The sequence below is a fragment of the Pelobates fuscus genome, chromosome 12 (genome assembly GCF_036172605.1).
Source record: "Pelobates fuscus isolate aPelFus1 chromosome 12, aPelFus1.pri, whole genome shotgun sequence".
Lineage (NCBI taxonomy): Eukaryota > Metazoa > Chordata > Amphibia > Anura > Pelobatidae > Pelobates > Pelobates fuscus.
The window spans coordinates 90,354,675-90,577,663 of NC_086328.1; the positions used below are offsets into that span (position 1 = coordinate 90,354,675).

General features: G+C 42.6%; 2 protein-coding genes across 4 annotated transcripts; one reads left to right on the forward strand and one right to left on the reverse strand.

Annotated features, from left to right (window-relative positions):
- Positions 1-8,224: 8,224 nt before the first annotated feature.
- Positions 8,225-44,676, reverse strand: LOC134578341 (solute carrier family 22 member 6-A-like). 2 transcript variants are annotated; one of them, XM_063437327.1, is made up of 11 exons: positions 44,604-44,676; positions 43,779-44,113; positions 39,884-39,987; positions 24,229-24,383; positions 18,812-18,980; positions 18,111-18,231; positions 16,995-17,110; positions 16,663-16,877; positions 15,109-15,217; positions 10,638-10,841; positions 8,225-8,354 (listed from the first exon to the last, which is right to left on the reverse strand). In XM_063437327.1, the coding sequence occupies exons 2-11, from the start codon at positions 44,073-44,075 to the stop codon at positions 8,288-8,290; spliced, it is 1,557 nt and encodes a 518-aa protein (XP_063293397.1). In that variant the 5' UTR covers positions 44,076-44,113; positions 44,604-44,676; the 3' UTR covers positions 8,225-8,287. The 2 variants fall into 2 exon arrangements, with proteins under 2 accessions (XP_063293397.1, XP_063293398.1); XM_063437328.1 differs by lacking the exon at positions 44,604-44,676 and having other exon boundaries at positions 43,779-44,363.
- Positions 44,677-99,881: 55,205 nt separating this feature from the next.
- PPP2R5B (protein phosphatase 2 regulatory subunit B'beta) lies at positions 99,882-220,820 on the forward strand. Of its 2 annotated transcripts, XM_063438022.1 has the most exons (15): positions 99,882-100,238; positions 100,452-101,160; positions 108,122-108,456; positions 137,488-137,684; positions 179,203-179,304; positions 181,383-181,475; positions 198,840-198,970; positions 203,046-203,105; positions 203,982-204,090; positions 207,172-207,225; positions 210,921-210,971; positions 211,122-211,241; positions 214,220-214,347; positions 217,307-217,408; positions 217,582-220,820. In XM_063438022.1, the coding sequence occupies exons 3-15, from the start codon at positions 108,264-108,266 to the stop codon at positions 217,715-217,717; spliced, it is 1,476 nt and encodes a 491-aa protein (XP_063294092.1). In that variant the 5' UTR covers positions 99,882-100,238; positions 100,452-101,160; positions 108,122-108,263; the 3' UTR covers positions 217,718-220,820. The 2 variants fall into 2 exon arrangements, with proteins under 2 accessions (XP_063294092.1, XP_063294091.1); XM_063438021.1 differs by having other exon boundaries at positions 99,882-101,160.
- The last annotated feature ends 2,169 nt before the right edge of the window (positions 220,821-222,989 follow it).

Genomic DNA, 222,989 nt, shown 5'->3' on the forward strand with positions numbered 1-222,989 from the left:
ACACCATCCGAGCCCTACACATGATCCATGCTGCCCGGTCGACGAAGAGGGACCTAATCCTGGTCTCCACAGACGCAGAGAAGGCCTTCGACCGGGTAGATTGGCTGTACCTTGAAGCCACCCTTCGCCATATGCAATTTGGCCCCATATCCGCTCATGGATCCTCTCCCTATATACAAACCCTACGGCCCGCATTCGGGTTAACGGCGCTCTATCAGCTCCCTTTTCCATCCGAAACGGAACCAGACAGGGGTGCCCGCTGTCCCACCTCCTGTTTGCCCTCACTCTAGAACCCTTCCTGGAGGCGGTCAGACGGGATGGGGGAATTAGCGGGTATAGACTCCACCACACAGAACACAAAGTGGCCGCCTATGCGGACGACATGTTATTTTTTCTGGACAACCCCACAATCTCTTTTCCCAACCTCCTCCGAGCCTTTAGGACCTTCGGCAACATATCCAATCTAAAGCTCAACATGAACAAGTCAGAAGCCTTACCGATATCACTCACAGCAGCGAGGGTCGCACACCTAAAATCACAGTTCCACTTCTCATGGTGTGACTCCAAACGTAAGTATCTCGGCGTATGGCTGCCCAACGACTTAACTCTCCTATTTCGACTAAACTTCCTCACCATACTTGCGGTAGTACAGTCGGATCTGCAACGCTGGAGGAACCTCTACGTTTCCTGGTTTGGCCGAATCAACGTGGTGAAAATGAATGTGCTGCCGCGCCTCCTGTATCTGTTCCAAGCTATCCCTATATCTATCCCCAGAACATACTTCCAATCTTTGAACACAGCCATACGGCAGTTCGTATGGAACGGGAAGGCGAGCAGGGTCAGCAGGGCGCTACTAGAACGCCCCAAAAGCAAGGGGGGCGCAGGCCTCCCGTCCCCTCTGGGGTACTACCACGCGACACACTTACTCAGGGTGATAGACTGGCATGCCCACCCCACAGCCAAACTATGGGTCCCCATGGAGCATGTGCAGGCAAGGGGCGCGCTCCCTTCCCGCCTATGGCTCAGCTCCCTCACTCTAACAGGCAACCCCTTGATCGATGCTACACTGCGGGTTTGGTGCTCATTGCGGTATACACGTCAACTCACTACCACTGACAGCCCCCTTACACCCATTACACACAATCCGAGAGTGAGAGGAGGTCTCACGCCAGCAGACCTACACTCATTTTCCGACTCCGACTGGCTTAGCTTCCGACAGCTCCTGCAGGGACACCAACTCAGACCCCTCGCGGACATCATGGGTGACAGGGTACCCACTGGACTGGATCACTTCCATTATGCTCAAATAAGGGCTTACTATAAGACCTTTTCAAACAAACAGTGCCTACACAGACCCCCCACGCAGTTTGAATCCCTGTGCACCTCCCAAACCCACCCGGACAAGGGAGTCTCACTGCTATACGCGACACTCTTAAACAGCGAACACCAGACACACCCCAGATATGTAGCAAAGTGGGAAGAGGAGACAGGGACTAAGCTCACGGATCAGGAATGGGACAAGATCTTTATACTGACGCACAAAAACTCCATCAGCTCCAAGGTTCAGGAGACAGGCTTTAAGATTCTCACGCGCTGGTATAGGACCCCTGAGGTAGTACACCGTATAGACCCTGGGATCCCTAATGAATGCTGGAGATGCGGAGGCCCAGACGGATCCTTCATCCACATCTGGTGGAGTTGCCCCGATATTGTACCCTATTGGACACAGATCAGAGAAGCTATCCACCTCATAACAGACATCACCCTCCCCCTCCACCCCCTCACCATGCTCCTGCACCATACAGACATGTCTATCTCAGCCTACAAAAAATCCTTGCTTAGACACCTACTGACTGCAGCCATAGCGCTAATACCAACCAAGTGGAGACAAAAGGGTGCACCCACCTTCCAGCGGTGGCTAGACAGGGTGGGGGAGATACACCACATGGAATCACTCACGGCAGCCCTGCAGGGCAGACTAGAGAAGTGTGACCTCAACTGGATGCCATGGCTGTGGTACCTTATGATGGACGGGACCGGGAACCGTGGATCCCTCTCCCCCCCCCCCTCGTCCCCACCCCCCCCCCTCCCTTACCCTCCCTGCTCACCTGCTATGAAGCATAGGCTATCCGTCACTCAGGCTCTGCCCCGCATTGACCATCTGACACCCGTAACTCGACCCTGGACACAGGGATGTTGACCCCTCACGCTCCTGACTGTACTGAACCTACCCCTGATGACCGCCCAACATTACTGACCCTGCATGACCCGGACCTCTAGACCGCAGAACCTGACAATCCCTACCCAATCTTACCAGACTACCCCGCAGCCATCTCTCAACCAGGTGTAGCGAAACAGGTGAGCACCTTTTATCCTGTAAACCGTGCCCCATACCCAGTTTACTGAATGTCACAACCTACAGTAGGGAGAATATCTCCGTACGCCTCTTTGGGCCAAGGTACCCCACCTTTCCCCTACATAGCACGAGCTAGACCACTCACTGGTGTCAACTGTAATCGACAGCCACATAAAATGGAACTTCAACTAGTACTATGATCAGACTGAGATACCCCACATGTGGCTCCCACCTGATTTTATTGTGTCGGGCTATAACACAGTTTATTAACGTTAACCCCTCACGTTCCTGAAGCTCAGTGTAAATTACACTCCATTCCCGTTTCCCTCCGTGCTTGGCATAACACACAATTGGGAGAGGACCACAGTATGCCCCAGCGACTCGAGGTACTCCGTCACCCCCCCCCCCCCATAGCACGAACCAGGCCACGCTCTGTTGTCAGCGTTTATTGATAATCACATAAACTTGAATGCCTACCAGCTAACGATGGGGCTTAGACTGAGAGCCCTCATACATGACCCCTTTTTGACACTAACGAGCAGTGGTATAATTCCCTACACCGTTCACTTACGCTAATCACTCTGGCCGCCGAAGCTAGGTATAAATTGCATGTCGATTCCGTTACTACCACGATTGCTACTAACTACAGTTGGGAGTTAACCTCAGTACGCCCTATTGGTCCGAGGCAACCCACATCTCCTTTACATAGCACGGCCCGGACCACACGCTGGTGTTAACAGTTGTTCACAGTTGTATAAGCATGCATGTCTACCGGTTGCCCATTATGCTCAGTCTAGAGCACCCCATATATGACTCCTACTTGATTTTAATGTGCTGTGTTGTAAATCCTTAAACCATTCACTTACCTTAATCCTTTATGTTTTTGATGATAAGTATACATTACAGCTTATCTTTGTTTCGTGCCATGTGTAAATTGAAAATTGAAAATAAAGATTGTCAAAAAAAAAAAAAAAAGACGACCCACTAAAACGGAATGGCTTGATAAAAGAAGAGGTGGGTGGACTGACCCAGGAAGTATCGGCACAGAGGAATGGGAGGCCTGTGAATTTATAGGCCAGGTAACCCTTCCCACAACTACAGGAATTGGTTGATTGGATGACCTTCAAGGTCAAAAACTAACATAAATATACCCTCATAATTGATGGTGGAATGCTGGTTAATACTTTTTAATGTACTAATCAGAGGCAGGCAGCAGACACACAGCTTACCAAGATGACGTTGTGCCTTACAAATTGTGAAATTATGCAAAAGCCGTTTCCGCTTCTACTGCCTCTGGAAGGAAAATCCATTACAAAGAAGACGACGAGTTATCACATAGGGCTGTAATGTCCTTGTTCATCCCTATATTTATGGGTTTCTTTTATTCACATGCAGATACAAACATTATATATACTATAATGGGACATAAACAGGCCCAGACTGATCATCATTCAAACCAGACAAAAAAGTGTCCCTGTCCGGCCCCTGCAGGACCATCTCTGACCAAGCAGCAGCTCAAAGATACAGCTGTGTTAACGTTGGGGAGATCAAAGATCTCCCTCTCCGGCTAGCCCACTGTTATGAAGTAGGGGCCCAGGCTGCTTTCGGTCTGCATCCCAGCAACACAGGGATTGAGGGCTCTGCTCAATGAGCTTCCATGCTAGATGGAGTGGGGTATAGTGACACAAAAGGTAGGGTAGACAAGTAGGTTGCTAGGATAGTGTTCATTGAGGGCTTAATGTTTGTTTGTTTGTTTTTATGACAGTTTCAGGAGAGGAATCCGGGTGCGGGGAGAGAAAGCTGTTCACAGTTTAATTGATATGCTTTCCTAAAGAAGTAAGTTTTCAAAGATTTTTTTGAAGGAGTGGAGACTGGGTGAAAGTCTAACAGAGAGGGGAAGGGTGTTCCATAGGGATGGTGCAGCCCTAGAGAAGTCTTTAAGGTGAGCATCAGAGGTAAGAGTACGAACAGAGGATAGACAAAGGTCTCCGGCAGAGCATAGGGGCCTAGACGGGACATATTTGTGTAATAGTGAGGATAAGTAGGTCGGAGCAGCATTGCGTAGAGATTTGTAAGCAAGCATCAGGATATTTTATAAAATAAGATATTACAAAAAATTACACTTTATTAATATTTTAAAAATTACATTAAAAAAAATACCTCTAAATATCTATTTTTGCAGTTTCCCTGATGGCTTTCATACACCTCCTTTAAAACACAATTCATCCAGACACGGCTCTCCTATCACAGACCTACTCCCCGATTGAAGCATGTATCCAGGCAGACACATGTAACGCTTCACCCATTGGAATTAATGGGAGCAATTGACTTACATTAATTTCTAAGAACCACTGCATATGCACAGACGTGAACTTACTAAAAACCACTACACCCGCTCTGCCAAACTAAAATATTATTAGAAAGGTAAGTGGAATAAGCATAGGTAAAATTTGTTTATTTTCTTACATTTTGGCTTGCACGTCACACATTGTGAATTCCTATTACAATATGTATTTAGAATTCTATGTAACATGTTTGGAATGCCACTAGAATCTTTGAAAACTAGTTCTTTAATTATAGTACTTTTTTAGAGACACCTTTCAAATGACAGTTTACTGGTCTTTGAATATAAAACACAGACACAACACAAACTTTTACATCTCTATAGCTTAAGTTTAACAAAACTGGTCTGTGCAACAGGGTTCCAAGCAAAGTTGAATTTGAACAATGCACACTTGTGTTAAAGGGACACTATAGTCACCAAAACCACTTCTGCTTAATGAAGCGGGTTTGGTGTATAGATCATGCCCCTGCAGTCTCACTGCTCAATTCTCTGCCAATAAGGGGTTAAATTACGTTATTATGCAGTCCTAGTCACAATTCCCGGCATGTTGCACATCCTTCCTAAACTCTTTCCGTAAAGCGCCATCTAATGTTTACACTTCATTTCTTGTAAATTCGGTTTCATTTATAAATTCTTATCTCCTTCTCTGTTAATAGACTGCTAGAGCCTGTGGAAGGCTCATGTGTGTTTTAAGAAAGTTACATGTGATTGAAAATGGAAGCCATTTTGTTTTCATGCAGAATGTGTCAGTCACAGGCTGGGGAGGTGTGACTAACAGAAGCAGCGAATAGAGGTCTGAAACTTCAGAGGCATGATCTATACACAAAAAGTGGTAAGCTAAAGTTGTAAAGTTTTTTTGGTGACTATAGTGTCCCTTTAAAGTAGAATTAACTAGTAACTAGTAGCTAAGTAACTAACAACACATGCTCACTAATCTCGTACATGATTCTACAGAAATGAAAATGTGATTAAAAACTCAAAGAGGTGCAAATGTTATCAAATGATTTGTAAGGAAACCAATGTAAAATTGCAGAAAGGGAGACAATTATATTCATTTTACTTTAAGGAATTAGAGGTTGAGGTCCTTTAACAGCACCTCCTAGTGGTGCCTCTCTGCATAACCACATATAGTTATGTTGTCAATAATACTTGCATCATATATGTATTTTTTTTAAGTATGCATGTAAAGTAACATGTTTAACCCCTTAAGGACACATGACATGTGTGACATGTCATGATTCCCTTTTATTCCAGAAGTTTGGTCCTTAAGGGGTTAAAGTAAGATGTCTCATATACATATATATTACTGCAGAATTTTACATTTCACATATTAAAAGTTGCATATTTCAGAGAGCAACCCTACTTGATTTTACTGCTCGTCTTTATATATTGGGAATAAAATACATTGAATATATTAAAAATTCGATGAGGAAAAGATAGGTGCATTCTTCCATTTTGATAATATGCTGTAAGTAAGGCGTCAATTCCTTTTGTTGAATAAACTGACATTTTGGTCTTGATTTAACATTTTTGGATAAGCTTTTCAAATGATTTAATATTTTTTTTCGATAAACATGTAAAAAAAAATTTTTTTTCAAATATTTTAACATTTTTATATATTTTTATGTGATATAATGTTTGATAATTTAATATTTAGAAAAAGGATTTCAAATGTTTTTCAAAAATTTTAAATGATTTGAAAAGCTGATGAAAAAATATGAATACATATTATATCAAAAGATTAATAATTAGGGAAAAATGTTTTGACAAATTGTGCTCGATGTGGACACGTTGTTATTATTGTAGATATTACTGTTATAATGAGTTGAGATTGGTGGAATTTTGTTTTTTTTATTTGGCACTGAATTATCACTATAATAAGATGCATTGATTAAGATATCAATTTCTGAGTGCCAAGAGTGTGCTCAATGTTGGTCAAAGCAATAGGTACATTTCTGGCAATCAAAAAGGGTTATTTACTAAACTGTGAATTGTTGGGTTTTCCTTGTGAAGCAATGTTTCCAGTTCAGGCACTTTGGACTAATTTTAAAGTTAACTTTGAATTTATGCTGACAATACACACTGTTATGAATAATCCTGACCATGTTTGAGTAGAATTGTGTAACTAGCATGCCATGGGACAGACCGCAGTAGCTTCTAAGTGGACCCTTCAAGCTGCTGTTGTTCTATTCTTTGGGGGTTTTTTTTGCATTATTTATACATTACTTGCATTACTTATACACACACGCACAATGAATTTAAAATTATAAGATTTTCTTTTTTTTATTTACACTTGAAGTTATTGCGTTTGTTGCAAAACACGCAAGCTTTGCAGTCTCTGCATCGTGTACAACAGTATTGTTGAGGCAAGAAGTATATAACGCAGTTGATGAAGGAGGGTCAAAAACTCAAGGAGATGAATGAAAATAACAGACAGCATAACTATATCTACCTCAACATGTACCTAATATGTGTTGTGCCTGAACGTCTGCTTTAGTCTCCTGTGCTGCATTATTGACCCGTTATAGACGGAGGACTTTGTCCATGTTGTGAACCAAAAGAAAACCTTGAACTTCAGCTGTAGGTTTGTTCCATCATAATTTAAGGGTTTCTTTTCAAGTGCCTACACATATTATACATACTTTTTCAAAGGACAGAAAGGGCTTTGATTTATCATCCTATATGTATACCTAACTCAACATTATGTGTGAATAAAGGTTTAAATATGATTAAAACTAATTTTACAAAAAGTTTTTCTAACTTTTGGTTATAATAATATTTACGCATTCAGTGCAACTAATTAAAAAGAACTCAAAATAGATTCATATATCAGTGCTGATTCTTACATGCCTAACATGTTGAGGATCTAAATTAATTTTTGATAGTTAACACAAAGCCTATATCAACCCCCACACTAACGCCATACCAACCATAGCCCTTATCCAATGCTTATACTATTTCAAACTGTATGGCTACCCTAATCCTACCCTTAACCTCAACCCTACACTGTCCTTAACTCTAAAACAGCATTAAAACCAGCACAAACCCTTACCTTACCCTAACCGTGTAATCCTACCCTACTCTTACCACTAAATCTAATACTGCTCTAATCCCATCACTAACCCTAAGGTACACCACTGCTAATATCAATTCTGATATTAGGAATGGGTTTTACTGTATTTAACACAGTTGATATGGGTGCCCAAAAGGTAGATTTCCAGATGTTGAAGAACTGCAGCTCCCATGATGCGTTGCACCTTCGGAATGCCTTTAGAATGACAAAGCATCATGGATCCTGTTGTTTTAAAACATCTGGGGATCTACCTTTTGGGCACCCCTTGCAGACAATAGAAATATGTTGCCACCATCTACTGGCCGTTTTCAGAAAATCACTTACTGCAATTCTGAATGAGTCTAGTTCCCAGCCGGTTATATAGAGATCGGTGCTGGGGAGCAACAGCAATCCATATTGATTTAACTGAAATTAAAAACAGGTGTAATTATTCTGTTTCTCCTGCATTATTCTGTCATCGTGCAGTATCGAATACAGTCTTATCGGGTGTCACATGTTGTGCAAGGAAATTTCTCTACAGTTTGGTGTTCCGTACAGATTGGGTTTCCTTTGTTGTATTATTGTTAATCTCTTTACGATTCCTGAAAGAAAAAAAAAGAATACAAATGGAATATTTCCAGATCTGTTAATCTTATAGATACCAGCACATATACCTATATCCTAATCTGATTATAGGAAATCATATGGATCGTATTCACCAACCTTTCAGCTGCTATGTTTTATGAAAACTTTCCCATCTGGTGTTGTGGGGGCTGACACAAATACTACCATTACTTTGAGGAGCACATGACTTAGTCCAGTAGATGAAAGGGTTAAGAAAATGATCAATCAAATCTTTCACACCGCCCACACTTACCTCTAGTATCAAAAGCTGCCACCACCAAGGCAATTTATAAATGGTGCATATGAGTTTACACCACTAAATCAGATTTAAAAGCCCACTAAACACAATTTAGCAACATATCTATGCAATAAAAAAACACTTGTAAATACATTCCATCAGACAATGGCAGATCCACTACAGCTTAATGTAGTGGAATGATTATGGTGACTATAGCATGTCCCTGCAGCCTTAGCTCTGTAAACACTGCCTTATCAAAGAAGATTGATGATCTCAGCCACGGAGGCGGAACCGGCAGCTGAGACTGGCACGGCATGGGAAAAAAGCTGAGTAAAGTCACCTGTTTGCTGAAATGGGGGAAAAAGCATCACCAGAGCCAATCCTGGGGTGGTGATTCGTGACACTAAAGTGTTCCTTTAACCCATTAAGGACCAAACTTCTGGAATAAAAGCAAATCATGACATGACACACATGTCATGTGTCCTTAAGGGGTTAAAAAAGGAATATTATTATGAACAATAAAAAGATAGGCTACGGCAAGGAAAATGGCAACTCACCCTAAATTAGATTGCCCCAAGGAAGTAAACGCTATGTGCCCATCTCAAGTTCTTCAAACTTACCCCAAAGAAGGTACAAGGCAGGTGTGACTGAAGAAATTCTAGGTTTATGACACCTTTTTTTTTCATATTTGGAATTGTCCATAATTCCTTCATTCCAAAGACACCCTACAAGACCCATCTGCCACTTAGAACAACTGACTTTCACCATTACTACAAATGGCTTCAGGTAAACTGGTATTGTTTGGACTGCTTTTGTAGGGAATACCCTACAATATTCTTAATATTTTTAACAGGAACATGATTATTATTTATTTATGGGTTATTAATGTTTTTTGGGTCTGACTCTTAGCAGAGAGCCTTGCAACTGACTCCTAATTATTAGCTTAGCCAAATCGGCAAAAGGTCTGTACAAAAGATAGGCAGCCAACAGGTCCGAGTAAAATGTCCATGTGAATGTGTTTTGATGCAAAGTTTTATATCTGGCTTGAGGGACACAGCTGGATGTTTTCGCTTAAAAGGAAGGAACCTTATTTGCAAACCTTTTCCTGTGATCTGTCAAATGGAACGTTCATCTAGCTGCAAAATGAACCCTTCCAGTGCTGTAATCAGCAGTACTACCTTTATCGGGTAACCAAACCCTGCATCCACTCCATTGATAAACAATATTTCGTATAATACATCAGATCATGCTTGCTGGACATGACAGCCTTTGGGGGCCGAAGCCCTGGATGTTTAGTCCTGTATCTCTAGTTTATGGAAAGGGCATGATGATGATATTACAAGTGTTTTTTTTTTTTGTTTTTGTTTTTTAATTTTACATCCTGCAGCTGCTCTTCAAAGCATCCATCTATTTAAAAAAAGAAAGATTACTAGTATAGTGCTTTCTCAAGCTACTTAGTGGAAAGTGCCCTGCAGATTACTGTCAGGATGGAGTTGTGGGGAGGACAATTTTGTTGCACACCCCACTATTAGTTAATACAGTAGCTTATTTCCATCTATACTTCCACTGAGATCCAGGACAGTAACAGAGAGAAGGAGTTATAACATGAAAAGGCAGTGATATCTCATGACACATCCCCACCTATCTGGTAGTGTAGGGGTCATCATGTTTTCCTTTGGGTTCAAATCCCAGGTGTTGCACGGACACATATCACTTCTATATTCACAAGCAGCACATAAAAGGACCAGAGGGCACTATAGTGTTAGTGTTACACTATAGAATCCCTATAATGATAGCTGTGGGGGAAAATGTTTTCCAGATCAGCTATTTGCCATTAGGATTTCAGTTTGCAACAATTCGTTTAGTGGATAAACCCTTACATGACTGTACTAACATTATGTGTGTTATGTTGTTAAGTTTTTTTTGTGTCCATTACTGATTCTATGGACTAAATACCACTGGGAAGTGTGGAAGTGAAGACTCTGTATCACTGTTTTGGGAGTAGCTTCCATTCTATACATACCCTTTCTCTACTTCCTCCACTGTGTCGAGAAGGGGAGAGTTGAGTGTCTCTGGTAGAAACAGAAGGGGTATTGAACATACAGTGGACACCACACCGAATATCAAAAGAGGTAGAAACGACATATACGCTTTTGTCATCGTCACTAGAGGTGAGACCACAGCACCCAATCTCATCATCATGTTGGTGAATCCCATGCCTGTCTGTCTGTAGGGAAAAAAAAAAACGAACATCAGTGTGCCTCTGTTAAACGCTATTGGGGTTATTCACTAGATCGCAAATTGTGGAGAATAGGCAACAGAACTGTAAATTTTAGGTCAAAATATCTAAACCGAAATAATCTCCACATTAGTTATTTTTACTCCCACAGCAGGAAACGGTCCAGCCAATCAGGACAGATGCTGGGGGGGGAAAAAAGATGACTGAACACTGATGCTTCATCCATTGATGGGTTTATTTCCTAAAACTGAATTTAAAGGGTCAATCTAATCGCCATAACCATTTAATATTATTGAGGTGGTTGTGTTGCAAAGACTCCGTCCCTGCAGTTTTTCTTTCTAAAAATTTTTTATTCTGGAGATACTTTTTCTTTGTGTATGGCCACTTTTTTAAACTTTAAATATGGCAATATGTGATTTGTGCAACTTTGTCTAACCACAAACACAGAAAAAGAGGGAGAAAATCCTATTTTGGTAGGTAATAGGTTTTCCTTCCAATCTATAAATTTGCTAGCAAATCTTCTATCACAATGTGCAAATAGAATTTTATACTATTTAAAAAGTGCTTAAGTTGTAAGGAGGATGACAAGTAGTGTACCCTTTAATTATCTGCAAAATTAAGGCTAGAATAGCTCATTTGGGGAAAAAATTTAGCCTGAATTTAGCTTTTTGAGCTTCACACCGACTAATTGTTTAGTGAAAAAAACCCTACCGAAATAAAGTGGCTCTTCTTGTATCTCTGGCACACTAATGAAACTATACTTTGCTATTAAATGTTAAGTGAGATTTTGCAATAGATTGCATTAGTGATACGAAATGTTATCTCCCTGATAAGAATAGTTTGGTTCTCATTAGTGAAACAGACTATTCTTTGCCTTTCAGTAGCAATGTGTGCATTATTTAACAGCAACTTACAAACATTATCTTGTCTCGGAGTAACATTATCCGGCATTAGGTGGGGGTGGGTTATAATGTTAGCTGAATACACTCTCAGTGATATTTAGTAAACAAGGGAATAATGCAGAATTGCTCAGGAAATCACACATTGTAAACCTAGGTAGCTGATTTGGGTAAAAAAAAAAATCTCCAACTCAGCTAATTATTTATCTTAACTAACGTTTGCAGTTCTCTGGTCAATCCACATTTTAATAAAGAGCCCTGTAAGGTTTATTCACTAAACACAAAAGCGAATTGGAAAGCTGGAAAAATTCTCCAAACCAGAGTTTACACCCATTTTACAATCCATTTTCAATATACCACAGTCCACTTCTTAGTTAGTAAACGCCAGAATAAGGAATTTTTCATACTTACCAAAATTTTCTTTTTCAGATCAATTATCATGACAGCGTTAACTGTTAAGATAGCTGTGCTAACTCATAACAAAGAGGACAGGAAATAAAAAAACTCTGATGTTAAATGGACACTATAGTCACCCAGACCACTTCAGCTCAATGAAGTGGTCTGGGTGCCAGGTCCCCCAGGTTTTAACCCTTCCGATGTAAACATAGCAGTTTCAGAGACAGCCCCTAGAGGCGCTTTTGCGACGCTTGATGCAAAAATCGCATTCAGCGTGCAGAACGTCAGGGTGGGAGGAGAGGTCACCAGCGCTGGATTAAAGTAACTGAAGGGGTTTTAACCCCTTCAGTGCCAAGGGAGGGGGGGGGGCAAGGGTTGTATAGTGTCAGGAAAACAAGTTTGTTTTCCTGACACTATAGTGATCCTTTAAATGAAAACTCCAGACACCATAACCACTGCCTAGTGTCCTGAAGCTGTCCCACTGTAAGAAGCCAAATCATTTTTGAATGGTTTGGTTTCCTACCTGGGGTCAGTCTGGCTGCACTTCCTGCTTTCACTACCATGGATGGATAACAGACATTCCTAAGAAAGAACATCCATTATCTGTGCTGAGCTAAGCTCTACAATGCAGGGTTTAACTCACTGGCTGAGAACAATCAGCTGATGGAAGCTCCTGCCAGATTCCATGGTAGTAGAGCAGGAAAAGTCAAAACGTTTTGACTCCTTACAAATGGAGCAATGAGTACGATGGGACAAATGCACACAGGGTAACCAACTGATAAAAAAAACAAAACCATTATATTGGCTTTATTAGGTAGCCAGGGAGCAAAATAATTAGACACAGATTGCAAAGCAACAATCATAACATTCTTCATTTGTAGGTGTAGCTTATTATCAGAGACTGTAAAAGCTACTAGTGGGAGACGATGCCATAGATCCAAAGCCTCAGTGATACACCAAGCACTTACTAATCTCCCAAAACTCTATTTTATGCCTTTCTATAACCATGTACTAGGTAACCGACTCCTCTGTAGCAACTGAAGCAACTGTGACCTATCCTTAATAGACGTCTTTATACCCATTTCATCAATCATGGGATTCCTGGGCAGTGGTTCCCAACCTTTTTTTGACCAAGGCACATCTATTTCTCTAACCTTATCAGGGACTTACAAATATCAATGTCACAATTTTTGTGGTGGCTTTACCTGAGAGGCATGCATACTTGTAGCTAAATTAACTTACTAATTGTAGTTGTTTGTCACGCATTCAGAGGGTCCACAAACTCTACAAAAGTCTGTGGGAGGTCCTCACGTGCATGTCTTGGTTACAATCCATGCTGGACCTCGTGAGACCTGGTTGCTGGACTTTGCTACTGTCTGGGGTTGGTTGGTGGCTGCCCTGCAGGGCTTGTGTTCAACAGCATACCGGGGCACAACACACAAAATGATGTGCATAGGTTTATTTTCTCTTTTTCTTTTTTGGGAGCCTACCTGCCTCTCTCTTTTCAAACTATTAATTTCTAGTGAGCGGATGTTGCATAATGTTTTTTTTGTTTTACATTGCATTGCTCTTTCGTTGTGGCTAGTACTCAGTGGCAATTTCTCTATGTGATATAAGCTTGTTATAATACTTTATTTCTATTACCTTATTTTGTTTTTTAATACTCACCAGTTAAAGCACCTAGTGCTAATCCTAACAATACCGTCACCTGGTGGGCCTTAACTCAAGTACCCTACTCAGTGTTGTCAGCTAGACCAGCAAGCTTGTCTTATTACTTTCTCCTTGATATTATTTGACATACACTTGTTTGAATTATCTGGTCTTAACTCCCCTCCCCCCCTGCCCCCCCCCCCCCCCCAAAAAAAAATAAGTATACATTCTTGACATGGCAGATATACATACTCATTACTTCTCTTGTCTACTATATCCTTTTAGATATGTTACTATAAGTTTGTTTGTATACGCATGCACTGCAACAATAAAGAATGTCAAATAAGATGAGAATCCTCAAAATCACTCTGAAAACTGGAAGGTACAAAGATGCAACATTATAGCCCAATAGTTACAGTCAATTATAATTCACTGTGCAAGGAAGCTGCCATTTGAAGTATCATTTGGGCTGATAAAACTTGCCCAGGTGTCCAAGGGTATTTCCGTCAAGTACCTGGGCACTAAATGTCATGGTAACTATGTTACCACTATGGCAATCTTTCAGAACAGGTTTGTAGTAGTCTTTCAAAAAGGATATACAAATAACCAAGCAGACCCAAGAATGTGGCAGGTATGTGATTAACTACACAAATAAAATGGGCTATAACACTTATCATACATTTAGTCTTACACAGAAAATTAATGCGGTTTTAAAGCTTCCTTGCAATCTGTTATATAACTCTTTTTTTTACAAAATGTTGGCATATTGATGTCATACAACCTTGATTTAATTCTATTAATAGTATTATTATAATTATCACGCTGTCTTTTTCACAGGAAGAGACCATCGTCATCTTCAAACAAGACGACAAATGAGTCAACTAAGTAAACACTGCGTGGATCTAGCTCATAGACGTAGGAGTTTGACATTACCAGTATGAAATACAGAAATCTTTGTTTTTGTGAATGCATCATAAGCATTGTACAATTTGTCCACCCAGTTGATGGTATTGGTCCCATCATTATGTGTTCAGTTTGTTTCAAACTTTTCTCCCATTCAATGAACCCCTCTGGCATCATTGAAAACTGTGTACTACGGAGGAAACAAAGAATCCTACCATATCAATTTCACAGATCATTTACAAGCACATGGGTTTTATTTCTAAAGAACGCCAATGGAGCGTTCATTGGTTGAACGCAATCTTTAGTTCTCGATTAAGTTAAAAATTATGAAATCGCCAAACAAAAATATTGATAATTGAATTTAATTGACAGATAAATCATGTATATAATGTAGTTATAATGATTACCTGAGCTCTGTGGGGTAGAGTTCAGCTGTATAGAGATAGCCACATACGAAATAAGAACCAAGAAATCCTCTGACTAGGATACTGAAAGTCATCTGTAGCATGAGCATGTCTAAAGGTAAATTAATGGTAGAACACAATTAGATCAAATGCAAAACATACACGTTTTTATATGTCTGCATAATCAGAAGTAAATCTATTGTATGTAGTGATCCCAGGTTAATAGTTTAGCCTGCGTCTTAAAGGGATACTATAGTCCCCAAAACAACTTAAGCTCACTGAAACAGTTTTGGCGTATATATCATGCCCCTGCGGTCTCAGTGTTCAATTATCTGCCATTTAGGAGTTAAATCACTTTGTTTATGTAGCCCTAGTGACCCCCTCCTTTACACAGCCTTCTTAAACACTTCCTGTAAAGAGTCATCTAATTTTTACACCTTTATTGGAAAAAATGAGATTGTAACCCTTATATACATCTTCTGATATGTGTTAAGGATCATTATGTTTATTTGGCTTATATGACTGGTTTTTGGAGCTACGGCAATTTTTTGATTGAGCACTTGTTATCTCAATCATCTTTGTTGAAATTTTTACTGGTTTGGCATCTTTCCACTATAAAACAGTGTTAGATGGCAGGCACTCCACCCACAGATAATGTATTGATTGCACTTTCTGGCTCCCTGTACCAACACCTTTTATTGCTGGTTCATCTTAATGGCTTTTGAGTATGCAGAGTGTTATGCAAAGTTATTTTCTGCATTATCTAACTATTCCAGCAGGTGAAACGGTCTGGTCAGATCCAAGCTGGGCAAGTTACCAAGTGAAAGGACTGGTAAAAATGTTTTAAAAATATTAATACCAATACCAAGCAATGGTGGCTAAATAATTAGTGATTTTTTTCTCCATAGCATTAGGTTAAGTGAGAAAAGTCACATTAGTAAGGGAGCAAAATATTTCCTACATTGTCACACGGTCAAAATTTACGGATATAAAAATCAGCAATGGAATGTTCTGAAAGGAGATGTATCAGACCACAGAGTGGCTAACTAGATTTACCAGACTAATAACAACAAATGATTCTAAGGAAGAGCAGGTGACTGTCTACTGGCTATTTAGTCCAACACTATCCATCACATGAAAAATAGATCTGTGCCAATGAATAGACATGTGCAATTCAGTTTGAATTCTCACTTTAGTAAGTAATCCTGACATTATGTATGCATGCAGAATATATATTCCATATACATGCTACATACATGCAGCATATACATTATATCAACATAAGGTATATACAATATTCATACATTCTATATACATATATATGATTGCCATATTTAAGGGTACCAAATCTGTGTTTAGTAGATAGCTAAAGCTCATCAAAAAGTCTGGGGCCACTAAAACTGAACGGGAGCCACTGAAATTTAACTCTGCTCACATTAATCTGCAGGGCATTCAATGACATCCTACAAGCATTCAAGCCGACTAACTGCAGGACGGCATGTCCTAACATCAGGAAGGGGTTAAATTATGGAAAACAGTTCTAGGCCTGGTACTTACCTGCTGGGACAGCCAAGCTGGCAAGTATAATGACCCCAGATAGGAAAAGGGAGGAGAACACTGTGAATCGCCTGCCGATGTAAGCAGCAGTTGCGGAACTCAGAACCCTGAGTGGGATTTCTGTGCAGCCAAATACAACTTGAACCAAGTATATGCTGAGGCCAAATCGTTGGATATCCATTGCAAGAGCAAAGTAACAGAAGCTGCCGGAGAACCTTGGGAAGAAAGTTTGCTGGTTGGTAGGAGTGAGGAGACACAAAATGTAGACCAGACATCCAATTAGGTATATAGACAGACATATAGATAGGTAGATAAAGATGTACACTACTTACCAGGACATACAGAGGCTAATGGTTATTTTGCGCATTGCAGGGGTACGGAACAAGTCAACGGGCGTCAGTTTATTATTCCGTGTAGGACTATCTTTTTGATCTTCAAGCTTCACCATCTAAATTAAAGCATGATGATAGATAGTGATTTGAGAGTAGAGCGGCAAATCAAACAGACAGGATTATTCACTAAAGAGAGAATTCAAAGTAAATTTAAAATTTGAGGTCCACATAAAAGAACTGGAAAAATTCTCTAAATTAGCTATACTTCTAGTTCGGCTACTCTGGCCTTAAATTTGAAATCCACTTGCAATTCACTTTGAATTCACACTTTAGTGAATAACGCTAAGAGAGTGAGAAAATGGAGGAATGGCAACTGTACTGAAAGACAACCTCAGCTGATCATAACTAGGATAAAAATATTGTCATAAAGGTAGGAACAGTGGCACAACTACCATGGTCGCAGGCATGGCAGCTGCGACCACCCAGTCACTCAAGGGGGCCTGGCTGCAGCTGCGACCCTTCACTTCAGGGATGGTGCACAGCAGCACCGGCCCAGGTTCGCGGCCACAGGGTGACCGGCAGGAGAGGAGTAGTGATGCCTCTGTTTCCCTCTACCTGGTCTAGCAGGAAGTACTCACCGAGAGAGCACTACCTGTCAGATCGGGTACCGCAGTCCACTCGGCCACGCTACATGGACAGCACAGAACAGGTACAGAGGGGAATAGGGGATAAACACATGGAAGGAATTTGGGGGGAATCGACACATGAAAGGGACTGGGGGAATTGAGACACATGGAGGGACTGGTGGGGGATTGACACATGGAGGGGACTTTGGGGAATTGAGACAATGGAAGGGACTGGAGGGGGAATTGACATGTGGAAGGGACTGAGGGGGAGCTGAGGCACATGGAGGGAATGGGGGGCTAGAGACACATGGATGGGCTAGGTGGGGATGGGGGATGAGACACATGAAAGGGCTAGGTGGGGATGGAGTTGTGAGACATTGAAGGTCTGGGTGGGGATGAGACACATGGGGAAGGAACCAGGGATTTTTTTGCGCTGGGCCCATTGGTTTCTAGTTACACCTGTGTAAAAATCACATGTCATAGCTGTTACCTCTAGCGTGATAGTACTGTCCCCTTTCTTTCCATTGATCCTGGCCACACGATTTAAGTTAGTAAGTGCTTGATGTGTACGCTTCTTCAGCAGAAGCCAGCGAGAAGACTCGGGTACCCACCTATCATACCACAGGCAAGCAGTGAGGGAAAGGAAATTGGGAGAAATGGTAAGAGGGAAAAGTTAAATTATGTAGAAGGAAAAAGTATATATTTACTGTTTTTTACTCCCCGTAGAAATAAAAGGTATTGCATTGATGTTATGCTTTTGTCTTTTCCTCTTTCATTTTTAACTGCAACTATATAAAATGACAACACATTGACTTACACCTACAAACTCTGCTGTGACAGGTAACCTCTAGTTATTTGTTTAACTTGAAAAAAGGTTCACGTTCTTGGCATAATGGCTGCACTTTATTTTTCTTTCATTTCTCTGCAGTTATCCTCTTTATCTTCTTTTGATATTATCCTCATGCCCTCACTTACAATACATGTCCAGCACTAATTGTAGATAGTAATCACTGTTTACCAACATGAAGCCACTATTCTGTGCCGATTCCAGAGCAGGATTGACCATGAAGGGGGGCCTCAAACTAGTAACCTGCCAAGTGCCCCATGGAATATTAATCCTTCTCTAGCTTTCTCCTAGATTTGAACTTTATTTTATTGTGTTGCTCTACTTCTCTTTAAATAGGAACGTACCAGACAAGAATAAAGAAGATGAAGTAAGGTAGGGACAGTGCCAACTGCAGCCAACGCCAGTCTGTTAGAGCATATGCCACACCTGCCAGGATAGTCTGCCCTATGGAAAGACAGTAACCTTGAAGCATGGAAACCATTGGGCGAAATCTTTGAGGAGTCCACTCCATGGCTGCAAAAGAAAGGTTAGCTTTTTGTTTTAGTTTTGTAACACCAACACTAAAGATATTTTTCTCTATTCTTTATGAAGATCTTTCATGAAGAAACCTGCATGCTACTGAGCTTTAAAAGTCACTTTTAAAATGTTTCATGCGCTTTTAAATCATGTCCCTGATTCATCTGCATATTGGTTTCATCAGACAGAGAACACCAGTGCCTAAGTAGCCTAGTCCAAAATCTGGCTCTAATAATCATGGCATGGAAACTCTGTAACTTTGTATTTCCCGATTATTTATTTCATATTGTTTTTAGATCATACAGGTTTATGCGCTAAAGTGATAATTGCTGGGGATTCAAAGTAAATTTCAAAACTATGGTAAAAAAAAAAAAAGCTAATCCGGAATAATTCTCCAAGTCAGCTCTGCTTCTATTGCTACATAGGTTTTAGATTTTAAAATTACTTTTTAATTCTCTTTGAATTCCAGGCAATGTGCTATTAAATAACTCTGATAAACACTTATGACTGTCAAGATGAAAACAATTCATCAAGTGGCTCTTAAAACTGGCCAATAAATAAATATTATCTGTGACGGACCCTCCGTCAATCAATGCTCCTAGTGCTTACCAAGGACCATCAGTACTGCATCAGAAACAATAAGCACTGCAGATCCCACGAACTGCCGCAGCTTGGCTGGGAACTTGCCGTCTCCTACCCTAAGACAAGGCTCCAGGCTCCAGTGGGTGAACCTCTCTTCCTTCAGAGAGCGAAGCAGGAACAAGCTCTTAAAAGAGCTTAGTGATTATAGCTCTGGGGAGTATACAGCACCATCGGGGTTAGGGGTGCTGTCTCCATGTGGTTGTGGAGAGGGACCAGCTGTCTCCTCTCCCTGCAAGGTACACTGCCGCTGGGGAGGGAGGACGATGCTCTCCTCTCCCTGTAACTCTGTCTGCCGCTGGGGAGGGAGACCAGTTGTCTCCTCTCCCTGCAAGGTACACTGCCGCTGGGAAGGGAGGATGATGCTCTCCTCTCCCAGTAACTCACCCTGCCACTGGGGAGAGAGACCGATTGTCTCCTCTCCCTGCAAGGTACGCTGCCGCTGGGGAAGGAGGACGATGCTTTCCTCTCCCGGTGATTCTGTCTGCCGCTGGGGAGAGAGACCGGTTGTCTCCTCTCTCTGCCAGGTACACTGCCGCTGGGGAGGACGATGCTCTCCTCTCCCTGTAACTCTATCTGCCGCTGGAGTCTCTCCCAACTTGCCAACTGGCCTGCCATCTCTGCCCTGCGTCTCAGGTTCCCGATCACTAAGTTCCTCACGTACTTCTTATCTATCCTGGGTCCGTAGAAAGCCAGCGTAGCTTCATCATATCGTCAAACTCTACCATATTGTAGAGGGGCACCATGCTTGCTGTAGTCAGGGGCGCTGTACGGGGACAAGCGTTGCCCTACTTATAAATCCACAAATTGTGTCTTCCAGGATGCTTTACCTCGCACTAGGGAGTCATCCCGCCGCTGCCACCAGATGTGACGGACCCTCCGTCAATCGATGTTCCTAGTGCTTACCAAGGACCATCGGCACCGCACCAGACACCATAAGCACTGCAGATCCCACGAACCGCCGCAGCTTGGCTGGGAACTCGCCATCTCCTACCCAACCTGGACCTATGACAAGGCTCTAGGTTCCAGTGGGTGAACCTCTCTTCCTTCAGAGAGCGAAGCAGGAACAAGCTCTTAAAAGAGCTTAGTGATTATAGCCCTGGGGAGTATACAGAGTATAGCAATCCCCCAGTGTAGATGCAGCCTTTTCCCCCACACATGAGACGAGGCTCTTTGTTGAGGGTAAAACAGGAACTCAGCAGTCTGAGGGTTTATTGTCTCTTTTATACAGGTTTTCCCACAAGGTTACCACCCACGTGGACCTTGTGGAGCACAGGACACAAAGTTACAAAGCCAATCAAAACAGGTTTGTACAGATAGACACTCCCAGATAATGTGCACAAACCCTCCCCTCTGCCTGTGATACAATTAACAAACACAATGGACTAACTCAATTAACGACAGGCAGAAAACACACATTTTTCACAAAACACAGAAAACACCCCAAAACACCACATTTCCCCACATTATACATCCCTGGATAGCCCTGAACTGGGTGAGCAACATATCCAAAAATCACCAGATCAGAGCAGGGGTTCAAACGTTTTCTGGAAGTCTCTTTTGACCGACCTCAAGCATGGCTTTCATGCCCAAAATAGTTCCACAGATTTAGGCTGTACGGCCGGTCTATCTTCTCCTCTATCCTGGACATAATTGGCTTAAGTGGCTGTGGTAACTTAATTATCTTCAGGTACAGGAAATATCTCTGAGTCAAAAAACTGTTACAAAAACCACATACAAATACATAACTCATATAATACAATGTTTAACCTATATGTCCAACATATCCCCAGATAGCTTGGATCTGAGCGCTCAAAATGTCTTATGGTTAAACCAGCAAGGACTGATGGAAGATTGAGGAGGGACAAGGCAGCCAGTTTAAACTGGTCTGGCAGTGTCCCTGGGACAATGCCCTGCTGGAGAAACAATAGGAAAGGAAAAAGGGGGAGGGGGGAGTGGAAGAGGCACATTTTCCCATGGAAGTCACTTTTTAGCATGTCTTTTTGCAGGGCCCATAGTCTTTGGGCAAAAGGCTGACCATTAGTCCTCCCAAAAACCAGTGGCGAAATTGCTTTCGTCACATTATCGTTCACATCACCCTCCACCAACAACAAATGGTGTTAGTTCTTGGCTCCATCAATAGGGTTCTGAACTCATTTAAGCAGGTCCTTTATCGTTTCTTATTTGTCTTATTCCTTCCTGTTTGCCTAAAATTAATCACCACTTATATTTTTTTACTGCTTTGTGAAATATGTTAATATAATTTATTATTTTTTCCTAATGTTGGTCTGCCGCAGGCTGTGTGGAGGGGGCGGGGATATGACATCATATCCCTGCTCCCTGTGGATCACACAGCGCGGCTGGCGCACAGTGATGAGGCTTGGCTGCAAGACAGGACTCCAAGGAGCCGGACAGCACGCACCCCAGGGACACGCTTTAACAGATGTAAGTATGTAATTTTGTATGTATGTATGTTTGTATGTAACTGGATGTATGTTTGTCTCTGAATGTATGTATTCATGTATGTAACTGTATTCCTTTATGTTTCTGTATGTATGTATGTGCCTGAATGTCTTTGTATGTATGTTTCTGTATGCATGTATCTGTATGACGGTATGCCTCTGTATATATGTATGTATGTATGTGTCTGTATGCCTGTATGTCTTGTACGTATGTTTCTGTATGTCTCTGTATGCATGTATGTAACTGTATGCCTTTATGTCTCTGTATGTACGTATGTGTGTGTCTGTGTGTCTCTGTATGCCTGTATGTCTTTGTATGCATGTTTCTGTATGTATGTGTCTGTATGACGGTATGCCTCTGTATGTAAGTATGTGTCTGTATGACGGTATGCCTCTGTATGTATGTATGTATGTGTCTGTATGCCTGTATGTCTTGTACGTATGTTTCTGTATGTCTCTGTATGCATGTATGTAACTGTATGCCTTTATGTATCTGTATGTACGTATGTGTGTGTCTGTGTGTCTCTGTATGCCTGTATGTCTTTGTATGCATGTTTCTGTATGTATGTGTCTGTATGACGGTATGCCTCTGTATGTAAGTATGTGTCTGTATGACGGTATGCCTCTGTATGTATGCATGTATGTGTCTGTATGCCTGTATGTCTTGTACGTATGTTTCTGTATGTCTATGTATGCATGTATGTAACTGGATGTATGTTTGTCTCTGAATGTCTGTATATATGTCTCTGTATGCATGTATGTAACTGTATGCCTTTATGTCTCTGTATGTACGTATGTGTGTGTCTGTGTGTCTCTGTATGCCTGTATGTCTTTGTATGCATGTTTCTGTATGTATGTGTCTGTATGACGGTATGCCTCTGTATGTAAGTATGTGTCTGTATGACGGTATGCCTCTGTATGTATGTATGTATGTGTCTGTATGCCTGTATGTCTTGTACGTATGTTTCTGTATGTCTATGTATGCATGTATGTAACTGGATGTATGTTTGTCTCTGAATGTCTGTATATATGTCTCTGTATGCATGTATGTAACTGTATGCCTTTATGTCTCTGTATGTACGTATGTGTGTGTCTGTGTGTCTCTGTATGCCTGTATGTCTTTGTATGCATGTTTCTGTATGTATGTGTCTGTATGACGGTATGCCTCTGTATGTAAGTATGTGTCTGTATGACGGTATGCCTCTGTATGTATGTATGTATGTGTCTGTATGCCTGTATGTCTTGTACTTATGTTTCTGTATGTCTCTGTATGCATGTATGTAACTGGATGTATGTTTGTCTCTGAATGTCTGTATATATGTCTCTGTATGCATGTATGTAACTGTATGCCTTTATGTCTCTGTATGTACGTATGTGTGTGTCTGTGTGTCTCTGTATGCCTGTATGTCTTTGTATGCATGTTTCTGTATGTATGTGTCTGTATGACGGTATGCCTCTGTATGTATGTATGTGTCTGTATGCCTATATGTCTCTGTATGCCTGTATACATGTATGTGTCTGTATGCCTATATGTCTCTGTATGTCTGTATACATGTATGTGTCTGTATGACGTTATGTCTCTGTAGGCATGCATGTATCTGTATGTGTGTATGTCTTTGTATGCCTGTACTTATGTATGTATGTATGTATGCATGTGTCTGCATTCCTGTATGTCTCTGTATGTATGTTTATTTATGCCTGTATGGCTGTATGTATGTGTCTGAATGTCTTTGTATGTATGTTTCTGTATGTCTGTCTGTATGTATGTGTCTGTATGACGGTATGCCTCTGTATGCATGTATGTCTTTATATACCTGCATGTCTCTGTATGCCTGTATGTCTCTGTATGATTATTTCTGTCTTTGTATGACAGTGTACCTGTATGACTTTGACTGTGTGACTGACAAATTATGCCTGTGTGCCTGTGGCTTGGGAGGAAAGACACACAGGTGAAGATGCATTTTTTTTTTTTTTTTTTAATGAGGGTTGGGGCGCCAAAATGCATCTTCGCCTGTGTAACTAAAAATCCTAGCACCGGCCCTGACCACAGCCCATCTAAAAGTGCTCTTCACCACTCTATGGTATGGTAGAGAAAATTCTATTCAAAGAATTAGCTGAGTACTATTTGTTCATGTGAGACTCACCGAGGCCAAGGTCATTAATGATTAAGCCACAGATTCCCATGCCAGTCATGAAACGGAAGATGCAGTATACCATGATGTTGGGAGAGAGCGAAGCTCCTATTCCCATAGTGGCGATCTGCAGGAGACAACACAGAAGTACAACCCGCCGTCCAAATCTGAAATACATAATAATGCCTATCTTAAGAATACTATTTGTGATCTGACATGGCATTGATAAAACTGAGTGTATACATTCAATGAGTAATTACAAGAATGTCACATGACCTGTATAATAATACACAAATAAAGGAAATAAAGCAGAGACGGGATAGGGTCACTATGATATAAACACCACGGTGATCATTTTCTTTAGAAGTAAGGAAAGTAAAATAATAGGACACAAAACCTGGATTCGATGGGAGACTGAGGGGTTTATCTATTAATGATTTGTTGGGAAATAAACCAAGGGGTTCGCCTATTAATGTTTGGTTTTTATTTTATTTTAACAAGCGTCAATGGGGCAGTGATCTTTCTGTTTATTATTTAACATGTCCTGACTGTTGGTGTGGCACTCAACTCTCCTCCTTTATATCCCCCCTGCAATCCTGCCTACCATGCTCAGTTGTAATTTAGAGCTACAGTATATGTGTGATAAAGTTCTCAGTGCCTGTATTGTGTTTCACAGTGTTCTGAAGCCCTGCTATGTTTACTGACCACAAACCATTTTCCATGGACCAACTTAGACTTGCCTTGTCTCCTGGATCACCCCTTTTTTTTCTTTAATGTATTGGCCTTATTTAGCCCCTAAACCCCACAATCTATTGCATTTTGAGTCAGTAAAACCTGTGAAACTGTCAGGATTATTCACCAAGCACCATTTATTTTTTCCCAGGCGGACAAATCCGGTAAAAATGGCCATATTACAATCGGTATGGCAATTGTCATATTAACAAACATCAAAAACACCAAATTACAGAATCTGCACCAACTGACAGGATGCTATCAGTGCTTTTCACATCGGAACCCTACAAAACAGAGATCTGAATACATCTGGCAGGATGCACAATTGCAAATTATCATTCACATGCTGTTTGCAAGCTAACAATAATTTTAAATACTATTTGCCCGCTGGAAGCACAGGCAGCCAGAAGACAAACATTGAAATAGCCCTCGAGAGCCCGAGGCTTAACCATGTTAGGGATAACCCAGAGTTTGCTAGCCAGGCACCACACTGAAAAAGTTAGAAAACAAAAATGATAAGCCTATGTGGTCAATATGATCCCTCCCTCCTTACTACAAGGAAGGTTCTTAACCTCCCTAGTGCCCCCACCTGCCAAACATAGACTTGCGACTCGCCAGACACTGCATTGGGTGAGGGTTATAAATATAAAAATTCAGGAGGACACTCGTGGCCAGCGGGTGGTGGTTACTAAATGTAAAAAAGCAGAGCGACATGCTAGTAACTTTAACCCCTTAACCCCTTAAGGACCAAACTTCTGGAATAAAAGGGAATCACGACATGTCACACATGTCATGTGTCCTTAAGGGGTTAAGGACACATGACGTGTGTGACATGTCATTATTCCCTTTTATTCCAGAAGTTTGGTCCTTAAGGGGTTAAATCAACTGTGAGCAAGAAAAATTAAAAAAGAATTCCTTACTTTTATAAAGGAAAATGAAGATCTTCAAGTATGTAAGTCTGCCATACCAGCATGTATCTATGTTATTGAGGCTCAGACTCAGTAATGCAAAATGGGTAGTCAGCCCACTAAAAACATAAGCCACAAAAAAGAAACAGAAGAATATGCTTTCCTGAAATATTCTCACCACTACTCATTCTCAGTAAAAAAAAACCTCATAATTCAAACTCTTCTTACAGTGACACTATAGTCACTAGAACAACTACAGCTTAATTGTTCTGGTGTTTACTGCCTGTATCTGCAGGTTTTTTTTCTGTAAACACTGCCTTTTTAGAAAAAAAAAGTGTTTACATTACTGCTAAAGAACACCTCTAGTGGCAGTCACTCAGATGACTCAGTCACTTGACATGTGCACAGTCGTCCTTGTCGGCATATGCACAAAACCCCCCACCATATACTTAGTTATAATAATGACACTGACACCTGGGTTTTGGCAAAATTATATCACAGCTTTTATTTATTAATTAACATAGAATTATAAAGGTCATTGTCACACAACAGGCCCACGTTGGCCTGCACAGTTTACCACATTATTTTACAATTTAACCCCTTGACAATAACCCACCCCAACGTAACATCATAACATAATACACCAACATTGTAACACATTAGCTTAACCTGAAACATGACCATTGCCACCGAAGGGCATCAACCATTGCCACCAAGGGCACCATCCATTGCCACCAAAGGGCACCACCAGTGTAGGGGCATACCGAGACACCCCTACACACCCTGGTTCGGAGCTACCTACGAGCTCGAACCTACCAAACCAGTCCAAAGGCCTACCTATTAGCCCTGAACTCCAAACTGTCCCCCCTCTCACTCTTTTCTCCCCCCAACTTTACTCTCCATCCCCCGCCGCCGTGACCAAACGGGAAACACCTGAAAGCAAAGGGAGGGTGGGTGGGACAACGAACAGGTAAGTGTAACTTTGGATTAAAAGTGCCGTTAGACCTAAGATGGCCGCTACTTATACCCCCCTCGTAACTCCTCCCCACTCCATGTCCTTAGACCAGCCCCCAACTACTGACAACTAGCTGCCTGCCTCCTGGCAATGTCAAGGCCCATTCCCCTTAGCTGCGCTGCTCCATGGGCTTCATGACATGTGCACAGTCGTCCTTGTCGGCATATGCACAAAACCCCCCACCACATACTTAGTTATAATAATGACACTGACACCTGGGTTTTGGCAAAATTATATCACAGCTTTTATTTATTAATTAACATAGAATTATAAAGGTCATTGTCACACAACAGGCCCACGTTGGCCTGCACAGTTTACCACATTATTTTACAATTTAACCCCTTGACAATGACCCACCCCAACGTAACATCATAACATAATACACCAACATTGTAACACATTAGCTTAACCTGAAACATGACCATTGCCACCGAAGGGAATCAACCATTGCCACCAAGGGCACCATCCATTGCCACCAAAGGGCACCACCAGTGTAGGGGCATACCGAGACACCCCTACACACCCTGGTTCGGAGCTACCTACGAGCTCGAACCTACCAAACCAGTCCAAAGGCCTACCTATTAGCCCTGAACTCCAAACTGTCCCCCCTCTCACTCTTTTCTCCCCCCAACTTTACTCTCCATCCCCCGCCACAGCTCAGAGCTCGACTCCTGAGCGACACCCCCCCCCCCCAGGGAAAAGATTGCCCGCTGGAGGCCCTCCTGGAAACCTAGCAGGAGAAAATCTAAGCCCACGTCTGAGAGGTGAACCCCATCCCGCCTGAAATAGCCTGGCAGCATATCCTCCAACTCTCTGTGCCTAATTACAACCCCCCCCCACTCGCCTCACATATGCCGCCATGATTTTGTTGACCTTACCCTTAATTTTCGCCACCGCGGAGGGGTTCCGCGCGTGCCGCCAATAAAACCTCGGAACCATTTCCGACCACACCACTATAACCCCTGGCACTAACTCCTGCAACTTGTCTACATCCCTCTTCATACTTTCGATCAAAACCTTCTGCGGCAATGACCCCACATCATTGCCTCCTGCATGCAGTACCACAATGTCCGGGACCTGGCCCAACAACATTTTACGAAATACCTCCCCACAAATAGCATTCCAACCCCAGCCCCGGTATCCAAACCACCGGAGTTGCACCACGGAACTTGGAAAGCCCAGCTGTAGACCCCGATGTCGAACTGCAGCTCTCCGATGTGCCCAGTAAATATATGAGTGGCCAACCACCCATGCCGTCCAACCTGTAAAACATAAAACACAATTCCAACCGTGACACAACATTAACATAGCAAACCCCTCTGAACCACCCATAGGCCTCACACCAACTTGTCTGGCCTAACATACGACCTGAACCGCAGGGACTCCCACCTGCCGATCCTTTTCACCCTATCATCACCCAACCCCAGCCTCGCCGCTTCCGTAGCCGCACCAATCCTGAAGGAATGGGTCCCAAACTGCCTTGGGTCCACTCCCAACGTGTCCAAAACCTTCCGCATCACCTTGAGGAACTGGAACTTCGTGTCAGGGTACCTGAGGTCTCTACCTCTGAGAGAGGTAGAGACTTAGTCGTTTATCCGTCTAGACGAGCCGTTTCCTCCGTTCCTCGCGGTCCATCCAGTCACTTAAACGCTGGCCGCGAGGGATCCGCTTCCTTTTCTAACATGACGCTCAGTACGTGACGTCATGACGCCAATCCCGAGTGACCTGTCACTCAATTGTCCGATATCAAATCAGGACTTGTCGGAGGCGTGTCTACTCTCCGGAGTCAGGGTATTTAAGCTTGCTTCTCTCTTCAGCTCATTGCCCTGTCGTGGTTCTAGCTTGTCTAGTCACTCAGTGCTCTTGTATTCTAGTATTCTCTTTGGTTCTGACCCGGCTTGTTGTACTATTCTGCTTATCTCTGTTATCCCTCTGACCCGGCTTGTCTCTCGCTTACCTGTCTTCTCGTTCCCTCGACCTCGGCTTGTCTCTGACCATTCTCTGTTATTCTCTGTACGTTAGTCCGGCCATTCTAAGGCCCGGTACACGTACCTTTCTACTGTTTGGACTCTGCGTGTTGGATCCCTGTCCCGATCCTGACATTACGACAGGGCCAATGGATCCTGCAGGTACAAACAGTCAGCTTGGTTCTTCCGACCCCAGGTTTGATGCCATGGAACACAGGATGGATCAGATGGCCCTAGCACTACAGGCGCTATTGTCTCGTGCTAGTAACCCACCAGAGGAGACACGTACTCCTTCGATCTCTCCTGTAAGTTCAGGTCTAGAAGTAGCTACTGTAGGTGCTTCTTCTCGTATTACTCCACCAGTACGTTATGGCGGTTCTCCTGAGAAGTGTCGTGGCTTTTTGAACCAGATCAGCATCCATTTCGAATTACAACCCCGCTCCTATCCTACAGATAGAGCGAAGGTTGGATTTATTGTTACGTTACTCATTGAGAAGGCTCTGAGATGGGCTAATCCTTTATGGGAGAATGATAACCCGTTAGTGTATAACTATAATGCCTTTGTAGCTGCTTTTAAAAGAACTTTTGACCCCCCTGGTAGGAAGGTCAATGCAGCTAGATTACTGTTGCGCCTTAGACAGGAAAATCGAACACTTGTGGATTATGCACTAGAGTTCAGATCCTTGGCGGCAGAAGTTAAGTGGAACGAACAGGCTTATATAGACGTATTTTTAAATGGGTTATCAGATGTAATCCTTGACGAGGTCGCTACTAGAGAGCTCCCTGAGAATTTGGAGGATTTAATTTCTTTTATCTCTCGCATTGATGAACGCTTAAGAGAGAGGCAGAATACTCGAGATAGGACTCGTAGACCCTCCTTTAAACTAGCTCCTTCATTTCAAAATTCTGAGATCAAAACCTCACGTTTCCCAGAGCCTATGCAGATAGGTAATACTCACCTCACAGAGGAGGAGAGACAGTACAGGAGAAGGGAGGGTTTATGTATGTACTGTGGAGTCAGAGGTCATTTACGCCTAAATTGTCCCAATCGTTCGGGAAACGCTCGCACCTAAGTTTCTCTAGAGGACAGGCCTTGGGTGTATCTATTTTGTCCTCTGTTCACAATTATAAAGATCACAGGCTTCTGTTACCCGTTTCTTTGACTTGGGAGAAGGGAGTAGTAAAAACCATGGCTTTGATCGATTCTGGAGCCGCTGAGAGCTTTATCTATCAAGTTTTTGTTAACAAGCATACTATCCCATCCCAGTTAAGGGAGACACCCCTGGCCGTTGAGGCCATAGATGGTAGACCTTTACTTGAGCCTGTTATTTTCCGTGAGACCATACCTGTTAATTTAACTGTTGGTATCTTGCATGAGGAAGACCTATCCCTGTTGATCATTTCCTCTCCTTCTATTCCCATAGTCCTGGGGTACTCCTGGTTAAAGAGACATAACCCTATCTTTAATTGGGAGTTAGGGGAGATAGTTTCATGGGGTCAGAATTGTCAAGAGAAATGTTTGCGGAGGGTCTCGCCTCTTTGCCTGGCTAACACGTCGGCTAACTCCTCTAATCCTACAGAGACACAAATACCGCCTCAGTACCTGGATTTAAAGGCAGTATTTGATAAAAAGAGAGCCGATACCTTACCTCCACACAGATCCTTTGACTGCAAGATTAACCTACTTCCTGGTACTATGCCTCCCAGGGGTCATGTATACCCGTTATCTACTAAAGAGAATTCAGTTCTAGAGGAGTATATTCACGAGAATTTAGACAAGGGATTCATTAGGAGATCCTCCTCCCCTGCCGGGGCTGGATTATTTTTTGTTAAAAAGAAGGATGGTACACTTAGGCCTTGTATTGATTATCGAGGTTTGAACAAGATAACCATTAGGAATGCTTATCCCATTCCTTTGATTACCGAACTCTTTGATCGTTTAAAGGGTTCTAACATTTTCACCAAGTTAGATCTCAGAGGGGCATATAACTTGGTGAGAGTCCAGCAGGGACACGAGTGGATGACGGCGTTCAATACTCGATACGGTCACTATGAATATACAGTTATGCCTTTTGGGTTATGTAATGCACCGGCTGTATTCCAGGATCTGATAAATGAGGTTCTTAGGGAATTTCAGCATGAGTGTGTTATTGTATACCTGGACGATATACTCATACATTCTAGAGAGATTGAGACTCACCACGAACAAGTCAGAAGGGTTTTGCACAAACTTCTTCAACATGGTCTGTACTGCAAATTGGAGAAATGTAGTTTCGATCAATCCCAAGTAAACTTCCTCGGTTATGTGATCTCTGGGGAGGGATTTAAGATGGACCCGGATAAACTCCAGTCCATTCTAGATTGGCCTCTACCCAAGGGTCTTAAGGCCGTTCAGAGATTTATTGGGTTCTCCAATTATTATAGGCGCTTTATTAAGGGTTATTCTTCTATTATTGCGCCCATTACCAATATGACCAAACAGGGGGCTGATACTAAGAATTGGTCTAAGGAAGCTCTCCTTGCTTTCAAAACTCTCAAGGAGCTTTTTGCTTCCGCCCCAATTTTAGTTCACCCTAATACCACTCTTCCTTTCCTACTTGAGGTTGACGCCTCGGAGACTGGCATAGGTGCTATCCTATCCCAAAGGCTAGGTGTGGATAAACCGTTACACCCATGTGGATTTTTTTCTAAAAAATTGTCTGGTGCTGAGAGCAGATATGACATTGGTGACAGAGAACTACTAGCTGTTATCAAGGCTTTAAAAGAATGGAGACATTTATTGGAAGGGACATTACATCCTGTTACTATTTTAACGGATCACAAGAACTTGTCCTATATTGGAGAGGCCAAGCGATTGTCCTCCAGGCAAGCTCGTTGGTCGTTATTCCTCACCCATTTCAATTACGTTCTCACTTATAGGCCTGGTTCGAAAAATTCTAAAGCCGATGCCCTATCTCGCCAATATGAACCTTCTGCTTCATCTGAACCGGTTCTGTCCTCTATTGTACCTAAATGCAATATTATTGCTAACACAAGTCTCAAAATCCATTCTCCGTTGCTTGCCCAGATCATGAAGTCACAACATCTGGCACCTGGACAGACTCCTCAGGGAAGAAACTTTGTTCCTCCTGAACTCCAATTGGAGCTCTTACAGTGTTTCCACGAAAGTAAGGTGGCTGGTCATCCTGGCATTCGCAAGACTTATTCCCTGATCTCCAAGGATTTCTGGTGGCCTTCCTTACGAAAGGATATTAAGGAGTTCATCGGAGCTTGTGAGATTTGTACCAAGACTAAACAGCCTCACACATCGCCATGTGGTCTATTACACCCTTTGGACATTCCTGAGAAACCATGGTCCTGCTTGGCCATGGACTTTATTGTGGATTTACCTGCTTCCAAGAGACAGACTGTTATTCTCACGGTGGTTGATAGATTTACTAAGATGGCTCATTTTGTGCCGTTACCTAAACTCCCGACTTCTCCTGAATTGGCGGAGATTTTCGCGAGAGAGGTTTTTCGCTTACATGGGATACCTTCTGAAATTGTTTCTGATAGAGGTTCTCAATTTGTCTCACGATTCTGGAGATCCTTCTGTTCTCAATTAGGCATCAAATTGAACTTTTCCTCTGCCTATCACCCCCAGTCTAACGGGGCTGCTGAACGTACCAATCAAAAGATTGAACAATATCTGCGCTGCTTTGTTTCCGAACACCAGGATGATTGGGTCGGTTTGATTCCTTGGGCGGAGTTCGCACACAATAATCTTGTTTGTGATTCTACTCGTTCTAGCCCCTTCTTCATGAACTATGGCTTTCATCCTTCCATTTTTCCTTCGGTCTCTTCTTCCCAAGGAGTACCGTCGGTTGATGATCATGTCGCCAATCTGAAGAAGTTGTGGGATCAGACTCGTCAAATTCTCCTGCATAATTCTATGTTGTTCAAAAAACACGCTGATAAGCACAGAAGGGCGGCTCCAGTTTTTGTTCCTGGGGATAGAGTATGGCTGAGTACTAAGAACATTCGTTTAAAAGTTCCCTCTATGAAGTTTGCTCCTCGTTACATAGGTCCTTACAGGGTTCTGACTCGTATCAACCCGGTTGCGTATCGCCTAGCTCTGCCATCTGCCTTACGCATCCCCAACTCCTTCCATGTGTCTTTGCTGAAACCGCTAATTTGCAACAGATTTTCCTCTACGGTTTCCTCACCTCGTTCAGTTCAGGTGGAGGGTCAGGAGGAGTACGAGGTCAACTCCATTATCGATTCCCGAGTCTCCCGGGGGAAGCTACAATATCTAGTCAACTGGAAGGGATATGGTCCTGAGGAGAGGAGTTGGGTACCTCAGGAGGATGTTCATGCCCCTCGCCTCCGCAGGGCGTTTCACTCCCGCTTTCCATCTCGTCCCGGTTCCTTCCGCCCGGTGGGCGTATCTGAGAGGGGGGGTACTGTCAGGGTACCTGAGGTCTCTACCTCTGAGAGAGGTAGAGACTTAGTCGTTTATCCGTCTAGACGAGCCGTTTCCTCCGTTCCTCGCGGTCCATCCAGTCACTTAAACGCTGGCCGCGAGGGATCCGCTTCCTTTTCTAACATGACGCTCAGTACGTTACGTCATGACGCCAATCCCGAGTGACCTGTCACTCAATTGTCCGATATCAAATCAGGACTTGTCGGAGGCGTGTCTACTCTCCGGAGTCAGGGTATTTAAGCTTGCTTCTCTCTTCAGCTCATTGCCCTGTCGTGGTTCTAGCTTGTCTAGTCACTCAGTGCTCTTGTATTCTAGTATTCTCTTTGGTTCTGACCCGGCTTGTTGTACTATTCTGCTTATCTCTGTTATCCCTCTGACCCGGCTTGTCTCTCGCTTACCTGTCTTCTCGTTCCCTCGACCTCGGCTTGTCTCTGACCATTCTCTGTTATTCTCTGTACGTTAGTCCGGCCATTCTAAGGCCCGGTACACGTACCTTTCTACTGTTTGGACTCTGCGTGTTGGATCCCTGTCCCGATCCTGACACTTCGACAGCGAAGAACCATCCTCGTGTCGAAAATATGAACCTCCGGCCGCCGCCCGGACTCCGTGGAAGGCCGTGGCGCACTTGACCGGGCACGTGCCCCCACCTGGGAGCTCCCGCAGCGTAACCAAGGTCCCCTTACCCATCATGTCCGTTTTGGACCGCCTCAAATTGATCACCACCTTGTCACTCCACACCTCCACATCCGCTGCCTGAAGCCCCCCCGCCCCTTGGCGGTTGCTGCTGACCAGCTCGCTGATCCGAAACGCCCCGAAAAAGGCGAAACTAAAAACCACAGAGAACAACAGAACTTCGTAACTCGAAAAACACACACCGGGCAAGGCCCCCACAATCCGTTGCAGCAGCTCAAACGACACCGGCCTCCTGGAGTCCACCGACACTTTCCCCCTCCTTAGCCCTTTCAGTGCCTGCCTCACCAGAAAGTGTTTCGTGGCGTCCTCCCAACCATTGAATTTAAACAAGAAAGCTAGCGCCGCCAGCTTTCGCCCTATCACTGCTGCTGAAGACCCTTTGGTAACCGATCTACACACAAGCCACAACAGCGTGTCCAACCGGCCCTCCCGCGAGGGCTGGCCCCCCGACTGTTGCACCAAGTCCTCCCATTCCCCCCACACCTTACTGTAAGCCGTCCATGTAGCGGGGGCCAGGGAGTCCCGTATCAGTCCACCAAGCATGATGTCCCGAGCCGCCACATCTCTTCCGGGCAAGACATCCCCTCCTCCTGTGCGCCCGGCGCCGCCTGCCGAAACCTCTCCCACTGCGAACGAGATAATGCATCGGCAATCACATTCAACAGACCGGGCACATGCCGGGCCCTAAAAACAATATTGAAACGCATACACAACAATACAAAACAGCGGAGAAGCCGAACCACCGGGATAGAGGACGCTAACAGCCCATTCACTGCGTCCACCACTGCCATATTGTCCGAAAAGAAAACGACCTTCTTGTCCCTCAACTGCGGACCCCACAGTGACAGTGCTACGACCAGCTGGAATAACTCGAGGAACGCCAAGTTGCGGATCAGCGGGCTGACCCTCCACTCCATTGGCCAAGTCCCCGCGCACCATTGCCCGGAGAAGTAGGCCCCAAACCCAACGCTACCTGAAGCGTCCGTGAACAGCTCCAGTTCCTGAGACGAAGCGACCGGCTCCCGAAAAAACACCTTCCCATTAAACTCCCGCAAGAATTCACCCCAGACCTCCAGGTCGGCCTTCATGGCCGCCGAGACCCGGATAAGGTGGTGCGGGAACGCCACCCCCGCTGTCGCCCGGGCCAGGAACCTGTTAAATACCCTGCCGACTGGGATCACCCGACAGGCGAAGTTAAGCCGGCCTAGCAGCGACTGAAGCGCCCGGAGCGTGACCTTCTTTGCTCCTCGTACCTCCGCCACTGCCTGCCGCAGCGCCACCAACTTATCCTGCGGCAGCCTACACTCCCCTTTGATCGAGTCGATCTCCAAGCCCAAGAAGCTCAAGCACGTCGTGGGACCCACCGTTTTGTCACCCGCCAGGGGGACTCCAATAACATGCGCCACCCATTCCAGAGTCCTCAATCCCCTCCTGCATTCCTCCGAACCGGGAGGCCCGACGCACAGGAAGTCGTCCAGGTAATGGACCACCATCCTAGTGCCCGCTTCCAACTTCACCACCCATTCCAGGAACGTGCTAAACTTCTCAAAGTATGCGCACGATATCGAGCACCCCATGGGTAAACACAAGTCCACATAGTAAGCCCCCTCAAAATGACAACCCAGCAGGTGATGGCACTGCGGATGGATTGGTAACAGGCGGAAAGCCGCCTCAATGTCCGCCTTAGCCAACAACGCCCCCCGTCCCGCTCGCTGCACCAGACTCACCGCCTGATCGAACGAAGCGTACGAAACCGAACAGAGGGCCTTGTTGATGTCGTCGTTGACCGACGACCCCTTGGGGTAGGACAGGTGATGTATCAAGCGGTACTTGCCGGGCTCCTTCTTAGGAACCACCCCCAACGGTGAAACCCTCAGATTAGGTAAGGGGGGCTCGCTGAACGGCCCCGCTACCCTTCCCAACTGCACCTCCTTAAGCAACTTTCCCTAACCACCCCCGGAAATTCCCCGGCCGACTTCAGATTGCGAAGCCGTGGCACCCCGTCCCGGTCCCGAAACGGTATTACAAACCCCTTTGAGAACCCCTCTTCCAACAACCCAGCATCCGCCCTGTTAGCGTATTGCTTTAGCCAGGGTAGCATCGCGCCGACTTTCACTGGCGTTGCTCCCAGTGGCAGGGGACGCGGCCGAACCTCCGCCCGCTGCGGGAGCGGACTTCCCCTTCTTAAAGCATCTGTGGAGGCCGTGAGTCCCTCCGCACCCTGAGCACTCGTGCTTAAAGCGACAGGTGGCCCCCCACTTGCACTGCCCCTCGTTGAATGACCAACAGTAGCCCCGTTTCTGGTTGGCCGACACGGCGGTAGAAGCGCCCGTGCCGGCCCCGGACTGAAAGGGGGACGCTTTTTGCGCCATCATCAATTTTATCCAGAGCGGTAGGTCCATCTGGTCCCACCGCATCCCCGGATTAGCGGCCAGACGCTGACGAAATTGCTCGTCGTACCGCCACCATGCTAGGCCCCCGTACGTCCTATATGCTTCCCAAACCCCGTCCAGGTAACAGAAGAGTTGCGAACAGCGCTCCGCCGCCTTCTCGCCCATCACGCTGGCCAAGATGCAAAAAGCTCTGAGCCAGTTCCCAAGCGTTTTGGGAATCTTCCTGTACCTCCGTTTCTTTTCCTCCTCCTCTTTTGCGTCTTTTTTATCCTCCTCCTTGAGGTCAATGTATTCCTCAAGGGGGAGAAGCGAAAAGAGCTCCACAAATTCACCTTTCCAGATCCTCTCCTTCACCTCGGGCTTGAGGTGACAGCCTAGAGGACCCGCAAACGAAACGTGGACGTTCTGTCTCGCCGCCTCCGGGACCCCCCCAAGCAAATTCTCACCCTCGGTCCCTACACTGGAAGCCTCCGCCATGGGGGTCGCGCCCCCGCCTCCGTCTACACCGCCCCCGGCCCCGGAAACCCCCGCTGGACTAGACCCGAGGACCTTCCCTTGTGGAGCCCAAACCTGACTACAATCCCCTTCCTTCCTATTCCCCTCACCCCAGGAATCAATCAACTGTCTAATGCCCGCTAAAAGCTCCCCCGACTGCTGAAATGACAGTGCCTCACCTTCCGAACCCCTTGCCGCCGAAGGCCGTGGAGTTGTCATCCGGCTCTGTGCGACCTGCCCCAAGCGTTCAGCTGCTCCGGGCCGTGGGCCTGTGGCGCTGGGTCTCACCCGGTCCACGGGCGACCTTGACGACTCCTGTCCTGCTGCCCGGTCCGCCTCGCCCGCCGGCGACCGTCTGGAAGTCCTCGCTGCGTAGGGTCGCGCCCCCTTGGCGGGTGACCGTCTGCGAGACCTGCAAGGAGAAGAAGACAACTTGGGTAGGCTGGTCGTAGGAACCCTGCCCCGTCCTCCCTCCTCCTGGGACCAGTCACCCAACTCCCTTCTATTCGTCCGCCTTCGAGGGGTAAGAGCCTGCGCCGCAGTCCGCACTCCCTTCGAGGAACTCCCACTCCTGGAACTATCGTCCCGCAGCGTCCGTCCCCTACGCCTGGCGGGGGGCAACCCACGCCGCCCCCGGGTGTGGACCTCCCTGCAGGGGCCCCTGCCGTCCGACTCTGATCCCCTCCGGTGGTCGCTCCGCGACCTGTGTCTCCTAGCTGCTTGCGCTCCGGCCCTGCGGGCCTGCCCTTTGGCGGGCGCCGATCTCCAGCGCTGTCCCTCGCTGGCGCTACCGTCCGTCAAGTCTCCGCTTTCCCGACCAGCCTGACTACGCCCCCGGCCTAGTCGCACGGGAGACCCTGGCGAAGCGCTGCGCTCCTGCCCTCTGACTGGGGACCCCCCATGGCGTCTCGCAGCGCTGAATCTGTCCTGTTCCCTCCGAGCCCTAGCAGTCCCCTGCTTACCACCTGCCACCCTACCGACACCAACCATGCCAGTACCGGGACCCACCCCCGGGGTAGCCCGTGGGCTAGTAACTGAGGGGGCAGCAGCGTTGGAGGGCGACTCACCCGGGCGATTCGCAACCGTGGCTCCTGCTCCTCCAGCAGCACTTCCAGCACTCCCGGAACCTGCTGCCAAGCCTGCCGTACCGCTCCTCTTCCGTCCGCTGGCCTGCGCCTGCAATGGCCGCTTCCTCGAACTCCTGGCAACATCAGAAACTTCTCCGTCCCTTCCTGTAAAAAAGGACACAAAAACCGAATGTTCGGCAGTTTTGCTGCTTCCACGTTCGGCAGCCGAACAGCCGGCAGTAGAGCTACCTCCACGCTCAACCCCCGAACGTTCGGCAGTGGTCTTGCCTCCCCGTTCGGGAAACGAATGTTTGGCAGTATTAGCACCTCCACCTTCGTCTCCCGAACGTTCGGCAGTTTCGGCCCATTCGCCAGATCTCCTACCTCCACGTTCATCTCCCGAACAGCGATCCGCCTACCTCCACGTTCGCTCCCTGAACGTTCGGCAGTTTCCGACTCGGTTCCTGAACCCGCGGCCTGCGACTCCGGCCTCGCCTGACGGCCGTTTCGTGCTGCCACACCGCGACGACGCCCACGGCCGGTTCCACCTGCGGCCTGCCCGCCAACCGCCTCACTGCCGCCCCGACGACCTCTGGAGGGGCTCCTCGGACGCCGGGAAGCTGGAACCACGCTGGGGCTCAGCCTCTGCGGGGGCCTTGTCCTCCTCACCGGCCTCTGACCCTGGGAGCTACCAGATCCGGACGGCAGAGCATCACCAAGACGGTCCCTCAGCCACTCGAGACCCCTCTCCTGCACAGCAGCCCTGACTCCTTCCAGCCAATCTTCCATCTTCCTGACAACCTGCAGAGGAGACAAAAGAAAACAAAGCCACACAAATCCTGCTACAACGAACAGGTAAGTGTAACTTTGGATTAAAAGTGCCGTTAGACCTAAGATGGCCGCTACTTATACCCCCCTCGTAACTCCTCCCCACTCCATGTCCTTAGACCAGCCCCCAACTACTGACAACTAGCTGCCTGCCTCCTGGCAATGTCAAGGCCCATTCCCCTTAGCTGCGCTGCTCCATGGGCTTCAGAATGTTCCTGATAGAGATGCAATGATTCAATACATCTCTATGAGGAGATGCTGATTGGTGGAGTGCAGCTTGTTGCCGAACATGCGCAACAGCCTCCTAATGCTTTCCTATAGGAAAGCATTGGCTTGGCTGAAATCATCAAGTTTGATGATCTCAGCCAAGCAGGCAGAGAGGGCCACAACAGACCCGCACAGCACAGGAAAGAGTAGTTTTATACCTTTTTAACCAGGAATAAAAGTTCAAGTTTGTTTCAAAAGTATAGAGTCATATAGTATGTTTGTAAAAAAAATCTGCAGAGTCATGTGATACTATCTACGTGTTTGTGTGTAGAAACATCAAGAATGGGAATATTCCCAGGCAATGATTGGTTAAAAAAAACTCCACATGGTTAATACTTGTGCCACCAAGGGTTATTTAATTATTTTGCGGCAGGCAGCCAGTGGATTTAGTCCAATTTTTAAAATCCGGGCCAGAATTTTTACGATCTAGGTCCAGATTTCACCCATTCATGCAAACGTTCGGTCCTTCTGAAATCCAGACCATATTCAGGTTCATTCGTCATGTATGTAAAATAGAATGAAAAATATATGGAATTCACATTCTGAATGGCCTCACACAATGGTTTTGCTCCATTCCATATGGGGTCATTCAGAGTTTAGTGAATAACCTGTATATCCCTTCCTGTTGCTGAATGTTTGAAAGCTGACTTGCCATTCAAGCTGTAAGTTAGAAAACGTTATTGATCAATTATCGACGCTGGATTGTAATATACTCTACAGTCACAATTACAGTTTTTAAACATTGTCTATTAGCATTTATCCCTTGTGAACCAGAATATATTAACTTGTATTTGTACAAATCTCAATGATATGTTCCGATTATTCTGTTCAACATATTACCTGTCTGCAAGTGGTCCATATACTATTGCTCCTACCAGAACCCCCGCCATGTAAAGGGACTGGGCCAATTCCTTCATATATTCCCGTTGACACACCAAGTTCCACTGTTTCAGAACAGAATATTGTTAATTTGTTGCTGTGTGATTAACATTATAATCAGATGCATTTCTTGTGTACATCAGTGCTGCCAACAGTTTGCTTTTAAAAAAGATCTTGTGGGTATATTTTTAATGATTTACTGTGCATTCATCATATTAAACACTGCTGAATATTATCAAATAGTATGCAGAACTGTTCATAAAATGCAGATGAATGTAAAATAATCAGCTAGGTATACAATACTGAATAGCCCCATTCTAGCTTCTTAACTTGAAAACACCTTTACTATAAACCATATATATATATATATATATATATATATATATATATATATATATATATATATATATAGTGATAAAGTGAAGACAGAGAGGCCTTTTAACCCCAGGGGAAGTACGTGTTGTATGTGTGGTGTGCAACACAAAGCTACATTTAGTTATGGGCCCCTGGGGTGGAGCATTTGAAGAGCAGGGTGGGCCAATGCTCCACTCCTCAGTTTATACACAACCGGGAGAAATAAGGTCCAGGCCAGAGTTTTTTGGAACTGTCTCCAACCCACTGCTGAGATGCAGATAATCAGCTGTAGCAGTGGGAATAAACCCCTCCCTGCTAGGCAGGTAAAGGGGGATGGCTGGCTTCCTCCCAGGAAGCAGGTAGGTTCTCTCCAGTGAGAGTCAAGGCTGGCTTGGAGCACTGGGAGTGCAGAAAGGGAAGCAGTCAAGGCTGGCTTGGAGCACTGGGAGTGCAGAGAGCCGACAAAGACACTAGGTTGGTGAAACCAATAATTTTTGTTATAGTTTAACCCCTGAGAGATAGGGAATCTGATGTGAGTTAGTGCTCAGACGAGCTAGGCTTTTTGTTTATAGGGATTTGTGTTATATTTATGTTTTCATTTGCTGCTCTCTTCTGTGTGGACTTACAAATAAAGTGCCTGAATTATATGAAAATAAAAGGACTGTGCCTGTTGTTTACCCTAGAGGACCGTGCTATCTGCAAACAAGGATCAATATATATAATTTTTTTTTTTTACAATAATCACATTAAACTGTGTATATATTGTATTATTTTAAACTGTATAACTATTTTACTATATTTTTTAATAAATATGTTACCATGCCTTGCATGATATAGGCAATTGCATCTAGACATCTAAATCGCAGGGGAGAATTAAATTTGGTGTCAAAGCGTGCTTTGCTGCTTACTAACCACCATTATGGGGGCTGTGTTCTGTTACTAGATATACCTTTCTCTTTACATTAAAGAGCAGTTTCCAATTTTCCCTGGTTGACCCTCTTATAACATTACACTCTACAATACGTTAACGTTAAGGCTTGCTTTATTTTAGGATAGAATGAGGCCAGAATGACATAAGCAGCAGTTGGTGAAAATGATGCTGCATCTGAATTGAACAGGTTGGAAATAAATTGATGCAAATGCATTAAACACGGTGACCCTACAGAATGACACGAGTGCCTAGTTGCCTGGGAACAATGTGAAGATGACAATGGTGCGTTAATATTGGTACTCTCACAAAATGATGCAAGCATCTGAAGGGGTAAAAATTGTACAAGTTTGATGCAGGTGTGTCAGTGTGTCGGAATCAGAGGGTAAACATACAAAGACCAACTTTAACAAGACTCCAATTTCACGCCCTCTCTGGAACTTAAAGGAACGTTACAGTCAACTCCAAAATTTAGGTTAAAGCGGGACTGTCACCATCTGGGTACTTTGCTGAATTTGCAAGGTCCCCAGACAGTGGCATTGCTGGTGGCCAAGGGAATGGGGGGAAGGTGAAGGTGAGATTACTTTACTCAACCTGTCCCTCACGAGCGCCGCCATCTTTCTCACTCTACTCCTCTTCAGCTCCTGCACGAGAGTACAGCATTAAGGACTATGGGGGACCTCTATAGTCCAGCCAAATCTCTGCAAGTCTATCGGGAGTCTCAGGAAGTCAGGCAGTGGAGAAATACAGAGGCAAAATAGTCCCTACATTATCTCTGTATATCTCTTGACTGGGTTGGAATTTTAGTGAAATTCCAACAGAGTCTAAATGAGTATTTCATAAAGATTTTATCTGCCATTTAGGCGTTAAATTACTTATGTTTCTGTTTATGCAGCCCTAGCCACAACTCCTCTGGCTGTGACTCACACAGCCTGCATTAAAAAAAAAAAGTTTCATTATCAATCCGGAGTTAACTTACTTTAGAAGTTTTTATCTCCTGCTCTATCAATTGACCTTTTAATCACATACAGGAGACTCCTGCAAGGTCTTTCAAGCTTTGAACAGTGCTGGAAATAAGACATTCCAAATGAAACAGAATTTGCCATAAAGGAAGTTTAAACATTAGATCTCATTTTACAGGAAGTGTTTAGGAAGGCTGTTCTTGCAGGAAGGTGTTACTAAAGCTGCATAAAAAAAAGTGATTTAACTCCTAAGTGGCAGAGAATTGAGCTGTGAGACTGCAGGGGCATGATCTATACACCAAAACGGCTTCATTAAGCTAAAGTTGTTTTGGTGACTATAGTGTCCCTTTAATCACCAGCTGCTTACAGATGTGAGTTATCTCCCTGATAAGTATAATGACGCATTTTTTTGTAATTTTGTAATTATTTTTTTTACACCACTGCTTCCCAATTTGTATGTCCCTTTATTCATTCTCCCTGGCCTTCTTTTTTGAGGAATATTGCTTTGATCGCCATTAAACTAGGTGATAATCTTGAAGCTGTGTGTCTTAGTCATCCATGTCGTCCCCCACACACACACACTATCTCCATAATTGTTATTTTAACTATTGCTAGCTTTCAGTTGAGCTTGCATTCAGCTAAGGCATATTCTATTTTAATCCATCCTACAGTATGTATAATGTTTTTATCTAATTAAATTTTTTATTTTATTTTTTAAAGTATTACTCCAACCTGCTTTTAGAAGTGGTCATGGTTGTAGGAATCTCTTTGTGCAGCTTTTTGGCTTAATACGCCGCCCATACTAATATTTATTCACTTTTTTGTCGGGCGCTAGTTGCAACCCTGCAACACGTGACTTAAGCAGCCCGGAATGGTCTATTGTTAATTCTGTGCAAAAACAGCTCTGGATTTCAGGTAAGTTTTACAGACTTTCTTAAATAAAGGGGGAGGACAAACAACTAATGGACAATAGGGCATAATGTTAGGGGAAAAAAAAAAAAGTTTCTGTAAGTTCCTGTCTTTCTCCACGACAACTCAATTTAAAAATCATGTTATACATATTAAAAATGATTCAAATATGTGGCCAATCAGGAGTAAGAGGCCATGTGCATGCTGTTGGACATTGATGGGCATGGAGGGCTCGAAGCACAAAGAATTATAAACATTTATGCAAATGTTTATTTATACAAAATTTTCAGCTGCAATTTTCAATTTTATAATTTATTTTTGCATATTTGGAATATTGAAAGGGTTATTCACAAAAAAGTGAGAATTAATTTAAAAGTTTAGGCCAAAGTAGTCGAACTGGAAGCATAGCTGACTTTGTCTATTCTGTCCTTAAATTTCAGGCAGTTTTGTACTTTCTGATGAATATAAAGTCTATTTTATATTAAATAACCACCTGCTTATGTCAAGTGTACACAAATAGCAGAATGGGGTACCTGTGGTCCACAAGCTCGTAGACTAAAAATATTGTATTCTCTTCATCCTTCTCTGGACTTTTTGGATACTGAAGAGAAGTGAGATATATGTGGAAAAACAGCAGGAAAGACCATAGATGCCAGTCCTGTTTCAAGCTGTTATTTTAAAATTAAGTCCTAGCATCACCTACCTCATTAATGATAGTTGATGTGTATACACTCAGATCATAATCCCAGCCATCATTCTCACTGCAGGACTCCGTGTCATTGGTCAGGAATGAAACAAAACGAGTACAAGGATCTGTTGGTAGGCGGTTGTGGTACATTGTGATGTTAGAGCGGCAGTGATGAGGTGGTACAGCAGCTGTGAAAATCTGCATAAGGTTGTGAGTACCTACAAGAGTTAGTGGAGCACAGAGGAAGAAGACCATAGTCGCCTGAAACGGGGAGAAAAGGCTGTCCTTGTCCAAAACATCCTTTAACGCCATGGAGAAAAGTTGCCAAAATTCCAAACCTTTAAGACTAACTTAATGAGAAAGAAACAATCCGTATATTCTATAGCACAGTGTTAGAACAACTATAACAACCATCCAACACCTAAAGCTTTCTTTCCCAACAGATAAAACTGCTTTGTAGCTATCAGAAATGGTCCTCCGACAAATAAAACAATAATGGACATGGAGATCTAGAAGCACGATGAGTTCTTATATATGCTTTGAACTCCCTAATGAAATAGAAAGGACATACAATGTAAAATTTGACACAACCACCAACCAGAAAACCTGGCAACCAATACAACAAACTGGAAATCAATAAATACAACACTTCTGCAAAGAAAACTAATGCTCCGTGGTACAAAATAATTCTAGAATGGAAAAAACTACCTGTAGTAACAAAAATGCCCTTCCAACAGAGAGACAGATTACATCCAACAAACAGAAGATCTGACAATCATTTATTTCATAAATCCTTATAAAAACTATTGAACTGAACAACCCACCAAAGAAAGACCATACCATCTAAAGAAAAGGACCGTAAAATTAATATAAATATGACTTAGCATGACTTGTTCCTCTTCGTGAGACTTCAGAATCCCGATACGTTAAGACAGATTCATTTTAAATTATTGCACATTATCAAACACCTAAGCATGACTTGGCATCCAGTTAACGATTTGCCCATGTCCTAACTGATGAGTGACGAATCAGGTCAAAGGCGACAAGATTGTAATTAAATATTTACAATTCAGGATTTGTTATCTTCTTGCATTGGTTTTCAAATCCACAAGTTCAATGACATTGTGTACCAAAAACAACAATAAAAATTAAAAAAAGGTATGTAAGGTACTCATCTACAGCACAAGTGCAATATCCTGGTCTATTCCTTCAATAAAAAAGATCAAATATTGTATAGGCAAGAAATACTAGATTTGATTTACACTTTTCACACATTGTTATGCACAGTACTTTACATCATAGTGTACACCCAGAGAGAATAACTAACCAATTGTCACAATTCCAGGTGATGGTGTCATCTTTTGCAATGATGAGAGAACACCGCAATTTGAATAGTAAATAAAAATACTTTACTGGGGGCGGGGCCTGGCAGCCAACTGAGGCAGACGTGTGTCACAGGGGCTCCTCGACAAAACCTGAAATTATACGGATTACAGGGGTATTTCACCCGATTTCAAAGACAAACTCGACTAATTCACCTGCATATACCGTGCCAGCAGTCCGGCAGTGACTTGTAGAAAAATACCAAGCACACATGGCAAACTGCCCTGGAGGCCTACAGTGTCAAGCGGAGTGGAGGGGATGGCCGCCCCTTCACCTCACTAACATAGCATTTTGGGCCCTGTCCCCCCCTCCCTTTGGATCTGTGGGGGTTATCCCGGTCCCCACTGGCATGCTGATCTAAAGCACCTGCACACTGCAAGCCCTGCGGGACCGGACACCCGAGATCATATAGCTGCATGGTGAGCTCGGAAGAGTCATCCAAGATGGCGGTCACGCCTACTTCACAGGAGCAAGAAGGAGATCCTTCTGACCCAATGCAGCAGTCCATGAAGCGGCTGGAGGAGATCTTTACTCGCTTTTGGGCAAACTTTGAAGGCCGCACAGCACCAGCACCCCACAAAGCTCAAGAATACAGCTCGGTAAGAGGGTCCCCTCAAGACAGAACCTTTACTCACGCACTAATATTGCCTATCGCAAGCCCGCCCAAGCAGAAGGCCGCCAGGGGCATAACTCCGAAGCATCGCCCACGCAGATAGAGGACACCCCTTTGCCAACAGCGACAGTCTAACAAGACCCCGCACTACTCCCGAAAGGGGAAAGAACGGGACTCAGAGATTCAGAGCTCAGGACTCGCTGAAGCTGTCAGTTGCACAAACCTGGGGACTAAGGATTATCTTGTCCTGCTCACACTGTGCCACTACGGACAGAGCCTACTTTGTTCCCATTAAATGCCTCCCAAGTCTGGGCATAGTGTGACTCTGGACTTCCCAACTGTGCAGCCCTACTACCGCTGGTGCTGTCTAGCCCTAGCCATCTCTGGTTGCCCTATTCCCCTCCGCAGACAATCGCAGACCAAGTTTTGTGTTAGCTAATGTTATCACTGTGCACCCTCTTGCTTTGCTTTTTTAAAATATGATCCTTCATGTGTTAGCGTGAAATATACTTTTCTGCATAAGGTCGGCCCCAGTGGCATATTCAGCCTGATTTCACTATAATTGTCAGCATGTAATAACCCACTCGCAAAGTCTCATAAGCATGGCAGTTAGTAGCTCCGGTTTCCCTCACACATAGCCATGCTTCTCCAACTCGTGCCACTAGGGTTAATGTACCCTTCCGTAATATGACATGCTACGGTTTACTCTAGCTAACCTACATTCGTCCTCGTGGCATACATGCTGAGATTTAGTTCATTTATTTTATTTTTTCTTAACCATGTACATGCATCTAAGCAAAACGTTAGCTAGTGCCTGTTAACTTTTATGTATTGATGTTGACAATCCACTGACATAGCTAAATACGCCTGTTTATAATACCTACTCCTTAAAAATGTGCTACTTCCATGCCATCTATGTGACTTCATGTGATATGCTGTTTTGTTACCTGTGCACAACCAAAAATAAAGATTTTTTTTAAAAAATACATATACTTTACCTATTTGGCATAGATTGTAGCTTGTGAACTCTTGGTGTTTGCCTTAATATTAATATGCTTAAGTCAAGAAGTTAACTCATATTTTAGCATAAATCGTAAACAGCATTACATTTTCACAATGTATACAATAGGACCTCTTTGAGAACTCAAGTTATAGATTAATAATTGTAAAGAGATTGACAAGAGGTTATGTTGGGGGAGAACAATGTAGCTCTGAAGTTACGGAGTGAAGTCTTCGGAAGTTTATGATGGAAGGTTGGGGCTTGGGATAATATGATTTTTGTTGGCTGAGAGAGGCAACTGTAATAACGGTTCTGAGGAAACGTAGTCGGGATTGGAGAGCCGAGGTCGGAAATCAATAAAAATTTGGTTGGAAGATGACCAGTAAGCTTAGTCATGTGAAGATTAAGAAAATCCAAAATGATGAACTAGGATAAAGAGTTGATACAGGGGTCAGGGTTGGAGAGCCAAGGTCAGAAGTCAGTGATGGGGGACAAAGTTGAGAGGTTTATCCAAAAGTGTAGTCAGGTATCAAGAGCAGAGCTCCAGAGATCAGAAGATGATTATGAGGACAGTTATTGGACGAGTTACTGTGGGCCCACATGAACTGAGGCTGCAAAGAAAAGTTGTTACACATGTGATATAACAGAATGTGCTACAATTTAATAATCCAACAATGTGAAAGCCAGAGAGAAATGTTTGCACCATAATTGACCACTTCACTTGACTCTTCAAAATGTAGCCATACTCACTCCTATAGACGCTCATAGCAAAATAGGAGTAGTGGGACTCGTAAAAACTATTTATTGCTGTCCAAAGCATACCTATAACAGACAAGAGCACTCACAGTGGAACGTAATGACAGACACACGCACGCCTATGCCTCGTGGGTAACTTGCCGGGTTCCGAGAAAATGCTGATGCTTGGACGCTGAGACACAGAGACCAACACTGCGGTGAAGAGGTTCATGTAAAGGCATAGGAGATCAGACGAGACAGCCCCCGGTTTCTATAATCTGGCCAATGGAATTGAGAAAGAGAAAGAAGTTGTGAGACGGCAGAAAAAGACTGTTTGGATAAGCAGCAGTTAAGTGCTCGTATACACACTAAAAAAAAAAAAAAAAAAAACACACTTCCTCTATTGACATTAATAATGACCTAGCCAAGATCGAAGAAAGACTAAAGGCAATGGAAGAGAAGATGGATAATATCGCTTTACAAACAGAGACCAACACTAAGGGGTTAAGAACACTAGAAAAAAAAAACGGAAAATCTACTAAACAAATTTGAAGATCTTGAAGACAGGTCACGTAGAAATAACCTCAGAATTAGAGGCATTCCTGAAAATATCTCACCATCTAGAAAATGAAAAATTGTCATGTTCCTGAGCAGGGTCAGAGAGGAGACGTTTGCCTGGTTGAAACTTTGTCTTTTTAGACATAACAATTTACATGAAGGAAAGGATTAAGGCAATATGCCATTAAAAGGATACTTTGAGAGTTTAAACAGAATAAAGGCAATATGCCCCAAACATGATATCTTGAAGTAAATGAATAAAGTCATATATATATATATATATATGTGTGTGTGTTTGACGTTATAGAAGTTTGTGGAATGTCACACTGCAGCTAGGTTCAGGATGATACAGGGTTGAAAGGGTTAAAGCTGGTAAGTACTTTCAGTGTAATATAGTACATGTTGCTTAAAGGATTATGCAGAGTTGCAGCAGTTGAGACAGGTAAGTAGATTCCAGTATAATGAAATACAGGTTGCTTACAAGATCATGCAGTGTTGCAGCAGTTGAGACAGGTAAGTAGATTCCAGTATAATATGGTACAGGTTGCTTACAGGATTTTGCAGAGTTGCAGAAATTGAAGATAAGAGTTTCAGGAGGATTCCGGCGACGGGACACACAGAGTCTCCATAGAGGATCGGGATGTTTTCAGGAGCCAGGATACAGGATGTTTTCAGGATGTCAGAACACTGACTTCAATGTAAAGGCCATTAGAAGAGTTGGGTGTTGCCTTTTATAGCAAACTTGGAAATTCACATGAGGCAGGTGAGAGAAACTAAGGATTGACTAGTGGTTAGGGAGGCAACTAGAGGCGAGAAACAGGTATTGCAGCAATAAAATAAAACAATACCTTGGTTGTCAGGATAGAATCCTGACAAGAATATTGTATAGATTTTTTTTTTTAATTTTTGGAATTACTCCCAAATAAAGAAACCAATTACATCGAAAGAAGTCACAGAGTCATGAAGCCTAATTCTGTGCCAGAACATGCACCAAGAGACATGATCTTGTGCCTGCATTCTGTTTAAAAAATACAAGTGGTACGGGCCAGTGCTGCTAAGGAGGTAAAAGATTCACCTTATTCACATTAAAATTAAAAAAAAGTGTACAGTCAAAATTAAAGATAAAACAAAGGTAAAAAAATATATAAAACATAGCATTCCATTATGTTAAAATTAGTACATGAGTGTTTCTGTTTAAACGAGAAAAGCTGTAATAAAGTAGGACATAGAAATAGGAGGGATAATATACTAAGTAGTTTTCATATATCACGCTAAAAATGAGAAAGTAAGGTGTAGGTCAGAAATAGTTATAAGAGAAGTATAACACTAAGGGAACATAACTATTTATATATAGATTTACACACTCAGAGGACATCCATAGTACAGATAAATATTGTCTGTGGTAGTCACCGGATTTTTACATAAAATACATTTGTAGTTGGGGACATAAAGCCGTAATGATAATAATATAATATAAGTAGAAGTAAGCACAAGTCTGTTGTGGTGTGCCGGAACCGACGTATGGGGTAGGCCTGTAATAAACGAGGGCAAAAAGTTGATTTATACAAATAACCTTTATTACACACATATTACAAAGCTAAATTTTTAAATGCTAATCTTAATTCCTGTTCTGGATGTAGTATATAACTGGTATATGCTGCTGACTTCCAGCGTCCTAACCTTTTAACGATCTGTAGCGGCTCCAATTCTGAAGGAGTGGCCAGAAAAGCAGATGGGTCAAGATCAAGTCTTATAAAAGTGTTCTAATGTATAAAATGAATTAAATGGTGGTCAGAGGTTTGCCATGTTAAAGAGTAATGGCGTATTTGGGTTTAGACCGTCTAGTGTTGAACAATAGGAGTCCAGTAATTTAACTGGACGCCAGTGATTATCGGTGGGGTAGTTGCATACTTCCATAGGAGGGACTAATTGGTTTGTCTTGGTGTGATCAATGGTAAGTACATAATGATCAGTATCTTTTGCAGGCTCATAATTTTTTTAGGTGTAGATGGTTGGGTGTGGACATAATAAGCCATAGAAGGCCAGATAGGCTGCCGTTTAATTGATCAGATTAGTGCTGGTTTCAAACGGATTGGTGTCTAGAATGTCTGAAAGTGTACGAAAACTTAGGCCCATCAATAAGTTGTCTAGTAGTGGTAGTGTTTTTGTCCAAACGTTGTATGCCTCTCAGTATATTCTTGAGGATATAGGTAGACATGAAAGGATTCGTGCTAGGTTAGGCACTTAGGATGTGAAGTTGTATCCCTGTGAGGTAGAGTTTTATGGTGTTTAGTGATAATTTCAGGTTAAGGTGGCAAAAAGAGATAAATCGCCACTATGGAGTCTAGGAAATATGTGTCGCTGATTTGATAGTTAGAAGTTAATTTGGTATAGCGAGTGAATACCCTATTGTAAGTCCTTGATGTATTGGTAAAGAGAGCAGAGCTGGCCAGGTATTTGCTGTGAGCCATGAGGCGATTTAGTCCAGGATTAATTCTTGGTATAGGGAGTGCTGACCGGACTGATGATGGCTGTAGGGTGTGCTCTGAGGAATCCTGCAAGTTAGAACTAGACAATGCATCGACAGCTGTATTAATGCAGCCATGGATGTGTATTCAAGTAATATGAAATTGTAGTGTAGCAGCTAGCCAAGTCAATCTTATAATTAGTCTCAAGTTGTTGAGTAATGCGAATCTGCCCTTATTTATGATGTCACAAGCCGCTTTGTTGTCGGAATTTTTTTTTTTGCTTTTCCTTACCACAGGTACCCTTAGGCTTTGGATGCTGCCATTATAGGGTAGATTTCAAAAAGAGCTGATGTAGTGTGGAACGAGGGTAGACCACGCGTCTCAACTGGCCAAGAATCTCTGAACCAGGAGTCACCAAAGAAAGCTGTTAACCCTGTATGGGCTGCAGAACTGGTCCATATGATGGGATCCACGAGTTGAGTAGACCCACCGGTCTGAGCAACCGTGGTTGCTGGTCGGGTAGCCCTTTGCCGGGGAAACTTGACTTGTTTGGAGACAACTTGACTTGTTTAGCATTAGCTAAGTGAACCGGAAGTGTAGGATTCTGAATGAACCCAGCGGTGACTGTTCTGTCATTGAGGGGGCCTGAGTTTTTATAGCCGAGTAACCCCTCTCACAATTACAGGCTACACCTTTATATATATATATATATATATATATACATATGGAACATGGGGGGGTGGCTGCACTCACCTGAACATGCTTAAATGGGGTGCTGCTGGGGGCCATATTATACAATAAACAATACACAAGATCCAGCGCACTCTCCTATCTACTAAACAGCAACTTTAATGTTGACAGATTTTATTAGTTTTTAAAAGGTTTTTTTTAAAAACACCTTATCTAGGCAAAAAATAATGGGGATTTAGTTACATTATATGATCATACATTGCATAAGCCTGCCACAACGTCAATCTATAAACATAAAAGAAGAGTAATTACAGCGTTTGCTTCATGCCAGTACTATAATAACAGTTAGTGGTGTAGATAGCAAAGTAGTAAACATTTAGCTTCTATGGTAATTGAACATTTTGCGTGGGCTAAGCAGTTATAAGGGTCTGTTCAACTGTGTGTGGAGTAACTAGTGTGGCGTGGGTGTCGCGTGGCGCTGCTTGGGATAGCCTAGCCGTGACGTCTATGGAGTAGTGCCCCCTTGGACGTCTTAGTTTAAATTGTCCGTCTATTATTGTAGGCGTAGTTAGGGGTACTCCTGAGCTTTGTTTGGTGCCTGAGTCCATGTCTATGTTTAAGTTAGTTGTGTTCTGCGACCCTGTGTGTGGACGTTTGTCAGGCTAGTGTAGTCCTATTTCTGTTGGGCTAGCTGGGGGTGTTTGGCGTGATGGTAACCAGGTGTAATTCTGGCGCCTTGTCTGGCGTGGTTAGGTTGGCGTGTCCCCTGTCCGCTATGGGCCCAGGGGAGGAAGGGGGGGGGGTGTTTAGTTTAATGTGTTGTGTGTCACCAGGGGTTATGTTTTATGTCACGTCTGGGTAGGTTTGGGCCATCTTGTTGTTTTTTCTTTTGTTTTAAACATTAAACGTTAGAAACATGAGGAACAAGAAAAACAAGAAAAAACAAAAAGAACATAAGCATTGATGGTGATATGGTTGTGTGTAAGCCTCTTCTTTCAGGTCACAGGGCTTGCATCTGCTCCCCTTGGTGAGGGTGGCGTGTTATCCAGAGTTTTTGTTCTAGTGTTGAGTGGTCTTTTAGCGTGGGCAGGTATTCCCAGTGTATTGAGTAGTGCTGGACCTTCTTCTGGGTCGTAGATCTTGTAGGCTTTGTCGTCCTTGGTGATCCATAGTGTTCTAGAGGTTGCCCATCTGTATGCAATTCCGGCAGTTTGGAGAGAGGTGGTGGTGTGTTACAAGCTTTTGTGCCATACCAGTGTGGCCCTGCTCAAGTCCTGGAAAAAGGCAATGCAGCACCGTTCGAATTCGTATGGTGATTTCCCCTATTTTGTCTGTTAGTGTCTGGCAACTTAAGATGAGGTCGCGGGGAGCATCGTGTGGAGCTTGTGGTGATTTGGCGATCCGATATACTCCGTCGAAGGCAAAGTGTTTGGCCTGTCTTGAGGGTAATAGTGCGACCACAAGGCACCGTATGAAGTGTGGCAGTTTGTCTAGTGGTATTGATTCCATTACCCCTCTGATTTTCACATTTTTTCTTCTACCTCTGTCGTCCAGTAGGGTGACTTGCCTGGTGAGCGCGGTGTGTGAGGCTTGCATTTGTTGCACTGTGTCCCTCATGTCGTTCAGACCTCGTTGTAGGGTTTGCACCTCTTCTTCTGTGGCCTGGGTGCGGGCTGTGATAGTTTGTACTTCAGCCGCTAAGCCTTTAAGGTCAATCTGCCACAATTTTTGGAGGTTTTGTTGTAGCCCAGTCAGCATTTCCTGGATTTCTTGTTTAGATGCTGGGGCCCTTGCCCCAGTGGTCTGAGGGGTCTCTCCGTCTGCTGTGGTTGGTGCTAAACTGTGTGGGGGGGCTTCTTTAACTGACCATGTAGGTGAGTTCTCTTTGGAGGTCTGGGCCCGTGTGGACGGTGTTTGTAGCATTAGGCTGCTGTGTCTGGGGTGCATGTAGCGTTGGTTTCTGGGACCTCCGCCCCATCTCCTGCTGTGAGTAGTAGTTGGGGGTGGCTTGCTGTTTGCCGGTCTCCAGCCACGTTGCCAGCTCTCCGGCAATGTCTCTTGGTCGGGTGCCCATGTGGTAGGTCGCAGTACCTCTCTTGCGGCGTTTCGTGCCCGGGGCTTGAAAGAACGGCATCTGCCGGTTCCGTAGTGGGCTCGGAGGTGTGTCCCGCTCTTTGTGTCTGCAGGCTTGGTGTGGTTCGGCTGTTATTAGCTGTTTTTGGCCCTAATCCTTCAGAACCCCTGGAAATGGCGACCGCTCCGGTGTGCTGATAGGCTCCGCCGCGGGTAAGCATTTTTGAAATCACAATTCAATATTAAATGGCTAGTAAAGGTATAATTAGTTCAGATCAAACAGAAGGACTTTGAGAAGCTCAACAGATAAAGAAATACCAACATAGATAAGTAAACAGCTGTAGACATAAATAAAATAGATGACAATAATATCAAATTGAGTTATTTTATTAATTAATCTTTTTTTTTTCTCTCTTTTTTTTCTCCCTTGTCTAAATAATTAAAGAATAGGAACGTGGCAAAGGAACATATGGTCCAAACAACTGGGCCCAAAGGGAGTATGCCACTGTTCCATTCAGAACCAATAGGCTTAGTTAAGGGTTTTAGTAGACACTCTGAGGAGGGAGTTGCTGACAGGTCTGATAGGGAGAGTGATTCTCCAGTAGACTTGAATATGTTTATTGAATGGTCTAGAATGTTTGGTTACATACTTCATACTGTCATTGTAGGACAGTTGAGACTATGTTTTATGTTGTTTAAAGGACCACTATAGTGCCAGGAAAACAAACTCGTTTTCCTGGCACTACAGTGCCCTGAGGGTGCCCCCACCCTCATGGTCCCCCTCCCGCCGGGCTATAGTTGGAGGAAGGGGGTTAAACACTTACCTTTCTCCAGCGCCGGGCTCCCTCGGCACTGGGGACTCTCCTCCTCCTTTGGACGTCATCGGCTGAATGCGCATGTGCGGCAGGAGCCACGCGCATTCAGTTAGTCCATAGTAGAGCATTCTCAATGCTTTCCTATGGACACTGGCGTCTTCTCACTGTGGAAATTACAGTGAGAAGCGCGGAAGCACCTCTAGCGGCTGTCAATGAGACAGCCACTAGAGGCTGGATTAACCCATATGTAAACATAGCAGTTTCAGCAGGCAGGATTAATCCTAGATGGACCTGGCACCCAGACCACTTCATTAAGCTGAAGTGATCTGGGTGCCTATAGTGGTCCTTGAAGTGTTGAAAAGCAATGAGTTTCCTAGTCCTTCCAGATGAGAATAGAAGGTGGATACAATATGATTATTAGACTGGCTACAATTAATGCACAGTGGATCAATTCGCATTTGAAAAGATGTACGATAATAGATTATATAAAAAAGAGCATATTCACATTGGGGCTCTTCAAGAAACCCATTGGACGATGGAGGATAAACATAATTTTTTTTTTTTTTGTTAATCAAGTTTTTATTGAACAGTAGTAGGAAAGAAAAAAAACAAAGCAGGTGGGCACGCAGGCCCTCAATTATTCGGTGTCAGATGAAGTACAAAGATTGTTAACATTGAAGTCGACCTGACAATCAATAGAAAATTAATGTCGCTTTTGATAGTATTTATACAGGTATATTTTAACAGCATATATCCTTTCATACAATTCAAGTGCGTTATCGTATCCCACATGAGGAGGTGATGATGTGGTGCGTGAGTGAAGTGTCGTCTAGTGTTGTGTTAATATAGTAAGGATGGTGCGTGTGGTGCAGGAAGGGTCTCATGCCCCATAGTGAGTGGTAGGTGTCGTGTGAGTGTCGCTTGTATGGTAGCGTCGATGTGTGCGATGTCCCTTTGATCTCCATCATACTGGAGTCGCTATTATTGGAATAGCGTATGTGTGTGTAGGGTTGAGTGCCATTGTGTGATGGGTATTTAATAGTCACAGTATAAACTTTGGTGGGCACGCAGGCCCGTAACATTAGGATTTGAACATGGTGCGGTAACACGAAAGAGTAAAGCTATCTTATCATCCAATACCGACAATAGTATCATTTTCCGCAATAATGTAACATTTACAGTTTACCAAGTATGATCTCATATGTATCCCTGGTGTATTTTCATTCTCCCATCGGTATGTAGGTGTCATGGTGTTTGAGCGGTGTGTAGGCCGAATCTTGTGGGTAGTGTCAGGTTTCTACGAGCCGTGTGTAGCATGCGATGTGTTGCAGTTCGTGTGCTCTGCAGTGACCGGGTGTTGTTGTCGATTCAATGGCTGTGTATGTGTGCCAGAATGAGCGGTATCGTAGTATTTTCCAGTATGGCAAGGTTGTCTATTAGCTCTGACGTAACTGTGAGATATTAAACCCCAGTTTTTAGGGAGAGTAGGTCTTGAGAGCACGGACTCGTAATGGAGCGCGGGCGCGCGGACCCATCCTGTGATTGATATATGCCTTAGTAAAAGTTGTGAGCTAAGGTTCCGGGGTTTCTCGCGGTGGGCCATTCGTGGTCAGTGTGATGTTTCGGTATAATCGATGTGTCCCAGAGGGAGAACTATCTTGTCGTGCACTATGGAGTGAATGCCTAGGGCCTACCCAGGGTTTCTAAAGCTAGACCCCCATGGTCAATTCCAGGAGCGTGCTGTCCCCAACTGCACCATGCCGCTGCCCTACATTAGTGTCTACGGGCGAGGCCGAGTTTGCGCGTGTAGCTTCATGTGTTGTGTCCCCATGTGGCTCTATGGGTAAGTATCAGTATAGTAGTGGTGTACAGGTGCGGTTCGGATCCCGGGACCAAGTCTGGGGAGGTTGTGGCGTGGGCTGAAGCATACTAAAGCGGACCCCTATGGTTCTGGAGTTGTGTTACACGTCTGTGGGATACTATTGTGTCTGTACCCCGCCCTGAGGTCGTCCGGGTTAAGTTCCTTCAAGTCAGTGATGGGAGCTCGTCATGAGGGTGGCTTTCGAGGTCTCCAGGTTGGTGGGGTGTCCTTCTGTGTTGTCCGTGTGTCTAGTGGTGTGAGTCCCTTCCTAGTCAAATTTCTGTGAGCAGTGTGGAGTGTTGGTAGCTATGTCCGTCAGTTCGTCACGGGGTCTGGTATCCCGGTATATGTAGTGGCTATTGCTGGGGCCGCGCCACCCCATCGGCACCCGGGCCTCAGCGCACCCCCCCCTCTATTGCCCCGCGCGGAAGACAAACCACGGCGCCCACATGTCTGTGTGTTTTGTCATCCTATCCATCAGGGTTGCCTGGACTGCCTCAGCTGCCCTAATGTCCTCCACCCTGTGGATCCATTCTTCTCGGTCGGGGATGTCCGTTTTCTTCCAGTACAGTGGAATAAGTGATTTGGCAGCGTTCAGCAGGTGTCGCAGTATAGACTTCTTGTAAGTGGGCAGTGGTTGCGCAGATATATGGAGTAAGGCCAGTTCGGCCGACCACTCCACCTCGTCCCCGAGGATCGTCCGGATGTCAGATTCGACCTGGTTCCAAAACAGAGCGATAAGCGCGCATTCCCACCAAATGTGGAAGAGCGTACCCCTCTCCCCCGCACATCTCCAGCACATTGGTGAGGCATCAGGGAAAATCCTCCTGAGCATGGCTGGAGTCCTGTACCACATAGCTAGCAGCTTATAGTTCACTTCTTGATAATGCGAGCTGGAGGAACTTTTGTGCTGCCATATGAGGGCTTTGTCCCATTGTGTTGGCGAAAATGTTTTGGACATCGCCTCCTCCCAGCGTCGCTGGAACGTGGTATTCTCCACGGTAGGGTCTGTCAGCAAATGTTGCTACAGGCTCGAGATGGCCTTTCCCAGTGTCTCATTGCGAGAGCAGAGATCCTCGAACCAGGTAAGGTTTCTCCGTAGTTTATCCTTGTGGGGGAGGGAGTCATAGAAGTGTTTAAGCTGCATGTATCGGAAGATTATCATCGGAGATCGCGGTCGTCCGCCCAACAGCGCATCCAGCGTGTCTAGGTTGCCGTCACGAGTGACCTTGTGTATCGGGATATATGTCATATCTCCGATAAAGGACCAGGTGTCGATTGGTAAGCCCCCCCCTATGTCGGGGTTATGTGCTATCGGCAGTAGGGGGCATGGGGTCGGAGATATCCGTGGGTCCTCCCTGAGAGTCTCCCAGGTGAGCAGATTTTGGGATACTGGGTCTTCATCATGTTGTCTACCGTTTCTAGTCACTCTCCTCCGCCATACCGTAGCCTTCAGCTTTGCGGCGTTCCCCTCCTGATCCAGGGTTACCCACTGCTTAGGCGAGTCCGCGTCATGCCAGTCCAGGATTCTTTGTAGTACTGCGGCCTGGTGGTATTTCCTGAAGTCCGGAAGCGCCAGACCTCCTCTGTGTCTGGGTCTGCAGAGGAGGTCATGGCCTATTCTGGACTTTTCTCCTCGCCACACGTATTTAATAACCATTGTCTTTAGCGTCGAGAAGAACGTTGCCGGTAGTGCGGTTGGGATCGTCTGAAAAAGATAGAGGATCCGTGGAAGAACGTTCATTTTCAGCACCGCGACTCGGCCATGCCATGTAATGTGCGGATATGCCCACCTTGCCAAGTCTAGTGCGATTTTTTGGAGTAAAGGCTCGAAGTTACGTTGGTAAATCTCCCTTGGGTCTGTGGGGATCCAGATTCCGAGGTATTTCATTGCTCCCGTGCACCAGCGAAACGGGAAGAGCGACTGAAGATCCTCGTATTCCGTCACGGGCATGGTGATATTTAGAGTCTCACATTTCGCTAGGTTAAGCTTGAACCCAGATATTTGGCCAAATTTGTCAAATTCCGCCAGTAGGCACGGGAGTGTGAGCCTCGGTTGGGCGACGAAGAATAAGAGGTCATCCGCGTACGCGGCCACTTTGTGTTCCGAATGTTGCCATGAATAGCCGTGAATGTCAGGGTTATCCCGGATCGCCTGTAGAAAAGGCTCCAAGGAGAGGGCGAAGAGGAGTGGCGAGAGGGGGCAACCCTGCCTCGTCCCGTTCGTGATGTTAAAGCTCGTGGTCAGGGCTCCATTTACACGTATCGCTGCTCTCGGTGAGCTGTACAGGGCGGAGATCCACGCCAGGATCCTCTGCCCCAGTCCCATGTGCCGGAGGACCTGGGCCATGTAGGCCCAGTTGACCCTATCGAAGGCCTTCTCTGCGTCCGTGGACAGCAGTAGAAGGCACTTTCGATATTTCCGGGCATGGTGTTGTACAGAGAACAGGCGTAGTGTGCTGTCCCGCGCTTCCCGGCCCGGGATAAATCCCGTCTGGTCTGTGTGGACAAGACTCGGCAGGAGACGCTGTAGTCTGGATGCCAACGTTTTCGTGAAGAGCTTCGTGTCCACATTCAACAGGGATATCGGACGGTAACTACCGCACTGTTCTGGGTCCTTCCCAGGTTTTAGTAGGACCGTTATTGTGGCCGATAGAGATTCTGCGCCAAAGGTTCCCCCCTCCGCCACCCTGTTCACCGATTGCGTCAGCCAAGGCAGTAATATAGAGGCGAACTTTTTATAATAGCCCGTAGAAAGCCCATCCGGGCCCGGTGCCTTACCGGTTTTTGTGTTTTTCAGGGCAGCCGCCAGTTCCTCTGTGGCGATTGGGTCATCCAGTGCGGAAGCCGCCTCTTGGGTAGCCCGTCTCCCTACGTGCTCCTGTAGGTACATTTGGATCTTTGTTGACATTTCCCTTCGTTGGGTCGGGTTTTCCTCTGAGTGTAAGTTGTATAGTGAGTTATAGTACGTCCGGAATTCCCCAGCTATGTCCTCCGGGTGTTGAGAAACTCTGCCGGACGTTAGGCGAAGTTTCCTCACCTGGGTGCGGATCACGATAAACATAAATTTAACTCAAAATGTTTTCCCATAATAATAAGTGCAGCCCTAACTAATAAAAACAAAAGAGGTGTTGCTTTAGTTTTTTCGGGAGATATTGCTGTAAAAATTGGTCATCAAGTTTTGGACAGTAAAGGCAGATTTATTATTTTAGTATGTGAAATCAATAACCAAAAATGCTCCAAATATATCGCTAATTTAATTTATTTAATTTAATTTATTAAAAAAGTTTGTAACAGGTTGGGACAGGTTGTAATTATAGGGGACTTCAACCGTATTTTAGATCCAGATTTAGATAAATGATCATTGGATAAAAAAGTACAAAATAGGAACTTAGTGAATAATGCTAAAAGATTCTCGGAAGTTATTAAACATCATGCTCTGCTAGATTCTGTCGTATTTTTCTTTCCAATGAAAAGGATTTCTCATGTTTTTCTAAGTCATTTAATTCATATTCTAGATTTGATCTGATATTAGGAGATATAACAGTAACAAAGGCTATCAAAAAGATGTTTATTACTACGACATTTCATGGTCCGACCATAATCTGATAATTATGAACTTAAATGATCATGTTAAAAAACATAGACCAGAATGGAAATTAAATGACTGGGTTCTAAAAAACTATATGAATTTGAAACATACCCAAGATCCAATGGAATTATTTTTTTTACCCATTCCCGACCCCGACGTATCAGGTACATCCGACAAAAATGGTCCTTAACCCCTTAAGGACCAAACTTCTGGAATAAAAGGGAATCATGACATGTCACACATGTCATGTGTCCTTAAGGGGTTAAGGACCGCGGACATACCTGATCGCTTCCAGCAGCTCTAATGGTATTACAGCGATGCCTCAATGTTGAGGCATCGCTGTAATACCCGTCTTACTGCTGGGGGCCACTGGAGATTACCGGGTGATCGCTCCCCCCAGAGCGATCACTTCCGGGTTGCTCCACATGGACCTCGGCAGTGAGGCAGAGCATCGGAAGCTTTCAGACAGGCTTCCGATGCTCTGCCTGCAATGAGTGCCTCGAGGGGTCGAGGCGCTCAGTTAAATAGAAAAAAATATATATATATTACATAAATTTAGAAAAATAAATTAACCCTCTCTCCCCCCCTTTCCCTCCCTCCCCCTCTCCCACTTCCGGGTTGCTCCACATGGACCTCGGCAGTGAGGCAGAGCATCGGAAGCTTTCAGACAGGCTTCCGATGCTCTGCCTGCAATGAGTGCCTCGAGGGGTCGAGGCGCTCAGTTAAATAGAAAAAAAATATATATATTACATAAATTTAGAAAAATAAATTAACCCTCTCTCCCCCCCTTTCCCTCCCTCCCCCTCTCCCATGTACTTACGAATCACCGTGTTCCCCCACCGGCAATCATTCTTCTTCTTTGGGGGGACTCTCTGGACTGAAAAGAGCGACCACATGGCCACCATAGGTGTCCACAGTGCTATATATCAGTGTGTATATCAGTAAGTGGGTTTTCTTTTTGCTCCTGAAATAGTTATAATGCCTTTTGAACCAATTAACGCCAATAAAAGCTTTTAAAAAAATCTTATTCCTATATTGGAGGCAGCAAAAATTCTTGTTGTCAGATATGAAAAACAATACATATTGCCCAATGGGTTTTTAATAAAAGAACAAGTATTGTTTCAGCTGAAGATGGAAAAAGGATTGATAAATCAACAAGATAAAACTAAGGTGTATATTGAAAAATGGATAGAAAAAAAATCACCTCTTCTATGACTATTGCAATAAATTAAATCTCCTTTTCTTCCAATTGACCCATACAATATAAATTTATAGATTATGACTGTATTTTCCTCAAATACTTATAATAATATATAAAAATGATATCTAACACTGGACTGGAAGGAACTCATCGCTCAATGTATGTTTTTATGGATGTAGCAACTTGTAGTATGTTACATTTGTATTGGATATGTCAGTGTCATGTGCATGTTGTTTTTTGGATTATAAATAAAAAAAAGAAAATCAATAAATAAATTACAAAAAAATAAATATATTCTTTGTTGCTGGTACTTAGTACCTGTCCGTTTATCCCACATATTTTCAAACACCAGCAACAAGTGTTGGAGATGCCAATCTGAAGTAGGAACGATGTTCTAAGTCTGGTGGGCATGTTCTTCCATAGGGAAATTCTGGGGGGGGGGGGGGGGGGGAGAGACTCCACAGGCTTTTATAAACCACCCTCAATAGAAATGCAATCCCCAGACCTGCACTAAAAATCACATATCTGATCCTCACCTAGGCAACCCTACTCATAGCTAGAAAATCACGAACTCCTACACTTCCCACCATACAGGAAGTTGTATCACTGGTCACAACTACCATAGATCATGAAGTCGTGGTATTGAACCAACTCCAGACAGGAAAGGCATTCTAAGAAGCTTATTTAATAATAATAATAATAATAATATATTTTAAAAACATGCATGTAGTTTTTGGTAAAAAGGATAGGGAAAGAAGGTTTAGCCAAAACAATATAACTGTGATGCAGGTAGGCAACATGAGAAGCTGATAAAACAGGATGTAGTAAATATGTAAAACAGAATGGTGAAAATAAAACAATAATGAATATTAATATAAAAATGTTCAGTAAAGATTCCACAAGAATACAGATATAAACTTGCCAGAGGGAACAACTGTGATGTATTTCAGAGAGTTTCTTTCGCCGGGAGGACAAGGTCGGAAGAATTCTTGGGATCCGTATATAAAAACAAAGAGAGACCAATAGTGTAATATATACCAGAAAGTGATGAATGATAAAAAATCTATATGGTCCTACTCACATTTTTTTAGAGCTTTAACCAGCTCTAGTATGGATAGCGTACAGTGGTACAATCCCCACTTATGGGATATGTGAAAAGTTGATGATATGAAGACCATAACAAATTATAAAAAGGAACAACAATAGTGCTCACTGTATTTAAAACACCAGGAGTAGCGAAATAAAGTTTTGTACTCAGATATGATTGAGCAGACAAACTGCTCAATGGGTAGTGATTGAGTGGTATAATCCCCACCTAGAATTCTTTAGAGTAGTCCTCACTGGAAGATTTAAAATCGAATGCCAGGCATTAGAGAAGTAAAAGTATGAAATGATAAAAGAGTAAAATGGCACACTCACGGTATAAAAGTAGCCAAAATACCTTTATTAAAAATATTAAAATATCCACAACACATTTCACCTTTAAGGCTTTATCAAGTGGAGATAAAAAGACTGACCTGACAAGCAAAGATTTATATACAGACAGAATAGGTTCAAATTTGGCACCAAAATGACGTCATGACAAAAATATTAACATTTTAAAAATATTGATTTAAACTTATCAAAGGTTTATATACAATGTTAGGAGCTTACAGAGAAAAAGACAATTTAAAACTAAGCTTTTAACTGTTAAAAAATTGGTAATTAAAGGTGAACACGTGATCCAAGGCCATCTTCGCTGTCCGGCTGCGCCACGTGGTCAGGCGCTAGGTAGCATGGGTAATGTAGTCTTGGGCCGCAGCCATCTTGAATCTATATAGAATGTCGCATAATTTCATGGTATTTAGAGAGAGGGCAAGCTGAAATACTTATTGCGACGGCCATATTTTTGGTGCCTCTAAAAAGAGAGTGGCGGCAGGCATGTTTTGCGAGGTATATTAGGTAAAAGACTGTATTAACCCCAATGATAGGGAAAAGAAAAGTGGATTTTTTTTGTTAAGGGTAAATCTGAAAGTGACTTGAGAGATATATTTAGTAAGGGTAAGACTCTATGTGATCCTAATATTTAATCTACTATTTAACTAGTGAAAGCTACATATGAATTAATTGTTTAGTGGATATTAAAATGTCTATGGTCAAAAATATTTCTTAGAAACGATATGAAAAGAGGAAAAATTTTTATCAGATGTGGTTTATATGAAAATATATAATAATGTAAAAATCTGAATAAAATAATATTAAAAAAAATGAAAAATAATATAAAAAAATGTATACTATGAAAAAAATAAAAAATATATAAAAAATGAATAAAAAAGAAAAAATGTGGATGGAAAAAAGAAAATAAAAATAAGAAGATAAAAAATAAAAATTAATATGTTAGTGTATAAGTATATAAATACTGATAAAAGGTATATTGCAAATATTTAATAAGGTTTTAAGACCGTCAGGGGCAAGAGTTTTTAGGACCCAATACATTTCTTTTTTTTAACATATCCACCTCTCCAGGGAATATTGCATTTTTGGTGTTTAGGATTTTTATCATGTTTTAGGAAATGTCTGGATACAGAGTGGTTAAGATACCCTTTAATAATGTCATGGCAGTGTTCCGCTAATCTAATTTTAAGGCACCCTGATGTCATCCACATCCACATGGGCACTCCAATAGGTATATTACATTACTTGTGTTACAACAAATTAGGTCTTTTATAGGAGTGCATAGTTTGGGATTTCATACTTGGGTTAGTGCTTTTACAGACTATGCATCAATTACATCTAAAGAAGCCCTTTGATTGTGATAAAAAGGATGAACTTTTATTAACGCAATCTTTAGTAAAAAAAATTGTGAGAATTGATTTAAAATTTGGGGCACCCCTAAAGACAAAGCTAGGATTATCTGGTATAAAATCTCTTAATATGTCATCGTGTTTCAAAATGTGCAAATGTTTTGTAATAATTATTTTTACTATATTGCTTTTATTCTAAAAATTAAATATGACAGGCATAAAAGAGGAGTTGTTTTTATTTTGTTTTTGTATTCTACAGGGTCTTTTCTATCATTATGTGCAACTGTTACTAATGTTTTATTTAGGTTCTCCACTGGATAGTTTTTGTCTGTAAAATGATCTTTAAGTATATGGGCTTGTTCATTAAAATCTGTTGTGCGGGAGTAGTTCCTGCAAAAACACAGGCATTGACTCTTTGAAATCGCATCAAGCCATGGTTTATGATGACAGCTTGATTGGTTTATAACAGTGTTGGTGCAGACCTTCTTAAAAAAATTATTAGTATTAATTAATAGTATTAATAATACCCTGGTGGATAAAAATGAGCAAATCTAAAAAGTTAATACATTCTCTACTGTGTTCTAAGGTTAAAATTATACTAATGTTCTTACTATAAAAGGCTCTGAGAGATCCGTCAGAACCTTTCCAAATAAAAAAAAAAAAGGTCATCAATATATCTAAAATAGGTGACCAGGTTTGCCCTCCAGGCATGTTTGCCCCATATGGCTTCTAATTCCCATTCAGCCATAAAAAGGTTTGCAAACCTGGTCCCCATAGTAGTACCCTGTTTTTGTAAATAAAAATAATCTAAAAACCAAAAACAACTATTAGTTAAAATCATATTGATCCCCTTTATGATAAAAATTAACTGTTGTTCTGGGATAGTGTTTGCTTCTTTTATTATATTAAAAACTGCTTCACAACCTTTATAATAGCGAATAATCGTATATAAAGATTGAACATTGCAGGTAACTAAAATGTAATCTGGATGCCAAATAAAATCCATAAAAACAGAGAAGGGTCATAGAAACTTTTAAATATGATCTCGGGAGTTTGACGGAGGGCTGCAATAAAATGTCTATGTATTCTTATATATTTGACAGTATGGAGTCTATTTCTGAGACAATAGGGGGGATTTGTTTCATCTTTATGTGTTTTTGGCAGGAAATTGATTACTGGGATTTTGGGGTGGGGTATAACTTAAATAGTCAAACTCTTTTTTGTTAAAGGACCACTATAGTGCCAGGAAAACAAACTTGTTTTCCTGGCTCTATAGGGTCTTTAGGTCCCCTCCACCCTCAGGGTCCCACTCCCGCCGGGCTCTAGGGAGAGGAAGGGGTTAAACGCTTACCTTTCTCCAGCACCGTGCTCCCTCTCCCGACATTATCCGCTGAATGCGCATGCGCGGCAAGAGCCGCGCGCGCATTCAATCAGTCCATAGGAAAGCATTTCTCAATGCTTTCCTATGGACGGCAGCGAGAAGCGCAGTGAGAAGCGCGGAAGCGCCTCTAGCGGCTGTCAGTGAGACAGCCACTAGAGGCTGGATTAACCCTTAAGTAAACGTAGCAGTTTCTCTGAAACTGCTACGTTTACAACTGCAGGGTTAACCCTAGGTGGACCTGGCACCCAGACCACGTCATTGAGCTGAAGTGGCCTGGGTGCTTATAGTGGTCCTTTAAGGATCTTAGATTCTAAACCTTTAGATAAAAATTATTTTAAAGTCTCTTTAATAGTGGAGGTGGGATCTGAAGTCAATTTGCCATAAACGTTTATGTTGTTGAGTTGTCTTAATGCTTTGCTTATGTACATCATTTTGGGGAGTATTACTAAACTCATCTTTCTGTAGTTCCTTTAGTGCTATTTGTGCTTTGCGGGATAAGTTGTGATATTAGTATTTTTGTTTTCTGGTTTTCTCAATTTTTTTTTCAAGATCCTTTAGAACCATTTTTTTGAAAACCTCTATAGGGCCTAGATGGATAAAAGCTAGAGCTTTTTTTAAAAAAATGTGTTCTTACCACTGAAGTTTCATTTGGAGTAGGAGAGCTAGGGGTATCTGTGAAAATGTTGTTAGTATTATTTAAAGTGTCAGGTGCATTGGTTTTGCTGATAAAGAATAGTTTTAATGTGGACTTTCTCACAAATTTGTTTATATCTAAGAAGATTTGAAATGGGTTAAAATGGTTTGTGGGGGCAAATTGTAGGCCCTTGCTTAAAACTAAGATTTGGGTTAAAACTTTTTGTGATAGGTTAAAACAGTTAGCGTCTCTCCAGTCTTTCTTTTTTGTTCCCTTCCTCCTTCCTCTATGCTTAAGTTCCTCTTTTTTGCTCTTGGTGGATACGGTGTTTGGGCAAGCGGGTTTGCATTAGGTCTGATCTCTAAAAAATCTTAGAGTTAGTTTTCCTTTGAGTGGGGTAGTTATGGTAATTTGGTGATAGTACTTGTTTTATTGAGATATAGTGAGATGTTCTTTGATATCTCTGGGGTGATTGATAGTTTATTTCATCTCCTCTGTTGTACTGAGATTGTGTTTGTCCCAAAAAGTGACTCTTCATTTGTCTTTGGTGGTTGATAAAGACCACACTGGTCGAAACGTTGCTTTGCACATTCTGGTGACAATAAATTGCCTGAAATTGAACCTTTGGAGTGCCCTTATCCTTTCTTCTGACTTTGTTGTTGGCATTATCCTGTTCTAGTTACACCTCTGTTATAATACAGTCATTCTTTGTTACATTAACTGCTACATTAACTCTTTTTAGGAGGAAAATTAAATTGTGTTTATCTTTCTACCTTAGTCACTGCCCAAACACCATTCGGCGTTACATAATATAATGCAGCATGAATTTTACAGTGCATGTTATATTTTCCAATGTTTCATTATCGGAATGTATTCATTTCCTGCTGTGGGCAAATGATACATAATCAACTGGACATGTAAAGAACTCCACTATAGCAGTTTTAACCACAAAGAGTCTGATTGGAATAATGTACATGATGAACAATGACCCTGCTATCCAGTGAAAGATTAACTACCAGAGCACTATACTATAATGATCCTGTGGGGCTGCATCTAAGCTTTGGAATGTCACAGTCTGTGAATTTGAATGATTTGTCTGTGGCAATCCAAGGCTTTCAGATCTTCAACACTGGCACTGCAGTCTAATGCATCTTCACAATGTAAACAGATCCCGATCAACAGAAAATGATGTAGTTGCTTATGTTTTATGACATATTAAACTTTAGCTTCATGAAGTTGCTTTGGTGTATAGATCATACCACTGCAGCATCACTGTTCAATTCTCTGCCATTTAAGAGTAAAATCACTTTGCAGCCATGGTCACACCTCCCTGCATGTGACTTGCACAGCTTTCCTAAACACTTCCTGTTAAGAGTCAGCTAATGTTTACACTTCCTTTACTGCAAATTCTGTTTAATTTAACATGTCTTATCTCCTGCTCTGTTAATAGCTTGCTAGACCCTGCAGAAGCCTCCTGTATGTAATCGAATTACATAACAGAAGATAAAAACGTTTAAAGTAAGCTACATTTGATTGAAAACTAAACATCTGATTGAAAATTAAACCATTTTGTTTTCATGCAGGCTCTGTCAGTCACAGCCATGGGGGGTGTGGCTAGAGCTGCTTAAACAGAAACAAAAGTAATTTAACTCTTAAACGGCTGTGAATTGGGCAGTGAAACTTCAGAGCTGTGATCTATACACAGATGTGATCTATACATTTGTAAAGGGACAAATAGTCACCTGAACAACTACAACTTAATGTAGTTATTCTGGTGAGTACAGTCAGTCTGTGCAGGCATTTTCACATAAACACTGGCTTTTCAGAGAAAAATGTGCAGCACTGACGTTTAACATCTCTGCAATCTGCATGGAGGCACTGAACTTTCTCCATAGAGATGCATTGACACAATGCATCTCTATGAGGAGATGCTGATTGGCCAGAATGGTGTTTTGCCACGCATGCGCAACAGCCTCCCAATGCTTTCCAAAGGAAAAGCATTGGATTGGCTGATATCAGCAATTTTGATGATCTCAGCCCTGGAATAAAGGTGAGTTTTCTACTTATTTAAGAGAAGCAAGATGGGGCAGGGGAGCTATATAGTGTTTTTAACACTATAGGGTCAGGAATACATGTTTGAATACCTAACCCTATAGTATTCTTTTAAGGTAAATTTGTTTGGTGACTATAATGTCCCTTTAAATTTTAATTTCATTTTGAATTCTCACTTTACTCTCATTTTACCACCAACATGCTTGTTTAATTTTGTGTGGGATGTTATATCCCTGTCCAAATAGTTAAATAGATTCTGAGGTTCTCCAAACTCTGGCATGCTAAATGTTTCTGAACTAAAACTCCCATCATTCTTTGAAGTAACTAGATAGCCAGAGAATAGGACTGCCACCTTTTTTGAAAAAAATAAATAAATACCGGCCGTACTAATTTGCATAATTAATTATGCATGTATGACATCGCAATATGTAAATTACAAGGAGTGGCATAACAGAAAATTCTTTAAAATCACAAAAAAAACGACTTGATTTTGGTAGTTTGATTCTTACATAGTTACATAGTTACATAGCTGAAAAGAGACTTGCGTCCATCAAGTTCAGCCTTCCTCACATATGTTTTTGCTATTTATCCAAATGAAGGCAAAATACCTAGTCTGAAACACTTCACATTTTGCAACAAATTAGGAAAAAAATCCTTCTTGACCCCAAAATAGCAGTCAGATGTCTCCTTGGATGAGGCAGCTATTACCCCACTAATTAGAAATGATATCCCTGTATGTTATGTTTTTGCAAGTATTTATCCAATTGCAGTTTAAACATCTATATGGACTCTGATAAAACCACCTCTTCTGCTGTAAGAGTGATTGCTCCCACTGTCTCCCTGTCTCACAATACAGTCTCTTTAAGTGTCCCAGTGTCTCCTAGTGTCTCAGTGTCCTCATGTCTCCCTTAGTTTTCTAGTGTCCCTATGTCTCCCAGTGTTCCCTAGTGTCTTAGTGTCCCCATGTCTCCCAGCGTCCCCTATGTGACGAAGTGTCCTTCGCCACTTGGTCCTGGAGAGGCCTGCTTGCCAGCCTCCTCCTCTTTGACTATGACTCTTTGATGTATTTGGCTTTAAAGCCCCTATTCTACCTTCAGACAGACTATTTGTGTAGGTTGCTTTATTTCTCTTATGTTTTAGTCACCCTGTACCCATTATAGGTGCAGGGTGTGTGTAATGTAATTGTTTATAGTGTGTGTGTGTACTGTGAAATGTATTGCCTGCTCTCCTGTACTGCTGAGGTTTGCTACCAACTAGGTGGATTTGGCTATGGAGCTTGTCTAGTGCCCTCTGTTGGTAGCAGCAGCATTATGCACTATCTGAATAGCAAGATTGGTTCATTTGCATATTCGGGTAGATTTGTATATTGCTAATTCTGCAGGCAGTGGCCCTGTGAGTGGCCCTGTGAATGCCTATGATGGGAGAACAGCCTAGGTGGGAGTTGGTAATGCAGCTTAATTCTCTGGCACAGAGGGAACTGGGGCTCGACGATCCATACCAGGCGCTACATTTGTATGCAGTTCAGCGTGTTCCCGGGATTGCTAAGTGCGACAGACCAGAGGGCGAGGATTACAATGGCCCTGGCCTATTATGGGACGACTTTGCCGGACCAAGGTTTGGGGATGCTGCAGAGTCACGCCTATGGGACATATATGAATCCAGAGCAACCATACCAGATCTCCCTATGGATGAAGACCTAGAGCCAGACCTGTTTGAATTGGCCATCCAGGAATGGGAACTGGACCAGGATTACCAGTACCTAGTCAGTCCCAGGGAGCCGAAGGTGTCGTCCTTCCTCCCCAGTGGCAGTGCGAGTTACAGGGAGCCGAAGGTGTCGTCCTTCCTCCCCAGCGGCAGTGTGGGTCCCAGGGAGCCAAAGGTGTCGTCCTTCCTCCCCAGCGGCAGTGTGAGTTCCAGAGAGCCAAAGGTGTAGTCCTTCGTCCCCAGTGGCAGTGCGAGTTACAGGGAGCCGAAGGTGTCGTCCTTCCTCCCCAGCGACAGTGTGAGTTGCAGGGGGCCGAAGGTGTCAACCTTCCCCCCAGCAGCAGTGTGTCCTACAGGGAGCAGAGAAAGTTGGTCTCTCTCCCCAGCAGCAGGACAATGTTACGGGAGTGGGGACAGTCGGTCTCCCTCTCCAGCGGCAACATGTGTTTCAGGGAGAGGTTTGCTACCAACTAGGTAGATTTGGCTATGGAGCTTGTCTAGTGCCCTCTGTTGGTAGCAGCAGCAATATGCACTACCTGAAGAGCAAGACTGGTTCATTTGCATATTCGGGTAGATTTGCAAATTGCTAATTCTGCAGGCACGTGAGATATTTTCTGTTAAATATTGTCTCCCCATCCCTTTATAAATATGCCATTGTGTTATAATAAGTCACTGTATGTTGCCTGCTATGATTTGACTGTTTGTAATTTTATTGATTTTTCACAGCAATGTTAATGTAATGACCATATGGGCTAGTCCCAAGTAAAATAACGTTTTAGACAGTTCTTTTGGATCCCTCAAAACGTAGCCTTGTCTCGTTATTGGAGGGAGCTGTTATAATCACACTGGGGATTGCTATGCTCTGCATACTCCCCTGAGCTTGAATCCCTTAGCTCTTTTAAGAGCTGTTCCTGTTACGCTCTCCTTGGAGGAGAGGTTTTCCCCACACAGTCCTGGATGTTGGAGGTTCATACAGGGTGGAAGGAAGAGGTCTTAACCACATGGTCCTGGAGGACAGAAGCTGATCTAGGGTGGAAGGAAGATGGCGAGACTTCAGTCAAGCTACGGCAGTTGCGGAGTCTGCGGTGGTTGTGGTGTCCATTGCGGTGCTTGTGGTCCTTGGCGCAAGCTAGAAAGCGTCCATCAACGGAGGGTACGGGGAGCTCCATTACACCCTAGTGTCTCAGTGTCCTCATGTCTCCCTTAGTGTCTGTGTCCCCTAGTGTGACACTGAGACACTGGGAGCCATGGGGACACAGACACTAGGGCACACCGATATACATGGGGACACTATGTATCCCAGTATTAACTAGTGTCTCATTGTCCCCATGTCTCCCAGTGTCCTTATGTATCTAAGAATCCCCTAGTGTCTCAGTGTCCCCATGTCTCCCAGTTTCTACATGTCTCAGACTGTCCCCATGTCTTCCAGTGTCCACTAGTGTGCGCATATCTCCCATTTTCAGTATCTCACACTGTCCCCATGTCTCCCCTAGTGTTTCAGTGTACCCTAGTTTCCCCATGTCTCCCAGTGTCCCCATCTCTCCCAGTGTCCCCTAGTGTCTGTGTCTCCCAGGATCCACCAGTGTCCATGTGCCCTAGTTTCCCAGTGTCCCCATGTATCTATGTCCCCAAATGTCCCATGTCTCCCAGGATCCCTGAGTGTCCCTATGTCTCTGTGTCTCCCAGGATGCGTCCGTATCCCTATGTCCCCATGTCTCCCCTAGTGTCACCATGTCTCCCATTGTCCCCTAGTGCCTCAGTGCCCCCATGTCTCTGTGTCCCCCAGTGTTCCCATGTCTCTGTGTCTTCCAGGATCCCCTAGTGTCCCCATGTCTCTATGTCTCAGTCGGATTCCCCAGTGTCCTTATGTCTCCCATTGAGTCACTATGTCTCTGTGTCTCACATGATTCCACAGTGTCCCCATGTCTCTGTGTGTCCAAGTGTCCCCATGTTTTCCCCTGTGTCCCCATGTCTCCCCTAGTATCTTAGTGTCCCCATGTGTCTATGTCTCCCATTGTGTCCCTATGTTTCTGTGTCTCCCAGGATCCCTCTGTGTCCCCATGTCTCTGTGTGCCCCAGTGTCCCCATGTCTCCCCTAGTGTAAAACACCAGCCAGGTGGCAACCCTACCAGAGAATCATGGGAGTTGTAGTTCAGTAACATTTGGAGAGCCAGAGTTTAGAGAACACATGATTTAAATCAAGGAAGCACGAACAACCATGCATCACATAAGAGTCGTTCAGACATTTTTGAAGTCAACATGCACATAGGGGTTTCAGATATTTTATACATTAAATTGTTATTAAATTATTAAACCAAGCCTTCTGTGCGTTAATCTTACTATTTAGAAAGGAGAAATTTTTACTTAATTTTCAAAACATGATTTCAGTAAATTGCATAAGTATAATCAAATATAAGTTCACATAAATATCACTCGTTCAGTGCATTTTCATCAGCTTAAATATCCGCAAATTGAAAGCACTAATGGAAGGGTCCAGGACTGGTATGTCTGAGTGGATGACTCAGTGGCTCATTGACTACTACAGAATGATAACCTATTTCAAGATTAACCAGCAGAAATATTCAGCATTCCATATTGTATATATGTACTTTCATCAACCTTTCACTTACACCAGGTACATCACTCTATAATCACTAATTAACTATGTCTAAAGCCAGAAAACTTTTCTCATACTAAACTTTTATCTCTGTAAGGTTTGCAATTAATTATGTGTAGGCAAAGCTTGAAAATGTATGCTATGTTTTTCTACATGGGAACAGTGAAGAACTTATACAAAGCTAGAGATGGACTAAATAAAAAAAGTCTTAGGGTGATGTATCTTTGCAAAACTGGACCCAGGCAGCACTTGGAAGGAGACAACATTTTGCTGCCCCCTATTGGATGTTTTCCCCATCCAGTGTAGTAGCAGCAGTATTATAGAGTTTAAAAATATGAGGCTCCACCCACCATATATGCCTTTTTTACAACACTTTGAAAAATATCCCTCACTTTGTGTGTTGCTGTGTGTGTTTGGATATGTGTATAACTGTGTATGAGTGTGTGTGTGACTGTGTGTGTGTGTGTGTGTGTGAATGTAATTGTGTGGCTGTAAGTTGCATGAAACTGTGTATGAGAGTATATGCGTATGTAACTGAGTGGGGAAATGTTCTGGGGACACATGATGCCTTCCGGATGAGGGATTTAGGCAGGCAGATGGGGGAGGGGTGCAGCACTGTGCCATTGGATCCAAGCAACATGGTGTCTTGGGCCCGCCCTGTATCTTCTGGTCCATCATTACTTAAAGTAGCACATGAAGCACCATAACCATTACAACTTATTTGTCTAACTCCTTAAAAAATAGTTTTACAAAACTGGATGGATGTTATTCAAAGATTCCTTACAAGATAACTACTGCAATGAGTGGTAGTGGCTATTGTGCTGAGAGTATCCATGACAATTTGTTTTTCAGAGCAGACAAGAAGATCCAGTGGTAGAATGGGAGAGACATATAGAGTTACAAGAAAATATTTCATCTTTAACCCCTTAAGGACTAATGACAGAATAATGCCATCATAATTCCATCAAAGATCTTTTATCAAAATGGAACATCCCACTCTTTTATCAGTGACACAACCGTACAGATCTGTTAAAGGAACATTATAGCGTTAGGAATACAAATATGTATTCCTAACACTATTGAGCCCTAGTCACCGTTTAGGTGACTAGGGCCCAGTTTCGCTACGAATAAATGGTTAATTACCTATTTATTTGCTTACCTTAATCCAGCGCTGGGCTTCCTTAGCACTGGTGACCTCTCCTCCTCAATCGACGTCAGCTCCTGAGTGGAGCCGAATGCGCATGCGCGGCCAGAGGCACGAGTGCATCCAAACCCGCCCATAGGAAAGCATTACACAATGCTTTCCTATGGGGATCTTTTTTGACACTGGTCTCCGTGAGGACGTCAAATAAGTGCGTCAAATAAATGCTGGATTAACCCTGCAGTGTAAACATAGCAGTTTCTATGAAACTGCTATGTTTTTGGCTGCAGGGTTAAAACTAGGGGGAGCTGGCACCCAGACCACTTCATTGAGCGGAAGTGGTCTGTGTGCCTACAGTGGTCCTTTAATGCTAAATAAGCAGGACCTTCCATAATAGGGTATTTAGGGAGGCAAATGTGATATCATCAGTGCTTACGGGCTTAATAAGAATCTTTTATTTCTGGTCATTTATGACTGAATGACACACATGGATGAAGTTTAATTCTCATATTGTGTCTGTAATTGCAGTGCCCTATATAACAGCACTTTTCATGTTTCAATCTAGTTTGATATTGTAGCTACACAAGCACTGATGTTGTTGTAGAATTATTAGGCCCCTTATAAACTATACCCTTACTGGGCCCCTTTAATACTATACTCTTATATTCCCTTTTCATAGGCCTCATAGTTTAAATCTTACAAGAATGCTTTGTTCATAGAAATAGTGTGTCAGCAGGAAATGCTAGGATCCTGTTAAGTGAAACATTGTAGCAGATAGTCTTAATAAAATGTGTAATTGCTAGAAAGGCCTTGGAGAACTAACCTTGAAAGACTAACGTGCCAGTTACTCAAAATGGATAGCTGCCAAAAGCCCCCTCCCATCGAGTGAGCTCCTCGTGTGCCAGCAAGATGGTGCTGAAACCTGGAGGAGACCGTCATGACGTCAGCTATGACATAAGATGTAACACCCAGCAGGGAGGGCATTTAACTAACCACTTTACACCTCAGCCAATTGATAATGCTTTCTTGTTGATATCTTGATTTCTTTCAATGATGTAATTTTGCCTTTATAAGGGTTTGCGCACCCACTTTTTAACAGATGCCATTAAATTTCATGAAGTTCTTTCATTTAACCTGAACCTTGTGTCAGTGTGAATTTACTTCTGCGTATACGCAATTTAAATCATCTCTAATTTGGTCAGGAACAGATAGTCATTCAAACTTATTGGTTTGCTTAAAAGATTCCCTTATCAATGTAATATAATATACACCTAGTAAAACAGACACAATGGCAGGAAAAAAGAAGGGTATAGGCGCTCACTATAAAGCCAATAGATGTGTAAGGCAGCAGTGAACCTGCAGGACTTCCCAATGCCTGCTATGTAGTGAAAGTGAAAAAGAAAATAGTGGTAAACTGCGCCAAAAGAAAAGTGATCAAATAATCATATTTATACATACATATCGTTCTTGAATTTTACAGCATGTAAAAACCTCAAAAGGAAAGAACAATAAAAAATAATAGTGCAGTATGTTAAAGATATTATAATGGTGTATAAATAGAGTAGACTGTGGGTGAAGAGCAAACTCACACTTTACAGAGCTGCTAAGAGCTCTGCCGTATAGCGCCTGGACGGTACAATTCCCGTCTTAGGATCTGAATATACCGGGAGGTCCAAATTCAGCGGTCATATATATGTGGAAAAAGAACAAAATATACAGACCAATGGTACAGTATCATAAACTAGAGATAATATAGGAAAATGTAGGTATCCTACTTAAAATATCCAGAGCAATGACTTGCTCTGGTGATGACAGCTTGTGGTGGTATAATCCCCACCAAAGGATATAGCAGGAAACCAGCAGCACCAGAAGATATCCTCTCTTTTGAAAAAGCCCATACCCGGGCGAAAAGCGTCAAGGATAGGATTTGAAGCTTCAGTATATGTTTTATATATACTTTTATTCATATACTTTTTAATATATATTTTAATATATATTTTTTTATTAATAAATTGAATGCTTTTTCCTCAAATCCTTTGGCTTCTGCATATCTTCTGGTGCTGCTGGTTTCCTGCTATATCCTTTGGTGGGGATTATACCACCACAAGCTGTCCTCACCAGAGAAAGTGTTTTTTTTTTTAAAATGTTTTATTCTTTATTTAAATTCTAATGTATAAAGTACAAACCAGCAAAAAGAGCAGTAAATGGTCATAGACTTATAAAAACTGTGCAGAGTTGTCCTTCATATTACATAGTTACATAGCTGAAAAGAGACTTGCGTCCATCTAGTTCAGCCTTCCTCGCATATGTTTTGCTGTTGATCCAAAAGAAGGCAAAAAACCCAGTCTGAAGCGCTTCCAATTTTGCAACAAACTAGGAAGAAATTCCTTCTTGACCCCAAAACTAGCAGTCAGATGTCTCCTTGGATCAAGCAGCTATTACCCCACTAATTAGAAATTATATCCCTGTATGTTATGTTTTTGCAAGTATTTATCCAATTGCAGTTTAAACATCTGTATGGACTCTGATAAAACCACCTCTTCAGGTGTTTTTTTAAGTAATATATTGATAAGAAAATTATGTTAGGTATGTCAATGTTTCCTCATTTTTATGCAGAATCAGATAGCTTGTGCTTACAAAATTTAACTAAAAGCCTTTTGTTGTTCTACGCACACCAAGCATTGGTGGTGAATTGGAACTGATTCAACTTAAATTGATTTGACAGACTGTTGATCTGTGCAAGTTCTGTTGTTAAGTGGTTGGTAGTAGGTAATAGGCAGGGGAACGGTCTTGAAAGAACTATGATAAAGATTGGAATAAGTTTTGCATATTAGAGCTGTGGGAATATTCCAAATTAGCAAATTTGATGTCTACATACTGGTGATACATTTAGATCTATGCGAAGGGTCCACCACGGTGGATAGGGGAAGGGTAGATGGTCTATTTAACTATTTACATGTTAGTATGTAAAGTGTAAGTTGTGAGAAAGAGAAAAGAACGACGTTATAGAAGTACAAAAGGAGCAAAGTATAGAGAGAGTTGTGATATCCCGAGTCTCCAGGTGGAGGGAGATATAGGAAGAGGATGAGTAAGGGGAAAATCAAAATACCTCAAAACATGATTTTATCGATGTCTAGAGAAACATTTAAATGAGATGAATTTCCAGAGAAGGACTTATATTCCACTTGAGAACCAGGGGTCGCAAACTTTGTAGAAAATGTTAGAGGTAGTATGTCAGGATTCTATTCTGACAAACAAGACTTTTGTTCCTTTAATTCTGTTCCTTTAAAACAACGTTCCTGCTTTGATTATATTTTACCACTAGTGGCCTCCCTTGCCTCTAGTTCTGGAAACTCACCTGCCTAGGTTTGAATACTTCAGCTACAAAAAGTCTACACCCAACTCAACACATGGCCTTTACAATAAAGTTGTTGATTTGCCTGAAACACTTCAGATCCTGGCTCCTGTGAACTAACCAGTGGACTTACCTTCTTGGCTTGAAACCTCATACCAACCAGCTCCAGAATTGCCTGAACATTCCTGCTTTACTTATTAAACTGCTCCATACCAGCCCGAACATGACATTATTGCACAGTCGTTATTCGGCATGTGCCAACCATAACCTTAATAACACACAGACACCAAATTTTCTGTTGGAGTATAACGTCCACAGCTTTATTAATTAATATCAATATATAATTTAACAATTTAGGGTCATTGTCAACAGTACTCCTTTCGTTACGCTCTCTCCTGTATCATACCCCCGACAATGACCCTACCAAAATAAACATTAACATAACCAATAATATTTACACGTAACTCAACGACCTACCAAGAGGCCCCACCTCCATTTGTCTAACTGCAGGGGTGTACCCAGACACCCCTACACCCCTTGGTTCGTAGCCACCGATGGGCTCGAACCTACCTCCATACTTTTAACTTCCGGCCTACTTTCGCCTAGACCTTTTCCTACCAATTTGTTAACCCACCAAACTTCCAGTTTAACCAAGACCTTTTCCGCCACAGCACTTGCCTTGACCCCTTAAGGACATGTGCGACCCCCACCACACAGAAACAGGGCTTGTGCTATCCCGTCTTGCAAACCTAGATTAAAAAGGTCATAGCCTACATCAGATATGTGCACTCCGTCTGCCCGAAAATAACCAGGTAACCGTTCCTCCAATTCCCGATGACGCACCACCACTCCTCCTAGCCTACGAATGAACACCGACATGGTCTTGTTCACCTTACCCCGGCATCGAGAAGCTGCCTTTGCATCCCTGGCGTATCTCCAGCATAAACGAGGTACCATCTCCGACCATACCACCTTCACGCCAGGGATAAGCCCCCTTAGTTTATCCACATCCTGCTTCATACGTTTAACTAGTTCACGCTGGGGAACCAAGCCTAAATCGTTCCCACCCCGGTGAACTACCACCACATCCGGTAAGGCCCCTTCTGCTACCTTCCGAAACAGTGCCGTACTAATGTGCTGCCAATCAAACCCCGGATAACCAAACCAGAATAATGCCACCCGGTCCACAGGAAAGCCCAGTTGTGTTCCGTCTCTTCTAACTGCGGCCCTCCTCCGTGCCCAGTGAATATACGAATGGCCAATTATCCACACCGTCCAACCTAAAAGAAAACATAACAGTGATGGAGCAGCACATACACCCCTCAAAACACATCCACTTTCAACCCCCACCTCATACCAACCTATCCGGCCGTACATAAGAGCGAAATCGAAGCGATTCCCATCTCCCGATCAGTTTTATCCGCTCATCCCCTAAGCCCAAGCGAGCCGCTTCGGTCGCTGCACCAATGCGGAATGAATGTGTACCAAACTGCATGGGCTCCAGACCCAACCTCTGTAAGCCCAAACGGAAAACCCGCACAAATTGGAACCGCGACAGCGCCGTACCGTCGGCATGTATGAAGAAACATCCGCTCCTTACTGGGCGGAGTACCAAAAACCCATTCCCGCTTGCCACCGGACAAAACCCTGACCTCGGCAATTCAAATAACGTCACCGTGAAACCTTTCCCAAATCATCACCCTGTCCTCAACAACCGTCACATCCTCCAACCTAAGCCTGCCAACCCCTTTCTTGTTGGCACTAAGCAACTCACCAATCCGAAACGCCCCAAAAAAGGCCCACGAAAAGGCCACCGTAAACAACGCCACCTCGAACCCGGAAAAACATATCTCAGGCAGTGCGCCTAACAACCCTTGCAACACTGCAAACGAGACTGGCCGTCTCGTATCTTTCGTCTTCTTACCCTTCCTAAATCCCCGAACCGCCTGCCTCACTATAAAATGTTTCGTGAAATCCACCCATCCATTAAACTTAAACATAAACGCCAATGCCGACAAGTGCCTATCCACCATCGATGGCGACGCCTGCTTAGCGAACAACCGGCATAGTATCCATAACAGTACGTCCAGCCGAGTATCCTCAGAGCTCCTTGCCCCAACCTTCTGCATAGTATCCTCCCAAACCTGCCAAACCTTAACATAGGAACCACGTCCCAGGCGCCAGAGACTTCTTTACGTATTCCCCAAGCAGGACGTCCCGAGCTCCCACATCTCCGCAGGACAGGCTAGGCCCTCTTCCTCCGCCTCCGGCGCCGCCTCCCGAAAGCGCTCCCACTGCAAGCGAGACAGCGCATCAGCAACAACATTTTCGAGTCCCGGAATATGCCGAGCACGAAACACAATATTACATGACATGCACAAGAGGACCAATTGCCGCAACAGCTGTACCACCGGCCAGGAGGAAGCAGATAAACCATTAATAGCCTGTACCACCGCCATGTTATCCGAATTGAACACTACCCTTTTATTGGCTAACTCCGGACCCCATAACGCCACCGCCACCACAACTGGGAAAAATTCCAAAAAGGCTAAGTTCCTAATTAATGGGCTCGCTTTCCATGCCTCCGGCCACTCCTCCGCGCACCATTTACCTGCCAGGTACGCCCCAAAGCCGACGCTACCCGATGCGTCCGTAAATAAACCCACGTCCACGGAGGATCCCACCGGATCCCGAAAAAACACTCTCCCATTAAACTCACTCAAAAACCTCGCCCATACCCTTAAATCATCCCTCATGTCCACCGAAACTCTGACATAATGCGACGGCTTTTTCACCCCACTCGTCGCCCGTGCCAACCGCCTGCAGAACACCCTCCCCATCGGAATGACACCGGCACGCAAATGTCAAGCTACCTATCAACGATTGAAGCTCGCGCAAGGTCACCTTCCTTGCCTTCTCAACCATGTCCACCAGCCGCTGAAGGGCGTGTAGCTTGTCCCTTGGCAACCTACACTCTCTCCTCACCGAGTCGATCTCCAACCCCAGGAAGCTGAGGCACGTGGTGGGCCCCACCGTTTTGTCCTCAGCCAACGGCACCCCAAATGTGTGCGCCACCCACTGAAAGGTCTGTAACACCTGGCTACAGCGTTCCGTGTGAGGCGGGCCAACGCATAGAAAATCGTCGAGGTAGTGCACTATTGCACCCCCAGCCGACTCCCGCCGCACGACCCACTCCAAAAAGGTGCTAAACCTTTCAAAGTAAGCGCACGATATGGCGCAACCCATAGGCAAGCATAAATCCACAAAATACCCCCCGTCGAAATAGCACCCCAATAAGTGATGACAATCCGGGTGTATGGGAAGCAGCCGAAATGCTGCTTCCACATCCAACTTCGCCATCAGTGCCCCCTGACCTGCTTTCCTGACCAACTCAACAGCCCTGTCGAATGACGTGTAGGAAACAGAACACAGGGCCTCGTCGATATCATCATTAACCGAAGCCCCGTGCGGGTACGATAAATGATGTATCATATGGAATTTACCCACCTCCTTCTTGGGGACTACCCCGAGTGGAGACACTCGCAAACCAACCAACGGCGGGGAAGGGAATGGCCCCGCCATCCTCCCCAATTGCACTTCCTTACATAACTTATCTCGAGCTACCCCTGGATGTTCCCCCACGGACCGCAGGTTTTTACACAACGCTCCCGAAGCCCTTTCTTGAAACGGAATCCTGAAACCCTCTGTAAAACCGAGCAGTAAAAACCTTGCCACCTCCTGGTTATCGTATATTCTTAACCAAGGCAGCATCGCGCCTACCTTCACCGGTGACGCGCCCAGCTGCAGACGCAGCGGCGGATGCACCGGCGCCTCCCACGTTCAGCTTACCCTTCCTAAAGCACCTGGAGACTCCATGATTGCCCCCGCAACCGGAGCACTCATGTTTGAATCTGCAGGACGCACCCCACTTGCACTGGCTCTCATTGTAGAGCCAGCAAAAACCCTTCTTCTGTCCCGCCGACGCGGTACCCGAGCCCGCGCCGGCCGCTCCAAGAAAGGGGGCACTCTTCTGTGCCATCATCAGCCTCATCCACAAAGGCAGGTCCATCTGGTCCCACCGCATGGACGGATTAGCCGCTAGGCGCTGACGAAATTGTTCGTCATACTTCCACCACGCTAAACCCCCGTAGGTTTGATACGCGTCCCCAATCCCGTCCAAATAACAAAAAAGCTGCGAACAGCGATCAGGGTATTTCTCCCCGATCACGCTCGCCAAAATACAAAAAGCTCTCAACCAGTTCCCAAAGGACTTGGGTATCTTCCGATACCTCCGCCTCTTTTCCTCCTCCTCCTTTTTCGCATCCTTCTTATCCTCCTCTTTCAAATCTAAAAACTCCTCCAGGGGAAGCAGGGAAAATATTTCCACAAACTCCCCTCTCCAGATCGTATCCTTAGTCTCCACCTTTAAGTGGCACCCCAGCGGCCCCGCAAAAGACACATGGACATTCTGCCGTGCCGCATCCGTTACCTCCCCGCAGAGATCGACTTGATCTCCTTCCCCACCTGTCGCTCCCTGACCCGGTCTTGTGGTGCCCTCACCCCCTTTTGGTGCTGCAGACGCTGCGGCCTTCGACCCCGCCTCCCGACCGCCATCCGCAACCCACACCTTCTCAAACTGCGTCGGTGACCCCCCGTCCCCCGACCATGATTCTAACAGTGATCGTAAACACCCCAGTAAACTCCCCGAGTGTGGTGCAGTTGGAGACTCACCGCTCGAGCCCCCGGCCGCTGCTGGCCGCGGGGGCGCCATCTCGTTCACAGCATCAACCGACCCAGAAGGAACCAGTGGACGCCGACTCCTGCCCGCCTGTTCGTGCTTTGCTCCCGTGGGCGTCCTACTCATCGACCTTGAAGGAGAATACAGCCTGGGTGGTCTGTCCGACTGCAGTCTCACCCGCCCCTCATCCCCGTGATCATACCTGACATCCCCACTCCCACGCCTGTAACGTCCATCCCGCTCGCTTCTCCTCCTCCTCCGTGTGGCATAGCTCCTCTCTGACGATCCTGACTCACTGCGCCTGCGCCTCGGCCACCTGTCCTTGGAAACTGACCTTTTCCCCCTGTTCCGATTCCCTACTGGGCTCCTGTCCCCTAGCCTCCTTCTGTCTTCAGATCTCCGCCTGCTGTCCCTCCAATCTGCTCCTCCACGCTGACGTCCTCCGCTGTTCCCACTGCTGGCGCTCCTCCTATCCCGCTGATCCTGGGAGCGACCCCTAATGGCCTCCCGCCCACTGCTGTCCTGGGTGCCACCGTCCTCCCGGCCAGCCACCCGCCGCCCGGTGTCTACTGCGCCTGTCTTCCTCCCCGCCTGCACACCTGCACTCCTGTCTCCACTGCGCTCCACACTGCCGCTCCTTGCTTCACTAGAGACCCCAGCTACACCGCTGCTGCGTCCGTCTCCCCTCCTTCCTACGCTCCTGGTCATGCTCCTCCATTCCTTTAAATCTGCAGCGCCATCCCTCTTGCCCCTAGCTCCAGCCGCTTCCTGCTGCGCCCTGCTGACCTGGTCCCCCTCCATGCTGTGTGAGACCGCTGCCCTGTCACTGCCAGTACATCGCAATCCCCCCTGCCCCTCAGCGCTGCCCCCAGGGGGCGACTCACCGGGACGTCTTGGGCTGCTACCGGACCCTTCCGCCGAGTCCTCTCCATCCTGCTCCACTCCAGCACCGGCCTGCCCCCCCGCCTCCATCCGGCAGGGGGCGCTCGACAAGGGAGGCCTCCTCCTGGCCTGCAACCTCACCGCCCCGGCGTTGCGCCTAGCTGGCGGTCCCGGCCGACGGCTAGCTCCCCGTCCTTGCTTTCCGGCTGCTGCCACGTTCTGCCTCACACTGCCTCCCGCCGAGCTCCTCCTCCGTCGTGCCGCCGGACCCGCTCCAGGACTCAGCCGTTGAGGCGGCCTGGCTCTCCTCTCCGGTCTCCGATCCGGAACCACATGGGGGGGAGCAGACGTGCTCGGAACCCCCAACTGCTCCTGCAGCCACGCCATACCCTTCTCCTTCACCACGGACCGCACACCCGACAACATTTCTTCTAAAGAAGCCATGCTGCACCTGAAAAAGAAGAAAAGAAGAGCCTAGCCGACCAGCAACAATTTACAGGTAAGAAAGGCTCAAATTAGAATGAACTTACCCTAAAATGGCCGCTATTTAACATCCCCTCTAATCCACGCCCCCTAGCACAATCCTTAGGACAGCCCCTTGACCTAAACTTCACCTGCCTACTCCTGGCTCTGTCAAGGCCCACTTCTCCCTGCGTTGCTCCGTGGTTTCAACTCTGCATTCCTGCATGACTTCCAATCTACACAATACCAACCTGAACTTCACAACTATCCAGCTTTATCCTACCATCCTGATTTATACCTGCATACAACATCTCTGCTCTATACCTGCCTGCATAACACCACTCTGGACTTTGCCTCAAAGTAATATTACATGGTGTTATTTTCCTGCTTGAGCAATGCTCCTTCCAATAGGGGGCTTACTAACTAACGTTCTCCTTTTCCTGTAATCCTGCAACCTTATTGTTCTGTTCTATTCAGTCCTGTTTTTATTTGTCCTTCTATTTTGACCTATACTTTTATATATAGGTTTTCTTATTATTTACCTGCATTCCTGTTTTATATCCTATTTATGGCATATTGCCTAAATCCCTTTATTTCTGTTTTCTATCTCTTTTCGGGAGACAGCCGTAGTTCATTTTGGAAATGACCATTATGTAGCTTGTTCAGAAAAGCTAATCTAATTTTTAGAAATATTAATCAGTAACTCTCATTCTGGATTGACACATGATACTAGAGAGTAGAAATCGGCAACATCTGTTTGTGGATCCAATCTCTCTCTAATTGTCGTCGCACCCTCGTTCTCTCTTTGTCCACAACATGTGTCCTTTGGAAAAACTAACTTTTCACTGATATTTAACTTAATAAAACTGGGACAATACTGGAGAGAAGTAATCACTCTATATTTAGCAGAGACGATAAGTCACAAAGAAAGTAATTGATTATATTCCTCTGTTGAATATGGAACAACCACTTGGCCCCATGATTGTCCCAGTTTAGCCATGATAAATATGCTTTTATTAGCAATGATAAGATTGTCTAACTTTTGTTAGTATCTCTGTTAAAAACCCCTTAAGGACACAACTTCTGGAATAAAAGGGAGTCATGACGGAATATTTCCGTCATGTGTCCTTAAGGGGTTAAGGTTTAGCATTGCATTATTGTAAATTTACCATCTTAAACTAAAGGTTAGTTTTCTTTTTATACTCCTAAAGTAATTCTTCTATTCTACATTATCTCACTCTAGTCTAGAGTTTACATGTAAGTGTAAATTTTATTTGTTAATGTTCATTCAAATTTGAACTCTGGTTTAATATGGATTAAATCAAAATTATAATTTATATTATACATACAATGTAGTAGCCAACATAGTAAAGCTCACATAAAGGGTGCGCGTGACAATATGTAGTTCTACCTATGGAAAAAAGACGATTGACACATTTTTTTTTTTTTTAATTCTTTATTTTATTTGTGCATAGAATTAACAATCAGTTTTGTACTGCCACGACAGCTGGTACAAACACAAAAGAAACATGCGGTAATAGTAATGTGGCATAAGAAACACTGCACTTTTTTTTTTTATATAAACAAGCTTAAGTCACTACGGTAGTTATGTGGTTTTCATCATACAGGCTATACATTATCAACACCTAGTAGGGTGCTAACTGCTTAATAAGATTTAACCATGCCTCTTCGAGGTTAACTATGCTTAATACGATTCAACTATGCGTAATAGTAAGTTGCCCTGCTTGAGTGAAGAGTGGCGATGTAAATAATCTAGGCTTTTACCAGGGAGAGACAGTGTGAGTCATGAGAAGAGTGACAGCAGGACATGAAAAATAAAAACAGTTAGAAAAACAAAATTCTACTGTTCAAGATAATATTTCAATCACCTAAGGGTGGTCCAAGTAAGACTGCTAGTTTCTATATAGGCAATATATAAATTAACGGTGAAACAAATAATAACAAACAGAAAAAGGAACGTTAAATCCTAGAAAATATAACTGGCTGATACCCTTGTTATACTGGGTCTGGTGTGAGTCCGTTCATGGCGTTCAACCTATGCCACTTAAAGTCCAGGTACAATGAGGGTGCCTGATACCAGTCCCTGTTTCCCCCACCTGCTCTCTCTGTGTGCGGTGCAGCGGCAGGGGCAGGTGTGTCCTCCGTGTGCCATCGGTCTCGTCTGCCATGTGGCTTGAGGGGACTTTCCCAGGGTTGCGCTGCCCCCGACGGGTGAGTCTGGAGCTCTGCGGTCGAGGTGAGTAAAAATGTCCACGCTGCTGGGCTTTTTGGGAAAGTGGTGCTCGCCGCTGTGATTCCTTGTGCCTTTTCCCTTTGGTCATGCGGGGGGGATGGTTCTTCATGTTGCTATGTGTAGCAGGGTGACCCCCAGTAGTTGCTGGGCTTTCCGCAGGCTTACGGGGTAGCTCTTTAGGCTGCTCTCCCTCAGGAGGTCGGCGTGGCGTTGCTGTGATACGGGCCTCCAACTTGGCCCAGAAGTTTGCAAAGATTGCTTCCAAGCGCTCCAGCACCTGTTCGGCGGCCCCTCCTTGTGGCTCCATCGGCTGTTTCAGGCTTGGTTGGCGGGACAGAGGTATTGCCGCCATCTTAGAGTAGTCAGCCGCGATCAGGAGTCTTGGGGCGGATTTCGCTTAGGGTCGGTATAGGCTTCAACCAGTGGATACCGGGATAACCCCCACCGGTCCAGAGGGGGGGGGGGGAGGATAGTTTTATTCCCGAGTCCGTTCCGTTCATCCGAGGAGCTAGGAGAGCGGCCGTCTCCCCCAGCTCAGGCTTGTGTAGGCCGCGTGCCGCTGCCAGAACAGACCGGGGTCGGACAGGCTCACAGCGGGTATCCTCCGGTGCACCGAGGACCTCTTAACAAGATGTGTGTATATTGTAGCTTGGTCGCTGGGTAGCCCGGGCGTAAAACTCGATTTTGTCGGGCCAGAAGCAGGAGCTCCTACAGAGCACGTCTGGCTGCCTCGGCTGTCAGGCCCCGCCCCCCCCATTGACACATTTTAAAGCACAGGACTCAAGCTGCTGTGTGCACCAGCAAGATAATTTATGCATAAAGAGAATTGGTATAGCAGTCATGGATCCATCCCCAGTGGTCAGAGCTGGTACTGCATGCAATAAATGAAGGAGAGCACCCATGGGTCTTTGCTGCACAGACGCTCTCTGTCTTTATTGTGACAGCATGTTGCAAACAAATCTTTAACGTTTCAATCCTTGAAGGGATACTAGAGTACCAGAAATACAAAGCTGTGTTCCTGGCACTATTGCTGCCTCCCCATCCTCCCTCCCGCCCTTCCCCGATGCACTAAGTAAAGGTTTAAAAACCTTGTATTTACTTAACTGATCCCAATGCCAATGTCCCTAGGAGCTGGGATGCTGCTCCATCTCCTCCTCCGTCCCTCGATGAGCAGTGCTAATGTGCATGCGCGGCAAGTAGCGTGCGCGTTAGACCTCCCCATAGTAAAGCATGGAATCAATGCTTTATGGGGATATATCTAATGCTGGATGTCCTCATGCAAAGTGTGAAGTCATCCAGCGTCAGTTACCGGACCAAAGGTCCGTTACGATCTAGAAAGCGCCCATAGTGGCTGTCACTAGGCAGCCATTGGAGGCGGACTTAGTGATGCAATGTAAACATGATTTATATTGCAGCACTAAGTGCAATAGGGACACTGCACACAGACTACTTCAATGAGCTGCAATGGTCTGGGTGCCTATAGCGTCCCTTTAACCTGGACTTTTAGTAAGACAATGTAAGCAAGGTAATACACAGCTATATAAAGGCACAATTTTTTTTATTTTTAAAAAGGGGGTGTGAGTGAAAAGAGAGAGAGTATGTGTGAAGTAGAGCCTCAGGGCTGGCGCGTCCATCAGGCAGCCGCCTTAGGATGCACTGGCTCTGGGGGCGCAAAATTCCAGTGACCGGCAGGAGGGAAGTGCTCCCTCCTACCAGGCCACCTTCTGGATCCCTGGCGCGGCGTGCGGCTGAACTGGAATTTGAGGCGGCGAGGGAGCTGTGTTCTCTCTGCTCTGCTCCCTCCCAGGCTGATTACTGATGCCGGGAGCCGGAATATGACGTCATATTCCGGCTCCCAGCATCAGCAAAAGGCGCGTGAGGGAGCAGAGCGAACACAGCTCTCTTGCCGCCTCGGATTTCAGTTCAGCCTCACGCCTCCCAGCAGCCCCACTGGACCTCCAATAAGAGACCCACACTTGCTCTCCAGTTAGGGAGGCTGGGTGGAAAATTTTAATTAAATTCATATTAATGATTAGTGTGTGTGCGCATGTGAGTGTGTGTGACTGTCAGTGTGTATACACCACTGAGTGTAGCGTGGCCAAGTGGAGCGGACCACGGTACAGGAACTTCTGTTTCCTGTACCTGGCTGGACTGACAGGAAAAGTTCACTGTACCGGGATTTGCTCCGCTCAGCCATGCTACAAGAAAGGTAGGAGGCACACCAGGAAGGGGAGGGGACCACTATGGTGGTGGGTGGTGCACCAAGGGACAGAGAGAGGAGGAGAGAGATACACTAAGGGACAAGAAAAGGAGGGAGGAGGGGAGAGGAACACTAAGGGACAGGGAAAAGAGGGGCAAGGGGAGAGGAACACTAAGGGACAGGGAAAGGAGGGGTAGGGGAGAGGAACACTGAGAGACAGGGAAAGGAGGGGAGAGGAACAATGAGAGACAGGGAAAGGAGGGGAGAGGAACACTGGGTCAGTGAATGGAGGTCAGTGAAGGGAGGGGACCACTAAGGGATGGGGAGGGGAGAGGGGCTGGACGTGAAAGAAACACACAGCGGGGCTTCAGAAGGGAAAAAGAGACACACAGAGGGGGTGGGGGGAGGGTAAGAGACACACACAAAGGAGCTGGGAAAAGTAAAAGACACAAAGGGGATGGGAGGAGTAAGACACACAAAATGTTGGAGGATGTCAGAGTCATACAAAGAGGAGAGATAGGAGACACACAAGGGGAAAAATAGGAGATAACATACACTAAAAGGAGTAAGATATTTAAAAGACGGGATAAGAAACACAAAAGGGTGCTTAAGAGGCACACAGGTGAAGATGTTTTTTGGGGGGGGAGTGGAAAAATGCATCTTTGCCTATGTACCCAAAATTCTTTGCACCGGCCCTGTAGAGCCTCCTTATGAAATCAAGACTTTTTTTTGTTAAGGCAGTAACTAGGCAGTCAGCACCAAGACTCCAAGTGAAACAGAATAATCAAGACAGTGGAAACTAGTAAATAAAGAAATAAGAAACAAAATATACGTAGTGAATCAATACTACGTGCAATAAAAGACAAAGTAGAACATAAGTAAATAAAAAGACCAACAGTGAGATCACTCTATCTCCATATGAGGCAAAGTAAAGCAGTAAAAAAGAGATATACATATATACAAAGAAAATACAAAGAAAATCACGATCAGCAAAAAGCATAAATGGATATAGGGCAAATGTAAGGTGAAATCACCTAACCTGGGGGCGGGGCCTGGCTGCCGAGCAGGACAGACGTGCAGTGACCTGGCTCCTGCATGTAACGACCTGTTGGGTGACAAATACCCAGGCAAACTAGAGTAAAAACGGCAACAAAGGCATGCTGCAGGTGAGAGATACCCGGGGGCATCCAACGACCCCAAAAACGAGAAGCACACTCCCCGGGAACCCTCACAAGCTACTGGGGCCTACTCGAGACCGCAAAGGGGAGAGGCGGCCGCTCTCCTCGACAGCAATGTCACACGCGGTACCCTCGACATGCGGGCCTCCTACCCCCCCCCTATGGACCGGCGGGGGATATCCCGGTCCTCCCTGGACAACAGGGGCGGCTTGACAAGGACTCACCACAAGATCAAGCCAACAATACAGCGGGGCAGCCCAATACAAGATGCATCCAAGATGGCGGCGGATAGAGAGGCCTCCAGCATCGTGACGGACACGGAGCTCCGACTAGCCGCGATCTTCGACTCCTTTTGGGAGAAGCTGGAGGCACGCATGCGACCTCCCCTCCCGGACACCCTGACAAGAGGCAAGCTACAATGCCCGGTCCAGGTGGCCGCACAATGGCAGGCTAACAATCCCGCAGGCTCCATGCACCTGAAGGGCCGGCGCCACAGGGGCACTATCCCGAAGAAAGACCTTCCCAGGAATACCAGCGGCAGCCTAAAACAGACCCGAAAGACCGAGAAAGCGAAAAGCACGGAGTACTCAAGTCCCCCTTACCGACAAGCTGCAGCCAGCGACGGACATCACGACTACAATATCGCACCTTACTGGAGGCGGGGACGTTGAGAGATGAAGCTCATAACAGTGGCAATTCCGAGCAGGACCACCGAAAGCACTCAAACACAAAAAGGGGTGCCTCACAAGCACAAACAGCAGCTGAGACCAAGACACACAACGACACCAGAGTGGGACTATGGTATTCCCCTTGCGGGGGTTGGCTGACCGGGACTCTAGACACTACGGATGCCTCATATAGTATCTATCTGCAAATGTTGTAGTTTTAATTGCTTTTCCTTTGATGTTACTCATTTATGTTATGCTCTACAATTCAATGTTTAGGCCACTTCTCCATGACAGCGATGAGGGCACACCTCACTAAAGACACCAATTGGGGGGCCCTCCCTCCTCGTAGTAATCTCTCTACCCCTTAGTCAGGACAACCAGCTATCCTATTTCTGTGGCAATTCAAGAGCTGCAATGGCACCTGAGAAGGTAGTAAATCTTACTAAACTCGATCACACTAACCTAATGTAACATAGCACATACACTTCGGATGTGCCTATCCTCATAATCACTAAGTGCTCCACACTCCCAGACTTCAGCATGCAACTCACTAATACATACACACTATTACTAAGTACTGTTAACTTGTTAACTTTATTTTTATTCTTGCACAATCTTCTATGTACATTCTCATGCATGCACCATGCTCTCCTCCTATGTCTCTTCCTTAACTATCGCTCCATGACACGTGCGTTATGCTGCCATATTCCAAACTAACGCGAAACTAAACTACTGTTCCAAACATCACGAAAAAAAAAAATGTGCCCGTATATCATATACCACAACATGTTATACCAATGTTAACCTATTTTACCGGATGTCGCTGTTGTGGCACAAACCGGCTGTTTGTTCATCCTGTGCACAACCAAAATAAAGAATTAAAAAAAAAAAAAAAAAAAGAAATCACCTAACCTACCTATAAAATGACTGCAGAGATTGTCTATACAAGCATTTCCCAATTGGTGTTCCGCAGAACCCTTCCGCAGAAAATTGGGTTCCACAAAAAACTAATATCAATGATAGCACAAACAAAACGTCTAAAAAGGATTAACATAAGTCTGAAAAGCAATTATGGGGGTTCCTTTCATTGAGAACCCTTGGGGCGGCCACAGTATCCAGAGTAAATATACCGCAGCACTCACGTTTTAATAAAGCTTTACAGCTATCAACCCTCTCTTAGATTTAGGTATGTGATTATTTGCCACAAATCTCAGGCTGGTAGAGGGTGGCCTGCCTCCAATAAATGCCTGGTTACAGGCTTGTCTGCTCATCATGGTAGGCTGTCTGAATTGAGGACCGATATCTTCTTATTCTTTCCCATAGTTCAAGGTTTATCTGACTGTAACTTATGTAAAGCAGAAATTGGAGTGGTAACTATGTTCTTGAGATAGGATGCCCCTGATTTAATGAATGTCATAATTGTATCATTAGAAGCGGGTGGATAAAAATTGCCCTTAAAATTCAAATCCCTATTAAGGGTCAAAGTGGAACATGTTGAAAAATTATTTGCGTTTCAGTCTACAAGCAAATTTGTATAATTCAACTTCTAGGTCAAAATGGCCAGCGTTGATAGTAGGTACAAATGAATGGTTTTTCAAAACTACATAAAGTTGAGGGAGAAAGTTGTTTTGGTTGATAACCAATATTAATTCAGTTTCCTTGCCGAGTGTCTCCTTGGGCCTGTACGAGTGACCCTTCTGTCCTCTCCTTATGTACTTCCACCACCTTGGTTTTTGAACAATTTTCCAATGCCACTCTGGCCCGTACTGGCACATGGGGTCTAAAAAAAGAGGGGCTACTAGAAGTAGTGGTAGTTTGTGTTGCAGCCGGTGTATTAGTGTTCAAAGAACCCTCCGTCTCAGACAATGGCTCACCTGAGATGGTATCCACTGTAAATCCCCTTGGGCACCACCTGCTTTATGTAGGTGGTTTAAAACCAGAGAGCCAATGAAAAACTCTTTGTTCTATATAATCAGTGTTCACTTTGTCCAACGTCTCTCTTTTAAATCTGATAATAACATTCTCATATGCCGTAAGGTCTTCTGCTAACTTATGTATGAGTTCCTCACATTTATTATCAGGAGCTTTCAATGTATCTGCATGTATTATTTCAAATTCAGCAATTTTCATTTTGGCGATTTTAAAGGACCACTATAGTGCCAGGAAAACATACTTATTTTCCTGGCTCTATAGGGTCCTTTGGTCCCCCTCACCCTCTGGCCCCCCTCCCGCCGGGCTCTAGGGTGAGGAAGGAGTTAATCCCTTACCTTTTTTCCAGCGCCGGGTTCCCTTGGCGCTGGGGACTCTCCTCCTCCTTTCCCGTCATCAGCTGCATGCGCTGCATGAGCCGCGCGCGCATTCTGCCAGTCCATAGGAAAGCATTCTCAAAGCTTTCCAATGGACACTGGCCTCTTCTCCCTGTGAAAATCACAGTGAGAAGCGCGGAAGCTCCTCTAGCGGCTGTCAGTTTCTCTGAAACTGCTATGTTTACAGCAGAAAGGGTTAATCCTTGATGGGCCTGGCACCCAGGCCACTTCATTAAGTTGAAGTGGTCTGGGTGCCTATAATGGTCCTTTAAGTTCTCGGCCCACTTCCTCAATTACCACCAGCTTAAGATATATATATATATTCTGTTTATTTAGTACTCCTCACATGCTCATAATTGTGTGGACTGGCTGACTTTAAAATGAGTTAATGTAAAGTTGACTTTGCGCACTGTGCAAATTAAGTTGCTGCTTCCCTCTCTCTCAAACAGCCCCACATCCTCCTGTCAACATGTGGCAGTTAAGCATGTCCCCTTTCTGCTACATTCACTATATCCATCTATTTCTCTGGCCAGGCCGCATACCAGGAGCCAAATTCTGCCTGCTAGCAAGAAGGGAAGGAGAGGAATGGACAAATGAATCCTGAACAGAGAGGATTCAGGCTTTGTGGTTGGTGAGCGACAGGGTTTGAGATCAAAATATATTTGATAACTTTCCTACATTTTCCTTAAGTCTATGCAATATCCTGCCTAATCTCCGCCTAATGACCGCTCCAAGCTCTGCTGTGACTAGGGGAGAGAAAGGGAAGCATTTCGCAATATTTTGGCATTTTTTTATTGTTGGCACTGAGTCCCCTGTTCTAGCCAGGTACAGGAGACTCAAGACGAGCAGTGATAAATGGCAACTGCTTTTTGGGGGCCAACTCAGGGCTCAAGCTTGGGCCAGCCCCCACTATTGAACTTGTATTGTGGTTTCCATCACAAATATTCTGTAATTATGTCTGTTATAATTGTTAGCAATGGGCTCTTAATCCAACCCTGCATCAATCCCTTTATTGGATCCTTATATGTGAAGTAAGTCTCCATCTGCCACTGTCATTTCCTTATTAGATGATCTTAACAGGATTTGCATGTGAACTATCATCCTACCTTGGTACAGTGTTTGAAACGTAGTTTTTCATTATGACAGACAAATTAGAAAATCGTATGTAACAGCATACCTAGATATCTAGCCTGCGGACAGTTAGAATGACACTACTGGGGACTGGTCACTTTCCAGGAATTGTTATATTACTTATTATTATTTAATATTATGTTTACTTAGAGTTGTTTCTCCACAAACGGGCAGATTATGTTACTGCAGTTTATAAAAAATAAAAAATAAAACACCTGTACCTCTCAGGAAGGTTTGCATAACTGCTGGAGGTTCAGACAGTGATCACAGATTGGTTAGCTAAAGTTTCCGTTCAAAAAGGGGCTGGGGAGGTTACTCACACTTTGTATTAGAGCAGTGGTTCTCAATAATTTTTTCCTGTGGAATCCTTTGACATTGTGTACCAACTTTGTGAAACCCCCAAAATTGCACCGTAGAACAAACCTTTTTTTTAAAATAAAAATCTTTATTTTTTTCATTGACGTAATGTGCAGCTCAATAGGTCACATTGGGTCTTCGCAGAGTCCCATTAAAAATGCGTTGTAACAAGTTATGCGTTTACAGGTAAAGGTGAGAACATGGTTAGTTGTAGATTGCATTTCGACTAGCATATTGAATAGTATAGGTACTTAGTGTTAACCTTTCTAGCCTTGAACCGTGCCAGTAAAGGTTTGCCAGGGCCTGAGAGCATTGTACATACCTTGTTTCAGTGTTTACTGAAAGGAAAAACGTAGGTTAGGTTACATGTACATATCTGGCATGACGGTTATTGTAGTGGCACAAGACGTCAACGTATTTACGTTTTGTTAACATAACGAAAAGAAAAAAGAAACTTGATATTCGAAACAGTACGAAACTAGTGTGTTGCACTCCTGTTTCACCTTTTTGTTGAAGTGCGTGGGGTTTGCTGTTCCCTTTGGCACTGAGGTCATAGGTGTGTGGGTGATTCGTTATGGCCGTTATTGTCTTACATCCCCAGACTCCAGGGCCCCCCTCCCTCATCTTATCTCTACACCTTAAGGGCTGCCTTGGGTGTCTCCCACCGTTGTTCTTCCTTTGTCCTAGGTGTCAAACTCCTCCCACAATTCCCAGACCTTTTGAAAAGTGCCCATAGTGTTCCTAACTTGTGCTGTAAGCTTGTCCATAAAGTGGTTGTCTCTGAGCTTAGTGAGCACCAGGGACATCGGGGGCAGTTCCGTTTGTGTCCAGTGTTGTGCTAGTGCCCTGCGTGCCGCTAGGTTGATCATGTTAAGCAGTTTTTGTTGGTGTTTGTTCAGTCTGTCTATGGGTTTGGACAGCAGACTGACCCAGGGGTTTGGTGTTAGTTGTCTTTGCAGTATTTGTGCGCTTAGGTCAGTCACTAATTTCCAAAAGTCTGTCACCTTTGGGGACTGCCACCACATGTGGATGTAGCTCCCTTTCCCTCCACATAGGTGCCAGCACGTGTCTGTGGAGCCCATCCGCATGTGGTATTGCTTTACAGGCGTTGTGTCCCGAAACATGGTTTTGTAACACTGTTCTTGCAGTGTCACACACATCGACATCTTGGAACAAGCCTCCCAGATATCCTGCCAGTCAATATCCTCCAATTCCTCCCCCAGGTCCTCTTCCCACTGTGTTGTGTAGCGTTGGCACCCCCATTCCCTGGATTCTGAGTCGATGTGTTGGTACAGTGTTGTGATAAAGAGCGGTTGCGTGGTCTCTTTAAAGCAGAGTTTCTCGAAAGTCGTCAGAGGCGTCTCTGCGACTTTCCTAGCCTCTGGCCTATAGCAAAGTTCCTAAGCTGCAGGTATCTAAAGAAATCCTTGGAACGGAGCTGGGCTATGGTTCGGAGGTGATCATATGTAACTACAGCGTCGTTTATGTATTTTTGGGGTCCAAATATAATATAGAAACATAGAAACATAGAATGTGATGGCAGATAAGAACCATTCGGCCCATCTAGTCTGCCCAGTAATATTGGGGTAGATCTGCACCCATGAGGAGGGATTCAATATCTACCCACCTTTGTTGCTCCGGGGTGGAGGGGGTGTGTGCCAATGTACGATCTGTGCGAGTTGTGCAGCTAGATAATAGTGGTATAGGTGTGGTAGCCCCAAGCCACCCCTATCTTTAGGTCGGTATAGGAGGTTTCTGCCCATTTTAGGCCGCTTCTTCTGCCATATAAAGGCGTTGATCGCCTTTTGTGTGTTGGCGATGTCCCCGCTTGTGACTCTGACTGGTAGTACCTGGAATAGAAATAGTAGCCTAGGGAGGGCATTCATTTTTATTGAGTGTAGGCGCCCTATCCACAAGATGGGTTTTTCTGTCCATCTCTCCAAATCACCATTCAGGGTTCTAAATAGGGGGGTACAGTTACTGTGGAAAAGTGCATTTGGGTCAGCCGTGAGGCGTACCCCTAGGTATGTGAAAGCCTCCCTTTCAATTTTTAGTTTGTGCAGCTGTTGGATGTCAGTTGTGTCCTGGGGCGACATGTGAAAGGGCCACTGATTTGGAGAGGTTGACTTTGTATCCTGCTACCTCGAGAACAAACCTTTTAATGAGCAGAGTGTAATGTTGTTTTGTTTTTTTGGCAAATCTTCTTATATCTGGTTTAATCCTCAGTTCTTCATAAGCAAGTAAAGTTAACAGGATTTTGGCTTGCAGTAAAAGGAACACTTCTCTAACCTGAAAAAATACAGATTTTACTACCTGAGTACAAAGGATCCTGTTTTGTTCTCAGCTTTTAGTAAGCAAGTAAAACTGTTGCTTAACATAGCTTCAAAGTAAACAGATGTTTGTACTATTGGAGCCGTAGCAATGTTTTTATTTTTGTTATTTTTCTTAGGGATATATACATAGATTGTAGTACTTAGGAGCAAAATATATATATATATATTTTTAAATAAAATTATTACTAATGAAGTCTTTAAAAACAAAACTCAACTAAAGTAAATTAGAGCAAAAGTGCGATAAACAAATATTTTAACCAGTCTGCCTCTAAACCTTATAAAAAACAAAAAACTATGCTCAGATTCCACATTAGTTGCTAATTTATTAGGTTGCATAATAAAACAAATAATTTCCCTTTTATATGAAGCCAGATTGGGCACAGTAATTGTTACATAGTTACATAGCTGAAAAGAGACTTGCATCCATCAAGTTCAGCCTTCCTCTCATATGTTTTGCTGTTGATCCAAAAGTAGGCAAAAAACCTAGTCTGAAGCGCTTCCAATTTTGCAACAAACTAGGAAAAAAAATTCCTTCTTGACCCCAGAGTGGCAGTCAGATTTATCCTTGGATTAAGAAGCGATTGCCCTACATTGAAAAATTATATCCTTAAATATTCTGTTATTGCAAGTATGCATCTAGTTGCTTTTTGAACATCTGTATGGAATCTGATAAAAACACTTTTACACAATTCCACATCCTTATTGTTACAGTAAAAAAACCTTTTTCTTTGCCTTGGACAAAATCTTCTTTCTTCCAGTCTAAACGCATGACCTCGTGTCCTATGCAAAGTCCGGTTTGTGAATAGATTTCCACCCAATTGGTTTGTATTGGCCCCGGATATATTTGTATAATATTATCATATCCCCTCTGAGGCGACGTTTTTCTAAACTAAAGAGGTTTACATTTTTTAACCATTCTTCATAGCTATGTTCCATTCCTTTTATTAATTTTGTATCCTGCCTCTGCACTTTTTCTAGTGCCATAATATCCTTCTTTAGAACAGGTGCCCAAAATTACACAGCATATTCAATATGTGGTCTTACCAGTGATTTATAAAGAGGCAAAATGATATTCTCATCCCGAGAATTAATGCCCTTTTTCATGCATGATAATACCATTCTGGCCATAGCCACTGCTGATTGACATTGATGATTGAGACAACAAAAATAGCTGAGCCTGAAAGAATAAGGTTTCCTACACAGGCCCGTCCTGCATCAATGCTTGCAACAAACTGAGTGAGTCTGAAATGGCTGACGGCGAGCAGGAATAAGGTCTCGTGATGTCTGCGGTTTCCGACTTCCGGAAACAGCAGGGAGCAGCTGCCATCTTGGATGTGGGGGATCATAGTGGAACCCCAGTTTTATTCTTGTGGAACCCAAGCATTCTGCGGAACACTAATTGGGGAAATGCTGCACTAGAGCAAGAAGGATGAAGAATGTCTCACTCTCCCTGACACTATTGAGATGGTTTTGTTTGCTTGTCTTCCGCCTCCTTCTGTTTCTTTATTGCCACAGCTTGTGACAGATGGCCAGCGCTATAAGTGCGAAGCGGTTACAAGGTTATGCCGCCTGTTGTTGGTCTCTGGGGAGATGCAGCCTGTAGTTGCCCACTGGTGTAGCAGGGCAAGTGCTCAATTACCTACTTGCCATGTGACAGAGCAGCATTTATTAAAGAAACACTATAGTGTCAGTAATACAAATGTATATTCCTGACACTATAGGTCTAAACAGCTGTTTAGCCCCCTCATCCCCCCTTACCTCAGGTTAAAAAGGTGTTAAACTCTCCTTCTGCCATCTCCAAGCAGGTCCAGTTGTGGCTGGCCCCGCCCACGCTCTGCCCCCTTGGCTGGGATCATCAAACTTGATGATCTCATCTAATCCAATGCTTTCCTATAAAAAGGCATAGAGAGGCTATCACCCATGTGCGGCAAAAACGCTGTGCCAAACAGCATCTCCTCATAGAGATGCATTCACTCAATGCATCTCTATGTGGAAAGTTCAGCGCCTCATTGCAGAGCATCTGAGTGACTGCCACTAGAGGCAGGTAATGCCAATTACTTCCTAGGCAGTAATATAAACAATGCCTTTTCTATGAGAAGGCAGTGTTTACATTAAAATGCCTGCAAGGCTTGTCTATACGAGCATTTCCCAATTGGTATTCCACGGAACCCTAGGGTTTTACGAGAACAAAATTGGGTTCCAAAGCAATTTGCCATCGGGTGGCCCAAGCATTTAGGGTCATCCGATTGGTATCACTGAACAGGGCCCGGTCAGGCGCCACAGCAACCGGCCCCTGTAGCATGGGATGCTGGGAGGAATTGACGGCGTGTTGCTTCCTCCCAAACAGAGCGCTCCAAGCGGGATGGGGGAGTGAGCAGCACACCAGCCTCAGCCAGCAGCACTCCAAGCAAGTCACCCTTCTGCAAGAAAAAGGTAATCTAACAGGATGGTGACTGCAAATACCTGTATGTATCTGTGTATGTGTCATTGTGTGTATCTGAGTGTGTGTATCTGTGTTTTTGTCACTGTATGTATCTGTGTGACAATGTGTGCATCTGTGTGTATGTGCCAGAGTGTGTATCTGCTTGTGTATGTGCCAGTGTGTGTATCTGTGTGTCAGTGTGTGTTTATGTGTATATGTGCCAATGTGTGTGTGTGTGTGTGTGTGTGTGTGTGTATGTGCCAGTGTGTATCTGTGTGTCAGTGTATCTGTTAGTGTTTGTATGTGCCAGTTTGTTTGTATCTGTGTGCCAGTGTGTGTATCTTTGTGCCTATGTGCCAGTGTGTATGTGTGTCAGTGTATCTGTCCGTGTGTGTATCTACCAGTATGTGTGTATGTACCAGTGTGTGTCGGTGTGCCAGCGTGTATATCTATGTGTGTGTGTCAGTGTGTATCTGTGTAAATGTATGTGTTAGTGTGTGTATTTGAGTGTGTGTATATCTTTGGGCCATAATGTGTGTATGTGCCAGTGTGTATCTGTGTGTGTGTGTGTATGTGCCAGTGTGTGTATATCTTTGTACCAGAGTGTATATCTTTGTTCCAGTGTGTGTATCTGTGTATCAATGTCTATATATGCAGTGTGTGTATTTGTGTGTCAGTGTGTATATGACTGTGTGTGTGTGTCAGTGTGTGTTATGTATGTTTCTGTTTGTTAATATGTATGTATATCTGTGTTTGTGTGCATGTGCAGACATCCCAGCAATCAAACACCAGCACAAATGCAAACATACCCCTGCAAACACAAACATGACATACAAAGACACCCCTGAACTTCAACTCTAAAATTATATTCAAACACCAATACACACAAATAAACATCTGCATGTAAAATTCAACACTACATCAAAACACACCATTGCATGTAAATGCAAGCGTAACATCAAAAAAAAACAACCCTGTATTAAAATGCTAAAATTATATACAAATATCAACTCTACACACAGGCACACACCTTCTGCTAAGTACTACAATCTGTTTACTATTTGAAGAAATTTGCCAAAAAAGAAACCCTTACGCTCTGTTAATTAAAAGGTTTGTGCTACGGCATCAATCTATGTAATCCCATGCCCACAAAAAATAGATAATGTGTGTGGCCCCTTTAAATAGGAAACCTATGTATGCAGGGGTTGGAATTTAAGAAGTAAAAGGGAACCTATGATCCCGAAAATAATCGTTTTTTTTTCAAGACTATAGGTTCCTGTCTGTGCACCCCCTTAATTATTAAAAAATTAAAATGTTAATGTTAAGAATACTTACCTTGTTTCCTCTGCTGCAGCCGCCCGCTTTGCTTTCAAAGACATCAGCCTTCAATCCAGTGATTCTCATAGAGAAGCCAATGATTGGAAATAGACATGCGCAGTCAAACGCAGCGATCCTCCAATCAAATGCTGCTATCAGTAGCATTTGCTTCCGAGTTTCACTCGGTTCTGGAGGAGGAAGTGCCTCTAGTGGCTATCAGGAAGGCAGCCACTAGAGGTGTATTTAACCCTGCAATATAATCATAGCAGGTCCAATTTACTGTGCCCCCTATATATATATATATATATATATATATAATATTTAAAATTATTTTATGAGCTACACAACATATTGTATTATTTAGGTTTTATCACATGTGTAATACATTTATCAATTTCATAATAACTCATTCAACCTAAAAATCAAAAGATTATATGTAAGTTGATGCCCACACAGAAACTGCTTCCATATAGAATTTCTTCCATTTTATGCAAGTTGTTGACTAACCAAAATGTCATGTTACTGATACATATAGAATTTCACCCACACTCACACACATGATTAACCCATTAAGTGCCATTGGAATGTGTTTGTTATTATTATTATTTGTAAAGCGCCAACAAATTCCGCAGCGCAGTACAATAGGTGGACTAACAGACAAGTATTTGTAACTAGACAAGTTGGACGCACAGGAACAGAGGGTGTAGAGGACCCTGCTCACACAAGCTTACACTCTAGAGATCTAACATAATTATTAAATTATATTATTTGATATACCGGTATATAATATTAACACACAAATTCACACGCAAGTGCTTGGGAGTCTTTCCCCTTATATTTTACAAGCAAAAATAGCTCAACTACATTCATAATTTATATATGCAAGGCAGTAGAATAATAAGCACAAATAAATACATAACACATGCAGTAACATAAGCAGAAATGTACAGGTTACATTATGTTAACAAGCACATACACACAATAATAATTACAGCAATAAATTCAAATTATACATTTACAAGCTAAATCATCCTTCTCAATGCATCTCCTTTTACCTAGAGGCAGCTGTCCCTTTAAATCCAGCATGCCTGCAGCCAATTGCTGTATGGATAGGTGACATCACCTCCCAGCAATGACGCAGACCCTATTATTAAAAGACCAATGGAATTGTTCTTTCAAGATCACATGATGGGAGATGTGTAGGGGGGGGGGGTTGGAATAGGTTTGGGTTTTGTCATTGTACTGATCCTGCAGCCTCTGCAAGAGCAGGGCTGCTGATATTTGGGAGAAAAAGACCTTAGGAAATCCTATGAATTCGTAATAAACATTACAGCTGTTTGCTGCTCCAGACATTAGGAAGCTGCAGGTCTTTCAAAGCAGAGGAAGACGACCCCTCTGGATCAAGGACAGGATGCTATAAAGGAGGGTCACGGGCCTACGAAAAAATCCTATAAAGAAGGAAGATCTTAAAAGTAGAATCCCATTCGCAGCAGAAGGTCCCAGCTGTTTCTGCATCCTATTTAATTGGCGTCCTGAAAATTTGACCACAATTACAATTTCCCCAAGGATAGGTATATAATTCATTTTCATGCAGTCCCAGAATTATTCTCTTATTCTGCTTAATCCCACGGGGGAGCTGCAGGGGAAACAGTGATTGTATCTGTGCAAGGAGATAGAACGTGGTCACTGATTTGATACGGAGAGACATTGAGAAATTTTCTGTCATACAAAACTCAATATCTTTTCATTCAGCTTATTTTTCTTCTTTTTTTTTTTCTTAAAAGGTATCATCCTTTTGGATTGACGGAACCATGAAGTATCAAGGAAATCTATAACGGATCAGGCCTCCGATCCTATAGGGAATTTGGAATACACTGCGAATCCCAGCATCTCAAATGTGATTTTTGGCTGAAACCTATACGTTTTATTTCTCTGCCTTATGAGATCGGGATATTCTGTAGAATTTCCAAAAATCAAATAAAAAGAGAGAAAAATCCCATCATCTTGTCATCTGGATTTAGTGGATGTAAAAATATATTTCCTCACTACCAATTCCTACATGTTGAGCAAATTTTTTTTAATTTTTTTTATTGAAATCTGAGCAAACGATTACGATTTATTTTTTTCTCCCACCAAACCATCGATAAGAAGGAGGAAATCCAGACCTGCAAAGTGAAATTGTATTGAGGCAAATTGATCCTTACACTTTTCTTTTTTGTTGTTCCTTTGAAGCCTCGTAAAAAGACATGCTCATTAATAAACTTACAATCCGCGCAAAGAAACTAAAAAACACAGCGATATCATTCTTTTAATTCTCTGCTATTTTCTGATAGTTCTGTCTGGTTACTATTCATTTCCTCTTCAATTAGATGAGTTGTGTCTTCATGAATAAATTGTCTTTTCCTCTGGTTGGATATTTATAGTGCCCATAAACAAACAACGGATTAGAGAGACGCACTAAGAAAGCGGAAAATTCAAGACAGAAAGTTGGAGGTGTAAGTCTCTACAAGCCAATAAATATTCTGTGAAATTATAGATGCTTTGGAGACCTTTGAAATATTTTTTTTATTTTTTTTGGTTTATTACTTGAATAATCAGAGGTCTTCAGATTGTTATATGCATGCTGTTATTTTATTTTTTAATTCAGTAACATTAGTGCTATGCAATTGCTAAACAACACAAGTAATTCATGCAAAAAAAAAAAAAAAAAAATAGCAGGCAGGTTTGAAGATTCTCCAATAGGAATGTGGGGTAAAGATAAGTGTGCGGTGTAGTCACAGGGAAGATGGATGTAAAGGAAGAGGGAAGCCATATCTATTTATATACCTTGCTTATATAAATGATGTGACATTTGCAGGACAGGTGCTATTGAGTAAGAAGGTGTAATGGAGTTAAAATAAACAGTGGGAAGATTAGTTGCACGATGTGATCGTTATACTGCAATTCTACATATATCTGACTTTTTCTGCAGCGCTGTTACATGAGTGTGCAATGAATACACAAGACCCAGTGTTAGATATCAGAATACAACGTGATAAAGAATAGGATATAAGACCTTGTTTGCGGATGTGCCACTGTGTCTTCCACATTAAATATTCTAGGTAGGGGAGTTGTCCTAATTGCAAAGTCATGTTTTAGTGTATTTGATGGAAAGTGGAAAGGCGTGCATGCAGAGCTTAAGGATATGCCTACTTGAGTACGGGTGTAAGAAACTATCAGGTTCTAAAAATTAAGACATATAACTAATGTCCTTTATGCACATATACATCTTGTTTTTTTTTTTGTATTCCGACTCACACGGATGTGATCCAGAGGAATTGCAAGCTAAACCTTACCCCTTCCTATGCACAAATTGCTAATCCTGGCTTATGGAGCATGTTAACTATCCCATTTGGTATTATTACATGATAAAAAAGGCATGTACATGCGGCTTGGTATTCTGTACACAGGACAGTATATGCTGTACACATGATAGCATACCTAACAGGGCCAGAGTAGAGGCGTGACAATGTAGCATGTGCATCACAATGACACAGTTTGCCCAGAAAGTGGACATTCTAACCTAGTGCGCATGTTCATTGAGTGACAGCCAGATCCTGCAAGTCTGCCAACCAAAGCTACCCATACACTGAGTGCTGGGACATAGCACACATATACATATACAGCCTATATGAAATGGACTGGATAGCCAGAAGCTGTTCCATGCAAGACAGTTAGGGTCCCTAGGAAAGTCCACTTTGATCTGATGTATATATTGCTTTCTCACTGGGCAAAGCTATAACTGTGAATAAAACAGGGACACTGAGGTTCTACACCCCCAAGCTTCATACATTTCTGATATCAGATGGTGTGCATGCAAACAGAATCAGCACGTTAACCTTGTAAACTCACGCAGCTGCCGTATCCCAGTGGGAAGTGGGTAGGATGGGGTGTGGAGGCAGAGGCCAGACACAATTCTCAACACTGACAAAGCATGGAGAGAAACGGAGGGTGTCAAGCATTATATTTACATTCTGATGACATTTAGAGGATTTATTCTGCCTTTACCAAAATACCTATAGATCCTTTGATACTATCCGTCGACTATGCATTTGACCTTATATTATAAAATTGCTATATATTTTTTTTTTCTGAAACCTGCTAGGAGCATTGTAAAAGAAAGGGTACATTGTAATCTCTAATACATTATATCGCCTTACCTCTCATTTTCTCAAAATATTAACTCACAGAAATTCTATAAATGTATATATAATTATTTATTTTTTACCGCTTTCCTTGACTACAAGTTATAAACAAAATTGGTTTTACCCGTGTATATATATATATAAAATATTGTAATAATAGATTTCCAAAACAAATTAGCAATATTAAAGGGTCTCATCATATTTCTGATTCATCTATACAATCAGTTAGCAATATTGATTGTATGTACCGGTGTAGTAATTTTTATTATCTATACATTATGTCACAAAACTAATGTCAATTCCTTCATTTTAAATTGGTCCAATAGTGCTGGAAACACGATTTAATTGACATTCTACTGCGCAAATACAAATAAAATAAAAAATCACTTCACTGTTTAGTAGATATATTCCAAATGAAAACATGCACGCATTTATTTATGCATTTTTTTTTATTGGGGATATATCTAAAAACAACTTGCAAAAACTGCAGAGCCTTATCTGCAGCCTTTGTAAAGCCTTTTCGTCTAACCCCGCCCAGACTTTCTGTGGCTGTCCAATCACAGCTATCCAAATTCAGCTCAATCAGAAGGCTTTGTAGGGCAGGTGCTCTGGGCAATTGCAGGCCTTGAGTTTAACTCCACTGAGCTAACCAAACCAGGAAGTAAAATTACCTGTTTTCTGCTTGAAAAAAACAGGGGGTGTAACAAGGTTAATTTATAAAAGTGCCAATTTCTATTGAAATCAGCACTTTTGGTAAAATGAAAAAATAGAGGACAACCTCTTCACATGTAAAGCCCTTCGGCAAGCTGAGTGTCCCTTTAACAAGTAACAGAATTGGATAACCAGTGGGAGACACTAGATCACAATTTAAGCAATCTGATGTAAACTGCAAGGAGCATGAATTACACAGTTTATCACTACTAGATTTTGGTAATATGCTGCATTTATTATTATAAATATCACCCATCACTACCTGAAGAATCACCCCACAACACATTATCTGAGAATGACAAATATAACATAGCAGACACATCTGCTTGCACCAACATGTGACGCAAACAACTCGGCACACAGAACGAATTCCATAAAATGCTGGCGATAATGAAACATTATGGGCATTAAACACTGCTATAGTAATGTAGAATACTATATGAGTCATATAGGTATGTGATTTATTAAAATGTGTTAGCATATTTTCTTTCACTATGAGGCCTGTGTGTTTGAATAACCTTTATAAAAGAGCAGTTTTGTATTGATCTTTTTGTTCTTCTGTAGTGCGCAAAATTAAAGTTCTGGATTTTGCTGTTTGCAAACTAGGACATAACATCCACTGAGTTCTTCCTTCAGAACATTCATAGCGACATTGTTCAAGGTTCTAACAGGTCCTCTTTATTTGACAGCAATGTGGTGGGCTCCCAATTAAAATGGAATTGCTGAATAAATTGTGAAATTCTTTTGGTTAAGGCAGGGGTTCTCAATCCAGTCCTCAGGACCCCCCTACCAGTCCAGGATTTAAGGGTTAACTGGGTATGTCTAAGGTGTTTAGAAAAAGGGAAAGAAAAAACCTTAGACGCTAAGGTGTTTTTTTTCTTTTTCTAAACACCTTAGACCAGGGGTGGGGAACCTTCGGCTCTCCAGATGTTTTGGACTACACCTCCCATTATGCTTTGCCAGCATTATGTGTGTAAGAGCATTATGGGGGATGTAGTCCACAACATCTGGAGAGCCGAAGGTTGCCTATCCCTGCCTTAGACACACCCAGGTAATGCCTAAACCCTGGACTGGTAGGGGGTCCTTGAGGACAAGGTTGAGAACCCCTGGGTTAAGTGGATATGGTGTATTTTACTTTGGCTATTGTGGTGTGTGTACTGAATAGTTTACTTTGTGTTAGATGTATGAGGTATGGATTAATTTTAGTTAGGTTTGTATTTAGTATTTAACACTATCGGATAATTCCATAAACCAAAATTATGAAAATTTACTGCAGAACTGCAAATTCCGGTCCAAAATAGCTGAACTAGATCTGAGAATTATTATAATTTTCTTTTATTTATTTTTTTACCTATTAAGATATTTAAACCTAAAATATGAAATCCGGTAATAAATTCACACTTTGGTGTATAAATCAGTTTTGGCTTAGATGTGGAAGGTTTGGGTTACTATCCCGATATGCGGATTGTTCTAGGTTTGATGAGTATGGTGAAGCTTACTTAGGTTAAATGGGTAAGATGTTGTGGGCTACTTTGGTTTCTATGAGTAAAATGTGGATTATTGTGGGTAAAGTGGGTAATCAGTGGACGTTAGTGTAGGTATGTTGTTTTTGGTTAGGTGGATAAGTAGTTGGTAGTTATTTTGTATTAGGTAGATAATGTGAAGGTTACTTTGGGTTAGGTTGAAGCTGATAAGGATTAGAAGTGTAAAATGTAGGTGGTCGAGACTGGAGATTAAATGCGTTAATTATCATTACATCGTAACTAGTGATTCGGAGACTGCAGAAATAACGAATGATTGGTTCATATTGCTCGCGATGACTACATATTTTAAAGCAGGGGTAGGGCAAACTTTGGCACTCCAGATGTGGTGGACTACATCTTCTCTGATGCTTTCCCAGAGTTATGGCTGCAAGAGCATCTGGAGTGCCGACGGTTGTCTACCCTTTTTCTGGAAGACTATGAAGAAGGAAAACATAACATGTCATTTTCTCTGTACTTTTCTTTTTGCTGCTACAACATTGATCAGCATATTGATTTGCAATGACGTCTTTATAGTTAGTTGCTCGCTGAACACTTAATCACTGCATTCGATTTTTAATTTGCAACTTCAAACTTTTCCAACATTTCAAGTGAACAAGGAGGAACACTTTAATGTTAGGGGTGTGAGTGGGAGTGGGCAAGGGGGTGACTTACTAATAAAATAGTAAATCTGTATTTTAAACAAGGCTTAAAGATTCCTGACACTTTAGAGTTAAAAACACTATTTATGATCTGTAAGTATAGTCAGTGTATATACCTGTGTAAATCCATGCAGTGTTAAATATAATGTTAGAAATAGTTAGTGTAAAGGGGGGAGGAGGTAATAGAGTTAAATTAGAATGTTTAGTGTTAAGAGGATTAAATGTGTGAGGGGTTATTTTTGAGGTATGTGGTCATTGGGTTTAGGGTTAAAGTGGGAATAAATTTAGTATTGGGGTACATGGTGTGTATGATTTTTAAGATGAGGATAACTGGGTGGATTAAGGTAAATAATTTGATTCAAGTTTAGGCTTTGATTGCACAGTTTGTTTAGGTTTTGACAGGGGCTTAATTTAGGGTTAGTGGAAAAGTGGGGAGGGTTAAGGGTACAGAGGAGTTTGAAGGGTAAATTTGAAAAGTACTCACCATCCTATAACTAACTCCTGCAAGTCACTTTCTGTGTGTGAGGCTGTTAGTGGGCAGATGGGAAATAATCCCTTCCACTTCCTGTCCAGCCTCACACACAGACACTGGAGGAGCTGGGACAGCATTGAGGTTTACTCCCTCTATAACTGTTCCTGCAGTGTTATTACTGGCAAAGGCTCATGGTACTTCTCTTCCCTCACTCCCACCTGAGCTCCAAGAAGGCACATTAAAAGTGCTCTAAATAGGCACCCCACTACAGGACAGGTGTCTGTGGGCAGGTGCCTACTCTGCTTAAAGGGATTCTATGGTGCCAGGAAAACAAAGCCGTTTTCCTGGCACTATTGGTTTCTAAGGTGCCTCCCTCCCGCTACGCTGAAGATGTTAAAAGCTCTTCAGTCACTTACCTGGAACCAGTGCCGATGTCCATTGGCGCTGGGTCAGGCTCGTCCCCATGCCGCCTGGAAATGGCCGTGTTCGTATAAGGATTTCCCCTCAGGAAAGCATTAATCAATGCTTTCCTGTGGGGAAAAATCTGACGTTGGAGGTCTTCATGCAAAGCATGAGGTCATCCAGCAACAGATATCGAACCAAAGGTCTGTTTCAATTCAGGAAGCCCTCTAGTGACTGTCTGGTAGACAGCCACTGAGGACAGACTTAGAGCTGCAATGTAAACATTACAGTTTCTATGGAATGTTATGTCTAACATTTCAGCACTAAGTGCAAAAGGGAAACTGCACCCAGACCACTTCAATGAGCTGAAGTGGTCTGGGTGCCTACAGTGTTCCTTTAACCTGAATGCTGCGAATTCCCATTTTCAGCTGGATTACTTGTGACTCAAACATGCAATGTCAATGACAATGTTACACAACAGTATATATGAAGACAAAATCAGGATAAATGTAATAACGAACTAGATAAGCAAAATATGAAATATAGGTAAGTGTAGTGAGGAACAAGCTGATATCCAGGGATTAAAGAATGAATTAACTGAGTAAACAAGTGAAAGGTCAAATGAATAACCAGGGATTAGCTAGGTCTGTGCCAATAGAACAGAAGACATACAACACACTATTTACTGTTTACATAGGAAACCAAGAAGGGGTACTGACCTGTCCATTATTTGGGAGTTTTTTTCTGCTCTCCCTAGTCCGTCATATCTATGCTGGTATAGAATAGAGTCTATGCCGGAGATTTAAATGAGAAGTAGGAGGAAGACCTATTTTTTTATTTTTTTCTCTCAATCGATTCACTTGCTAGCAAATCTGCTAATACAATGTATAGATTAAATTTAAAGGGACACTATACTCACCAGAACAACTACAGTAAACATTGTCTTTTCAGAGAAAATGCTGGCTCTGCTCCTGATCTGTCTCCTTGACAGTCTTACCCAAACGTATGGGAAAGCATTGTGATTGGCTCAGAGAATCACTTCTTATTATGTCAGCCAAGCAGGCAGATCAGGGGAGAGGCAGCAGCTGCAGACTTGAATACAAGTAAGATTTTACTATAGAGTAATAGGGCTAGATTGTGGTTTTAACACTATAGGGTCAGGAATACATGTTTGTGTTCCTGACCCTATAGTGTTCTATTAATGTTCTTTCAAAAGCACATACGTAGTTTGGGGCATGCAGATACCCTTTAATGGTGATGTGCACTGCTGTAATATATACAGGAGTAAGGTTATACTGAAACAGGAAGCAGTTGGACACATGCATGAAAAAACTGTTGCCAAAAATTAAATAATGTATAATATATAATATCACAGTTTGTTTATTTAATTTTAATATTCTTTAATAGTCTTTTAATTTTTTATAGTGGTCTTTATAATTTTTAAATGTTTTTAAAAATAAAACTGATGCTGACAAATTAACACCGATATTATATTTACTGCAGGATCACCAAATGCCATGGCCAGTCCTGGTTTTACAAGTACTCACTTGGGTCTGAATTACTAGGCCGACTCTGTGTGCTTCCACCGTCCCATACTGCCAACTAACAGAGACCATAAAGGCCTTGCTCGTACCATCTTGTACTAATGGAGACCAAGCTTCCTCTCACCCCGACCAGTCCATCCTCCCCGGGTCTGTCCCCAGTCCTGGCAGCAGACAAAGTTGATGGATTCTCCAGACGTTCCCTCCGTCGCTCCCGACAGCGCAGGTCACACAGTTCTTCTCAATTTCGCTACCAGAGCAAACAGCAGGAGCTAACCCCTTTGCCCCCTCTGAAAGGTGAGTGCATTTGTGTGTGTCTCTCTCTTCTACTTAACTCAAAACCCCTCTGACTCCAGTGCATCATTTTATATCTGTCCTTTTGTCAATCACAATTTATTAGATCCCTATTGGTTGGAACAAGCGCATAATATTTTCTAGACTTCAGGCGATCGCCCACAATGGACTGTTTACTGTAATGGCTTTGCTTCCCCAGCTCAATTTAGATATTTCTTACTCTGGAGAGAGTCTCATTAAGATGTATTGCATTATTAGTTTTTGTACATAATATATTACAATTGAGCGAGTCACTGAACTAATTTTATTATTGCAGAATGCAATTGCCCATCAAATGCCATGCACAGATTTTTAGTCTTTGTCAAGAAACATTTAGAACCACTAGTATACATTGGGATATATGAATGGGGAAAACGAATGTGGTGTGGGCCACTAGGTCAGGGGTTCCCAAAAGGTAGATCCCCAGATATTGTAGAACTACAGCTCCCATGATGCTTTGCTTGTCTTTAGAATTAAAAATCATCTTGGAAGCTGTAGTTTTAAAACATCTGAGGCTCTACCTTTTGGGCACCCCTACACTAGGTGGTGGGTTAGTGAAACACTTCAGCTGCACTGGCTAGTCCCACGTTTAGCCCACATGCAAAGAGCTGTTGCTCTTCATATGTATTGAAAGTCCTGAGTTCAGGTTTTACAACATGAGGGCAACTAACGAACTGCACATTATTGGGCAGTTGTCTCTGGTGTTCTCAGAAGTGCAACCCCAGATAACAAACCGGGACAGTGGAATTGGAGTACCAAATTGGGACTGTCCTACCAAATCTGTGACGTTTGGTAGGGATTTCATATTTATTATTGTTTACTCTTTTTCTTGTGTACTTCCTGCCCTCTTGCTCTGCCACTTTTTCTCCCTTGTTCTTTATCTCCGACTCTGCAATCCAGTTCTCCTCCCTTTCCCTCCACCCTCTTTATCTATTAACTCAGATGCTTTTTCTCAGATCAATACCTCTCAGAGTTCGGATAGCATTATCTTCTCTTCTAATGTCTCCCTAAGAGGTTGAATCAAACCTGCTGCTCTTCTCTCTGGTGTTCTATTCCTCCCAATTTCTCTCATCCCTTTTGTTTTCCTTTTGTCCTGTTCATATTGCTTTACCTCGAAATAGACTTAGCGTTATTTAGAGATCTTTCCACTAAACAGCTAGTTACAATGAATTTAGATAGAAATTTCCATCTCGGCTGGTAATTGTCAGGAATTGATCAAAGAATTGCAAATGTCATCATTAATTTATAGAGCAGCAGACATGTTTGTTATATGTATATAGAGAAGGGTGCACAATGCCCCAGTGGTGTCTTTTTGATATGTGCTGCCTTAGGCGTAACAAAACTCAGGCACACCCCAGTCTAAATGTGCCCCACCCCTCTCTGTTTAAGACGAACACTGACACACCCAATTACTGACAGGCACACACTCTCAGATACATATACAGTGACATGCAATCACTAACAGACACACACATTCACGGACAGACACACACTCAACAGATACACACACACTCACAGACATTCACTAACAGACACACACATATCCATTCACAGACACAGTGACAGACACACACATTAACTCACAGACACAGTAACAGAAACACACTCATTCATAGATACACAGTGACAGACATGGACACATTCAAACCTACAAAGGAAAATCACATTTTACACCAAAAACGTTGTGATGAAAGAAAGCTGAATTGAAGAATTCTCAGTTTAATAAATCAACTCCTATTGGTCTATAGATAGTTTGTATTCTGTTATAGTTCCCAGGATCATTTTTTCAGGATTATTTAAACACCAATACAATTTAAGTGTATTTGGCTTTGGCCTAACATTCTTTCTGTGTTTTTCTCCCCATTCAATTCTCTTTAGTTGTTATTTTAAAAAATATATTTGACAGCTTTCTGTAGCATAACCCCATTAACATTTTCACAAAATATGTTCCTGATTGGAAGATACACAGTGTAGCTCGGCCAATGAGAAACCAGTGTAAAACCATTGTGACATGCATTCACTAACAGACACACACATTCACTGACAGACACACACACTCAATAACAGATACACATTCACTCACAGACATACACACATCCATTCACAGACACAGAGACAGACACACAGTGTAAACTGTGCTGCTGACTTGACTATGTCCGAACAGCCAATCACTGTCCTCTTCTGGATAGTATTTCAAATTCATGCCAAGGGGTAAAATAATTAGAGGACAGTGATTGGTTGTGGGTAGTCATATCTGCTACACAATGCTGCAAAGCTATTTTCCTTTTTAAGCATATAGAAAAATACAGAAAGAATATGAGGCCAAATCAAATGCACTTAAGTTGTGATGGTGTCTGGAGTGTTCTTAGAGAGTCAAAGGATCACTCTAGGCACCATAAATGTTACAGTCAGCCTGTTTGACACTTACCTGTGTACTCCTACTACCCCTGTTCCAGTCCCTCTAAGCAGATCAATTCCATCTGTGTTTAGACTGACTTCGCTGGCTGAGAACATAAGCTGACGCTTACATGATGTAGTTTTAATGGTTCTGAGAGTGCCCCATAAAGTTGAATTTCAAATTTTAGGATAAAGAAGACAAAATGAAATCATAGATCGCTTGAAAAAAAAAACATCTGCAAATCTATATTGGTGCTGTCTGCTTAATAAGGATGTAAGAATGGATATACCATTCACAGCTTCTACTATATATCAGATTGTTAATTAGCAACGTATAGCAATGTCCATAATTATATATTGCGGCATGTTCAGAATAACTCTGTGTTTTTATACAAATCAGTGTGTTTATTATCCTTATTATAGGTACGATAATGCATCATCATTTTATATCCCTTTATATATTACCCGTCTGTCAGTGTATAGATAATCTACATTGTCTATATACAGAAAGTAATTGTCTCTAATACAGAACATAATGCTAATTAGAAAAGTATGAATAATTTTATAAATTGTCTATGATACTGAACATAATGCTAATTAAAAATGTACATATAATTTATTACTAAACTAAATAATATATAACAGCATATGTATTATTAGAAATTAGACAGAGCAGTGTTATAAGCAACAATGGGGATTATTCACTAAATAGGATTTTGCAAATAAAATCCCAAATTTAGGGCAAATCAGACTACCTGGAAAGTTGAATGTTATTTACAAATAATTTATTTAGTTCCAGAATGTGTAATTGCTTTGCCTTTCTCTGCTTTGTGAATATGCTACATTATATATACCTCTCAGGACATTTAAAGCAACACTCCAATTACCATAATCACTGTAGCGTGCAGTAGTGGTTATGGTGCCAGTAAGGCTCGGGTGCCCACCCCATTGTTAAGAGTCATAGTGATTTAGAATGGCGCCCCACACTTTTACTACTAATATGGGAGAGCTGGAAGCTCCTTAAGATGAGCTTCTGTTAGCTTTCCTGGGCTAAGCCCTGCACTGCATTGGCTAAAACCGTCAGCTAATAGTTCTCAGTGAATGAGCTAAGAAGAGAGGAAAAAGGAAAAGTAATAAGGTCTCTAAATTGGGGACTATCCAACTGGTAAGGGCCTGACCCTAATTAAGAATGCAAAATATGTTCCAAAAAAAGAGGAACCAAAATCGTTGAATAGCCCTTTTAAACTAAGAGCATATAACTTAAAGTGAGAAATTCTCCAAATAACAATCTGTGAACAATTAAAAAAAAGAGGAAATCTAAAACACAATACCCTCACATGTAACCAATTCCAATATATATTGAAAAATCCTTTAATAGATGCTAGGGTAAATGTTGTGTGGTATTTCTAAAAAAAAAAAAGTCTAAAAAAAATTGAGGTAAACCACTATTTAGGAAGGTAATACAAATGAGTCAGAATCTACCTTAGTAACCTTAGTAATACTTATAGGAATTAGTAATTGTTTCCAAAATGTATCAAGGTTACATCCCCTTCCAAAGTAGCAAAAAAAATACCTTACCTTTGGGAATGCTGGGGGGGTTCTCCCTCTCCCTGGGGTCTAGTGGGGCTGCCGGTCGGGCTGCTGGGCTGGTTGCTGGGCGGGCGGGCGGCTGGCGAGGGAGCACTTCCTCTGAGCTGTCTGCTCAGCTCCCTCGCGCGCCGCAGAGTGAGGCTGGGAGGCGGAGCCTAAATATGACGTCATATTCCGGCTCCCAGCCTCACTCTGCGGCGCGCGAGGGAGCTGAGCAGACAGCTCAGAGGAAGTGCTCCCTCGCCAGCCACCCGCCCGCCCAGCAACCAGCCCAGCAGCCACCAGCCCAGGATGTCTGTTAGCCGCAAGGCTAACAAGGCATTTGCCCTGGGCGTTTGGGGGCGGCTTTTTTTGCCGCCCCCTGGAAAATGCCGCCCAAGGCAAATGCCTTGTTTGCCTCGCGGCAAATACGCCCCTGGCTGCAGATGAGATGAATAGCCAGACAACAGCTTCTGGCAGCATTCCTGAGGAAACTTAGCCCATTGCTAAGATGAGCAAGGGATTCCACTTCAGTAATATTTTGGGGTCTGCAACGTCCTTCTTCAGATCCCACCAGGAATTTTCTCTGGGGTTTAAGTCAGGTGACAGTGATGGCCTCTGTAGAATTTTCTAGGACTTCTTCTGCATCCAAGCCTTAGTGGAATTTAAGGTATACTTGGGATCATTGTCTTATTGGAAGGTCCAATGACACCCAAGCTTCAACGTCCTCAAAGACGGCATGGCGTTTTCTCTTAAGATTTCCTGATACCTCAATTAATCCATCTTGCCTTCTACATGCTGCTGGTTTGCAGTCCCAGAGCATCACCAAGCCACCACCATGCTTGGCTGTACGCAGAGTGTTCTTTTCAACATATGATTCATTGTTCCTCTTCCAGACATACTGCTGATTTATTGGGTCAAAAAGTTCCAGTTTTGTTTCATTGCTTCATAGAACAGAATCCCAAACTCTTGTGACTTAATGATTTTGAGCAGATTGCTGCCGACTTTTCTTGTGCTTTTGGGTCAGTAGTGGTGTAAGTCTTGGAGTTCTGGCATGAAAACCTTTTACTTTTTTATTTTATTTTTTTATTCTTTATTTTTGTTGCCCAGATAAATACAAAAGTGCCTGTAATGCCACAACAGCAAAAGAAAGCTCAGTTATATCAACATAATGGAACAGAAGCATTGGCATGTGAGAATCAGCACGATTTTGTACTTAAAAAGCATTAAACAGTAGAACGTTGATGTCAAATCAATAAACATAAAGTATGATAATACATAGGGTGAGACAAATAGACATGTGATTTAGGAACCCTTGGGACCTAGTGCTTTATGCTGAGGTCTTACTGAGTGAGATAAGTCTGAGGATAATAGTTAAGAAAAACTAACCAATACTCGAGGTACATAACTAGGCTAAATGGGGAAGTGGGAATATGATCAGGTTTTAAAATCACAAAGAAGGCAACGGTACATGAAAGGTTCCCATAAATTGAGTTACAGGAGTACTACTCAAGTTAGCGAGCTTTTATCTGGCTTATACCCGAGAGACTGGGAGAAACAGAATAGCTGTACTGTGCTTGTTTAAAAGCCGTGGTAGGATGGGTGTGATGTAGGTCTGCACATAAGGGGACACGCAATTATATAGCCTGAGTGTATAAGTACATGGCCACTGGGGTCACAAACTTAGAGTTATGTGTGTGGCTATTATACAGCAATATAAACCCAACCAGACAATTATTTTTAGAGATAGGACTGGGTGCCCGTTAAAAAAAGGAAGAAAGAGATATATTAAAAGAAATTGATAAAAATAATAATGAGATGAGTAAAAAAATAAAAAATAAAAAAGTCAGGAGAGCGTCCCGTAAAGAGTGTACTGGAATGAGTCCCAGGTTAATGGATACATTACAGAACGCCTATGGGCAGCGAGAAATTTCCCATGCCCTCATCTGATGCCCAGTCTGTAGGAGGGCGGTTGACCTCTCGAATGGTTGTCCCATTGGTTGTGGTTGCCAGGTGCACCCCTGCACAATATTGCCTGTGAAGGTTGGTGCTGAACTCCCAGACAACTGGCTCTGCAGACCATGTGGCCCCACAGCAATCTACTCAACCTCACACGACGGTGCTGCCTCTGAGGCCCCAGCATAACCTGACAACTCAGCGATGGGCCACGGGAGCTGTGCTGAGTAGTATGAGGCTGGGGTGAGGAGCTGAATGTCGGAATTAGTCAAGCAGAGACAGCGTCTGGAGAGTGGCTGCCTTCCGTGCTTGAAGGCCTTTAAAAGTTGTCACTCAATCGAATCAGGCTAGGAGGGTACCAAGTCCGATATCGTTGGGTGCATCAATGTGTCCTTACTTCGATTAATCTGCTTTTGTGCTGATATTTTCAGTCTGACTGTGTGAAATATTTGATTTATTGTGCTTAGTGCAGGAGCACACTCAGCACACGTCTGCTTAGCTAGGCAGTCAGGCTCCGCCCCCAGAAACCTTTTACTTTTAATACGCGCCTTATTGTGCTCACTGAAACCTCAGTGCCTGTTGCCACCTAGTCCTGTTGCCACCTAGTCTTACTGCAGGTCTTTTCACAACCTGCTTTCTCAGAAATATGGTTGCAGCCATTGATAGCTTCCTTTTTCTGCCTTGTCAGGTAGTGTAATCACTGTTTCTTCAACTTTGAACTTGCGAACTATGCTTCCAACAGGGTCTCTAGGAACAATCAGTGCCTTCACTATCTTTTTATATCCTGTTCCTTGTTTATAAAAGGTGATGATCTCTTCTCTTAACTTTGTGGACCATTCTTTTGACTTAGTAATATTTCTAACATGCAATTAAACATGACACTCAACAAACCCCTAGCCAGTTTAGGTATTTCAAGTGTTCCAGCTCAAAGCACATCTGATGCACCTAAAGAAGACCTTGTCTGTAAATTTTGACAATAAACCTAAATTTTCAATGGGAGTTGAATGATCTTGAATACAGCTATATGTGTGTGTATATATATACTGTAAGATTACACCAGTGTGCATCATATTAGTTTATAAATTTTCATCATCATTCTAGAGAAGCATTCTGTATACAGAGTATATATTGTCCTGTTGTAAGGCATGTAGAAGAATTAATAACGTTTGCTTTATGTAGAAATTAGCTGAAATTTCCATGGACGTTTATGCAGATACCCTAGGCACGTCTGATATACTTACAGCCCTCTATCTAAATAATATGCATTATCACACAGTTACTTATCTTATCTTTTCTATAACTGATAATACACACTATAAACACCATTAACTACAACTAAATATGTGCTATTATCGTAGATTGTTAAATATTGTGAATGCATTTGCACAGATATTTATGATAATTATAAAGGGCAGCATTTTCATTTTCAGGCTATTAACACAACATTATACCGTTCACTGCATCAGTGTTAATTTGCATGATCTGCTGTGCAGTGTATTCTTTATTTGTTTATATAATTATACATTACAATGGAGAGGGTTTATCAAAGTATTCTGTTCTAAAAAGTGGTCTAATATACTAATAATAATGGGGAAAGGACCTCGGAAACTAGTGTAACCAGCAGACATGTTCCACTGGTGACTTCTCCCCTTTAACATTTTTGCACCACTTTTTAGAACATTTTGATAAATCTCCCTCAATATATCATTTATATACATGAAAAACCACTGACTGTAAAATGTGAGTATTTTGCATAAGCTTAAAATTAGCTAAATGTTAACTATGGTTTGTGCTTATTTAAAAAAAAAAAATATATATATATATATTTTTTTTTCTGCCCTGGCACACTCCGAGCATGCCATGTAGGCACTTCAGTAGGCACTGTAGAGGGAATGCTCAAGTGCACATGTGCCTATTCAGCATTACTCTATGGTACGCTGGTTAGTGTGGTTAAATGCATACATAAAGGACTATATAGTAGATATACGCCCAATGAAGACATGTGTGCACTTCTCATGCATGTTTTTACTGGGGTTATATATCTTATGAACTGCAGTCTTTTGCAAGTCCTCTCCTTTTCCCCCAGAAGAAACTTTGAGTTTTATCATTGAGAAGTCTCTGAAGCTTTCTCCCTGTGCATGCATGCACGTCTGCTTGTGCCTCTGCACCGCTTTCAGAGAGAATGCTGGTCTGATATAAGGGGGAGGCATGTCCTCTTAAGTAGAGTGCTCCTGCCACTAACATCTGGTCAGGGGAGCTAATGGAATCCAGAAGCTAACCTCCCTGTCTGTCACATTGACAGCCAGGGGTTTCATTATTTAATAAGAAAAGTGCTCATTGCTATGAGAAATATAAAGGGCCTTTTTAACAGAATACTCCTCAACCATAAAGCACTTGAGCACGCTGAAATGCTTTATGGGTGTGGAGTTGTCCTTTGATAATAATCTAAGCACCCAAACAACTTCAACATGAAAACTGCGAAATATAGGTAGGTAGAGATGACATATGTCCTTCTAGCCATACCAGTATGGACATTCTGAAAGGTTGAAAGAGGTCAGTTGACACTCATAGCCAGTCACAGCCACCCATTGCTGCTCAGGCTAATGCTTCCCCATTATCCCAAGATTTCATGAGCATCCAGAGACAGAGGCTTAACAAGCACCTTAGAAGCATAGACTACACAAAGACTACACACATCAGTTTTATTGTTGGACCTCTTTAACTATCGATCCAGCTGTCCTCTGCTGTTATCAAAATGTAAAAGCTCTATTGTAAATATCATCACTATTGCAGAAACATTGCAAATCACATTGCATTTCCAATAGATGACAGCAGGCATGCCATCAGAAATTTTGACAAAGCACATGGTCTGCCCCCCCCCCCTCGGGCCCGCCCACGAGTTCGCCCACAGGACTCCTACCTAGTCCGCTGACAATGATGCAGGACTGAATGTGGTGTGTATAGTGGAAGTTAATTAAAATGTGTGTAATGGATGTAGTGTTTGTGTGTATTAGATAGTGTTTGAGCAGTGAATGCAGAGTGTGTGTTTGTGTAGCCGATGCAGTGTGTATAGTGAACGCAGAGTGTGTTTGTGTAGTGGATGTAGTGTGTGTACAGTGATGTAGTGGATGTAGTTTTTGTGTGTACTAAATGCAATGTGTTTAATGGATGTAGTGTGTGTATTAGACACAGTGTCTGTGTATAGTGAATGCAGAGTGTTTGAATGTGTGGTGGATGTAGTGTGTGTACAGTTAATGCAGGATTTGTGTGTAGTGGATGCGGTGTGTAAAGTTAATGCAGAGTGTGTGCCAGTGTAGTGAATGCATAGTATATGTCAGTGTATTGAATGCAGAGTGTGTGCATAGTGTAGTAAATGCAGAGTGTGTGCATAGTGTAGTGAATGCAGTGTGTTAGTGTGTTATGAATGCAGAGTGTGTTAGTGTGTAATGAATGCAGTGTCAGTGTAATGAATGTTAGTGTGTAATGAACTTTAGTGTTTAATGAATGCAGTGTCGGTGTAATGAATGCAGTGTGTGTCAGTGTAATGAATGCAAAGTGTGTGTCAGTGTAGTGAATGCAGTATGTGTGTTAGTGTAGTGAATGCAGTATGTGTTAGTGTAGTGAATGCAGAGTGTGTGTTAGTGTAGTGAATGCAGAGTGTGTGGTAGTGTAATGAACCCAGGGTGTGTGTTAGTGTAGTGAATCCAGGGTGTGTGTTAGTGTAGTGAATCCAGGGTGTGTGTTAGTATAGTGAATGCAGAGTGTGTGTTAGTGTAGTGTATGCAAAGTGTGTGTTAGTGTAATGAATGCAGTGTGTGTGTTAGTGTAGTGAATGCAGAGTGTGTGTTAGTGTAATGAATGCAGTGTGTGTGAGTGTAATGAATGCAGAGTGTGTGTTAGTGTATGCATGTAGTGTAAATGGAGCATTCCCCCCCACAACCCCCACTTACCTGGTCCAGGGAGTGAGGAGATTCCATCCCTGGTGGTCCGGTGGCATGGTGGGGCCCCCCGGCTCCCCTGTATTTGCAGAGGGGGCCCAGCAGACTGCAGCTGTACATTACAGCTCTTCCCTCTCCGTAACTCCTGCGAGCGTGCCGCGCGGAGAGTTGCCATGGTAACCCATGGCAACGCTTTGACGGCCGCGCGTCTCGCGGGAGTTACAGAGAGGGAAGAGCTGTAATGTACAGCTGCAGTCCGCTGGGCCCCCTCTGCAAGTGCAGGGAGCTGGGGGCTCGCAGCAGCACATATATGTAGCGATGATCGTTATATATATATGTGCAGAGAGGCAATGTGGGGCCCGGGACTGCCAAAGCAGGGCCCGTGACAACCATCATGGTTGTCACCCCCTGATGGCGGCCCTGGATGACAGGACAGAAAATAAATTTCAGTTGTCATGCCTTTTTGGTGTACTAATGTAACTAATATAGATTTATAATGTAAAATTTACTTTTTTTATACTTAAATATTTAAACCTTTAGTTTGCAAATCAATAAATTGGTTGTTCGTATGGATGAATACTTCTTTATCATTTATGATGCTTTTTCATGAGTCCGATAACTATGATGACCTCCATCTATCATTCCATAGTGCACGTTTTTCTCTAGGCACAGACGTCGACCACACAGGTTCCACAGGCATATGTCCCACTTCGCCTAAGCCTGAACCCACTGGGTGAATCGAAGCATGCATCCGATTCTGCAATGATGGACAATGTTGGGGATACCTGGAGTAGAATATACACCATGGCGGTAATCAGGTCTCTGGGCTGTCGTCTTCTGGCTCAACGCGTTTCGTCCCACAGTACTCGGGACTTCCTCAGGAGCTGGGGATGAGTTGTAGGTCCTTCCCGTGTTCCTTATAAGTATTCAAATCTCCGCGCGCAACTAGGTCTATGCGCATGCGCGCTAAGGCATCATCTCCCATCTCGTCCGGTGCATTGGCGCACACTTGTACGTCATACACTATGGATGTTCCGGGAGTGCCCCGCGCGCATGGTCCAAGGTGGAGGAACCTTGCCTAGAACTACTGGTTGGGTCAGTCTCAGTCTTCCCCCAGATATTCCAATGCCCCATCCTGTTGAAAATATACAATATCTCCATGGTGCAATACATCAACTACCTCGGCGCATGAAATCCAAAGTTATAATGAACCTGGTTCGAGACGTTTGCCACTACTTCCTTCAGAACAATATATAGATCATATACCTGGCTTATTCAGCTAGACGGCAGATTGGAATAATCAACATCTGAGTCTACAGAGATTACAGTCTGAATATTCAGTGATTTTGGGGTGTAAAAAGTCAACCATCTTCCTCTTTCTTGCAATCCCGAAGAACCCAAGCGTTAAACTAGAATCAGAACCTCCGAAACAAATGGAGAAGTGTGACAGGAGAACAGCTTCCAAGAGGAAGGTGGCCATAATGAGAAAAATATAGCTAGAAAAGAAAACAAATATAGTAATATCTCCAAAGTACAAATAAAAAAAGAATACAATTGCACTTTAAAACTCAGTATATACATCACACATGAGTAGAAAACATAACATATTGCATAGAGAAACAGAGTGTAAGGACAAAATTAACATACAGAATAACAAGAAAAAACATCACTGTCTCTGTGTTTAATAAAATCATGACTTTAATAAAATTACCAGATTTTACTCTTATACATTTCTTACAATGTAAAGTCATGCTTTTATTAAAGGGACACTAAAGTCACCAGAACAACTACAGCTTATTGTATTTGTTTTGGTGAGTAGAATCATTCCCTTCAGGCCTTTTAAGAGAAAATGCAGTGTTTACATTACAGCCTAGTGATAACGTCACTGGCAACTCCTCAGATGGCTGCTGGAGGTGCTTCCTGGGGCCGTCCTGCCTAGTGTGCAGCACTGCCATTCAGTGTCTCCACCCTCTGCATTGAGACACTGAACTTTCCTCATAGAGATGCATTGATTCAGTTCCTCTCGAGGAGATGATGATTAGACAGGGCTGTGTTGATCTGCCTCCTTGACAGTCTCAGCCACTCCTATGGGAAAGAACTCAGATTGTCTCAGACCACCACTTCTGATGATGTTAGCAGACAGAGGCAGTTCACAGGCCAACAGGAGCAGAGCCAGGAGGAGTAAGATTTTACTATATTTAGGGAGGAAAGAGAGGATCGGGGGGCTATAGTTTGGTGGTTTTAACACTATAGGGTCAGGAATACAGGTTTGTGTTCCTGACCCTATGGTGTTCCTTTAAAGACACAGAGGCTCCTATAATGCTTGTTCAAAGCTTAGCAATAATCTGATCTGCAAAGTGATGCAAATTAAAATCAAGGAAAGTAGATTGTAAAGACCAGTCTGCTGTGTTCAGGATGTTCTCTAACGCAGTGTTTCTCAACCTTTTATGAAGAAGTACTCCTGCAGGTCTAAAAAGGTCTAAAAAGAAAATATTCTATTGTTTTAAATTCCAAATGAAACATATAGACTCTGATATTTAAATTAATCCCATATTCAAGAACAATCCTGATTAAAGGTAGTAAAGTATATTTTCAAAATAAATATGACATAATGTGGATATTGTGTATGTAAGGAGGAGTATATGGACTATTAATCTAAAGTACAAAAGTTACAAAATGAAAATATAATACACACATAATGCATAGTAGTTACTCACAGGGGAAACTGAGACACATAGTTACAAACAGAGGACACTCACACACACACACATTTACACTCAGAGGACACTGACATACATTTACACACAAAGAACACTGACACACATTTACACACATATGGAACTGACGCACATACATTTACACACATAGTAAACTCTCACAAACAAACAAACAGCGTAACACACAGAGGACACACTCACTGACAGACAAACTCACTGATTTGACACACACTGACAGATAAAAAGTCACACTCACTGACAGACAATAATTACAGAGGACACTGACACACACACATTTGCACAGAGGAAACTGACAAACACACATTTGCACACAGAAGATTCTGACACACAATCCCTGACAGACATTATTACTGATTTGACACACACTGACACATACTATCACTGATTTGACACACTCACTGACACACACTCTCACTGATTTAATACACACTGACAGACACACACATTGGCACTGTCACAGCCCCCGGCTCACTGCAAGGTGCTGTCGCACCGACGAACCAAGCTTACCTGCTCAGCGCTGAGTCGGGAGCCACTCCGCCGGGTTCTCCTGCCCGTCTGCCTGGATTAAAAATGGCACCGACCATGCGGTCGCGGCCATATATAGCTCCGTCCCCCAGGGTCACGGGAATGTGCGTGTGATGTCACAACATCGACGCACACACACCTTCTGGAGTCAGAGGTCACCCTCTGACCAATCACAGTCAAAGGAGGGATATTTAAATCCCTGAAGTTCCCTAGTTCATTGCTATGTCGTGGTTTCTGCTCCTGGGTGCATTTTCTTGTCCTGTTTTTGCTTTTCTAAGGAACGGTTTACGTTCTATTATTTTCTGTTCTGTCTATGTAGATGTTACATAGTTCTGTGTGCTGTACCTCACTAGCAGTCGTGACAGGCACACACTTGACACTGTATTTTGGAGAGTAGGCACCTACCGTCTGGGTAAGCAGGTGACTACTCTGCCTTAGCGCACAGCCTGCCGCCTCCTGTAAGGCACTATGGTGGCCAACTGGCCAGCTCTTGATATACCCCCTGCCTTTGGTGGACATACCCCAAGGTATATGCGTACTACTGGTTGAGAAACAAGGCTTTAAGGGACAACCAATCAAGTATACTTTGGAAGCCATAGCACCTCTTACATAATGGAAGGTAAAAATGGAAGTATAGACACCCGCGAATGATGATACCCATTTGATCTAATGGGCTATGGTGGGAGTAGAAACCAGACGATGTTGGGGGAACAGTTTAATCAGTTTGTTTGATAAATGCAACTGTGGTCAAGTGCTAAACTACATGTCCCTTAAAAGCCTACTGGTTTTATGGGATGTGGTCTACTCCCAATGAAAATAATCGGAACATCCATATTTGCTGATCCACTTCCTGGTCTGGGCAGAGCTAATGCACATCCATGAGAACTGTTATTGATATTTACTTATGCTTTATATTTGTATTGCATAGTAAAGATAAAGCATAGCAATGCATCCTGCATAGGATATCCTGTAACCTTTTTACAGATGCAAATGTTATTTTCAGAATGGCCTTATGCAGGTTTAGAAGGTATGTAGAAAGTTGTTAATATGTTTTAATCTACATTCTGCAATCAAACAAGAAATAATCAGTAATAAGCACAGTGGTTATGGTACTTGGAGTATTCATTCCAAAAGGCACCCTAGCACCATAGCTATCTTTGCTTATTTCATAGATTGTGATACTAGGATTTCCATGTCTTCTCTAATTCTGTTAATTAAAGCTGCAGCTATTTACAGAAAACTACCTGCCTGACGATCCAGTGTGCCTGGATTCTATTAGCTAGCCCAGTACTTTCATTTATGTATTTACATGAATTAAAATATATGTGAATGCTGAACTAACTAGTCCTTACTCATGAGACATATATAGCACTCTGAAAACAAAGGAAGATATGGTGTAAAAATAATTTTAGTGCAGATGTGAGTGCACGAAAGCGCGAGTGTGTCTGCCTGAACACACATGTGCACCCGTATCGCGCGCGCATATGCATACGAACACTAGCACTCATGAACGAGTGTAACACGCGGGTAGAGGAAGGGTAGGAGTTAGAGTAGGTAGGGGGATACATGATAGCAGGGAGTGGAGTACTTGGAAAATAGGAGAAAGAAGGAGCAGAGTACTTGTAGAATAGGAGAAAGAAGGAGCAGAGTACTTGTAAAATAGGAGAAAAAATGAGCAGAGTACTTGTAAAAAATGAGGAAGAAGGAGCAGAGTACTTGTAAAAAAGGAGAAAGAAGGAGCAGAGTACTTGTAAAATAGGAGAAAGAAGGAGAAGAGTACTTGTAGAATAGGAGAAAGAAGGAGCAGAGTACTTGTAAAATAGGAGAAAGAAGAAGAGTACTTGTAGAACAGGAGAAAGAAGGAGCAGAGTACTTGTAGAATATGAGAAAGAAGGAGCAGAGTACTTGTATAACAGGAGAAAAGGGAGCAGAGTACTTGTAAAATAGGAGAAAGAAGGAGCAGAGTACGAGTGAGTGTAGCTGTCAGTGTGTGTCTGTGAGTGAGAATGGGTGTGCCTGTGAGTGTGTCAATGTGTGTATGTCATTTTATGTGTATCTGAGAGTGTGTAAGAGTGTATATAATAAATAATATAAAATAATACAATTTAATATTGAATGTTAAATGAAATATAAATGGATAATTGGCAATAGTCCAAAGCACTTATCATAAGTCCATAATGGTAGATGCCGTGTATAAGAACAGGGATCCTGAGGCGTAAAATGGGGTGTGTCTTCACAAATGGGTAACTTTTCAGAGCTAGAACCTAGCTCTGATATAACGCACGTGAAGTGGAATAATCCCCACTCAAGGATATGCGGCGTAATATTGATTGGCGAGTATCTGGCTCAGATTCAACGTCCAAGTTGGTATTATTCGACCCAGGGAGATAAAATAAAGTATATAGTGCTCTCTGTATAGTAATTAAAAGGTATAAAAAGAGAATAAATATACTACTCACAGTATATAGAGCAGGCTTGTACTGCTCAATGTAGGCGCTTGGGTGGTATCATCCCCACCTAAGGATTCTTTAGGCTTCTCGTCAGGTAGATAGTATATGTATAGTCCGGTGAAAAAGAAATCAAAATGGCTATAAAATGTTTTATGCCAAAGTATTTTCTTTATTGTAAAATAATAAAATTAATATCTAAACGCGTTTCGCCGCAAGGGCTTCTTCAAGTAGATAATAGTAAAAGAGGGACACACCTGACATACAATGGTTTATATAAGATACAGTAATGTTTGTAATTTTGAAAATCCCGCAAAAATGACGTCATCAGTAGCATAATATAAAGATACAAATCAAATAACTGAATAAAACATAAATTATTGTACATATAAAGCATATAATATAGGTACATTCATTTAAACACAAAAACGAAGGTTTAAAAGACTTAAAATAACTATTTTAAAATGATCACGTGACGCGCAGCTAAACAGCACTTCCGCGTCACGTGATCGCAATGTGGAACGCATGTTACATTAGAGGTGGCTATTTAGTCTGATCAGGAAAAGATAAGTAACGCTGTTTGCACATCCACACAGACCGCAGGAACGGTGGCTCAGGAGATAAGCTATCTGCCTGCATAAGCAAGCAGACAGTCAGTCCCGTTCCTGCGGTCTGTGTGGATGTGCAAACAGCTTTACTTATCTTTTCCTGATCAGACTAAATAGCCACCTCTAATGTAACATGCGTTCCACATTGCGATCACGTGACGCGGAAGTGCTGTTTAGCTGCGCGTCACGTGATCATTTTAAAATAGTTATTTTAAGTCTTTTAAACCTTCGTTTTTGTGTTTAAATGAATGTACCTATATTATATGCTTTATATGTACAATAATTTATGTTTTATTCAGTTATTTGATTTGTATCTTTATATTATGCTACTGATGACGTCATTTTTGCGGGATTTTCAAAATTACAAACATTACTGTATCTTATATAAACCATTGCATGTCAGGTGTGTCCCTCTTTTACTATTATCTACTTGAAGAAGCCCTTGCGGCGAAACGCGTTTAGATATTAATTTTATTATTTTACAATAAAGAAAATACTTTGGCATAAAACATTTTATAGCCATTTTGATTTCTTTTTCACCGGACTATACATATACTATCTACCTGACGAGAAGCCTAAAGAATCCTTAGGTGGGGATGATACCACCCAAGCGCCTACATTGAGCAGTACAAGCCTGCTCTATATACTGTGAGTAGTATATTTATTCTCTTTTTATACCTTTTAATTACTATACAGAGAGCACTATATACTTTATTTTATCTCCCTGGGTCGAATAATACCAACTTGGACGTTGAATCTGAGCCAGATACTCGCCAATCAATATTACGCCGCATATCCTTGAGTGGGGATTATTCCACTTCACGTGCGTTATATCAGAGCTAGGTTCTAGCTCTGAAAAGTTACCCATTTGTGAAGACACACCCCATTTTACGCCTCAGGATCCCTGTTCTTATACACGGCATCTACCATTATGGACTTATGATAAGTGCTTTGGACTATTGCCAATTATCCATTTATATTTCATTTAACATTCAATATTAAATTGTATTATTTTATATTATTTATTATATACACTCTTATATGTTTTACTGTATATTTTAGGCGCAACCTTTTTTTGTTCTATTTTGCATCATTTCTTATCATTAGGGGATTATAGGGGACTCCCCTTTAAGGATTGCAGCCTTACTATTATTTTCTTGTGTGGCAATCTAGCGCTGATTTTTTCTCTTTCCATCTGAGAGTGTGTGCCCGTTGGTGAGTGGGTGTGTCAGTGTGTGTCTGCCAATGAAAGTGTGTGTTGGTTAAACAGTGTGTGCCAATGACTGTATGTGTGTGCCAATGACTGTGTATCTGTCAGTGAGTGTATATCAATGCATGTATCAATGAGGGCCTGTGTCTGTTAGTCAAAGAAATGGCCTTGACACAAATTGGGGGGGCAAATTTAGATTTTGGGGGTGCCCGAATTTAGTCGTGCCTAGGGCAGCACAAATCCAAAATACACCACTGTGTGTGTGTATATATATATATGTGTGTGTGTGTGTGTGTGTATGTGTGTGTGTGTCTCTCAGTGTATGTGAGGAACAATGGGAAATGATTTCATTTCAGTGCGGGGGTGAAATGAATAACCCTGTGTGTGAATATATATATAGACACACACACACACACTTTCAGCTCTCTGTTTCCACTCACAGAAAACACAATCTCTCGCCTCCTTTGGCAGGGGAGTACTTAATAGCACCTGTAATTAACAATCCTCTTCAGGTGAGGTAAATTAGGAGTGAAACTCTGGAACTGAACTTCTCACCTGTAGGTTCCAAGCAACTTCCAAAATGTGGAGTGGAGCACTGGCCCACCCTACTCTCCTAGTGCTCCACACCAGGGCCCAAATATACACATATTTAAAGTGCAATATTCATTTTAAAATAACACATTTCCCTAGGGCTAATTACACAAAGTAGGAACCTGGCAAAATCTGGGGAGGTGTATAGATTCCCTCCAGCACAATTCCTTGCTTTCGGTCACAATACACACAGTGTAGTTATGCAGAGTACCTATGTACCACAAGCAGAATATGCTCAAACCTTGAGAGCCGCAAGTTTAAATCCCCCATCCCTCCATTATGATCAGGTGGGCAGAATCAATATGCCCTTGGTTAGCAACGGCCAAGAATACATTGCACAGGGATATACATATACATAAAAATATATACACTTAAAACTCTAGACCATTATAGGATATACAGAGTGTTAAATTAAATATAAAATCAAGGTATATATAAGACTATAGATACATAAAACTGAGAAAGTATGTACAGTTCATTATAGCTGTTTTGTTTTTTTATAAAAATGTGCATGACTGAGAGTTAAACTTAAAATGTATATGTATAGGAATAAACCATAAAAAGTTAGGGGGGGCGTGGCCTACAGAGCAAGCAAGCAGACGTGTCTCCCCTGAGCTCCGTAAGGGCCTGGGAGAATACTCGACAAGACAGCCGCGAAAATAGCAAATCCGAAGTTAAAATCGATATCCCCCACACAGAGTGACAATGGGGCGCAAACACAAGAGAACTCACCAACAAGAAGCTCCCCGGCAGCAAGATATTCGGCTTTCTTTGGAGAGGCCGCCGGCACAGCGCCAGACCAAAATGGCGCCGGAGGAGCAGGGGACGCCGGAGCCTTCAGAGGCCTCTCAGGAGGAGGAAGACCCGACGAGCTCGCCATGCTCCAGAGCGGAGTCTAGCTTATCTGAGGCAGGGGAAGATGAAACACCCTCCACAAAAGGAGACATCAGGAGGCTACTGACCGACCTCAGGAAGGTCTGGAAAGAAGACCTACAGGCAGCCCAGGCTGAAATAGGGATGATCCGCCACAGGGTGCAGGAAATGGAGGACAGAGAGGCATCCAGAGCTCAACATATACATTCCACAGACAGCAGACTGGAGAGCCTCTCCTCTCAGGTACAACAACTGACCCAAGCAGTGACCACGCTAGAAACACGCCACAGGCGAAAAAATCTGCGTCTCAGAGGCGTCTCAGAACAGATACCTGATGGGATGATACTTACCTTTGTAAGAGACCTAACGAACGCTATGGGCATCACAGACACCCCTGCACAACATGCCATAAGCTCAGCATTTAGAGTGAGAAAATCTGCGGCAGCACCAAGCACCGCGCCTAGAGATATCATAGCCGTAACCAGTGACATCTCAGTCAAAGCAGAGATTATGAAGCGTTCCAGGGAAAGTGGACCGGTACAACACAAGGGCCAAGTGGTCTCTATATATGCGGACATACCGTTCTCTGCTCTAGCGGAAAGGAAGAAGCTGGCCTCAACCACCAGACAGCTAAGAGAACACTCCATAAGGTATCGCTGGGGGCAGGGGGGATCACTGGTGGTGACCAGTGGAGACGTAACTACAATACTGACGTCGGCAGAAGATCCTGAGCCCCTGCTGCAGAAACTTGGGCTCCCACTTCGTATACGGACACCCGCTGAAGAGACACAAGCAGAGTCACCCAAAAACCACCGAGAGACCACGACCAGCGGCACCCCTGACTCCCGGCAAAGTCTGCTCACACCGGCCAAACAGACACAACCGGCAATACAGGGCAAGGACGCCAGCTCAAGCAAACCGCGACATGTAGATGGACTATTCAAAGTTCAGAGACTCACTTACCAGAAACCCTGCGGGATTAACACAAAGAGCCACTGAAGCCTGCTGAACCCTCCCAGGCGCCGGGGTTCATCTCATCTCACTCCGACTCAGCACGCTCAGAAATATAGACAGATGTATGCTCAGACACAGAATTACTCCCACCAGGTTTTCCTGCATTTAGGATATTTCCAGACTCCCGTCACCCATTCATACTGTTTTTTTATTGTGCACGCATATGCCCCACGTAATCTCACATTGTCTTGTAAAATTGTTCTTCATGATGTACACAGTCATATGTGCCACTTCATCAGTGTTTAATTACCTTACCCATAATCTGGTAAAGATGTTGAATGCAAAAAAATTTCAATAAAATTCAAATTGAAAAAAAAAAGTTATAAAAAGTTAAACAGGTCAAAATCTACATTCAGACCTTTTGGGGCCAGGGTTTTTAAAGGGGGATTATTCCACCCACGCCCTTTCCATAGAGCAGTTTGTCTGCTCTGGCAAATGTGAGTAATATTCTCTTATTTATTCTTCTGGTTGATTTCATACAGTGAGCACTATTGTTGTTTCTTTTTATTTTTTGGTCTACACATCATTGAAACCATTCTTCACGTATCCTATAAGTGGGGATTGTACCACTATACGCCTTTCATACTAGAGCTGGTTTAAAGCTCTTGAAAACGTGAGTAGGACCATATATACTTTTTATTCTTATTTTTATATTTTCTGGACATACTGCACCATTATCCTCTCCTTCTTTCCATATACGGACCGCATCTGATTTCCAACAAGAACATTTTCCTTGAACAAGTTAGTAATTGCTCCTCCGGAAAGTATATACCATCATCTTTTATTGGGCTCTCTATCTTGGACATATATTCCATAATTTATATTTAATTTTTTATTATTCTATTTATCTTATTTTATATGTATTTGTATTTTAGGTCTCTTATTCTATCCCATTTTTTAAGTGTATCTATCTATTGTAGACCTATTTAAGGCATCTTATGTTGGTTATAATATTCTCATCAGCTAATCCGCTACACTTTTTTATATTTTGTACTCACCAAATATGAGTGAGTATGGGAAGTATGCTGGGATTTATTGAATACAAGTAAATATATAACACAAAAATATATATTTTGAAAGAATGTTCACTTTATATAAGGATTTGCATGTCCCATTTCTATCTCTCTTCTATCTCTCATTGTTCTTATACAGTGTGAAATCTCCACACATTATGATACGTCATGCTTGAAGGCATACACCCTCACTTTCCTCTGTGTATACATTATAATCATTCTTATTCAGGCACATATACACAGCGACCAGCATACATGCAAACAGCAAACAGGCTCAAAATGCATGTGCATGCGTGTGTGTGTGCGTTTTTTTGCCAGAGAGTCTTTCTTTGGCTGCCTCTTTATCTTGTGATATTTTTTCTCTCACTGTGGGACTTTTCATCTTGTAATTTGTCTCTCCTGGGCATGAGCTTTTGGATATATATGTACACTAAATTGTAGTGAATTGAAAATTGAATTGTAAAATTGAGGCTAAAATAGTTAATTTTAAAAATGTCTTCAACTCGGCTATAGTCACAGCCTGCACATATGAGCCTGGTTTTGTAATTCTTTTTTTTCAATAGATCACAGTTCAGTGTTTAGTGGTGCAGTCAGTAGCAGACAGGCACACTACAGATATCAATCCGTCACTAAGAGACATATGATAGGTTCTACTGAATGAAAAGACAGTGCACAGAATAAGCTTATTATTAAGTAGCGTTGTAGGCAGTGTTGTACAATGCAGTGCATATATTATAAGTATATAGCTAAAAAGCATAATTATATAAAGCTATGCATTAATTTAACCCATTCCCTCCTTACAATAACAAACAATGGCTTACTTTTGTTCTACATTAAAGAAACACAAAACGGTATTCCTAAAGCTATAGTATGGCCCCCTAACAAAAACTATTTTTTTCAGTGAGCTTAACTCTGTACCTTATTTCTCTCTGCGCTGTCCTCCTCCCACGATGTCATGCCAATGGGGGAACCTAATGCGCATGCGTGGCAAGCACCACACTCGCATTAGAACTTCCCTCCCATGATGTCATGCCAATGGGGGAACCTAATGCGCATATGTGGCAAGCACAACACTCACATTAGACTTTCCCCATAGGAAATGCTTTCCTATGGGGGTTTTGAAGATTCTGGGTGTCCTCATGCAAAGCGTGAGAAAATGCAGGGAGCGCCTCTTGTGTCTGTCTGGAAGGCACCACTTGAGGATATCTTAACCTTGCCATGTCAACATTGCAGTTTCTATGAAACAGCATTTTCACTTGCAGGTTAAGGGGACAGGGACACTTCACCCAGACCACTTCAATGAGATGAAATGGTAGGGGTCTTTTAGTGTCATTAAAAAATCAGTGCTAAATTAAACATTTGTTATGCAATGCAAAGCACAGATGCAAAATATACAAAACAATAGCTGTGTCTGCCATTTAGTTCCAGTGACAACTCAAGGACAGTCACTTTGGCATGTAAAACATTAGTTAAACATCATGTGTTTTATGATGAACATTAGCACCTATTCATAGGTTGCTTGTAAGCACGGGACCTTCTATGGTACAAATTAACTACAGAATACTTTACCTAGCGCCACCCACAGTGCATGGATGAAAACCAGACCATAACCACTATAACTCCGTGCAGAGGTTATGATGATACAATTGGTCCAAGTGCTCCATCCCCCAGCAGGGTGTAGCTGCCCTGCACATCCCCTTTGCTGTCACACTGATAATATAGAGATTACAATTCAACATTATCAAAGGCAAATCTGTTTAACCTGGACACCAATGACAAGCTAGAAGTGTTTGGGCCAGGTTGGTCTATTTTCAGATTATGGTTCTCTGAACTGTCCTGAAAGAAGACAGCAAATTTAGGGATTATAAATTAATTAGCCCAATTGCCTTTTCAATACAATTTTAGACGAATCCTGCAGTTTAGATGCAAATTCAAACCTTGGTAAACAACCCCCACTAGACTCCAAAAATAGATATTCTAAAAAATTAAGAACCTCAGCGTCATCTCGAGAGCTGTCTCTTTCGACAAGTTGTTACATTATTCAGCTCTGGGCCTCTTTTGATTGTGTATTCCTGCTAAAACCTGGACGGGTAGTAAGATCAAATCATATATCGTCTATATACGGGTGTATATTATGTAACAAAACTATAGGGATGAATACTATAAAACTGGCCGCTGTAAATAATGCATATTCTGGGATTGTGCAGGCCATAATATATCATGTTGATTTATTTGCTTCCATTCCCATTGTAAATGAGCTGTCAGAATGCCCCATCTGTTTATTATAGCTCATTATATAGTGTGATATATATATATATATATATATATATATATATATATATATACACATGATAGAGGAGTCAGCCTATAGTGATATATAATAACATGATTTAGTAGTCAGCATGGTGACCATTGTTCAGGTGCCCATGTTTTTACAGGTAGTATATCCTTTCACTTTTGAAGAGATGCTATGTAAGATGATTTACTGAAATTGCCTGGCCTTTGAGATTTTTCTTACAATGTATAATATATGTCATATGATATGTGCCACTCTGTTCTAAAGCAGTCTGGACAGCTTCTATGATCCTTTAGATGCATGAGAATGAAAGGGGTTTCATTAGTCATCAGATTGCTGGTTGAAATGTGACCCTTTCAACAGCCTTACGTCACTGGGTGCCTTTAGGGGCCTAGTGTTTCTTATGTTGATTCAATCAAACTATGAGAGAGAAGCACTAAAATTGCTAAAATTGTGATGCAGGTTCCACTGCCGCCGAGATGCCATACGAAATGCAGAGTACTGACATTGAGTTAAAAAACTAGCTTCACTGAAGCGTTTGAACAGAATTTTAACTAGGATGATAACATTCACAGAGGTGTTCTTCAAAGAGACACAGAGAGAAATTCCAGGTACTTAATGTTTGGGAGTGCCTAATCATTGATGAATAATACAAAATGCTACATAATATTATAAGACACACGCAGACGCCATTAGTTTGGCCTTCACAGCCCAATTCCCAGCTTTGTGAAACGAATCATGCTCTGATCAAAAGAAGTTTTGAGGACACTCACACATGGAATGGCAATACTCATGAGGCTTGAGAAAGTTGATAACCACTGCTAAAGACTCTGATGTGCTCTTTTTTTTTATAGTTAGCCCCATAAGGAAATTCAACACAATAGCTGTGGCCTTCCAGCTAAACTATATTCTAAAAATCCCTTCAGATGAGACACACTTGTGAATTTTTGATCTAAGCAAGCATTGTTATATATGCCAAAACTTTGCTTTCCAACAAAAAGCTTACCCCAACTATAAAAAAAAATCATGGTGGGAATATGTTGACTTGGTACCACAAATATCAAATTTAATGCCATACTAAAGACCATTTGGTTACTATTTCAGACACTCTTTCAAGAATAATATGATTAGCCATAATCTGGATTCATCAACAGTACATAGGCACAGACAGTCAGGATTATTCTCATTTTAGTAAATAAACCTGTATCCATTATTCAATACACATTATGAAAATCACGCCGTGCCCAAAAATATTGCATACACTACAGTAAAACTATTAATTTGAGCTTGCATGCAGTTTTTTTTTATTATAAAGAGTACCACCCTAAAGGAAAACTGTTATGTTTTGGGGGTTGACAAAAAATACATGTAATATAGCTTTCTTGTGTGTTATTTTGTAATAAAACATGTAAGATAATAACTTTAAGGTGCACCTTCTGGGTTACCCTTGCCCTGTGGGGGCAGCCATCTTAGGCCTCTTTGATTAAAAGTACCACTTGCCATGCACAAATTCAATGTGTGAATCACCCTGCAGAGTGCGTTTTTGAGATGCTCAGTGCTTGCACGTGATGTTAGGATGCGGAGACAGATACCAGCTCTTGATTACATGCACAAATTTTGGTCAGATAAGCTGTGTTTCCTGCCAAAATAGATTTAAAATGGTTGCGCCATAAAAGCTTTCGATAAACTGAAAATATGTACTTGTATGTATGCCTTACAAAATAATATGCAAAGATGCTTTAATACACATAATTTTTAGCAACAATCACTATGCTCAGATACTCCGCATCACTATCAACAGCATCATATTAAGTATTTGCAGGCATATGGATGATGACAGTGACACTCTGTGGGTGTCCTTGGAAACCGTCTCAATAGAGACAGTCTCCTGTGTATCTGAATTTGGCGTATGTCTCTCTCTTGTCTTCCATATTTTTCAATCTCTATCCTTTCTCCATTAGTCTTTTACGCTCTCTCTTTCTCTATCTCTTACCCCCCTCTCACTAAATTTGTTCCTCCATGCTTTCACTCCCCCTCCTTTTCTTCTCTTCCTCTCTCACAATTACTCATTCCACCCATCCTCCTTTCTCTCTTTTCCATTCCCCCTTTTCCCCAGTGTATTATCCTATGCTCTTTTCTCTCACATTGTCTGCCTTCTATAAGCAAACCATTATCTTCGGCTACTCAGGAAATTAGATAAAACACCAACAGCATCATTCATTCTGTGCTATATTTGGTTTGATCTTCATAAAAAAAATACATTTAAGGTAATATATAAAATAATTTCATTACAATTACAAATGCATTGGCAAAGGTGAAACATCAGAATGATTGACAGATATTTAAATATAGGGGGGGGGAATTGATATGTGAATTTTCAAAGAATCATAAGGTTGCTACTAACAGAATCCTTGATACTTAGTGAGTATTTTCCAAACTATTCATGTGTCAAGAGGAACATTCACTAAAATCAAATGATATATTAAAAAAACAAAACAAAGTGCAGTCAATTGTTCAAGTCACAGCTGATCGACTGGGACTGATGAATTTGCAGGTTAGTTGATTAATCTCACAAAAGGCCAACCGTGAAAATGAAAGGAGAATTAAATCAGCACGTCTATGGCTCAGTCTCATTAAAATAAACGTACTTTGAGAGTATCACAAGGTAATTTGTGTTAGTGCTGCAGTGTGTGTATATAAGTCCAATTCGTAAAAAAAAAAAAAAAAGCAAACTGATAAAAGGAGCCCCTTCCCAGCATGGCACAAGATACACACTGCTTATCATATTTAAAGTGTTAAATAAAACACTGTTTTTGGATTGAGGAGTAGCTCTTCTTGGCATGGTTCCTCATTACCTTAGATCCGGCTCCGAGGCCAATTTCTCTCTGTATCCCGCTGCAGGGAGAGAGATGTCATGGATGCAGGGTCAAGGAAGGACTTAGGGTGGCACAGTGGGGGCTGTGCCGCCATTGGTAGTCCATTGCCAGCATGCTATGCATGTTGATGACTGGCACATTCTATTCACAGAATTAACATTAGCAGCCCAGGACTCTTGCTATGTGCTAATAATGCTCCTGGAAGGGTCTATTTGCAGGATTGCTGATGAAAAACAAAGAAATTGTAAAATAGTTAAGAGTTGACAGGTTTAGTCAAGAATGCATCTAATTTACTTCCTATGGTTTAGGCACGAGAAACTAATTCTTGCCATGCCCACCATACACCACAGGGATTAATTATACATGCAGGGTGTGCACTTTGTGACACAGGGTATATATGTGTGCAACTACATATTAACTTAATTGTTTCTGTGACCATGGATGGATGTATATGACTGCACATGTAATTGTGTGTGCGTGAGTGCATGGTTCATGTGTGGAAGTATGACTGGATATTTGTATACAGCCTTCACACTTACTGTACACTTAAATGTAGGTCTCACACATAACAAGCACAGTTATATGCTTTGTTAGACTCCCTCTTCAGCAGCATAATATGGTGGTTTGAGGTCGGAGCCCTGGGTCCTATTTTGTGCCCAGTGGTTGTGACAGCGACTGTCAGGTGGGGGATGGAGTGATCCAAGGATGTGTGGTTTCTGGGGTTGTACAAACCTCTAGCACCACATTAAGTCACCAGAACTGTGATGTCCGGCAGAAAATCACTTGCAGGAGGGGAGGAAATCTATTTGGATTAGCAGCAGCTCTTTTTACTGTTTGTATTGCAGCCATCTTCCAATAAATAAATCATATAATTGCAACCGTATTTAAGAGCCTCATCAGCCGTATTTAAGAGCCTCTGTTAACCTAAAGGCATAGCAATATTAAAACTTCTGCAACATTTTGCCACTCCCTCCAGAAGGCGCCATAGGCCTTGTTGGCATAGCAGAAAAGATATAAATGAATATAGTGTAGCAAATGAACTCAATAAATCCATACCCTCCAAGCTTTTGCATCCTGTAAAGCGGGATGCTTGTGGGTGGTGTAGAAGGGGCAGGGCATTGACTAGAAACATGTCACTGGCACCACTCAAAAGGAGCAGACAAGCTCAGTAAAGGGTTGCGTGTGACGGACCGCCTGGCACCAGGACTGGGTACCTCCGTCAAGCTCGCTTCCTAACTCTCTTCTGGGACAGACTGAGTGAAGGGTGAAAAGTAACTGGTTTATTATGGTCAAGTTGCCTGCTTTTATACACAGCCCCCAGCACGGGGTCTCCATTCAATGAAAGAAAAGCCCCTCTCATAAATCTCTGTACCTGTGAGATAATTGCGTTGAAAAACAGTAAGCTAATTATCTCCCAGGAACAGTGAGGCAAACATAAAAATATAAAACATAAAAATACCCCAAAACATCAGAAAAATATATAATTACCCCACAAATAATACATCTCCAAATAGCCCTCAGATCCATGCAGGTCTCCATACAGCGCTCAGATCCATGCAGTGTAGGGGAAAATCCACTATGTTAAAGTTCTGACCGGCCGCACACATGGTCCTATGCCCAAAACAGTTCCAGGGCGTTTGGTGCTTTGGCCGGTCAACTTTGGGTGCTCCGTCTGGTTCTCTGGTAGTGTTTGTGACCCTTAGTCTCGGGCACCTTGTCTCCAAAAAGCGCTCTCCTGGCGGATTTCAAAGTAGTTCAAAACCTCAAACCAAGTTGTCCGGGAACCGCACGCTCACTTCATGCTAAAAACAGTTCCATAATATTCGCGGTTAAGTCCCGCTGAGGTGACCGTGAACCCACAATGTCCTCATGACGAAATTAGTTCCATAGCGATCGCAGCTAAGTACCACTGAGGACTATTCGTGGGTTTGGTTTATGCGAACGGCCGCCAGAGAGCCAGGGTTCAGTCCCATTCGCATGAAGGGAAAGTGCCGAACTAGGGGCACCCAGGACAAGCTACTAATGGCAGCTGGGGAGGTTTAACTCCCGAACAGGGTCTTTGTATATGACATATAGTCCTTGGGCAGGAAGCTAGCTAGCAGGCTCCTCCAGGAGCTCGTGGCATAGGCACATTTGCCACAGTGGTTGTACCTGAAAAATTGGCAGGTCAATCAAGCAGGTTGGCCCACTAAGGACAGACTAGGCAGTAAATGCTGAGTGTAGTGCAAAGGTGTTCATTGATGTGCTCGCTACACTTTTTTGGGACAGTTTCCTGGAGTACAAAAAGCAGGGATCAAAGTCGGGACAGCGGGACAGGACCCTGAAATCAGGATGGTCCCTCTGAATTCTGGACTTTTGGGAGGCAGGTAATTACGCCTCATAGAATGTTCTTCATGAACCATGGGTATTTAGAAACAAAAGGATGGAATGAGAAGGAGGAAAAATGAACACTAAAATGGAACATTGATACCTGAGCCAGAGGGTCAGGTATATGGAAACAGTATTAAAAGCCATCCAAACCAAGGGGTTATTTGAAAGTGAAGAAGGCTCTGCTCCAACGAGCTTACTATCTATGATACGCAGTATTATTCCTTCACTTAGCTAACCTGGCAGTGGAGGGCTTAGCTAATAAACTGAGAGCTGGATCTGTGCTGCGTAACTTTGGTGTAGTTATCCTGGAGCCCGGCGCCTGGCAGACCCCAATTAAGTTGTCAAACCTCTTGCCACCATACCCACTAAATAATGTTGATGTGGTTATGGTGCTTATAAGTAGTTCTCTTTTTTACATGCACAAGCATGTTTTCACTTTTCAAGATTCTTCTGAACAAAAAAGATAGAATACATGTTTGTCTTTTTACTGGTTAGCTATGTGTAGTATACTGTAGACCTTCCAGACATATGTTTGAATATTTCAGTGTACTAATATATTGACTGTCTCTTGCAGATGCTCCAGTCTCTGAGCTGCACGATCTCTTCTGTAAGAAGTTACAGCAATGCTCCATTATCTTCCATTTTATGGACTGTGTGGCTGACCTGAAGGGCAAAGAAATTAAGAGGGCAGCTCTGAATGAACTTGTAGAATGCATTGCAACCAACAGGGGTGTCCTGATAGAGCCGGTGTACCCTGAGATCATCAAAATGGTGAGTGCAAATAAAAAAGATATGCGCGCTAGAAATCAATATCTGCATAGGACAATGCAAAGGCTAGGTATAGAAAAAGTTGCTAGTTCAGTACCAAGAACCCCTGCTGTTGGAATTTTGGATACACACATCAAAGCATAGCTGTCATGCTGAACTTGCAATTGCAAAAGAGATATTCCTTTATTGTTTTAGGTTTTAACTACATAGTAATATCTCATGATCTTTGTACAGTCTTGTTAAAGGAGCACAATAGTGCCAGGAAAACAAACACATTTTCCTGGCACTATAGGGTCATTAGGTCCTCCCACCCTCATGGCCCCCCTCCTGCTGGGCTGAAGGGGTGAAAACCCCTTCAGCCACTTACCTTTCTCCAGTGCCGGGCTCCCTCTGCGCTGGGGAACTCTCCTCCTCCTGCCGACGTCAGCCCCGAATGCGCATGCGCGGCAAGAGCTGCGCGTGCATTCAAAGTGCCCATAGGAAAGCATTACTCAATGCTTTCCTCTGGACGTCCAGCGTCTTCTCACTGTGATTTTCACAGTGAGAATTGCGGAAGCGCTGCGAGCGGCTGTCAGTGAGACAGCCACTAGAGGCTAGATTAACCCTCAGTGTTTTCAGCTGCAGGGTTAAAACTAAAAGGGACCTGGCACCCAGACCACTTCATTGAGCTGAAGTGGTCTGGGTGCCTATAGTGGTCCTTTAATGAACAAGTCACAAGACATTGGTTTGAAATGATATTGTATGTATTTTTTTTTATAATGTTATCCTATATCCTGAAGGATGTGTGTTTTTCAGCGTAAGCAAATGCAGCTTTCTAGGTAGGTATGTTGCTAGGGGAAAGCTGTTTTGGCTGGAGTGCTAAACAGGGTCCTGAAAAGTTGAGGTATACATTTGTCATCCTTTCTTTGTTAGCTCTTCCGTAGGGGCACTTGGGGCAGCGCCCCACCCATTTTATATGGGAGGAAAGCCAAAAAATATGGGGAAACATTAGTGTCTCTTTAATTCTGTAATAGGTTTCAGTTTGCAGGGTCCATCTCCCCGTATTGGTGGCTGTTTGGAGAAGCTTACATGAGAGCATCTAGGCATGTAAAAAAAAAATGGGACAGGTTTCAAAAATGACCTGTTTCAGAAGGAGTTGCACATGCCTAGTCTCCTTTAAGAAGGAATGTCATGAATTCCCACTGAGTTCCCATTTGGGCAGCAGAGCCAGCTGCCCATGAGTGGAGGCATGCTGATGGCCTCTCTATTCAGGGGCCATCATTGGCTGATAGCACCAGGATGTGGGGCTACAGTGCCCACAAAAGAGAAAACAAGAAGTCATCTTGGAAACAGCACAGGGAGAGCACAGCATGAGCAGATCCTGGCCCCTGCTAAATGTTAGTATATAATTGTATGCCTGTCTCTCCCATAATAGCTCTAGTGCCTGCTTGTGTGCTGATTAAGGAAGGGATTTACTAAAATATATCATTAATATCTATAAAGCCAGGGGTGACAAGCGGAGGTGACCATTTCTAACCCAGAGCACTTTGCTGCTTGTTACTAATAGTTTTAATAACTCCTACTGCACATACCCACCATTTTCTTTAATGTGCTCAGTCATTCTACAGCTGAAATCTGAGACACTTGTGCTAGTTGAAACATTGTGAAGCTTCAAACTGCAGGACTAGGGCTGTGACTCTGATGACTGATCTGATTCTGATTTCAATCTGTTTTAATCTGTAATGGTTGTTGATTCTGTTAACCATGTCAGCTATTTCTTGACTCCATATTACCACTGCAGATTCATAATATTGGCAGCTGCAACGGAAATAAGGAGTCTATCGGTATCTTGATGCTTTGACCCTGTGCCCACTGCATGCTGAGACCTAATAGTGAGTCAGAGTAGCTGACATGGTTGGAGTCTATCAGTATGCTGATGCCTAAACCAAGTGCACACTGTGTGCTCAGAGCTAATAGAGTAGCTGAAATGTTTCATAACATCAGCTATTTTTAATAGAAAGCTAAAGATATCATAGCAGGAGAAGTACTGAAGATGAGATCATCTAAGTGAGTGCTCGGAAGATAGAGAGGGAGCTAGGGCATTATGGAGAGACATGTACTGTGCAAGGATCTCTATAATGCAGCTTTGTGTCTCCATCACAGTGACCCTGGCTGTGTGGGATAACTATGACTACATCCTTATTGTGCCCAGCTCTGTGTGTTATCTGTATTTTACTCAGCTCTACCTGTTGTATGGGTATATCTGTAATCTACATAGTTCAGTGTATTGTATAGGTATCTTTGTGTAGTGCCCAGCTCTGTGTATTATATCTCTATAATATTATATATTTTGTCTCAGCTCTGTTTGTGGTATTATCTCTGTATTGTACTCAGAGATTTTATATTTATGTTGTGTCCAGCATGTTTTATTGTATGAGCTTCTCTTTATTATGCCCAGCTCTCTGTATTGTATGGGTATCTCTGTACTGTATAAAGAGGATTAAAATTGTGGGGGAGTAGTCTGGCACCCCACCATCTTAAAACATCACCAGCTGCCACTGGTACTGTGAGAGATATAACAACATAAAGTACATTATTTTGTGACAGTGCTATCTTAAACTCTGAAGTTGTTATGGCGCCAGGAGGCTCTTACCATAAAGGGTTAAACCCTTCTTGAACGATTTACTCTGAAAGTGTGAATCCAGCGATGGCATCCGGCTTCTGAATCTCAGATTCAGGAAGCGTGGAGCGCCGCCAGGCAGGGGCACTGCTCAGTGTCTCAGAGGGGTTGGCTGACGGTCTCAGCCAATCACTGACTCACAATTTATTAAACCGGCTTGAAAAGAAACGTACCTAAGAGTGTGTGCGGGGTCCTCTTGGCACCATAACAACTTAATTTAGTATTATGACCGGAATGTCCCTTTAATGAGCAATATTTGGAGTTAATTTTACAGCACATTGAAGAGTTATTGCTGTAGATGTAGGGCTTTCATGCAGTGGGGGCAGGCTTAAAAGAATACTTCAGACACCAAAACAACTTTATCTAAATTAAGTTGTTATGGTGCCAGGAGACCCCCAGACACACTCTCAAATGGTTTAACCCCAAAGTTGCCAATTAGTGGCGCTACTGCCCGGCGACACTCCGCGCTTCCAGAAACTGAAATTTCAGAAGCCGGGTGACACCTAGAGGGACATGAGATCGGCGCTGGAGGCATCTTTGGCATCTCTTGTTCAAGAACGGTTTAATCCGTTGAGGTAAGAGTATGCTCGGGGGCCTCCTGGCACCATAACAACTTCATTTAGATTAAGTTATTATTGTGCATAAAGGTGCCTAAACTGTCCCTTTAATGCTCGAAGTTTGGAATTAATGCTGTCAACGCAGGTATAATACAGCATATGTGCAGTTTATAAATATTGGTTTATATAATAATTTAAATTAAATCTAGGTCTTCTATAATGTATTCTACTACAGTAACAGAGCATACATGTCTCAAACTTCCTGACATTGATTGACTCCAGCCACAATGTGACTGCCATCAGTCATTCTGTCTCTCTCCTATTAGAAATATGATGGGTGAATGGCTGGGTAGAAAGAGATGTTGTGTCTCACTCTCCTCAGCACATTACATTGAAAATTACTTGTGGAACTGACGAGAGTCCATCCATCTCTGCGACTAGAAAAGAGGCAATTCACAACATCATGTCATTTTATGAATTATCGGCAGTGTTGGCTGGTGAAATATAAAGGTGATGACGTGCGGCCCCCCTTGACTTTACCCACTTAATCTTATATGATGCATACCCTGGTCAAAACCAGCAGCATCTCCAGTCATCAATAAAGGGATGAATGGAAACTGTAGAGATAATGATAAATTAATGTCTGACTAATTAGGATAGATGTTTCCACATGCTATAAATCAGCGGTAGGCAACCTTCGACACTCCAGATGTTGTGGACTACATCTCCACTGATGCTTTGCCAGCATTATGGCTGTAAGAGCATTATGGGAGATGTAGTCCACAACATCTGGAGCGCTAAAGGTTACCTACCCTTGCTATAGATCAAGAGTGGCCCAAAGATAGATTCCCAGAAAGAACTACTTTGATGGAATTAGCACTAGGAACTCTAGTGAACCTGAAGCACAGATACACCTCACACATGTAGGATATTCTGAGACATGACTCACTCTCGGTGGTTTGTCTTTGAGTCTCCATGGGGTAGTAAAGCCTGTGTGACGTGCTTTACCCTGCTGATCTATTTATCCCTCCTCTGGAACTGTTTTTGTTTGACTCTAATGGCTATTTCCCACCGGGTCCCACTCGATGTCTGCCTTAAACATGTACAGTGTGACTTACGGGTTGTTATGACAACACTAAGAGTGATAAGTGTTCCAGCTAAGATAGTAAGGTAGTAAGAGCACCACCAGACACTATGTAAGCCACTGGAACCTTATGGAGACACAATACACAGGAAACTCTATAATGGAACAACTGCTACCTAGAACATTAAGGAGGAGAGAACATGTTTTATTTTACAGGTGGATACCTTGTGGATACTATACCTACACAGATAAGGTTACACAATCACATGCAAAGAAAGAGCTTACAGATTGAAATCTTTTTTCGTGCAGTCTTCAGAGTATTTAATAATTTACAAGTTTGGTGATTTGCTTCCTGAAATCTGCCCTAAAAAAAGCTTGTAATCATTTTCGTGTGTATGAAGATACTAGGCTGTCTTCCATCCTCCCACGCTTCAGAGAATCATGTGCTGAATTGTTAAAGGCTCCTTCAAAAGTGACATAATCATGAAGTAAGGGGGCAGATTCTAGTTTCTAGGCAGCTATTTGCCCTTTTCACCCTGATAAACTATGCTCTTGATGCCCTGGGAGCTTTCTATGTCTTTCCAGTTATAATCCTTGCTAACTAGATGTTACCCAAATTGGACCTTTTCTCTAAGTCAATTCTCTCTATAACTTGGCTAGTTTGGCCTTAAAATGACACTATAGTCACCTAAACAACTACGGCTTAATTATTATTATTATTATTATTATTATTGGTATTTATATAGCACCATCTTATTCTGCAGCGCTTTACTATAAGAGGGGAAATTACCAAATGAGACAATATCAAAATTTAACAGGAACAATAGGTAGTTGAGGACCCTGCTCAAACGAGCTTACAATCTATAGGAGGTGGGGTATAAAAACACAATAGGAAGGGTATTGAGGGAGACAGCAAATAGACATGGTGGAAAGTAGCAGAACTGGAGGTGAGAGTGGCCCTTCAGGAGAGAGCAAGAGGAAGGATTGAGAGATAGAAGTTACTCTTGAAGGCCATAAGCAATCCTGAAAAGATGGGTTTTGAGGGACTTCTTAAATGATTTAAGACTAGGGGAGAGTCTGACAGGGGTAGGCAGGCTGTTCCAAAGGAAAGGAGCCGCCTGTGAGAAGTCTTGCAGGCATGAATTTGCAGTAAGGGTGCGAGCAGCAACAAGTCACCAGTAGAGCAGAGAGACTGAGAGGTGGAATACCTATGAATCAGTGAAGTAATGTAAGAGGGGCTAGAGTTTGTTAGAGCTTTATAGGTAAGGGTTAGTATTTTAAATTGATACCTGTAGAGGAAGCCAGTGTAAGGATCAACAGAGGTGTGAGGTGTGAGGGGAGCGAGAGGAGTGAAAGATCAGCCTGGCAGCAGCATTCATCACAGATTGTAGGAGGGGCAGTACGGTTTCTGGGGAGACCAATTAGGAGAGAATTACAGTAATCCGTGCGAGAGATTACTAGATCATGAACAAGCTCCTTGGTAGCATCTTGCGTAAAAAAGGGGCATATGCGGGCAATGATTTTAAGCTGGAATTGACAGGTTTTAGAAACAGACTGAACATGAGGCACAAAGGTTAGGCCAGGATCAAAAATTACACCAAGACAGCAAGCTTGAAAGGATGGGGTGAGGCAGGTACCGTCAACCTGTAGGGAGAGTGATGGAGGAGGATCACTGTTATGAGGAGGAAAAATAAGAAACTCAGTTTTTGAGAGATTGAGTTTCAGAAAGCAGGACATCCAATCAGAGATAGAAGAATGGCAAATGGTGACACGTTGTAGGACAGCAGAGGAGAGGTCGGGAAAGGAGAGGTATATCTTGGTCGTAGTGGAATCCAAATGACTTAATGAGTTTGCCAAGAGAGGCAGTATAGAGAGAGAGAACAAAAGGGGACCAAGAACTGTTTATTGATGGACTCTGACTGACAAAGGACGAGGAGAGGAGGTGTCATTGGAAAAAGAGACACTGAAAGAACGTTAGGAGAGAGGAGGAGAACCATCAGAGAGCTGTGTCACAAAGACCAAGAGAATGAAAAGTTAGGAGAAGGAGGCAATAATCAACAGTGACAAAGGCAGCAGAGAGATCAAGAAGAATTAGTATGGAGTAGTGGCCTTGGGTTTAGCGGCAATTAGATAATTTGTAACTCTAGTCAGAGCGGTCTCTGTGGAGTGGAGGGGGCGGAATCCAGACTAAAGAGGGTCAAGGAGAGAGTTGGAATTGAGGAAGCAGTCAGACTGGTAAAGACAAGTCTTTCCAAAAGCTTTGAGGAGAAATGGAGCAGGGATATGGGACGATAGTTGGAAGGAGAGGTAGGGTCAAGAGATGGCTTTTTGAGGACAGGTACAACAGTAGCAGTTAATGTAGTTGTTCTGGTGAACAACAGTCAGTCCCTGCAGGCATTTTAATGTAAACACTGCCTTTTCAGGCAGTGTTTACACTGCCTAGGTGCACCTCCAGTGGCAGTCACACAGACAGCCACTAGATATGCTTCTTGGTGATGTTCAGCGTCTCCACGGTTTACATGGAGACGCTGAACTTGCAGTCAACCATGTTTTCAGTTTGTCTATTTTGGTCTAAAATTTGTAATTTACTTTGAATTCCCAGCAGTTCGCATTGCAATGAATAACCCTACCTGTCCCAAAATTCTCTAAAACTTGGTACCTAGACAATACGTCTCTAGTAGTTATGGTGCCAGGAGTCCACTGTTGCTGTCCGTTAGTAAGTGGCCAAATTGTTTATGAATGCAATGACACTAACCTGGATCAATGCCGGGCACCTGTGTATTCTATATATAGGTAACTCAGAAGTTCTTATTCCACTTTAGCTTTGTCCATTTTGGGAAATGTCTCAGACAATTTATTGGCTGAAAGCATGTTACCAATGTTGCCTGCTCTAAATTAGAAAGGTAAACTAAGCTATATACTGTATAAATTTCCATTTGCTGTCATCTGCTATTTTTTTAGTGAGTCATTCAATGCAGATTTTGGCAGCACGAGGACCTACTACACGATATTAGGCAGGAGGTTTTAATGTCGTGGATGATCAGTGTATATAAAGCACTTGCATACCTGCCCTGTACAGCAATAATGTGGTCTGTTCCCTTCTGTTAAGACTGCTCAACCCCGACATTGTTCTTTTAATGTTCTTTGAACAATTTTATGTTCCTTCAGAGCCGTCTTTACTGCAGGGCAAAAAGAGACAGTTTGCTAATGCCAATGCATTTCTTAGGTTGCTAAATCTTCTTTATTTTAGCAGATTTCCTGGGTTAGATTAGGTGTTTTGAGAGTTTGGGAAGGTAAATAAAGAAATAGGGGTCTGAGAGGCATAGTGGAATATCTGAGAAAAAAGATGTAGATCTAGGAAGAGGACATTTTGAGATTTTAAAAATATATGACATGACACAGTGTGGGTCATATGAGATTAGAAGGGCCATGCATCTGTTTGAGGACTTGATCCAGGTGGAGTTGCAGGTAGCACCACAGGTAGGGCCTTCCTCAGGGCCCCACAAAAAATAAAGATGGCCCTGCTTTCCCTTGCCATTAGTTTTCTCCTTTTGTTGTATTTTATATTTCTATTATCCGGTGATCTCTATATTGAAATGCACTATTCTGTAGCGTATTTTGAATAGCTTCCAATAAAAAAGGAATTATGGAAACAATACGTTGAGTTGAAAAAAATAGCCACTGACAATAATGTCACTGTTTAGTAAATGAACCCCTAAATCTTCTCTTTCCGATGACATTGCTTGCACAGAGACCCATAAAATATTTCACATCCCACATAATAAAAGAGCAAAAAGATATTGTTACCTGATTGACAACATAAATTTCTCTTCTTAGAGCTTGCTCCTTGGTAACAGTGACAGTTCAGTCAGATGCCTTATACTAAAATTCTTGGGATTCTATGTGCAGGATTCTGTATTATAGCGACCGCATTCTTTGTCAAGGTCGTTAATTTATGTAGTATGTCATTTTATTGTAAACCCCTATTGCCTCTGTACGTTGTCCTGTGTTTAGAAAACTATTTAAAATCTATGCTATTTTAACCCCTTTATTACCATGTTATTTTTGTTAAAAATAAAATGAGTATTGCGTTTATTCAAAACAAAGCTAGCTCATTAACATAGTGTCTGAAATATTGAAATACTTAAGACAGGGTCTGAAATATTGGCATACTTAAGACAGTGTCAGAAATATTGAAATACTTAAGACAGGGTCTGAAATATTGGCATACTTAAGACAGTGTCAGAAATATTGAAATACTTAAGACAGGGTCTGAAATATTGGCATAGAAGTAGAAATATATTTTTGCTGCATTCAGTAGGGCACATGGCAAGAAGAGATAAGGTTATTTCTAAAGAAGTTGGTTTAATTTTGGGAATGTGAAGTTCTAAAAATGTCACCAAGTAATGACTATATGTGTGTATAAATTCCGCACTCTAATAAATATAGCTATAGCTATACCAAACATCTGCACCGGTTGATGTTTTTGCAGCCTGCAACTCATAACTGTAGTGTGCTCAGTATGCTTAGAGCCTCTCTAGCGGCTTCTAAGATATAGACATAAAGTTTGACTAACATATGTTGCTGTAATGTATTGGATAAGGGAAGGGGCACAGGCTGAGAAATGTGTTTTCCTGGAAGGCGAAAAGTGTGCTTAGTGAGCCTGTTTCCATCGTTCCTTTATCTAGCACAGAAATCCAACACTGAATCTCTATATCCTTCTTATTAAACACAATCAGGTCTTAATGCAGGTTGTTGTAGTAAAATCAATAGAAATCCCCCTTGGAAGAGAATTTGGAATAAAGCCTCTGTGCAAATGATGCAGTGGGCGAGCCACTGAGATCATCTCCTGGGCTGCAGATTCGCATATTTAAACACCAGAATGATGTATTAACCTCTTCACTGCCAAGTATTTTTAGCACTACATGTATTTGCGATACAGGATAAAACAGCATTTCATGTAGGAACCCTCTTCAAGAATAAACTAGAATCAGGCATAGGCAACCTTTGGGACTCCAGATGTTTTGGACTACACCTCCCATGATGCTTTGCCAGCATTACCTGGTGTAAGAGCATTATGGGGGATGTAGTCCAAAACATCGGGAGTGCCAAAGGTTGCCTAGATCATTTCACACAATTTTCATTTTTTCTTTTATGTATTGTATATATTTATTATTTGCATAAATATTGGGAGCATTAACACGTTAAAGCTAATATGCAGTCACATAAAGTGTGTATGACAAAACATAGATAAAATGGTCACTACCTTGGTAATAACTATATATAAGGAATTGGATGGCATTTCCTGGTATGCAGATTTATACAAATGAATCAGAATGTATGCATTGGCATAATGCCCACATTTAGTATGTGCAGTTGCACCATTTATATACAGAGCACTGCAGACTGCTATTGCAATCTGAAAATATCTGACGAGTATACTCAGTATGATGAGCACTGTCTCTTTCTTCTCCCCTACCCTGGCTGCTAAAAGATAGCCATAAAGATTGTCTTACAAAGGTTGCTGTAATATATGGGAGATGATAGAGGACACTTTACAGTCCCTCTACACTACAGATATGTTAAGTGACAGAATAGAGCCCAGCTTGAGACGTTTTTATCCCTGTGGGGTTAAAATAAGACCCTGAGGAAAAATGGTAAGTAGGGCTTAATGAGCTAAACTTTGCTTTGTATGTATTTAAAGGGACACTATAATCACTTAGACAACGTCATCTCATTAAAGTGGTTTTGGTTCAGTATCCCTGTCCCCCTTAGTCCTGCAGTGTACAAAAGGCAAGAATGTGATCAGCTTATGTTTCTGTATTCTTTGTCGTAGAATTTCCCATAACCACTGAAGCGACCTGTCGTGGTTATGGTGCTTGGAGTGATCCTTTAAGCCACCACTGGCATACAACATGAGGTAGAATTACAGGGAGACATATGGAGCATAGTAACACGTTTTATGTACACTGATCAGCCTCTACATTAAAACCACTGACAGGTGATGTAAATAACATTGATTATATCATTAAATGGCACCTGTCAAAGGGTGGGATATATTATGCAGCAAGTGAACAGTCAGTTCTTGAACTTCGTGTGTTGGAAGCAGGAAAAATTGTCATGTGAAAAGATCTGAGTGACTTTGACAAGGGCCAAATAGTGATGGCTAGATCACTGGGTCAGATCAATTCCAAAACAGCAGTGGTTAGCACCTACCAAAATTGGTTCAGGGAAGGACAACTGGTGAACCAGAGCCAGAGTCAAGGGCGCTCAAGTCTCATTGATAAACATGGGGAGTGAAAGCTAGCCTGTCTGATTAGATCACACAGAAGAACTACTGTAGCAGTGTTGCTGAAAAATGCTGGCCATGAAAGAAAGACAGAAGACAAAATGCATCCCAGTTTGCTGTGTATGGCATTGCAAAGCCATACTGGTCAGCGCACCCATGATGACCCCTGTCCACCGCTGAATGCAGCTTCAATGGGGACATGAGCATCAGAACTGGACCATGGAGCCATGGAAGAAGGTCTGATGAATCACATTTTCTCTTAAATCAGGTGGATGGCCAGGTGCGTGTGCGTCGCTTACCTGGAGACACGTACCACATACCTGGAGATTGTTGCAGACCACCTACACCCCTTCATGGCAATGGTGCTCCATGATGGCAGTGGTCTCTTTCAGCAAGGTTATGCAATCTGCCAAACTGCAAACATTGTTCAGGAATGGTTTCAGGAACATGACAAAGACTTCAAGCTGTTGTCTTGGCCTTTAGATTTCCCAGGTCTCAATCCGATTGCGCATTTGTGGGATGTGCTGGAACAATAAATCTGATCCATAGAGACCCCACCTTGCAACTTGCATGACTTAAAGGGTTTCTCTAGTGCCAGGAAAACTAACCCGTTTTCCTGGCTCTGTAGAATCCCAGAGTGCTCCCTTCCTTCCACCCCATGTCGCTTAAGGGGTTAAAACCCTTTTAGTCACATACCTGAATCCAGCACCGATGTCCCTTGGCGCTGTGTCAGGCTTCGCCCACGCCGACGGAGACCTAATGCTCATGCGCGGCAATGGCTGGGTGCACGCATCAGACCTGAGTAATGCTTTCCTATGGGGATGCTGGCGACGCTGGAAGTCTTCATGCATAACGTGAGGATGTCCAGTGTCGTTTAGACGACCAAATGTCGTAGAAGAACCCGGATGTCTCTCTAGTGGCTGTCTGGTAGACAACTGCAATAATTACACTTGCAGGGTTAAGGGTGATGGGAGTTGGCACCCAGACCACTTCAATGGGGTGCCTACTAGGCAGACAACATGGCAAAAGTTAATTGTTTATGATATTGAAAGTCCATAGCTAAATCGTGGAAGAGATATCGTGTCTGATATACTTGCCCATTCTCCCCTGGTGTCCCTCCTATCCCGCCTTATTATTATTACGTTACTTGTATCCTCTGCTCATATTCCCCTTGTGTCCCCATCCCAATGTCATCCCTTTTTCTAACTTGTGTCCCCTGGCAATATCTCCCCTTATGTCAGCTGATCTCTCTCAGCCAATGAGCTAAGTCCTGCTGAGGAACTTCCGTACGATGGAGGGGGAGTCACCAGTGCACTACTGGCACCATAACAACTACAGCAAACAAATTAAAGTGTTAATTTAATTCCATCCAGTGTACAGGACATGCCGATTACAGTCGGAATTACCGATTACTTCTCTGCCATAATGAATGGTTTGCAGCATTACCAACATATCTACATTACTAGAGCGTGATGATCTCTTTTCAAAATGTTAAAGACCCCATAAAAGATTACTAATCAAAGAAGCAAAACAGAAAAGAGCTGATGTGGTGTTTATCAATAAATCTCATTTTACATACATAAAGCACAACTTTGTGCATTGTCCACCTTCCTGGTTTATTACCATGAACAATCACTCACAAGATCCCTTGCTGACCAGCAAGCATGTGTCATTTATTTTAAATATTTTTATTATGCAGTCTTATGTGAAAAACAACAATTCAAACATCAGAATGAAGATACACAAAGTGTCAAGCAATTGGATAACATATACTGGCTAAGCAATGACATAGCAGTAACAGTAAGTATAATATAAGGAATAGTAATAATCATAACATATCAACGTGACTCCACAAGTCATAACAGTTATAAGACCCCTTTCCATCGTTCAGTTTGAATCTGTCAAGGTGGCAGGCAAGTTTGGGGCCTGTAGTCACATTAAATCTTGTAGTGCTGCAATGCACTACATGTTATTACATCCCAGGGAAGCGGGGGGAGAAGGGAGGGAGAAGAAGGGGAACATGGGGGGGGGGGGGGGGTTCTAGTGGCGGCTGTGGCTATAAACCACCAAACTTATGTTCACCAGTATTATGGCCCTTACGAGATCGTCCGTCTGTACCCTTTTCATTAGGATGGGGGTCTGTGGGGTGAAGTTGATACCGGAGAAACTGACGGAAGCGAAGCACAGAGAGATGGACACAGGTTTCTTCAGGAAGGAAGAGATTCTTTATTGGATCACCGATCGGGACTCAGAGGGACTAATGTCACCAAAATACAGCAAGTTCTGAGCCCCGGACAATAGTGCAGGCTCCTTATATAGGCACATAACTCCTCCCATATTAAGCTCCACCCGCACATTCTCTTAACCAATCAACACAAATAAGAATTAACTTCCTGTTTGACCGCATGGCTTGTCCAGCACAATGGAGGAGGGGAATACCATATCCTGTATTCTTGCACATGCTCCGTACACTACTGATCGTATCTTGCCACGTGCAACCAACTGATCGATACGTCAGCATATGCACGTACACATGCCACGTGGTAATCTCGGCCTACTAAATCTATTTTTACCGAGATTCCACCACATTCCCCCCTTTGATGCCTCTTGATATTTTACAATTACTTGAGGCATCACTTAACCTTAGTTTGCTTACACCGCAAGTTACCTTGAACCAGACCAGACTTATCTTATGATGTGAATCTTCAACATTCGTCTTCCTGCATTGGTTCTCCCTGATCTAGAGCCTTATATTTATATATTGCCATTATCTGTGCAGCAGCCTTCCTCTCTGCTATATTTTCTATCAGGCTTTGCACAGATCTAATAGTGTGCAAAAAGTGGAGCGCTACTTAAATTCCTAAGGAGGAGGGTATATATAATAGGAAACCTGACAACCTATTAAGTAAATGATATGCAAATAAGTGAAAAGTATACCCTTTGCCTCTAGAAAAATACACAAATAAAACGTCAATAAAATTACTCATGTAATAAATGCAACAGACTAAATAATAAAGTCCAATAATAGTCTGTGTAGGTCCCTTTGTTCCCGATGTTTTCTGGTGTTACTCCATGATCAAATAAAATATGAAAATGCAAAGAAAAAAAGGGGGTAAATTAGTGATACACTATTTCACTACAAAAAGGGAATCCTTTGTACAAATAAGAATATTAATAAATTGACTTTATTTGAATCTTAGCTGGAAGCTAAGTATCAGTGTAAAAAACTTCACATAAATTAAAATTGGAATTAAAACAAACTCCAGATATCTTTAAATGAATAATAGTAGGGCTTCGTTACGGTATGCCTACTAGTTAGTACAGAAAGTGCTGGGTGCAGACCTTATGCTGTTCTCGGCGTCCCGAAATCAGCAGTTCAGATGTTGGTTTGCTGGTAACAGTGAAGGTGAATGCTCCCCAGGCGCTGGCTTTCTGTGATGTGAGTTGTGTCCCTCCAAACGCGTTTCTCCGTTCCAACGGCTTTATCAATGGATGCGGACTTTTCAGGTAAATGCCGCTTTTATAGCGGACTCTGATTTTCATTTAACACTTAATCAAAAACGATGTTTCAAACTTCTGGAATTCCATAACATTCATTAATAATACAATGTGAATAGTCTAACACATATTTTCAAATTCTTATTTGCGATCATGCTCACAATGTTACATTTTTGTTATTATGTGTCGCCATGGTTACTCCCGCTGGATACAAATTCAAACGTAACTGTCTTTCTTTTAACTTTCAATATATGGACATAATTCACAGGGCATTTCTACAATATACAGTCATGTATCGGTACACTTTTTATTGTTAGTGCTTTCTAACCAAGGGAGTAATACCAGTGCACTAAAAATTAAATGTATAAAAATAAATGTATTTAAAAATAAATGTATTAAAAAATGTATTAAAAAATGGTATTCACAATCCGATGTTTTGCAGTGAGTACTATACAAGTAGGTATAACTCTCTACCAATTGCTAATATTGATTCACAACAATATAGATCCATAAAATATGCTCAACAATAAAATAATAATCATAAAAATAATATGAAAAAAAAAGAAGTAGTTTACTAGATACAATTACGAATCTATGTTCTCTGATTTAAAGGTGTATACATATTGGAAAGTTGTGTTTTGTCACTGGAATGCAAAATGGGGTTATAAAGTGAGATCACCTATCACATAGGGAATCTAACAGTTTATTAAACTAAAGATCATGGAAAATAGATAGAGCTATGCCATAATTAATGCAAAAGAATAAATTGCATGAGGGGAGATAAGTATGATGTTGTACCTCTTAATTATATATTATTATTGTACTCCTATGAGGCACTATCATTATTATTATGATTCGAGATAAATACTATTATGGATCAGTGAGTGACCGAATTACTATTCTTTAGGAATCGATAGGTTATTATCTATCGCTATTTATCCTAAAAAATGGCATAATTCAAATTCTGCATTCAAGCCATTTGGTTGTAGTGTATTTAAATTATATATCCATTTCATCTCTTGTATGCCTAGCTGTTTCGTGTGGTCTCCACCTCTCCAGTGTTTCTTTACTTTGCATATGGCTTTAAAGTTCAAAAGGCTCATATCTGCTCCATGGTACTGTGCAAAATGTGCCGATACTGTATGTTGCATAAATTTCTTTTTGATATTTAGCATGTGCTCTCTGACTCTTATATACAACTGTCTTTTTGTTCTGCCCACGTACTGGAGTCCACATGGGCATTCCAGTACGTAGATTAAATTCACACTTTGACACGTAATGAAGTCCTTAATTTTAAATACTTCATTACGATTATTAACTTTTCTGTTAGAGATTTCATGTACTCCTTTCAATGTAGTGTTTCTGCTGGTTTTGCAAGCAATACACTCATTGCAGTAGAAGAAACCCTTTTTTGTTCTTTTTCCTTCCTTCTTGTTTCCTTTCAGATGATTATTTGTTAATTTATTTTTGAGGTTCCTAACTCCTCTAAATATTATCCTGGGTTTTTCGGGTATGGTACTAGTCAAAGATCTGTCTCTTTTTAGTAGGTGCCAGTGTTTCATCAGGATCTTTTTAAGTTGTATATTCTCTTTACTATAATCCAGAATGATGGGTGGAAAAAGGTTAGTTTGCTGTGGTGTTGCTCTGTCATTTCTTTCCTTTTCTCTTAGCAGGTTACTGCGTTCTATATCCTTCACTCTCAGTAGGTCATATTCTACTTCCTTAGGATCATAGTTTTTAGCCAGAAAATTTTCTTTTATTTTCTCTGCCTGTTCTATATATACTTGTTGGTCTGTACAATTGCGCCTTAATCTTCTAAATTCATTGTATGGTACATTTTTCAGCCATGCTGGAAGATGGCAACTTTCCTTTAAGATGAAACTGTTGACATCAACTTCCTTGAAATGTGTCCTTGTTTTCAGGATACCTGACTCAATATAGATGGTAAGATCAAGGAAATCCACAGATGTAGTGCTGTGGATTGTATTGAGTGCTACTCCCCAGGTATTATTGTTGATGTATACAAGAAATTTATCCAGTTCTTCTATGCTCCCTTCCCATACAAGAAAGATGTCATCAATATACCTCTTGTACCTATGGATATTTTTATTCCATGAGTGGGTGTTCCAGATATAATTGTTTTCCCATTCGCCCATGAATATATTGGCAAAACTGGGAGCAAATTTTGTCCCCATTGCAGTCCCTCTCTTCTGTAGGAAAAATTGGTCTTCAAAAAGGAAATAATTGTTCTTAAGTATAAATTCAATGCTTTCGATTATAAACGTGATTTGTGACTCTTCTAGATCTCCAATCCTCCTCAGGGTGTTCTTAACTGAATTGCACCCTAATTCATGTTCGATTATGGTATACAGTGATGTTACGTCCATGGATACCAGGATGAGATTTTCCTTCCATACCACGGAAGCCAGTTCCCGAATCATCTGCGTTGTGTCTTTTAGATGTGATTTCACTCCAAATACATATGGTTGTAAGAAATGATCAATGTACTGAGACAAGTTTGAAGTGATGGAATTAATGCCAGAAATAATAGGTCTGCCTGGTGGTGTTCTCAGGTTTTTATGTATCTTTGGTAAGAAGTAGAATGTTGGAGTTTTCGGAAAATTTATATCCAGGAATTTGTATTCTGACGCTTTTAGGATTCCTACCTCTTCAGCCTGTATAAGCATATTTTTCAGTGCTCTTTGTATCTTTTCCAATGGATCCTTGGGTAGCTTTTCATAAGTTTCCCCATCTCCTAATAATCTATATGCTTCTTTTAAGTAATTTTCTTTAGTCATAATCACGATTCCTCCACCTTTATCCGCCGGTTTAATGCATATCTCTTCGTTATTCGATAGGTTCTCCAACGCTTCTATTTCTTTTCTCGTAAGATTATTTCTTTGGTAGTTATTTTTCTTGATCTTTCTTATGTCTTCTGTGACAAGTTCCTCAAACATTTCCATTCCAGCTGAGACTTGGTTATAGGGGTAGAAAGTTGAGGTAGGTTTCAAATTGCTATGTTTGAAGACATCCACTGTTTCTTCTTTTTTAGGTATGTCTTGAATTTGTGCAAAATGCTTCTTAATGCTGACTTTCCTAATGAATCTCTTAATGTCGATCATGGTATTGAATTTGTCGACATGCGCTGTTGGAGCGAATTTCAAACCTTTATTCAATGCTGAGATATGCGAAGGGGATAGCGTGATTTCTGCAAGGTTGAAGATGCCTATTGGCTGTTCTTCTTGTTTCTTTTTCTGTTTATTTCCTGCTCTTCTTCCTCCTCTATCTCTTCTGGATTTAAGTCCTTTCTTTTTCTCCTTTTTGGCGTTACTGGGTGAAACCATGTTGTGATTTCTCTTGTGTTCTTGCCTAAAAAAACCTCCTCTCTGGAGGGATTATGGATCTCTGCTTGTGTCGTCACAGTATTTCCTGTTCTGGATGTAGTACTATTATTTTCAGATCTTCTTGTTTCAACCGTATTCTCTTGCCTTAATTCTTTCACTCTTTTTCCATTTGCCTGTGCTGTATTGCTGTGTACATGCTTTCCCATTTTGTTCGATGTTCTAAGAGTTTCATCTTCCTCATTCTGCTTTCCCTGTCTCTTTACTCCTGTATATCCTGTAGATTGTGTTATTCTTTTTGCAAATTGATCCTCTTTCGTTTTCGTGTTGGGATTCTTCCATTTCTCACTTATCCTTTTGTTCCTATTGATTGGTATCAAATTAGGATTTCCTTCTTTACGTTGTTCTTGTGATGATGTTTGTGGTGGTCTTCTATCTTTTGGATTACGGCTGTTTGTTGTTTTCCAGTCCCACTTTTTTGCTTGATAGTTGTCTTTCGATTGATCATATGTGTCCTTTTCCTCCTGATGGTGGGTATGGTTGTATTGCGTGTTATATTTCTTATGGAAGTTTCTGACCCTGTCGTTCTTATAGTCTTCCATGTCTCTTACAAATTTTTTCTTTTTGATTTTCTTGATATCCTCTTCTAATCTGTCAACATTATCCGATATTTTCATAATTTTTTCTTGTGAATTATCATCTTCCAACATGGGCTCCAAGATTCTCTGTATTCCCTTAATTTCTTGGTCTAATTCTATCAGTTGTTTTTTTCTGCATTCTATTATAATGTCTAAAAAGACAAAAGAGCAGTCTTCCATTGCCTCATACCATCTTTCTTTTAGTTCGGAATCTTCTATTGAAAATGCAGGCTCTTTAAACAACCTTAATCCTCTTGGGGTGATATTGTCAATAATGTATTGTTGTAGTGTGGCTACTTCCCATTTTACTTTAAGTTCTTGTTTCAATAACCTTTCTAATTTTAAGAAGAGGAAATTTTTATTATATTTCGTTGTATAATCCCTCAGGATATCTGTGCCAAAGCATTTCGTTGCATTATTGGCCACTCTTTGTCTTAATGCATTGATATCCATCCTATTATAAAGGAGGCAAAGGAAAAAAAGGAGTGCAAGGCAGCAATAGATGCTAACAGGCTCCAATTGTGTGGATAGGAAAAATGAAATCCTAACCGTGGTTATAGTATGGCTGCTCAACACTAGTCAGGTTAAAATATAAATGCTAATAGTGTGCAAAAAGTGGAGCGCTACTTAAATTCCTAAGGAGGAGGGTATATATAATAGGAAACCTGACAACCTATTAAGTAAATGATATGCAAATAAGTGAAAAGTATACCCTTTGCCTCTAGAAAAATACACAAATAAAACGTCAATAAAATTACTCATGTAATAAATGCAACAGACTAAATAATAAAGTCCAATAATAGTCTGTGTAGGTCCCTTTGTTCCCGATGTTTTCTGGTGTTACTCCATGATCAAATAAAATATGAAAATGCAAAAGAAAAAAAGGGGGTAAATTAGTGATACACTATTTCACTACAAAAAGGGAATCCTTTGTACAAATAAGAATATTAATAAATTGACTTTATTTGAATCTTAGCTGGAAGCTAAGTATCAGTGTAAAAAACTTCACATAAATTAAAATTGGAATTAAAACAAACTCCAGATATCTTTAAATGAATAATAGTAGGGCTTCGTTACGGTATGCCTACTAGTTAGTACAGAAAGTGCTGGGTGCAGACCTTATGCTGTTCTCGGCGTCCCGAAATCAGCAGTTCAGATGTTGGTTTGCTGGTAACAGTGAAGGTGAATGCTCCCCAGGCGCTGGCTTTCTGTGATGTGAGTTGTGTCCCTCCAAACGCGTTTCTCCGTTCCAACGGCTTTATCAATGGATGCGGACTTTTCAGGTAAATGCCGCTTTTATAGCGGACTCTGATTTTCATTTAACACTTAATCAAAAACGATGTTTCAAACTTCTGGAATTCCATAACATTCATTAATAATACAATGTGAATAGTCTAACACATATTTTCAAATTCTTATTTGCGATCATGCTCACAATGTTACATTTTTGTTATTATGTGTCGCCATGGTTACTCCCGCTGGATACAAATTCAAACGTAACTGTCTTTCTTTTAACTTTCAATATATGGACATAATTCACAGGGCATTTCTACAATATACAGTCATGTATCGGTACACTTTTTATTGTTAGTGCTTTCTAACCAAGGGAGTAATACCAGTGCACTAAAAATTAAATGTATAAAAATAAATGTATTTAAAAATAAATGTATTAAAAAATGTATTAAAAAATGGTATTCACAATCCGATGTTTTGCAGTGAGTACTATACAAGTAGGTATAACTCTCTACCAATTGCTAATATTGATTCACAACAATATAGATCCATAAAATATGCTCAACAATAAAATAATAATCATAAAAATAATATGAAAAAAAAAGAAGTAGTTTACTAGATACAATTACGAATCTATGTTCTCTGATTTAAAGGTGTATACATATTGGAAAGTTGTGTTTTGTCACTGGAATGCAAAATGGGGTTATAAAGTGAGATCACCTATCACATAGGGAATCTAACAGTTTATTAAACTAAAGATCATGGAAAATAGATAGAGCTATGCCATAATTAATGCAAAAGAATAAATTGCATGAGGGGAGATAAGTATGATGTTGTACCTCTTAATTATATATTATTATTGTACTCCTATGAGGCACTATCATTATTATTATGATTCGAGATAAATACTATTATGGATCAGTGAGTGACCGAATTACTATTCTTTAGGAATCGATAGGTTATTATCTATCGCTATTTATCCTAAAAAATGGCATAATTCAAATTCTGCATTCAAGCCATTTGGTTGTAGTGTATTTAAATTATATATCCATTTCATCTCTTGTATGCCTAGCTGTTTCGTGTGGTCTCCACCTCTCCAGTGTTTCTTTACTTTGCATATGGCTTTAAAGTTCAAAAGGCTCATATCTGCTCCATGGTACTGTGCAAAATGTGCCGATACTGTATGTTGCATAAATTTCTTTTTGATATTTAGCATGTGCTCTCTGACTCTTATATACAACTGTCTTTTTGTTCTGCCCACGTACTGGAGTCCACATGGGCATTCCAGTACGTAGATTAAATTCACACTTTGACACGTAATGAAGTCCTTAATTTTAAATACTTCATTACGATTATTAACTTTTCTGTTAGAGATTTCATGTACTCCTTTCAATGTAGTGTTTCTGCTGGTTTTGCAAGCAATACACTCATTGCAGTAGAAGAAACCCTTTTTTGTTCTTTTTCCTTCCTTCTTGTTTCCTTTCAACATTCTACTTCTTACCAAAGATACATAAAAACCTGAGAACACCACCAGGCAGACCTATTATTTCTGGCATTAATTCCATCACTTCAAACTTGTCTCAGTACATTGATCATTTCTTACAACCATATGTATTTGGAGTGAAATCACATCTAAAAGACACAACGCAGATGATTCGGGAACTGGCTTCCGTGGTATGGAAGGAAAATCTCATCCTGGTATCCATGGACGTAACATCACTGTATACCATAATCGAACATGAATTAGGGTGCAATTCAGTTAAGAACACCCTGAGGAGGATTGGAGATCTAGAAGAGTCACAAATCACGTTTATAATCGAAAGCATTGAATTTATACTTAAGAACAATTATTTCCTTTTTGAAGACCAATTTTTCCTACAGAAGAGAGGGACTGCAATGGGGACAAAATTTGCTCCCAGTTTTGCCAATATATTCATGGGCGAATGGGAAAACAATTATATCTGGAACACCCACTCATGGAATAAAAATATCCATAGGTACAAGAGGTATATTGATGACATCTTTCTTGTATGGGAAGGGAGCATAGAAGAACTGGATAAATTTCTTGTATACATCAACAATAATACCTGGGGAGTAGCACTCAATACAATCCACAGCACTACATCTGTGGATTTCCTTGATCTTACCATCTATATTGAGTCAGGTATCCTGAAAACAAGGACACATTTCAAGGAAGTTGATGTCAACAGTTTCATCTTAAAGGAAAGTTGCCATCTTCCAGCATGGCTGAAAAATGTACCATACAATGAATTTAGAAGATTAAGGCGCAATTGTACAGACCAACAAGTATATATAGAACAGGCAGAGAAAATAAAAGAAAATTTTCTGGCTAAAAACTATGATCCTAAGGAAGTAGAATATGACCTACTGAGAGTGAAGGATATAGAACGCAGTAACCTGCTAAGAGAAAAGGAAAGAAATGACAGAGCAACACCACAGCAAACTAACCTTTTTCCACCCATCATTCTGGATTATAGTAAAGAGAATATACAACTTAAAAAGATCCTGATGAAACACTGGCACCTACTAAAAAGAGACAGATCTTTGACTAGTACCATACCCGAAAAACCCAGGATAATATTTAGAGGAGTTAGGAACCTCAAAAATAAATTAACAAATAATCATCTGAAAGGAAACAAGAAGGAAGGAAAAAGAACAAAAAAGGGTTTCTTCTACTGCAATGAGTGTATTGCTTGCAAAACCAGCAGAAACACTACATTGAAAGGAGTACATGAAATCTCTAACAGAAAAGTTAATAATCGTAATGAAGTATTTAAAATTAAGGACTTCATTACGTGTCAAAGTGTGAATTTAATCTACGTACTGGAATGCCCATGTGGACTCCAGTACGTGGGCAGAACAAAAAGACAGTTGTATATAAGAGTCAGAGAGCACATGCTAAATATCAAAAAGAAATTTATGCAACATACAGTATCGGCACATTTTGCACAGTACCATGGAGCAGATATGAGCCTTTTGAACTTTAAAGCCATATGCAAAGTAAAGAAACACTGGAGAGGTGGAGACCACACGAAACAGCTAGGCATACAAGAGATGAAATGGATATATAATTTAAATACACTACAACCAAATGGCTTGAATGCAGAATTTGAATTATGCCATTTTTTAGGATAAATAGCGATAGATAATAACCTATCGATTCCTAAAGAATAGTAATTCGGTCACTCACTGATCCATAATAGTATTTATCTCGAATCATAATAATAATGATAGTGCCTCATAGGAGTACAATAATAATATATAATTAAGAGGTACAACATCATACTTATCTCCCCTCATGCAATTTATTCTTTTGCATTAATTATGGCATAGCTCTATCTATTTTCCATGATCTTTAGTTTAATAAACTGTTAGATTCCCTATGTGATAGGTGATCTCACTTTATAACCCCATTTTGCATTCCAGTGACAAAACACAACTTTCCAATATGTATACACCTTTAAATCAGAGAACATAGATTCGTAATTGTATCTAGTAAACTACTTCTTTTTTTTTCATATTATTTTTATGATTATTATTTTATTGTTGAGCATATTTTATGGATCTATATTGTTGTGAATCAATATTAGCAATTGGTAGAGAGTTATACCTACTTGTATAGTACTCACTGCAAAACATCGGATTGTGAATACCATTTTTTAATACATTTTTTAATACATTTATTTTTAAATACATTTATTTTTATACATTTAATTTTTAGTGCACTGGTATTACTCCCTTGGTTAGAAAGCACTAACAATAAAAAGTGTACCGATACATGACTGTATATTGTAGAAATGCCCTGTGAATTATGTCCATATATTGAAAGTTAAAAGAAAGACAGTTACGTTTGAATTTGTATCCAGCGGGAGTAACCATGGCGACACATAATAACAAAAATGTAACATTGTGAGCATGATCGCAAATAAGAATTTGAAAATATGTGTTAGACTATTCACATTGTATTATTAATGAATGTTATGGAATTCCAGAAGTTTGAAACATCGTTTTTGATTAAGTGTTAAATGAAAATCAGAGTCCGCTATAAAAGCGGCATTTACCTGAAAAGTCCGCATCCATTGATAAAGCCGTTGGAACGGAGAAACGCGTTTGGAGGGACACAACTCACATCACAGAAAGCCAGCGCCTGGGGAGCAGTCACCTTCACTGTTACCAGCAAACCAACATCTGAACTGCTGATTTCGGGACGCCGAGAACAGCATAAGGTCTGCACCCAGCACTTTCTGTACTAACTAGTAGGCATACCGTAACGAAGCCCTACTATTATTCATTTAAAGATATCTGGAGTTTGTTTTAATTCCAATTTTAATTTATGTGAAGTTTTTTACACTGATACTTAGCTTCCAGCTAAGATTCAAATAAAGTCAATTTATTAATATTCTTATTTGTACAAAGGATTCCCTTTTTGTAGTGAAATAGTGTATCACTAATTTACCCCCTTTTTTTCTTTGCATTTTCATATTTTATTTGATCATGGAGTAACACCAGAAAACATCGGGAACAAAGGGACCTACACAGACTATTATTGGACTTTATTATTTAGTCTGTTGCATTTATTACATGAGTAATTTTATTGACGTTTTATTTGTGTATTTTTCTAGAGGCAAAGGGTATACTTTTCACTCATTTGCACAGATCTAACTACTAAGGGTATAAGACACGGTAGGAGTAGACACAACATTAAAATCAGTAGGACTCCACCTACCACTGCCTTAAGCCCTCCAAACCACTCATACCAGCTACCAAACCAACTACTTGGATTGTATCCTTTCCATACCTGAGTAGGCACATGCGCTAGTTTAACCATATGGCTAGTAAGCTCAGCTATTGCTTGCCCTTCGTCATCTATTTGAAGACAGCAATTGCTCAGGTTAAACTTCCCACATACACCTCCCTCTACTGCCAAAAGATAATCCAAGGCTAATCTATTCTGGTATACTGCTGTCCTCATCCTGGTATTATGCTTCGCTAGAAGATTGAGCGCTTGTGATGTTTCGTTAGTAATAATCTCAACCACCGCCTGTAATCTTATAATACGGTTGAGCATATAAATAGGGGTTCTATAACCAAAGGTACCATCTTCTGCCCACGTGGCTGGCCCATAATAATCTATAATACGCTGGGGAGGCCATTCATTATCTTCCCAGGCGCCTATCTCTATGGGTCCCCTTTTCTTCCTATGATTCACATCATACACTTTAACACCTAAAGTCTCACCTGTTTCAATAGGTAACAAGAAGAAGGATGGTTTGAGCATACCCAACACACATGCCCCTTCCCAGTCCTGTGGCAACTCCGAATAGGCTTTCTTACCACAGATCCAGTACAAATTTGCTGGGGCTCTCCAGTTAGATATGATAGATAGGTCAAACCACACATCCTTTAAATTGGCGTATCTAGCAAACGGGTTAGATGGTTCTGAGACATTTGAAGCCGACCACCAAGTTGTATTTTTAGTATCATCATCATAAGCTTTTTGCCCTAGACAAGTTAATTCTCCTACAGAAGTATTATACATTATTCCTTTCCTTGCTATGCAAACATAACCTATGATGGAGGTCTTTAATCTCCACTCAGATTTACCTCTAACACTCATATGATAATCGGCTTGTGAGGATATTAATTGTTCAACTGCCTCAGAACCGGACATTACCTCCTTTGCTTCCCAAGGCCATTGGTCTCCCATGTTAGTACCTCCACACACATAGCAGTTGGTAACATTAAGACTACCGGCAATACTTTCGGCTAAATCAATGAACAGGTTTTTAGCATTATGGGGGATCTTATTATCTATACTCATCTCTTCATAAAAGGAATGGTATACTTGATGAGTCTGGGAGGATACCGTATCAGTCTCTATCCCTATAAATAATACTGTCCCAGGATCTAAACCCGTCCCGTATATTTGAAACCCAAATAAATTGCCATATTTGTCTAAGAACTTGTCGGGGTTATTTATAAGTATATGGACTGGGTTGCATTCCATAGACTTACAATATGGGCTAGTCGGCAACTTAGTCACTATCATGTCCTTGTCTACTGTCTGTCCCCAAGTTGCCCACCCCACACAAGACCAATATGGGCAAAAGTTATACTCTCTATTTGGGCATCTAGGACTCACATATTTATTTTTACTACTGGGACAAATATATTTATCATTAGACCCATACGTCCTCTCCCATCTAAGATCCCCACATACATTCCACGGCTTTCTACCACTTGATCAGGGGCGGACTGACCGGTCGGGCACTTCGGACATGGTCCGAGGGCCCGGCCGGGAGGGGGGCCCGCCATCAGGGGGCCCGGCCGCCCCTTTAAATGCTGCAGCCGCCTGAGCGCTCTCTTAAGAGCCTCAGGCGGCTGCAGCTTCTCACCTCCCCTCCCCTGTAGCTGTGCGGTCCGCGGTGCCCGCCGGAGTGATAGGAAGGTGCTCAGTGTGCACCTTCCTGTCAGTCCGGCCGGGTACAGGAAACAGAAACTCCTGTTCCGCACGGAACAGGAGTGTCTGTTTCCTGTACCCGGCCGGACTGACAGGAAGGTGCACACTCAGTGTGCACCTTCCTATCACTCCGGCCGGCTTCGCGGACCGGAGTGCAGCTCGGCCACGCTACAGGTCGGGGTGGTGGGGGCAAGAAGGGGAGGGGGGGGGCAAGAAGGGGAGGGGGGGGGCAAGAAGGGGAGGGGGGGGGGCAAGAAGGGGAGGGGGGGGGCAAGAAGGGGAGGGGGGGGCAAAAAGAGAAGGGGAGGGGGGGGCAAAAAGAGAAGGGGAGGGGGGGGGGGCAAAAAGAGAAGGGGAGGGGGGGGCAAAAAGAGAAGGGGAGGGGGGGGCAAAAAGAGAAGGGGAGAGGGGGGGCAAAAAGAGAAAGGGAGGGGAGGGGGGCAAAAAGAGAAAGGGAGGGAAGGGGGGGGCAAAAAGAGAAAGGGAGGGAAGGGGGGGCAAAAAGAGAAAGGGAGGGGAGGGGGGGGCAGAAAGAGAGGGAGGGGAGGGGGGGCAAAAAGAGAAAGGGAGGGGTGTCAAAAAGAGAAAGGGAGGGGGGCAAAAAGAGAAAAGGAGGGGGCAAAAAGAGAAAAGGAGGGGAGGGGGGGCAAAAAGAGAAAAGGAGGGGAGGGGGGGCAAAAAGAGAAAGGGAGGGGAGGGGGGCAAAAAGAGAAAGGGAGGGGAGGGGGGCAAAAAGAGAAAGGGAGGGGAGGTGGGGGCAAAAAGAGAAAGGGAGGGGAGGTGGGGGCAAAAAGAGAGAGGGAGGGGAGGGAGTAAAAAGAAAGGGGGGGTAAAAAGAGAGAGGGGGTAAGAAGAGGGGGGTAAGAAGAGGGAGGGGGGGTAAGAAGAGAGAGGGAGGGGGGTAAGAAGAGAGAGGGAGGGGGGTGGGGGCAAAAAGAGAAAGGGAGGGGAGGTGGGGGCAAAAAGAGAAAGGGAGGGGAGGGGGGCAAAAAGAGAAAGGGAGGGAAGGGGGGGGCAAAAAGAGAAAGGGAGGGAAGGGGGGGCAAAAAGAGAAAGGGAGGGGAGGGGGGGGCAGAAAGAGAGGGAGGGGAGGGGGGGCAAAAAGAGAAAGGGAGGGGTGTCAAAAAGAGAAAGGGAGGGGGGCAAAAAGAGAAAAGGAGGGGGCAAAAAGAGAAAAGGAGGGGAGGGGGGGCAAAAAGAGAAAAGGAGGGGAGGGGGGGCAAAAAGAGAAAGGGAGGGGAGGGGGGCAAAAAGAGAAAGGGAGGGGAGGGGGGCAAAAAGAGAAAGGGAGGGGAGGTGGGGGCAAAAAGAGAAAGGGAGGGGAGGTGGGGGCAAAAAGAGAGAGGGAGGGGAGGGAGTAAAAAGAAAGGGGGGGTAAAAAGAAAGAGGGGGTAAGAAGAGGGGGGTAAGAAGAGGGAGGGGGGGTAAGAAGAGAGAGGGAGGGGGGTAAGAAGAGAGAGGGAGGGGGGTAAGAAGAGAGAGGGAGGGGGGTAAGAAGAGGGGGGTAAGAAGAGAGAGTGAGTGGGGGTAAGAAGAGAGGGGGGTAAGAAGAGAGGGAGGGGGGTAAAAAGAGAGGGAGGGGGAGTAAGAAGAGAGAGAGAGGGGTAAGAAGAGAGGAGGGTGGGAGTAAGAAGAGAGGGGGAGTAAGAAGAGGGGAGGGGGTAAGAAGAGGGGAGGGGGGTAAGAAGAGGGGGAGGGGGGCGGGAGTAAGAAGGGGGTAAGAAGAGGGGGAGGGTGGAGTAAGAAGAGGGGGGAGTAAGAAGAGGGGGGAGTAAGAAGAGGGAGGAGTAAGAAGAGGGGGAGGGGGGTAAGAAGAGGGGTAGGGGGGAGTAAGAGGAGGGCAATTGCCCCCTCCCCTGTCCGCAGGCACCATGCGGGCAGCTGGCAGGGGAGGGAGGAAGAGAGGACCCGGGAGCTCAGCCTGCAGCTCCTCTGGGTCCTTCTTGCGCGAGCACAGATCGTTGCCGCGGTTACCACGGCAACGTTACGGCTCTGGCGAAAGTAAACTCTAGCCCTGGAGCTACGGGCTAGAGTTCACTCTCAACACTGTGACCACCAGGGATTCCTTCTGGTTGCAGTGGTGAGAGTGAACTCTAGCCCCATAAACACACTACACCCACACACCATACACATTCACACACTGCCCCCCATACACACACACTGCCCCCACACACACCATACACATTTACACACATTGCCTCACACACACATACACTGCCCACCCATACACACACAGCCCCCCATACTAACATTGCCACACACATACACAGTCCCCTCATACACACATTGCCCCACACACCCTACACATTCACACACTACACCCCCTCACACACACTGAACCTTTCACACACACTGCACCCCTTACACATTGCACCACTGCTCCTATACCCTACAACAGCCTCATATCCCAGCAGACCCCAGGTAAGTTGTCAAACTGTTCTTAAACGGTTTGACTACTTACTCTGGGAGGGGGGCCCGGCCCTCCTGGCACCATAACGACTACACAGAGCAGTAGTGGTTATTGTGCATGGATTATTTCTTTAAATAATCTCCAAGTGCCCCAGTAGCCAGCAAGCCAGCCAGCCCACAGGCCAGCCAGCCAGCCTACAGGCCGGCCAGCCAGCCAGCCCATAGGCTGGCCAGTAGCCAGCCAGCCAGCCCACAGGCCACCAGTTAGGCTTACAGCCAGCAAGCCCACAGCCTGCCAACCACAGCCAGCAAGCCACAGCCTGCCAGCCAGCAAGCCACAGCCAGCAAGCCAACAGCCTGCCGGCAGTAGCCAGCAAGCTCACAGCCTGCCAGCAAGCTCACAGCCTGCCCAGCCGCAGCCAGTAAGCACACAGCCTTCCAGCAAGCCCACAGACTGCCAGCCAACAACAGTAATTAAGGTAAGAGGAGCCAACTTGGCCTAGGTATCAGCGAGCTATGTTGTGTTGCTATATTGTGAATAGGAACCAGAGTGTTGGAGAGACCCCCCTCCAGGCCCCATTAGACTCCATTGTAGTCTCTAATGGGACCTGGAGGAAATTCTTTATAACACACTCTCTAAAGGACACTGAGATAGCCACTGCTAGAATACTCCCCCCCTCCATGGCCCATTAGCCCTCAATTGTAGTCTCTACTGGGGCCTGGAGGCGACTGTTTCCAGCAGGGACACTGAGATGGCCTCTGTTATTAAGACCCCCTTCCAAGCCTATTAGACTCCATTGTAGTCTCTAATAGGGCCTGGAGGGGATTCTTTCTAACACACTCTCTAAAGGACACTGAGATAGCCTCTGCTAGAAAGACCCCCCTCTATGGCCCATTAGCCCTCAATTGTAGTCTCTACTGGGGCCTTGAAGGGATTATTGCACTTTTGTTCCTTGTGTCTAAAGATTGTGTAGGGTGTGGCTGGAGGCGGTGCATGGAGGCAGGACATGGGTGGCGCTTGCTGCAGAGTATGGGTGGGGCCTGTAAGGGGGCCCTTGATTTATTTTGCCCGGGGGCCCTGAGGGTTCTCAGTCCGCCCCTGCACTTGATATCGCCTTACATGCATCAAATAGCAGAACACCCGAAGAATGTACGGATTCTAACACCGTCTTGTTAATTAGGGTCCCCTGAGGATCTCCATTCCTGAGAGTCAACCAAATTGTACGGGGTTGATACTCTGGACTGAAGCACTTAGGTTCTCCTACTCCTAAATGGCACACACTATAGTCTATATTTAGGTATCTACATCTCGATACATCTCCTTTACACTCGTATTGTGATTGCCAAATTAGGGTTTGGGAAATATGGTTACCTGTTCTCGTAGTCTTAATGCATACCTCACAGCTAGGAGTGTCGGTACCTCTACCTTCCTGAATATAAAAACACACATAAATAAACACTATCAAAGACACATCTTTCGCCGTCATCCTCAGTCTTCGTCCGTGCGAAGGCACCTCAGCTTCCAGGATGTAAGGGCTGCAGGGAATGGAGTTCTGCTCGTCTTCACAGGTGTCCCTTCGAGACTTTCCTGGCTTATATACTATGTGCTGGTAAGCGGACAGGCTTTATTATGGCCGTCTAAAACACTCACTTCACCAAATCCCTGTAACAATAAAATTTGTAATCCACACGATTCCTCGTTACTCCGACTGAGTAGTGCGTTTTAACCGGATCTTGCAGGGATTCTCTGGATCTGCTGTAACTTGCCAAGAATCGATTGCTGCTGGTTTAACCCTGGAGTGATGTATCCACGGAGTCACTTCGGCTACTTTTATCGCTGTAGGGGTAGACAAAAGAACAACATAAGGACCTCTCCACTTGGGCCCTAACGGTACATTATTCCACTCTTTAATCCACACTTGATCTCCTGGATGGTAACTATGAACTGGGGGATAAATATTCACAGGTAATCTATCTTGTACCCATTTCTGTACCTCCTCCATAGTCTTACCCAACTCTACAACCTGCTGCCGGGTAATTCCTTCTCCCAACTGACTCAAGTCCCCCCTTAAGTTACCAAGTACGGGAGGTGGTCGCCCATACATGATTTCAAAAGGAGAGAGGCCCATCCTTCTGGTAGGGGTACTGCGGATTCGCAATAGAGCTATGGGTAAGAGAACGTTCCACTTAAGTTGGGTTTCCTGACACATTTTAGCCAACTGGTTCTTAATAGTTCTATTCATTCTCTCTACCTTACCAGAACTCTGGGGTCTATATGCAGTATGAAGCCTCCACTTTATACCAAGCATATGAGTCAGTTGTTGTAGGCACTGGTGAACAAAAGCTGGACCATTGTCCGATCCTATAGAACAGGGTAGTCCATATCGGGGTATTATTTCTCGTAGCAGGAATCTCACAACTTCTCCTGCTTTCTCTGTACGAGTAGGACATGCTTCTACCCAGCCTGAATAGGTGCACACAATTACCAACAGGTAACGATGTCCACCCGATTTAGGCATCACTGTAAAGTCTATTTGTAGATCGGACATGGGGAGTCCCCCCATAAACTGGACTCCTGGTGGCTTTACTGGTCCTTGTCTTGCATTATTTTTAGCACACGTTACACATCTTCGTACAATGGCCTGAGTCAAGTTGGACAATCTTGGTATGTATAAATGTTTCCTGAGAGATTCTTCTGTACTGTCTCTCCCAGAATGTGTCCCGTTATGATAGTTTTGGACAATTTCTACCGCTAGTGATGCTGGTATGACTATTCTTCCATCTTCTAGCTGATACCACTTGTTCTCCAAATACTTTCCTGGTTCAGTCTTTAACCACTCCTCTTCTTGAGCTGTATAAACTGGAGTCCATTGAGACAGTGGAGTTGGTATAAGAGCAGCTATATGCCCCACATATTCCTGTCTTCCTGATTCAGCGGCACGCTTAGCTGTACTGTCTGCCATCCGATTTCCCTTGGTTACATCACCATCTCCTCTCAGATGCGCTCGACAATGTATGATACCGACTTCTTTCGGCTCCCACACTGCTTCCAATAGTTGTAGGATTTCAGCTGCGTACTTGATTTCTTTGCCTTCTGAATTCAGTAGTCCTCTTTCTTTATACAAAGCTCCGTGGGCATGAGTGGTTAAAAACGCATACTTAGAGTCCGTATAGATGTTCACTCTTAAACCTTCAGCCAATTGTAACGCTCGTGTCAGTGCTATCAATTCTGCCTTTTGTGCTGATGTTCCTTTCGCCAGTGGCCGAGCTTCTATCACCTTGTCTATTGTTGTTACTGCATATCCTGCATAGCGGATCCCTTCTTTCACATAACTACTGCCGTCAGTGTAATATTGAACATCGGGGTTCTGGATGGGAAAATCACGAAGATCTGGTCTACTTGAAAATACTTCATCCATTACTTCCAAACAATCATGTTGACTTTCAGTAGGTTGTGGCAAAAGGGTAGCTGGATTTAAGGTGTTTACAGTCTCTAAATGCACTCTTGGGTTTTCACACAACATTGCTTGATACTTGGTCATACGGCTGTTACTAAACCAATGATTTCCTTTGTAATCCAACAACGTCTGTACTGCATGTGGGACTCGTACATAAAGTTCTTGACCCAGAGTGAGTTTATCGGCTTCAGCTACTAGCAGGGCGGCTGCAGCTACGGCTCTTAGACAAGGTGGAAGTCCGCTGGCCACTGCATCCAATTGCTTAGACATGTAGGCAACAGGTCTTTGCCATGATCCCAAGTACTGTGTCAATACTCCCACAGCCATTCTTCTTTGCTCATGTACATACAGGTAGAATGGTCGTGTGTGATCAGGTAGACCTAATGCTGGGGCACTCATCAAAGCCTTCTTCACATCTTCAAATGCCGTTTGCTGTTCTTGAGTCCATAAGAAGGGGTCGTGCTCTGTACCTTTGATAGCTGCATACAGAGGTTTTGCCAGTATCGCGTAGCTGGGAATCCATATCCTACAGAAGCCTGCTGCCCCCAAGAATTCTCGCACTTGTCTTCTATTCTTGGGTATTGGTATTTGGCAGACAGCTTCTTTTCTCTCTGGCCCCATAATTCTTTGACCTTCAGATATATGGAATCCCAGATATTTGACAGTTGGCAAACACAACTGAGCCTTCTTTCTAGACACCTTGTATCCTGCCTTCCAGAGAATGTGTAGTAGATCGTGCGTCGCTTGCTGACATTTTTCTTTTGTAACTGCTGCTATCAACAAGTCATCTACATATTGTAACAATACACACTCTCCTGGGATGGACTCGAAATCCAGTAGATCTTGACTTAGAGCTGAACCAAATAGGGTAGGTGAATTTTTAAACCCTTGGGGCAGTCTTGTCCAGGTCATTTGGCGTTTTGAGCCCGTTACAGCGTTTTCCCATTGGAAAGCGAAGATACATTGACTTTCTGCGGCAATTCGGAGGCAAAAGAAGGCATCTTTGAGATCTAAGACTGTGAAGTAAGTAGCCCCGCCCGGAATTAAAGCAAGCAGGTTATATGGATTGGGCACGACTGGATGTATACTAACAACCGCATCATTGACTGCTCTCAAGTCCTGCACAGGTCGATACTCATCTGTACCGGGCTTTTGAACAGGCAGCAATGGGGTGTTCCAGGGGGAAGTACAGAATTTTAGGATACCATACCGTATGAACTTATCCAGATAAGATTGGATGTTCTTCTTAGCCTTCTGCGGGATGTGATATTGTCTTAGGCTCACTGGATAAACCCCAAGTTTTAGTTCGATTTTAATAGGTGGAATATTGCGGGCCAGTCCTGGTGGGTTGTTCTCTGCCCAAACTCCTGGTATGTTGAATAAGGACTCATCACTCCTAGGGTTTTGGCTAGTCAACACTGTATAAAGTCGCCACTCTTCTTCCTTTGGTACGGATAATGTCATAATACCTGAAGGTCCATTAAACTTTAAGGATGTTGTTCCATTTGGTAGGAACGTAATCTGCGCTTGTAATTTAGATAGCATATCACGTCCCAGCAATTGGACTGGACATTCAGGCATATAAAGGAATTGATGTTTTACTACGTGGCCTCCCAATGTACAGAGTCGACTTTTAAGAACCGGTTTTTCAGCACTTCTTCCAGTTGCTCCTATCACAGTAATAGTCCTTCCAGATGGAGGAGCAACTAGATTAGTCACCACTGAATGTTCAGCACCAGTGTCGATCATGAACGCACTCCTTTTTCCCCCTATTGATACATCGACCATAGGCTCCGCTCGACCAAGGGGGATGGAGCCCGGTCGGTATCAATAGTCCTCCATGACCGTGTCAGCCAATCCTACAAAGTCCCTACCTTCTCTATCGCGGGACCTTTGCGCTGCTGGAATATACCTGTCTTCCCTAACACTTCCTCTGTTCCCATTACTCCCTCTATTACCATTACTCCCTCCGGGGCCTCCTCTACCTCTCGCTCTGCCTCTAAAGTTTCCATAACCTGTCCTAGGTCTGTCTCTCTCAGACTGTTCTCTTCGCGGACACTCATTTCTCCAATGCCCTTCTTCCTTACAGTAAGCGCACTGATTTCTACTTAGAGGTTCCTCATTCCACTTACTATCGCCTCTATCTGGGCCCCGTCTATCTACGCCTGCGATCGCTACAGCTAGCATATCAGCCTTTTTACGCATCTTGCGCTCTTCCTCTTTCTTACTTTCTGTTTCCCTATTCATATAAACCTTATTCGCTACCTCCATTAGTTGGGTGATGGACATACCTGCAAACCCTTCTAACTTTTGTAGCTTGCGCTTAATATCTCCGTAAGCTTGGCTGACAAAGGCGGAGTTCACCATTCGGGAATTATCTGCGTCTTCCGGATTAAAGGGGGTATACAAGCGGTATGCCTCCAATAATCGGTCATAAAAGACACTGGGCGCTTCATCGCTTTTCTGAATCACCTCAACTGTCTTCGACATGTTAATAGCTTTCTTTCCTCCTGCTTTCATGCCAGCAATTATAGCGTCTCTATAGGCTCTGAGTTGGACCATATCAGCACCATTTACGTTCCAATCGGGATCGGTGTTGGGATAATGTGTTGCGGCCCATGCTGCTGGATTAGCTTGGTTCAAAGCACGGGCTCTATCCTCTAGTGCTTTAATGGCTGCTTGGTTAATTCTTGTCCTTTCCTCATTGTTAAACAAAGTCATTAATAACTGCTGGCAATCAGCCCATGTCGGATTATGTGTCTGTACTATTGAGGTGAACAGATCAGTCATAGCTTGTGGTTTCTCAGTATACGAGGAATTGTGGGTCTTCCAGTTTAAAAGATCGGTTGTAGTGAATGGGACATATACGAAGACTGGGTCAGCATGTGCCATTTGACCTGCGGCATCGATATAGGCTGACCCGGGATTCAGGCGAAGAGGCATCTGATAGTGCTTTAATTGTTGGGTACCGGTCAGTTGTCGGGTCTGTATGGGGCTACGTAGAGGGGCGTCAGTCATGGGTTCCGGTCGGGGAGAGATAGGGTATGGGGATGTGGGAACTTGGTTTTGGGAAAAGGTTGTAAATAAAACACTTCGAGTCGAGCTAGATGAAGCTTGACCGGAAGTCTGAAGTGGCGCCAAATCAGGATATTCGGATTTAATGGGGGTTGGTTCTGATTCCGGAAGAGGAGATTTAGTACGAGGGGGGGTGGATTCTGTACTGGAGGAGGAAGCGGAAGTGGATGGGGGTAATGAGGGGAGGGTTGCAGGACTTCCTGCATTTACGTCACTTCCTCTTAACGGAAAGTAAGGGGGCGGCAAAGGGATCTCGGACTCAGGGGGCGTGTCCAAAATGGGCCTAACACCAGTCCTAGTGGACAAACAAGTCCTAGCTACCATGAGGCGACACTGCTCCTCGTGGCATGTCTGAAGCCATTTTGGCGAGTCATTTACGGCCTGTCTCCAACAATCAATATAAGGAAACTGGCCGTAAAGTTCAGGCCTACCTGATACAGCCACGTGTAAGCGCTGTACCAGAGTTGGATCCAAACTGCCACGTGGCGGCCATGCCGCAACCAAAGTAGGCCACTCCCTAGTACACAAAGTGACCAAACGTACAGGAGACATTTTAACCCCAAAATCACAAGTTTTGAATCCCTTTTTAAAATTCTTCACCATACAACCTAAGGGATCCGGAATCGTTGACTGCGACGCACCCATACTTAACAATGGAACGCCGTCGACAACGAATACTATACACGCGTACTATTCAACAGTCACACCCGTTTCCTCTGGCAACAGCACCACGTGGTACAGTTACCAAGTGAAACGTACACAATAATACAATAAACACTCAGGGAATTCCCGTACACACACAGCTGTTACACCAGTCACTATATAATCAATATTATGCCCTTTGGCGTAACTATACAGTCACCCACGCTATAATTCTCTATATACGAATTACCCGTCTATAACACACCCCAGTAACATCGTCTTTTACAAATAGCGGTTACAGTACGGTTAGCATAGGTCAAAGCACAAGTTAAGGTCACAATACAATTATTAGTGGTTATGGTGTTAAACATGCAATAGACGACAATGATTAGTACTTATATACAGTGTCAGTAAATATACAGGGTTATGGTACCGTGCACTATGATACAGCAACACACTATTAACACTCTCGCTAGACGGCTGAGCTCGCGCTATCTAACAAGATATACACTTTACTAAACAATCGTTAACACATTTACAATTCCCAACTAAACTATTGGCCAGTACCTTGAATGGACTACCTAAAAACAATCTACATACGTTTTGGTTAGCCACACTGCCCAATCACCACATATATAGCGAGCTAGAGGACCGAATTTACACAGACGCCTCTTAGTCGCACTATCAAAAGTCTAGTGGGTTCCAAATTTACACGCCTTCCCACTTAGCCCAGATAGGTTGAGAGCTAGCGAACCGAATTTACACAGACGCTGCTTAGTCTCCCGGTCCCTCCGACCTAGCGAACAAAATATACACCCTAGAACGCTAGTCTAGACAAGACACCGGTGTCCGGCTAGGGCTATTTACACCAGAGCCCCGCCTGACTAACAGAATCAAACGGTCTGACTAAAGAGCGTTCGATCGAGCGGTGCGCCTTCGCTCCTTCCCTCCGACAGAGGGGGCAGATACACAGATTCAAAACCCCTTTGGGCCTACCGCACAATCGGTATACCCCTAGTGGGTCCTGCCGTCTAAAACAGCAGTTGTCTTACCTCCTCGTTCCTGAACCTGAGTTCACACTCATCGACGGGGACACCCCAGCACTTCTTACGTAGAGGCCGATGATCTCCTGGACAACAGACCAGTGGCGCCGAGACGAAGGGAGGTCCACGCAGAAGTTCAGGGGTGCAGCCGTAGAGAACGTGGGCAAAGATAGACCGTCTCACGCCTCTGCCTCTCAGCTACCGTTGAACGATGAGCTTCCCGGCCAATGCACCAAATGATACCGGAGAAACTGACGGAAGCGAAGCACAGAGAGATGGACACAGGTTTCTTCAGGAAGGAAGAGATTCTTTATTGGATCACCGATCGGGACTCAGAGGGACTAATGTCACCAAAATACAGCAAGTTCTGAGCCCCGGACAATAGTGCAGGCTCCTTATATAGGCACATAACTCCTCCCATATTAAGCTCCACCCGCACATTCTCTTAACCAATCAACACAAATAAGAATTAACTTCCTGTTTGACCGCATGGCTTGTCCAGCACAATGGAGGAGGGGAATACCATATCCTGTATTCTTGCACATGCTCCGTACACTACTGATCGTATCTTGCCACGTGCAACCAACTGATCGATACGTCAGCATATGCACGTACACATGCCACGTGGTAATCTCGGCCTACTAAATTTATTTTTACCGAGATTCCACCACAAAGTCACTGGCTTGTTAAGGGCTCATATTGTGTTATTTGGAAGGGATCTGCACCAGTGGTTCCATGTGGATGTGTAAAGGTTGTAACTGTTGGATAGGGAGACAGAGGGGTGCGCACACACACACACTGACAGGGGCATATGCGCACACACTGACAGGGGCGCGCACACACTGAAAGGGGCTCGCACACACACACGCTCTGACAGAGGCATAGGCACACGCACAGGCACACACACACACTGACAGAGGCATAGGCACACACACACACTGACAGAGGCATAGGCACACACACACTGACAGAGGCATGGTATAAGCACACTGACAGGGGCATACACACACTGAGGTGGGCATACACACACACACACTGACAGAGGCATACAAACACACATTGACATACACACACACACTTTCTCAAACACAAATCTAAATTTTTTTGTATTTTTATCCACCCAGTCTCCCTACCTTTTGGGAGTGCTGAGTGAACGTTCCCTGGGGTCTAGTGGGGCTGATCTCTCTTCCTGTGTGAGAGGGAGCAGTAATCTACCATGCAGCTCCTCTGCTACCTATGATTTTTGCTCCCGGGATCATTAGCACGAGGGAGCAGAGAGGAGCCGCTGAAAGATCACTGCTCCCTCTCACGCTGCCCCAGCCGACCGCCTTGATGCTCCACTGAGCCGACCGCCTCCATGAAGCTTAGGGTGGCTGGCTACAATGCTCACTCAGCCGGCTGCCTCCATGAAGCTCCAGGCGGCTGGCCACAATGCTCACTTAGCCGGCCACCTCCATGAAGCTTAGGGCGGCCGGCTACATCGCTCACTTAGTCGGCCGCCTACATGTTCCCGCGGGTGGGGACAGACGGCTCCATTATTTGCCCAGGCAGGCGTTTTAGAGAAAAAGTTGACAAATCCCAGTCGCCTTGTTAAAATTTTTAGTCGCCAGGGGATTTGTCGAGACTTGCTGTAGTAGTTGGGAAGTCTGTTTGCCTCTCTGTTTCTTATGTGCGGATGCTATTTTTATAATTGTGCCTCTTATTGTGCACTTATGAGCTTCCCATATGATCGGATAGGGTGAGTCAGGTTGGACATTAAGTAAAAAGTATTGGTTAAGGTCCAAAATGATTTTGGTCTGTACCTCTATGTGGTTTAGGAGTGCGTCGTTAAGTTTCCACTGGGCCCTGGATGGATGTAAGGAGGGGATTGTTACTGTCATTGATAGAGGTGCATGGTCTGAACAGGTAATTGGCTAGTATGTGCAAGAGGATATAAGGTTGAGGAACCTATGAGGGAGGAAGAACAAATCTATCCTCGAATAGGAGCCTGACAAGTGCAAATAGAATGAATAGTCCCTCTCTGTGGGGTGGCATGTCCGCCAGCAGTCATAGAGCTGGTGTAAGTCTAAGAGTTTTTGGATATGGTTCCTTACTGAGGAGTGATAGGAATGTGCCTGAGAGGTTTTGTCCAGTGCCCCATCCAGAGATATACTAAAGTCACCTCCCAAGATCAGAAGGCCCTCCTCAAAAGTTTCTATTTTTTTGAGGATCTTTCGGACTGTGGGGAACTGCTTTCTATTAGGTAAGTATATATGTTGGCGAATGTGGCCATAGTGTGCCCTACATATCCTTTTAAGAAGAGGAATCTGCCGCTGTCGTCTGCGCTTTGGTCTTTGTATGTAAAGGGAAGATGTGAGTTCAGCAAAATTGCCACTTCCCTACATTTTGACCCTGTATAATTGCTGAAGTATCCCTTTGGATAATATTTGGTTCTGAGAGGGGGTGCAGAGTCTTTGCGGAAATGTGTTTCCTGGACAAAGACTAACTCTGCCTTGTGTTTGTGGTAGTCGGCCATATGCCATTTTCAGGGGTATTTAATCCCTGTGCATTGTGTGAGATATGGAACAGGGATGCCATTATATAGTGGCATTCAATTTAAAAGAAAATAGCAGATGTGGAGGTTTGTACATTTTTTTGCTATGAACCCTACACACCGGTGGCAGTGTCCTCAGCCAGTGCAAGAAGAAGATCAGCTCAGTTGCCTGCAGTCTGCAAAATGGCTGATGGCAAGGAGCAGGCTGCATGGGCTCTTGGCAAATTTAAGCTGTCTGTTGGTAATTCACCCAACAGCTGACAGGTTAATGTCATTGCTGATTCATTAAATGTTAATAATGCTGTGGTCATTGCCATATCCACAATGAAGAAGGTGTCATGTCATTTATGGGTAACGGGTGGGAAGTGGGTTTATTGTGATCAACAGTCATGGACATTGGGAGGGCGTAATCTACATTGCATATTGAAAGACAGTGGAACACATTGTACACTTGGTACTTAGTCACCATACATCTTATTAATATAAATTGATTTGCGCCCCTAATTATTGGAGTCGATTCAACTTAATTTATTGTGGACATGACTTTCTGTTCAACAATTCTGGAAACAAGTGCAAATTACTATTAAGCAGTCCACCCAATTTTTACGACGCTGCGGCCCCAACCTTGTATTTTCTTTGCCCTACAGGTGTGCACAATTTTTTTAGCAAAATCTATTTGTCCAAGGGACTAAAGTGGAAACCCAATCTATTTGTCCACAATGAGAATCTAGTTATACAAGTTATACAAGTCTGAAGACCCTGCCTAGATCCCAGGACTTTGACATAGTTATTTACTAAACGCTGAATTTTCTAAAATGAAATCCAAATGGAAAAACCAGCTGACTTTTTAAACATATTCCAACTCAGCTATAGTCACCACTGGCTATTTTTGCCTTAGTTTTACCATTCAGTTTAGTTAATCCTCTTGTCTCTCCTTCTGTTCTTCCCAAGGAGGGAGTGTGTGTTGGCTGGGTATAATGCTTGTAATTTATTGGCTACGTGTAATATGTGTCTGTGTGGGTGTGTGTCTGTGTGTGAGATGGGTGTAATGGTAATATGCGGTGTGTGTTCTCTGTATGTAATTTGTTTGTGATGTGTGTGCCGGCTGTATATAAAGTGTGTGTTTTCGCTGACTGTATCTAATGTCTGTGTGTGGTGTGTCCTGGCTCTTTGTAATATGTGTGGTGTGTGCTGGCTGTATGTAATGTGTGTGGTGTATGCTTGTTATATGTAACATGTATGGTGTGTGCAGGCTGTCTGTAAATGTGTGTGTGTGTGGTATATGCTGGTTGTATGTAATGTGTGTTGTGTGTGCAGGCTGTCTGTAATGTGTGTGTGCAGGCTGTCTGTAACATTTGTTTATTCTTGCACATTCTGCATAGCATTTAGTCTCTGTGGTATTCCCTGCTTCTGGGCAGGGGGTAAAGCAGGGAAGATCGTAGAGACTAATTGTTAGTTTTCAAACACTGTCTGACCCAAGGTGTAGGCATATGGGTGATGGATCCGGTCATAAAATCGCTTTCCTTACAAAACTTGATGAAATGTTTACTTTATTAAAAAATGTTTTTGAGGTGACATTTGACCTTCAACATTAATATACCACATTTTAGTCTGTGTATTACAGATTTTACATTTACAGCTCCTAGTTTGGTTCTAAAATACATGACAAATAAAATACGTAACGTATATGCCTGAATTATATAAAAGCTCGAAATATTTCTGCCTAACCTACTTGACAAACGTACTGCTTTTCATGATAAGGATCAAAATCTTGAAAAATTCACCAGTGGTAATCTTGCAATAGTTCGAACATCTGAGGAACTAGAAAAGGTTTAGCAGTTGTCACAAGGACCATATAAGGCAATTTATATACTGATAGGCAGGATGTCTAAGAACCCCTGTCAAGCACATCACGGAATAATGCAGATGGACTTCTATTCAAAGCTGACACACAGCTGAACTACGATTGGGAACTAAAAAGCCAGTTTGTAAAGTCCGATATTGCCCAACTCAGCTATAGACGTATAACGATTTTGCAAATGTATAATTCAGTTTACCACATTTTACTGTTCAGTGAATATACCTCGGAGTTGTACCCAAAAGCAAGCTGCAAATATATTAGTTTACTATTATTGTGATTTGAAAGGAATTTCTTCTTTTTGCAGTGACATAATCGGGCAGCTGTAAGTGTGTTTTTTGAACGGAAAGTTAACAGGGATATTCACTAAAGTGAGGATTGCCTGGAATTCCAAGTGAATTCAAGCTGAACTTTGGTTAGTCCTAAATAGCCAAATTAGAAAGAATTTTCCATGTCAATTCTGTTTTCACTTTGCCTAGTTTGCCCTTTAACTTGAAATTCACTTTGAATTCACGACAGCTCTCGCTTTAGTAATTAACCCTGTGAGTCTTTACAATTTCAGGGTAACAAAAAAAAAATAAAAAATTGCATTATCTTAATGTCTTAGAACATAGAACACAGAGGCATGTATACAGACAGGAAGCACTAGAGAAATTATTGAACTTATGTTAACCCTTTTTGCTTTGCTAGACAACCAAATAATATTTTAATCTTTCTGTTTAGATTTCTGTAAATATATTTCGGACACTTCCTCCTACTGATAACCCGGAGTTTGACCCTGAAGAAGATGAGCCAAATTTTGAACCGTCGTGGCCTCACCTGCAGGTAAAAAAAACAGCAGCTTCAACTTCATACCATTTTCTTCATTAGGCACTTAAAGGGATTCTGTAGTGCCAGGAAAACAAACCCGTTTTCCTGGCAACTTAGAATCCTGCAGTGCCCCCCTCCCTCCTGCCCCCCATCCCACGTCGCTGAGGGGGTTAAAACCCCTTCAGACACTTACCTGAATCCAGCACCGATGTCCCGCGACGATGGGTCAGGCCCGCCCACGCTTCCCCTCACACCGTTGTCCGCCAGCGGGGGATACCTAATGCGTATGTGTGGCAATGGTGAATTCCGGCGACGCTGGAGGTCCTCATGCATAGCGTTAGGACGTCCAGCGTCGTTTAGAGCACCAAAATGTCCCTCTAGTGGCTGTCTGGTAAAAAGCCACTAGAGGAGGAATTAACCCTGTGAGGTAAATATTGCAGTTTATAAAAACTGCAATAATTACACTTGCAGGGTTAAGGGTGATGGGAGTTGGCACCCAGACCACTTAAATGAGCTGAAGTGGTCTGGGTACCTACAGTGTCCCTTTAAGAGACCAGTCAATGAATATTTGTCCTTATTCTTATAGATATTACTGCATTATTAAATATCCCACTTATTCAGTGTTTCCCTGACCCAATGAGACATCATGCCCTGTTCAACACGATAAGCCTATCAATATATGTATTTAAGAAATAGCAACCACTTTAAATAAGTTTGACTTCAGCCCCTGTTACTGTTAACCAATGAAAGCTCTAGTAGAGGGGGCAATATGTAAGAATATCTTTAAGACATGCAGGGTCTTTGACTATACTATACATATAAAAAATAAAGAATTAAAAAAAACAAAAAACATACAGGATCTGATGGACCAATGCAAAGCCAATGGATGACGTGATAAATCCTTCTAGAGCAGGCTAAGCATATCTGAGGATAGTATATACTGAAAACTGGTCAATTTTTCAGAATGTCCTGAATCTTGGCTTGACTAGTTGCTCACCATCAGCCATCAAGATAGGTGGAAAGGTCACTGCAAAACTAATCATGACTGATAAAACATTTTTTTCTATCACAATCTTATCATTAACTGTTACAAATCCAATAGATTTTTTATTGCATCAAAAACTTGGGAGGCACTGACTCTGTGGACCAGCCTCCTGTCACCGGCCCTAAGTAAGAACATTCTATATTGGCATAGAGTTTATTTGAACCAGACTTTGGTACCACATTAGCCTTTAGATAGTTTGTCTTAAAACTCTATCTATTGCTTGACTATCCCATTTATTTTTAATAAATTCTTTATTTATGACAGTTTTTCAGTTTTTGTTTATCAACATGAAAGAAAGTTACAGAGCGGAAAAACAGAGGTGTTAGGTAAAATGGGTTACATTGCAATGCAAGACAATATCATTATGCAACAACATAACAAATGAAACCTTCCTGTGTACATTGTATTGGTCTGTGGCTAGTATCAGGTGCCCAAGAACCAGGCTGAGGTGTGAGGATGGTTGTTGTTCGGTACGCTTGTGATAGTGCTGCATCATTGGGGGCCCGGTGGGAGTAGAGTCGTTGAGAGTAAGAGCATTGGTTTGCTATCTGAATTTAACCACCGTTTTACATGATTGCAGGCTTGGGGGGCAAGGGGGGTAACTGAGTGTATTGCAAGCTGAGGGGTTTAAGTGGTTCGGTTGCTAGGGCTAGACAATTTAGTGAGACGTGGGTTGGGAACCCAGGGCCCCTGGGGCCCGTATCGGGTGGTGGGTGGGTTAGTTAGTGTTATCATTTGAAGATGGTTTTGTGTTTGCTGCGTCCAGCGAGGCATGTGTATATGTGGGTGACTGCAGTATGACCATCCCATTTTAACATGATTTTTCTACTTATGATCTCATCTCTCTAGATAAGCATTTCATCTCTCTTACATTTTTGCCTCTGTATATTTTAATACTTTCCTCAATATTTCCTAATTTTGTCTTTTCCACGTGTTCTGTCATGTTGCTCTCTTGACTTCATCTTCCAATACTAAAGCGCCACATTCTGTCTATTATTTTGCTGTATAGTCTATTTTAATCTAACATTTCCCTATTCTCTCCATACAGTTGGTGTATGAATTCTTTCTAAGGTTTTTGGAGAGTCAAGATTTTCAACCTTCATTGGCCAAGAGATACGTCGACCAGAAGTTTGTCCTAATGGTCAGTCTACCTATGTCAACTTGTGTAAATAAGTGATTATTATGTCATTGAACCCAAAGTTGTCCTCACCAGATTTCTGTAAAGTGTGAAGTTAAATAGGATGAATATGTTGAAATAATCTATGGAATGTAAGGAAGGGTGGGTGAAATGTTACAGTGGGGAAATGAATTACAGATAGTAATGACCATCAGTGTAAAAAGTCATATATATTCCATGCTTATTCAGAAGAGAAAAATTATGAGGATGCATCTTCCTTTCTTCGAGAAAAAGTCTTATTTGAAGATCATGTGATGACTGCCCAACCTGTCAACCCAGACATAGATCCTCAGCATGTTCATTCTTACTTGTAGTTGTTATCTTGTCTCATTGACGAAGTATCATTTGTTACACAATGTGTTGGGCCTAGGTTTACAGAATTTTCAACAATAATGAGACTACGGTAATAGAGAATCACTCCCAACCCTTAATAGCAAGTTTAAATTGTTATGGGGCAGGATTGCCTGGGCACCTTTATGGGTATTTGCATCCCAAAATTGGGTTTCTGGTGTCTAGTGTTTCTGCTTTCCGGCTTCATTTCCTCTGTCTGGCTGCAGCTGATAGGCTGGAAGCTCCACCGGCGCTTCCGTAAAATAATAATATAGTAATAAGTGGAGCAATTATATTTCCATATTTAATACTTCATGAATTATATTTCCTGCATACATCTCTTTATATAAGATCTACAAACCTTTAACCCCTTAAGGACACATGACATGTGTGACATGTCATGATTCCCTTTTATTCCAGAAGTTTGGTCCTTAAGGGGTTAAAGTGATTGTGTATGGGAAAAATTATCGAACGATCTGTACTATTTGTTCTTTCTATTTCCTCTCTTACATGTTCCATGAATTCTAAACAAAACGCCACCTATTGGAGGATATACTCAATACGTTTGTATATACTTAAATTACATCATTTAATATTGCTCCACTTATTACTATTATCATTTTATGCTGGTGAATTGGGATTGCACCTAAGTATGTAGCAATTAGATATTTAAGAATTACAGGAGGGTCATCTGTTTTATTTATACCTTCTAGCACCCGAATTCTTGTTATTATATGCTTCCGTAAAATAGTTTATCATGAAGTCTCAGGAGACCATGTGATTGGCACAGGGAGGTGTTTTGACAGACACTGACCTCCCAATTTTTTCATCAACATTAATCTACATTGAGATCATCAACTGATGCGGCGAGGAAAAAAAAGTAACTATGTCAGCGCAGGACCGGTCATCTAAACAGTGACTAGGGCACTATATTGTTAGGAATACATGTGTGTTTTCCTAACGCTACAGTGCTCCTTAAAGGAAACATAAGGAATGGTAGTTGCACTCCCTGAGCAAATCTTTTAGTTGTGAAAAGAACAGTCAGTCTGTCATGGGTGGCGTTCTGAAGACCGGGACCCCTGTGTGCCTGATGAGGATTGGAGTCACAGCGTGGAAATGGACTATCGGGGCCTTGTACATGGTAACCACACGCCCCCTGGTGTTGAGCACCAGTGTTTGTGCGGCCACATACCAGGGCCCTGACGCAGCTTCTATGGATCCCAGGTGCTAGATGATAATATGCAGACCTCCCAGGATCTGGATAGGGAGGCTCTGCAGCAGATATGTATCCAGTACTAGAAACAAGGCAAGACTAGAACAGGCACAAAACTATAAGAACCCAGAACCGGAGGAGGACAGAAAGCAGAACATGTACACAATACATGATGGAAACAAGAACAGGACATAGACAGGGCAGGACAGGACAGGACTGTACATGAACTGGGAATACAAGATAAGAGAGAGAAGCCAAAACAAGAGACATAACCAAGTACTATATATGTAATAAACATTGGAGATTTAGACATGCATAAATGGCCAAGATGTATGCAACCCACCACTGCGCCAAAGTACTCCAATTACAGTGGGTCCTAACTGCCTAGATATGCATGACTAAATAAACCATAAAACACACACAGTACTTACCTGCAAAGAAAGGAGCAGATGTAATGAGACCACTGCTTGCTGGAACAGACTGAAACATAAAGGAATAATGGCAAAGGAATGGGTGTGGCAAGAAAAAAACAAACATTTAAAGGAATCCAGGAGACTGGGAATTCCAGGAACGGAATAAAAGAATGAACCCAGAAAACCCAGTATAAAGAAAACAAGAAAAAGCAAACACGAATTGTAAAAAGAGTACTGGATACCAGAAGCCAAGACTGAAATGATCCTCAACAGGAGCAGGATGTGACACAGCTTAAGTGAGAGTCGGGAGTACTTACCACTTGAGTGCTCTACTGAACGCATGCCTTACTGTTGTTTGCACGCTAATATCAGAATTAGGGCTCTGCTTTGCTGATTTTCAAACCTGGAGGCACTACTGTGCAAAGTAACCGTGTACTGGCAACGTGTCTGTGTCTTTTTCTTAGCGCTTTAATGTTAAGAGGAGCTTATGCAAGAAGACATGGATATAAACCACTTCTTTTTAAAGAATATAGTCATGCTTCTATGTGGCCTGCCTTTATCCTCTGAATCATACTATGGAGTAGACGTATTAAAGGGTTACTTCAAGCACCGTAATCACGTCAGTGATTTAAAGTATTCATGGTACTCGGAGTCTGCACAGCTTTTCAGTATGAAGTGCTGCATATACAGAGTTAGCCCATTATGTAATATAAATATATTATGTAAACCTTATCAGGAGTTTGTGGCACCTGGCTTGCCATCTTTCTATATCAATGTTCTATATCCTCTCTAACTAACACCATATTGAGTGCCAAGTGCTAATTGTCTGCTGAAGTAGAGTTGGAAGCAGGCTGTGGAGTGATGTATTGAATTGATATAGTAAGAGACGGTCTTGTTCTCATTAAATGGATAAGTGACTTTTCTCATGGATCTGTGTTGATTTCCTAATTTGACTATTTGTAAGAGCTTTTTAAAGGTTGTCATTTCTGCTCTCCCAATCGAGGATTCCCTGGGTGTCATATGGGTGTCAACTCAAGTTGCTTAGGTAAGAATTTACCAGAAAAGAGACTTTGATACTCTTTCTGCTGTTCTTTACCAGTTTCCAGCTAGACTTTCTAAACATCTTTCTTCCAGAATAACTGCATGGTCCTAGGGCCCTGTCTGCTCCTGCAAACTAAAATCATATGGAACTGCTCAGCAAATTTTGAGAATGCAGGATAGGTCTCTCTGACCCTACTGTGCATGGAATGGCCCTGAAAAGGTGAAACTGCGGACACCTGGCACTTATGTCCTTTTCTGCATGTTGTTTGTTGGTATTTTCCATGGTTGATAATTGTCATATTTACTTTAGCATATACAGCTCACTGAACTTTAAATAAGACAGAAAATGGGAGATAACCATGTTTGGAAGATCTTAAAAACACAATATGGAGGGGGGGGGACTAGGCACCTAAGATGGCCGGACGTGCATATCTCTAGCTCCTGCAATGGACTCTGACCTCTCAGACGACATGTCCCCAGAAGAGGAAAGCGAGATCCCCCTTGCGAACCCAAGAGTAGCTCAAAAGCACACCGACCAAGACAACGCACCAGTGACGGCGGCAGTGCTGAAAGCACCCCTGGCGGATCTCCAGAAGAACATCTAAACGGACGTCGCATTAATCCGCGCAGATTTGCAAGGCCTTACAGGCAGACTGGCGGTGGTGGAAGCCGCGTCCAATACCCAAGCCCAACAGATTGCCACACTTCAAGAGGCTGTTGAGGGGCTCCAGCGACACAGCGAACAGGCTGAACGCCGCTTCCCCACCATGGAAGACTGGAGGTGGAAAAACAACATTAAAATTAGGGATATCTCGGATGAAGTGCCGACGGCGGAATTACCGCACTTCCTAAGGCGCCTACTAGGCACTATACTTACCCCACGACAAGGCAAACTGGTGGGAATTGATGGGTTCTTCCGGGTACCTAAGTCCCCACGAGCACCGGACAATGTACCGAGGGACATGGTCCTCCAGCTAATGAGCGGGAAAGATAAAGCAGCGGTCAGAGACCACTCGCCGGATAAATTTGAAGACATGTCTCTCACTTTCTACCCGGACCTATCAGGGAGCACACTAGCTTGGAGACGATCGCTTCGACCTTTTACATCACTCCTCCGACAAAAGCAGATTCCATACCAGTGGCGGCAATCCCGTACCTTAATGATCCAGCACGAGGGAAACAAGCTCCAAATAAGAGATCTTGAGGAGGCAAAGGCCACACTGCCCACTCTTAACCTACCTCCTGACACCCTGTCACTGACCGGAGCAGAGGCAGCAGGCCGCACTCCACACCAATGGAACCCGGAAGCAGTGATCCCTTTCTCCCCCCGACGGCCGAACAAGGGAGGATATGCTGCGACCACCACTTGAGGACATTGTAGAGACGGACAGTTTTCTAATACCACGTCCTCAGACACTGCCTAGGGCAATAGTTTACAATGTTAATTTTTCTGCTCATCTTCCTACACATTTTCGTCCCACGTTTAGTTCCAGCCCCACTAAAATATACACATATGAGAGCTCACACACAAACAGCTCACCTGACACTCGACAGCCTACCTTGAGCCACATACACCCCCCCCACACACACCTCCTAAGACCTATGTACATATAACACTACTTTGACTAGTACCGGAGGCAGTCAGCAGCGAACTACTAACCCACTCCGGCACAAACACTAGCTGAGACACATACAAGAACGGAGAAGACAGTACCACTGTAACCCAGCTAGACCCAGGCCACAACACACCAGAGATACTTAATAGTGCCCGGAGATGGACGGCCGACTCTATACCTATCTTCACACATAGCCTGTTTCACACAATACTCCGTCTTAACGACAACACTTAAAAATGTTAAATGTGCTAAGTAAATGCATGCCATGCTATTGATGCGCCTTGAATGCCTTAATATCGTTAGGTATAGCTATTGTGGCATACCGAACTTGTCTGTTAATATGTGCACAACACAAATAAAGAATTTAAAATAAATAAATAAATAAATAAAAATAATAGTGCAGTACAGTATGTACAGTGAATAAGTAGTGGATAATCGTGTGTGGTTTTCACTTACATTTTATTGAGCTAACTCAGAGCTCAGCTGAATTGTGCATGGACGGAACAATCCCCGTCTAAGTATATGTGATGATATAAACGTCACTGAAGGCTCATATAAAGTGTAGTATGCAGGACATATATAGGAGTGAATACAAAAAGAGATATTCCAATGGGGAAATAAGTACTATTAGATATTTGAATGAAAAGATATAGTAATGTACTTACATTTACCAGAGCAGAACTTGCTCTAGTGTATACAGCATGGGTGGTATAATCCCCACCTAGGAATGTGATGGTACCAGGAAGCAGTTGATGGATAAATAAAGGATCCAGTCACGAAGGGCAGGAGGATCTCTGGACCTATGGAAGTAGCTCCCAAAGGGGCCTGGACCCAATGCCAAGTGATCTCCAGCCCACTCGTCCACAGAAATTTCAGCATAGTCTATCCCATCTGACAACTTTGCAAGGCGGCAGCGAATCTGTCGGAGTGCCCAACTCGCGGTACAAGATACAGCAGAGGTTCTGGATTTGCTCCCCGAGCTTGGTAGTGGCGAAACTGGGAACTACCGGTGGCAAGACATTGTACTCTACCGACTCAAGTTACTCCTGTTATCGAGGCAGTACTCACTATATGATGGGTATAGGCTGATCCTCTGGTTATACCTGTAGGAATAACTCCTTACCTATGTTGAGACGGTTCTTAGTTTATTTTGCTTCATTTGTTTTACTTTACACTACTATCCATGTCCATGCAAGTGCACACCCAGTGGTATTACACATTATTCTCTTGACAAGATAGTCTGTAAAGCAGCACTCCTACTATGCCAATTGGTCTACTATTGTTTCACCTGGTTTGTTACTGAAAAGCATGTCTCTCACTATGTCTAGTATTTCTCTAGTTATGGCTTTATGAGCATAGACTAGTTTGTTAAGCCTGTATATGCCTTTAAAAAAAATAAAAAATAGAGATTTGGGGGCATAACTACCAGCGGATGTACTCCACTACTACCCAACAAGCTCTATCTGGGTCAGGGTCCTCCGGGCGAGCAGACAGATACCTCACTCGACGAATTTTGTAACAGAATGCCCGACCGGACTTAGTGCGGCCTACTGGGAGTGGAGCTGGGGAGAGGCGGCCGATCTCCTCGCTCTTCAACTCACAGAGAGGCCCCGCAGTACTCTCCCCCCCCCCTTTGGACCGGCGGGGGTCATCCCGGTCCCCACTGGGTAAGCCTGTCTCAACAGCACATACCTCCAGCGGCAAGCATGAAACTCGGCGACGTACCCAAAATGGCCGCCGCAGCGGTGCCCCCACCCTCACAAGCAGAGCTGGAGAGCCAGGAATGGAGCACACTCTTCAGGGCCAGATTTGATGCGATCTGTGACCAATTCTGGAACAGAATAGCCAGCCGACCTGCACGGCCCCCGACACCAGCGGCCCCCACACCAACAGTGTCAAGAGCCCGTCTGCCCGTTAAGACGACTGTTAGGGGCCCAGCCCCAAAGCATTGCCCGCGCAGATGGAGACCACGCTGCCTCCTACAACGGCAGTCACGCAAGACACCCCATTACCCCCCAAAGGGGAAAACCCAAAGCACCATGGCTAATAGCACACAGGAGCAGCCCATAGCATACACTAAGAGCCGGTGGGCTGCCTTACCTCGCTCTGCCAACAGCAGAAACACCATAAATGCCCGCTGCTCAGTGATCCGACGGCAGAAACGAGTGAAGCGCCCGAGCGGGACAAAGCACTGGAGCCATCGCTCACCCCGCTCAGCCTCCCCAACCATGAAAGGACCTGTCCAGGGGCCAGTCCATCCCCACAAGCTGCCACCCAAACGGAGCACTGACTTGCTGACACTCCAGGACAAGCTATGGCAATCCCCAACAGCTGCACAAGGTATAGGCTGAACTGCAGACATTGCAGGACTTTAGGGGACTTGTAACCGCAGTCTGCTGCCTTGAGTACCCCCATGCCACAGAGACACAGAGAACATCACCGCTGTCACAGCTGTTCACAAGTTGGCCAAGTTAACTTTTTATTTAGTTAAGATTTCCTTGTTATTTTAGTTTGCCAAAGCAGTCCAAATACGAGAGACTCAATGTATCAAGCTAAGTTCATCTACTTATTGAACGCATTTCATATATATATATGTCCTCACACACCACTATTTACGGACCACAGGGCTGCGATGCATAACACATAGACAGCCTTCACTCACCCACAAGCAGGGGTAATCTCCATACAGCAAATAAGATTAAAGGAACAAAGCCGTGGGGGTACACTGTGTTAACCTACCAGCTCGGCTAGTTATTCACTCACTCACTAATTACACGTAAATACTAAACTCCTTGTCTGTTGTTACGTTGCTTCAAATCACACGTCTTCGCTCCCACACAGACTAGTAGGTCCCAGCACCCAATTCACTGCAGTAGTATTTAGCAACGCACCGCCAAGCTACTTACATACTACACTACAATGCAGTAAAACATTGTTAAGCCTGTAATTGAGCTTGTTTATTACTATACTTAAAAAATGTGCCACGTTATATGCTCTACATTGTTATCACGGTTTGCTTATGCTGTTGTGGCATAGTGAACCTCTGTATTATCTTGCGCACAGAAAAATAAAGAATTTAAAAAAAATAAAAAAAAATAAAAAAATAAAAAAATAAAAAAAAAATAAATAAAAAATAAAAAACTGAGCAAATCTTTCCATACCTATAAGTTGCTGTTATACCTTATGGGGCCTATCACATGTCATTGTAAACAAGTAAAGCGGAATTTGTTGGCGCTATATAAATAATAACATAATAATAATATGCAAACAAAAAAAAAGTGCAGTCTATTGTATTATAAGCTGCATAACGACTTTTGTGGCTTCTACTCTTGTAAACTGTATTATCCATACTGTATCAGTGCACGACAGAAATAAAGAATTGTAAAAACAAAAAACAAAACAAAGCACAATACAGGCGCTCAGCAGTGCAGAGATATCAGAATTTGGTGTTTATTTACAGATACTTGCAAAGTCTACATATTCCCAAAACGAATTGGAATTAAATGATCTGAGTGCCTTTTTTCTTGTTTTTTTCTCTGTGAGTACATTCCTGTATGAGAGACAAAGAATAATGATATCGCAATCTTCAAATCCAGCATTGTTACATTTTGATCCAATTTACTGTGAAAATAAACAGTTTTCTTACAGCAGTGGGATTTTAGCTTTTGATATATTATTCTTTGATACTTTATATAACCCCTGATGCTGTTTTATTTCTTCTTGCCTTGTATTATGAGTCTGAGAGCTGCTGGATGTTTCAATTTCCTGATTGTTGATTTACTATCAGATTGCAAACGTCCTTATTGAAAAATGTCGCTTTAACAATGTTCTCAGCTTATTTTTTTTACTATCCCTTTTCTTTTATGAAACCTTTTTAGCAGTTTTTTCTTTATAACTTCGGTTGCTCTTTTCAGCTCATCAATGTTTTCTGTGACCCTGTGAGTAGTTTATAGAACAGAATGTTTGTTACTTTACAAAATATTCTTTCTTTCACATCAAGTTAATGGATTAACCCATTTTTCATAGTCTATTTTGCTGATCTCTTACACTGTTAGGTTGTATGCATAAAGAGAAATTTTGTGGAGCAGTAACCATTTAACCCAAGGAAATTACTGATTCCCCTATATTTACTGGTTTGCCCCGAGTGTTACCAACTCTCTGCCACCCTCCTCAAGATAACCATATATGAATAGGGAAGAAAATACTAATGGATGATACCAATGATCAATTTAGGAGGTTTCTTAATGCAGGGCTTGACAAATTTGCTTGGAATTTAGAAGCCAGCTAAAAAAGTTAGGAGTCAAATAAAGAGCCTTCAGAAAATAGTTGGTATCATTCTTCTCAATTCTTGAACTTTGTTGATGTCAGTCTCATTCATGAAAAGAAAATATAAAGTGCAACCAAATAAAATAAGCATAAGAATAAAGTGCACAATGCTAATTTATTAACTTACACAATAGTAAACAGTAGCAGGTGAAACTTGTAACCACAGGTTGACAGGATAAGTCCTACGCGTTTCGTAGTTTCTCAAAGTCCCTGACCAGGATAAAACGCGCAGGACTTATCCTGTCAGCCTGTGGTTACAAGTTTCACCTGCTACTGTTTACTATTGTGTAAGTTAATAAATTAGCATTGTGCACTTTATTCTTATGGTTATTTTATTTGGTTGCACTTTATATTTTCTTTTCATGAATGAGACTGACATCCGTGAAGTTCAAGAATTGAGAAGAATGATACCAACTATTTTCTGAAGGCTCTTTATTTGGCTCCAAAGTGTGAGTGACCAATTGGCGCTAAATATACAGCGTCACTTTATTATACAGTTTTGCACTATGTTGTGCTGTTCTTGTTTTCCCTAGTTTGAACAACCCTATATATTGCATTTGTATTTTAATGAAGATTTGAGGAGATATTTGGGTGACTCCATTGCTAAAGGCAAGTTTGAGAGTCCTAATATATACACCTCAGCACTTAACTTTAAGGTGAGTGTACTTTCTTCACTTAAAGGACCACTGACAGAAAATCGCATTGAACTCACGGTGGACGTCCATAGGAAAGCATTGAGTAATGCTTTCCTATGGGCAGTTTGAATGCGCACGCAGCTCTGGCCGCACATGCGCATTCGGAGCTGACGTTGGCAGGGGGAGGAGAGGTCAACAGCGCCGAGGGAGCCTGGCGCTGGATTAAGGTTATTAGTTGAAGGGGTTATAACCCCTTCACCCCAGCGGGAGGGCAGCTCCGAGGGAGGGGGGCTAATAGCCCTATAGTGCCAGGAAAACTAGTTTATTTTCCTGGCACTCTAGTGTTCCTTTAAGGACTTTATTTTGTGATATTGTGAAAGACACTGTTTTATTATAAAAACAAGTTAGGAGCCAGGTTTTTCAACATCAAAAATAAAAAAATTTAAAGGGACACGATAGTCACCGGAACCACTACAACTTAATGTAGTGGTTCTGGTGTCTATATCCTGTCCTTGCAGGCGTTTCAATGTAAACACTGACTTTTCAGGCAAAAGGCAGTGTTTATATTGCAGCCTAGTAACTCCTCTAGTGACAGTCACTCAGACAACCTCTAGAGGTGCTTCCTGGGTCAATATTGCACAGTGTGCAGCACCTATATTAATGCTCCCCATATGGATGCATTGATTCAATGTACCTATATGAGAAGTTAATTGGCACAGCGTGGCGTTTTGCGGCAGTCTCCCAAAGCTTTCCTATGAGTAAGCATTAGATTGGCTGAGATCGTCAAGATTGATGATCTCCTCCATGGAATGGGGCCAGTCACAGCGTCGCCAGTCACAGCGTCGCCAGCACAGCGTGCAGGGCCGGACTGGGGATACAAAGCAGCCCTGGAAAAAAAAATCTATGCCAGCCCCATAAGTCATTGCGCGCCATATATTGTCGCAATATATATATATATATATATATATATATATATATATATATATATATTGCTTTTTCTAATATAATATATTGGTCCTTTCAGAGTAAAACATTTAATTATACAGTAAGCATACTCACATGCAGACACAGACAATCTCACTGACACACACAAGCTCATTGATACACAGCCTCATAGACAAACAATTTCACTGATATACATAAGCTCATTGACATAAAAACACAAGCTCACTCACTAGCAGGCACACACACACACACATACACATGCAAGCAAGCTCACTAGCAGGCGCACACACACACAGCTTAATGTAGTGGTTCTGGTGTCTATAGCCTGTCCCTGCAGGCTTTTGAATGTAAACACTGACTTTGCAGAGAAAAGGCAGTGTTTACATTGCTTCCTAGTGACACCTCTAGTGACAGACACTCAGACGGTCACTAGAGGCGCTTCCTGTGTCAGTGCGGATTGGCTGAGATCATCAAGCTTGATGATCTCAGTCATAGAGGCAGAGACCAGCACGACGTTGGAAAAAAAAAAAAGGTGAGTAAAACACTATTTTTAAAAACACACACAGACACCACGACTGACACACACACACACACACACACACCATGACAGACAAAGACACACACACACACACACCATGACAGACACACACACATACCATGACAGACACACACACCATGATACAGACACACCGTGACACAGACGACACAGACAGACACACAGCATGACACAGACAGACATACACACAGCGTAACACAGACAGACACACACACAGCATGACACAGACAGACACACAACATGACACGGACAGACACACACACAGCATGACACAGACAGACACACAGCATGACACACACACACCGCATGACACAGACAGACACACACACACACACACACCGCATGACACAGACACACACACCGCATGACACAGACACACACACACACACTGCATGACACAGACACACACACAGCATGACACAGACAGACACACACACACACACCATGATACAGACACAGCATGACACAGACACACACACGCAGCATGATACAGACACACACATACAGCATGACACAGACAGATACACAGCATGACACAGACATACACACAGCATGACACAGACAGACACACAGCATGATACAGACATACACACACAGCATGACACAGACAGACACACAGCATGACACACACACACACACAGCATGACACACACACACACTCCCACTGACATACATATTTTTTAGTACCTGTGGGTGGGCAGACTGGTAGCTGTGCTGGCGGCCGCAGGGGAAGCTTTTCATGAGGCCGGGAGCAGGCTCTTCTGGGGGAGCAGGCTGTTCTGTCTCTACTCCCCCTCCCTCGCGCGCTAGAAAGAGACCGGGGCCGGAATATGACGTCATATTCCGGCTCCGGTCTCATTAAGCTGCGCGTGAGGGAGGGGGAGCAGAGACAGAACAGCCTGCTCCCCCAGAAGAGCCTGCTCCCGGCCTCATGAAAAGCTTCCCCTGCGGCCGCCAGCACAGCTACCAGTCTGCCCACCCACAGGGGTGACCTGCGGCCGCAGGGAGAACTTGAAAGGCGGCCGCAGGGGAAGCTTTTCATGAGGCCGGGAGCAGGCTCTTCTGGGGGAGCAGGCTGTTCTGTCTCTGCTCCCCCTCCCTCGCGCGCTAGGAAGAGACCGGGGCCGGAATATGACGTCATATTCCGGCTCCGGTCTCATTAAGCTGCGCGCGAGGGAGGGGGAGCAGAGACAGAACAGCCTGCTCCCCCAGAAGAGCCTGCTCCCGGCCTCATGAAAAGCTTCCCCTGCGGCCGCCTTTCAAGTTCTCCCTGCGGCCGCAGGTCACCCCGGCCCCAGGTGCCGACGACCCACCGGGAAATTTCCCGGTATCCCGGTGGGCCAGTCCGGCCCTGACAGCGTGGAAAAAAGCTAAGTAAAAAACCCTTTCCCATGTGACTGGAGGGGGCAGGTCATTTAAACATACACAGTCACTGACAGACACACACTGATTTGATACACACACTTACTGACAAAGACAAGCACAGACAGACACACACACTGATTTGATACACACACTCACTGATAAAGACAAACACAGACAGACACGCAAACACCCTGATTTGATACACACACACTGACAGTCACACTGAGACACATACTCACTAACAGACACACACTCACTGACAGACAGACACACTGATTTGACACACACTTACTGACAGAGACACACTGACTGAGACACACACATTCACTGACAGACAGACATACTGACTTGATACACACTCACTGACAGATACATACTGACAGACACACACACTGATTTGATACACACACTCACTGACAGACACACTCCCTGACAGACACACACACTTACTCACTGATTTGACAAACACACACACTCATATTGCAACGCTCACAAAGTATATATATATATATATTTTTTTTTATTTAAGTCCACACAGCCTTCCTACCTTTGGGAGAGCTGGCGTGGATCAGCTTTCTCTGGGATCCAGTAAGGCTGTTATCATCTCCCTGCTCTGCTCTCTCTCCCACGCTGTTTAGTGATGCAGGGCCGGAGTGATGCGATAAACTGGTACCCGGCATCAGTGGCGGGTGCGCAAAGGAACAGAGCAGAGAGATTATAGCTCCCTCGCCACCGCACTTAGTCAGCCGCCCGCCTGCCTTCCCACCTCTCTTAGCACTCCATGAGCGTGCCGCCTACCCACCTCAGCCCTCCGTGACCCGACTGCCCGCCTCCACTCTCAGGCAGTCAGTTACCTCTGGGAGCTGAACGGGCTCATAAATCCTAGGCGCCAGGGTAATTTCCTGGTCACCATGGTGACCTGGCACTTGGGATTTGTCGAGCACTGTCTTAACGGAACGCTATAGCATTAGGAATACAAAAATGTATTCCTGATGCTATAGTGACTTGCTATTTGTTTAGGTGTCCAAACCCCCCTCCCACACCCTTTTTTTTCTGTACACCATTTCCATGTAGCCCCAGAGATTGAGATATCCAAATATTAATTTTCTAAAGTGATCCATGGTTTGGGGGAGGATAGGGACCACTGAATAATTTGTGACAGATGAGAGGCACAATGATAATAAAAAATAACCTGGTAGTCCAATACCCCATGATCTCTGGGTCTTGCTAAATACTGTATTACCTTTTTTGACTAAGGGCTAAATCAACTTTGTCTAAGCTAATATTAAAGATTTCATTTTTAGACGGATTCATCTTAAAATTAGAAAAGGTATTAAATGGAGATATTCCCTGCACAAAACTTTTACATGATATCAGTGGATTAGATAGGAATAACAGAATATCCACCGGACTTGGATTTTAAATATTTGATAGAGACATTTCGCCTAATTGCTTGAAGAAAGGGCTCCAATGTTAAAATAAAGAGCAGAGGCAAAAGAGGACAGCAATGTACCGTTGGCCATCTCTGTCCCGTCTAACAAGATTCTATTATTTTTAACTTTGGCCATAGGGAAAGAGCACAATGTCCTAATCCATCCCAGAACGTTCTTACCAAATCCAGTCTCTTTTAAGGGACCTTTAAATCTGAAGCTTTATAAATTTACATTTACTGTTATAATGGTAGCATCTCGTGCTTCTCTTCCTCCGACAAAGCCCGATTAAAGATATTGACACCAAAATCAGAACAATTCTGGGTATTTATTTTGCGTGATTCATGATTATGCCGGATGATATTTACAGCACAGCTATTTTGGCCTGAAATGTGTGATTCTCTCGTCACTGACGGACAATTACAGGTTTACTGAATAAGCCTAAAACTATTTTAATTATGCCGCAATTATGATTTGGTTAATGCAATGATGGAGATTATTAGAAAAAGTCTCTGTAGCAAGATATTTTCAGAGGATCGAAAATCTTGACAAACAAACCATATTTGGCAATATCCCAAGATTCATTAGCAGAGACATTTTTTCCATTATTTTCTTCTAGCTAAATTCATGATTCAGCACTGATGAGCTGAGTGTGCTTGGCATTGGCAGATAAAGAATAACATGCTTTAACCGGCACCCAAAAATGTGATGAGACCAGAACAGCTGATTTACATTTTTCCCTGCCCTTTAGAGGATTGCTCACTAAACTATAAATTGAGGAATTGTAGAGAATTGACAGGGGAACTCTAAATTGCAGAATTTTAAGGAACATTCCAAGTACCATCACCACTACAGGATGCTTTAGTGGTTATGGTGTCAGTAGTAACTTGGCATGCTTCCAGGGTAAGTAATCAAACTGTTTGATAACTTGCCTGATGTCTACTGGACGCTGGTCATAGTCTCCAGGAGGCCAGAAGATCCTGCACATAGCTCCCATTAGCTTCCCTGAACTAGGCTCTTCTCATTTGCTGGGAGCGTTTTCAGCCAATGAGCTAAGCCCTCTACCACCAAGTTATCTCTGTACAGAGATCTTCCGGCTCTCCCGGATGAGGCAATCAGCAGAAACCCAAATAGGTCATCAGACCATTGGCTTATCTGCATTCTTCTTCCCATTCTTTATATATGTGCTTTTTCAATTAATCGTATTTATATTTTGCGGCATGCACTTTTGCTTTTCTATCCTGGGGGATACAGGTTGCTTTACAACCTTGCAATTTTCCCACAGTTTTTAATCTGAGGAACATGGAGATATTTGTTCTCCTATTTCTTAAAAATCATATTCGATGTCCTCTGTGACTGCAGAATGGATTCAGGGAAGGAAACTCTAGCCTTTTTTTTTTTTTTAATTCTTTATTTTTGTAGTGCAAAAGACAGTTGCTTGTGAGGTACCCCAAAGGCAGTCCTCTAGCACAATACGAACAGTTGAACATAGGGGTATAAGGTAGAACAAGCACATTTTTTATATATGACGATAGAAACGGTATAGCTTTACTTTGTTTAGGTATTTGGTAACATAACATAGAGTGATATCGCTTAACTTTCTAGGCATGTGATTATTTTGCAGTGGTAAGAGTAAGTGAAGCCGTGAGTAGGTTACCACATGCGTTAGAGTAAGGGTGAGTGATTCAGGCTTAGGTTTCACGCTTAGATGGGTGGGCAAGATGCATAGACATTTGACTACAGGATCAATAGCTGCGCACACAGAAGAGAGTATGTGAGTTGAAACATTTTATATCTTAAAATAACATGCAAAGCTTCTGGCTTGTCTTACTGGCTTTGTGCAGGCTATGTGGAGTGTGTGTGGCAAAATTAAACTGCAGGCTAGCTGTGATGCAAGTAAGTAGGCTGCTGTAACTCGCCGGACGCTTAACATAACAATTAAATGATCAGTTATGCCAGGCTAAACATTTCTAGGTAACGTATATTCCCATTAGGGGATAGCAGAGTGGGACAGCTTTACATTGTGTAGGTATTTGGAAGACAGTTGGCACATACATACACAGTCCCCGTGAGTAAGTCCCTTTTAGCCTATGCCCACAGTTGGCAGGATGCAGTCCTCTAGGGAAGCGAAGCACCGTCTGCTGAGGGACCAGAATGCAGTAGGTGTAAAGATGGGCAATTCTGGTAGCCCCCCTGATTCACCCTGAGGGCTTCTCCCCATCTTCATCCACTTGGTGGTCCTGGGACACATCTCCGGGCAGGGCCCATTTGCAGCCCGCCTTGATTTTTGCTGCCGCCAACGGCGTCCCTGTTGCTGGGCGGGGACCCCGTGTCTGGTCCGAGGGCGTCGGGAGATCCGCTCTTGTGGTTGGGCAGTATGGGCTTGTAGCCGCAAGCGGAGTACGAAGTGAGCCTGCAGTGCTTTATAAGGTGGGTCCCCCCACTGTGGCGGTCTCCTGTGCCTTCCCCTGGGGTGCTTCTCTCGAGTGCCACGTGGGGGGTGCATCTGGTCTCGGGGTCGAGCGTCAGGACGGCTCTGAGGTGCCACTTCTTTATCAATAGTGGAGGTAAGTCTCGTTACCCTTAGTTTTTCCCAGAATAGGTCACAGACGCGGTCAAACGCTGCTAGCAACGGTTCCCCAAGTGCAGGTGATATCATGGATGTGCCCATGTGTTCTGGCTTTAGTGAGGCGGCCATTTCGAGCTCTAAGTCTCGATGTTCTTGCTGGTGTTGTTTGGTTTGCCCGTGTGGACCGGGATAACCCCCACCGGTCCAGGGGGGGGGGGGGGCAGCCAATCCCCATTCGGAGACCTGGGAGAGCGGCCGTCTCGTCCCAGCTCAAGCCCGGTAGGCCTCAAACCTCGATCGGGTTACTCCGGTACCGTGCTGGGTCGATGCTGGTACCTTCGTGCTCCCCTGTAGCTTGTGGGTAGTTTGGGCACCTTTGTGGGTTAGTGGGTGCTGGTGGTACGGAGTTGGCTCCGAAAGTTTAGTCTAGGCGCTGGAGCTCAGACCAAAAGCGTCTGATCCGTTTGGTGGCTGGCCCCACCCCCCTAACTCTAGCCTTTTTAAAAAACCCTTTTCCAAATTATCAACAGTTGCGGCTCCGGCTACCACAGTGGCAGATGATACAAGATCCCCTGAGCTTGGGATTAATATTACCAGGTCTATAACCCTACCAACACACTATCATCTAGTATCGCATGATTTCTCAAATCGATTGTAGATGTGCTATTGGGACTGATCAAAAATTGCTTTGTTGAATTTGTGACTAAACATTGGAATTTTTTTCCCTATAAAAAACATGAGTTTAGAGTCAAGAATCAATGTGATTTTACTGTTTCCATTAGAATTCTTATTCTGCCATTGTAAGGTCTCTCTATATCTCTATATCACAATTCCATCTTCCCGAACGTTTCTGTATCATGCACTAATATATATTTTTTTTTCTTTTTAGCTCCTTGATCTTTTTGACAGTGAGGACCCACGTGAGCGGGAGTATTTGAAGACAATCCTGCATCGTGTTTATGGGAAATTCCTGGGACTTCGCGCGTATATCAGAAAACAGTGCAACAATATCTTCCTTCGGTAACGTTTTATGGAGCATGTTTCATGGGGAGATGTAATGCACAGCTGCCGAAGGTTGTGTGCCATGTCCTTGCAGCAATAAGCCTTGCATCCTCTGTACCATCATTCGTAGAGATACCTTGTATACAATGGCAGAGAGAAGCACTGTAAAATATCTAGCGTTCTCAAAAATAAAAGAACATTAACAGAGTTATTCACTAAAGTAAGAATTACATGGAATTCAAATTTAAGGCAATCAAACTCAAAAAACAGAATTGATTTTGAAGATTTTTCTATTCAAGGTGTAATCAAAGTGAATTTAAAATTTTAGGGCAGAGCAGGCAGACTGAAAGCATAGCTGACCTAGTTCAGTTATTTTGGTCTTAAAGGGACACTATAGTCACCTGAACAACTTTAGCTTAATGAAACAGTTTTGGTGTATAGAACATGCCCCTGCAGCCTCACTGCTCAATCCTCTGCCATTTAGGAGTTAAATCCCTTTGTTTATGAACCCTAGTCACACCTCCCTGCATGTGACTTGCCCAGCCTTAAATAAACACTTCCTGTAAAAAAGAGCCCTATTTAGGCTTTCTTTACTGCAAGTTCTGTTTAATTAAGATTTTCGTATCCCCTGCTATGTTAATAGCTTGCTAGACCCTGCAAAAGCCTCCTGTATGTGATTAAAGTTCAATTTAGAGATTGAGATACAATTATTTAAGGTAAATTACATCTGTTTGAAAGTGAAACCAGTTTTTTTTTCATGCAGGCTCTGTCAATCATAGCCAGGGGAGGTGTGGCTAGGGCTGCATAAACAGAAACAAAGTTATTTAACTCCTAAATGACAGTGAATTGAGTAGTGAAATTGCAGGGGAATGATCTATACACTAAAACCGCTTTATTTAGCTAAAGTAATTTAGGTGACTATAGTGTTCCTTTAAGTTTGAAATTCACTATGAATTCTCCCTTTAGAAATAACCCTGTAAGATTGGATAATGTACTGTTCTTTGTTAACTACTGTGCCCTCTTTTTAAAACATTATGTCACAAATGTAAGAACTAAGTTGGATAGTTTCTAGAGGCAAGCTATCTTGGAAAGATGCGTTAACGTTAAGCACCTTGCAACCCATGACACTATCATATAAATACAGGTAAAATGATGTAGCAGCCAGGTAGTAGCATAATTTCAGTAGCATTTAGAGCAGAGGTGGACACAAGGTAGGTTCACAGATTTTGTAGAACTTCAACTTCCATGATGCTTTGCTATTAAGAATCATAGTTTTACAACATCTAGAAATATACATTTCATTCAACCTTCTTTTAAAGTGTGCATTTTCCAGAGAGGATCATTTCTAAAACAAAATGACATCTGGATCCAGAAATATCATTGGGTACCACCATACTCTGCACATGCGCTTTCCACAAGCATCACTGTGCCATATGCATACACAGACTAATGTAAAAACAGCAGTCAGTCTTGATATTACATGTATACTTAACGTTTGTGTTGTTAAGGTTGCTGGAATGTGGCAGCTACTCCTGAGGCTTGTGTCCCTAAGCCTCTCAACCAACGATACATACAGATAAAACAATCGGGGTTACAGATCTGAATCTAAAGCAGAAACACTGTACACTGTACAAAAACACTGTACAAACAACATAATACTGGTATTTTGAAAAAAAAAAAATCACATGGGTCTAAACTTTCTTGCACTCACAAGATGTAGTAAGTTAATAGAACCCAGTGGTGCTTGAGGAAGTCTGCAGACTAGGCAAAACTTCCAGGACCAGTATTTTTATTTGTAATACATTTAAAAAACATCAACACTTAAATACCCTGAGCTGAAGTGGAGTGATTTCTGCTGCATGAAAAGGAGGTGAAAGGTAAAGTGAATGCTTACCTCTATCTACATCAAAAGGGAGGCACCATTGGTGGCTATAAACTTACTACATATTGTGAGTGTAATAAGTTCAGAACTGTGCAATTTATATATTACCGTATTATGCCATGTGCATTTTTGAAAGGCATTCAGAGTACCTTCTGAGCAAAAAAAATACATATGTACATAAAGCATTAAATCATTTATTTTAAAGGAACACTCCAAGCACCAAAACTACTACAGAAGAAATTGTAATGAGTATATTAACGGTTTGGCTTCATACCTGGGGTTCGCCGGATGTTGCTCCCTGCCTCCACTACCATCATCTGAGAGAAGTTTTTTCTTAGGACAGGACAGCTAACAAGTTCCTTCTCTGGACTTTCTGGCTCTTGGCAGATGGTAGTGGAGGCTTTGACCCCAGGTAAGAACCATTCAAAAACTGTTTGACACCTGTTAATGGGGGCACCAGGGCACTCCTGGCACCATAACCACTACAGTGAACTGTAGTGGTTATGGTGCTTGAAGTGTTCTTTTATAAAGTCTGACAACGTTTGATGACTACCATGTTGTCCTCACACTCCAATCAGTCATGAATTAAGAATCTCCATTTTTAAATATCATCATTATACCTGTCACATTCATGCATGTCCCAAATAAAATTGTTACAGCTAATTCCAAACTCCTAAAGCAATGTTTTTAACTTCTGGGTTTGAATAGCTTTACTCTCAGTTAATGAAGGAACATTTCCAAATAGCACCAACATGTGATGTTTCTCCCAAGAAAAAGACATAACGTTACATGAACTCACTATGTATATCAGTGGTTTACAGTAAAGCAGGAGTGTGGGTTGGGTGGCAGACGGACTAAATTTGCATTCCTTCTTCACTTTCCCAATCTTCCTTTACCCTGTAATCTTATCCATAACCAATGACATAAACAGGTTAATTAAAGTTTCATTCTCAATACTGTCATTCTTCCAATATTGGTATAGTACTAGATAATAATTATATCAATGTCTCAGGACATACCTGAAAGTATAGGAATTTAATTATATCCCTACAGGATAAATACTTTGACACACTAATAATACTATTATTATATTGGCAAAGAAAGGTGTTAACCATGCACAGATAATAATAACATGCTAAAAAGACACATAAAACTTATATTAGTTCCATATTATTTCATTGTACAAATATGTTGCAATTGCTCGCGTTTACTGTCATAATAATACAAGTGCAAATTTAACCTACTTAGAAATCCACCAAAACTACTAATAACAGTTTGCTTTCTCAAGTATATAACAAGGGCACTGCAAACATAAGAAGATACTTAAAGGGACACTCTACATAGCAGCTTATAGTAGCAGTTATAGTGTAATGAGTGGTTCAGTGCAGAATCTACAGTTTTTCAGTGGTTTGAGAAAAAATAGTGCTCTCTCTGCTCACAAAGACGACCAAGAGAAGACAAGAGGAACATTGATTCTTCATTGTCTGCACACTTTTGATCAGCAATGATATGTTGTGAGAGCTGGGGTTAGTATCCGAATTGTTATGGTGCTTACAGTGTACTTTAAATTTTATAGTAAACTAGAAACTTTAGAAAACCTACAAAGTAGAATATTAAAGGGATATCATAGTGCCAGGAACACAAAGCTGTATGCTCCCCGTCAACCCTTTATTTACTTACCAGACCCCAGTGCCGATGTCCCTCGGCGCTGGGTCAGCACCCTATGACGTCCCGCGACCAGCACCCGCACCCTCTGATGTCCCGCGATCAGTGGGCACTAATGCGCATTCGCTGCAAATGGCGCGCGTGCATTAGACCTACCCATAGTGAAGCATTGCTTTCCTATGGTTATTTTTGCTTAAAGGGTGCCAATCTTGGATACCACAATGTAAACCTTTATTATTATGTTCAGTTCATATAATACTTGCTTGTATTGTAAACATGACGTGAAATATACCATATTATACACATAGATACATAGCGGCACAGAATGAATTAAATCATAGAATGTCATAGTGTGTTAGAAAGACTCTGAAGTACTTATATCTCCCAGCACCAAAACATTTTTTGACACATTTTAAAGTGTGATATAATGTACTGTATTTTCAAAGTACATTTCTCCTCTGTTCATCTATAGACGTGCTAATGAGTCCTGGATGTCTCTGTGCCAGTTTCACATCCAGTATTATGACATCTTGTTCCTTGTTGCAGATTCATCTACGAGACAGAACGGTTTAATGGTGTAGCTGAACTACTGGAAATTCTGGGAAGGTGAGAGACTCGATACATGAACATACAGACAGGCCACCGCCACCCTTTGAACTGTCCGTTTAAATCTTTGAATGCCGTCTGATGTTTGAGGACTTTTCTTGCACTATTGTGCTGTGGTCCTTTATGCTATTAACTCTTTGCATGTCTGTCACTCAAAGAAGTCAACACAATTATTTTAATCACTTCCTTTTGTTCTGCTCCCATCTGTCGTCTAGAATGCTTCTGATGTAGCTCTGTTCAAAGCATCTAATGAATATTTCATAGCACCTTCTAATTAACCTGAACATCTCTGCTGCTTCCAAACATCTGATCAACAATCACCGCAAGATATTCCAAATGCCAAATGCAAACTATGTTCTAGTTACCCCCTTCTAATTAAACATTCTTCCATTTAAAACTTGCGTTCTCCGCACATTTATTCCTCTTATAATTTTATCAATCTTAGCTGAGTGACAGGTGATAACGCACCAGCCACATCACAAGCAGCCTTCATTTTCCTCACATCCGAATATATATTTAAAAAAAAAGAATTTTATAACATTTCTAACAAACATCTTTCTAGATTTTGGTTAAGGCAATGGGTTTTCCACCAAGTTGTAAAAATTATATTAAAGTAGACAAGTTTTCCGCTAAGGCTGTTCTCTTCCTTAATGGAAGCCTGCTTCAGTCCAAACATGTTTTGCTTGTGGTCATAAGGTATGCTTCTTCCCGATGTTGGATTCTAGAACAACCAACAATAGGACTCCACACCAGACACTTGTATAATGAATTATTTTAAGATCCTGTCTTGTATTTAAGTGGTACCTTTGAATTGCTGAGTATCTAAAATTAAAATGCCTTATGGAAATAAAGGATCTGTCCCCTTTTGTTTTGCAGTATCATAAATGGGTTTGCTTTACCTCTGAAATCTGAACACAAACAGTTTCTCGTTCGAGTTTTGATACCGCTTCACTCTGCAAAATCCCTCTCTATATTTCATGCGCAGGTAAGAAACATGCGTTAACTCTGGAGAGAGGTAAATATTAAGGTACACTACAAAGAACGGACATGCCTCTGTTTCGGGTGTATCCTTTTACTACCTTGTGGCTGAGTGACCAGACGTATAGACTACTCCCTTTGATCAATGCACACAGACTGGTCCTGAAATGGATATTAAAGAGTTTCCACAAGCACATTACCCACTTTAGTGTTTTGAAGTGGTCATGATACAAGGAGCCTGTATGTGCAGTGTTTCAGTTAGAAACGCTGCTCATACGATAATATTTAAGCATTGCTGATGGAGGTGTAAGTCCATCAGTCTATTTTGGGGTTAATTCGTGAAAGCACAAAGAAAATGTTTTCAAAAATTGATAATGGAATTGCAAATTTAAGGTCAATATATCTGAACGAAGGACTAGGATAAGAGAGCAGTTAAGTAAAGGGTAACGGAATGGTTTATGTTAGGGCTGGGATTAAGGTGTTATGGGTCTGCAATCCAAAGCCCATGTCTACATCCACAGGCATAACTAGAAACCACCGGACCCCCAGTGTCTTTCCCTCCCCCACAGCCCCTCCATGTTTCTCATTCCCTCCCCAGCCTCTCCATGGGTCTCACTCCCTCAGTCCCCCCAGTCCCTCCATGTATCAATCCCTCCCCCAAACCTCTTCAGGGTGCTCATTACCCCCCCAGACTCTCCATGTGTCTTATTCCCTCCCCAGCCCCTCCATGTGTCTCGTTTCTCCCCATCAGCCCCTCCATGAGTCTCATTTAAACCCAGCCCCTCCAAATGCCTCATTCCCTCCCCCAGCTCTTCATGTATCTCATTCCCTTACCCAAGACCATTTATGTGTATCATTCCCTCCCCCCAAGCCCCTCCATGTGTCTCATTCCTTCTCCATAGCCCCTCCATGTATCTAATTTCCTCCCCTCCAGGGGGTTTGGGAATCCTTCCCTACAACACGCCCCACTTCTTCTCTATTAGGGTTCTTCACTTAAACGGGATTTCAAAGTGGAGAACGGAGAATCAAGTAAAATGCTACTTTTTAAGCCAAAATAGCTAAAATAGAAAAATACAATAATTCGGAAATGCGTCAAGCGAACCTATATTATGGCTAGACTTTTTAATACCATTATTCATTTTTTACAATTCCTGCTTTAGTTAATAAATGCATTAAAGGAACACTGTAGACACCATAACCGCTAGAGCTTGCTGTGATGGTTACGGTGCCAGGAGTGTCCCGATTTCCCCCATTATAAGGAGTCAAACTGTTATCAAATGGTTTGATTTCTTCCATATACTGCCCTGCAGGACTTAGCTAAGGAGAGTTAACGGACATTCCTGCATAGGGATGTCTGGATCTCCGGCGTTAGTAGTGGAGGTGGGAAGCAATGTCCGGTCAAATTCAGGTAAGAAGTCAAACCATTCAAACTGTGGCGTACATACCAGGGTCGCGGCTGTGACCGGGCCCGGGCCACCAGGGGGCCCGGCCGCCCCTGCGACCCGGTATGTACCCACAGGGCCAGCCTCTTCTGCTGGGGGGGCCAGGAGCCGTCCACCTCCGGGCCCCCCGAGGCTGGCCCTGCTGTCACCCGGCTGGCGGGCGCGCGAGGGAGCACTGTCCCCTGAGTGCTCCTTCTTCAGCTCCCTCGCGCACCGCACTGAAACCGGAGCCAGAAGATGACGTCATCTTCCGGCTCCGGTATCAGTACGCGGCGCGCGAGGGAGCTGAAGAGGGAGCACTCAGGGGACAGTGCTCCCTCGCGCGCCCGCCAGCCGGGTGACAGCAGGGCCAGCAACACCACTGGACCCCAGGGAATCCCCTCAGCTCTCACACAGGTAAGGAGGCTGGGGGGATTAAATTTTAAAAAAAAAACGTGTGAGTGTGTTAGTGAGTGTGTTAGTGAGAGTGTTAGTGAGTGTGTTAGTGAGTGTGTTAGTGAGTGTGTTAGTGAGAGTGTTAGTGAGAGTGTTAGTGAGTGTGTGTGTTAGTGTTAGTGAGTGTGTTAGTGTGTGTTAGTGAGTGTGTTAGTGTTAGTTTGTGTTAGTGTTAGTTTGTGTTAGTGTTAGTGAGTGTGTTAGTGAGTGTGTTAGTGAGTGTGTTAGTGAGTGTGTTAGTGAGTGTGTTAGTGTGAGTGTGTTAGTGTGTGAGTGTGTTAGTGTGAGTGTGTTAGTGTGAGTGTGTTAGTGAGTGTGTTAGTGTGAGTGTGTTAGTGAGTGTGTTAGTGAGTGTGTTAGTGTTAGTTTGTGTGTGTTAGTGAGTGATTGTGTTAGTGAGTGTGTTAGTGTTAGAGTGTGTTAGTGTTAGTGTGTGTGTCTGTTACTGAGTATGTTTGTGTGCGTCTGTCACTGAGTGTGTGTCTGTCAGTAAATGTGTGCGTCTGTTCATGAGAGTGTGTGTGTGTGTCTAAAGCACTTACCTTTCTCCAGCGCCGGGCTCCCTTGGCGCTGGGGATCTCTCCGTCCCGATCCGCCTCTCAGCTCCGAATGCACATGCGTGGCAAGAGCCACGCACGCATTCAAACCGCCCATAGGAAAGCATTACTCAATGCTTTCCTATGGACGTTCAGCGTCTTCTCACTATGATTTTCACAGTGAGAATCGCAGAAAATCCTCTAGCGGCTGTCAATGAGACAGCTACTAGAGGCTGGATTAACCCTCAGTGAAACATAGCAGTTTCTCTGAAACTGCTATGTTTTCAGCTGCAGGGTTAAAACTAGAGAGACCTGGCACCCAGACCACTTCATTGAGCTGATTTGATCTGGGTGTCTGTAGTGGTCCTTTAAGTGTATGTGTTTATGCATGCACTGGCGTACATACCGCGGTCGCACGGGTCGCAGCCCTGCGACCAGGTGCCCGCCGCCATGTGTTGCGGCCCCAGCCCGCGCAGAGTAAGCGCGGGGTGGGCCCACAGATCAGTTTTCGCACCGGGGCCCCATGGGTTGTGTGTACGCCACTGCATTCAAAACTGGTTTGATTACTTACAGTGAGGATGCCACGGCACTCCTGACAAGTGACACCATAATCACTACAGTCAATCTGTCTGTGATAACCTTGACTTTCTTTAACATGTCCTTTTGTCCCCGTAGCTTGCCTATTGTGCAGTTCAGTTCCTGGAAAAAGATTCTTCACTAACAGAGCATGTAAGTACATGTCCTTCATTAAACCACGTTATGCGGGGTAAATAATGTGGGAAAAGATGATATTGAACACAATGTTTGAATCAGTGCAGGTAACACAGTATCCTATGTGCAGCTTCGCGCAATCATATTGGAGCCTGTTTGAGGAGCTTTTTTCAGAGGAATAAGGTTTCTATCTAAAATGATGAAAAACAAATGTGCAAAGAGTGGACACTGAATTATCGTAATGTAACTAAATACCTTTAATTATAAAACATACCTAAAAAGACAAGAGAAATATGCTGTGCAATTTTGGGCACCTGTTCTAAAGAAGGATATCATGGCACTAGAAAAAGTGCAGAGGCGGGCTACAAAATTAATAAAAGGAATGGAACATATCAGCTATGAAGAAAGGTTAACAAATTTAAACCTATTTAGTTTAGAAAAACGTCGCCTGAGAGGGGATATGATAACATTATACAAATATATTCGGGGCCAATACAAACCATTGTGTGGAAATCTATTCACAAACCGGACTTTACATAGGACACGAGGCCATGCGTTTAGACTGGAAGAAAGAAGATTTCGTCTAAGGCGAAGGAAAGGTTTTTTTACTGTAAGAACAATCAGGATGTGGAATTCTCTGCCTGAAGAAGTGGTTTTATCAGAGTCCATACAGATGTTCAAACAGCTACTAGATGCATACTTGCAAAGACAGAATATTCAAGGATATAATCTTTCAATGTAGGGTAATAACTGCTTGATTCAAGGATAAATCTGACTGCCATTCTGGGGTCAATAAGGAATTTTTTGTCCTAGCTTGTTGCAAAATTGTGCTTCAAACTGGGTTTTTTTTTTTTTGTTTTTTTTTTTCTCTTTTGGATCAACAGCAAAAAACAGGTGTGAGGAAGGCTGAACTTGATGGACGCAAGTCTCTTTTCAGCTATCTAACTATGTAACTATGTAACTATGTAAGAAAGGTCTTCTGGTAATCTGACACTGATATTGTTGTTCCAAATGACATTTAATGTATCCCCTTGTAAGTATACGTTTATAGATTGCTACTTCCTTTGTCTCGGAGATGTCATGAGATAAGTTTTAATACTTTTATAGCAAAAATATTAATTGACAGGGACGGATTTACAGATGTACAGTGCATGTAGCAGTGTGTGTGTGTGTGTGTTTAAAAGTGTGGGTAGTAGTATCTCCCCAATGCTCGGCATAACCCACTAAGACATTAAAGGGACACTACAAGCACCAAAACAACTTTTTAATGAAGCAGTTTGGGTGTATAGATTATGCCCCATGCAGTCTCACTACTCATTGCCTATAGCGTCCCTTTACAAATCAGCCAAAAATGAAGCAAAAAGAAAATGAGGAGGCAGGGAATGGTATCACAACTTAGATGTAGTCCATAATATCTGGGTTGCTAACCCTTGACCTAGGGGAATAGACAGTCCTCTGTCACTATATATATCAGAGGGGTGGCTAACAAAGGGGCTGATGGAGCTGCAGCGCCAGGCCCATGGCTATGGAATAGGCCCATTGTTTTTTTTTTTTTTTAAACGGTACTCAAGAGGGATGTAGGGGAACAAAACTGGTAGGGACTGGCTGACAATGAAGTTAGTTAAGGTAAAGCTGACTTTGCGCATTATGCAAATGCTCTTGCTGCTTCAGTCTCTCTAACACTGTGGCATGTTCCCTTTCTTCTACACTCACTACATCCCCCTTTTCTCGTCCCAGACTGTATAACAGGAGCTTCTGCCGATTAGGAGAGGAATGGACCAGCGAGTGCTAGGGGACAGTCCTTAGAAAGCGTAGAGCTAGCGTTTGCATTAGAAGCATTTATGTCAAGCTCAGGTTGTTCATCCTGCATGATTGGCAGGCAGTCCATCTAATTCTTTGTGCAGACACCCCCCCCATTTTGGGCAGGTTTGTCCCTTTGGGTGGTTTTGGTTACGTGATTCACATCAGTGGCCCACCCTTTTATCCCGCCAACTGAAATTCTGCTTTACTGGACACTGCTGTTAGGGGGTATGGATTTACTTGAAAGTTGAAAGCAAGAGATTAGCATATAGGGGATGTGTTTTCTGATAGCTATATCCTGTGAGTTTCCCTCCAGCACCACCTCCACCAGATACATGATGCTTGGGAGGTGTAACTGTTTTAGTGTTTTCTGTCGATAGGATTCTGTAATTAGACCAACCATAATTGTCAGCACCAGTCCCAATGGGCTCTTAATCCGGCCATGGTGGGTAAGGGAATTTGAAACCCTGGCCCATTGATAAAAAGGCAGCAACCCATAGCATACACTGTATGGAATAAAGTGTGGTCATCTTAGGACACCCAACTCTGTGTATGAAACCTCAGCTGCATACAAAAGGTGAGCTACATGTGACTATTAGGAGGCCTCAGTACTTAACAACCCACAGCCTAAGGGGGTGGAGGAAATAGCCAGGGGAGGACAATTTCTAAAAGTCTGAAACTCAGAATTTCAAATGTTTTTAGGGTTGGGTGTGAATTTTTGTCCTACTCTACCTAACAAACTAAATCAGTCAGTGCAAGACCTGACATCCCAGCTCATAATCTGCTGCAATGTGATGGTATCTTCTGGGATTTTTCAAATTGAAAAAGGGATTATTATCTGTAATGGAATGTGTTCCATTGCTTGGGGGCAAAGCACAGATTTGTGCAATTTACTTCTCCCAGCATTTCCTGCAATTTCCCATCACCTGGAGGGAACTAGCCTACACACAGTCAAAGGATAATGGTCTGTGAGGACAAAAACTTAGCCAAATTCACTCACATTCTATTCCACACTGTAACAAATAGTGAAGAATTTCACTCAGATTAGTAACTGGGGATAGTTACTCTGCTCCGTTTGGCAATTACAGTCCACACTGATATGGAAGTGATTGACAAGGGAAATGTCCTCTGTCTTCGTATCCCCAGACTATAGGTGACAAATCAAAACATTTACTTAGAGGAAGGGAACTTTTTGAAATGTCAGAGTTTTTATATATTTTTTTCCAGTTACCCTGCTATATTCAACTTATTAACGCTTGAGAATTGCTTGGTAGTTTACAGGTGTTTTAAATGACATGCATAATTTTTTTATTATTATAATTTATAAAGCGCCAACAAAACCTGCAGCGCAGTACAATAGTTGGGCTAAAACAAACATTTGTAACCAGACGAGTTGGACTCACAGGAACAGAGGGGGTTGAGGGTCCTGCTCAAACAAGCTTACATTCTAGAGATGTTAAAACTTGATTGCTAGATCATGCCAATCATAGGATTTTAAATAACCCAGTTAAATCAGGTAAAATTGCGTGTGATAGCAGTAATAGAAATTAAACTGAAATATGAACTGCAAAACCTAGGTTAAAGCAGTAGTAGGGACTACAGATGAGTTGTAGATTGTTTTTCTAATCAGTTAATACTGGCTACATTATATAATTTTGACTTGAGTTTACTACAGTTTAACATTTAGTTTATAAGCCCCTAACAGTTGCTTTGCATGGCCATACATAGACTGCCCTGAAACCACTATTGTCTATTGCAATATAAGGAATGGGTCATCTCATCTCCATACATGTGGCTAGTTAGTGCACACCATTTCTTATGACAACAGTGACACCCAGTGGTCATTTTTTGTTATTGCTATTGTATATTATGTTTTAATAAAATTTGTAATCCATATTAATTTTTATTTGCAGGTTATTCGAGGTTTGTTAAAATACTGGCCAAAGACCTGCACCCAAAAAGAGGTACATCACTTTTTTTTCTCTTATTGTTTTATATTATGTTCGCTTGGTTGGCAGGATTTAAAATTTTATTTACAATTTACCTAAACTTTTATTTTGAGTGATATGCATGCGGATACAAGATATATGATTTAATGCCTGTTTACCTGACAGGTAATGTTCCTTGGAGAGTTGGAGGAGATTCTTGATGTCATTGAGCCGTCACAGTTTGTAAAGATTCAGGAGCCTCTCTTTAAACAGATAGCCCGCTGTGTCTCCAGCCCACACTTCCAGGTATGTACATAACTACTCTATATTTGTAAATCGGTTTGCGAACATACACATACATAGCTTTCCAATAATTTTTAATAAAGTATTTTTCAACATTCTTTACAAACAATAATAACAACACACATTTAAAGAAAAACAGGGGAAAGGGTGAATGGGAGTCCATCCAAAATTATACGTAATTTCGTATTGATTCATGGGTATGTGATTTTCCCAGCATGCTGCAGTAATTAAGAAGCCAGGAGTGCCACCGCTCCTGACACAAATATACTTTAAATAGTGAAATGGTTTTAGAAGGGTTTTACTAAAACCTGCGTCAGCTGATCACTCTCAGTTAAAGACAGAGAGCTTTTAACTTTCTGGCCGGGGTCTACTCTACTCAGACAGGCGTCTCTTTTTGTTAAACATATTCCGACTATATCACAGTAATGGTGTGAATCGCAGCCCTGCGACCCCTGCGACCAGGTGCCCTCCGCCATGTGTTGCGGCCCCGGCCCGCGCACAGTAAGCGTGGGTGGGGGGGGGGGCACGGATCAATTTTCGCACCGGGGCCCCATGGGTCGTGTGTACGCCACTGGTGTGTACAATATGTAGTTCAGCACTTGGCAGAAACTCTATCCATAACGTAGGATAAATGGAGATGATGTCTAAGCTAGTGCAGTGCAACTGCACATTGAGATCACAGATCTTGAGACAATGTATGTTCACAGATTTGGCTGTCTGTTTCACAACGCCTGGGAGGGGAGGTAGGGACTTGAATAGCGTGTGCACACCATACAAATATTTAAATGGGCAGAGAGCAGAATGGGATTAACCATTAGGTGAACTTAGTTTGTTGTCTAGGGCGCAGGAATTAGACTGGGACCCCAGAGCCATACATTTGCATGGCCCCAATCACCACCCCAAATTGAAGAATGAAAAGGGGTTGGGGGCGGCAAACCGGCTACCGGCCCAGGGCCCTATGGGATATTAATCCTTCTATCAGAGAGGGAAGAATAGCTTCATCTTCTGATATCAGTCACGGAAGACATTTCAACAAAAGATGGAGTCTGTACTTTTCTCTCGTAATAATCCTAGGTGCAGAACCGGACATTACTCTTGATGTTCTGATTTTATAATAAATCTGATCCTTTACGTACGTTGAGTACCTGGATCACACTGCTTTTTCTAATCAGTCACTGAAGAGGCATGCTTCTAGCAATAATCACAAGTTATATGGGGCCTCCAATAACCAATTATAGTTATCCCAACCTGTCATAGATTAGCCTCTTGCTGGTAAAGAACAGAAACACATGCGGTATTACCATGACAACTACAACTTGCTGCTATGAGGTTCACCTTGAGCATGCTTTACCCTTTGATTGACCTTAGCAGGAAATAGGGACAGTGTGTACCAGGGGTTCCGAATTAATTTTTCTCATGGAACCCTTTGACATAATGTGCTAACAACGTGGAACCCCCCAAACACACAGACACACATATAAAAACATTGACACATACACACACATTCTTATACACACTGACACAAAGTTACACACCTTGAGAAAAGGAACAGACCTTGACACACAGATACACACTGGCACATATACACACACACACACACACTCTAATACTCACATACTGACATACACACACACACACACACACACACTCAGATACACACAGTGACACATACACACACCTTGACACACAGATACACACCCTGACACACACTCAGACACACATACTCTTTGACAGACACACATACAAACACACATACATTCTCACTGACACACACCTACACACTCACTGACATGCACACATACACTCTCACTGACAAACACACATACACTCACTGACAAACACACAAACACACATACACTCTCACTGACAAACACACATACACACATACTGACAAGCACAAATGCACTCTCACTGACAAGCACACATACACTCTCAGTGACAAACACACACACACACACACTCACTGACAAACACTCCTTAACAGACACACACACAATTTATTTATTTATTTTAAATTTCAGTCCACCCAGCCTCCCTACCTTTGGGAGTGCTGGCATAAAGTCTCTATTTCCCTGGTGTCCAGTGGGGCTGCTGGGCTGAGCGGCTGGCTTGTGGTCCCTGGGGTCCAGTGGGGCTGCTGGGCTGAGCAGCTGGTGTGCAGTCCCTGGGGTCCAGTGCGGCTGCTGGGCTGAGCGGCTGGCGTGAGGTCCCTGGGGTCCAGTGGGTGGCTGGCGTGTGGGGAGCTCCCTCGTGCGCCTTTTAGTGATGCCGGGGCCGGAGTGACGTCATATTCCTGCTCCGGCATCACTGTGGTGCATGCGAGGGAGCTGAGCAGGGGAGAGTGCTCCCTCGCTGCCTGCCTCAATTATCAGCGGCACCCAACCAAGCTAAATCGCGGCGGCTGTTTTGTTTGCCGAAATTACGGCGGAAACCCATTTATGTTCTTGCGGAAACCCAGGGTTCTGCGGAACACCAATTGGGAAATGCTAGTGTATAGAATGTATTCAACTATAAACTGTGAATTTGTGCTGTAACTGATACATATCTATGTAAGTTTTGAGGTTAATTTCTGCTATGGGCTTGCTATTGTGTGAATGCCATTTAAATAAAACATGCACTTTACTCATTTAAAAAAATGTTTCGCCTTATCATTTATTTTCTTAACATGTACTTAACATGTAACATGTATTACACCTTATGTAACATATCACTCAGATATAGTGATAATGCTAGTAGACACCCATCTGTAATACTGTCTCTGATGCTTCTTTATTAATCCCCCATAAAATACATTTTAACAACTGCAGGACTTAATCGGGACACACAATTAAGTCCTGAAAAGGCAGAGTTGCTGGATTTTAGAGAATTTTCCTACTTTCCCTTTATCCCTGTTGTTTGTGGTTTGCCATGTCTTCTAATTTCTACCTATTTTGTCTCTTCCTGTTTCCCATGGTCTGATCTAACTCTCTGACTCCTCTCAGGTTGCAGAGCGAGCCCTTTATTTCTGGAACAATGAGTACATTCTCAGCCTGATAGAAGAGAATTGTCACACCATCCTCCCTCTGATATTCAGCACTCTCTATCAGGTGTCTAAGGAGCACTGGAACCAGTAAGTAGTCCACAATCACCATCTTACCATCTACTGAACACTTTGTATAACAGCAATAGGAGGTGGTAACTTAGATAAACAGAAAACTAGACACAAATGCACATGGCGTAGGTGGCTTGTTTGCGTCCTGTGTACATTTTCTGTATATTGGGAACTAGGAACATAGTATCAAATCAAGATTATTTGAATACAAATCTATATAAAGGTGAAAGACAAGCACTAGAGGCTGTCTTTGCACTGCATTGTAAGCATTGCAGTTTCTCAAAAACAGCAACGTTTTACATTGGACACTGCACTCAGACCACTTCAATGAATGTGCCTATAGTGTCCCTTTGAGGTTAGGGTATATAAGGTAGCCAGCAGTTGCCCAATACTACAGGTTATCAAATCGTCATGGAAACTGTAGCCTGGCAACAGATGGAGTGTTGCATATTGTATTCCCCTGAATTAAGAATATAAAGAATAAGACATAATCTCGGGAACTATATGCCTCCTAATGTTTGGTTAGCATAATGTATAATTTAACAACTTATAATTTAGCAATACACAGTCAGCAAGTCAATGTTTATTGCAGATATCCCATCTGCTCACTATACCCTAGAGTACATGATACTGCTAATTCTTTAACCCCTTAAGGACACATGACACGTGTGACATGTCATGATTCCCTTTTATTACAGAAGTTTGGTCCTTAAGGGGTTATGGGGTTAAAGGCAAACTGTTACTTTTCTGGAGTATCAGGGAATAAAACAATGACCTGTGCTATCCTGTTTTTCATGAGATGCTCAACTAAATTTATATTAAAGATTTAGCAAATTACATCATAGTCCAGTTGTTACAGCAAGCCTGGTAAATGAAGTGGAGACATTGAAACATTGTGTTATAATTTGCTCGTTATGTCTCTTAAAAAATTAAATGTATGTAGTTTTTTTTAAGAGAGACACTGACAGCTCTCATGCTCCTCCTTAATTACGTAGGTGATCAGTAACTCTGTGCGCTGTAAACTTCGTGCTTACTTCTGCAATGCTGTGTTAGTACTACTTTGACTGTTTATTTCTAAGATGCTCTAAACTTCTATTTGACCTCCTGAAATGGACCGGGACTGGCTTTTTTGCTTACTCTATATGCTTAATCCATTTAACAAGGACTGATAAAAAGGAATTGACCAGCTTTGTTCAAAGGATTGTGTCTACCTCCCTCCTCAATTTGCAAAAACAACTTCAAGAATACAACAAACACTACTAATACAAGTTAGACATGAACAAAACACAATCCATGGGTGTAGTAATACCTACAGGGTTACTTGCTAATCTCAGGGAAACATTTGACTATGAATGTAGAAATGATTATCCAACCTTCCTAGGATTAAAACGTTCAAATAACACCATGGACCTGTTCCAATGTAATTATACAAAACTAGCCAAAGAAATATCAACAATCCTAAGAACATGGGATGGCAAATTTATATCATGGTTGGGTCGAATAGCTGCCATCAAAATGTCTATTCTACCAAAGCTACAGTATTGATTGAGAACATTACAGGTTCCTCTACAAAGGGATTACCACTATCTACTGGTTAAATTTGTCTGGCAAAACAAGAAAATAAGGGTGCCGTCCAGAATACTTCATAAACCAGTAGGGGAAGGGCTCACTTGCCTTAAGTCATAGTGCAAAGCAGCTTTTCAAAGCAAAATAGTATACACCCTTACTTTGGTCAATTCACCCCAATTCAGAGTATTGAGCCCTTCTTGTCATGTAGGAAGGGCATATGTGTCTTATTTTGGATCCCCAAACACAAAAGACCCCCCTTTCCGGACATGCCACCCACGTCCAAACTACTAGTAGATGTCTGAGACAGGGTAAGAGTTTTTATGTGTGTTTATGCACCAACTTCCCTAGCAGCTCTACTGGACTCCATAGCCTAAAGCCTACCTACATTCAAACATAAACCATGGACCCAATGTGGAGTTACCCATGTACTAGAGCTTCAAAGTTTGTTTAAATTACCCTGCTCATATTATCTTATCTTCAACTCAAATCTTATTTAGCAAATACACACTCGTCCCAGAATAGAGGGGGGGAACTGAGGATGAGTTGTCTACTCTTGAGAAGAAGTTGGGAACAGGCTAAACTCAAAGTTGTTATGCTTCTGTTATAATATTCTTAATAAAGATAAATCAAGCATGATGTCCGGGTTTGTGGAAGCATGGCATTGGGACTTGGAAAACCCCCAGATTCCACAGAATGAAAATGTATATTTAATATGCATAGGGGGGTAACTTCCTGTGTTTCACACCTGGAGCTGATGTGGAAGATAATTTATAGGTGGTACATGTTGCCTTCTAAACAGCTCAACCCAGGACCCCTTACATGTCAGATAAAAGATATATGGGATACATTTCAAAACAGAGCAGATAATGTCTAGGGTCCAAACCTAGAAAACGCCCCATGATTACTTGAATACTGCTTCTATTATTTTTATGTTGCCCACATTTATCCTTATCCTCATTTGCATCTTCGTTTTTTCTTTTTTTCATTTCTTATCTCCAATGTTTTAGCATGTTATACAGTATTAGATATTTATATATTGAGCTGTCAATATGTATTCATTTATAGACAATAAACTACAAACATGTACATGTACTCATTGACATTTGGAAAACATTGTTTTTTAATTATCCTTACTGGAAATAAAAATTATCAAATTGGAAAAAAAAATAAAAAATCAAATATAGGGTAAGTAAACATAAATACGAGGAAATTATAGTTTCCCTTTAAAAGTAAAAGAAACAGTATAACAATTTTTACAATTTCTTCCTAACCTTCTATCTCTTCCTTTACCAGTGTCACTCTGATCCCTGTACCTTTCTCTCCATATATTTTTACCTTTTATTTTCAATCCATATGCTGGTTATTTCTCTTGCTTACCTGCATTTTATTTCTCTTTCATTCTCTATAGGACAATTGTGTCTTTGATTTATAATGTACTCAAGACTTTTATGGAGATGAACGGCAAACTCTTTGATGAACTCACAGCATCCTATAAACTTGATAGACAACAGTGAGTATATAACCATACAAACACAGTAAAGTGCCTCCTAAAACTGCAAACAGAAAGCAATATATTTCTGTGCAGTCAGCTGCCAACCATAATTCTCTACACTCCCGGCAAAAGTCTTTATTACAATGCTTATTAGCATTAAACCTCATCGTTAATCTTTATTTCTACTACAGAGAGTTGAAGCGTGACAAAGAGCGTCAAGAGCTGTGGAGGAAGTTGGACGAGCTGCGTCTTAAAAAAATGAACGGTCTGGAAGAAGCTCAGATGAACCAACTGAACCTACAGCACAGTCGAGGAAGTAAAAGTTAGGAGACCTCTCCCCACTACATTCCATCATTTACCAGAAGACCACTGCAGCCAACCCACCCTCTCCTCCCTGTATATTGACCACTCTCTGTTTTGATCCCTCACTTCTTCCCAAAGAGAGGGGAGAACTGTTACCTCTTGTCGTGACCCTATGAACAACAACAAAGTCTATGGGAGAAGACTATGTCATTTTCACTTGGCAGCAGCTGTCTTATCCACTTGTTGTGGGGATAAAGCATGCTTGGTGACATCTCAAAAGTGCAAACCACAACCCGGCACCGACTTTTCTGGGAAAAGCCATTTATAACCTCTACATTAACCATCCAGTGAAGAGTTTAGAAAGAATGTTCTCATTCTCCACCATGTTTACATCTTTCCAAAAGCATATGGTTCATGGAAAATGACACACAGAAAATCCCTGTCACTTCCTATCCAGTGGGAACAGGAGCTTCTGAGAAGTTCCCTCCATCTGACACATCTTGTATTTGAAAGCAAGGGCTTCTGGGAAAGCCTGTCACTGAATCACTTTTGTGCAACTCTGTAATTTTCTGACCGTGAGAGCAGAGGCTTCTGGGAAAGCTTCTTTAACAGTCAGTAAATATCTCTTCCTGTTTGTGAAAGCAGGGGCTTCTGGAAAGGCCTATGTCTCCTGTCAGTCAATTTCTGTACATGATGGGAGAGACTTCTGGGCAAGTCTCTCCACTAACCACCTTTATTCCGTCAATAAGAGCAGAGGCTTCTGGGAAGCCAAATTGACTCCTAACCCCTCTGGTCACACAAACACACATCTATCAGTGAACAGTTTCCTTTAGCACAGCAGATTTACAAACAATATGAACTGCAACAAACTTCAATCTGGAGAATTACCACCATGCTGGATTCATGGGAGAAAAGGCATCTGGGTAGATGGACTTTCCCCTCTGCTATTGATTGTCCTGTGGATACAAGTAACCTCGCACTAAACAATGCCACCTAGTAGTAGAATATATAGATGTGTCCAGGACTGAAAATTATTCAAGTAGTCCACTCACCCGTGATGAGTAAGAAAATGTAGTAGATGAGTTAAAACAAAGCAAAAAAATGCTCTATTACATACATAACATTGGTGGACTAGAATCATTTTCCCCATCTGCTTAGCAGCTTTTGTTTTTTGTTTTTCAAACTGGCAGATTTTTGTGATATTTTCTCTGGACATGTCTCATTTTTAGCTATTGTGATTATCAAAGCAACAAATAGCACATTCTGGTAAAAGATTACACAAAAGACAAGAGATGGTTATCTTCTTATCAATCAAATGTTTAATCAAGTTGAAGTAGGGTCTTACGACTGACCTCATTGGTTCCAGAATGTCTTGGACTTTTTTTAAATAGCTTAATATAGTTAAAGCTGATTTGCAAAATTAACTGAAAGATTTAATGTCATGGTGCATGAAAAATTATATGAATGTGGAACATTTGGAGGAGAGGATTTGACGTTCACCATCATATGTCTGACTGTTTTCATGAACATAAAGAAGATCTCCTAAATCACTTTTCACTGTTCACTTGTTTTCTCTAATAGTCGTCACAAGAGATAATATGTCTGAGATTATAAATCAGCTCCATGTTTGGAACGGTAAAGATATCTTGATAGAACTTTGGAACTCTAAGGGGTATGTTACTTCCTGTCCACGAGATCAAAGGGGAGAAGCTATGGGAAAGCTATTGTTTTATTTTTGCTTACAATAGGAAAAGCTTCTGGGAAGCTTTCTTAAAACTGTCCCCTCATGTCACTTATTTCCCTTTAATGCAATATCTTCCAAGGGGAGAGAATAAATATTAATTTTCAATGTTAGGAGCTAAAACGTCTGGGAAGTATAGCACAGCCTTCTTGTGTGTTCTCTTGAAAAAAAATGACCCTGTTACTTTAATAAATACTGTTGCATCGTTACTTGAGATCTGTGGAAAAAAGGATTCTGGGTTTAACAATATACACTACAAAGGTGCTCTGGTCAGAAGAACTGGCAAAAACGCTATGTTGCTTGAATTCGAGGTCATGGTACATAGTGACATTACGGTTACGTAGACGATAGTATTGATATATAAAAAGCCCCTTTTCCTAGCAATTCCACAGGCAGCTATTTCTAGCCCATGTTCTTAATTTTCACTGCAATAAGCTAATAGCATGGGTCAATGAAGTAACAGAGAACCAAATACTTGGATCTAAAGCAAGTTAACCTACTGAAATTTAAAAATAATATGCTGTTTTGTGGTTAAAGATGCATTCATGAATGATGCAAGTCTATGGTTCATAGTTTAAAATACACTAGTTTTGTTTTAGTATTAATGAAACCAGAATTAGACCCAAGAACTAGCCTCAAAAACTGTCTACTCAAACTCCTAGTATCTGAAAGAGTGAGCGAGAACTGTAGGAAATGTAGCATTTTTAAAAACCTTTTTTTGGTTAAGTTTAGTGTTCTCTAAACTGCCAAGGGAAGGAGGAAAGCCTCTGTGTTGTCTTACAGGGGAATACTTTGGTTTTAACAGAATGAATAACACATTATACTGTATGTTTTAGGCTTGTGAAGTTAGCTGAAGGTAGCAACGTATCTTATAAACGGAAGATTGGCATAGCTATTGAACAGGTACGGGTTACTGACCAGTTCTTCCTAAAAACTAATTGTGAGTGTCCAATCATTTAGTAGTGCCCTCAAGCATTGTCCTGAGTGTGAGCTATGTTTCCGTCAGTTTTCATCACACTTAAGCAAAAAGCTATGGCCAGGCATCACCACCTTGTGCTTTTCTCAACCTGCTCTTCCCTCTGCATTCCTCAACTTTTGATCCCATTTATGCATTTGAAGGGTGTTCTATAACTCTTCAATTATCCATTACTGTGTGTGCTGAGGGGAACCTCGGTTCTCTTATTAACGGTATAAAATAGCCTATTCTCTGAAAAAATATATATATATACTGCGTTCAACGTTTTCATTTTTATTTTTTTAAATGATTATTTATGGTATTATTTATTTCGTATTTAATATGGTCAGCGTTTGATCTGTTTAATTCACTGAGGGGAGGGGAGGAGTGGGGTGAAAACGATATTTAACCTGTTCACTGCTGAATTAAATGCTGGGTCTCAGAAATATGTCTTGTTTTTTTTTTAAGTCTTCAAGTTACATGTGTGAGCTGCTTGTAGATGTAAAAACATGTGAATGTTTGTTTTCAATGTAAAATAATAGATTGAAGGTAATGTGTGTGTGTGTGTGTGTGTGAGAGACACTGTCATGACAAATGTGAGTCCCTTTTACGTTCTAGCTACACATTTTAATTGCAAATGTACACATACAATGGTTATTTGCACACTGCTGGTGTTAAGATCCAAGGCACTAGAAAAACAACAAATATAGCTGAGAAAAAAATAATGTGAGCAGTTGCATGGGCACCCAGTTCGTCCCCACGTAAGGCACTGTGGGATGCCATGTGTCATTTCTGGTAGCTATATTGGAAGAGGGATAAGGAAACACAAAAGTACTACTATACACCTGCTGGCAGGTTTACCTGCACAATCTATGATTGCACCTGCCTGAAGATTACCTGTAGAAAAGCCAAAATGCTGGCTTATAAAAAGCAAAACGTTTGAAACATTTCTCAAAGATGTTGGTTGCTTATATAGAAAATGACAATTTTGGGACACGTAAAAAATAATAACTGGGCAGTACGTGACAAGTGCAGCCTGCCATAAACAAAAATAATAACGTCCTTATAGAATAACACATAAGCACACTTTAACAAAAGTATACATTTATAAAAAAATTTTTTATTAAGACGAAGAAGAAACAAAAAATAATATTTAGCATAAATATTAAATTAACATTATTATTTAGAAAACATGGGTCATAGCATGTGCATGTTCTCATGTACATATAAATATAATCATAATATATGTTATAAATACATTTTTACTAGATTAAGGGTAAAGGGGTAATTTGCAGGAACTATGTAGCTTCTAATGTAGAATTTTGAAGTAGAAATAGCCACTGCCCATACTTTTAAACAATGTAATATTGTGTTTATTAGAAGGGAATGCTGTCACTGCACACTTCCCTCAGTGTAAGCATGTAAAAGTGTATCAATGGCTGTGTGGGAAGTTTAAACCACCACAATGGACTGCTAACAGAGTTAAGATCCCACTGGGCCCTAGTCTGGTTACCATTTTGGGCACCCCTTCATTCTTCACATAGGGATGGTTAATGGGACCAGGTTCCTGGGTCCTAGTCGGCTGCCTAGAGTTGCCTTATGATGAATCCTGTTCTGGCTGCCAACACTGTTTGGTTTTAAATTTTACAAGGCTACTTAAAATCACCTATCTCCATAAACAAATATGGGGATTCAGTTCCACCATCCGGCCATATTGTGTTAGGCCCACCACTACGCCAAAGTACCCCAATATTGGTGGGTCCTTCACTAATTCCAATGTGAGAGACTAATTAAATAATGCTAGTGCTAAATTAACTACAGTCTATTTAATTAATATGTTGTAAGAGCAGTGTGAATATTTTTATTGTATTTTTCATCACATTAATTTTGCATGATATATATTCACAATGTTCTTACAACAGAATACATATATGTACTTTAGTTCATTTAGCACTATTTAATTTGTCTCCCACATTAAAATTAGTATAGGATCCAGCGATATTGGGGTACTGTGGCATAGTGGTGGGCTTAGCACGATATCGCCATATGGTGAAACTGAATTCCCATATTTGTTTACTGAGATAGGTGATTTTAAGTAGCCTTGTAAAATGTAAAGCTGTATTTTTGTGTATTCGCTGTTCCCAAATCTGTGTTTTGTATACATTTTGGTCACTAAGACTGCACCATTGCTGAGAAATGCATGTTCCAGGTGTGCCTCCAATTCCCTTTTTTAACACTGTATTTTCTTAATTGTTGCTCCAGTCATAGTTTAGCAGTGTAAATGTTAAAGGGACACTATAGTCACCTGAACAACTTTAGCTTAATGAAGCAGTTTTGGTGTGTAGAACATGCCCCTGCAGCCTCACTGCTCAATCCTCTGACATTTAGGAGTTAAATCCCTTTGTTTATGAACCCTAGTCACACCTCCCTGCATGTGACTTGCACAGCCTTCCATAAACACTTCATGTAAAGAGAGCCCTATTTAGGCTTTCTTTATTGCAAGTTCTGTTTAATTAAGATTTTCTTATCCCCTGCTATGTTAATAGCTTGCTAGACCCTGCAAGAGCAGTATATATGTGATTACAGTTCAATTTAGAGAT

Excerpts from the sequence above, each read along its gene's own strand:
- LOC134578341 (XM_063437327.1), bottom strand. The coding sequence starts at position 44,075 with ATGGCGTTAAAGGATGTTTTGGACAAGGACAGCCTTTTCTCCCCGTTT. Across the intron at positions 39,988-43,778 it reads CATCAACTATCATTAATGAG|TGGAACTTGGTGTGTCAACG; the intron begins GTAGGTGATGCT and ends GTTCTGAAACAG. Across the intron at positions 18,981-24,228 it reads CATTAATGACCTTGGCCTCG|CCATGGAGTGGACTCCTCAA; the intron begins GTGAGTCTCACA and ends TTTCTTTTGCAG.
- PPP2R5B (XM_063438021.1), top strand. The coding sequence starts at position 108,264 with ATGGAGACCAAGCTTCCTCTCACCCCGACCAGTCCATCCTCCCCGGGT. Across the intron at positions 108,457-137,487 it reads CCCTTTGCCCCCTCTGAAAG|ATGCTCCAGTCTCTGAGCTG; the intron begins GTGAGTGCATTT and ends TGTCTCTTGCAG. Across the intron at positions 198,971-203,045 it reads TGCAACAATATCTTCCTTCG|ATTCATCTACGAGACAGAAC; the intron begins GTAACGTTTTAT and ends TCCTTGTTGCAG.